The sequence below is a fragment of the Cervus elaphus genome, chromosome 2 (assembly GCF_910594005.1).
Source record: "Cervus elaphus chromosome 2, mCerEla1.1, whole genome shotgun sequence".
NCBI classification, from domain to species: Eukaryota; Metazoa; Chordata; class Mammalia; order Artiodactyla; family Cervidae; genus Cervus; species Cervus elaphus.
Window position 1 is genome coordinate 25803986 of NC_057816.1, and position 255932 is coordinate 26059917.

Consider the following 255932-nt stretch of genomic DNA (forward strand, 5'->3'; position numbering starts at 1 on the left):
TGCAGGATGGACAGTGATCCAAACCAATTACAAGGGAAACAACTAATGCGTGTGCACACACACACACACATGCATCGGCCTCTACACTGGCCTTAATAGTGCTTTTTTCTTTCTTGGCTGTGCTGGGTCCTTGTTGCAGCGCACAAGCTTTCTCTAGTTACAGCTAGCAGGGACTACTTTTTCATTGTGATGCAAAGGCTTCTCATTGTGATGGCTTCTCTTGTTGCGAAGCACAGGCTCTAGGCACACGGGCTTCAGTAATTGCAGTGCATGGCCTCAGTAGTTGTGGCACATAGGCTTAGTTGCTCTGAGGCACATGGGATCTTGCTAGACCAGGGATTGAACCTGTGTGCACTACATTGGCAGACAAATTCTTAACCACTGGACCACCAAGGAAGTCCCCTTAATAGTGCTTCTGTAACTATCTGTGTTGAAGAACCAGTTTTCCCTTTTCTTTATTCCTATTCAATAACAGACCCATTAATTAGCCAAATGCAATAAAAATGAATTACCAGACAAATGAAGAAAGCAAAGACATATAAAACACAAATTGCAATGTTTATTAGATTCAACAGATAAAAATTACATTTCCATTAATATAATAAAACAAACAACAAAGGTTTAAAAAAGTTATACAAAACTGTATACATAGTTCATTGAAAGTGTGCCTATAGGCAATCAAAATATAGAATCACTATCACACTCATAATTTTTGCCCCTTGTAAATTATAACAAAATTTAAAATTATGAGTGAAGTAGCAATTTCCCACATTTAATACATATATGCACACTTTAGGTGAACATTATATATATCAATGTTATTTGTATGTTGTCATTGTTGTTCAGTCACCCAATCATGTCTGACTCTTTGTGACCCCATGGAATATGCCAGGTGAAGTTTGCTCAAGTTCATGTCCATTGCATCAGTGATGCCATCCAGCCATCTCATCCTCTGACGCCCTCTTCTCCTTCTGTATAAGTATTTGTATACATATATATATATATATTTCTTATTTATCTAAGTCAGGTTAACTGAGATATAATTTACACACCACTTCCCAGGTGGCACAGTGGTAAAGAATCCACCTGCCAATGCAGGAGGTGTGAGTTCAGTCTCTGGGTTGGGAAGTTCCCCCAGAGGAGGAAATGGCAACCTGCTCCAGTGTTCTTGCCAGGATAATCCTATGGACAGAGGAGCCTGGTGGGCTACAGGGGTCACAAAGAGTCAGACTTGACTGAGTGACAGAGCGTGCATGCAGTAACTGATGATGTTAGCATGTTTGCCTGTGCTGATTAGCCATCCAGATTTCTTCTTTTGTGATGTGTGAGTTCAAATTTTTACAAATTAAAATTTTTCTTTCTTATCATGGAATTATAAAGAGTTCTTTAGACATTCTGTATACAAATCCTTTATCAAAAAATTTTTTTGAACTTAATAAATATTTATTTAGTTTTTATTTATTTTTAATTGAAGGATAATTGCTTTATAGTATTGTGTTGGTTTCTATAAAACATCAACATGAATCAGCCATAGGTTTACCCATGTGAAAAATTTTTTTGCAAATATTTTCTTTCTTACAGTCTGTGGTTTCAGTTTTCATTTTCTTAGTAACATCTTTTAAAGAACAGAAATTTTATATTAAGTCCATATTATCTATTTTTTCTTTTATGTTTCATGTTTTTTGTTAAATTTCTCTTACCAATGTTTTATAGTTTTTAGCATACAATTTTTGCACATATTTGGCTAAATTTATCAATAAATATTTCATGTTTTTCAATGCTATTGCAAGTGCATTTAAGAATTAATTTCTAATTGTTTATTGCCAATATCATAACTCAGTTGGTAAAGAATCCACCTGCAATGCAGTAGACCACTGTTCAATTCCTGGGTTGGGACAATCAGCTGAAGGGATAAGCTACCCACTCCAGTATTCTTGAGCTTCCATTGTGGCTCAAATGGTAAAGAATCCACCTGAAATGCGAGAGACCTGGGTTTGATCTCTGGGTTGGGAAGATCCCCTGGAGGAGGGAAAGGCTACCCACTCCAGTATTCTGGCCTGGAGAATTCCTTGGACTGTATAGTCCATGGGGTTGCAAAGAGTCAGACACAACTGAGCGACTTTCACTTCATGTCACTTCAGATGTATAAACAATTTTTGTATATTGACTTATATATTACAACCTTGCTAAACTCACTAATTACTTCTAGTAATACTTAAAAAAAAAGATTCCATGGGATTTTCTACTTAGATGATCATGATGTAGTAAAGACTGATTTCGTTCTTTACAGTTGTTTGCCTTTTATTTCTTTTCTTGCGTTGTTACATTGGCTACAGTCAGTGTTGAAGAAGAGGAGTGAGAACAAACTTCATTGCCTTCTACATGATTTTAGTGAGGTGAGTACTCAGTTTCTTACCAGTAAGTATAATTCAGTTCAGTTCAGTAAGTATAATATAGTTCAGTTCAGTTCAGTCACTCAGTCGTGTCCGACTCTTTGCAACCCCATGTACTGCAGCATGCCACGCTTCCCTGTCCATTCCCAGAGCTTACTCAAACTCATGTCCATCACGTTGGTGATGCCATTCAACCATCTCATTCTCTGTCATCCCCTTCTCTTCCTGCCTTCAATCTTTCCCAGCATCATGGTCTTTGCCAATGAGTCAGTTCTTTGCATCAGCTGGCCAAAGTATTGGAGTTTCACCTTCAGCATCAGTCCTCCAGTGAATATTGAGGACTGATCTCCTTTAGGATGAACTGGTTGGATCTCCTTGCAGTCCAAGGGACTCTCAAGAGTCTTCTCCAACACCACAGTTCAAAAGCATCAATTCTTCAGCACTCAGCCTTCTTTATAGTCCAACTCTCACATCCATACATGACTACTGGAAAAACCATAGTTTTGACTAGATGGACCTTTGTTGGCAAAGTAATATGCTGTCTAGGTTGGTCATAGCTTTTCTTCCAAGGAGCAAGCATCTTTTAATTTCATGGCTGCAATCACCATCTGCAGTGATTTTGGAGCCCAAGAAGATAAAGTCCCTCACTGTTTCCATTGTTTCCCCTTCTATTTGCCATGAAGTGATGGGACTGGATGCCATGATACTTGTTTTTTGAATGTTGAGTTTTAAGCCAGCTTTTTTACTCTCTTCTTTCACTTTCATCAACAGGCTCTTTAGTTCCTCTTCACTTTCTGCCATAAAGGTGGTATCATCTGTGTATCTGAGGTTATTGATATTTCTCCCAGCAATCTTAATTCCAGGTTGTGCTTCATCCAGCCCAGCATTTCACATGATATACTCTGCATAGAAGTTAAATAAGCAGGGTGATAATATATAGCCTTGATGTACTCCTTTCCCAGTCTGTTGTTCCCTGTCTGGTTCTAATAGTTGTTTCTTGACCTGCATACAGATTTCTCAGTAGGCAGGTAAGGTGGGCTGGTATTCCCATCTCTTGAAGAATTTTCCACAGTTTGTTGTGATCTACACAGCCAAAGGCTTTGGTGTAGTCAATAAAGCAGAAATAGATGCTTTTCTGGAATTCTCTTGCTTTTTCTATGATCCAACAGATGTTGGCCATTTGATCTCTGGTCCCTCTGTCTTTTATAAATCTACTTTGAACATCTGGAAGTTCATGGTTCACATACTGTTGAAGCCTGACTTGGAGAATTTTGAGCATTACTTTGCTAGCGTGTGAGATAAATATAATGTTAGCTGTATGTTTTTCATAGATGGCCTATATAAAGTTGACAAGGTTCTCTTCTAGTTACAATTTGCTGAAAATATTAGCAGGAATAGATGAGGATTATGACAAATGCTTTTGTTTTGCATCTTGATATGCCCATAGACCATTTTGTTTTTAGTCCATTGTCATGATTGATTAACTTTCAAATGTGGAATCAAATTTCCATTTTTGGAATAAACTCTATTTAATCATGATATATAGTATTTTATATATTAATGGATTCAATTTGATAAAATGTTGCTATGCATTTCTCTGTTAGGTTTCATGGGGGATATCTGTTTGTTTGTTTTTCCTGAAATGTCTTCTGGATTTGCTGTCAAGGTCATGCTGGCCTTGTAAAATGACTTCAGAAGTATCTTCTCCTCTTCTATGTTATGTGAAAGTGAAAGTTGCTCAGTCATGTTCGACTTTTTGCAACCCCATGGACTATACAGTCCAAGGAATTCTCCAGGCCAGAATACTGGAGTGGGTAGCCTTTCCCTTCTCCAGGGGATCTTCCTAACCCAGGGGTCGAACCCAGGTCTCCCACATTGCAGGTGGATTCTTTAGCAGCTGAGCCACAAGGGAAGCCCTCTAAGTTATGTAAGAATTTGTGTAAAATAGGCACATTTCTTCTTTAAATGTTTGGTAGAATTTATCAGTCAACCCATCTAGACTTGAAGTATGGCTTGTGGGAAAGTTTTTTATAGTAAATTCAGTTGCTTTAATAAATAAGGACAATTCCATTTCTTCTTAAGTAGTTTATGTCTTTAAAGGAAATGTTTCACCTAAGCTATCAAAATCTTTATTGGCATAAAGATGTTTATGATATTATCTTATTATTCTTTTAAATTCTGAACACTCTACACATTGATCTTCTCTTTCTTTGCTAATACTGGTAATTTATGTCTTCCTCCTTTTTTCCTGACCAGCATGGCTAGAGGTTTATCAATTTTACTGCTCTTTTCAAAGAATCACTTTTGACTTCATTGATTGTCTCTGTTATTTTACTTATTTCTGCTATTATCTTTTTATGTCCTTTTCTTTGATTTGGTTTTAACTTGATCTTGTTTTCTTAGTCTCATAAGATGGAATCTTAGATTATTAATGAAAGGACTTACTTGTTTTCCAATATAAACAAGTTTTTTTAATGTTTATGTTTAATGTTATATGTACATTTACCTCTTGGTTACATCAGTATTTAGTTTTTAATGTGAAAAGCGGGCTTGCTTCATGGATTGACAGGTTTCTAATGACAGTGTCTGCGTTACTTATCATGGGTCAGTCATAAATACACTGGTTAGCAGGTCACATTTGAGTATCGCTGCCTTAGAAGACAGGACCTGGGTTTTAACTCGTGTTTTCTCACCACCCGCCACCCCTGATAAAGACATGAAGGCTAGAAGGAGAATAGTGTACCTGTGAGCTTTTGGCCAGACAATAGAAAGAGAAAAAGACAGGTCTTCTGGAAACAGCAATCTTTAACACTGCACACCACCTAGGAAAGAAAAGTTGCTGTGTTGAATCAGACACTAGACATCTCCTACCTTAATTAGGGGTCAGTGAGAGGAAAGGCCACCAGGGCCTTTCTGATACCTAAAAAGAAAGTAGAAATTGCCATTCTGCAGACCTATATAAATGAGAAAGAGAGATCATAAACCTCACTCTTCTTTTACTGCCCCCATTACCATCCACTTCTCCAGTTCACATACAGATAAACTACTTTTAATATTAAGTTTCCCAACTCAGTTCACAGTGCTTAAGTGATATGCCTAAACTCATTCAGCTGCTTACAGCTGTTTAGTATTAATAAGAGAGAATGGAAGAATTTTTTACTCTAATATACCCTTTCACAATATTAAGTTTATCATCTTTTCCTTGCCTTGTCACTTCTAACTAAAATGCAGGTGTATATGTGTGTGTAGAGACAGGGAATGTGGATTTTAATTATTTAAAGGTTTTGCTTAATCAACTTCTAGTTAACAGATAAATGTCATATCAAAGATATCTATCTTAAAAAGAAAAAGATAGGTTTTCTGGAAACAGCAGTCTTTAACACTGCACACCACCCAGGAAAGAAAAGTTGCTGTGAGGAATCAGACAGAAGTAGATCAGAAATTGGAATTTTTATTGAAGAATAGTTGATTTACAATGTTGTGTTAGTTTCAGCTATACAGCAAAGTGATTCCATTATGGAAAATAATCTGAACATATATATTTATATAACATATATATTTATATGTTCAGATTATATATATATTTGTGTATAAATATATATGTTCAGATTATTTTCCATAATAGGTTATTACAATAGAATATGAAAAAAAAAAGATAAAGAATATGGTTCTCTGTGCTATACAGTGGGGCTTCCCAGGTGGCTCAGTAGTAAAGAATCTGCCTGCAATGCAGTAGACCCTTGTTCAATCTCTGGGTTGGGAAGATGCCCTGGGAGGCAACCCACTCCAGTATTCTTGCCTGGAGAATCCCATGGACAGAGAAGCCTGGTGGGCTACAGTCCACAGGGTTGCAGAGAGTTGGACACAACTTTAGTGACTTAGTATGCACACATGTGCTATACAGTAAATTCTCATTGCTTATCTGTTTTATATATAGCAGTGTGTATCTGTTAATTCCATACTCCTACTAATTTTTACCTCCCCCACCTCTCATTCCCTTTTATTAACTATAAGTTTATTTTCTATGTCTGTAAGGCTGTTTCTGTTTTGTAAATAAATTCATTTGTTATTTTTTAGATTCTGCATATAAGTTATATCATATGTCTTACTTCACTTTTTGTATTTGTCTTACTTCACTTATTATGATACTCTAGGATCATCCATGTTGCTGCAAATGGCATTATTTCATTAAGTAATATTCCATTGTGTGTGTGTGTGTGTCTGTGTGTGAGATTGGATAATGCATCTTACCCAATTATCCATCAATACAAACTTAGGTTGCTTCTATGTCTTGGCTGTTGTAAATAGTGCTTCAGTGAACATTAAAGTGCATGTATCTTTTTGAATTAGAGTTTGCACCTTTTCGTGATGTATGCCCAGGAGTGGGATTGCTGGATCTATAATATAGTAGCTCTATTTTTAGTTTTTTAAGTCAGCTCCATACTGTTCTCCATTTTATGATTACCAATTCATATTTCTACTAACAGTGTAGGAGGGTTCCCTTTACTGTACACCCTTTCTATCATTTATTACTTGTAGACTTTTTGATGATAACCATTTGACCAACGGGAGGTGAGACCTCATTATGGTTTTGATTTGCATTTCCCAAATAATTAGTGATATTGGGAATTGTTTGATGTGCTTGTCGGCCCTTTGTATGTCTTCTTTGAAGAAATGTTTATTTAGATCTTCTGCCTATTTTTTGATTGAGTGTTTTTTTTTATTACTATTGAGTTGTATACTCTTTTAGTATGGCAACTAATTTGGAAATTAACCCCTGATTGGCTGCAAAATGGAAATAAGAATTTTAATACACTATATTGTTACTAGAGAACTATGTCAAAAGTCACTTAACTTTAGAGTCTGGATCTGTCTGACTCAAAACTCTATGCTTTTTTTTCACTTTGTCTCATTTCTTATCACATGTGATTACAAGCCCTAAATCATAAAGACACTTGACTTTTATATCCCAAAGGCATAATTCTCTTGCTGTTTTCTCATTTGGGCAACACTTACCCCCAGGGTACTGACTCTTAGACATAAGGCTCTAAATAACTGCCCTTATTTTCACTTTAGAGGAAGAATGAAGACTTTCATGGAGTAGAGAGTCTGTTTGAAGTTGAAATTAGTGTTAAAACAACAGTTGCTCCTCTTACTAAATCGTCCCAAGAGCAAGGAGTCAGCTGGCCTCTCTCTTCCCAGCCAGCCTTCCACCGTCAACCCACACTAAAGCAAAGCAATATGCATCTATCTGCATAGTCATTAAAATGCACCGAGTCTCGGAACTGGCTCCCCACACCCCCTATTCTACTGCCTGACAAAGGATTTGCGACAAAAGACCTTCTTCCCGGTTTGTAGAACAGTTGTGTAAAACTCGGACTGTAAAGTCACAGTTGACTGCTTTAATGTGGAACAGCTGGGAGGGTGTAGACACCCTGGCAGGTTGAGACAGGGACTGGGAATGATCCTCCATTCTGCCAAGGGTCGACTTAGTCACACCACCTGCTGCCCCTATTATGTCAAGAGCAAACCAGTCATGACAGCCTCAACAGACGGACACACGGCACCAGACGGTGCAAGGGAAGTTAAGAAAAGATAAATTAAGTGATCAATAAAGATAAGGGACCTGCTTACCAGTAAATGCTGCTGACAGACCAGACAAAACATGAAGCAAACGGGCATTTGATAATGTGGGGTTGTGTGAGGCTTAGCGTCAACCTCAATAGTATTGACATTTTGGAGACCATTGGGACATTGGCAGTGGATTTTCCTGGCTGGACTGACTTGCGTTGAAGGTGGTTGCCTTTGTGTTTCCATTGTACACGTAGGAGGGTTCAGGATCCAGTTTAGGAGTGTCGTAAGCCACGTACATGGAAAAGGTCACTACTGGCCTTGACCCAGGCCAAACTGGACAGTGCATGGTGGGTGAAATCTGAGGTTAAGGTCCACAAAGTTGCCTCTATCCTTTGACTTATTTGTTGGGCATTTAGTTATTCTATCTGGTCTTTACCGAGCATCTCTTAGGGGCCAGTCACAGTGCTAGGCCCTGACGGGGATGGAGGTACAACGGTGGTAACAGTGATGGTGGCACAAGAGTGCAGTCATTTTCCTGGAGCATATTGTAGACTAATGAAGGAGTCAGCCCATTCACTTTAGACAGCCCGCTCCCAAAACAAGTTTAAGTATCATCTCTTAAGTGCTATAGTGGAGCAATGTACAGCTTGCTGGAAACTAAATCTGCTTAAAGGAATCAAGAATACTCTTACAGAGGAGGCTGGGAGGGCCAAGTTCAAGGAAAGGTGTTGCTGGCAGAAAAAAAATAGCCCCAGAAGCACAGAAATGTGACAGATTTGGGCTTCCTTCTTGGATCTGGATCTGGAGAATTCTCAAAGTCACAAACTACTCAAGGTTGAGTGATTTGAACAGTATAGTTTTACTAATGGAAATAGGAGGATATTGTGGAGGAGAATGTAAATTTAAAAAAAATTTTTTTAATAAAATCTAATACTTCCAAGAAATGTGGGGCTTTTCCATAAAGCTGTTTCAGGCTCTAGATGTACCTGGGGTCTGTGCTTATCCTTCTCTGTCACCAATTAAAAATTTTGAGACTAATGTAGGAGATGCTCAGTTTGGTGTAGCTGGAAAATGAGGTATGTGGAAGGAGGGGTTAGGATAGACAGGAGAAGAAAGCAAGAACAAGGCGGGTCAGAGAGGTGTGGCCATAGTGGGAAGAGTCTTGATGCCTCCCACTTAGGTATAATTTACATCATGCAAATTACTTTTACAGAACTATTTCATTTGATCTTCATCATAACCCAGTTAATGACTCTGCAACGGGGATAATTGAGTACACCTATGAAATTTGTTGCTTAATAATTTGAATTTTAAAAGGCTCTCTGACTGCAGTAACAAGAATTGACTTGATGGGGAAGATAAGAGAAATAAACTAAAATTGTTGAGTGCCTACAAAATGCTGAGTACTTTATCTTTCATTATCTTATATGGATTTGGCTACAGGTGACAGAAAACTCAGAATAAGATTAATTTAAACGAGGTTGGTTATTTTTGATTATTCTTAAGAGATGTTCAGAGGTAGTCACTACAGAGCTGGTACTGGAATCCCACTTTCTCAGGATTTAGACTCCTTCTGGTCTCTGTTCAATTCTCTCTAGGGGCCACAGAGTTTTTTGAGTTCCAGCTATTATGGCTTTGTTCTTAGAAAAAGGAAAGATTAATGAAATACCAGGCAATACTCCTGGCTATATCTTGTTTGTCAAAATCAAGTCATGTGACCATGACTAGCTGCAAAGGAAGTTGGGGGATGTAGTCTTTTAAGTAGGCAGCAGTATGTGCAGATAATAAGGAAGTGAATGTAGACTGGGGTCAACAGCTAGAAGTTTGGTCACAGAGTTATTATCTGGGCATGGAAGCAGTCCAGAGAAGTAAATTATTTGTCCCAAGTCACAACATTGTAAATTGACAGAGCCTAGATTCATCTCTGGTTCTCCCTGAATCTGAATCTGATGCCGCTTCTATTACAGTGCTCCCCCTGGACCTGGCCTGTGGGGGTGTGGAGCGGTGATGGAGGTGTGAGTGAGGCGTGATAAAATGAAAGCTGCAAACACAGGAGTACGTGGACTAACATAGTACAGGTCAGAAGTGATGAAAAAGTAGATTCTTATAGCCTATTTTCAGTAATAATGATCTACCATTTCTAGAACCTGACTACATATAAGGCTGTGTTTTATTTTTGATTGTTAAAACAATTTAAACATTTTTTTATACTGGTGTATAGTTGATTAACAATGTTGTGTTAGTTTCAATTGTACAGCAAAGTGATTCAGATACACATATACATGGATCTGTTCTTTTTCAAATTCTTTTTCTATTTAAGTTATTTCAGAATATTGAGTAGAATTCCCTGTGCTTTACAGTAGGTCCTTGTTGGTTATCTGTTTCAAATATAGCAGTGTGAACATGTCAATCCCAAACTCCCTAACTGTCCCTTCCCCCATCCTTTCCCCCTGCTGACCATAAGTTCCTCCTCTAAGTCTGTGAATCTGTTTCTGCTTTGTAAATAAGTTCATTTATATCAATTTTTTTAGATTCTGCAAATAAGCAATATCATAGGATATCTATCTCTGTCTGCTTTATTTCACATTAGCTCCTTAATTCTCCCAAATTTGGGAAATAGTTATCACTATTTACACATAAGGAATCTAAAACTCAGAGGGGTTAAATAATATGCCCACGTATGACTGTCTCTTCAGGCTCTATTTTTGTGGCACACTGTCTCCCAATGTGTCATTAGAAACCAATAAATTTGGATTGATAGGTTCTTATTTATCAATCTTTTTTTTTTGAAGTATTACTATTGTTAATTCAGAGCTGAAAGAAACCTTAACTCTCACTATTCAATTTCCTTTTCGCTAATAGTGAAAACACAAGCACAGAAATGTAATGACAGCAATGATGACAATGACAGTAATTATGATTAAGGTATGCTAGGCGCTACGAGGTAGCTTAGTCTTCAACCTTGTCTCCCAACGCTGCCCTTACCTCCACTCACCTTCTACTACCCATATCGCAGGAAGAGGAGTTGCTAATATGAATAATGAGAATCTAAAACATGGACTGGGTCATGGTCATCAGTAGACAGGGTCTCTGTGTTACAAAGCAGCTAGCATCTCCTCGTACCTGTGTGGTGAGCAGATCCACCCAGAGCTGTCACAGCAAGTATGCCTGCTCATCTCTCTCTCTCCCTCTCCCCACACCTCCTCATCCTGCTCCTGTTTCCTCTCTCTCTCTCTCCCATTTTCTCTCTCTCTTTCCAAATCTGGCCAACTTCTTCCTTCTTCCTTTCTTTGACCTCCCACCCCCATGAATCCGCCAGAGAGTAGACGGTGTTGAGAGTGGGAAGACTCTCCCTAGTCTTCAAGCTAAAACTGTGTGCTCCACCATCGCTTTGCCATAACTCAGGAGCAGGGTGTGCAAGCAGCCAATTCAAAAATGGAACTTGGGTTTCCATTCAGCCCTTATTCCTCATGTGTTTACCTTCCTTCAAAGTGGTGATTGCAGGGCCGGCTTTGAACATGCCTGGGTTCCTTCTCCAATACTATCAGTTCATCGGTCACCAGTTAAGAATTGACCATGTACCAAGCACTTTGCTCAGCACCTCACACAGCCACACAGCGACACAGTAATAAAGCCGTCCTTCTCACTGACAAGGCATTCAAGGCCCAGCAAGTGAAGGACTTGCTCAGGGCATGGCAGTGTCACCAGGATCAAAGTCCCGCAGAGCTGGACTCCAGCTCCTCTCTCTCTGAAGGCTTACGTCGGTCCCCTCCAATGTGCGAAGGGAGCCATGTGTGCCAGTCGAGTCTTGACCAGGATCTGTGGCAATCCTAAATGAAGTGGACGATCCCTAGTTTTCCAAAGTTGTTCAGATAATGACCATCCTAGTCTTTGATGAATGCTTTGTATCTGTGAGCTGATCACAAATCAAGCCGTCTGTGGAATGGTTTCCGTTCACGAACTGGGCTCCACAATCCTAGTCCTGAGAAGGCTGTGGAAGTTCAAGCTTCATGTTGCCACACTTGCTTCCTAGGCCCACCACATCCAAAATGATTCCAGCCAACAGCTGTTGGAGAAGGAAATGGCAACGCACTCTAGTATTGTTGCCTGGAGAATCCCCGTGGACAGAGGAGCCTGGTAGGCTACAGTCCACGGGGTCGCAGAGAGTCAGACACAACTGAGCGACTAAACACAAACACAACAGCTATAAGTGTTGTGATGGGGGTGGCATGTACCAGGCTGGCCATCTTGTGCCTCATTTGGCTGTTCTGCCTTCATCTAGTCAAGCTTTTCCTAGCAGTTTCTGGAGATCTTTTTCCTTCTCACATGACACATGCTGATTTAAATAAGTGAGACATCAGGGGGTATCATGGAGAAGCCTGCAGTGGAGTGGCCAAAGACCCCAACCCTGGTCCAGACTCTTCTCCATCCTGGCGGTGGCCTTTCTGATGCATACCTTCTCTGCACACCATTGTCTTCAGTGGCTTCACAGCGTTAACAAAAATGCTGTTGAGCTCCAGTGAGTTAATAACATGGTTAATGAGTGTTTTGTGAAATAACCAATTAAAAGTCACTTTTAGGTAATGTCTTGCACAGTAGAATGTGACCTTTTTGAGGAAAAGGGCCCATGTTTTATTCTCCTTAGTTACCTATGATGGTGATGGTGGTGATTTAGTCACTAAGTCATGTCCAACCCTTTGTGACCCCATGGACTCTAGCCCACCAGCCTCCTCTGTCCATGGGATTCTCCAGGCAAGAATACTGGAGTGGGTTGCGGTTTCCTTCTCCAGGGGATCTTCTTGACCCAGGGATTGAACTCGTGTCTTCTGCATTAGGTGGTCTCCTGCATTGCAGGCAGATTCTTTTACTGATTGAGCCACCAAGGAAGCCCCTGGTTACCTAACCATGGGGAATAATACCTACCTTACTGGATTCTTATAAGAATTAAATGAAAATGTAAAGTACCCAGCACAGAGCCTACATAAATGGGTGTTAAATAAATATTAAATCTTTCTTTCCCAATTTCTTGTTTTTAATGTTCCTAGGCCTTAGAACATAATAAACATAAGTAAATATTGAGACAGTATAACATATGGGTTAAAAATGATAACAATAATAATAACTGATATTTATATTGAGCAGAGTCTGTATCAGGCAGTATTCTAAGTGCTTTATATATATATATCCACTCAGTCTTCATAAATACCCTTCTAAAGGAGTCCTGTTATTATTTTCATTTTAAAGATGAGGAAATAGGCGGGGAGAGGTTAGTTAACTTTCCCAAGACATCACAGCTAACACCTGGCAGAACCAAGATTTGAACAGAGACTGTTGGGCTTCAGAGTAAACAGCAGAAACCTCAGACCATAAGTTCAATTGCAAATGGCCCCAGGTTCTTTACAACTCCTCTCATCAAGGGGCAGAATCTGTTTAAGCCACCTGGTAAGCCTGTCTGGCCTCGTGTCTTGCTTTGATCAGTGGAGTGCAGGGAAGTAACCATGAGTTCTGAGCCTCAACCTCATTAAGTCTTGCAGCCTCTGCTCTCTCTTGAAAAGCTGCTTCCATCTGAACAAGTCTCCATCAGCCTCCTGACGGCTGAGCAGAGGGAGGACCAGCTCTCCTAGCCATCCCAGCTGAGGCCCAGCCCTGTGAGGGAGACCATCCTAGACGACCCAGCCCAGCCATGCCAGCCCAGTTCAGCAGAACCTCCCAGCCAATCCACAGAACCATAAGAAATAAGAAAATGGCTATTGTTTTAACCACTAGGTTTGGAATAGTAATTAGGCTGATCTGCTTAAAGTCTGTATGTCCTTGGGACCATGGCTTAGCTTCCCTGAGCCTCTGTATGCTGGAATGGGTAGCCAGTCCCTTCTCCAGGGGATCTTCCCAACCCAGAGATCAAACTCCTGTCTCTTACATCTCCTGCACTGTCAGGCAGGTTCTTTACCATCTGAACCATCAGGGAAGCCTGCTGTGTAAGCAGGTGCTCAAAAAATGGTAAATTCCTTCCCCTTGAGGAATATGTTATGCAAAGATAAACTTGAGAGGAATGCAAAGTGGCTTCAGTCAGGTCAGTTCAGTCGCTCAGTCGTGTCTGACTCTGCGACCCCATGGACTGCAGCAAAGTGACTAGAAGATCAGAATTACAAAAACTATAATTTGTAATCAAGTTATAAATCAGAATTACAAAAACTGAAGATGATAGATCCCAAATGCTTGGAACAGATAAGGAGGTCTACTGAATCTTGGGTAGAAGGGATTTAGAGTACTGGTTGCGTGATTGGATTTGAGGATCTTTAAGGTTGACTTTTGATGAACCTGTCTTAATCATTGTAGGAGCCAGGATAAAACTTCTCCTCTTCTCTTTTCCTCACTACCTTTCTAAACAGATCTCCTTGATTGCCCACTTGGTAATGCTGGGTAGTGGTTGAAATTTTTCATGCTTTGTTGGGTGACCTTCTTTCTAACCCTGCGTTACATACAGCAGAGAGTAGGGACTCAAAAATGTTAACTGTGTTGAGTGTCAAGCACAGGGGATCCAATTGCTTTCACAGAAATGGAAAAAGTAATTAAAATCATAAAGACAAAGGGAGGTAGAAATGGCAAAATTTGTCTTTTACTGATTGGTCAAACACACATAAACATGCCCGCAGGATGGTTATTTACTTGTTGTCCTGACTTATTGACTTGGCATTTTGTTTGCTTTGTTTTTAAAGGTTGGATTTTACTAAGGGAAACCTTTGATAACAACGGGCACTGCAGTTTCTGTTTTGCCTATGGGGGTCTCACTTGAATGCCTTGATCTCACTAAAAATCCTGCAAATGACATAACTCAGACTTGCATTTGGTGGACTTTTTTTCCTTCATTAAATTCATTTATAAACGTAAACCCAATTGAAATGGAACATTTCAGCGAGTGATAAAGTTTTCACATCAGAGTATTTGGAGGGGGTCAAGGCTGTGGCTTTTAATAAAAAGAAAACTACAAGTATAACATAAACCTTCACAGGGTCTGAGTTGAAGCGTTCTCCTGTACCTCTCCAATATCTTTCAGGAAGCAAATTCCCCAGTCCACATTTCCCCCCGTCTTCTCTGGCTTCAAGCTCTGGCCTCGTGCTCATCCACATCTCCCTTCTTCACTCTTTGCCGGTGGGAGTCCTCGGCTCAGGGCTTTGCAAACCCCAGCCCTGCTGATGAATAAACATCATTCTATCTGTGGCGCCCAATACATTTCAGAAACAATGTTCAGCTTCAAAGTTTGCAGAATTGCCTGGTCGGGTTTGTGAACGACCCTAGTGGGACCGCATTGTCGGGGCGAGGGGCAAAACAATGGTGCCTCTCTGACATCACCGGGCACAAGGAGCTGTCTCCAGCTGTGCAAACAGCACAGGAAATGGATTTTTTTTTCCTTCATGTTATTTTTTGTCTATTAAAATTATGCAAACCCGGCAAATACAACAATTGCTTTTGTTAAGTCTCTGAAATGTCTAACCATTCATTTCCCAAATAAGGAGGCTGCGGTGCCTTTGATGCTGAGGATGGTTAATCCCAAATGTGGAGAACTAATAAAATAATCAAAAAAAGCCTCAGAAGTGTTGATAAATTTCAATTATCTCGCGCGCTCTCTCCCAAGATTGGGTGAGGCGGGATGGGGCTGCCTTCAAGTAGTACTTGAGTCCGGACTGCATTTTCTCTTCCTCAGGCCTCTAGGCACCGACGTCTCTCCTTTGTGGCTGAATCGCCTTAGCAGGGCTGGGGTTTGGGGGTGCTGGGGGCCAGAGGAGACAAAGCAGGCCTGCTTCACAAAGCCAAGGGAGCCAAAGAAAGCAAAATTGAATCTCCAGCACCCTGCTCCTGAGTAAACAGACAAAACTAATGGGTCTGCCGTTTCTCCTCCCATCCAATTACTGGGCTCTGGTACAGAGAATATGGCCACATCAGCTCACACACATTCTAATACTCTTAATCCCTTCCATACATATAAACCTCACATCCACTCACATGACTTCATTACCAAAACCACCCAGGCAGGCGGTGTGAAGGAATGGGCCCACCAGCTGCAGAAACCTGCCTTCTTCAAGTTTTCATCAGCTAATGAGGGGTATGCAAATGAAAAGCTTATGGGATTACAGCTTGTCGGACAGCGGTTCGCCCCGAGTGCTGGAGGACTAATACAGGTGTTAGTAAACGGGTTATTAGGCCCGGCCTAATTTAGGCCTATTCATGCTGGCTTGCACTCTTAGCCTCACCGTTTGTCCTCCTGCTGGGGGCCCAGCAGGAGCCATCTTTAGGCCTGCGGTAGGTCTGACGTGAAGGCCTACTGAAGATATGAAGTTAATAAATCCGGCCATTGGGTGTTTAGGCATACCCAGCAGCAGAAGAGTGGCCTCCAGGAGGGGCTTTTCTTCCTCCCCCACAGGCGGGAAGGGCTTGAGAGAGAGCCGTGAAGCAGTGAGAGGGGATTTTACCAACACGATTCACTACTTGTTCCTGGCTTTCCAGACTCTATGAGGCAGATGCTATCTGGGAGTTGTACCTAGCTCATCTTTTTTTTTTGGTGGCCTGACACAATGACTCAGTTTCCCATCTGCAGAGGGGTGTGCCCTGTAGTCCTGTACGGCCTGTCTGCAGAACGTACAGCTAAGGACAGCGATCCGAGGCCGACTGGCTTCAGCTGGGCGGTTTCCTTGGAGAGGTCACTACCAGACAGGGTTAGATGCCCAGCTCTGCCAACCCAAAGCCTAAAATGGTCCACACTCCTTCTCTGCAATTCTGAAATCCCCAAAGCTCAGGAAATCAAAGTTTTTTTTGGTTTTGTTTTAATAATTCATCTGGCAGTAAAGCCTGGCATGAACAGATGTGAGGCTTCTTATAATCTTTCTATCCCATTGAATGTCAGGGGACCCAGGTTCCATCCCTGGTTGAGGAACTGAGATCCTGTATGCCATGACCTACCAATGCAGGAGACACAAGAGATGTGGGTTTGATCCCTGGGTCAGGAAGATCCCCTGAAAGAGGTCATGACAACCCACTCCAGTATTCTTGCCTGGAGAATCCCATGGACAGAGGAGCCTGGCGGGCTACAGTTCACAGGGTCACAAAGAGCTGGACACGACTGAAGTAACTGAGCCCGCAGGTATACGCATGCATAACCAGTGTAAGGATAGAACACATGGAGAGATGGACTGCCTGGAGAATCTGGGAAAACCTCCTGGAGAAGGTAACATCAATAGATTAACTGATTTATTTAACAGGTTTTCATTGAATACCTATATTTGGCAAGAACAATGTAAGACATTGATTTACAAAGACCTAGGCGCACAGAGGGGCTTCCCTGGTGGCTCAGAGGTTAAAGCATCTGCCTGCAATGCGGGAGACCTGGGTTTGATCCCTGGGTTGGGAAGATCCCCTGGAGAAGGAAATGGCAACCCACTCCAGTATTCTTGCCTGGAGAATCCCAGAGACAGGGGAGCCTGGTGGGCTGCTGTCTATGGGGTCGCACAGAGTCGGACACGACTAAAGCGACTTGGCAGCAGCAGGCACACAGAGAATGGTGTGTGGTAGACGGTTAACAAGCAATTCTCCATAAGGACCCGGATTTGTCATGTCTGATGATTCCTGTGGATTAAACATTCCTACCCTGGCTGATAATCACACAGCCAATGTGATGTCAGTCTGCTTGCAAAAATTCCTGAAAAGAGCCATGAGCTTTTGCAAGCCAGTACCAGCTGGCTCCAGCATACCACTGGACATAGACCTTGCCCTCACGTTACTTTGAATGCTGTCCAGTAGCTCTCAGAGGGTGTCTGTGAGATCAAAACCACTTTCACTGTATTCTAAGATGTTCTTTCCCTTTTTCCCACTATGTCGGTTGACATTTGCACGGATGGTGCAGAAACAATGGTGATAAAACTGGAGGCTTAGTGTGAATGACGGCCTGGCTCTGCTAGTACAGGCTTTCTTCATGACTACACACTTGCAGGGAAAAAAACATTCCAGGTTCTTTTATGGATTTCCTTGAGGAAGGAGTTCAAATTATTAATATTGTCAAATTTTGGCCCTTGAGCACGTGTTTTTTTAACATTCAGTGTAGTGGCCTGGGAAGTAATATATAAAGCATTCTTCATACCAAAGCATGATGATGACCTCAAGGCAAAGCATTGTGTGATTGTTCAACCTGTGAGCTGAACTGACTGCTTTTCTGGTGAAACACAGTTTTTACTTGAAAGAGTATTTTCTTGCAAATGAATGAGGTGGGCCTGTCATTTCAAGGGAAACAATTGACAGTACTTCTTGCTAATGATAAAATTTGAGATTTCAAGCAAAAATTAAAATTTCAAAAACTATATCTCTCCTCCCCTCTACCTCCCACATCATGAACTTGACATATCCCAATAAAAAAGACTTTTTCAGTAAGGTTAGTGGTGAGATTAATGACAATGGTGTTTCAATATTGTGTAATGAAATGTGTCAATATTTGGAAAATCTGCTTAACTTAGTGAACTAATATTTTTCAAATGACCAATGCTGGTGTTACAAAATCAGACATGGGTAAAAGATCCATTCAGAGTGTCAGGTGGACTGAGATTTTAATTTTTTTAAATTTTTTTAAAATTAATTAATTTATTTATTTTACTTTACAACGTTGTATTGGTTTTGCCATACTTTGACTTGAATCTGCCATGGCTGTACATGTGTTCCCCATCCTGAACCCCCCTCCCACCTCCCTCCCCATCCCATCCCTCTGGGTCATCCCGGTGCACCAGCCCCGAGCACCCTGTATCATGCATCGAACCTGGACTGATGATTCATTTCACATATAATAATTTACACGTTTCAGTGCCATTCTCCCATATCATCCCGCCCTCGCCCTCTCCCACAGAGTCCAAAAGACTATTCAATACATCTGTGTCTCTCTTGCTGTCTCACATACAGGGTTATTGTTACCATCTTTCTAAATTCCATATATATGCGTTAGTATACTGTATCAGTGTTTTTCTTTCTGGCTTACTTCACTCTGTATAATAGGCTCCAGTTTCATCCACCTCCTTAGAACTGATTCAAATGTATCCTTTTTAATGGCTGAGTAATATTCCATTGTGTATATGTACCACAGCTTTCTTATCCATTCATCTGCTGATGGGCATCTAGGTTGCTTCCATCTCCTGGCTATTATAAAGAGTGCTGCAATGAACATTGGGGCGCATGTGTCTCTTTCAGATCTAGTTTCCTCGGTGTGTATGCCCAGGAGTGGGATTGCTGGGTATGCCCAGGAGTGGGATTGCTGGGTCATATGGCAGTTCTATTTCCCATTTTTTAAGGAATCTCCACACTGTTTTCCATAGCGGCTGTACTAGTTTGCATTCCCACCAACAGTGTAAGAGGGTTCCCTTTTCTCCACACCCTCTCCAGCATTTATTGCTTGTAGACTTTTGGATAGCAGCCATCCTGACTGGCGTGTAATGGTACCTCATTGTGGTTTTGATTTGCATTTCTCTGATAATGAGTGATGTTGAGCATCTTTTCATGTGTTTGTTAGCCATCTATATATTTTCTTTGGAGAAATGTCTGTTTAGTTCTTTGGCCCACTTTTTGATTGAGTCTTTTATTTTTCTGGAATTGAGCTGCAGGAGTTGCTTGTATATTTTTGAGATTAATTGTTTGTGCATTGCATCATTTGCTATTATCTTCTCCCATTCTGAAGGCTCTCTTTTCACCTTGCTTATAGTTTCCTTTGTTGTGCAAAAGCTTTTAAGTATAATTAGGTCCCATTTCTTTATTTTTGCTTTTATTTCCAGTATTCTGGGAGGTGGGTCATAGAGGATCCTGCTGTGGTTTATGTCAGAGACTGTTTTGCCTATGTTTTCCTCTAGGAGTTTTATAGTTTCTGGTCTTAAATTTAGATCTTTAATCCATTTTGAGTTTATTTTTGTGTATGGTGTTAGAAAGTGTTCTAGTTTCATTCTTTTACAAGTGGTTGACCAGTTTTCCCAGCACCACTTGTTAAAGAGATTGTCTTTTCTCCATTGTATATTCCTGCCTCCTTTGTTAAAGATAAGGTGTCCATAGGTGCGTGGATTTATCTCTGGGCTTTCTATTCTGTTCCATTGATCTATATTTCTGTCTTTGTGCCAGTACCACACTGTCTTGATGACTGTGGCTTTGTAGTAGAGACTGAAGCCAGGCAGGTTGAGACATTTTAATTTAAGACAGTGTGAAAATTCCTTTGACATGGTTTCAAATTCCATATGGCAACTACCCTTTCAGAAATCACTGTCTAGTTTGGGCATAATGTCAAGAATAAAATCCAGTTATCCGCAAAGTTTACTAAAATACTCATTTTTTTCCCAACTACATATCTGTGAACATTCACTTCAACCAAAAACAACATATTTATTTAAACAGATTCAATGCAGAGGCAGATATGGGAATTCAGCTGTCTTTTACTAACTTAGACACTAAAGGGATTTGCAAAAGCATACCAAATATGTTTTCTTCTGGAAAATGGTTATTTTTCATAAAACATATAATTTGTTTTTAATAAGCTAATAAATATCTTTAAAACTTTTTAGTTTTTTAATACTGTAAATATCAAGAAATAATAACCCTCATCAACAAAAATCTTTGGAGTTCCCAGTAATTTGTAAGAGTGTTCAGGAGTCCAGAGACCAAGAAGTTTGAGAACCACTGGTCTAATAGAATATTATCATTTGTCTTGGAGAATGGGCAAGTGTATTCCTAATGAAGATGATGGATAGGGAAGGCCAAACAGACTGTGTGAGGCTAAGAGAATATTTGCTTGGGTTTCTGCAAGAAGGTCAGAATGTCTGGATTTGAGATGTGTACACCAGAGGGCAGCGATGGGGGCGAGGGACAGATTGTGAAGCTGCAGAGGCAGGCAGGAGCCTTGTTTGCTCACCTAGGAGCTGAGTTTGATGTTCAGATTATTTCGGGCCCCACCATTCCCTTATGTCTTACACTCCCCCAGTCCCCATATTTATGTTCTCTTTCTAGTCCTCACGGCAGTGTGAACTTGAGAACACTGTCAGAGAAGGTTCACTCTTCTAAATGGGCAAAACTGGGGACTTCTCAGTGGTTTCTGAGAATCCTCTTTGGAAGAGGGTCTTTGAAATGCAAGTCATCTTTGGCACACACAGAAAGAATAGAAGGGCTTGTGTAATGAGCAAAATCAGGCTTAGAACATTTTACATCTGTAATTTTTAAATGTCTCTAATTTTCTTTTAGTTGGGGGGGAAAAAAAATCTATGTTATAGCTCCTGCCAGTAAGTTGGCCAGGGCTTTGAAAACACACAGCTTTATAACAAAAGCTATGTTATAACTTGATTTTCTACCAACTGTCTCTTCTCAGTTCAGTTCAGTCACTCAGTCATGTCTGACTCTTTGTGACCCCATGGACTGCAGCATGCCAGGCTTCCCAGCTCCTGGAGCTTGCTCAAACTCACATCCATCGATTCAGTGATGCCATGCAACCATCTCATCCTCTGTCATCCCCTTCTCCTCCTGCATTCAATCTTTCCCAGCATCAGAGTCTTTGCCAGTGACTCAGTTCTTTGCATCAGGTGGCCAAAGTATTGGAGTTTCAACATCAGCATCAGTCCTTCCAATGAATATTCAGGACTGATCTCCTTCTGGATGGACTGGTTGGATCTCCTTGCAGTTCAAGGGACTTTCAAGAGTCTTCTCCAATACCACAGTTCTTCGGTGCTCAGCTTTCTTCATAGTCCAACTCTCACATCCATACATGACCACTGGAAAAACCATAGCTTTGACTAAACGGACCTCTCTTGGCAAAGTAATGTCTCTGCCTTTTAATATGCTGTCTAGATTGGTTATAGCTTTTCTTCCAAGGAGCAAGCATCTTTTAATTTCATGGCTGCAGTCACCATCTGCAGTGATTTTGGAGCCCAAGAAAATAAAGTCTGTCACTGTTCCCATTGTTTCCCCAACTATTTGCCATGAAGTGATGGGACCAGATGCCATGATCTTAGTTTTTTGAATGTTGAGTTTTAAGCCAAGTTTTTCACTCTGCTTTTTCACTTTCATCAAGAGGCTCTTTAGTTCTTTTATGCTTTCTGCCATAAGGGTGGTGTCATCTGTGTATCTCTTCTGGAAAATAGCAAATGTATCTGCTCATTATGGAAAGAGGTATCTTTTATCCTCCTGGGGACAATCTTACAATAAGTTGGACTTGTCAATTTTTTTAACTGTTACTTATTTTCCAAGGAAAATTGTAACATATTAAAAAGCCAAGAGAGAGGGAGAGAGAAAGAGACGAAATGACCTCTAATCCCCGTTCCACACTGTTTTTATTAATTCTTCATGGTGTCTCTCAAAGTCGGCCCACAAGCATACACAATTATAACACACTTGTTATCATAGCATAAAAATAATTTTATATTCTACCCTTTCTTTTAATTAAGGCAAGGAGCAAAAGGGATATAACCAAGTTCTATTTGCAGTTCCTTCTATACATTGAATAATTGCCACTAAAGCTTCCAGCAACCCTCTCCCCACAAATGTACCTTTCTTCCAGATCCATACACTTAAATTTTGCTGTTTATAGGGTTTGGAATTAGTTTCATGTACAGTCACTTTGGGTTTATAAATTTTCTGGCCTATCATTGTAAAATCAAGCTGAACTCCTACCTGATTGTTGCCAGGTTCATATGAATTTGCTATGTGGTCCTTTGCATTCCATCACTGCTAACATCTTCATAATTCAGAAAGGTGATATGAACATTCTGGCTCTGGATAAATTTGACCAGAGGCCTTTTCAGAGTATGCTGTACAAACATCTAAAGAAATACTGTTTTCTCCCTTCAAAATGTCATTTTCCAGGTTCCTGATCTCATTCCTACAGAACTGCTTTTGAATAACAATGTGGCCAAAGCCAGTGCTTAAGGACTTCGACGCATGACCGAGGACAATTTTTCTGGCCTTGGAATGTGTAGGGTTAGAGGGTGGGGGGAGGGCAGGCGTCCAATGAGTTTCTTTCCTCGTACTCTGAAATTGTTCCCTTCTTACCTGCCCTTGCCTCAAACCTAGTTTTTACTGAAAAATTCATTGCTGTTAAAAGTAAAAGAGCTATTAAAAGTATTTAGATGTCAGGGTATCAGGCAACCACTTTATTCTTGGTGGTTCTGTTTGCTCTCAGGAAAAGTAATTCCAAATAAAAGTTATTGAACCGGGAGTCTTGCCAGCATGATGTTGGTTCTCAGAACACAAATGAGCTTCTCTGTGTGTGTGTTTATCTGTAATAGTGTCCTCAAAATACGGGGAAACTTTTTAATCTTTTTGGTTCCCTTGGAGAAGAGAGGACCTAACTAAATTTCCCGAATTCTTCCACACAAGAGTCTTTTTTTGTTCCCTAAATACTTTTGCTGTTGGATATAAAGAACTCGGCCGACTAAGTCCTTCAGCAAATGTTTCAAACACCTCGTTTGGGCCAACACCTTGTCCTGGGATTGGCCTGTTAACCTTTCACCCTTTACCCAGCCTGCCTTGGGGCAATGATCCTCTTAGAGTCCTCCCCAGGGAAGGCTGCAACGTGGGATGATGCTTAAGTCTATTTAACCTGGGGATTTGGGGAGGCAGCTTTTCCACAATGCATTGTTCATCATTTCCATTTGTTTTCTACAGTTCTTCCCAATTAATTGGCCAGGGCTTTGAAAACACATGTGATTTTTAAGGCCCTGTAGGCTGTTCCTCTATTTTGAGGGGGAGAAACCAGAGTAGGTTCATGATTTATAAATGTCATTATGCTTACATACTCAGAAATAGTCCATAAAGAAATAGGGGTCACACGTATTACAACATACGTGAACAACAATAACTGGCGTTTGTAGCATGCTTTAGAATTTACAAGCTGTTTTCTATGTCTGATTTATTTAGCTCCTTACAATGAACCTGTGGAGTAGGTGATAATTATAAATGTCCATTTTACAAATGAGCAAACTGAAGTTGAGGGAAGTAAAGGGCGTTTCTGAAGTTGCTTGGTTAGGTAAAACTGATTTTATTGCCTGTTTCCACTTGGTTTTTTCACCATATGAATATTAAGCTTTAAAATTTCAATAATTTGCTTTTTCACTTGATTAACTTATTTTTATTAATAAACAACACCTAACCAAGGAAAGCAAAATTTACCATAAGTCTCCTGTTCTAACAACAGAGAATTGGAAATAGCATAGAAAAAGAAAACTACAGTGTTGGAGCCAAATAAAAAAATCTAAAAAAAGATATAGTACACTTGAGAACTTATTATATGAGACATAGCATTCCATTTTAGTAAACATAGGTATTCCATTTTATAAATGGTATTTGCTCTCCTCTCAGAAGAAAAAGACCCCTTAACTTGTATCTTATGTAAGAATTACAGGTGGACTAAATATTTCAACATTTTAAAATAAAATGGAAAAATTTGAAAAATATTTGAAAGAAACCTGTTATATGGGAGACCATCATCATCACAGGAAACCAGGAGGCCATGAAGGAAAAGAAATGCTTTCTTAATATGGCAAAATACACCATGACAAAATCAAAAAGCAAGCAGTGGCTTAGAAAAAATATGAAATGTATGGCAAACAAAACCAATATTTCTACCACACTAAACATTCCTACAAATTGTAAAAGGAACCTTAAAATTTACCACATAATTTGAACAGGAAATTCACATAAGAAGAAATCCCAAAGTCTCAAAATACAAGGAAAAAAGGCTTAACCTTAATAGTCAGGAAGATGCCAAATATAGTAACAAGGATGTACCATTTTGACCCATAAAATTGGCAAAGAATAAAAAGAACAATACTGTTGTGAACTGGAGAAGATGCTAGAGAACTAGCATTCCCATAAATTTATGGGCTATTCAAAGTTGTCAATTACTGCAACCTTTTGGGAAAGCAGTCTGGCAATATCTATTAAAATATTCTTCATTTTCATATGTTAGACTTCCATTTGGCCTTACAATCCTACTTTAAAAAAAACACTCCACAGAAACAAAAACAAGAATAAGATTTGAAGTTCAAGTGTGTTTATTATAACAATGCTTATCATCCTAAAAACAAAAATGAAATAAAATTGGAAATATTCAGTAATAGTGGTATATGGAAAATGGTCAAATAAGTGAGTGTGTCTACTCTGTAGACTATTTTTCAGCCTCTAAAAAAAGTAGATTGTCTTTATCCTTTAACCCAGGTGAACCATTATGTATTTAGTAAAAAAACAGAGAAATGAAGATGGCATGCCATATTTTTACTTTTTAAAACTTTACACGTGTGTGTGTGAATGTGTGTATATCTATATGTATTTTGAACTTATCTAAGTCAACTTAGATATGCACTACTTAGGGTCTTATCGGTCTAAGAAGTCAATACTAACTTCTTAATGGTTCCAGGCAGGTAAAGGTAGCTAGTCTCCGATAATCTCACTACTAGGCTATAGTAAAAGCAAGTGTCTGACTCAGTTCTGCTGCATAAATAAACACTTTTAGCAAACAAGCATAAACAGGGCCTATCACTAGTTCTGGAAGCTTAGTTAAGCCCTCTAGTTGTTTTACTCACTGTCTTGCAAGCAGGTTCCCTTGAGCCAGATGTGACAGTACTGCAGGGCTGGGATTCTGTTCTCTTTATGGTCTTTCGGGCCATCAGAAATCCCCCAGAACACACTGGACGGTACCCTTTAGTATCAGGCCTCAGACACCATCCCTAAGGGAGCAGGCCACAGACCTAGCTGGAGTCTTAATCTCTGTCCATACAAGGAAATGGAGTGTCTCTAAAAGACTTTGGATAAGCCATATACAATTGAATACCACCGACTTCACCAATAAGAGGCTATTTTAACATCTATCATGCTAAAAAGCTACTCATTTTACCTGTGAAAAATCCATTCCTGACTTTCACTAAACCATCAATCAGGTGTCCTTGTGTCCATAAAAAAGATGAAAATCAGTGAAGCAGTTGTAACAGTCACATCTGGGTCATAGCAACTAGCTCTTCTTGGCTTGTGACTTCAACCAACCAACACACACATAATACCATCCTGTCTGGGTCCAAGCATTATGAAACAATTTAGCTATATATTAACTGTTTCATAGAGAGGAAGAGGAAGATTCCATATGAAAGTAATTCATATTGGCTGGGTAGAAATGGAAGGAGAGTGGAGATAAAGAGAATATGAACTTATTCATTTCTTAAAGGGTGTTCCATTATCTTTTTAAATTGAAGTATAGCTGATTTACAATGTTTAATTTCTGCTGTACATCAAGTGACTCAGTTATACATGTATGTACATTTTTTAAAATATTCTTTTCCATTATGGTTTATCCCTGGAGATTGGATATAGTTCCCTGTGCCATACAGTAGGACTTTGTTGTTTATCCATTCTGTTGTTTTTGGCTGAGCTGCATGGGATACAGAGCTTCCTCCATCAGGGATGGAACCTGTACCCCCTGCCCTGGGAGGGAGCAGTCTTAACCACTGGACCACCAGGGAAGTCTTTTAACTTTATCATTTATAGACATTTATGTTATTTCATGTGGCACAACATACTTATATTATTTTTGTACTTTTAAAATCTTAGAAACATGTTTTTAAAAGATGCAATAACTTTACAAAAATAAAAGCAAGATTGTCTTTGCGTGTATTCTTTCTTCCAGATGGAACTTCTCCGTCACCATTTATATCATCAGGAGTCTCTTCCTCCTCCAGTTCTCAGTTTTAAACCCTACATCCTTTGGGAAGTCTTTTCTAACTGTTCCAGATAGTCACAAGCTTGTTTTGTATGCTCCTAGAGCACCCTAACTGTTTCCTAGCCGAACACTCATGACAATGCTTATGTTTTTTCTGTTAAGTTATACATTTTATGAGACCAGGAGCTTGGCCTTATTAAATATGCCTAACACCATGTCTAGCAATCATAGACACTTGAAAAATATGTGCTGAATTTATGAAAGAAATAATGGATGAATGAATATCAAGATATAGTATTTAGTATTTTTGTATTTTACATTTACAGTGTTTATGAAATAGATCGAATAGGTTTTCAAACTTTCTGGCTCAACTAGTTTCTTACTATCATTTCATGAGAAAAGATATGAGTCACCAGCATAATTTTCAATACCAACATTTGCAATCGATAGGGAGGGAGTAAAATTCTCCTCCTATAATAAATAATCAAGCATCATAGAGTAGTAGAAATTATACTACTCCAGACCTATATGAATGGGCTCACCATTCATTAAATGTGGAATTTTGGAAGAGACACTGAACTACTCCCTCTGAGTTTCAATTCCATCATCATCTATAAAATTGAATAAAAATTGCTACTGCAAAGGCTTATGGCAGGGATTGAATGAAATAATATATGTGAAACACTGTTAACTACAAAGTGAGGGGCACAAAGTATTTTGATTAGAATGAAGGTGGAATAAGTCTCACTTTTCCTTCTGCAACATTAAGGTTTATCCATCGTTAGGTCCTAGGTGCACCACATTTACTCTTTTGGGTGCCTCAGAAGGGAAGAATCACAGAATCATAAAATAAGAGTTCGAACAGATCACAAAATCCTAGTTCACCCTCCCCATTTTGTTGTGAGGAAAACCAAGTTCCAGATAAATTGTATGACTTTACTCGGGCCACAGGGCAAGTTGGTTCAACTGAGGTCATCATATCCAAAGGATCATCTTAGCATCTTTTTCTGATTTACTTTTGTGTGTGTGTGCTGCAAAAAGAAACTCATTTCAGACAAAACTTGCCTTGCTTTGATAGAAAGAAATACTCTTAATCCCAAGCACAACACAAAGGCTTCTTTGAGGAATTTACTTGTGTGTTGAGCAGTGAATTCAATTATTGCAATGACAAATGCAAATTTCCCTGAAAAAAAAAAAAGTGTCATCTGTTGGGCCATTCATAAATGAATCTTACTGCACACTCTTCATGAGCTTGTGCAAGTCTTAAGCAATGCCAGTGAAACAAATATTAACAACTAAAGAACCACAAAAACTCTGAAGTCTGATACAATATAAAGAAAAAAACCGTGAACCACAGACCTGGCCTTCCCGTTGATTTTGTGATTGCGGGAATTATTTTGGGAAGAGAGCTTAGGGTTTTGGTTTTAGTATGGTGATAATAATGACTCCTTCCATTTCTGAAGGCCTTCAGAGTTTTCAAAGCGAGATCACACACATTCCCACTTTGATCCTCACAACAGCCCTGTGATGGAAGCATGCAATTTTCTAAGAAAGTCCACTCATGTTTTTCAACTGATCTCCTCTTTTGTTTCAGGCATATTGCTACTCAAGGAGCTACAAGTCTCAAGTGTGAAGGGTCAGAATAATTCAGAAAGACAAACAGAGTGGTCAGTTTTTCTGAAGGAGCTGTGTGTGTGTGTTTATCTGAATTGATAAAGAAATAATAAAACAAGAAAACGTGGGAGTGGAGTAGTAAATGAGAATCCTGGTAGCCTATGGGACTAGAAAACCTACAGCAACTGCATTTACTGTTTTAAATTTTCTATTTTTATGCTTCTCTTAAGATAAAGCTAAAGACTTTGTAGCTTCAGTTTTAGGGAATTTTTAAGTTGTTGTGGCTGGATCACTTCTTTAGTAACTGACATCACCAGGCATGTGATAGCACATGTTTGGGACAAAATACTATGGCCTCTGGAATCAGAGTATCTGAGTTCAAATCCCACATCCAAAACTTACTAGTTTTGTGAGATGTTGTGTGAGGCACTAAACCTTGCTGCCTAGTTTCCTTTTCTGAAAAATGGGCATCATAATAATACCTACCTAATAGGGTTATTGTGAAAATGGGATGAGTACATGGGCTGAGAACAGTCTGATACAAAGTAAGTACTGTATACTCTGCCCTCAGTATCTGCAGGTTCTGAGTCTGTAGATTTAACCAACCACAGATCAAAAATATTATAAAATATATTTTTTCATACAGTTCCAAAGAGCAAAACTTGAACTTGCCAACCAGTGGTAACTATTACATAGCATTTGCATTGTATTGAGAATTATAAGTAACCTAGAGATGATTTAAAGGAATCGGGTGGAGAGGGAGGTGGGAGGGGGGATCGGGATTGGGAATACATGTAAATCCATGGCTGATTCAAAAAAAATAAAAAAAAAAAATAAAAAAAAAAAAGTATCAGGAGGATATATGTAGGTTTTATGCAAATACTACGCCATTTATATGAGATACTTGAGCACCCGAGGGAGGACTGTATGTGTGTGCTCTCATCTTCATTGTTTGTGAATCTATGTCCCCAGCCTCTCTTTTCACTAGATATTAGAGTATTGTGTTATTATGTCTATAGAGTATGTGTGTTATGATGTACAAGGCTTCAAAGCTTGAGATCAATATTTTCTGAACCTTTTCACACAAAATTGGTGTGAAAGTATTTTGCAACGTGGTTTAGAATTTCTTACAATGGGATTAAGAGTCCTGGTTTGAGAGCCAGATGACATGCACAGAGTTTTTCCTCTATGATTTTCAAGCTGTGTGATCTTGAGCAAGTTATTTAATCTTCCTGGAGCTGAGTATAATAATGGTACCTATCCTAATGGGTTGTTTTCAGGTTAAATGAGATAATACAATCAAAACATTTTCCAAAATGGTTGCCAAGTAGTTATGGAACTTCTCTTAGTCATCATAGGAGGAGAAGGAGGAAGAGAAGTATACTCGTACTCAGAAACTAAACTTTCATTTTTTAAAAAAAAAATTCCCTTTTTTAAAAGGGAATCAAAAGAATAGCTAAAGTGTAACAGGTGCTTACTATTTGTGCTGAGTCTTATGCTAAACTCTGTATGTGCATTATCTCCCTTAATTATATTATTATAGTAGTGTTATATATTACATATACAATAACATATGTGATATTATTGATATATATATATTGCACATATACCTCCTTTTGGGGGCTTCCCCAGTGGCTCAGCGCTAAAGAATCCACCTGCAATGCAAAAGACGCAAGAGACCTGGGTTCTATGTCTGGATTCGGAAGATCCCCTGGAAGAGGGCATGGCGACCAATTCCAGTATTCTTGCCTGGAGAATCCCATGGATAGAATAGGCAGGTAGGCTACAGTCCCTAGAGTTGGACACGACTAAAGCTACTGAACACACAGACATATAGCTCTTTTATCTCTGACACAATTAGATGTCATTTTTCCCCTCTGTTTTTTCTCTGACCAATCATTGTCAGCAGGCCTAGACTTATGACACTTTAGTAAGAGTGCTAAAATAGTGAGAACTATGTTAGCTTCTTCAGCAGTTCTCATCAAGACAAAGTCCATCCTACAGTCCCCTGGTGAGGAGGAAGGGCATCATGCATCAAACTGCTGTTAATAGAATACATCTTCTGTAATCAACAGTGTGTTCACTTAGTATCCTTCCCTCCCTCGTTGGTTAAGTGGAAAAAGTACAGATGGAGAATGAAAATTAAAATTTCTCATTTTAGTTGGTAATACAGCTTGGACGGAATCCTTGACAAGTTTCTGTTAGAATCTCTGGGGTCCTTTGAAAGCTACAACTGACTTTAAGTAGATAAATTGCTAGCCTGGAAGGTGGCGTTGCTCATTCTTTTGCTCTAAAGTCCATCCTGGGTTGTTTGTATGCTTGTTACAGGTGGTGGTGTATGTTTAGTTTTTTAATTGAAGTATAGTTGATTTACAATATCATGTTAGTTTCAGGTGTACGGCAAAGTGATTGAGTTATATTTGTATATTTTTAAGATTATTTTCCATTATAGATTAAGATATTACAGTTCCCTGTGTTTTACAGTAAATCCTTGTGGCTTATCTATTTCATGTGCAATAGTTTGTATTGGTTAATCCCTCCCCTCTTTGCCTAACTTATCTCTCCCTTCTTTCCCCTTTGATAACTATAATTTTTTGTATATTTAATTTGTTGATGTTATGAAAAGTTTGACTTGAGTTTTATGCTTCATTTTCACAAGCAAACTGAAATAAATAATGCAGACAATTTGGGGCAGAAATTATCTAGATGGGGACTGCAATGACAAAAATGTTCCATATCTACAATGTCTTATGTTGTTGTCACCAGCCACATGTGACTGTTGAGCACTTGAAATATAGCTCATGCAACTGAGGTATCAAATTTTAAATTTTATTTATTTTAAACTTATATATAAATATCCAGGTAGCACTATTATCTGTGGTATCATGGCTGCTGCTTTTAAGGTCTGATCACTGAGAGGACCCAAGAGCCATGAAAGGGTCTGGAAGAAGCAAAACCCAAAAGAAGTAGCACCAGCAAGTAGCAATCTAGTGCCCAGATCTTGGCTCCTAAATGCCATTCTCTATAAAACAGAACCAGAACCTTTTTGAGAAATGACTGATTCAAGAGCTGGATGAGAAAAATATAAGATGACCCTGAAACATCTTATTGAATCCAAAAGCAAAGATGTGTTCAAAGACTAATGGTGACATGATGAAAAAACACAGATTTCTGGTTTTGGTCAGAATGGAATAAGCATAATGCACCCTATTGCTTTCTCTAACTGCAACTAAAAATTGTGGGTAGAATGTCTAAAGCAACTGTCAGAGGACTCTGGGAGGGGGGTCAGAGCAGGAGGACTGGGAAGGGAACCCAGTCCTTGAGGGACAGCCCAGCTGTGGATCTCCTATGTTGCTGCTCTTTGTCCCTCCTGGACAGTCTGTCTCAGACTCTAGGGCACCCTGAAACCTACAAGTGGATACAGACATAAAAGGTTTTGAGGAAAGCCCATGCTTTCAAGGACCTGTAGGAGAGAATCCTGTGGGACAGAAGTCTTTTAATGTTCCCTGGCTTACTCCAGGAGAGGGACCAAGGAAAGAGCAGACCTCTCTCCCAAGCTGTGTGCCAGCAGCAGCAATGAAAGTGGCCCCAGGTGGGTGAAGCTCTTGGGATTCTCCCCACCCCCTACTAGATGAGTTCCAGCAAAGAAGGGACATCCTTTTCCCCACATTTGTGTGGTGGAGGTGGCTGCTTCAGGATTGAGCCCTTGTGAGTTTCTGACAAACACCAAGTGCAACCCAGGGACATTATTGAGATACTCTTTTTGCTGTGGCCAGCCATTCAAGATGGTTGTATTTGCCTGAGTTGGAAAACATGAATCTTTTATCAATTCTTTAGGTCGTACAAACAAAGGAAGGGGACAGGACTTTCCTGGTGTTCCAGTGGTTAGGAATCCACCTGCCATGCGAAGGATATGGGTTTGATCTCTGGTTTGGGAGGAATCCACAACTACAAAACCCATGCACTTAGAGACTGCTCTGCAACAAGAGAAGCTACTGCAGTGAAAAGCCCGTGTACCGCAACCAGAGTAGACCCTGTTCTCTACAACTAGAGAAAGCCCACACTGAACAACGAAGACCCAGAGCAACCAAAAATAAAAGAGTAAAAATAAATTTAAAAAAAGGAAGGAGATGGAATACAGAATAGAAAATAATATTGGGATGTGGGTATAACCATAGAACAGGGAAGCCTGACCTGCTCTATTCTTTCTCCCTGCTGTGTACTCTCTATGTGGCTCTGTGGTAGACGGCCATTGACTGAGATTCAGCCTGGAGGTAAGAAAACATCAACTGTTTCCTACCTGAGGCTTTTATTTTGCTTAGAAGAGGCTGAAGTGTCACCTACTGATGAGAGTGGGAATTCGTTAAAGTGGAAAGACTGTTGCTAAGAGACAGAAACCACAATGGTGATGTCTACATTTAAGGATCACAGACAAGATCTCTGACTTTGGACCTGAGTTCATGGTCACAGAATACCAACGGGAGCAGCCAACTGCAATTTTAAGTGTTGTTATTGCCAGAGAGGTCAGAAGCTTGCAGAATAATGTCTTGAAATCAATCAGCTTTTTTTTTTTAGCTGGAGGAAAATTGCTTTACAGTGTTGTGTTGGTTTCTGCCGCACAACAATGCAAATCAGTCATAATTTTATATTTCATGTGTGTGTGTGTGTGTGTGTGTGCGTATTCCCTTGTCAATCAGCTTTTTTGGTCAATACCTAGATGTCAGAATTCAGACTTATAGGAGAGAATGGCTTAACAGTAGAGCCTTCAGAATAGGAATTCCACTAGAATATACCTCCCTGAAGTGGCCATGGAGGCAAAGGACAATCAGATTTCTGCCGCTTGCAACTTAAAAAGCCTTTACTAATAGAAACAGAACTTTGATTCTCTTTTTCCCTTGCAAGTTGTCTCAGCTTGTCTTGTTTTCTCTCATAGATTCCCAGTCCCAATATCCCTCCTTGGGTCATCCTTCCAGTTTCATCCCAGCCTTCAGAGTAGAAGGGGAAACGGTGTTCTCTTTGAACCCAGCTGACATCTTGATGTTCCAATCATGACCTGGCACCTTTTTCCCACTTCAAGAAATACCCTAACTTTGATGAACATCATCACTACTGACTGTAGTTTCCATCTTATGTGTAAAATGAGAGTTTGAACTAGATGAGTTTTCAAGTTTTTTCCAGATTCCTCTAGGGCATGGGACTCAGGCATCTCATTAACTAACTAAAGTGCACCTGATTTAAGGAGCCATGGCATATGAATGGGTCCCTCTAATTTCCTGGCACAAAGCCATGCTTGTAGTAGGTTTGTTAGGACTATTCCATTGATTATTAATCTGGGGCAAAGCCCACACAGCTAAAGCTTTCTCCATATAGGTTCATTTTGTCTTACTGTTCTTGCCTTGGGCTGTTGTAGTCTTCTGATAGAGGTCTTAAATTAACAAACTCATTTCACATCTAGAACTAAGACAACCCTTCCTGTTCTCCCCATTCCAAATGAGGACAATTTCATCCCAATCACTCCAAGATCCCTCGCCTCCAAAAGCTCAGATACCAATTAGCCTCCACTGGAGATTAATCAACAATACAATAATGACAGATAAAAAGACGAATTCTGTGGCCAAGAGAATCACTTTAATTAATTTAATCCCAGCTGAAAGATCAGCTGTATTCAGGCCTGCACACCAGCAGGGCCCATTTATCCCAGTCTGTCCCTTCCTTGAAAACCAGGGTGTGCTTGGGAGCCGGCACTTAAACAACAATGAGAAACAGATTGTACTGTCAGGCTTCATTAAAGGTCATCATTAGTATTCCAATTTGAAGACAGTCGCTCCAGCTCAACCTTTTACCAGTTCTTCCCCTGGTGCATTTGTGAAGTTTGGTTCAGCTGCGAAATGGAAAAATTCTCTCTGGGCTCCCACCGTCGGGATGGGTATCATTTGATGCCTGTCGGCTGTGCAGCTTAAAGGGCAAATCCTCTGGGGAAGGGATGGTCTGGGACTCAATTTGATAATGAGGTCATGTGCAGCGGCCTATAAGACAGACATTTCAAGGAATGGAACTTTCTAGGACTCAGCCATAGCAATCAAAAACAGAATAGCTTCATCTTCTTGAGGAGTCTATTTCCACTGTTCTCTTGCAAAAAAAAAAAAAATGATGAAAGAGGTTTTTGAATGGAACCAGAGAGAGTGACAAATAGGAATCACCACCAAAGTAGAAAATTGCTCTGGGTCTAAGGCTCCAGAGAAGGTCAGGAGATGTGCCTGGTAGACCTTTAACGGCGATGACCCTCAGAGCACAATCTCAGCTGGCTTAGGGGAGCCAGTTTTCAGACTGCTCACTTCACACAAAATGTGAAATTTTAATTTTCTTTCCCTACAAACTGCCAGTTGTTTTTTGTTTTTTGTTATGATTGGAGGATAATTGCTTTACAATGTTGTGTTGGTTTCTGCCATACAACAGCATGAATCAGCTCTAAGTGTACACTCTTCCTCTCCCTCTTAAACCTCCCTCCCACCTCCCACCCTATAAACTGCCAATTTTTAATTGCTTTCACTCTGCTGAAGCAGTTTTTATCTGTAGGTGACTGTGTGCACAGAGGTAACATTTTACTGTTTTTTTTTCTTCCTTTTTTAACCTTTTTTCCTAGTAAGTAGAGCAACAGCCTATCCTGCTGTTTGGGGAATGAGTTCATCTGTACCAGGTTCTGCTTGTCACCTTTCTTTGACGTACTCCTCTCAGAGCTTTTCAGTCCCTTACTTGATCGTTATTTTTTTCACCTTTTCCACATGCTTTTCTCACACCTCATTTGGTGCCAGTCCGTGCTGTTCCTTTCTAAAACTAGTGTCTCTTTCGCACTAGATTCTAATCTCCAAATGAATGAGTCCCCAGAATCAACCTCTATCCTTTACTCCCTCCCCTCCCTTCCCTCTCTCTCCTCCCTCCCTCTCTCTCTCTCCATCCTCTCTTTTTTCAAATTGGCAAACAACATCTAGGAGAGATAAAGTTTAAAGAAAAAAGTAGAAGAGTCAGTACATCAGTCCGTCTTGTCAGCATACACCCGATATCTGGACTGGGACTGGAGTGGTCTCACCGGGGACGTTTTAACAAAATCAGAGGGCAAGCTAATTTTTAAGTAACTGTGCTTGTAAATGAATCAAATGGAGCCTAAATCTGCTTTGCAGCAGTTCTTGCTGTTTCTCTTGGTGTGTTTTCAGAAGCGGTAACATTTTAAATGGCCCATTGTTAACCCTAAGGATGAAATCTTTTTTTTTTTTTCCTATTTTTTATTTATTTTTTTTTCCATTTATTTTTATTAGTTGGAGGCCAATTACTTTACATTATTGTAGTGGTTTTTGCCATACATTGACATGAATCAGCCATGGATTCATTTGAATCAGTTCTAAAGAGATGGATGAAACTGGAGCCCATTATACAGAGTGAAGTAAGCCAGAAAGATAAAGACCAATACAGTATACTAACGCATATATATGGAATTTAGAAAGATGGTAACGATAACCCTATATGCAAAACAGAAAAAGAGACACAGATGTACAGAACAGACTTTGGGACTCTGTGGGAGAAGGTGAGGGTGGGATGTTCTGAGAGAACAGCATTGAAACAAGTATACTATCAAGGGTGAAACAGACCACCAGCCCAGGTTGGATGCATGAGACAAGTGCTCGGGGCTGGTGCACTGGGAAGACCCAGAGGGATGGGATGGGGAGGGAGGCGGGAGGGGGGATCGGGATGGGGAACACATGTAAATCCATGGCTGATTCATGTCAATGTATGGCAAAAACCACTACAATATTGTAAAGTAATTAGCCTCCAACTAATAAAAATAAATGGAAAAAAAAAACATGCCAAGAGAAAAATAAATAAATAAATAAAATAATCAATTAAAAAACAAAAAAAGCAGATTGGAGTTTTTCAGGGTTCTCTGAAAACTCCCAAGTTCTTATTTTAGATCTCACTGAAGATAAGTATGAATCTCAGACATAAATAATATAAGGACGTTCACCCATCCCTACCTACTGGATCTTTCCTGAATTGTAGAGGTTTTGCTTGCTCAGTAGAGCCCCTGCATGTCATGTAAATGGGAAGAATATGAATTTGGAAGTTTTTTTGTCTCCTTCTTGGTATTCACTGGTGGTGCTGTCTGACCACCCATATCATCTACTTTTGACACCCAGGGAGGTGTTTTCCAGAAGCAGGCTCAATTTTCCTTGGAAAATGCTTTAGTGCAGAGATCTCTGCAATGGGCATTTATCATTATTTGGCTATCCAGCATCTAGTAGAACTCCTTTTTTTTAAAAAAAAATGACTTTATTGGGACTTCCTTGGAGGTCCTGTGATTAAGTCTTTGTGCTTCCACTGCAGGGGCCACAGGTTCAATTCCTGGTTGGGAAACTGATCCTAACACATGGCATGCAGCCAAAAAAAAAAAAAATTCCTGAACTGAATACAAATGAAAACACAACATATCAACTTTTAAAAATTATATGGGAAAAGTAACAAAACTTAAAAAAAAAAGACTATTTAGATATAATTGATATACAAAAAAGCACATGTTTAATGTATACAGTTTGATGGCTTTGGATATGAGCATATACCCATGATACTATCCCCATAATCAAGGTAATAAGCATATTCTTAACTTTCAAAAGTTCCCTTGTGTCCCCTCATCCTTTTCTGTGGTGAGAATGTTTAATGCGAGATGTGCCTTCTTAATATTGCTATGGGCTTCCCTGGTTGCTCATCCTACAATGTGGGAGACCCAGATCTGATACCTGGGTCGGGAAGATCCCTTGGAGAAGGGAATGGCAATATTCCAGTATTCTTGCCTGGAGAATTCCATGGACAGAGGAACCTGGCAGGATACCATCCTTGAGGTTGCAAATGTTGCCCAGACGTTCTCTAGAACTTATTCATCTTGTATAATTAAAACTTTAGAGCCATTGAACACCAACTCCCCATCTTAAGTTCCTGGCAACCACCTTTCCACTCTATGCTTTTAGAAGGTTGACTATAAGTTTGACTATATTAGTGGAATCCTACGGTATTTGTCTTTCTGGGATTGGCTTATTTAGCTTATCATTTCTCCCAATTTTATCCATGTTGCTGTAAATGGTAAGGTTTCTTTCTTTTATAAGCTGAATAATATTCTTTTGTGTGTATATGCCACCTTTTATTTATCATTTCATCTGTTTTTGGACAATTTGGGTTGTTTGCCTATCTTGGTTATTGTAAATAATGTTCCATCGAACATGAGAAATTAGATTCCTCTCCAAGATCCTGATTTCAATTTTTTTTAGTAAATATGGAGAAGTGAAATTGTTAAACATGGTAGTTGTATTTTTATTTTTTTGAGGAACTGCCATACTGTTTTCCATAGGAGCTATACTATTTTACATTCCCATCTACAGTGTACAAGTATTCTGATTTCTGTACATTCTTGCCAATATTTTATCTTTTTTTTAATAGCCATCCTAACTAGGGTGTAAGGTGATATCTCATTGTGGTTTTGATCTGCATCTTCCTGTTGATTCGTGACGCTGAGCACTTTTTTATGTACCTGGTGGCCATTCATATGTCTTATTTGGAGAAATATCTATTCCTTTGCCCATGTTTTAATCAGGTAATTTTTTTTTCCTTCTTACCTTCTTATAGGTAAGAAGGCCTTACTACTTATTTCCTCTCTGGATACTTCCTGTTTATATATAGTCTTCATAGAAGAGAGTAGCTTTTAATTCAGAATCCCCAAATGCCAGATTTCATTCTCTTATCTCATGTGCAAAAGAACAGGTATGTGATTTTCATTTGACCATTTGATCAAACACCTTCTCATCTTCTCTACCTATTAATAATATCTAGCTAAATAACCCCCCCCTTTTTTTTCTAATACAGCCAGAATCTGTTTTTATTGCTGCAATAAAAAAATCCCGGGGATATTCTCTGCAAATTCACTTTTCATCTGCTTCTCCCTCTGCAGATTCCTCTGTGAAGGCAGTGGTATATGTGTCAAATGTCTGAAGGGAGGGACATAGGCAAAAGAGACTTCAGTGAAACATCATGTTAGATAGTCTCAAACCTCACTTTCTCTCTGAGTGCCTTTGGAATGAGAGTGAATGGATTTGCGCTTTAGTAAGTAGTCAGCTGAAGCCCTATAATCGCTGTAGGCTGTGATTGGAAACCTGGAATAGGACTACGTGCTTTTTGCCTTCCTCTTTCAGGGCTCTCCATTGGTTTCTAAGCTTTAGCATGTCTGAGTTATCTGAAATATTGTTCAAACATAAGATTCCTGGACATCCGTTCCCCACCATATGCCCCAAGATTCTGGTTCAATAGGAGAGTCTGATGAGGATGGTCTCAGAACCATACTCTGAAAAAATCTGGAAGCCAGCCTGAGGATAAAGCCATTACACAAAGAAGGAAAAATTAGAGAAATTCAGAGAAAAACGAAGTTAAAGCCCCACTCAAGCTATGCCTGAAGCTTGCTTGATCCACTATAGTTTTAATGTATTTCTCTTTGGGAAAGAGAATACATTCCTTGTAGTATTTATGCCCAAATTAAAGTTGGTTTTCTGTTACTTGTAACTGAACACACCCCAAATGATATAAAAATATTTTCATTTCAGACATCATATGATTGGATAGTCATCACCACCGCATGAAGAAGGTTTTAGTTTTATTCCTATTTTATGGATGATGACATCCATGACATCCAGCTTAAAAAGCTGGAATCTTTGCTTAATTTAAAGCAGTTAGAGTCAGATGCATGGAGGTGGAACTTATCAAGGCAGAGGGACCCTCTGTTAAGGAAAATTAAAAATTTGCCCCTATTCTTACTGGATTCATGTTTTACCACCTTCTTTAAGTCTTTTCTGAATATTGGACCCACACTGATATTCATTAGGTAAACAGATTCAGTGCTACAGACATAAAATTTAATTATTTTTAAATAGTTTGTTCCAATATTTCCTTTATTTTCTCCAGCTCTACTGGAGAGGAGAGTTCTCCAGTACCACCCAAAACACTGGGTTGGTCAAATTCCCAGGTGGTGCTAGTGGTAAAGAAGCGACCTGCCAATGCAGGAGACGCAAGAGACGCTGGTTCGATCCCTGGGTTGGGAAGATACCTGGAAGAGAGCATGGCAACCCACTCCAGTAGTCTCATCTGGAGAATCCCATCGACAGAGGAGCTTAGTGGGCTATAGTCCATAGGGTTACAAGGAGCTGAACATGACCAAAACAACTTCACACACACACACACACAAACTTTGCAATATCTTAAGGAAAAACCCAAACAAACTTTTTGGATAACCCAATACGTAGATGCTGGACAATGAGTGATGTCTTCCCAAAGAAAAGTTAAGAATGGGGAAAAAGAAAGAAAATAAATGCTGAGTGGGCACAAATCCTTTGTATGAACGGCACAGATTTACATTCTGATGGATGGTAGTCCCACAGTTCAGTCTGGCATACATCTGTATATTTATTTTATAGTTTTAAGATATTTAAGTTTAATATGATCTAATTAATTCATGATCTTTCATTCTTTCCTTTTTGTTGCCACCTCTCCAATGCCTGAGATTACTGCCATGATGAAAGTCATATTATATTTTGGTTTGTAATATATAGAAGAGCTTAGAGAACTGTAAAGCAACAATGCAAATAGCAGATACTTTTCTTGCTACTTTGCTTGTCAGAATGGAGATACTAGCTAGTATGTTAGGATCGTGTGATTCTCTGAATAGTCGAGTTCCTTGGTAACTAGATTGATTCATAAAGGATAAACTTTATGGGCTTCCCTGGTGGCCTGGTGGTAAAGAATCTTCCTGCCAGTGCAGGAGACACAAGTTTGACCCATGATCTAGGAAGATCCCTTGGAGAAGGAAATGGCAAGCTATTCCAGTATTCTTGCCTGGAAAATCCCCATGGACAGAGAGCCTGGTGGGCTACAATCCATGAGGTTGCAAAGAGTCGGACGTGGCTTAGCAACTGAACAATACCTACCTTAAGGGTTCCAAGAAAAAACTCTTCAGCCCAGCTCTTATTAGACAATCTAGCCCCAGGCTTTGCTGAAACAGATGACTCACTGGCTTTTTTGTAACATCTTAATGTGTATGATGACTTACAGTTCGTAAACTGTTTGAGAAGAGTCTGAGAGCAATAGATGCTGAAATTTTGTAGATTTTGAGCCTGGGGTCAGACCCCTAAGACAGTGGTATATCTAGTGTAGCCTGAGAACTAACATAACCAAGATTCCTAATAGCATAGCTATTTAACATCTAAACTCTAAATCTTTATTTCTTTCTGAACTTCCTAAATATCATAAGGCATAAGATAAAATCTGCAGTTTTATAATTATTTCATGTTTTTATATGTCTTAGCTTATTTGATCCTTCTAACCTCCTTTGAGATAGGTAAGGATTATTAGCTTTACAGATGTGGAAAGTGAACCCCAGAAAGGATAAAGGACTTGCCGAAGATCAAATAGGGAGTGTCAGGTTCAGGTTTTTTTATTCCAAGTCCAATACTCTTTCTACAACAGCATGGCATATACATTTGGAAATTTATGGGGACCACAACAAAAATATCAGTTTCACTTTAGACTCTAGGAAAGGACGTAGACATCTGTCTTAGGAAGCACTTAGAATCAATTAGTAAGATTGGAATAGAATCTTCATCCTTGGAGAGTTTTACAAGTCAGAAGAATCTCCAGCCTAATCCAAACAGAGGCTACAGGAAAAGCTAAATGACTTAAAGGCTCCTTCAACTCTTAAATTCTAGAATCCATATTTCAAGGGCTGATCATCATTCCAAGAGTTTTGATTACACCGTTAAGAATAACTTACCCGTATTAAAGCATCTGTTTCTGACAACTGGCAGGTTTTACTAACAATCAAGTCCACTTTTGAACCATGACTACAGAAGGAACAAATGTTCTCAGGCAGTCCATCTTATCTTGGAAAAAGAGAGTAATACCAACCAAATGAATTCATGCTGGCTCTGTAGAAAGTGTGTGATCCCCTCCAAGCAATTTCAAGGGAAAAGGCCATCCAATTTTAAACTGAGGAATTTGGTTTGCAGATGAAGTCATTCATCTTGTGGCCACTAACCAGAGTTATCCAATTGATAACCGTGCCTCTCTTTGAATTCGAGTAGGTTTGATTTAAATCACTAGTTTTCCTACAAAGAGCACAGTTTTGTTTTTTGTTGTATAATCCTATGTAACAGTCCTTGCAAGTTAGATAGTTATAGCATGCATTTCATTGCAAAACACAATACATTTAAGACAGTAATTTTGATATCCCATTTTTGTAGCATATTAGAAAACAGAAGGATGATCTTTTAACAAGCAGAGCTAATTGTAGCAGATGGTTTTGAAGTTACTGGAGAAGATGGTGAATCATCTTCAAAGTGGCTATATAAGGGTTATTTTTTGTTGTGTTTGCAATAGTGAAACTATTACCAGAATACATTATCTTTGAATACATACTTGTATTTTGGATGTTTTTTCTTAATCAGCATATGTAATAATTTTAACACAGCAAGCACATGTTTATTTTAAAATGTAATTACTATGTTTCCATTTAATTTCACTTCTTTAAATATAGCTAGATTGGTACCAAAAAGAATATGAAGCAAAATGTTAACTGCTCAGTCATTCAGTGGTGTCCAACTCTCTGTGACCCCATGGACTATAGCCCGCCAGGCTCCTCCTCTGTCTATGGACTTTACCAGGCAAGAATACTAGAGTGGGTTGCCATTTCCTACGCCAGGGGAGTTCCTGACCCAGGGATTGAACCTGCATCTCTAGCATCTCCTGCACTGGCAGGCAGATTCTTTACTACTGAGCCACTTGGGAAACTCCATAAAACAGAATTCTGTCTTTTAATTTAGAAGATTTTTAAATACATATACATAGGTTATTTCAGATCAACAAAAGAAATTTAAAATATCAGCTAACTTCACTCTCTTTGTTTATATACAACTTGAAAGTAAACCTGAGTCTTTCCACTTTCCAATTCCCAAATGAATTCCTTTTTTTTTTTTTGAGTTCACTTTCATTTATAAAAATAACTTTTCTAGGAGCTATTCAGGCTAGTTCAGCCTCCATGTTCAAAAAGGTACACATATTTCACTGAGAAAGAAATAGTAACCAAATGTAAAAGTAACAATTTAAGGAAAATCCAGCTTGAATGGACATGAATAATTTCCAGCTAAGGTGTTTTCTGGGCTTCCTGGTGGCCTAGTGGTAAAGAATCTGCTTTCTAATGTAGGATACGTAAGTTCCATACCTGGGTCAGGAAGATCCCCTGGAGTAGGAAATGGCAACCCACTCCAGTATTCTTGCCTGGAAAGTTCCATGAACAGAGGAGCCTGGTGGGCTACAGTTCATGGGGTCGCAAAGAGTTGGACATGACTGAGCAACTGAATACACATATACAGGTGTTTTCTATATTCTGTATATACCACCTCACTGATTACTGTCTGGAGTATTTATTCAGTCTTGGGTCCAACTGTACTTTCTGAAATTTTTAAAAAATTTTTATTGCAGTAGAGTTGATTTACAATGTTGTGTTTAAGTGTACACAAAGTGAATCAGTTATACATATACTCTCTTTCTAAAGGTTCTTTTCCCATAATAGTCCATTACAGAGTATGGAGTATAGTTCCCTGTGCTATATAGCATGTTCTTACTAGTTATCTATTTTATATATAGTAGTGTGGGGGAGCCTGGTGGGCTGCCGTCTATGGGGTTGCACAGAGTCAGACACGACTGAAGTGACTTAGCAGCAGCAGCGGTGTGTATATATCAATCCCAATCTCCCGATTTATCCCTCCCCTGCATTATCCTTTGGTAACCAGGTTTGTTTTCTACATCTGTGACTCTACTTCTATTTGTAAATGAGTTCATCTGTACTCCTTTTTCAGATTCTATGTATAAGTGACAGTGTATGATATTTGTCTTTCTATTTCTGATTTACTTTGCTCAGTATCACAATCTCGAGGTTCATCCATGTTGCTGCAAATGACATTCTTTTGTTCTTTTTAATGGCAGAGTAATATTCCACATGAATTCTTGATTGAAACTGGATTCGTCCAGGTCAGCAGTGATGTAGAAACCTTTCTGAACTGCTATTAAATGTCAGATTCTCATGCGATAGTCTCTAGTGAACCAGGGACCTTCTATGACTCCTTCGCTTCCTTGGTGCTTTTTTCTCTATACTCTTACCAGTCAATATTTATTTGCTGAGTGATTTAACCATAGCCCAGTGATTTATCATGACTGACATTATGTGCAGAATAACCGCTGGATGCCCAGGTGAATTCTTCGCATCAATTAAGGCTTAATAGTCTTATTGACTGGACAAATAAGCACTGTTGTCATTATCATGACTATTGTTATCGAATCAGGTATTGGGACTTGACAAGAAAAACTGGATTATAGATTCTTGGTTTTGATGGGTTCTACTCAGAAACTTTTCCTTAACATCATCTTAACACACAGTAGGACATTTTTATCTGCTGTGGCTCTGTTAGAACTCTGGTTTCTATATTTGAATGAGTTATGCTGATCTCTATCATCACTAGATGGTTTTTTAGTGTGAGAATGAATGTGGAAGGGCTAAACTAATTACAATTTTCACCCGCGATGAGGACAAAAGTGAACTGTTGGCTGTTATAATCAGATTGTGTGCTACTTGACTTGTTCAGAAATAGTAGGTACTATGAAAATAATGTTTGGCAATAACAAGAGTTACCAGTTATGCAACAGCTTTTAGGTCCCAGGCGCTTCCCATACACTGTCTTAGATAATCTTCCCAAGACTACTGTGTTCCCAAGATATCCATTTTACAGAATGCTTGTACCATTCCCCGTTCCCCAAACTCCCAGCCCCTGATAAACACCTGTTTACTGTTTCTATGAGTGCGACTTTTTTCCTTTGCTTAATGCCATGTTTAGATGCAAGTCAGTGTACATTTCAAGCAGTCGATGCTGAGAAATTTAGCACTGCACTGCCCTCTTGTGCTTTTGACCACATTTACAGCATCAAGGCGATTAAAATCTCACTGCCTTCTTTGCACCCAATCTTCCCTCTTCCACTTCAACAGTTGAGTTTGCCCGCTTGTTTTAAATTTAAATGAAGGTTTATGAAGGCTCTTGGCAGAGAATGGTGTCTTTGTCCACACTGGAATCCTTCCTCCCCTGCACTCAAGATTTTCTCCTCTTCATTGCTCTCTCTTAATACTAAATTGTATAAAAGAGGTAAAAAGACCCCAAAGCGGCCAGTTTCCAAGAGCTCAAATGTTCAAAAGAGAAACTGCAATATCTATTGAGCCGCAAAGTTGTGTGTGTTCCAGTATTTCATTTTTATAATTAGTCAATTATGAATTCCCAGTTATAAATAATTAATCGATGTTCGATCTCCTGAGAGGAAACACATTTGACAAATGATCAAACCAATGCAAAACCTAATTCAGGGCATCCTTAAAAATGACTTTAAACAGAAAGAAAAAAACTCTGAGAAATTCTTTTTTTTTTTTTTATTTTAATTTTTTATTAGTTGGAGGCTAATTACTTCACAACATTTCAGTGGGTTTTGTCATACATTGAGAAATTCTTTAAACTGATAAAAATGCTGACATGTAAAAAGACTCCCAAAGTAAACCAAAATAACCATTAAAAATAAATAAATAACTGAGAAACTTGCTTTCTTCAAACTATTATTTTGACCTAATTGTCCTCTGAGCCAGTTTGATTTCAACCAAACTGCTTTCTTCCAAATCATGTTTTGAGAACTTGTTTCTAATTTGTCTTTGGCCAAATCCCATGCTACCCATACAAGCCAAGGAATTCAGTCATCAAAATGAGGTTTTTTTTTTTAACCTCTTTTACCTAGAAATGTATGAATTCAATTTGTCTTCCCTTATATATCCTGCTTGATTTTTTTAGTGTTTTCATAATCATGTAATTTAATCCTCACAAAAAGTTAGGAGATTATTTCTGTTTTACACTGGAGGAAATGAAGTTTCAGTGAGGCTAAAGGATTTGTCTGTCCAAGGCCACATGGTTCACTAGTGAAAAAGTTAGAGACCCCAGATCTTTTAGGTTCTATGTGTGCATGCTCAGTTGCATCCAACTCTTTGCAACCCCATGGACTGTAGCCCGCCAGGCTCCTCTGTCCATGGGATTCTCCAGGCAGAATACTGGAGTGAGCTATCATGCCCTTTCCAGGGGATCTTCCCAACCCAGTGATCAAACCTGAGTTTGAGCCTCTTAAATCTCCTGCATTGTCAGGTGGGTTCTTTACCACTGAGCCACCAGGGAAGCTCCTTCAGGCTGTATACTGGGGCCAATTCCATCACAATAGTGGCAAAAATGTAGAACCTGCCTTGCAGGATGGAGCCTAGAACAGAGTTTAGGAACTTTTACACTCAGTTTCAATGTACTAACCAGGTGTTCACAGAATTTTGCTGTGGAATCTGAGGGAACTGAGTTTGTTTTTAGGGTAGAGTTGATATATCTATCAGTCAGTTTCTGTGTGTGTTATGTGTGTTTAGCTCCTACGATATGACAATATAGAAAAATACACAAGGATTCTTGACCAGTGGGGTTGCAAAGAGTTGGACACCACTGAGCGACTGAACTGAACTGAACCAAATATGTAATGTTCTCAAGCATTCTGCTCTCCAAGTTGTTCAATATGATCAAGGAAAGCGAACCCACATTTGTTTGTTCATTCATTCAGGAAACATTTATTTAGTGTCTATACTATGTCAGGTACCATCCTAGGTGTTGGGGATACAACAGTGAGCAAAATAAAGTCCTACTTCATGGACTGTTCATTCTAGCAAGACAGTAAGTAGTATATAGCACAGTAGGTATTTGAGGGGTAAATTAGATGGCTTTTCCTAGTGACCATGGCCAATACTCAGGAAAAGGAGAAGTCAGAGAAGGTTCAAGGAAGTATGTCACTGTTACATGGAACCACAAATGATTGAGGTCATACTTTTTAAAGTGTGTTATACCAAAGGATATTTGTATCATTTGGGGGAATATCAGTTTTATATTGTAAGACTAGAGATGGATTCAGATCTTGATTCCTTTCTTTATTAGTTGTATGATCTGAGATGTGTTACTCTGATCTTTACTCTGTTTTCTCCTCTATAAAATGGAAATAATATTAGTACCTGTCATATCTCTACCTCATACAGCTACCATGAAAACTAAAAGGATAGATAATATATGGAAAATTTAGCACAGTAACTAACACAAATCAAGAAACTAAATATAACTGCTGTGTCAGGCAGGATACTTTCTGTTGCTGGTGATAGACTGGTCCACGTAGTTATATCAAACAATGCCTTTGGACCCATCATTCTGTCTATAATTTCATTTGTGTTCCCAAGAACAAGTAATATCTGAATAAGAATTCATAAATATTGAGCTCTTAAATATGACACGTTTCCAAGCACTTTGCATGGATTGTATCATTTAATCTTCACAAGACTCAATGAGGTAGATGATATAATCATCTCATTTTACAAGTGAGGAAACTGGGATACAGGGAGGTTAATAGCTGGAAAGAGGAAAAACTGTTTTACTCTAGAGCTTAACCATTACACAGAATCCTTTTGAAGAAATTAATGGGTGAAGAGGATAGAGTTTCAAATAAGAGAAAGTAAAGTATTATAGATAATTTTGAGTTCTCATGTGACTAATAAGTTCAATGAAAAATTGTGGGCTCATTTATCTTGGCACCCACAGCATCTAACCAGCATGCACACAAAAGCAACTAATAAATATTTCACAACTGAACTGATTCAGTATTAGCAATCTTTACTCTCTGCTTTCTCCAACAATGCTTAAGTATTTTAGCTTTGCATTTGCTAACTACCCACCTTGCTCAAAACTATTAGCTAATAAACTTATGCATATAGTTATTTCATTTTAAAAAACTCAAAAAGAACTAATAGTAAGCACCCCTATATTGAGATCAGAAAGGACTTTCTAACACTGAAATGGATCCCTGGAAAACAAAAATTTCCACCTTCTCTGGCGCCCTCTTGTGCTTTATGACAGAAACTAATCCAGAGTGCTGATGCTTCCAGGTGTTGAGAAGTGAAACTGAATCTGAAAAAATTCAACACACACGCTCTTAGAGATTAAACTGTTTTCCACTCATCTCTTCATGTTACACTAATCAGTGCTTGTGTCAGGAATTGTAAAATATTGTGTAACCTGGTTTCCCTCGTCCCAGTAGGCTGTAATTTACCTAATCAGTTTGAAAATTTCCTCCAGCTCTTATTCCTAGAGATTCATACAACCTGTAAAATGTGTGCTTTTTGGAAGCATGTGTGACTTGTGTTATCTGGCAGGACTGCCATCTCTCTCTCTCTCATCCTCGGGTCAAGGCTCTGATTTCCTTAAAAAAATGTAAAGCTGCAGGAAGAGGGCAGTACATCTACTTTTCCTTGACTTAAAGGGCGCCTTGAGGCAGTGCTGCTTGTTCATCAGTCTTGCTGAGTTTTCACTGGTTCCCTGGTACCACTTTTCAAGTCCCCCTGCATCATTGTACTGTGAGCACTGGAAAGGAATACAGGCTCAGCAGGTAACAATGCAAGTGATAGATTCTACATTGCCTTAAACCAGGTGTCCTGCCCCAGCAGCTGGCGAAACAGGCTCAGATGTTTCAGATTATTAAACTTGAGCTGGAACCTGCATTATATTTCCATGAATAATGATGATATTAAAATTATTAATAAAAATGACTGAATTTTATTTAGTGCTTAATAGTTAAGCAATAAACACTAAATACATTGCTGAGTGCTTTACAGGCAGCATCTTGCTTAATTTTCACAAGTCTCCTAGGGAGTAAGTAGTGTTATAATTGTCCTTCACAGATAAGAAAACTGAGCTGCAGAGAGGTTAGATACTTTGAGAGACACCATAGCTTTGAGAGAATCTGTCTGCTCTAATTGTCTGAGCCACAAGACTACAGTTCCAATGCTGGCTCTACCACTTTCTAACTGTGTGACTTTTGGTTATTTGCTTAACCTCTCTGTGCCTCAGTTTCCTTATCTATAATAACTCCTGCTTCAGAAGCATATTGCAGGTATTAAATGAGCTAATGGTCCATATTGTTAAGTGCTGTAAAAGTACTTTTACAAAAAGAAGTGAAGCCCAGGTTGGTTCAGACCACTATATAGTCTAAGATGAAGATTATGCTTTTTCTCCTAATGGATATTGTTATGAAATGGATCCTAGTAACATGTCTAACCAAGGTTAATTTCTTCTTTGTGCAGCACAATCATCTAAGAATCTTTAAAAACTACTGATCCTGATTCAATAGGTCTAGTGCAAAGCCCAAGCATCTTTATTTTTCTGAAGCTTTAAGAGATGTCCATCCATAGCCAGAACTACAAGTCACTGCCGTAGTACTTAGCTGTTGACAAAGATCTTTTCCATAATAAGATAATATTTATTCAGGGGTTACTATATGCTATATACTAAGTGCTTTATTTGGATCATCTCATTTTAATCCTCCAACAAAAGCTTCATGAGTTAGCTAACTAGTGTCATCCACACTTTACAGATGGGAAAACCAAGGAATAGAAGGTAAGGAACTTGCCCAAGGTCACTTGCATAGCTGGTGGCAGAGCGGGGATTTTAAACCAGTGGACCAATACCATGGCCTGTTCATTTAACTAGCAGCTTAGACTACCTTTCCACCTAGGGTCTAATTTGAACTTTGAATAAATCTTTCACATAAAAAAATAAAAACAAACTTGCACACAAGTCTGTGCAGTGAGCTGGTTTTGCCATTATTCACAGTTTATAACTGCAGAGACTAAAACTAAGGACTAAAACTATAACTGCAGGACTAAAACCAAATATACACAGCTAGTCAGTGTACAAGCTAAGGCTTACACCTGGGTCTTATAACTTGAAATCCTATTCACTTTCTCTATTGTCACAGAGAACTTCAAATAAACCAAAGTGTTAGTTGCTCAGTCATGTCCGACTCTTTGAACAGTAGCCTGCCAGGCACCTCTGTCCATGGAATTCTCCAGGCAAGAATACTGGAGTAGGTTGCCCTTTCCTTCTCCCAAATAAACCAAGGTGGATAGTTCTTTTATAAGATCTTTCATATGCTTTACCTTCTCTTTCCTACAATGACTGCTTTAATCCATGCCATCACCCCCTCTGGCAAGAGCTTCAACCAAAAGCCCTCTTCTATCTTTATCTCTTTTCTGCACACTACTTCCAGTTTCTTCATCTGCTAAATGCAGAACTCATCAATCAACTCTTTAGATTAAAATTTGGCTAACATCTGTTTTGTCTGCCATTTGCAGTAGGTTGAATGGTGGCTCCAAAAAAAATACACACACACACACACACACACACACACACACACCCCCTAGCCCCTGGGACCTGTGAGCGTGACCTTATTGGGGGGCGGGGGGAGTCTTTTGAAATGCAGCTAAGGAGTGGCGCGCGCATGCGCTCTCGCGCACCCTTGCTCCCACAGTCCTCTTTGCGCGGCCGGTTTTGCATCCACCTCGTGGCAGAGCGCACGAGTGCAGTGACGCGCAGGAGCCCCGCGCCACCCAGCAGGCCACAACCGTTTCAGAGCTCGCGACTCTTAAAATGGCAGAGCAGCTTTCCCCCGGAAAGACGACGGACCAGGTGTGCACCTTTCTTTTCAGAAAGCCTGGACGAAAGGGGGGTGCAGGCCGCAGAAAACGCCGGATTTGCAACCAGGAGCCCGGCGGAGGAGCCGGCGCCGCCGGCGGCAGCAGCAGCAGCAGCAGCAGTGGTGATGAAGGCATCAGGGTGGTTCGTCCAGAAAAGAAGCGAGCTATCCACACTCCGATGATCCAGAAGACCCAGGGCGGTGGTAAACAGAAGGGGGCTTCCGGGGACCGGAGTAGCGAGGAGGAAGTGGAGGAGCCCGAGAGTCTCGGCGTGGTCTATAAGTCCACTCGCTCGGCGAGACCCGTGGGGCCAGAGGACATGGGGGCGACCGCTGTGTACGAGCTAGACACGGAGAAGGAGCGTGACGCACAAGCCATCTTTGAGCGCAGCCGGAAGATCCGGGAGGAGCTGAGGGGCAAGGAAGATGATAAGATCTACCGGGGAATGAATAATTATCAGAAATACATGGGGCCCAAAGATACGTCTGCGGGCAGTGATTACTCCGGAATGGCGAGGAAGGGCCCCATCCGAGCTCCCGAGCATCTGCGTGCCACCGTGCGCTGGGATTACCAGCCCGACATTTGTAAGGACTACAAGGAGACCGGCTTTTGCGGCTTCGGAGACAGCTGCAAATTCCTCCATGACCGCTCAGATTACAAGCACGGGTGGCAGATCCAACGCGAGCTCGACGAGGGTCGCTATGGCGTCGACGAGGATGAAAACTATGAAGTGGCGAGCAATGAGGAGGAGCTACCATTCAAGTGTTTGATCTGTCGCCAGACCTTCCAAAACCCTGTGGTCACCAAGTGCAGGCATTATTTCTGCGAGGTATGTGCCCTTCAGCATTTCCGCACCACCCCGCGGTGCTACGTCTGTGACCAGCAGACCAGTGGCGTCTTCAATCCCGCGAAAGAATTGATCGCTAAACTGGAGAAGCGTCGAGCTGCAGAAGAGGGCGGTGCTTCCAATTTCCCAGAAGACCCCGATAAGGGTCCAATTCCCATTACTTAATTTTCCGACTGTTCTCAAATCTCGAAATGTTTTGTAGTTTGGGGGGCGGGGGGGAATACTGTAGCTAAGTTACAGATCTCTAGGTGAAATCATTTTTTATTTTTCTGGGTTGGCCCTAAATCCAGCCTTAACTATCCTTGTAAGGCAGAAGAGAAGGCCATGTGAAGACAGAGGCAAAGACTGGTGTCCCCAGCCATAAGCCAAGGGATCCCTGAAGCCACCAGAAGCTGGAAGAAGCAAAGAGCCTCTAGAAGGAAGATGACCCCACCAACACCTTGATTTCAGACTTCTAGCCTCCAGAACTGTGACTGGATACACTGCTGTTGTTATAAGCCACTCAGTGTTAATTTGTTGTGGCAGCTGTGGGGACCTAATACACCATTTCTTTACCTCTTTTTGACTTTGAGGGTTCATGACATCTCTGGCTTCCCTGCTCATCTGGCTCTGTACCTCAAATAAACCCTCAGCCCTTCTGGGACTCCTTCACTGTCTACTGCGTGGGACCCTTGGGTCCTTTATGTGCCATCCCTCATGTTGCTTCTTTGTTGGAAAGAAGACATGCCATGGCAACAGAAGTCCCCCCTCAGAAGGGAACTGGCTTTGGGGTAATATGGGGAAGGAAATGAGTTCTGTAAGGACAGATGGTGTGTAAGCAGAGCACCATTTGCCCATGAGTTCCTTGCTATGTTTTCCTCTTTCTTAAAAAAAAAAAAAGATTATTGTTTGTTTACGTTTGGCTGGATCTTCATTGCTGCAGGTGGGCTATTCTCTAGTTGTGGGGGCTACTCTTCTCATTGTGGTGGTGTCTCTTGTTGCAGAGCATGGGCTCTAGGCGTGCTGGCTCAGTAGCTGTGGCGCATGGACTTAGTTACTTGTAGCATGTGGGGTCTTCTCGGACCAGGGATCGAAACGGTGTCCCCTGCATTGGCAGGAGGATTCTTTACCACTAGACCATCAGGGAAACCTTCCCTCCCCCCACTTTTTAATCCCTGTATTGTTTCCATTAAAGAGCACATCTGAGGGTTACTACCTGTACAATTGATACCTCATTTTTGGGTACCATCTGCAAAGTAAGAATGTTTGACAAGTTGACTCCTTCCTCTCCTTCTGGGCCACGTAAAACATGAAATCTATCATACAGAAGTTTTTCGTGAGTACCAGCTAAGTGTCAATGACAAATTGGCACTTACCAAGAGCATTGCCAATGAGTGAACAACAAAGGCATTTGCCATCTGTCTCTAAGGAGAGTGCACCCCATGCTGCTATAGCTGTTGATCTTCAACAATCCCCGAGGAAGTTCAGGGTGGTGTGAGGCACTCTGCTCCAGGGAATCTGGTGGGACAGGTCTTTAGATAGTTGGATGTTTTTAGGAACAGATTTTATGATCTCAATCCTTGCATCTCCTCATATCTAGAGAAGCACTAAATCCCTTCATGGTGACCTCAGATCCTCATGACTAACAAAAAGCCTTTTGTAAAATCAGTTCTTCATGCTATTGAACTCCCCCTTCATCAAAACCTTATATATTGACTTCCCCCCCACTGCCGCTTTGGAGCAGTCCCTCAGAGCTATCTGAGATGTTGCCTCCCCGGCTGCAGTCCTCATTTTGCCCCAAATAAAACTTAAAACCCTCAAGTTGCACATCTTTTTTTAGTCAACCTAAGTATTAAACACTACTCCAAGAACCAGGACTTGTATCAGTGAGATAGATGTGGTGCCTGAACTCACAGGGTAGTCTTCCTGGGTTGATGAATACCATGCTTATCTACTTGGACTTGCCCAAGGTCACATAGCTACTAAATGGCCAAGATTCAAATCTACTTCTGTCTGATTTCAAAGTTCACGCTTTCCATCACATCCGGCCTATCTATCAGTGTTCTGGCAGGAAAACAGAGAGTTGTTCAAATGGGACAGTGGAATGAGAATTTAATAGAAGATTTATAAGAGGGTGGGGAGGATTAAGGAAAATCCAACAGGGAATGGTGCTGTGTCCCAGTGCTAACAATAGCTGGGTCTGAAGAGGTGTGGTGGGGAGGTGCTTACAGGAACTTGGAGAGGGTTGTCTGTAGCTGTGAGGGAGATCTGAATGATGGGAGTTATGCCTCTTGGTAGAGGACCAACCCCAGTGACCCTGTAGAGAAGGATATGAAGAAATAAACGCCCTTATCTCACTGTCTTCCCCCTTTCAGATAACCAGTGCCTTCCACTGGCCAAATCCAACTAGAAACTAGAGGACAAGCCAGAATGTTACAGGCTTTAGACGTCAGCTATGAGGTCACAGAGAAGGGTGTAAAGGGTAGAAAGTGGATATGAGGGGACAAATGAGAAATGCCCAATACACCAGTATTTTACAAACTTTTCCCATTCAGGTATTACCTTCATGAATTCATCATATCCCATGTATCCTGTACACTCACCTATTCTTAATATTTTTTAAATGTCACTTTTAAATACCTTATTAAATGTATTAATAGGTCACAAAGAGTCAGACATGACTCAGCAACTGAACAACAACAACTAATAAATGTATTACTAGTAATTCAGGTAATATGTGGCTACCTTAAACAGAAGAAAAGCCTTAAAAATATAATGAAAAATCATTGCCCCAAATTTAAAAAATAAAATTAATAACTATAAATGGTTGTTTATCTTTTGAGGTCAGGTACCATCTGGCCCTGCCTGCTTATCCAGTGTCCTGTCCCCAGCCCCGCTCCAGATGTTTACCCCTCCATTTCAGCCATGTTGATTTTTGGCCCTTCAAAACCAGCCATACTCTCACCCACCACAGTGCCATTACATAGGTTATTCTTTAGCATTGGTTAGTGACAGAACACTCTTGAAAATGCTAGGGAACTGAATAATACAACACATACGGGACAATCAGCTACAAACAAGAGGAACTATGCTTTTCTGAAGACTATTCTAGAATTGCACTGGTATCACTAAACATTGGTCATTGATCTGGGTGTCCAAGGTCTTGTCCTGACATCAAACTTTAATTCTATGGTCTTACATAAGATATTTAACAGAAACATGACTCAGTTTCTCCATCTATATAAAATGAAACAAAAATTAGCATCGAAGCAGGAAACATGTGGGTACATATGCCATCACCTCTTCACTCCTACAACTCCCAAAAGGGAAAAAAAAAATTACTGTCAAGAATGTGATAAATATACCAAATCAGCATCTAAATTGCTGAATGCAGTTCATGCCTATATTTGTTCTATGACAGGAATATAGCAAAATTTTCTTCTAAACACCTTCCTTTACCAAATCTAAATTCTTTATGCCCCACCAGATATCTTAATAGTGCTACATTTATTTATAGCTCTCCTTTGCAAAAAAAGTCATCCAGCATACATATTTATGAATAAATGGAATAATAAATGGGGAAGAAGTATGGCCACCTTGAATACGGTTTAAACCTATTCTTTCTTTTATAATAGTGAGCTCTACTTTCTAGCCACAGGAATCAGAGAAGAAACTAAAGGAATACAAAATTGCTGCTTTCCTTGAGGTGGTACTCTCAGACATGAGAAGTTGACCTCATCTAGGCTTCATTCCTCTGTCTACACTGATGGTCAGGATGGTCTCCTTAGTTCTTCTCAGTCAGAACTAAGGAGATGCAGCTGACTAAGAAGGGGCTTTTGCTTAGATTTGGCCTTTTCCACTGGACTTAAATCTCAAAGGATGCACTGGTATCTTGAATAATCCACTCTCTTCATCCCTGCCGCCCGCTCTGTGTCCTGAATAAAACTGATCTGCACAGTCTAAGTTCCTTCTGACCAATTAGTACCAGCAGGAGATCAAGGGAGGGAGAAGAGGATTCCCTGGCCAGCTAGTGATTAGGACTACATACTTCCACTTCAGGGGGCATGGGTTCAATCCCTGGTCAGGGATCTAAGGTCCCACAAGCTGCACCAAAAAGGTGGAAGAGAGTGAGGTTGGGCTATTATTCCCTTAACTCCTTCTCTGTGCAGTTGCTCCAAACTCACTGTGTCCTATAAGACAGCCCTCTCTGGCTCAGTTTTGATGAACTGATCCCCTCTTCTCTTTTGCTCTTTGAAACAACATCTGTTTAGTACCCTTGCCTTCAATTACCCATTTTGAGTGTCATGTCTTTCCTACCTTGAACCTTGAACCTAAAACAGGGAGTGGTAGGCTGGACCTACCCACAACCTTTGAGTTACCTTGTGAGGTCTGAGAGTCAGGCTGACATAAAGGAGAGAGGAGCCAAGGGAGGAAGAGGGATTGAGTCCTGGCCCCACTGGCTGACCGCCTGACTTCAGTGATGCCCAAGGCTTTCACACACAGAATTTTTTTTTTTAATTTAATTCAGTATATATCTTTTTCTTTGCCCAAAACATCTTGAGCTGATGTTTCAATAACTTGAAACAGAAGTCTTAATGAAGGTGTTACTAAAAATATAGCTCTAAAGTGAAGACATCTGGATCCTTGATGCTAAAGACTCTGCTGCTGCTAAGTCACGTCAGTCGTGTCCAACTCTGTGTGACCCCATAGATGGCAGCCCAACAGGCTCCTCTGTCCCTGGGAATCTCCAGGCAAGAATACTGGAGTGGGTTGCCATTTCCTTCTCCAGTGCATGAAAGTGAAAAGTGAAAGTGAAGTTGCTCAGTAATGTCCGATTCTCAGCGACCCCATGGACTATAGCCTACCAGGCTCCTCCATCCATGGGATTCTCCAGGCAAGAGTACTGGAGTGGGTTGACATTGCCTAAAGATCCGGCTAAAGATTCTAGATCTGGCTTAAATACAGAACTACCTTCTAGTTCCATTCTGCCTGAGGCCTGATCCTACAGCTGATTCTATTTTCAGACTTCTCTGAGATTCTGTCTCCCATACATACTATGTGGGTGTTACAATATTCATCGTCTTTACTCTAGTTAGCATGAGTGAGTCTCTGTTTCTTGGAGCAAGGTGAACATAATAAAACAGTTCCCATTTTACAGATAAGAATATGAAGGCCAAGATAAATGAAGAAACTTCATCTCAGTCAAAGATAAGGTCAAAAGTGGACTTGACAGGCAGGTCTTCTGGCCCAGGACCTTTTCATGCTACCCCAGCTTTCTTGTGTTTCCTTTGCCTCCCTCTTTTCCCTTCCTATTTGCTCTGAAATTTTGTGGCCCTGTTGCCTTAGTAGTCTAGGTTGTATCATTTTATCTAAGGGTATTGATGCTCGGCCAACTGTCAGAGAAGAAGAGCCATGGGCTTATCTTTTTCTGAGTTCCATCCCTTGTCAGTCCACTCATTTACATTTATCATGTGCTACCCTATGAAAGTTTGGGAGATGTTGGATAATGTTAACTTGTACTTTTATTTAGCTCCCCAAGTATTAATAACTTACCATCTCAGGTTAGAGTACATTTGTCTTGTATCTGATTCATCCTGGAAAAGTCTATAGTACCTAGCACAGTATTTAGCTCACATTAGAGAATCAGTATCCAGTATCCAGTGAGTATCCATGAACATGATTGACTCAAAGCATCTTATATTAGGCAAAATGTTGATGAAGCTGCTGTGACACATTATAGTGGCTCCAACATGACAGAAGTTGACCTATCCCACAGCCCGAAAGTGGGCAAACAGTCCAGGGTAGGAGGCAGATAGCTCTGTTCTATGAATTGATCCAGGGACTCAGGGTCCAGGTTCTTACTCTGCCATTCTGCTTATGGTTAGAACTGGCTCACTCATACCACATTCGCATCTTTGCATAAGGAAAGGAGAAAAGGGAAAGGGAAGGGAAAGCAGGTAGCTTTCTTATTAAAATGTGATTTGAGTATGCACATATCTCGGCTTGCAGCTAATTGGCTAAAACATTGTCACATGTTCAAACGGACTTGAAAGTGATGTTGGGAAATATAGAATATAAATGGTCAGCCACATGGCTTGATAAAACTCAGAGCTCTATTGTTAAAAGACAAGAAAGACCATGTAATATCCAGTGAAATGGCTAAAATTTTTAAAAAGTGGGTGGGAGAAATCCTTGGTCATTCCTACCCTAGGTATTTACCTAAGAGTAATGCAAACCTGTGTCTACAGAAAGACTAGTAGAAGAATGTTCATAGGAGTCTTAATCATAATAGCTAAAAACAGGAAACAGACCTAATGTTCATCAACAGAGTGTTTAAACATGTCATGGGCTAATCATCCAATGTACTGTTACTCAGCAACAAAGGAACAAAACTGCTGATACATGAAGCAACCAAGTTTGACTTACCCATTTAGCAGAGTAGGCACAGTGCCCAGGCCCATGGAAATGTTTCAATTTCTTTTAAAATCAGAAGGAAAAAATGAACTTTTAGGTTGATGAAAATGTTTTATTATATAATATGTATTTATCATTACAGTAACAGTTATAGGAGATAAATGTTATTTTTTATGAAGGAAAGGGCTCATTGAAGTCCGTAGGATCCATGAAAGTCATAACACAGGCCTACAAACAATAGAGATGAATCTTAAAAACATTATGCTGAGCAAAAGACTTGAGACACAAAAGAGTATGTGCTATATGATTTTATTTAATGAAGTTCTATAACAGACAAAACTAACCAACTGATAGATTAGAAAATGGTCACCTTTGGGATGGGAGGCATTGAAGGCACTTTCTTAGGTGACAGAAATGTTCCGTATCTTGTTTCTAGTGGCGGTTATGAAGATGAATACAAAGATGAATACGAAGATGAATTATCTTCATATGAATATGAAGATGAATTATCTAAAAGGATGGGACAGAACCTTTTCCATCCATGCATTTTATTGTATGTATCCATGCTGAAGAATTGATGCTTTTGAACTGTGGTGTTGGAGAAGACTCTTGAGAGTCCCTTGGACTGCAAGGAGATCAAACCAGTCCATCCTAAAGGAAATCAGTCCTGAATATTCATTGGAAGGACTGACGCTGAAGCTGAAACTCCAATACTTTGGCCACCTGATGCAAAGAACTGACTCATTGGAAAAGACTCTGAGGCTGGGAAAGATTAAGGCAGGAGGAGAAGGGGATGACAGAGGATGAGATGGTTAGATGGCATCACTGACTCAATGGACATAAATTTGAGCAAGCTTTGGGAGTTGGTGATGGACGGGGAAGCCTGGCTGCAATCTGTGGGTTGCAAAGAGTCGGACACAACTGAGCAACTGAACTGATTTTATTGTATATTAATTATGACAGGATTTTTTAAAAACGAGAATTAACACTACAAAGCTAATCATCTCTGCAATACGTTTGATTAATGAATTCTTGAGACAGTGTTAGCTGGCATGGTTTTAAGTTGCCTTTTAGCAGAAATGCTCTAGGAACTCTAATGGAAGAATCCAACACCGTGGCAGACTAGCAGGGAATGAAACACTCTGTTCTGTATCAGTTAAGGTTTTTGGTTGCAAGCAACAGAAAGTAGCTTTGGTTAGCTTAAGCAAAAATGAAACTATTGCCAAAAAAGAAAGGAAAGAAAGAAAAGGAACAAGAGGAAATATAATGAACAGCCTTTGAACACAGGGAGGAATTAAAGAAAGTGAAACAATCAATTAGGCCATCAGATCACTGGCAGATCCCAGGATGATATTATCCTATACGATTGCTCTGTCCAACCAAACTCTTTCTCAGCTTCCCACAGCATCATTTTATAACCTTCCAAAGTGAAAAACCTAGATGAGAAGTGTCTGTCTGTCTGAGCCTAGGTCTCACCTGCATGTAAAATAATTCCCTGGCAGTTGGAGAGGAAAGATGTTTTACTTGCCTTCTAGAGTAGGAGGTGGGGCCCTGTATCCCATTTATTTTGTAATTCTCTAAAATAAGACTTGGAGAAGGAAATGGCAAACCACACCAGTATTCTTGCCTGGAGAATCCCACGGACAGAGGAGCCTGACAGGCTACAATCTATGCGGTTGGAAAAGTCGACACAACTGAGCGACTAATAAAATAAGCACAAAATAAGACTAGTATTTGAATGCTGGGCAGCCAACAATGACCAATGTCCACAACACAATCAGTCTCTGTTGTTCAGGTTCTAGCTTATGATTCTAACTCCTGTCCAGGACTTCCAAAATCCAGGACAGGCCCAGTGTAGATAACTATGTTCTAATACATGGATATTGGCTCCAAAGAGTGAACAGGGGAACCGTGTGGAAGGTTGCTCTGGCTCAACCATCTAGAACCTAGGCAGGGAAACCAGTTGTACTGGTGAGATAAGATGAGAGCTGGAATTGCATAAGACAAATATTTGAAAGGCAGAGAGGATGGCAAGCGTTGGTGATTAATTTAGAATGTGGAAAGGCCGGCCAAAGGAGTCAGAGGGGGAAGAGTCCGAATTTCTGACTTGAGAGGGACAGGGTTAATGAAGATTGTGCAAATGAATAGACAGTCACACCCAAGAGAGGCCAGGAGGAGACTGATTTTACAGCTGTTTGGGGGCGGTTGGAAGGGAAGGGTTACGTTTCGATGTGAATTCAAGATGAGGATGTTCAACATGCAGTTGACATTATAGGTTTTGGAAAGGGTCAAACGCAGGTCAAGGCTACTGGCCGAGGCCTTGGATGCGGGCCAACGCAGCCTAGAGGGTGAGGAAAAACGCTGGAGAGAGGGGCCCAGAGATCCCCGACATTGAGGGAGAGGTCTCCGAGCTTTCTACCCAGCAGGGCGCAGCCACGTGCTCTGGGCGCGCCTAGGCCGCACCCTCCGGCCCCCACCGGGCCCCATCCCTCTGGGCGGGGCGAGCAGCGATACCCGGAAGTCACCCGGAAGGCGAAGTCCCGGTAGGCGTCGAGCTGGGAGGGGCCCCGCCGAGGCGTGCCAGGGGCCAGGGAACGCGGGCCTGGAGGGATGGCCGGATGTCCCGGCCCGCGGCTCTGAGCGCCGCGGCGGCGGCGGCGGGGGTGGCGGCGCTGGTAGCCGCCTTGCTCCTGCTGCAGCCCGAGGACGTGGGGCCCGGGGCCAGCCTCAGGTAACCCCTCCGCTTGGGGGACCGAGCTGGGCTCCGCGCCCCCTGTGGTTGGAGGAAGGAGGGGCCAGAGTCGGGGACACCGTGCGGGACACGGGGCGTCCTGGTACCGGCAGTTTGTGGCACCTGGGCGCAGCCCCTGTTCCAGCCCCTTCTGAGGTGTGGGTTGGCTCAGGTGCTGGGGAACGGCCAGGGCGCCCCGCCCTGCCGGTGACTCTGCACTTTCCCCTGGGCCCAGACTGCGGAGAAGAACCGTACCTTCCTCCAAAACACACAACCTACCCTTGTTCGGGGGGAGCACGGCCGCCCCTGAAACGTCCCCGAGACCAGCACCTGTTAATGTTATTTCTGCAGTATGGCCGAGACAGAAGCCCTGCCGAAGCTTCGGGAAGACTTCAGGATGCAGAATAAATCCGTCTTTATTCTGGGCGCCAGCGGGGAAACCGGCAGAGTGCTCTTGAAAGAAATTCTGGAACAGGGCCTGTTTTCCAAAGTCACGCTGATTGGCCGGAGGAAGCTCACGTTGGACGAGGAAGCTTATAAAAACGTGGTGGGTATTTGAGCTGGGACTCAAAAGTGTCCCCGCAGTGTTGCTTCAGGGTGAGGGTATTTTCTGCTGCAAGGCTTGCGGTGGTCCCAAGAGGCGTTCAAGTGTGACCATGGTTGGCCTGTGAGAGGCTTTACTGGAAGCTGGGTTGTATGTCCAGGTGGGCCTCTTCCTCACTTGAACAAAGTCCTTCTCTCAGTCCGGACCCCCATAAGGTGGAGCCGAGGTGAAAGGGAGGCCAGGGACGAAGAGAAGAACCATGTTGCGAGGGTTCTTCAATATGGCTTCTAGAAAAAACAGTCCTGCGACCTAGGGCAATTTTCTCAACCCCATTGCTTGTTTTCTTTACCTGTCCACTTGACACTAATGTCAGTGAATCAGAAGATGGTTTGTGGAGTGGGAAATGCTTTCTGGCATTGAGATGTGCTCTTATTCAGCTGCAAGAATTTGCCCTGCCTGACTTCTTAGGGCTGCAGGCTTGTGTCTATAAGTTGAATCATCCTTTTACTGTCACTTACACTTTCTTGGTTGACCCACTGATACAGCAGACTGCAGTCTGGTGCTCATCCTCTAAATATTTGAAGCTTGAGCTTGGTGGAGATTTGTAAAGGGAGTAATTTGTAAACTGCAGTAAATTAAACTGTAGTGTAATTCTGGTATCTCCAGCTGTTCCCACAGGTTTCACAGGTGGAACATTCCAGTTAACAACTGTCTCACAGATAAATGTCCTTGACTCCTGCGGGTCATTTTGCATATGTTTTTGGTCTCTCAGGATTTTTGTGTTCTAAGACTTAGGTAATATGTGATCTTCATAGTCTGACTTCATGGGGCATGAGGTCGGACACTTCTGGCCATTAGAAACTGAAATGGAGTTTTGTGCTTTGATGGCCGAGTTTTGGTGGCACTTCTTTTGGTCAGGCACTTTCTGTAAGCATTCTTTTCTTCAGCATTGGGTAGAGTGCCAGGAAAATGCTTTTGAAAGAGAGGGAAAAGCAACATTTTGTGTAAACTCCTGGATGATGGGAACTTCTGAAACTTTTCTTTTTTAAATTCACAGCAAACTTAAGAGGTTAGATGGAGTTTCTTGAATGTTCACGAGTGTGAGAATTAGCAAGGGTGCTTATCAAAAGTACGGTGTTGGCATGAGACCTAGGAGTGTGGCTTTTTGTCAAGAACCTGCTGCCTGATTCTAATGCTGCTTTAGACTGAAAGAAAGGTTATCTTTCACATTTTATTGATGAAGGAACTGAGACATATAAATAACTTGGCCAAAATGATTATCATGCCTAGTAAGCAGCAAACCCAAGACTCAAACCTAGGTTTTGAGATTCCAGACACCATTTCCTTCCTTGACATTATACCTCATTGGTATTTCTCCTGGTAATATATAGAGAGGTCTTTTATTTTTCCAGAGAGAAAAGTATATTTGAACCTGACTTAAGAGAGCTAGATCACCTGTAGTCCAGTTGTGTGTACTGTAGACATTTAAGTACATTGTTGATGTTTAAATTTAGATTTATTGCTTTTTCTGGAAGAAAATGAGCTTGCAAAATGTGATGTTAAGTGAATGGACTCTAGTAGTATTCTCTCATTTATTCTTTAAATCTAGAGGGAGTATTTTTTTTCCTGTTTGTTTTAATAACGTCAAGTAATATACAGCTATGTCTCTCTTGTCTAGAATCAAGAAGTGGTGGACTTTGAGAAACTGGATGACTATGCTTCTGCCTTTCAAGGTCATGATGTTGGATTCTGTTGCCTGGGTACCACGAGAAAAAAAGCTGGGGCGGTAAGGAAGAAATAACACCACCCTTTTCCCTTTTCTCTTGTCAGTCACGTCAGAGATTCCATTTTTGCTCCCCCTTTTGCTTTTGCTGTGCTTAAGTGTATATTAGCACTTAACATTTAAGATTCCATGTGCTGCCCTAGCATTTGCTATATTTTAAATAGTACTGATAAGTTCATCTTTCCTTCAACATAATCCTTGAGTTCAGATCCCGTCATAGATATTTCATGGTCTTGCCTTTTACAAATATTGTGGTCACTCCATCCTCTGACTAAGGTTTGAGTAAAAGTAACTGGCTCATACTCTTAGCAGTAGGTTTTTTTGTTTCTTTATAAATGCCTTAAATTGATCGCTCTCACTTGAGTGATTTGCTTCAACCTATTTTCATGCAGAGCCTTAAGCTTCCACGCTAGAACATCAGAGGCACGATTCAGCTAGCCTCCAGTGATGACTCAGCCTCCAGCGATGATTCAACCCCTGTGGTGATTCAGCCTTAACTGACTCAGAACTGTCTTCACACACATTTTATTTGCTTTTTAATGATAAATTGCATTCTAAATTGCATCAGCCTCTGTCTAGAAGTCAAACTTTACTATATAGTTAGAAATCAAAGCTTACTATGTGGATCCTGAGCAAGTAATGCGTACATCTTATTTAATTTATACCTTGACTATAGTTTATCTCCCTAACGAATTTACTTGCTGGAGTTAAACATGTCTGTTAACATGCAGGACCACGATGGTCCCATGGGGGCTTACCATAGGTTTATAAACAGGCCCAGGCATCAGAATCATTCAGAGAACGCACGGTTAAGAACTATTGATTTATACCAACCAAGAAGTTAGCCTCAGATGTATTTCTCTGGGCTCTTTGGGTGATCCAAAGAATAATTCCATTTATGCTTTCATTAGGGACAAATTTCCAGATTTTCTGTAGTTTTGCCATGTGCCCAGAGGAACAATTGATTTTTTAGTTCTTTGCTGGGAAATGAGGATTATCAAGTTTGACTCTCTCTGGAATTGGCACATCATCTCTCCTACGAAGGGTCATTTTCCTGCCGAGCAGCTCATGCTGTCTTTTCTGTCCCAGGGACAGTCACAAGCCTTGTGCCCTCTAAAAGCATGGAAAAATTTTTGTTCTAGTACCCTGCAGGTTCCACGGTCTCAACTGCCGACCTGACTTTGGTGGTGACTCAGCAAAATAAAAAACACTGCATTAGGCATAGAGCGATTGACTTTCATGACAGAAGGCAAATCTCATAGGGCTCTCCAGGGGAAAGTCTAAATTGTTTTATTGCATTCAAATTACGTAATGCAGTTTTAATCAGGATTTGGGTGTGTTCCCTGTCCGGAACATTTTTGTTTTGATGGGAGTTTTTTCCCCACCCCACAGGCTGCTCAATACCTTTTGTTCTCCAAACAGTTTGAAAAGATAAAAGTAACTAATGAGTAAGGAAAAGACTAGTAAACCAAATATATAATCTCAGAAATTAGTTAAGGCATAAATGGTTTAAGAAGATAGTGACAGGAAATAAGCTGACACTTCCTCCAGAAGTCTTTTTTGTTTTTAATTTGAAACTAATTTAGATTGGATGCAATATAAAGCTTGGAGGTTGTGATAACTTAAGGCAGTTTAAAAGAAGTGACAGTTCACAAGTGACTAGGTAGTTGTTTGATGGGGGCCTCACCCCACATGGTATTCTGGTCAGGAACCCTGTCTGTCTTTTTTTTTTTTTCATGGTATCTGGGCTTTATTTTTTATTTTTTTCATTTACTTTTATTAGTTGGAGGCTGATTACTTTACAATATTGTAGTGGTTTTTGTCATACATTGACATGAATCAGCCTGTCTGTTTTTTAAAAATAAGGTCATTGGATGGCTTTTGCAAGTTGGTGGCTAGCCAAGTGTCGTTCTGTAGCTGTTTTGTAACTGAAACAGCCCACATTTTCATCTAGTACCCTGAGTTTCCAGTAGAGGAACTTCAAGAAATTCAGGGTTTCTATCTCTAGTGTTGAAGCCTTCTGAGTAGCCCACTTATTTCCCTTTGACCTTCATTGTATTAGTTTGCTAGGGCTGTCATAACAAAAGATGATAACCCCTGTGGCTTAAACAACAGGAATTTCCTGTCTCCCAGTCCTGAAGTCTGGACATCTGAGATCGGGGTATTGACAGTGTTGGTCCTTTCTGAGGGCTGGGAGGGAAGGATGCTTTCCAGGCTTCTCTGTTTGACCTGCAGATGGCTGACTTCTCTCTGTGTCTATTCTCATGGCGTTTTTCCTACATACTTTCGTGTGCATGCTGTCACTTCAGTCTGTCTGACTCTGTGCGACCCTATGGACTATAGCCTGCCAGGCTCCTTGGTCCGTGGGATTCTCCAGGCAAGAATACTGGAGTGAGTTGCCAGGCCCCTCTCCAAGGGATCTTTCTGACCCAGGGGTCAAACCCTAGTCATTGTCGCCTGCATTGGCAGGTGGGTTCTTTACCACTAGCGCCACCTGCCAGTGGCCATGTCCAAATTTCTCCTTTTTATAACAATACTGGTCAAACTGAATTAAGAACCACCATACTCAGTATGGGGCTTCCCTTGTGGCTCAGACTATAAAGAATCTGCCTGCAATGTGGGAGACCTGGGTTCATTCCCTGGGTCAGAAGGGTATGGCTTCCGGGAGGGTATCCCCTGGAGAAGGGTACGGCTACCCACTCCAGTATTCTTGCCTGCAGAATTCCATGGATAGAGGAGCCTGGCTGGCTACAGTCCATGGGGTCGCAAGGAGTTGGACATGACTGAGCGACTACTCAGTATGATCTCATCTTAACTAATTACATCTGCAAACAAGGACACATTTACTGGAGTTTAGGCCTTCAACATATGAATTTTGAGGGGAGAAGGTTGCAACCATAAAATACAGTCTACCAAGATTTCTGTTGACGCTGGTGCAAGGGGTAGGTCTGTTAGCCGTCTTGAGCTGTTTGGAAAACCGTTTCCTTTAGCAGTAGCTGGTGAGATGCTGATCATCTTTTCACAGTCACAAGCCATAGTTGTCCAATCAATGCAGGGACTTTGTGACCTGGCCCTAATCCAGATGTGTTGCATCAGAATCTGAGGTTGAAAGCCTGTTTTTAATAGGCTTCTTGGGGGATTCTGATGCAGCCAACTTTCTTCTTCTTGTTGGGCCTGCTTTCAGGAGGCGTTGGGCAGTATTAGTCCTCCTTACCTGCTGGTTTTCCAGGTACTGTTGACCCAGATGGCCTTCACCTTGCTTTGCTATGTAACTTAGGTGCCAGTGAAGGTTGAAATATCCCTTGAAAAGCAGATCTACATTGGCTGTAAGTGAAGTGCAAAAAAAGAGGTGCCACTGAGAATGGTGCTTTCTCCTTATTAAGTGAAGGATTTGGTTAGTGAGTTTGAGGGGGGTGTTATTGTAGTTTCATCTTTTCATTTATGTCCTCACCAGCTCAGCACAGGATTCTGAAGTCCAGGCTCTTGGAGTCTATCAAATGAACGGTACCATTAATGTGATTAACACAGCTACTGTCACGTTTATTAGGCATCATTGAAGTCTCTGGGCTTCTGATTCTAATAATACACTCTTCTAAACCAGGCACTTGCACACTGCTGTGGGCCGAATACAGCCTGCCTGTTTTTGAATAGCCCTTGAACTATGTTCTATAAATGTTTTTATATTTTTAAGTGGTTAAAAATTTTCAAAGAGGAAAAATGTGTCATGACATATAAGGATATAAGAAATTCAAATTTCTGTATCCATAAATAAAATTCTATTGAAATATTTTCATTACTTTATGTATTATTAATGGCTACATTTGCACGATGATGGCAGAGGTGTGTAATGACAATTGTAAATCTGCACATATTTACTATCTCATCCTTCACAGGGAAAGTTTGCCAGCCCCTGTTGTCACCTCTACTGTTTTATTTGATGTCTAGGAGGGGACTTGTGAAGTAGTGAGGTCCCAGATGGTTCAAGGGACCCAGATTATAGGCTCTGTTTGGATACCGAGTGGCTATGGGGCCTTGGGTATGCCAATTAGCTCCCGAGGATCATGGCCTCCTTGTTTGTGCTGAGAGGGAGGTGACCACTGCAGCCCCTTTGGCCTGCAAAATTCTTTGACTTTTAAAACACAGAGAAAAGAGTGCCCCATATGGGAAAAAAAAAATGTGTGAGAACATGGAGATTGGCTCAGGAATCTCTGTAAGATTTTGTTTTCCTCTCCAGAGCTCTTTGGCTCACCAAGACCTTGCTTCCCACTCCGTACTTGAAGTATAGACGTGCTCTCCAGGACAGGAACACATGGGGGTCTCAGGTCATACCATTCATTGTTGGTCGGCATCTCTTTGTTTTCTAGTCTAATTTGTAGGGTTGGATTGAAAAGGGAGTGGAGGAGAAAGAATCTGAAGCAGCAATATGGCCAAGTGGGACCCTTTGCGGGATGATAGATCCTCCCTTCTTGGAAAAGATTCTTCTTGACCTTGCGTCATTCCCACTGCTTGCTTGTCGTATCAGTCGGTATTGAAATACTGTGTCGGGATGAGTTATTCCTAAGGCACAGTGTTCCCGGTGTGCAGGCATTGGCAAAGATTAGAAAGAATACTTAGTAGTTTTGGATTGTCATAAGACGTAAAGAGTAATTAGAGAATTTGTCTCCGTAGATGTTTGTGGAGCTCACAAAGCGCTCTCTGCTATGTCATAGGAGTATATTGTGTTTATTCTTTTGAGCAGGTACTGGAAAAGGAAATTTATAGTGGCAATTTATTTAATCAATTCCTTTTTCTAGACAGACTCTGATTCCTGTCTTAGGGTAAAACACACCAACTGTGGATCATAAAGACACAATAATATAATGGACTTAATGCTCTCAGAAGAGACGTCTGTTTTTTCCTGCTATATGGTTGGGGAAACTAAGTACAGTTTTTCCGAAAATTGTGTTTCTGGGATATGGAGTAGCTTGTTTTAGTTTGTTTTTCTATTGCTTTTTTATTTGAGCTGCTAGAGAACAAGAAAGGGTGTTAATAATAAGGTTTTAAAGATAGCTCCCTTCGGTCTGTAAACAGCATCTTCCTCATTCCAGAGAAAACCAGTTATGTGTCGGTGTCTCGGACTCAGTCGCTGGGATCGCATTTAGTTTGGTTTCCAAGTCCTTGAAAGCCGTTGACCCTTTGCTTTTGAGTTTCATTCACCAGCTGAAAGGCCACGCATCAGGGTGGGGGAAGTGAAATTCAAAGTTTGTGGGCTTGGAAAGATGCGTATTTATAATCAGCTTGAGGGCTCAGAGGATTTGTGAAATCGTTTTGGATTAACAGCCATTGATTGCTAATAAAACAGTATTTTGCTTTGTCCAGAGAACAGCGGTGGAGAAAGGTATGGGCACCTTGTCAACAGGGCCCCATTGAGCAGGACTGATGGGCCAAGTGTGGGGGTCGCAGCAGCAGCGTGGGTGCTCGTCCCGCAAGGAGCCGTTGTCAGCCCTTCGCCCGGCGGGTGACAGGAGGGACGCCAGAGGCTGATGGCTGGGGTGCTATTGATGTGCCTTAGCTGACTAATCAGATTGAAAAAAGTCCCATGGTATTTATGTCACTTTAATTTTCATCAAACAATCGGAGACGACAGGACTCTATTAAGGAGAGGTTGATCCAGAACTAAAGCCAAATAAATTGGGGTCTCAGTTTAATCAAATTATCCCTTTACTGGCCTTGGATTAAGTGAGAGCCACGGCGTCGGTCTAGAGCCTTGTGATTGGCTGATGCTTTCCCTTATTTTTAAAGACGCTGATGAAAGAAGAAACGTTTTTTGACAGAGGTAGTTCTAATAATCCTTCTAAGAAATAGTGCTAAACCAGCAGCGACAACAAAAAGGAATTTCACTCGTCAACACTGTAATTTTATTGGAAATAGTGGACCTGTTATGAAAATCAGAGTTCTGGTGAATTGGAGTGAGGGGAAGAAAATAGGTATGGAAGAGAAGTAGAGTGTTTTTGAATTTTTCGATGTCATTTTGGGTGGTTCTTGGCACATTTTTCAGCACATGTAAAATCTCAATTCAGAGAATGGCTCTGAGGAGGTCAGTCTCGTCCCACTCTCAGGATGTGCTGAGTATTAAAATCAGTTTGCTGCACACCCATTTAGAAAAGCAGCAAGAGAGAATTTCAATCAGTGTGTAGGATAGGTCTTCCAGTCCAGAATTAGGATTGAATGTCAAAGTCTACAACACGAAAGGAGATGGGGATGATACCTGGCTAATAGTTAAGGTTATATCATCTAAAAGAAGGAAAGGCAAAGGAACAACACTGTCCTGCAGGTCGTGGACATAGTCAAAAATTCTCTGTGGGGTGTGATGAAAAGAGAGGACAAAACAGGTTTTGGGGGTAACAGTGATGCTCTATTTCTGGGGGCTGGTTGCAGAAGATGTTTAGTTTATGAACACTTTATAGCCAGTCCTAAACTGAAAATCTGTTTTCTTTTATGATCCACTGCAAGACAAGGTTTGGAAAGTTTGCTCAGACCTCTTGTTTTAGGATTGAATTCTGTATTGGTTTCCTATTGCTGCTGTAACAAATTCCCTCAAAGTTAATGGCTTGAAACAACGTGAATTTATCATCTTATGGTTAGCAGGCAGATGTGGATTTTGCTGAGATAAAATCAAGGTGTTGACAGGGCTGCATTCTCTTCTGCCGGCTCTAGGGGAGAATCCATTTCTTTACAGTTTCTGGCTCTAGAGGCCACAGGGGTTCATGGTCCCTTCCTCCATCTTTAAGGCCAGCAATGGGGGATCCAGTGCCCCTCACACTGCCTGGCTCCAGCCTCCTTTTCTGCTACCCTTTTCCACTGTAAGGACTCTTGTGATTCCATTGGGCCCAGTTGGATATACAGAATAACCTTTTTCAGCGTCAAGGTGGTTGTCACTCATTGTCGTTGTTCATCGCTAAGTTGTGTCTGACTCTTTGTGACCCCATCAAACTGTGGAAAATTCTTAAAGAGATGGGAATACCAGGCCACCTTCCATATCTCCTGAGAATCCTGTATACAGGTCAACAGTTAGAACCGGACATGGAACAAAGGACTGTTTGAGAATTGGGAAAGGAGTACCTCAAGCCTGTGTATTGTCACCCCACTTATTTGATTTATATGCAGAGTAAATCATGCAAAATCCCACAGTGGGGTGAATAACAAGCTGGAATCAAGATTGCTGGGAGAAACATCAACAACGTCAGATACACTGATGATACCACTTTAGATCCAACCAGTCCATCCTAAAGGAGATCATTCCTGAGTGTTCATTGGAAGGACTGATGTTGAAGCTGAAATTCCAATACTTTGGCCACCTGATGCCAAGAGCTGACTCATTGGAAAAGACCCTGATGCTGGGAAAGATTGGGGGCAGGAGGAGAAGGGGATGACGGAGGATGAGATGGCTGGATGGCATCATCAACTCGATGGACATGGGTTTGGGTGGACTCCGGGAGTTGGTGATGGACAGGGAGGCCTGGCATGCTACGGTTCATGGGGTCACAAAGAGTCGGACACGACTGAGCGACTGAACTGAACTGAACTAATGGCAGAAAGTGAAGAGGAACTAAAGAACCTTTTGATGAGGGTGAAAGAGGAGAGTGAAAAAGCTGATTAGCAGCCATAATTCCACCCGCAACCTTCATTCACCTTGGCCATGCAGCCTGTAACACATTCACAGGTGTGGGGATTAGGATGTGGGCATCTTTGAGGGGCCATTATTCTGTCTACCACAACAATGAATTAGTCTTGCCATTAGCTGGAGACGGTGTGAAGTAAGAAGGAACATGGGTACAAGTGGGAAGCCCTGCTTAGAGAGTCAGGAATTTGCATGCTGTTCTCAGCTCTCTCACTTATTAGCCGGGAGTTCTTGGAATACTGGGCCTTGTGGTCACATCTCCACAGTGAGGGGGTTGGCTGTGATGTTTCTCAAAGTGCCTTCTATCTATCCTATGAAAGATATATACATTTAGGATCAATAACTACGAGAGGGCAGACTTTTAAAAATTTAATTATTCTTAATTGAAGGATAACTGCTTGACAGAATTTTGTTGTCAAGCAGCAACAAGAATCAACCTTAGGTACACCCATGTCCCCTCCCTCCCGAACCTCTCTCCCATATCTCTCCCCATCCCATCCCTCTAGATGGTTACAGAGTCTCTGTTTGAGCAGATTTTTAATTAAAAACAACAAAAAAATCACTGAGACAGTAATCTAGCCTTCAGATTTGGAATCCTCCTTATGTGAAACCTCATTATATAATTGTGGGTACTTGTGAAGTTCAACTTCACTGGACTTTAGACTTCTTTTCAGCTGTCCTGAGTTTGAGTATGCCCGGCCTTGTGGTGGTCCCAAGAAGCTATTACACGGAATTCCCTTTTCTGGATATAGGCATGTGTCCTTCAGTTAGACCCTAAAAATAAAAATGAGTCCATATTATCTTGTTTACACCATCCTCTCCCCTCCTCCTTTGATTGCCTCTTATTTTTTTCCTAGTTGGATTTGCCTTTTTTCTGCTTTCACTGGACTTTTATTCATTCCAATATTTTTGGAGTACCTACCAGGTACTGGGCATACAGATGCTGAGATGTGAACTAAGAAAGACCCAACAGCTACCATCACTGGGCTGAGTCTAGATCAGGGGTCTCCAGACATTCTTAATTATATGTTGTTGTTTATTCAACTCTTTTGCGACCCCCATGGACTGTAGGCTGCTAGGCTCCTCTGTCCATGGGATTCCCCAGGTAAGAATACTGGAGTGTGTTGTCATTGCCTTCTCCAGGGGATCTTCCCAACCCAGGGATCAAACCCATGTCTCCTGCCTGTCAGGTAGATTCTTTAACACTGAGCCACCTGGGAAACCCCCTTGATTATACACCTGTCAGTAAAAAGTTTGCAGATGCACTCCTTACTAACATGTAAAGTATGTTGTAAAACATACATAAGAGTTGGAAATTAAATAGACTTCATTCTCACAGTGCCTGGATAGTGTTTGCAGCCAGTCTTTTGAGACACTACCATGTTAAAGTTAACACTGAAAAAAAACAGAGAAAACACAAACAGGGTGGTAAGGTTGTAAAGTGATTAAAGATAAAGAAATGTGAGACTAAAAACAGTCTCTCAGCCTGATAATATCATCGTTTCTTTTGCTCATTGCAGAGTTGCTTGGTGTCTGGTTTCAATGTCACTGTCCTTGTTTTTTCATCACAGTCTGGCCTTGCTACTGAAGCTGGTACATCCGTCCTGAGCGTCACATCACAGCCATTCCCAGGGTCTGAGCCTGACGTTCATGTTTTACTAGGATTCATTTTACTTAGATCCTCTTCCTTCCCCACCGCAGGACTGCTTACCTGCCACCAAGCTGAGGAGTAATTTTTAAGACAAACTCACAGCTGTTTGGAAATAACTCATTCTTTTTGCCCTTAGGAGGGATTTGTCCGTGTTGATCGTGATTATGTCCTGAAGTCTGCAGAGCTCGCAAAGTCTGGAGGGTGCAAGCATTTCAACTTGCTCTCCTCTAAGGGAGCTGATAAGTCAAGCAATTTTTTATATCTGCAAGTCAAGGTTTGTGCATGTTTCTGTCTTTTATATACTTTGGGGAACCTTGGCTTTTTGGCAGTAATAATATAAAATGCTAGGTAATGCCAAAATGCACTAAATGCATTATGTTATGCATTTTTTATAGCTGCAGGGACTGCTCTTTTGCCGGGATATATTTAGTAATCAAGAGTGATTTGAAAGATAATTTCCAGTGTCTTCCCCTTTGTTAATTATCTGGTAAGCATGAAATGAAATGTTGCCATCTCTGGTATTGAAGATAAGCTCAGAACCCTAGCATTAGAAGAGACTTTGAGATAGTTCAGTGCATCTTTTTTAATTTTCTACTGCATGTCATCTCTTCCTTCACTTTCCAGACTCTAGAAGCTGAAAATCTGAAAGAGGATATTTACATATAACGAGACCTGCAGAAGCAGATTGTCTTCAAAACCCCAAGTTACTCTTGTTGTTAGCATTACAGCAAGTTGGTCTTGATTACATACTAAATGTCTTTTGCTAACAGGGGGAAGTGGAAGCTAGAGTTGAAGAGTTAAAATTTGATCGTTACTCCATATTTAGGCCTGGGTAAGTATTTCTACTGCCTAGGAGTACACCTTTAAGTTGGTTATTCTCTAGGAGCTGCTTTTTCATTTGAAGAGACTGACAAATAAGATATCTATGATGTGAATAGAAGTCGTATGGAGGGAGAGCACTTCCCCGAAGAACCCAGCTTTGGGCTTTCAAGAAAGGGGTAGATGGTTGTTGGTGCCGGGTTCAGAATAGTCTGGAATTTCATGGGTAGCTTTTGCTGCCTTCTTCTTCAGAATCCTCTTCATGTCCAAATAAGACTGTTTTCACACTGGACTGGTGTTTGGGCTGCCCTGACAGAGTAACATCACAGAAGGGGAGGTTACCAGTCCAAGGTCAAGGTGCCATCCGGGTTAGTGTTGGGTGACGTCACACTGGGGGTTAGGGCTTTAACATGAATTTGGGGAGACACAGTTCAGTTACCATCCTGTATGGTCTGAGATTCCGGGAGATAGGGGAGGACAGGGAAGCCTGGTGTGCTGCAGTCCATGGGGTCACAGAGAGCTGGACACGACTTAGTGACTGAGCAACAACAACAGTGATCTGAACGCAGTTTACCATCTGTTCCCCCGCTTTTCTTTTTCTCTCTAGAGTTCTCTTATGTGATAGGCAGGAGTCTCGCCCAGGTGAATGGCTGGTTAGGAAGTTCTTTGGCTCCTTACCGGAATCTTGGGCCAGTGGGCACTCTGTGCCGGTGATAACTGTGGTCAGAGCAATGCTGAACAACGCAGTGAGACCAAGTGACGCGAAGAAGGAGCTGCTGGATAACAAGGCCATCCATGACCTGGGGAAAGCCGATGACCCTCTCAAGCCATGACCACACTGAATAAATGTTTATTTTTTAATTGTCAGACTTAACACCTACTAGCTAATTGGTAATTTCAGAGTCTAAAAAAAATGTGCTTTAACTATGGTTTTCAGTTTTCGTCCAGTCAAAAAATGATTGTGCTCTGCATCAGTGTTTTAGAACCTGGGGCTTTCCTCGCGGCTCAGATGCTGAAGAACCTGCTTGCAGTGTGGGAGACCCAGGTTCAATCCCTGGGTGGGGAAGATCCCTGGAGAAAGGAATGGCTACCCACTCCAGTCTTCTTGCCTGGAGAATTCCATGGACAGAGGAACCTGGCGGGCTATAGTCCATGGGGTTGCAAAGGGTCAGACACGACTGAGCAACTAACATTTACTTGCTTGTACATAAGTAGACATCACCCGGGAAGCCTTTCAAAAATAGAGATCCACCAGCTCCTTGGTGGCCTAGTGTCTGGTATTCTGCACAGAAATAAAGAGGTTCATAGGAGGGCCTGAGTCAGACTTTTCTGACTCAGAATTTTTGCGTTATGGGCACACAAATCTGTTGTTGAAACTTACAGAAATCTGTTGTTGAAACGACTGTTCTGATGCCACTGGCACAGAGGCCAGCTTTGAAATGCTTTTCTGCAGAGTCACAGCAGCAGTGCACACTTTATGTATCATGCAGATGAGTTCTGAACTAAAATTGTTTACATTTGTGTCTCTGAGTTACCCTGTGGTGACTGCCTGTTAATTGTGTAAGTGAACATTATGCCTTACTACTTCTTTTGGATATATAATAAAAGTTATTATGTAACTGAGCTTATATAATTCATGGGAGAATTAAATAGAATAGTTAATATGAATGGACAAGTTGTGGGTGCCCTTAGATTGTTAGAAAATGCCCAGGTTTCAGTGGGAATATGCAGTGTATTGACCAGTGGGGTGATAGAATAGCAGCTAATATTTATCAGGTGATTGCTAAATGCCAACCTTTATACATGCTGTCTGTCCTTTAACCCTCCAAGCAATCCTTATAATTCACATCATCCCATATCTTAGATGGGGAAACTGAGGCTCACTGTGGCTAAGTGCCTTGCCCAAGGGCCCAAAGCTAAAGCCAGGAAGTAGCAGAACCAGGATTCTAACTCAAGTCAGCCTGAATCCATAGCTTCTGTTTTCAGCCACTTGGCAAGAGGATCCAGTATCCGTGTATTTCAAGGAAACTCCACCTAGTTGTTACTGGATCAGTACATGCCATGGATGCATAAGATTGAAATATTTGGGTTCTCTATTGGTCTAGGATCTCTCTAATGATTAACAAAACGTTCGCATAGTCAGTTAACATGTCTCAAAGTGCTTCACTTTAAAAACTATGGAAAAGGAAAGGAAGATGCAAAAGGAAAGGTCAAAGTCAAGAGGAGCACACATCAGGGAGCAAAGGACAGTAGCGAAATTCATCTTAACTTCTGTGCTGGGGGAAGCCAAGTAGTGAATTTCAAGCTTCGGTGGACACCAGAAGATACAGGCTATCCCCTTCAATGGGGTGTGTTTGCTGTGCTGAGTTGCTTAATCATGTCGGACTCTTTGCGACTCCACGGACTGTAGCCCGCCAGCCTCCTCTGTCCACGGGGATTCTCCAGGCCAGAATACTGTAGTGGGTTGCCGTGCCCCTCCTCCAGGGGATCTTTCCAACCCAGGGATGGAACCCAGGTCTCCCACAATGCAGGTGGCTTCTTTACCATCTGAGCTATAAGGGAAGTGTGCACACGTGTGTGTGTCTGTCTGTCCTGAGAAAGTATTGGGCATTCCCAATGTCAGTCATCTAGGAAAGAGGCATATCTTAGGATGGAATAAGCCCAATGTCAGTCATTTAGGAAAGAGGCATATTTTAGGATGAGATAAGATCTTGGAATATGGGCTTTAAGAATGAGATAGAACATCTTCCTTCTTCATGGAGGGTGGGGTTCCTCTGGGGCTGAACTCTTGAAGAGTCTGTGTGTTTGGGTGATAAACAACACCAAAGCATGGGCTGCAAGAAGTGTGGCATGAAGTGAGGGGACCCCATGAGGATATCTTGAGGCGGGTGGACTCTAAAAGCAGCTATACCCAGTGCCCAGTTTTAAATTATTCTGTTTGTTATTTCCTTACCCACAAACCTGTTGGGTCTTCAACATTCTATTCTGATCTCGGTAGTGAAGTGGGGTGATGGGAGAGGGTCTGTGTTTTATCTTTGGAGTAAAGAAAACTGCTCCCTGCTAAGCCCAGCATTGTGGTGACAGATAAACTCCTGACCCTGTCAGTCCTCCAGACTGGGTGTTACTTTGATTAATGTTAACATGGAGTTGTTCAGTCTGTTAGTCATGTCCGACTCTTATGCAGCCCTGTGGACTGTAGCCCGCCACGCTCCTCTGTTCATGGGCTTCTCCAGGCAAGAATACTGGAGTGGGTTGCCAATTCCTTCTCCAGGGGATCTTCCCAATCCAGGGATCAAACCTGTGGCTCCACTGATCTACCTGGGTTGTTAATGGGATTTAGCACGTCTTCCTCCAAATGTTATGCAGACAGGGAGAAGATAAGCCTTGCTGGAGAGTGTGTTGGAAGGATGAAGGAAAAACTGGATGAGCCCAGGTAACAAATGCGTTTGAATTCATTAGTTCATTCAATGCTATGTGCTACTCCTATGTGCCACTGGACATGTAGGCAGTGGGTTTACATCAGTAAACAGTGAACAGTACGTCTAACCTAGCGAAGCCAGCAGATAGTCTGGCAATATCCTACACTATGGGCTTCCCTGGTAGCTCAGCTGGTAAAGAATCCACCTGCAATGCAGGAGACCCTGGTTTGATTTGTGGGTCGGGAAGATCCCCTGGAGAAGGGACAGGCTACCCACTCCAGTTTTCTTGGGTTTACCTGCTCCTCAGACAGTAAAGAATCTGCCTGCAATGCCAGAGACCTGGGTTCAATCCCTGGGTTTGGAAGATCTGGAGAAGGGCACGGCAACCCACTCCAGTATTGCTGCCTGGATAATTCCATGGACAGAGGAGCCTGGTGGGCTATAGTCCATGGGGTTCGCAAAGAGTTGGACACAACTGAGTGACTAAGCATGGCAGAGTGGGACATCCTGATATAAGGGGACCTCAAAACTGGTATTTGATGGATTCTGACCCCTAGGCGTGACAATAAAAGAAAAGGAGTAAACTTCAGAAGAGTTTAGCAGTAATACAAGGAATTCTCATTAAGGAATTTTTTTATTCACTCAGCAAATTTATTGAGTACCTACTATAAGTTAGGCCACATGTTATGTGCCAGAGAAATGAAAGCAGAGACATGGCCCTTCCCTCATGCTCAAACAGTATTGTGGCTGAAGACTGAAAGAAGAAAGGAAAAAGGACTTCCCAGGTGGTGCTAGTGGTAAAGAACCCACCTGCAATGTAGGAGACAAGGGTTCGATCCCTGGGTCTAGAATATCCCCCAGAGAAAAAAATGGCAACCCACTCCAGTATTCTTGCCTGAAGAATCCCATGGACAGAGGAACCTGGTGGGCTACAGTCCATGGGGTCGCAAAGAATTGGAGGCATGCTGCGATTCATGGGGTCGCAAAGAGTCAGACCTGACTGAGCGACTGAACTGAATGAACTGAGGAGACTTAGCGCACATGCAGGTGCTAAGAAACTAACTGGAGGCTGCCTGGGTGACGGTGGAAGCTACTCTAGAAACAACGGTCTGAGGTGGAGACAAAAGCACCTCCCCTTCAGTAGGACTTCGTTATCAAAGACAGTTCAGTTCAGTCGCTCAGTCGTGTCCGATCTTTGCGACCCCATGAATCGCAGCACGCCAGGCCTCCCTGTCTGTCAGCAACTCCCAGAGTTTACCCAAACCCACGTCCATCGAGTTGGTGATGCCATCCAGCCATCTCATCCTCTGTCATCCCCTTCTCCTCCTGCCCCCAGTCCCTCCCAGCATCGGGGTCTTTTCCAGTGAGTCAGCTCTTCGCATGAGGTGGCCAAATTACTGGGGCTTCAGCTTCAGCATCAGTCCTTCCAATGAACACCCAGGACTGATCTCCTTTAGGACGGACTGATTGGATCTCCCTGCAGTCCAAGGGACTCTCAAGAGTCTTCTCCAACACCACACTTCAAAAGCATCAATTTTTCGGTGCCCAGCTTTCTTCACAGTCCATCTCACATCCATACATGACCACTGGAAAAATCATAGCCTTGACTAGATGGACCTTTGTTGGCAAAATAATGTCTCTGTTTTTTTAATATGTTATCTAGGTTGGTCATAACTTTCCTTCCAAGGAGTAAGTGTCTTTTAATTTCATGGCTGCAATCACCATCTGCAGTGATTTTGGAGCCCCAAAAAATAAAGTCTGACACTGTTTCCACTGTTTCCCCATCTATTTGCCATGAAGTGATGGGACCAGATGCCATGATCAAAGACAATAGAGGCGGGGAAATGAGTAGCACCAAATGAAAGGCTGGAGTGGAAGTTTAGTCGCTCAGTCGTGTCTGACTCTTTGTGACCCCATGGATTGTAGACTACCAGGCTCCTCCATCCACAGGATTTTCCAGGCAAGAGTACTAGATGGAGTAGGTTGCCATTTCCTTCTCCAGAGGATCTTCCCGACCTAGGGATCAAACCCGGGTCTCCCACATTGTAGGCAGACACTTTATCATCTGAGCCACAAGGGAAGCCCCTGGAGAGTGGGGTCCAAGGAAGAGGCATGAGTTGAGATGTCAGACAAAATTAGAGCCTGGCACGCCATAGCAGTCAGTTTAACTGGATAAATTTGTGCCAAACCCAGTGCCAACATCTGGTACTAGAACTTGGGACATATACTTCAAAGACAAAACTGCTTAAAACGGCCCTTCAGGCTTTGGCCCCTGGTACATTCACTGGTCTCTGCAGTTCCCTTTCCCCAGCCGCACCCCAGAGGCGCCTCGGGGCCCCGAACCAGGGTGGAGTCCCAGGCTCTCGCCTGCGTTTGACATTTTCCGCCACCAGAGGGCGCTGCAAGCAGCTCTCCCTCCACTAGCCGCACTTCCCTAGAATAACGGATGGACTAGGGGCGCGATGCGGACTGCGGAGCCGCTGTTGGCTCTGGGCTGTGGGCCACGGTGTCAACGCTAATGCCTGCCGCAGCCCAAAGAGAATACCAAAGCTACGTACAAGCTGCAAGGGCCAGCCCAGGCTTCCGCGCACATTCAGCGCGCGCTGCGTCCGTCCTGCGTTGGGGGGGCGGAGCCCTGCCCTCACCCCGCCCACCCTAGTCACGCGAACGACCCTGCGCTCCTGAGGCCGGAAGCGCTCGCGAGCCGGCGCGCGCGCTCTCGCGTTTCCCGGCGTCCCCGAGGTTTCCCCGAGCAACGGCCCCGCTGCGCGCTCACGCTGCTTCCGGGGTTCCCGGGCCGGCGTTGCTCTGAGGCGGCTGCGCGCTCTGCGCCGGCTGTTCCCCGCCCAGCGGCGTGCTGGTCTCCCAGGGCCGCCTCAGCCATGTGCTCGTTAGCGTCAGGCGCTACCGGTGGGTACCCCGGGCCCTCGGCGCGCAGGCCGCGCCGCGGTGGGGCCAGTGAGAGCCCTCTTCCCCTGCGCCCCGGTCGGGGCGGAGGGGCCCAGCGGAGAGGAACGGGGAGGTGCGGGGTTGGGGGGGAGGGCCGGGCCCAAAGCCATCACCCCTCCCTGCCCCTCGTGCGCCCGGTTAGCACTGGTGTCCGAGGCCGTCTGACCGTTTGCGTGTGCTAGGCGCCGCGGAGGAGGAGGACCCGCCAGGCCTGTCCGACAGCGGCGACGAGGCCAGCTGGGAGGATGAGGACGACGCGGATCTCCCCTGCGCCGAGCAGCGGACCCCCTGCCTGTTCTGCCACAGGTTCGTCCGTCTCAGCGCCAGGTTCCAGCCCAGGGTGGCCGAGCCACGTGGGTTTTCGTGGTCGGTTCTGCTGGAGTCTATAACCCGAGTGGCTGCCCTGGAAATCTGGAACCCATGGTTGGGAGTGAGGGTTTGTCCAGAGGGAGGAGCCATGAGCTGGAAGCCAGGTTACAATATTGGTCTTTGACGGGCCTTAGTTTCTCCTTGTGTAAAAATAAAAGTCTTCTGGACTGGATCTGTGGTTCCCTAGTCTGGTTGTCACCTAAAACACTTAAGAAAAAAAAAATTACAGATGCTAAATTCTGCGCCTCCGCCCTTCTAGATCAGGGTTAGTGTCTAGGAATCTGCTTTTTTACAAAGACACTATCGGAAGTGATTCTAAAGAGTAACAAGTTTGGGAGTCACTAAACTAGATTAATCCCTCAGAATCCTTCCGGCTCTCCCTTTCTATATTTGTTTGACAAGTAGAAAGCTTTTCAGGTGTAAAATAGTTCCATTTGAACCATTTAAAGAACCTCGTTTGTTAGAGGACCCCCACCTGTTGAAGGTGAAGGAAATTGATGCCTTTTTGAGAGAAAGTAACTTGTTCAGAGTTGCAGAGCTGTGGTTTGTCTTATAGCCAAAACAGTGTTCTTTCAATTTAAAATTCTGCTTCTTCATCTCAACAAGCTTTGACTTTGACTGCTTCTCTGGGCAAGTGGGGATGAAAGAGGACTGAGTGGCATTGACTAGTCTTTAATAAACATTTTTATTAGTTCCTCCTGAGTTTGGGCATGGTACTGATTGATGGTATATTAGCATCTCTTGATTTCCTCAGTTTCCTCGTGTAGCCTCATTTGCGTAAATAAGGGATGTGTGCATATACTCTAGTCACAAAATAATATTTACTGAGTATCAGGCAGGTACTTCTTTGTGATAGGTTGGGTAAATACTACAAAAATAACCTATCATGGTAAATGTTTATTTAAAACTGCTGCCTATGTGCTAAGCATAAAGGTGTGTCTCTGCTGTAAATTCCTGACTTACTGTGCATCTTTCAGTTTTGCAGATAACATAATAAAGCAGCTTGGGCCTCCCAGTGTCTGTAATGCAAATCCTTGGGGAGCACGATAAGACTATTTTTTGAAATACGGCACTTTGGAAATGTGCCAGTTATAAAATTACATTTTATACTTTATTTCTAAAAGACGTTTGATCCTATGCTAGTTCAGAGCCTCTGAAAACAAGAGTTGACACTTAGAGGAAAAAAGAGTCTTACATGGGGAATGTTCATGTCTTGAGAGACACAGATTATCAAAGGGATTTCTCTCTCCCAAAAGCTTTGTGATAAATTCACTGCTATTGTTTGGCATATTAATCTTGACCTTTAAAGGATAGTTTGTTTTAGGTGTAAAATGGGACTCAGAAGTACTAATTCCCTTTAGAAGTGCTGGGATCCTCTCTACAGGTGGTTTTTATTATTATTAATTGGAAGTAAAACTGGAAACTTGTAGAGTGAGGGGAAAAGTTTATATTTGATTAAGTATGAAATCAATAGAGTTGTTAGGTGACTATTCCATGAAGCTATTGCTTGATTTTTCAGGTTATTTACATCTGCTGAAGAAACATTTTCACACTGTAAGTCGGAGCATCAATTTAGTATTGATAACATGGTTCATAAACATGGTAAGTATTTTTTAGAATAAAGAAAATTTTAGTAATGAAATTCAAACTTTATATTTTACCACATCTCTTCATTTTCTATACAAGTCTAATATAGTGAAACATATAGTAACAGTTTATGAAAATGAGGTGTTTTTGGCAAGTGGCTTTTGAGGAAAGATTAATGAGTCATTCTTCTAGATAAGTTTCACTGTATTTAAGCTTAAATTCGCTTCACAGCTAAAAAGGAAAAAAAAACACCCTTGACATGTGATTGCATTTTAATCATTTTAAGAGAAGGGGGGGATATTAGAATTAGGGAAAATAAGGGTAAAGGTGGACTTTGGAAAAGGAGGCAGATCATTATGAAAAAAGACAGCTTACAGCTCAGCATAACATAGACTTAAGGGCATACAAGATTGAGTTTTATAAGGAGTTCGATAAGAGTATGGAAGTAGGGAGTGATACAGTTAAAGTGGTAGCCAGAGGTTCAGATGATGATTCTGTTGTAACTTGGATCTAGACATACTTAAAGCCTTTTACTCTAAATAAATATTGAAGAGCTACAGTATGGTTCTAAAATTAATTCAGTAGAGAATTGACTTTTTGGTCCCTGTATTTACTAATAACTAGGAAGGACATTACTGAAGAATAGCAAATAGGCAGATTTTAGGTCTTAGATACACATATGATGCAGTATGTTTTTGAACCATAAGTTCAACCGCAACTCTTTTTGTAAGACATAAACTACTGTTTCATTGTTTGTTTTTTTTCATATTTCTAATGTGCCTTTTTAAATTGGAATCATGCTTAATATAATGTTACGTTTTCACTTACCAAATAGGGGTTTTGTTTGTTATTATGCACATGAAGCACTTTCATATACCAGTGTGTTCTCATAAGTCTTCCTCCAGGGCTTTCCTGGTGGCTCAGGGGTAAAGAATCCGCCTGCAGTGCAGGAGGCACAGGAGCTGCATGTTCGATTCCTGGGTCGGGAAGATCCCCTGGGGGAGGGCATGGCAACCCACTCCAGTATTCTTGACTGGAGAATCCCACGGACAGAGGAACCTGGAAGGCTGCAGTTCATAGGGTTGTAGAGAGTCGGACATGAGAAGTAACTTAGCACATGTTCTCGTAACAGTCTTTCTCATGACAAATAATAATTGGTTGGACATGCTATTTTCTCTCCCTTATTTTAAATGCTGCTTCATTTCTGAAAAGGTGAGAACCAGATACAAGCCTTATTGTTTTTTCATTTGTATCATTTAACTTAATGTAAAAGCTAGTATACTTTGTATATTCTGTGACTTGGCAAAATGATAGTTTGATAGATACTGTAAAAATTGGGGAATTAGAAAATTTGGCTCTAGTGTCAACTGCCAAATACTTGGTAAAATCTAAGGCCTAATTTTCCTTATTTGTATTTTTCTGAGAAGAGTTGAATTCTAAAAATTAATTTCCCATTTTCTAGAAATGCAGGGAAGGCATTTAAAAATTTGTCATCTATGGCTGTTGTCTCACCAGAGAAGCATCTCTGGAGCAGGTCAATGAAACAAAACTCATGTTGAAATAAGTGAATTTTTTTTTCCCCTTTTAGGACTTGAATTTTATGGATACATTAAACTGATAAATTTTATTAGACTTAAGGTAAGATGGTAGCTTAATTTACAATTTTGTTTAAAACCTAAAGAAATGCTGCAGTGATTATCAGTGCACTCATTTTTAAGAGAATATGAAGAACTGCTCTATAAGGAAATGTTTTAAATTTTACACTCATCATGTTGGAATTCTGGACATTAGGAACTAGCACAACATATAGCACCAGGTAAATACATGGTACTTACATGCATACATAAGTACCATATAATACATACCATACTTAAGTATGGTTTTAATTGTATGTGAGAGATGAATCAATATTATGTGTCAAAGTAATTCAGTGTCAGATAAAGAATACAGTCTTCCTATAAAATCAGAAATTTCTGATTTCTAGTGTGATTTTTAAGTGCTTTAGTTGCTCTTTTTTTAAACACTTAGTTCTGGTCAGTTGATATTTATATTGCCATTTCCCCCAAATCCAAACAGTATAAAACTGCACTGAAACAATTAAGCAATCATTCAGTCAAGTTAATGAAATGGCAGGTTAACACAGATTCATTTTAAACAGCAATTGTGTGTTAATGTAGACATGCTTTCCTTTTTTGTTTAATTTTCTTTTGGTAAGGGGATTGTGTGATTATGTGCAGTGAAAAAATAATGCAATTGATTTTATTTCCAGAATCCTACAGTTGAATATATGAACTCCATATATAACCCAGTGCCTTGGGAGAAAGAAGAGTATTTAAAGCCTGTACTAGAAGATGACCTTTTACTTCAATTTGGTAAGCTGAACATATGGTATCTACTTTAAAGTAGGGTCATTTGTTATGGCAGAATAGTGGTTAGGTTTTATAGGAGATATGTTATCTCCTTGATTCTCAAAAGATATGGGTAGTTGGTTTCAGTAGGTAAGTTAAGTCACTTGAAAAGTGAGTCACGCCAGCAGTTACCAGGGAGGGCTATGAGCTTGGGATAAACATTGTGTACAAGATGTTTGGAAACATAGGAACATTTAAGAGAGTAGTTTTTCGTTGGCAGACTAATTTTTAATGTAACTCAAATTGATAACTTTTAAATCTAAAAAAATTTAAATCAGATGAAATATTTAATAGATTTAAGTAAATTGAGCAGTATTTGCTGCTTTTACCTCATCATCAGATAATTGACTTTTCTTAAGATACCTAATTTACAGAGTAGTTGTTTTGGTGCAGAGCAGACCATGCAGATTCTCATGGGCTTACCCATGTACACTAACTAAATCAGCCTGCCTTGTGGCGGGTTCACTCATTTATTGACCGTAGCTTTCTTTCTGAGTTATTTGCTCTGTGCTTTGGTTCATTCCTTATTGAACTGGAATCCTGTGAAAATTCACTTTGCTTCTTACTCATCCTTTATAGATCTAATTTATTGGAGTTCGTGATTTATTATTATTATTTTTAAGTTTATACTTTCTTTCATGTTCTGTGCCAGCTGGGTGACATAGAGGGCTTGCTGTCTTTAGATCAGCAAGACTGGTCTAAATAGACACACACCATCACAGATAGTAGTTTGACAGTGTATATTTGAGCAGTTCTCTGAAAAGTGAGAACTGTGGGAAACCACTCATTTCCCTAAGAAGTACCATTAACGGGAGTTGTATGGCAGTGTGATGCTATGGAAAGAACCTTAAGGTATGATTCAGGGACTGTGTGACCCTGGACAAAGCACTTACGCTTTCTGTGTTTAAGTCTTCATCTGCAAAATGAGAACTGGGGCCAGATTTCCAACTTTATTTCTAATTCTAAAATTTGGTGAGGCCTAGGTTGATTCTTTCTTGTTTTTATAACCTCTCTCAAATTTTATTTTCTCCTCAGAAGTGACCAAAGTGATCTCTCTGATACATGACGAAATGCCCACTAGGTGGTCTTCATGACACCCTAAACTCAAATTGAACACTCACAGGTTAACCAGTAGTATGTTAAATTCTGTGGAAACCTAACCAATGAGTCCTTCTTGTAGAGAGCCCATAATCTAATAGTAGGTGTGTTTTGTTTTTGAGTGAGTTACCTGTATTGTATTAATAATGTATGGTGGAATCTAGTAAGTTCCCTGAGAAGTAGGAAATACAGGGCAGCTCAGAAGAGAAAGCAGTTACTCAGATCAGCAGATGCTGAGTGCTGTGTGCTGAGTACTGAGTACTGTGGACGCAGACCAGTATTGAACTCTTTACTTTCCAAAGGTGTGTACACTTAGTACCTGTCAGGGTAAGTGCCTAATGACCGAGAATTTGTTATTACTAGTAAATAGATTCTAAGGAGTTAGATGAAGAAGTCATGACTGAGGTTTGGAACAGTTAAAAGGCCTAGGGAAGGAAGTGGACCTTGAACTGGGTATGCTCATTAGTGTACTGTTTGCATCTCTCAAAGGATCTGTGGGCTTCCCTGGTGGGCCCTCGTTAGGACTCCATGCTTCCCCTGCAAGGGGCACAGGTTCAGTCCCTGGTTGGGAAACTAAGATCCTGCAGCCAAAACAAAAAAGCCTCACAAAGGATCTGTGCTCCTGGCTGTTGGTGGAGAGAGATGGAAGAGAAGGTCTTCATTCCCCTGCCTCTTGGCTTGGTGACCGACCTTTTCACCTCCACTGCCCTTCAGTAAATATTTATTGAGCGTCTGCTTTGTATTTTGGCTTTTGAGGATATAAAGATGACTAAATTTAAAAAGATGACTAAGAAAATAAGTGATGAATGTATAGTGTAAGAGGGGAGAAGTAACTATACGATGGAGAAACCTGGCAAACACTACCATAGCCAGGTAATCAAGGTTAGCATCATCAATAATAAGTCATGTTGATAGTATGAGCCCTTTGTATGATGTGATGAAAATAACACTTTACTTCAGTGGTCTTCCCTCGAGACCAGTAACCTCAGTATAACCATGAAAAGCCATCGGACAGACACAAAGTGAGGGACATTGTACAGAGTGTCTGGCCAATACTCCTGAAAACTGTCCATGTTGTTAAAAACAAGGAAAGCCTGAAAAACTGTCATAGCCAAGAAGGGTTTAAGCTAAACACATGTAGTATTCTGGGTGAAATTTTGTAACAGAAAGGGGACATTAGGGAAAAACTAATGAAATCTGAGTGAATAAAATGGAGTTTAGTCAATTTTTTTTTTAAGTATGGTATAGAATTTGAAACATATTCCACAAGGGGTTAATATCCATTTCGTATAAAAGACTTCTTAAAAATTAAGGGACAGAGGATCAAACAATTGATGGAACAATGGAGAAAGATACGTGGTTGGACTGTAGAACAAAAAAAGGTATAAAAATAACCCAACAGCAAGTTACCATTTCTCACTTCCTAGACTGGTAAAGATTTTTATAGCGCCGTCTGTTGACCAGGCCATGGAGAGATAGGCACTGTCATACACTGCTAGTAGAATCAGATTTGACAGTACCTCACAAACCTGGACGTGAACTTTTAAACTGAGCAGTTTCTCTCGTAAGAATTGGTCTTGAAAATGGCCAGTCCTGGTGTCTGAGTGATTCCCTGGGCCCAGCAAAGGGACCAAGTTTCCAGAGCCTTGAAGACAAGGGGTAACACCCCAAAATATGGACTCATTTTCCACTCTACCTTCATTGGCCGAGCAGCTGCCAAGAACAAAGGTCGCATCTCCCGATACCTGGCAAACAAATGCAGTATTGCCTCACGAATCGATTGCTTCTCTGAGGTGCCCACCAGTGTTTTTGGGGAGAAGCTTCGAGAACAAGTTGAGGAGTGGTTGTCCTTCTATGAGACTGGAGAGATTCCCCGAAAGAAGCTGGATGCCATGAAGGAGGCAGTGGTTCAGGCAGAGGAAGCGGCTGCTGAGATTACTAGGAAGCTCCAGAAACAGGAGAAGAAACGCTTGAAGAAGGAAAAGAAAAGGCTGGCTGCAATTGCCCTGGCTTCTTCAGAAAATAGCAGTGCCCTGGAGGAGTGTGAGGAGACAAGTGAAAGACCCAAAAAGAAGAAAAAGCAAAAGCCCCAGGAGGGTCTTCAGGAGAATGGAATGGAAGACCCATCTGTCTCTTTTTCCAAACCCAAAAAAAAGAAATCTTTTTCCAAGGAAGAGCTAGTTAGTAGTGATCTTGAAGAGACAGCCGGTACTGGAAGTCTTCCCAAGAGGAAGAAATTTTTTCCCAAAGAGGTAACAGTTACTGACCCTGATGAATCAGAAAACAAGACGGTCCCCAAGAAAATGCGTAAATTGTCCAAGGAGGAGCCACTCAGCAGTGGACCTGAAGAGGCTGCTGCCAGCAAGAGCAGTGGCTCCAAGAAAAAGAAAAAACTCCGAAAGCTATCCCAGGAAAGTTAGAATGGACATCTTCCTAGTGGGACATAACTTACAGAGGTATTCCCCATCCCATCCCCTAGAGCCCAATAAAAATAAAAACAAAAAAAAAAGAAAAGAATTGGTCTTGAAGATACACCTCCAACGCTCTGAAAATACATAGAAAACATGGTTCTTCATTGCAGCATTGTAATTCCACGATGTTGAGAACAGCCTAACTGTCCACAAATGGGAGAGTGGTTGAACAAACTGGCACGTCCATACCACGCAGTAGTAATCCTGTCTTAGCGTGAGCGGAGCTGGTGCAGAATGCTGTCCAGGACAGCTGTCTTTTTTGTTGTTTTCATTTCTGTTTTGTAATTTTTTGGTTGCTCTCTGTGTCATGTGGGATCCTAGTTCCCTGAACAGGGATCAAACCTGCACCCCCTGCATTGGAAGCACAGAGTCTTAATCATTGGACTGCTAGGGGAGTCCCAAGATGTAGTGTCAAATGAGAAAGGCAAAGCTCAGGAGCATCTAGTATGATGCTCTTCTTGTAGGAGAGATTTGAGAAAATGCTTATGTGTCTGGTCACTTTTGCGAATGAAGTGCAGGAAGGATAAACTGGAAACTGAGATTGGCTGCTTGGATTTGTGGGACAGACATGGAAGCAGAGAGCAGAGGCTGCGGTGACAGGTGAGGGGTGACGCCGTCACTGGGTGGGTCTTTGTGCAGCTCTGACCTCAGGATCGTAGTCAGGTTTTATAGCCTTCACATCATTAAAGAAACCAGCAGTGATGAGGCTGAATGGGTATGAGGGTGGTGTTGGTGTGAGGTGGAATGCAAGCACTAACAGATGGACTAAACCGTGATACAAAGGAATAATGTAACCCTACTGCAGCGGGGGTGGGGGGGGAAGAACTCCATGAGACCTTGACTGGATGTTGTGCTGAGGCTACAGAGAAAAAGAACTACATCAGTGCTATAATCCAGTAAGAAAAGAAATTTCTTGTGTGGGGGTGCTCTGTGTGTGTGTGAATGTGTGTGTACTCAGTTGCTCTGTCATGTCCAACTCTTCGTGACCCCATGATCTGTAGTCTGTCAGGCTCCTCTCTCCATGGGATTTTCCAGGAAAGAATACTGGAGTGGGTTGCAATTTCCTTCTCCAGGGGATCTTCCCAACCTCGGGATTGAACCCGTGTCTCCTGCATTGGTAGGCAGATTCATTACCACTGGCAACATGGGATGCGCTTCTTGGAGGGTATGGATTAACAATTCTGACACTTCTCACATATGCCAGAATGGAAGAAGTAAGTTAATATGAATAAGAGCCAGGTTTTTCATTGTTGGAGAAGGAAGTTGAATTGAAGGATGAAATGAATCTTGTGATGACAGATTAGAATCAGAAGTCCAAATTCACAGTATTTCTTATATAGGCAGACAGATACAGAAATACAGATGTGTGTGCATATAGACAGAGAAGTATAGATGTGAGTGGATTAGTATAATACATATTTATATATTGTCTAGCTCTGCTGAAGGGCCTAGAAAAATGTCAGTATGAGCATCCCTCATGTCCAAACCTTGATTTACAATCCTTTATTAATATAAGGTGCCAGGGGTCCTGAGAGAGGTGATTGATTCCATGATAAGGCAGGGAAAAAGGGAAAATACAAGATAAACCTGGGACATCTTGTTCCAGAAAGTAAGGAAGTACTTAAGAAAAGGTGAAAAGAGGAGACTTACCTAAAGAACACAGGAAGCCAACCTGAAGGAGCTCCTAATGGACAAAACTGGAAGAATTTGATTGACACAGAAAATGACAGTGTTGAGTTTTAACCCTTAGGATAATATAAATGTCCATGAATTCATACTGACATGAATAATCAAATAAATGGGGAAGAATTAGCTCCACTTTAGCATAGAATTTCTATTAATAAATGTTGGAGAAGAGAGAAAAAATCAGCATTAGGCAATGACTGCAGTAGTAACTTGCCGAGAAGAGCCACCCATGGATGCTAAGATTAGTAGTGAAAACTTAGGTGGGTGCGATAGGATTTGCATAGTTCAAAGTATCTCCCCCAAGAAATCTGTTAAAAGGAGACGTTAACTTTTGTGGAAAAACCAAGCAGACCCCACCACAACTGAGTGATCAAGGTTAACATCACCAGTAATAAGCATATTGACATCATGAGCCCCGTTGTGTAATACTTTGAGGAGACAGCATTGTTTCTCTGTTGTCTTTGCCAAAAGTGTATAACCTCATTCCAATAATGAAAAAATCATCAGACAACCCCAGGTTGAGGGACATTGTACAGAATTACTGATGAGTATTCTTCACAAGTGTCAAGATACAGTTATTGGGCACATTTTTGTATAAATGGGTCACAGTGCTAGTATTTTTCTTCAGATCTTTTATGTCTTTGTGGAGTTTTAAAAATCTGCCGCTATCAATTGTTGATTGAGGTGTATTTGAATCCCTGACTGTGATTGGAGGATTTTCTGCTTTTACCATTAATTCTGTCAGCTTTTGCTTCATGTATTTTGAAACTCTCTTGTGAGATTTATTCTCATTTATAATTGTTAGGTCTTCCTGATAAACTGACTATCTTTTGTGGTAGTTTCCAGCTGCCAAGATGGAGTGTCCAGGTGATTTGCACTTCCTAAGACAGAATGTAGATGTGGCACTTCTTCCTGAGTGTGGTTAGGACTTTGAATTAGACTGTTTTGATATACTGTAGATATGAGTGTTAATGTTTACTGAATCCTTTCTCATTTTCAAAGCTATACACTTAACCTTTAATTTGTAATTATCTGTGTACAACAGGCCTACTGTATCCAGGAGTTCTGCCTCTTTGGATTCAACCAACTTTGGATCAAAAATATTCAGGAAAAAAAATTCCAGAAAAAAAAAATTTTGAGTTTGCTGCCCAGTGGCAACTACTTACATTGTATTTACAACTATTTGTATAGCATGTATATTGTGCTAGTTACTGTAAGGAATCTAGAGATGATTTAAAATGCTGAGTGTAAATTGCCATTTTATACAGGGACTTGAGCATCTGTGGGTTTTGGTATCTGAGGGAGATCCTGAAACAGAGCCCCTGCAGATACCAAGGGACAACTGTATTATTAATAAAGTTTTTATTCTGACTAACTTAGTGCAGCAGAAAGCAAAATAGAGAAACTAGCTGAAACAAGCCAATTTCTTTGTTCAGTGCTTTAACAAGGTGGTTTGCAAACAGTTCAAAGAATTTTGAAGACAAGATACACAATGCGAGTTGTAGTGGGAAGTAGAGAAATGGTACCACCATCCTTTAACAGTTTGGCAGTATTTTGTTGCTGTTGTTAATTTTGGGTGAATTAAATAGTAGATGAATCTATAGTTTTTTAAAGCAAAGAGTCAGTGTTCTGCTAGACTGATTATCCTGCACTGCTTTTATAACAAGTTCAATTTAGGCGTTAGTCTTTATATAATATTATTGTGAAAAACTTAGTATTTTGTCCCAATTCTAAAGAATTGTTGCGAGTAAAGACTGAGTGGGGGGATAAAGTCCTGCTTCCCTCAGTGCTGCTCTGAGGAGACGGTATAATACCTGCATTGTTTTTATTGCTTTAGGTTGATGTGAAAGTTAATTAGACTGGTCAATGGACATTGCAGTTTTGTACAACTCACTAGCTCCGCATATTAATTTCTGTTTGCAGAATTAATGATTTACATATATTAACTTCTGTAGCAGAAGTTACTAATTTACATACAGTGAAATTAAATTTAAATCAATTTTTAATAATATTAGGATATTTAACAATATCAGCACTGAGACAGTGTATAGATTGCATACCCCCTTACCCAAGATGAAAAACTCAGTGAGTGTACAGAATTCCTCACCTCCATGTTGTCCTTAAGGAATATCCAGATGTAATACTTGTTTTTCTACAGGTAAAGACCCAGAGACTAGAGGTGGCCCTCTAGTGATGGCAGGAACATGGGCTAGAAAGGCAGGCAAGAGTTTGGATCAACGTTCCCTCATTAAACAACTATGTGACTTTGGGCCAGTCAATTTCTCTGAAATTTATTTTTCCCATGTTTTAAAACAGGGATAAATGTTTATATTTTAGGTTTGTTTTGAAGATGAAATGAGATGTAATACATGAATTTGAAAGATACCCGATCAATAAATACTAGCATTTTTTTCCCTTCTACTTTTTTTGCTTTGTCCTGGGTTTGATTCAGTGCAGTTACTATTTGTGTGTTCAGTTTAGCCAACTAGACTAACAGCATGTTCTTTATAAACCCAAAACAATTTGGATATTAAATAGTTAAACGTACTTGTACTAATTATTCTCAGTTGGCTGCGTAATAGGCACTTAGTATATGTTTACTTGTAACACATGTGTACCTGCTTTGTTGTTATAAGACGGCCTGAAAATGATGTCCGTTTACTTTTTAGACGTAGAAGATCTTTATGAGCCGGTGTCAGCCCCGTTCTCCTATCCCAATGGGCTCAGTGAAAATGCATCTCTGGTTGAGAAATTGAAGCACATGGAAGCCAGGGCACTATCTGCTGAAGCTGCATTGGCTGGAGCACGTGAGGACCTGCAAAAAATGAAGTAATTTATCAATCTTACAGAAAATTAATGGTTTAGATCCCTCAAATAATACAGTTCAAGGTGAAATACAGTAAAATATTTCATGCACTAGAAAGCACAGTGTAGATATTTAATTTTAGTAATATTGAGGATATGCAATATTTTTGTATATTGTGGCTACAACTGATTAACATAAAATTCTATTTTCATATACTTCTATATAATTACTTTTATATTAATGGTAATTGTTCTCAGGAGTGTTTTCCTCTTGAGTGCGTTTGTTACTTAATACTACCTTCTTTTAAATTACCTTCTTTCTAATAGCTTTCTCCACTTGCCTTTTCTTCTCCTAGGCTTTTTAAAGTATAGGGATTAATACATTTTACATTTTGGGAAATACACAGGTGAAATGTTTGTTTTTAAAGAATCAAATGATAATTATGGTGAAGTATGTAATCAGAAAACTAGCTCCATAAAATGGTTTTCTACAGTGCGTAAATTAGCATTCTGCTGGCTTAGTACTTGTCAGAATTTTACATGTATACAGATCACCTGGGTAACGCAATAGACTACAGATTCTGATTTAGGAGGCCTTGAATAGATAAGAGTCTGAGATTCTGGAGGTATATATACCTCCAGCTTAACCTGTTAGATTTGTAAGTTGATTGCTACTGCCTGAGTACCCATTTAATGGTTTGCCAGAATGTCCAGCAGGAAAAATAGTCAAGCGGATTGTAGTTTCCCTTCCCTTTTTCTGATATTTTATGTTGAATAACCTAGTAACCAAGAACTCTCTTATCTGCCTCTTTACACTTCTTTCCCATGTATACCTTATAGGTTCCTGATGTGTTGTGATCAGAGGGGAAACTGAGTTTTAGAGCCTGAGTGGATGGTGTTGGTGTGTGTAAATAATTTCCAGTTTGTATCTGCTTTCTGCCCGTATAACCTTTCCATGATATAATAAGATTTTGGAATAGTAGAAATAATAAAGTGAACAGAGTCATAGTATGCTTATTTTGTTCGGTCGGAAGGTATCAACAGCCATAATTTGCAGTTGGCTATGCTTTTGTGCTTTGCAGAAGGAATGCTTCCAACTGGGTTTGAATATGCCTGTTGCTTAAAATCCAGCAGGGGGAGCTTTTCGTTGCTTAAGATAGAGCGTGATTTAGAGGCTCATCACACTCCACACTCCCTTTCTACCTCTCCCTCAGCCTCTAGCCTTTCCTTTTTTCATGGTCCAATAAACTTGTCTCAAGGGTGTATTTCAAATTGATTACAGACAATTTGCTCAGGATTTTGTGATGAACGCAGATGTCAGAGCCTGCCCGTCATCTACCACTGCCAATGCAGACCTCCCGGAGGATGAGGACGGTGTTTATTTCAGCTCCTACGGGCATTATGGGATACACGAAGAAATGCTCAAGGTTAGAAAAGAGCACAGATGTGCCAACTCCATCCTGAAGGAAAGATAGAGTGAAACTGGTTCTTAACACACATGCTGTGGTAGAATTGCCTTTTTTTTTGAGAACTGCTTTTTAGATCTTTTTGGTACTTGATAGCTCATCTTACGTTGAAAAGATTATAGAAGCATCAGAATTACTATAAATTCTACTTAAGATCATTGTTAATCTTTATGAGATTACTTTTGCTTAAAACAGAAAAATGGGAAAAATTCCTAATGATTTTAGGCTTCTCAAGAGCAACTTTTAAATAGGAAGAAATAAATTATATGTTTGCCTTTTAATGTGTGAAGGAGAAATTAGTGTTTTAATTAGCAGTACTGTCATTAGTTTGGGCAAAGAATAATTCTTTGGTACAAAGTTGTAGGTAATTCTCACAGTTATAGCATGACTTTTTTACATTTGAAATCAATGATAGAATTTCCTAAATCAGATCAGATACTTGAATTTGGTTGGTTTTAATTTTTATAATGGTAATATTTATATAAACTATAAGTAGATTTCTAGCTGTACCTGGTATAATAGATACATTTTATCATCTATTATAGATTATGAAATAGCAAAGTGTAATTTTTTAATTTAGTAAAAGTGAAAATATCTAACAAATGTTGGAGTTTAAAAATTATTGAAAAATTTAGATGTTTATCTCTGTGAATTTTAGTTGTCACTACCTTTTTTTTTCTTTCTTAAAACCAACAAAAGAAAAATCCCCTTTGAATCCTTCCTCAGAAGATTGATTTATTTTACGGAAGCCTAAAGACTGTGTTCCTTGAAACATACCTATTTAAAATAACCAGGGATATTTAATAACACGTATATATTTTGTTGAGTCAGTTTTGCAGGATCGCAGAGTTGGAGGTTTGCTGATTAATAGTAACTAATTATTTGGAGTCTTTTAAAGCAATGTCATGTCATTTCTTTACTACTGACTTGTCAGGGTTGGTTGTGCTTTTTGTTGTTACTTGGGTAGTTGCATAGGATTGCAAATAACAGTTATAAGTAAGAAATTATTTTAAGTCCAGGATGAATTTATTTAAAAGAAATGGATATACACCGTTTTCCTCGTTAAAATTAATTTTACTGTGTCTAGAATATTTTCTTTAAAGGAGTTTTTCTTAGCCCATGTTTGTCATTTTAAATCACCCCATCGGTTTCAATGCCATGAACCTTTAATGTTTTTGATAGGGAAATTGTATTGGGTTTTTTAGACTGGTAAGTTACCGAGACGCCTAGAAGATAGTACATCTGAGTGCTCTCGGTTCAGTCGTCTGGGAATCCAGTTTGGATTTATTTCCAAATCTCTCTCCTGGACCCTTGTAGCTATATTTCAGTAACTAGAGGATCTTCATACCTGATGGAGTATCTTTAAGTCCTTTTGATGTACCTTAAGAAGTTCCAGCTGAAAGTTACCAGTGCCATCTTTTCTCTTTTAGATCTGGAATCACTTAAGAAATCTTATTAATATAATTTGCCATGCCTTAATTCCCCTTAGCTGATATACAGTGTAACTACCTCTCCTTGGATCATAGGAAATATGGATATAGTTTATTCAGAAAGACTATTTGTCCATTTTATATTTTGCTAAGTTACATACTGTGGACAGATATGAAATGTGCCTTATGTCACGCAATATTTCTTCTGTTTCCTATCAAAACAATTTTTAGCACATATAATTTGTTCAGGGTTGTGCTACTACCAGAGTCTCACATGATCTTTACAAATCATTTAAAATTGAGAAGCCATACATACAGGACACTTATTTTTATGCTTAGAATTGCCTTGCTTTTATAAAAATATTATTTGGATTTTTTGTTGCTTAGTCTCAGATACAGTATTTTAATGACACTATTTTGGATATGCCTTATTTAATGATTATAAGTAAGGATAGTTTGTAATCTTATTTTCCAGAATCAAGATGAAGGTAACTTGGAATTCCAGAGATATAATTGATAGCAGAATAGATGACATGAACTTTCAAAATCCTTCACCACTTTATCTTTCTGAAAGGAGTTGTTGCTGATGTTTTAAATCTGACATGTATCACACTGTTCCCCCCCCCCAAAGAAAAACATTGTTTATCCCGGTGAACATTTATCCAGATTATTAGTACCATTAAATAATTTTTCTTCATTTTCCTCATTGTATTTGTAGCTGACTCAGTCATTCTGTCCACCTTCATGAGCCTGTGTTTTAAAACATGCTGTTACTTATATCAGTAAAATTTATAGCATATAATTTTTCTGTTGTCTTTAGTCTCATACTTAAATTTTTAAAATATTTGTAGGAATAATTCCATGACACCATGTACTAGTCTTAAAAGATTATTTTGCTGCTTAATATTGAGAAGCAAAAGAACCCCTTATTCTTTTGTGTTTCTTAGTTTTAATAGGTGAGTGCAAAAGATTATTTTATTTTTGTTTATTACCTTATTTTATATTGAACAGTTTTAGTTTTTTGTTAGAATAAATTTTTAGAAATGGTTCGAGGGCTTGTCTTTAATTTGTTGGATTTTCACATTTAGTGGATTTTCCTCTCAAAAATTCATTTATTAAATCAAACCTCTGCTATGTCCAAAGCACTGTGTTTAGTATACTTTGAATTTCATTGCACCAGGGTGAGCATATGAGTGGAAGCAGATGGATGTGTAGGAAGAGCCGGATGAAGGTTTATAGTTGAGCTGAGCAGCAGTGCATGGACTTAGGACGGGAGTTGGGGTGCTAGTGGTTAAGTTAGAGCCATGTGCTTGGTGAGAGCTTTCTGAGTGACTGCCTTCTTGACTGATGTTCACCCGTTGTGGGTTTTGTTATGTCAGCAAAAATCACTGGTAATAGTGTAAGAAGAGTATAAAAATAGTAAGAATGTATGAAGTGGTATTTTATTTATAGATTTTTACTTATTGTTTAAATTCACTTGACTATTAGATTCTCCTAATAATTCTTAAAATACATAAATTTAATAAACCTGATTTAAAATTTTGTTTGTAAAGCAGTTAGAACTAATTCCATCAGAAAACATGGAATTAATTATGGAATCCCCCCTTTTTAGATCCACTAATTAAGTAAAACAACTTTTAATTTACGACTTCCTTTATATATATGTATCTTTTTTTTTTTTTAATTCAAATATTGGCATAAACATGGTTTTGTCAGGGATGTGAATGGTATAAATGTTGTAGTGTTTGGTGTTAACTACTTTTTACCAAGTGTGAAGTTTAAAATTCCTGGTTTGAGATATTTTTATCAGACTTGTTTTATTCCCTTAGCAATTGTGCCCTTACTGCTTAATTTGCTGTCAGTACATGTCTCAGCTGAGGTGATTTAAAAGGGAACCGGCACTGTTCAGGAACCAGCATAAATGTTAACGTTCATTGCCTGCCTGGGGCATGGGTCATGTGAGATTCTGGAGTGGAGAAGTCTCATAATGTGGGCTGTGTGGCTCAAATGATTTACTTTTAGGCTTATAGGCTTTTAAGCATCATTTCCTGCTACAGACAGTTCTAGAAACAAAACAGGATTATAAATCATGTAGATGCTGATCAATGACTTTCTTAGAAAACTGTACTCAGTTTAGCTTCATTTTTCCTTATGTAACTAATTTTCACATCTGTCTGTTTTGTCTTTTTCCTCTCATTTTAACCTAGTTCTACTACAGGGAATCTGGCCCATTAGTATTAATTATCACTTGAAGTCTTATAGTGATGGTGCATGTCAAGACAAAAATATGTACATTTTTAAGAACTTAGGTCTTATTTTACTTTCAGTGATGTTATTAAATGTTTTCTTTGTGTGTTGTTGCTCTTACTATTCTTATTTTCTTTTTGAAAAAATATTTATTTGGCTATGCTGGGTGTTAGTTTCAGCTCACGGGATCTTTAGTTGTGGCCTATGGGATCTAGTTCCCCCACCAGGGATCAAACCTGAGCCGCCTGCATTGAGAGCTTGGAGTCTTAGACACTGGACCAGCAGGGAAGTCGCTATTATTTTCTTCTAGCAAAAAAAGATTAAACGTGGGTTTCCAGGCAAAAAGTAGCTATAGAAACGTATGTGATAATTAGCAGATATCTTCTTAAAAATTTTATTTGTAAGTCTAACGTAATGTTTTCCTTTCTTTGCCCTAGGACAAAGTACGAACCGAAAGTTACCGAGATTTTATATACCAAAACCCACATATCTTCAAAGACAAGGTGGGTAGCATAGGCTACAGAATGACGTGTCTCACGTGGATCTTGGGTAGCAGAAATCCTCTTCGGTCGTTGTGACAGCAGTTGATTTCGTGTGTGTGCTGTGCTTAGTCGCGCCGTGCCCCACTCTTTGCGACCCCGTGGACTGTAGCCCGCCAGGCTGCTCTGTCCACAGGGATTCTCCAGGCAAGAATACTGGAGTGATTTGCCATGCCCTCCTCCAGGGGGGTCTTCCCAACCCTGGGATCAAACCCTGATCTCACGCATTGCAGGCGGATTCTTTACCTTCTGAGCCACCAGGAAAGCCCAAGAAAACTGGAGTAGGTAGCCTATCCTGTCTCAAGGAGATCTTCCTGTCCCAGGAATCGAACCGGGGTCTCCTGCCTTGCAGGTGTATTCTTTACCAGCTGAGCTACCAGGGAAGCCCGATTTCATGTATACTGGCTTTATTTGATGGAAGACTTTTATGATACTGATCTGTGGTGCAGAATACTGATAAACAGAAATGCTGATTGGTGTCATTCAGTACACTTTTTTTTAATTGAAATTCATTAATTATAGTGATTTAACTTAAACTTTGCTCAGTCATGTAAGTTTTGCTTAAACCATGTTTTTGATTTACTGTGATTCTTATAAATTTCAAATGTACAAGATAAACCCCATATCAAAGCATTTAATTATTTTAGTTCACATTAATTAGTTAAAACTTAATTTAAAAACTCATTTGGTAAGTAGGGTCAAATATTTTAAGGTAGACTTTATCTTAGGTGCTTTTTTTTGAGACCATTTTATGAGATACTTTATATTTTACAATTAGTGTTTATGCTGCCTCTGGTTATTTCAAAGATGCTCTTTCATGGTGTGTATGAGTATGTGTGTGAAATTTGTGTCAAATATTTTTTCCTCCCTTGTGAATTTTTCCATTTTTTCTTCACTTTCTCTTTCCCTCCTTCTCTACATTGGCATGTTACCTAAGAGTTCAGGTTTTCTATTTGTTCCACCTTACTGGAAGTTAGTCCAGAATTCAGTCAAGTATATGATTCTCTCTGCCACTCACATACCTTTGCTTGGAAATTTTCCCCCTCTCTTTCTACTTCAGGGGCTTCCTGATGGTAAAGTATCTGCCTGCAGTGAGGGAGACCTGGGTTCAATCCCTGGGTCTGGAAGATCCCCTGAAGAAGGGCATGGCCACCCACTCCAGCATTCTTGCCTGGAGAACCCCATGGACAGAGGAGCCTGGTGGGCTATAGTCCATGGGATTGCAAACAGTCAGACACAACTGAGTGACTAACATACACACACACTTTCTACTTCATGAATATGTATATTGGTAACATCAGGTTTTCACAGTTCCCCTTAATTTTAAAAGATACTTTTCTAAGGTTATTTCATGGACCTTACATGATATTGCGGTAGTGACCCACAACCTTAAGATATTGAAAAGACTGTTTTCCTGCGTTTTTGCTGCTTGGAATAACATAAAGAGAGAGAGACTGGCTTTTCGTTTTCCATACCTGTTTCCTAAGAGCTGTGTTTAACTTGTGACTTAGCTGAGTTGGAGATGTGAAATTTATATGGTTCTGATATCTTGTGGCCAACACATTACCTATAAGGTAATGGTGGCGTCTGTTTCTTTGTTTTGCTAATTCCCCAACAGGCAGATTATTTCATTTTTAAAAATATTAGTTCTTATCAGTTCTTTGTTGGCCTTTTTATTTGCTTTTTATTTATTATTATAGCGAAGACTTATCATTTTTTTAGTAGTTTTTATATTTGCACCTATAATGCTAGAACAGTTTATTTAATATCTAAAAAAACACTTTCCAGTGAAGCAAATAATGTTACTATTAAAATTTTGCTTTATACTTACGTTAGATTGTGCCTAGGTTTTTATTTTATTTTTTCCTTAATATGTTGTATACAATTTAAACATGTACTAGTCTGGGAATCACTAGTTCTGCCTGGCTACTCAGGATCCAGCCACATAATAATTTTAGACAGTGGTGAGTCTCTGTGCCTCATCTATAGAATGATTTTTAAAAAATTTTTCTGGTTCTAAAATTTTAGAACTTCTGTTTTTATAAAAACAGTATCTTTGAGCTATCTTGTAAAATATTTTAATACTTTTTGATACGAATGCTGTAAATACTTTTTGATACCAATGCAGTAAGAATTTTTTTAAGTAAACATAGTTTCTTTTTCAATATGCTCTGAGTAGACTTTTGTCTTATATTACATAAGAAAATAGTGAAAAGACACAAGTATTAGTAATCATAAGATTGATCAGGAAATTAAGTAATTATGAATATTTCTATGTATATGAAACAAATCGATGACCTGTACACAGTCATTATCTGCTTTTAATTTTTTATTTGTAACTGTTATAGAAATACCGTATACACTTTTGGACAAAATACATGACCATAGAAAATGTGTAAAGTTTGTTTTGTCTTATACTTACTGCTCTTGCTGAAGCGATTAAATCTGCCACAGTTAGGAGAGGGATTAATAATAAATTGGAAGTGTTTTCCTTGGTATTTTGCCTGACATGTTTTCTTTTATCAATGTGTGGCTAGGTTTGCTCGGCATTTATGGTTTCTCAAGAGTATAATGTAAAATATGTATCAATTTCTAACTCTTTAAAGCATATACAGGATATAATTCTCTGTAATTAACAATTGTAATCTAGAGATTTTATGTGATTTGGGATACTCTTCTTTGTATTATACTATGGCTGCAGATGTAGAAAATATACTACCATACATTTAAGTAGTGTTCGATTATTTATAAAATATTTTCAAACATGTTGTCTCTTTGCTGTATAATATATCTGTAACTAGGGATGGTAGGTATTTATCTCCATTTAATCCATGAGGAATTTGAAACCAATAGGTTAAAGGCCTGTCCTAAAATAGGCAACTAAAAAGATAGAACTTGAAGGTTTTAGTCCTAGTTAGTGCCCTTAACCCTGTGCCACTACACTTTAAGGAGAAAATAATTAGGGTGGGATTCGTTAATGACATTTTAATTCTCATTATTTTTCATGTATAGGTCCTGTGTGGCATGACAGAACGTGTTCATGAAGTTATTTAAATACAGTTCTTTTAAAAAATGTATGGAATAACATGTCTTCCTAAGTTTTACACCATTGTTTTTGTTTTCATTTTTCTTCATTAGGTAGACAAATTTCATATCACAGCTCTAGCTTCTGTATCATATATTGTTTAGGGCATGGTAGAGATTTATTTTTCACAAAAGGGATTAAAATTAAAATTTCTTTTCCTCTCCCTCCATCCTTCCTGCTTCTTTTCCTTCATTCCTTTCTTAATATTGTTTTAATTCACAAAGCTCCTGTGGAGGCCATATGGTTTCTCAGATTTAATTTAACTTTGGGTGCCATAATCTTGTTATCACTCACTCATAATTAATTTCTGTTTGTAGTTCATTGAAGAAATTCACAGTTTGGTGCCTTTTTTATGCTTTTGATTATTATCTACAGTTAAAATGTTTTATATACATTGCTTCATCGTTTTATAAAATAACATTAGTGTATTCTGTTATCATTCTCCCTCTTTCTTGGTTCTATCAAGTTTTAGTTTATTTGCCCAAATACCTAAATCTGAGCTAGATGTAATAAATAATTAGTATGCAACTAAAAATATAATTTAAGTATGCACTTTTAAAAAAGCAGTTTGACCTGTGTTTGAGTTCCAGCTTTACAAATTACCCACTGTATGATCCTGAATCTGTTACTTTCTTTCTCTAAAGCTCTTTTTCCTTCAGAAAAATTTAAGTAAGATTTTATATATATATGCCTATGTATATAAATTATGTGTGTGTGTAGTTTTACAAGAGAATACATACTCTAGCTGGAGTACGTTATGTGTATCCTGCTGTACTTAGTTGTCACTTAGCAGGTTCTCTAAGATAATCCCTTATTAATGTTATTTTAATGGCTCAAAAATTCAGTGTAAATTGTCCATAAGTTCTAACTTTTTGTATTAGAAATAATGCATGTAAAATATAAAATATTAAAAATCTCTTTATAAATGTAGGAATAGAATAATAAGATAAATTCTAGCAGAGGACTCTCTGGGTCAGAAAGGTTCTACCCTGGATGGAGTTAGTCCTGCCAGCTTGTCTTTCCAGAAACAGTGCATGAGTGTTGATATACAATATTTCCAAAAACCATTGACAAAGCACTGTGCTGTCAAACTTGGTAAATTCTACACTGATCTTTTATTTTTAATTTTGAAAATATTTCAATGAAAGTTTCTGGGAAGTCATCATTTACTGTTGTGTTGTATATATTTTTACATTTTATTATCATTTTATGCCAAGTAATATTTCAAGTTGATATATTATAACCATACTATAAATATATATGCTCTGTGTTATAGTATTTACTTGATGATGTGGTTAGTATATTTTATTTGTAACTTTACAAAATGGTCTTGCAGTGGTATTTTATAGATTTCATCTTACAGTTTTGAACTTTCTTAATGTGTGAAGTGGTTATGTTAAAATGTGCTGACTCACCCAAACAGGGAACATTACGGTCAGGGACACTCGCATTCTCCCTTAGCGGCCTCAGCCTTCTGAGATGGGCAGAGAGGATAGGGGACAGAGTAACAGCCTTTTGACAACCTTATATCTTCAATAGAAATTAAGACTTTATAGATTCTCTCCTCTGGAGTCAGTTCTGTTATATTTTAAAAGTGTAATGGAACAGACTTCCCTTATACTAGTAAACAGTGCAGAAGATAAAATGCATAGGAACAGACTTTAACTAGTATGCAGGACTTACATGAAAAAGATTTTTAAAAAATCCCAAACTCCTGAAGAACATAAAAGATGATTAAAACAAATTGAAATTCTTAACATGTTCCTGAATAGAAAACACAAAATGAAATTGTCTGTGTTCTGTAAATTTATATTTTAGTTCAGTCCCCATAAAAATACTAAGACTTAAAAAAAAATAGACAAACTGATTCTCTTATGCTTGTGGAAAAATGAATATATTACCTAGTGAAAAAGTAGTTGTTGAACAATGTACTAGATTCTTTTTTAAAAAAACTTTATTTTATATTGGAGTATAGCCAGTTATCCACTGGATCATCAAAAAAGCAAGAGAGTTCCAGAAAAACATCTATTTCTGCTTTATTGACTATGCCAAAGCCTTTGACTGTGTGGATCACAATAAACTGTGGAAAATTCTGAAAGAGATGGGAATACCAGACCTCCTGACCTGCCTCTTGAGAAACCTATATGCAGGTCAGGAAGCAACAGTTAGAACTGGACATGGAACAACAGACTGGTTCCAAATAGGAAAGGGGGTACGTCAAGGCTGTATATTGTCACTCTGCTTATTTAGCTTATATGCAGAGTACATCATGAGAAACGCTGGGTTGGAAGAAGCACAAGCTGGAATCAAGATTGCCGGGAGAAATATCAATAACCTCAGATATGCAGGTGACACCACCCTTATGGCAGAAAGTGAAGAGGAACTAAAAAGCCTCTTGATGAAAGAGGAGAGTGAAAAAGTTGGCTTAAAGCTCAACATTCAGAAAACTAAGATCATGGCGTCTGGTCCCATCTCTTCATGGGAAATAGATGGGGAAACAGTGTCAGACTTTATTTTTGGGGCTCCAAAATCGCTGCGGATGGTGACTGCAGCCATGAAATTAAAAGACGGTTACTCCTTGGAAGGAAAGTTACGACCTACCTAGATAACATATTAAAAAGTAGAGATATTACTTTGCCAACAAAGGTCCGTTTAGTGAAGGCTATAGTTTTTCCAGTGGTCATGTATGGATGTGAGAGTTGGACTGTGAAGCAAGCTGAGTGCCGAAAAATTGATGCTTTTGAACTGTGGTGTTGCAGAAGACTCTTGAGAGCCCCTTGGACTGCTAGGAGATCCAACCAGTCCATCCTAAAGGAGATCAGTCCTGGATGTTCATTGGAAGGACTGATGCTGAAGCTGAAACTCCAGTACTTTGGTTACCTCATGCGAAGAGTTGACTCATTGGAAAAGACCCTGATGCTGGGAGGGATTGGGGGCATGAGGAGAAGGGGTTGACAGAGGATGAGATGGCTGGATGGCATCACCGACTTGATGGACAGGAGTTTGAGTAAACTCCAGGAGTTGGTGATGGCCAGGGAGGCCTGGTGTGCTGCGACTCATGGGGTTGCAAAGATTGGGACACGACTGAGCAACTGAATTAACAGCCAATTAACAATGTTATGATAGTTTCAGGTAGACAGCAAAGGGACTCAGCCATACATATACATATACCCATTCTCCCCCAAACTCCTCTCCCGTCCAGGCTGTCTCACTGAGCAGAGTTCCCTGTGCTATACAGTCGTTGTTGGTTTCCATTTTATTTATTTATTTATTCTTTTTTTTCATTTATTTTTTAGTTGGAGGCTAATTACTATACAATATTGTAGTGGTTTTTGTCATACATTGACATGAATCAGCCATGGATTTACACGTATTCCCCATCCCGATCCCCCCTCCCACCTCCCTCTCCACCCGATTCCTCTGGGTCTTCCCAGTGCACCAGGCCGGAGCATTTGTCTCATGCATCCAGCCTGAGCTGGTGATCTGTTTCATCCTAGATAATATACATGTTTCGATGCTGTTCTCCCGAAACATCCCACCCTCGCCTTCTCCCACAGAGTCCAAAATTCTGTTCTGTACATCTGTGTCTCTTTTTCTGTTTTGCATATAGGGTTATCGTTACCATCTTTCTAAATTCAATATATATGTGTTAGTATACTGTATTAAAATGGCTATACTACCCAAAGCAATCTATAAATTCAGTGCAATCCCTATTAAGCTATCAACAGTATTTTTCACAGAACTAGAACAAATAATTTCACAATGTGTATGGAAATACGAAAAACCTCGAATAGCCAAAGTAACCTTGAGAAAGAAGAATGGAACTGGAGGAATCAACCTGCCTGACTTCAGACTATACTACAAAGCCACAGTCATCAAGACAGTATGGTACTGGCACAAAGACAGAAATATAGATCAATGGAACAGAATAGAAAGCCCAGAGATAAATCCACGAACCTATGGACACCTTCTCTTTGACAAAGGGGGCAAGAATATACAATGGAAAAAAGACAACCTCTTTAACAAGTGGTGCTGGGAAAACTGGTCAACCATTTGTAAAAGAATGAAACTAGAACACTTTCTAACACCATACACAAAAATAAGATGGTTTCCATTTTAAATAAAGCAGTGTGTACATGTCCATCCCAAACTTCCTAACTATCTCTTCCCCCCAGTTTGCCCCGCTCTGGCAGCCATAAGTTTATTCTTTAAGCATGTGAATCTGTTTCTGTTTTGTAAATAAGTTCATTTGCAAAGATTCACTTACATAGATTGAACAATGCTCAGTTGCTCAGTCGTGTCTGACTCTTTGCAGTCCCATGTACTACAGCCCACCAGGCTCCTCTGTGTGGGATTTCCCAGGCAAGAATACTGGAGTGGGTTGCCAGTTCCTCCTCCAGGAGATCTTCCCAACCCAGGGATAGAACCTGCATCCCCTGCATTGCTGGCAAATTGTTTACTGTTGAGCCACTAGCGAAGCCCCATAGATTGAACAATACAATAGATAAATTCTAGTTTTGTTTTTCTTAGAGTGGCTTCCTAGGTGGTACAGTGGTAAAGAATCTGCCTGCCAAGCAGGAGACGTTTCACAGGTTTGATCCCTGGGTCGGAAAGATCCCCTGGAGGAGGAAATGGCAACCCATTCCAATAGTCTTGCTAGAAAAAGTGCTTCATGGACCTGTTTAAAATTCTAAAAGAGTGTGTGTGTCCTCTCTCCTTGCCCTAAGCTCTGCTCTGTGCTTGAGTTTTCTTTATTGCACTACTATTCTCTGTTACGCTCTATTCTTTATTCTTAGTTGTTGCTGAGTATTTTGCTTAATGTGTTTCCCTGGTAAATTTTTTTTTTTTTTTTTTTTTTTTTTACTGTGAACCATGCAGATTTCATTATTACTATTCTGGGAAGAACCATATGAAATTCTTGATTAGAAATAATTGTTACACTCCAATCCCCAATAACATAAATTTCATTCTTCTTACTGTTTCTACCATTGATAATGAATATCTTTTTGAAAACTTAAAATTCTCAAGTTACTGAATTCTAAAAGCCTGTTTTTTATTGTACCTCTATAATTAAAATGAGTTGAATATTAAACTTTGGAAGTGGAGTGGGTATGACAATATTCTGTATCCATGATTCGTTTATAACCTTTTCTAAATTGTATTGGATCAGACTATCCTGCTTAGGTTAATTTCTGGTACTCAAACTTGTTAAAATTTAGAATTACTGAACCTAAATTAGAGCATACATACAATAAGGAAATAAAAGGCAGACTACTTCCCTAGTAAGTTTGTGGGAATTGCTCATTTCATATAAAACATTTCTTAAATTTACATTGTTGCCTATGATTGCAATAAACTGTGGCCAAAAACAGTTATGAATTTAAAATAACGTAATTATATGTTCAATTTACCCAAATAGAAATTATTACCATGTTTGACTGGTAAAGTTTAAATTTTGTTATCTATTCCTAGCCAGAAACATCATCATATATGAATAGGATTTAAAGTATTAGACCTTCTCAATAACATTTATTCTTTTTCTTTTATTATTATTCCAGGTAGTTTTGGATGTTGGTTGTGGAACTGGAATTCTCTCTATGTTTGCTGCTAAAGCAGGGGCAAAGAAGGTTCTTGGAGTTGATCAGTCTGAAATACTTTACCAGGCAATGGATATCATAAGGTAGATGCATTTTAAGGCTTGAGTTAAGATTATTTTTAAATTTGATGATCAGTAGATTTTCTTGTCTTTAATAGCTGTCTGGTGCAGACCTAAGGCCCTTATCTTTCAGTAAAATTTCATTCCAGCAAAATAATATTTTAAGTTGAATTGACCTAAACATGTTTGAAGTATGAACAATCTTTTCACTCCTCTTATTAGAATTATTTTTATATAGTTTTATGTCTTTTCAATTATGACTATGAATATGCTAATTATAATAAATTAGAAATCGTGGACGTATAGGGTAATGTTAGAAGATGTACTACAAAAGTCAATATATTGGTAGTAGTTTGTTTACCAGATAACAATTCAGCTAAAAGAAAACTAAAGGTTATTGTTTTCCTTTTGACAGTACTGGTAGCCCTGTGCCTCCTCAAATTAAAATGTGAAGTCCAAAATGGCTACACACAGAGTGGATTTAGTTTATCCCCTAAAACTTAATTTTGTTCTCTAAAAATACGTCCTCTCCTTGAGGAATTGTTAGGCTAATTGAACAGTGGTTGATTTTACAGTTGGCTTATATTCTAGTAAGAAGACCTTTATTTGAACTACAGCTTAGAGATTTTGTTAGTTGTGTACTTAACCAACATATGTTACATGTTGCATTTTGTGTGTTGCATGTTACATGTTACATTTGAAATTTAGGAATAATTTCCAAAATAATTTTAATAGCAGGCTTCTCAGCAATTCTTCCCCCCGCCCCAGGGTTATTGAGATATAATTGACACATAACATTGTGTGAGTTTAATGAAAATATATTATAAATGTATTTCTTTGATACATCAATGTATTAACGTAATAGCTACCACCATAGTGTTAGTTAACACCTCCACTGTGTCACATGAAATATTGGGTTGGCCAAAAAGTTTCTTCCAGTTTTCCCTCACATCTTACAGAAAACCCCAAATGAACTTCTTGGCTAACCCAGTAATTACCATTTCTTTTTTGGAGGGAAACATTAAAGCTCTACTCTCTAAACAACTTTTACCATGCTTACATTAGATTCTTGGTAATGATCCTTCAATGGTCCTCTCACTGATGCATATATTTTATTCTTAAAATCGATTAATGTTGATCTTTTCTGATTTGTATAACATTTAAATAAACACAATTGTGTAAAATGTTTAAGGTTTTATTGCATAGTGTAGAGTGTAGTGTTGTGGTTAAGCATGCAAAGTTTCAGGCTTTCCTCGTGGCTCAGAGGTTAAGAAACTGCCTGCAGTACAGAGACCTGGGTGCGATCCCTGGGTTGGGAAGATCCCCTGGAGGAGGGCATGGCACCCCACTCCAGTAGTCTTGCCTGGAGAATCCCATGGACAGAGGAGCCTGTCGGGCTACAGTCCATGGGGTCGCAAAGAGTCAGACATGACTGAGCAACTAAGCACATACATGAAAAGTTTCAGTTGGACAGTGTTGAGTCCTTGCTCTGCCCCTTCCCCATTGTTTGAACTTCGATTAGATATCTAACCTCTTTGAAACCTCAGCTGTTTCATTGTAAAAATGAAAGTAATGATGACAAGGAGTCATTAATGGTTATGAGCAAGGTAAATAAGTTGTAAGTAAAATACACACCTCAATCTCTTTGGTGTATTGCCTGACCTGACATGTAGTAGGTATTCAGATGTTAGCAACTGTTACTATTAACAAGCACCAAATGAATGTTAATGAAAAAATGACATTGCTCTTCCTTAGATTTTTTCATAGATGCTGGTGGTTATTATTTTCATAATCCAGAATATGCATATGTGTTGCATATGTGTATACAATTCCATAATCTGGTAAAATTTTTTTAGTTCTTTTGTTACCATTAACTATAACATCATCATTTTGCGGGTTCCTTAAATAGCACCCTCTCTTGCTTGTACCTTGCTTTCCAAATAGGTGTGAGAACTGCTATCCCAAAGAAGAGATTGTTTTACGTAAATTAACAAAATTTATTGTTGATAGGTTATGGTAAGATATTTCTATTAGAAATATGGAAGACCCATGTTCATTTATATATTTGTCATTTTTGATTTCTATGAGACTAGATGTGCTCTTATTTTTTTTAAACAATAATTTTAAAAAATTGTTTATTTTTGGCTGCTCGGAATATTTGTTGCTGTATGCCGACTTTAGTTGTATTGAGTGGGGTCTGCCCTTTGTTGTGGTGTGGCGGCTTCTCTTGTGGAGCATGGCCTCTAGGTTTTGGGATCTGTAGTTGGTGCTCGTAGGCTCTAGAGCTCGGGCTCAGTAGTTGAGGTGCATGGGATTAGCTGCCCCATGGCATGTGGGATCTACCCTGTCCAGGGATTGAACCCATGTTCCCTGCATTGGCAGGCGGATTCTTAACCACTGCACCACCAGGACGGTCCAGTGTATTCTCATTTTATCTTCTGTGAAAGAAAAGGATGGTGATACTACTCATTTGATTTTCATTTTATTTCACAGAAGCCCTAATTCCTAGTGACGTTTTAGAAATACATTTTTACAATGATTATATTCAGATTCTTTGTGTATAAAATTTAGTGTTGGAATATACAGAAATTTTACATGAGAGCATTTATTGAAAATGACTTAGCATTCATTTTTAGGTACTTTAACTTAATAATAAAAGTTGCTAACATTAACTTAGTACTTCCTATTGAATTTTTTTTTGAGGTAGGTACAAAAACAGTATAATATTATTTTTTTAGTAGAGATTAAGAAATTGAGACATGGAGAACACATCAGTTTATTTGTAGTACTGCCAGGATTGGATCCCATAGTTGATCCTGACAGCCAGTTTACTATGCTGTGTCTCCATTGCACTGCTCAGAGGGCACATATTTTATTGTGGCCAGTAGTTTGCTTTACTTAGAACCTATAGCATTTGAATATTAGACCTTTTTGTTTTGGATGAGCCGACATTATACTTTTCTTCAAAGATGTTCTACTTTGCCTTTTTTATATCGTGAAAAGATAAGATTGTTATTTCCGTAGTGTTCATAGCATCTCTTCGTCGTTTTCCATTCAGAAACTTGAAATTTACACTGTGGATGAAATAACCTCTGTTATTCTGTTTGTGGATGTATCTATAGAAGAATTTTCATGAAACAGTTTATTGTTAATGTCTGCAGCATTTTCTGGCCCATTTTTCTACCAGATGAGAAAGCAGAATAGCATACTTATCTCAGCATCTAGAACCATGTGACTTGATTTCTAACTTCGGCTTTTTGACTAGCTTTATGATAATGGGCAAATTGCTTAACTTCTTTAACCCTGGTTTCTTCATTTATAAAGTGAGGTTGATGGTAGTATCTGTCTCACAAGATTGTTATAAAGATTGAATTCACTTATAGTGCTTCGCAAAGTGGCTGACATGTAGTGAAGTGAAAGTTGCTCAGTTGTGTCCGACTCTTTGCGACGCCATGGACTCAAATCTGACCCCTTGGACCCCAGGCTCCTCTGTCCGTGGAATTCTTCAGGCCAGAATACTGGCAGAGGGTAGCCGTTCCGTTCTCCAGGGGATCTTACCAACCCAGGAATTGAACCCAGGTCTCCTGCATTGCTGGCGGATTCTTTACGATCTGAGCCACCAGAGAAGCCCGGTTGACATGTAACTGCTTACTAAATGTTAGTAGTAATTATGATAATATTAATAGATAATTATAGTGATATGTTTGATTTGGCACCAGGGCCTCCAATAATACTTTACATTTGATTGGTTATGTTTCTGAAATGATCATTTCTTGCCACTATCCCACCAACATATGCTGACTCTCTTTTCTTTATTCTATTTCATGATCTCTATTCTTTTATACCATAGAGTTTCAAGCTTTAGTCAGCTTTATTATGTATTCACTCTCCTCCCTTGAAATCTACTCTCAGCTTCTCTTATACTTGTCTATTATTGCACTGGAGCTTTCTAGAACCATTATCAATCAATGAAAGCAGCTCTTCTGATTAGCAGGCTGTGAATTGTCATTAGCAATTCTGAGGCTTCTTTTGCTGCCAGAAATTTGTACACAGCAGGATTTCTGTAAAACTCCCTAAGCTTACATCTATAACAAAATACTTTAAATTCTAAAAGATGGATAGTGTCCCCCCGCCCCCCAGCTCTGGGTAGGAAAAAATTTTTATTGTACCAGTCATGGAACTAGATTTCAACCAACAAAATCTACCACTGGCTATTTTAAGTCAAACTGATTGAAAGGGGATTTGTTTTGTTTTTAAATGTATTTATTTTTAATTGGAGGATAATTGTTTTGTAGAATTGGGTTGGTTTCTGCCATACATAAAATATGAATAATTACATGTTTCATATTCTTTTAAACAAATTCAACAATCCTTGAATTGTGCTCAAAAAGATGATAAAATAATTTTATCTCTTTTATTTAAAAAGGAGATATAGCATTTCTAAAGAAATGAAAGATGTTTTGTTAGCAGGGGCAAATAGAACTCAAAGTAATACATGGGAGGAATGAGAAACTGTTTTTTCTTGCTCTCACTTTACGGTGAGTGATCATTCCAGAAGCATAAACATCCTAAGGATAGCAAAGCTATTCAGTTGTCAGGTGATCATATCCAGTGTTCACCCTGAGGAAGCAGAGGTAGCTTCTGGTAATATTTACCTTTACTTCTGACTGCCTTTGGTTTCTCATTGACTCTGCCGTGGAAAGCTCATTATTCAGATTTTTGGATGTTTTTGCAAAGTTTTCATAAGAAGGTTGATCTGTCATATGACTATAATGCAGTACTTTCAATCTCAGTATGACTTTAAAAATGCAAACTTTTATTACCTGTGCCTATTTATGCCTAGATCTGTTGTCATATTCATGTAAGTGTTCTTCTCTAGATTCTAGGACAAGAGCTTTATCTTCTTAATGTTTTTAGGCACTTAGTAACTTAACACAATGAATTTAAAGATAGTGGTGGTATATGTAAGATTTGGACCAAGATCACAAAATATACCAGGATATATTCTTGAAGTAAGAGATACCTGTCATATCTTGTCTCATTATTCATTATTTTTGTTCATTTATTTATGTATTTGTAGCTGTGCTGGGTCTTTGTTGCTGTGTGCAGGCGTCCTCTAGTTGCAGCGAGTGGGGGCTACTCTTTGTTGAGGTGGCAGCTTCTGTTGTAGAGCGCTCTAGCTTCAGTAGTTGCTTGCGGGCTCTAGAGTGTAAGCTTAGTTATTGTGGTGCACAGGCTTAGGTGCTTCATGGCATGCGGAATCTTCCCAGACTGGGGATCGAACCCATGTTAACAGAGTTGGCAGGTGGATTCTTTTTTTTTTTTTTTTTAATTAGAGGTTAACTCTGCTTTACAGTGTGGTGTTGGTTCCTCCCTGCATCAGCCACAGGTGGACACATGTCGCCTCCCTCTTGAACCTCCCTCGCACCTCCTACCCCGTCCCAGCCCTCTAGGCTGTCACAGAGCACCAGGTGGACCCCTTGCGCAGTACAGCAGCTTCCCATGAGTTACCCGTTTTACACATGGTAATGTGTATATTTCAGTGCTACTCTCTCAATTCGTCCCTCCCTCTCCTTCCCCCACTGTGTCCATAAGTCTGTTCTGTCTGAATCTCTATTCCTGCCCTGGCAGACGTATTCTTAACCGCTGAACAACCAGGGAAGTCCTCTAAATTTAATAGAAATAATAAAAGAGTAAGTGAAAGCTGAAGGAAACTTTGAACCAGTGATGAGGATAAAAATGGTTAAAAACAATTCGCTGCTCAGAAGTCTTCTAATGAAGGTGATTAAGATGGTTTACATGGAAACTAAATTCTGTTTTTCTCACATCCTGCCACCTCCTTAATTTCCTGTCTACTCAATGGTCCTGTCTTGGGGATCCCATAACTACCTACTAGTTCAGTGATTGACTGGAAGAACTCACATGATTCAGTATGAAGTTGTATTCACAGCTTCACTGCTAAGATTTATTATAGCAAAGAATACAGTCCAGGGACAGCAAAGAAAAGATAACAGTAAAGAGGTCACATACAGGCTCCCACAAAATCCTTTCTTCTCTGCAAGGGTCACGCAAGATGTGCTTTTCCCTCTAGCTGTGAACCTCAGAGACTCTCAAGAGATGCCTCAACCCAAGGAAGTTTGAGTCTTAAGAGTTTATGGTTCTCAAAGAGAACTGAGGGCATAGGCACATGACCGCTGTGTGATTAGCCATTGTGCAGTGGTGTCAGATGCCAGGTGCATACCAGGAATCTTCCTGTTAACTTTACACATGCTGTTCTCCTGATTTGTCTTGGTTCACATCTTCAGGTGGAGAAGGCAATGGCATCCCCATTCCAGTACTCTTGCGTGGAAAATCCCATGGATGGAGAAGCCTGGTAGACTGCAGTCCATGGGATCGCAAAGAGTCGGACACAACAGCAACTTCACTTTCAATTTTCACTTTCATGTATTGGAGAAGGAAATGGCAACCCACTCCAGTGTTCTTGCCTGGAGAATCCCAGGGACAGCGGAGCCTGGTGGGCTGCTGTCTATGGGGTCGCACAGAGTCAGACACGACATCTTCAGGTGTATCGAATAGCATCATTAACCGGTAAATATAAGAATGTTCAGGAGTTTTGTTTCTAGGGTTTGATCAAGAATTGCCATGGTTACAGAGATAAGAACCAAGGGAACAGACCTGCATTAATTCTTCTCACAGATTAAAATTGAAAACCTGGGGTTGATACTTGACCTTTCCTTCTCTTTTACCAGCAGACTTACTGGAGATAGAGTCCTGATGAGAATCCTTGCTGTTTCTCAAATCCATCCCTTTTCTACTTGTTGATGTAACTTAAATCTATGCCTTCATTCACATTCTTGTATTTTTTTATATACTTACCTGAATTAATGCATTTGCACATAAGTAGCTCAGTTATTCGGAGAAGGCATCCCACTCCAGTACTCTTGCCTGGAAAATCCCATGGACGGAGGAGCCTGGTAGGCTGCGGTCCACGGGGTCTCGAAGAGTCGGACATGACTGAGGGACTTCACTTTCACTTTTCACTTTCATGCATTGGAGAAGGAAATGGCAACCCACTCCAGTGTCCTTGCCTGGAGAATCCCAGGGATGGGGTCCCACAGAGTCGGACATGACTGAAGTGACTTAGCAGTAGCAGCTCAGTTATTTGGCTCTCTGTCATCTCTCTCTTAGTGTGTCCAGGTTGATTTCCCTACCAGCTCTCTTCTCTTTTAAATAAATAAAGGAGGGAAGGGAGTAAAAAGATGTTTTTGTGTTGGGAGGATATGAGAGTAAAATGGAGAAACTAAAAGTTACCTCTGATCCTGGTATGAGATCTCACTATCAGCACTTTGGTAAGGCTTTTTAAAGACTTATCACATGAAAATGTAAGCTTTACTAGAATATCAGCTCCCCAGGGTTAGACAGTGATTTTTCTCTTATTCATGGACATACCCCAACCATCTGGAAGGGTACCAGGCATGCAGGTATTCAGTGTAAATACTTGTTGAATCAGTGAATGGATTTTCAAGACCCAGGATGTGAAATAGTCAAAGCTTGCTGGAAACCCATTATCTTTCTTCTTGAATTCGCATTATTCTCTAACCTTTTTTTTTTTTTCCATTTTATCAGAAGCTAAGCTATTGCTAACTTTAAACAGTAAATGTCCTCAGTGTTAGCTACATGCCTATAAACAGAAATTATACATTTGGGAGGGAGACAGCTCATGAAATACACTTGATAAAGGTAATTGGCATATGTTTTCTGTTATCTGCCTCAGAAGAAAAGAGAGGGATCTGTTCTGGGCAGCACTTTAGTCTTCTCTGATGTGTGCACTGAGCACTGGGTCCTTCCTCACAAGTTTACCAAAATGATTTGATTGCTCTTTTTGCCTCCGCTGAATTGTATCTTTGGTTCTTTGATATTACCATCTAAAATCTCTATGCATTTATCAATTTACTACATTTTGTATCACTTTATTGTCATTTCGGCATGCTTGGGGAATAGGAGAAACATGTATGTTTGGGTGCCATAGTGAACTGAAAACAAAATAATATTATGCCTTGTATATTTTTGTATCATGGTATTTCCCCCACCCCACCCCCATATGCATTTTGAAAAAATAATTATCACCTAGGTATTCTTCTAGCTGAATTTTATAGTCATTTTGTCACCAACTTTAAATGCCATTTAATTGATAAGATGTTCATTGTATGAACACTTGGTGGTACTTTATGCTGTTTACACGTCTGTTTCCCTGCTAGACCATGTTCTTCCTTAGAACCTAGACTGTGTCTTTTTTTAAATCAAAATTGCATTGGGCAGAAGTACATTACAAATTTGATCCTGTTTTCTGATTCTAAAAATCCTGAAATGGCTCCTCATTGCCTCTAAAAACTAGACTCCTTAGCATTACCTCTTACTGCCTCGCAGCTTTGTCACTACATGCTGCCTCTTGTTGCTCTGATCATACTAAACTATAGCTCTTCAGATTTGCGATTTGTCTTCCATACACACACATATACACACAGGCAGTTTGTGCATACAGAGATGAGGCACCCTCCTTTACCCCCATATTCATATATATCTTTATGGATACTCTGTCTTTTTCTGGTTAAACTCGAATGTCACTCAGTTAAGGTCTTATTATATTAGCTTCTATGAAGCCTGTGTTCTTTACCTTTCTGAATGCCTTAGACCATGTTCTTAAGTGCACGGACTCTCTCTTATCTCTGTAAGCCCAGTATCAGATAATTACTCGTGATGATGCCTCTGTATCATGAAATAAAAGTTAAATTGCTGCTTTTGAGATAGGAAATAATATAGGATAGTGATTATTGCTCTAACAAAATATTCACTCAGAAAAATAATTTCAATGTTTATTGGATTAGTTAAGAGACTTACTTAACATACCCTTTATATTATGGTGTTGTATTTCTGAGAATTAAAGCTATGCTAGTTTTTGAGCAGGTGTTTTCAGAGATAGAATTCATTTGGAATGCTTTTATGCTAACGTAATGTTCAGTGATTGGCCTCTTGAGAGAAGAAAAGTAAGTAAAAATCTATAGTTTTTTTTTTTTTCCATGAATGGTAAAATCAGGTGGTGATTAAGATGAGCAGGCTCATAAAAGGGGTTATCTCTGTGAATCATGTCTGTGTTGCAATGTTTTAATACAGAATCACTGGGAATTATGGCCTTTTGTCTTTTTTCTATGTATTCCCTGAAATCTTAATCTTTCCAGTTGTATTTATATTCCAACAAGTAATTACTGAGGTAGATAGGATTATGACTTGTAGCAGACAGTAAACAGCCTGAGCAGATGGGCTTTTACAGGACATGTCTTGTTTCAGCATGAGCATCCTGAAAATATTTCTAAGGCACTAGGAACATTTTGATCTTCTAAGAAGATTGCTCTTTGTTTCTTTTGATGTGTTTGTAATTGTTAAACCTTAATAGAATATTTCAGTAAATGTAATCAACTACAGCAATTCCATTATAGAGAATTTTATTAAATACCTCTTTTAAAAAGCTCGGATATGATATATAAGCATCCTTTTTAACCTTTGTGTGAAATATACATATTAAAAAGTACATAGCACATAAATTATGTGGTAACATAGGTACAAATAAGTAATAGGAAAGAGAATATTTCCAGCACTTTAGATTTCCTCCCATCTCCATCTGTCCTTTCTCAGTAAGATGCTCTCCCTGCTTGATTGAGGTAGTGACCATCCTGGCTTTTGTAGTAATCACTTCCTTAATATTGCTTTATATTTCACTTTAATCATTTATTGCATTATTTTGGTCTAGCTTGTTTTGTTCAACATTATTTTTAGTGTTCATTCATGTTTATTGTTACATAGAATGGCATTGATTAGTATATCCCAATTTATCTTTTCTATTCTTGACGGGAATTTTTGTGTTTTCCAGTTTAGGCCTATTTAGAATGATTTTGTTATGAACCTTTTTGTCCATGTGCCTGGTACACATCTGTGGGGTATATATTTACAAAATACTTCAGACTTTAGGGAATATATATCTTCAGATTTTCTCGGTGTTGCCAGACTGCTTTCCAAAGTGGTAATGCCAGTTTATACTTCTACAATAGTATATAACTATTCGGGTTGGCATTGCATACCATTAAGAATTTTTTCCAGTTGGTTGTGTAGCAGTGTCTCATTGAAATTTAAATTTGCATTTTTGTGATTGTCAATGTGACTGAGCACTTTTTCCTGTGATTATTGGCATTTGGATTTCCTATTCTGTGAAATATGTGTTTATGTCTTTTGTTCAGGTTTCCATTGACTTGGGCCTTTTTCTTATTTATTTGTAGACAGTCCTTATTCTGTGTGTGTGTTCGAAATGTTTGTAAGGTTAATGTAATGAAAAAATTCTTCTATCTTGCTTTTTTACTCTCTTCAAGTATCTTTTGATGTACTGAAATTCTCAGTTTTCATGTATCATCATCATTGTTTATGGTTACCACTATATGTGAATTGGGTAAAAATCCTTATGGAGGTGTTTTCCTATATTCTTGTGTAAAATTTTATAGTTTTTTTTTTAATATTTAGATTTGTAATCTACTTGGCATTGTTTTTGTATATGGTATGAGGTAGTAGTCCAGCTTTTTAAAACTTAGTAGTAGTAGTATTAATTTGTTTAAAAATGACCTAGTTGTTCCAAAGACCATTTTTCCCCCTCTACTTTGTACTGTCATCTTTGTCAGGAATCAAGCATCCATATGGGGCCAGTATAACCTTTATACCAGAACTCTACTAAGGCAGAACAGAAACTTCTAGGTCAATCGTTTATGAACATATATGCGGAACATCCTATTCAAACTATCCGAAAACTTAAGTGAGCAGTGTGTGCTGAGTTGCTCAGCTGTGTCTGACTCTTGCAACCCCCTTGGACTGTAGCCCACCAGGCTCCTCTGTCCATGGACTTCTCCGGGCAAGGATACTGGAGTGGGTTGCCTTGCCCTTCTCCAGGGGATCTTTCCTGCCCGGGTCTCCTATATTGCAAGCAGATTCTTTACCTTCTGAGCTATCGGGAAGGCCTATTGAGCAATATATTGGAAGGTAAAGTTTATCCCAGGAATACAAGTTTGGTTAAATTTGAGAAAATTAACCAGAAAAATTCATTAATGTATCTCAGGAAAGAAAGTTTGATAAAATTCCATATCCTTTCGGTCTATATATTAAACTCTTAGCAAACTAGAATTAGAATGTGTTATATGATAACATGATACAGTGTATCTCCAGAAACAAAAACTACAGCCCACAACTTGATGAAGTTTTGAAAGTTTTAAGTTCAGGAACAGGACAGGGACACTTGCCGTCATCTTTTCTATTCAACACTGTAAAGGAGATCCTGGACAATGGAACAAGGCAATGAAAGATACAAGAATTGGAAATGAAGGATCAAGACTTTCCATGTTCCCTAGTAATATGTTTATGAATATAGATATCAGAAATAAACTATCAGTAAGTTATTACAGCAGTAAAAGTATTAAGGTGCTTAATATTTTATTATGTATTTTTAATTTTTAAATTTGACATAATTTTTAAATTTGACATGATTTACAGTGCTGTATTAGTTCCTGGTGTACAGCAAAGTGAATCAGTTATACATATATATATATATTCTTTTCCATTATGGTTTATTATAAGATATTGAATATAGTTCTCTGTGCTATTCAGTAGGACCTTGTTTGTATCTATTTTATATGTAGCAGTTTGTATCTGCTAATCCCAAACTCCTGCCCTTTCTTATGCTAATCTTATGACCAAACATATAAAACTATCTAATGAATGTTCTTGGACAAAGTTAAATAATTTATGATTGGAGGAAAGTTTCAAGTTTATGTAACATGTTATTCATGTAACATTGTTATTCATGATAATACCTTGCTGTTATATAGTGCTTGAGGATGTGCACATAGCTTTCACAAATATCTCATCCTCATAACAGACTGTTAATAGAAGTGTTAATAGTTTGGGAAGGTATCTATTTCTGTTTTACACACGATTTCAGGCTCAGTGAGATGTTACATAATTTGTTGACAGTCACTTAGCTGACAAGTGCTAGAGGACCTGGAATTCAGCATAAAGCTTCTGGCCCTAACTCTCTCTGCTATGGCAAACTACTTCCCTTTAAAATATACTTTCGTTGTCTGGTCTGTTTCCACCTCTCCCTTTAAAAAAAAATTTTTTTTTTTTTTTTAACTTTATTGACATGCATTCTTAATAGCATTTGAGTTTCTTTCATGCTGTACTTTTAAACACTGGTTCAGCTGTATTGTATTAACCACAAACATTCTTGGGGGTTCATGAAGTGACCAAAGAGTGATTATAATGCCGGGAAATAAAACTTTGAAAAAACATACTTTGAGTTCTATAAAGTAATAAGAACAGTAGCCAAGAATTTTTGTAGTTTGACTAGTTTTCAGAATTTAATTTATCCATTATGGCATTTTTCAGATTAAATAAACTTGAAGATACTATTACACTAATAAAAGGAAAAATTGAAGAAGTTCGTCTTCCTGTAGAAAAAGTGGATGTTATTATATCTGAGTGGATGGTAAGTGTTTGCACACAAAACTACTATTAATTTTTTTTAAAGGCAATGAATAAAGTAGCAAGTGTTCTGCATTTTATTATATTTGATAAATGGCAGAATGGTGGCATTATTTTAAAAATAGCTACAGTCTTTTTATGGTGGTGTATTCTGCAGTGGCACTTATTTACTGGTAATATGTAATCTTTAAGAAGAGAATAAATTATCTTTTTAAATTTTAAAGTCATAATACTACTTTCTAGATTTGTTGAGACCTAACTATGTTTGCCTAAAAGCCTCCAAGGATTCTTCAAGGATTTATTAAGACTGTTCATGTCAAAATAATGTGGTGTTGCTACTGTTGTTGTCATACTGAATAGCCTATCTTTCTGATTTCTTTGGTCATGTGTCCTATACCACGTAAAGTGAAGGTGAAGTCACTCAGTCGTGTCTGACTCCTAGTGACCCCATGGACTGCAGCCTACCAGGCTCCTCTGTCCATGGGATTTTCCAGGCAAGAGTACTGGAGTGGGTTGCCATTGCCTTCTCCGTGAGTTATTGAAGTGAAGTCGCTCAGTTGTGTCTGACCCTTTGCGACCCCTTGTACTGTAGCCCACCAGGCTCCTCCGTCCATGGGATTCTTCAGGCAAGAATACTAGAGTGGGTGGCCATTTCCTTTTCCACCTATACCACATAAAATAGTATTTATTGGCATCATTAAAATAATGAAATAAATGTATATTATTATATAACTTTATAATTTGCTTTTAAAACCATAAATCAAGGCCAAAGTATTTATAAAGTGTCTGTAAAGTAAAATTAATGGTATTTGTCAACTGATTTGACTTGTTGGTATGCCACTTCTATTAAGACAAGTATATAGTAGTTCTGCATAACCATTTGGAAAGTGTTAAGGTTTTTTTTTTTAAAGAAACTATATTTGATACCTGTATTTTAATTAAGTGAATTTATCAAAGCTTCTTGAAAAGAATGAATTTTGCTTTATAATTATCTATAAATTTCGAATAACAATTCTAGCAAAATAGCTAGAATTAGGGCACTTTTGAAATGTTCAGATTTAATGTCGTGATTTCAGTTCAGAGCCTGTGACAGTCACTGTTGTTAACAGTTACTCTTTTGCATCTGAAACAGTATGTTGAGTTTTTTCATGCTAAGGTTGGCCTCTAACAATTCTTGATCACAATACCCTTGTTCTTCTTTAACCAAGTAATGTGTGTCCGTACTCTGATTTCCCTTAAAAATTGAGTGAGGAGGAATGAATTTAGTTATACATAACTGAAAATCTAACATCTCTTTAAAGACTACAAAAAGGTGCTTTGGAGAAAGTGCATTTGAGGCATCTGCTTGACAGCAACTTTAAGTAGTTTGTACTAAGTGTTGCCTAATGTAGTGCTTATTTCTCTAAGGATCATTTATTTTTTGGGGGAAATGCATCTTTTAAATTACCCCAAATTACACTGTAAGCAAAATAAAAGATAGACCTTACTAAAACTTCCTGTCACCTCAGTTAACCTGGTGATAGTTCTTGACCAGGCTAGCAGAATTATCCTTCTGGATATTGATGTTTCAGGAACTTTCATTTTGAAACTTGAATCACTGTCTAGAAGTATTAATTGTCATTCAGTCTCTCAGTAATGTCTGACTCTTTGCAACCCCGTGGGCTGCAACACACCAAACTTCCCTGTCCTTCACTGTCTGCAGGAGTTTACTCAAACTCATGCGCATTGAGTTGGTGATACCATCCAACCATCTTGTCCTCTGTTATCCCCTTTTCCACCTGCCCTCAGTCTTTCTCAGCGTCAGAGCCTTTCCCAATGAGTCTGCTCTTCGCATCAGGTGACCAAAGTATATGAGTTTCAGCTTCATCATCAGTCCTTCCAATGAATATTCAGGACTGATTTCCTTTAGGTTGGACTGGTTTGATCTCCTTGCAGTCCAAGGGACTCTCAAGAGAAACATTAATATGAAATTGAAATCTTAGAGCCAGTTAGTATAATAACAAAAACCTAGCTAGTTTGAGTGAATTTATGAGATTGTCACAATTATGATGTAAACTTTATTGAAAGGTGTGCTGATCTTGGGCTTGTTTTCCCTAAGATTCATTTTACACCCTTCTTCTGTTTTCTGCTGTCTGATAGAGAAGGGCTAACACTGCAGGTGGCTTTTTCTCAGCTCCTGTGACAGCCAACTTCAGTTGGGCTTGGGGAATCTAATAGGAAACACTAATGGGAGATTTACGAAAGGAGAAGTCAGGGCATTTTCTTTTTTTTTTTTTGCCTCTGGTGGTGTTGCTGGCAGAAATTGTTTCTTTTGTGGCTCCAATTCCTACCTGACAAACCTCTCATAATTCCAGCATCCACTGTGTGACCCTGACCCTGGGCTCTTGTTGCAGTACTTTTTTATTTTGGGGGTTTGGTCAGGAATGATCTCTGCCTCTATCAGGAAGTCAGTGTCATGCAAGCAATACTGAGTCACTGGAACCTGAGATGAAAAGGGTACGTTCTTTGCAACTGAGATGCTTTCAGAAACCCTTCAGAAAGGGGAAAAAACACATGTGTCCAGCATGTGATGGCTAAGAAATTTCTTTTTCTCTGCACAAAGGTGTAATTTGAGAGTTTGCATTATCTTGCTGTCAGCCTTTCCTTGTATACATCAGTGAGGTTGGTGTCTAGTAGATCTGTTACACGTTGGAGCATTAGACGCTGTAACTTACAGGTGATAGAGTCATCTTTGTGGCTTGGCAATATCGTTTATAATATATTCTAGATCCTCTCCCAACTTTGGTACATATACTAGAATTTGTGAGCCTCGATGCTGGAAAATTCTAATTACGTAATTAAACAAGAAGCAAGTATGCTTCCTAAAATACATCCAACATTTCTTCAGATATTCCTACTTAAACCCAAGTTGTTTAAACAATGATTTTTAAAGCCACATTTTCTTGAACCAGCATTTTAGAATTAAAATATCTTGCATAGAATCCTGACTTTGGAAGTTTCTTTTCTTTTTTTTTTCTTTTTTACATATAGCAGTAGAGATGCAAAAATTAGAATAATTAAAATTTAAACGATGGCATAGTGTTTTTTTTTCTTTTTAAAAGTATTTTGAACAAGAAAGAACCAAAAAAAAAAAAATAATGTACCTTGAAGAATTGGACACAGATGTTTAATGAACTTGTAATCCAATATAGCAATGTAGGCATCATATATTGTAGAGATGTACATCTGTTTTCTTCAGCTGTGGTCCACTAACTCTTTCATGGCTTAATTTAGATATGTTTTTTGTCTGCAGCTGTTCATGAGCTTTGCTTTTATTTTTCAAGATGTTCTCAGATAAGAATGTGTTTTTAAAACCCAAATCATTGTTGTTAGCATGTCATTTAATAAACTTGCCCCTTAGATTTACAAATTTCCGTATTTAGGCCTCTCTTTAATTTTACATTTTCATTTTTATTGAATGAAATTTCTATTTGATAAAATTGTTATCAGTTGAATAGAAAGTTTAATTTCTACAGTATGTTACTATGTATGCCTATGAATATCTGTTCTCATATTTTACATTTTACTGTACCAAGAGAGCCCTTCTTTATGACCTCTCATTTCTGACGGCCTAATAGTACTGTTCAAAGTAAGCATCCCTGATTCTTGTCCTATGAGCCAGTAAGCCCAGATAGACTGATTTGATGTTGCTGTTTGCCATCTAAGTTTTCAGCATGATCTTCTTACAAATATTTACATAGATAAGATCCCGGCACTGCATAATACAATTGCCAGGGATGAATCTTGTTTGGACATGTTATTTTCTGTCATCAGGACCATCAGCAAAATTATACATTAGGTGAACTTTAAGTTACGTTGTCATGATCACGTACTATATGCATTCAAATTGTCCTTTGTAATTTTTCTGTCTAGGCTTGCTTTTCACAGAGTGACCTAAAATTTTCTCAACTTTCCCATCCCATTTCACCAGCACAGGTGTCTGTGTAATGTGCATGCATGTACCGCCCACACCCACAATGATGGGGTATATTTCGTTTACATTTAATACTCTTTGTTGTTGGTAAATAGCTTTTCAGGATTTTATCACTTTAGACTTTATCACTTAGAAACATGACTTGTCATTTAGTTTATCAACACTATAGAATCTGGGCTGTGAAGCATATCACAGGTTACAATTTCAACTGTTGAAATGTTTTTGTTGTTTTTAGTTTGGTCTGGCAGCGAAGCCATGCTGTGTCAGCCAACTGCCATGAAGATTAGGTGGCCTTTCCTGATTTCTCTTCTTACCTTAAATGATGTAATAATAATTATGTAAGTAGTTTAGTAAGTTAGATAAGCTAAATTAATCTTAGTGTTAAGGAAAGTATAAGAGATTGATTCGCAACACAAATTTTTAATCGTACAGGTACATTTTTGCCTTTCTAGTCCTTGATAAGAAATATGCTTATGACCTGAATTTAAGGATTTTTTTAGTCTTTTTTTTCTCTTTTGTGTATATTACTCTGAAAATTTTAAGCAAAATAAAATTGTCTATGTCTAGTATGTATTTTGTTTACTTAAAAGTAGACATAATCTAATGTCCAGTGGTTCAAGATAAGGAAATGTAAGATGTAACTTTCAACTCTATATTCTCTGGTCAGTCTTTTCCCTTATTTTTCTTATTTTTTGTTGTTCCATCAGAGAAAAAGTCATCGTTTTATTGCCCAACTTCTGGTATTTTTAAAAACCAATCAATATGATAATAATTAAAAAAGCAAATGCTTGCTTAATCACCTCAGTCGTGTCTGACTCTGTGCAACCCTATGGACTGTAACCTGCCAGGCTCCTCTGTCAGGCTTCTCTTTCTAAAATCATGTTATTATTTATATTTTTGATAAAAAATTTGTCTTTTAATGAAATATACTGATGATGAGAGAAATATGTGTTAGCAGACTGACTGACTTCATGTCATGTACTCTACCTTCCCTGTCTGGCAGACTGCCACAGTTTCTGCACGCCTCACCTGTGCAGCTGCCCCTTGATCACATATAAAATCTTTTCCCCTTTCTTTGCAATTTAGTTTAAGCTTCTGTTACATACTTTTACAGTGTATTAGAATTAATTGTTCATAAACCTTTCTCCATTCTCTGAGATTGGGAACCAGGGTTTACTTGATATGGTCAGAATTTGTCAAAGGGATCAGTATGAGTAAATGATGAAATATGTAAGAGAGCTTTTCCAAATAGAAATTCACTGGCCACAGACACAGTCTTATTTATAATTTTCTATACATCAGAGGAAGGCAAAGATGAGACAGAGTTAAGTATATTTATTGCTCTAGAGTCAGACCACCTGAATTCTTGGTGCTCTTTTGCTGTATCTTGGTTTGTTACCTTGGGTGTATTACTGAACCTGTCTGTGCCTCACTTTCCTTCTCTCTAAAATGAACACAGCAATAGTACCTACTTTATAGGGATTTTTTGAGGATTAAATGAATTAATACATGGAAATTTCATAAAACATTCTGGCACTAATAAGATCTCAGTAATTAGCCACTCATTTTGAAAGTTGTACAAACTTTTAAGGACTCTATAGTGAATGAGCTGCTTGAGTAGATTATGCAGTTAATAAAAGCTGGAAATGATAATATATGTGAAATCAGTATTATTAAAACTTGAGGGAAGAATATACTTGGTGCTTCTCTCTTGGCTTTTGAGCCCTTTGTAAAAGCAGAAGACCCTCTGTTTCCATGGCTAATATTTACTAATTGACTCTGCCTATAATGAATGCAAAGAAATACAAACAGCTGATGAATGTGGATTATTGGGGTTGGGATTTTTTATATTTTTCTTCATATTAAAATGTATTATATGTATATTTCAAGAATAATTCTCAGTTTGCTGCTCTGTAAATAAATTATAGGCAGTACTAATATTACATAATTATTTCAGGTAAAGTATAAAATACACATTCAATAGGCTTTTTTGTTTTTAGTATTTTAAATATTAACAGAGAAGTAGTTACAGTACTTGAATGCTGAATTTGAAAATTGTGGTTTGTAAGTATTTTTTTTCTTAAATTTTTCCTTTATTCTGAATTAAGAATAAAATGAAAACAGTAAAAATAAGATTAAGAATAAGCCTCTTATGTTCAATTATTTCAGTTTTATAATCTTTACATATGTTCTTACTTGTATTCTTAATCACTCCCCAGCTTCTGCTTTATTTAATCTTAATATTTGTTTAGATTAAAATTTAGATCACACTCTGCAGCTATTTTATTTCTTACTCTAGAGAGGAGGCTGTTTTGTAATCTTGAAAGCTATAGGAGAAATTTAACCCTCAGGGGCTTGAGACCAAATGTAAGTGAAAATAGTCCTTTAAGCATCGTGTTTATATTGAAACACTTATGTATGTGGATAAAGTTTTTGCTTTTGAAATATATTTTAGATGTTTTATATCTCGTTCATCAAAGTTCTGAAAGTTGCATTTACCAAGAGATTCTGTGCTCATATATGATTGATTTGATTGGATTTATTTGTTTTTGGCTCTCCATAATTCCCAGTGCATTCTAGTGCTTAAGTCCTGTATGCATTACTTTTTTAAAAAAAGAAACATTTTGCTCAATAAGTTGTAAGTTATTCTAATTATGAAGGTAAAGGGCGTAAGTTACTCAGGAGTATGAATCAACTGTCCTTACAAAAATTTTTCAATATATTAGCCAGAGAACATGAAGTTTTTGTTAATTTTGATTTCAAACTCTAAAATTGTATAGCAATTAAAAAAAATTTTTTTTAGATAATACTGTTTAGCTCTGCCAGGGAGTGAAAGTAAGCTCCTAAAATTTAACAGTTTGCGTTTGCAAAAGTAGATGGGTGTTCATTACAAGCTCTGTTTCATGTAACTGAATTGGCTCAGTCATGATTATTATAATAATTAGTATGAAGTGGTTCTACTTAAGGATTATCCTGGGACAGATATTTGATTCACATGCCATGAGTAATAATATAAATTCTACCAGTTTATAATAATCTTGCTCCAGTGCTTCACAACGTGGATTTAGAAAACCTCTAATCATGTGCTTGAGAAATGACAAATTATGTCTGTATGAAGCTTCAAGGGGGGCATCATTATTATTTTTATGGAATGAAATACAAAATTCTCACAGACTCTTAAGATAAAACACCTGCCTTTAATATTTTTTTGAGCCCTTGCAGCACTGATTTTAGTTAACTATTCCCTAATTACTTGGAATTTCAATTCATTCTCTTGAGCTAGTCTTAGTACTTCAAGGGACAAGTTAAAGAAGCCATGATTTTCATTGCCTTAGGCAGTGGGTCATAGAGGATCTTGCTGTGACTTATGTCCAGGAGTATTCTGCTTATGTTTCTCTCTAATAGTTTTATAGTTTCTGGTCTTACATTTAGGTCTTTAATCCATTTTGAGTTTATCTTTGTGTACGGTGTTAGGAAATGTTCTAATTTCATTCTTTTACATGTAGTTGTCCAGTTTTCCCAGCAGTACTTATTGAAAAGACTATGTTTTCTCCATTGTCTTAATATATTCTTACCTCCTTTGTCAAAGACAGGGTGCCCCCAGGTATGTGAATTTATCTTTGGGCTTTCTGTCTTGTTGCATTGGTCTGTATTTCTGCTTTGTGCCAGTACCATACTCTCCTGATGACTGTAGCTTTGTAGTATAGTCTGAAGTCATGAAAACCAACTCAATTCTTCTTTCTTAAGATTGTTCTGGATATTTGGGGTCTTTTTCATTTTCATACGAATAGTGAAATTTTTTGTTCTAGTTCTGTGAAAAAATGCCATTGTAATTTGATAGGGATTGCACTGAATCTGTAGATTGGTTTGGGTAGTATAGTCATTTTCACAGTATTGATTCTTCCAGTCCAAGAACATCGTATGTCTCTCCACCTGTTCATTCACGTCTTATAGTTTTCTGTATACAGCTCTTTTGTCTCCATGCTGCTGCTGCCGCCACGTCGCTTCAGTCGTGTCCGACTCTGTGCGACCCCATAGGTGGCAGCCCACCAGGCTCTGCCATCCCTGGGATTCTGCAGGCAAGAATACTGGAGTGTGTTGCCATCCTTCTCCATTTGTCTCCATAGATAGGTTTATTCCTCAGTTCAGTTCAGTCACTCAGTCGTGTCCTACTCTCTGTGACACTATGGACTGCAGTACGCCAGGCTTCCCTGTCCATCACCACTTCCTGGAGCTTACTCAAACTCATGTCCATCGAGTTGGTGATGCCATCCAACCATCTCATTCTCTGTCGTCCCCTTCTTCTGCCTTCAATCTTTCCCAGCATCAGGGTCTTTTCCAAGGAGTCAGTTCTTTGCATCAGGTGGCCAGAGTATTGGAGTTTCAGCTTCCGCATCAGTGTTTCCAGTGAATATTCAGGACTGATTTCCTTTAGGATTGACTGGTTGGATCTCCTTGCTGTCCAAGGGACTTTCAAGAGTCTTCAACACCACAGTTCAAGAGCATCAATTCTTCAGTGCTCAGCTTTCTTTATAGTCCAGCTCTTCGCCTAGGTATCTTTTTTTGGTTGTTGCAGTGATGAGTGGGTTGATTTCCTTAACTTCTCTTTCTGATTTTTCATTGTTACTGTCTAGGAATGCAAAGGATTTTTATGTACTGATTTTGTATCCTGGGACTTTACTATATTCACTGATTAGCTCTAGTAATTTTCTGATAGTATATTTAGGGTTTTCTCTGTATAGTATCATGTCATCTGCAAACAGAGTTTTACTTCTTAAAAAAATTTGCAGCAAAGGAAGGCAAAAAACAAGATAAAAAGGCAGCCCTCAGAATAGGAGGATATAATTGCAAATGAAGCAGTTGACAAAGGATTAATCTCCAAAATATATAAGCAGCTCATGTAGCTCAGTATCAGAAAAACAAACAACCCAATAAAAAAATGGACAGAAGACCTCAACAGACATTTCTCTGAAGAAGACATTCAGATGGCTAATAAACACATGAAATGATGCTCAAGATTGCTCATTATTAGATAAATGGAAATCAAAACTACAACAGTTTTAAATGAGCTTGTAGCTCATTTCAGCATTGTCTTCTATAAAATTTCTGTTCATTTCTTTTGCTTATCATTCTGTTTGTGACTTTTGTCTTTTTATTTTCTGAGTTTCTTATCTATTACAATTATCAATCTGTTACTCGGCCTACTGTCATATCTTTTGCTTCTCTTTGTTTTGAGGCACATAATAGAATGTTTCTTTCTGTCTCCTTTGAAGTTAGATGTGGCCCTGTGACTTCCCTGTAACCTAGCCTGTCTTGACAGGTACGTTATTCTCTCTCAGTTATATTTGTTGGCAGTGTCTGGTTTGTCATTTCTCTCTTTTTTTGGTGTAATTTGGTGAATAGACATTCTTAACTTTGTGTATCAGATTTATCAAACTTCTTTATGGTTTGAGTTTTTTGTATCTTGTTTTAATAAACCTTTCTAAAATTACCATTGTATATTTATTAGACTTCTCCATTTTCCATGCCTCTTCACCTCTTTCATATTTTCTAATGTTTTGGCTTTCTGAACTGCACTCTGGATAATTTTTCAGTCCACCTGTTTTTTTTCTGAAGTTATTTTTCACAATCTGTTAAACTCATCTGTTGTTTTTTTATATCCTCTTCTCTAGATTTTTTTTAACTGAAGGATAGTTTGATTTACAGTATCATGCTATTTACAATATGTGTGTTATTTGCAATATTGTGTTACTTTCAGCATGGTGATTCATGATTTTTGCAGATTATATTCCATTACAGGTTATTATAAGGTAATGGGTATAATTCATCTGTTATGTAGTATTTCCTTATTGTTTATGTATCTGGTGGCTCATACAGTAGAGAATTTGCCTGCCAGTGCAGGAGACCTGAGTTCGATCCCTGGTTCAGGAAGATCCCCTGGAGAAGGAAATGGCTACCCACTCCAATATTCTTGCCTGGAGAACCCACGGACAGAGGAGCCTGGCGGGCTACAGTTCATGGGGTCACAAAGAGTCAGACTTGACTGAGTGACTAACACGTCACAATTTGTATCTGTTAGTCTATTCCTCTAATTTGTCCCTTCTTTTTCTCTCCCCTTTGGTGATCACAAGTTTGTGAGTCTATTTCTGTTGTGCATATACATTCATTTGTGCGATTTTTTAGGTTCCACTGATAGGTGATATTGTATAGTATTTGTCTTTCTCTGACATTTCGCTAAGCATAAAGTTCTCTAGGTTTGTTCACATTGCTGCAAATGGCAGTGTTTCATTATTTTTTATGGCTGAGTATTACTTTGCTAACAAAGGTCCGTCTGGTCAAGGCTATGGTTTTTCCAGTGGTCATGTATGGATGTGAGAGTTGGACTGTGAAGCAAGCTGAGTGCCGAAAAATTGATGCTTTTGAAGTGTGGTGTTGGAGAAGACTCTTGAGAGTCTCTTGGACTGCAAGGAGATCCAACCAGTCCATCCTAAAGGAGATCAGTCCTGGGTGTTCATTGGAGGGACTGATGCTGAAGCTGAAACTCCAATACTTTGGCCACCTGATGTGAAGAACTGACTCATTGGAAAAGACCCTGATGCTGGGAGGGATTGGGGGCAGGAGGAGAAGGGGATGAGATATGCTGGATGGCATCATCGACTCGGTGAGCATGAGTTTGTATAACTCTGGGAGTTGGTGATGGACAGGGAGGCCTGGCATGCTGCGATTCATGGGGTCACAAAGAGTTGGACACAACTGAGCGACTGAACTGAACTGAATTGAATATTCATGTGTGTGTGTTTGACATCTTCCTAGGCCAATCATCTAGTGCTGGGCACTTGAGTTGCTTCTTTGTCTTGTTGTTCAGTCTCTAAGTCATGTCTGATTTTTGCAACCCCATGAACTGCAACACTCCAGGCTTCCCTGTCCTTCACTGTCTATGTCTGAAGTATTACAAATAGTGCTGCTGTGAACATTGGGGTACATGTATCCTGTTCAATTACTGTGTCTGTTTTTTCCGGATATACACCCAGGAGTGGAATTGCTGGATCTTATGGTAGTTCTGTTTTTAATTTTTTAAGGAACCTCTAGTCTGTTTTGTATAATGGCTGCACCAGTGTACATTCCCAACAACAGTGTGGAAGGGTTCCCTTTTCTTCACATCCTCTTCAGCATTTGTTATTTGTATACTTTTTGATGATAGCCATTGTAACAGATGTGAGTTACATTTATTTCATTGTGGTTTTGATTTGCATTTCTCTTAATAATTAGCATTATTTAACATCTTTTCATGTGCTTGTTAGCCATCTGTATGTCTTATTTGGAAAAATATCTATTCAGGTCTTCTGCCCATTTTTTAATTGGATTTGTTTTAATTCTTCAGTTTTTATAAAACTGGATCATACAAACTAGTCACGGATTTAGTACTCAGAAGTAACCACTTTCCCCATCACAACGTTTTTCTCTACTCCATGTGGGGTTGTCATGGTGGAACACTCGCCCCTTCCTTTCCTCCCTTTTTCTGTTCTCAGGATCTTAGTTGGAATTCAAAACAGGAAAAAAGTTCCCTATCAGTGTTTGACTTAAAGATTTTAGTATTCGTTGAAAATGATTTCTTAGATTCATTATTTAATTAGAAGTTACAAATTTGTGGTATTCTATCATTTATTCTTTATTTGTTACTAAGTACTTTCTCTCATCAAATACTTGGTTATGAAGTATAGTTTATAGTTGAAAGGGCGATAAATGCTGGATATTTTCTATGTAACATTTTTAGAATAATGAATTGTTCTGCAGCATTTTCTAAAGGGATTTTTGGAGTTTTTTTTTTGTAGTGTCATTATGAACTCATATTTGATGTGTTTTGAACCATTGTAATTATTATTTTGATTTTTGAATTGGCCCATGTTTAGCTAATGATAAGCATTTGAATTAACCTCTTAGATGCCTTTAACAATTTCTAGTTATCCTCGGTATAATGATGAAAAGAAAAAAATGTATGTTTATAATCCAGATTATACTTTCTGATAGTATAAACCTCTTTACAGTCACTTTATACTGCCTAAACTTGGAAGGAGCCAAGGAATCCTGATTCTTTCACTGGAAAACAGTATCTAGAGATCACAGTCTCAGTTCTAGGAATGCTCGTTACTACTGGACTGTCACTGGTTGTATGTTATTCTTAGTAGACAGATATAGCTATTTTTTTAGTATTAAAAAGCCATGAGTTTACACTGATATTTCCAATTTAAGATTATGGAATTTTTAATTCTTTAACTTTACACTGTATCTCTTTGTAGAAAAATCTTGATTCTTAAAATAAAAATTGCTTATTTGTTCTAATATGTATCTATATAATAGTTTCAAAATTTTTACATGAATTTTACTAGTAACAAAATTTGTAAATGAAGTTTTATAACTTCATTTATGATTTCCTTATATATATTTTTTTGTCCTAGAATATATATCTCATGAGAAATGTATAGTCTAAATACTGTGTTTTAAAGTTAACCTGAGGGGGACTTTCCAGGTGATGCAGTGGTAGAGAATCTGCCTGCCAGTGCAGGAGATGCAAGCGGTATGGGTTCAGTCCCTGGAGTAGAAAATGGCAGCCTGCTGCAGTATTCTTGCCTGGAACATTTCAGGTACAGAGGAGACTGGCGAGTACAGTCTGTGGAGTCCAAAGAGTCAGACACAACTGAGCATTTCCTTTGGTTATGTAACCAACTTGACATACCTTCAGATGTATTTGTTTTCTTTCTCTTCAGTTTGGAAGAATTGCTTCTTTTTTCTCTTTTTAGTTTAAATTTATGTTTTAATTACAAAAAAGTTCAGTGATTCCATTCTTCTGTCCATTAGTTAATAGATAAATTTTTGTTTCATTTTTAGCTTTTGGCTTATTATTAAAATATTAGATATGTATATGTTTACATTTTTACCCTTGTGTTATGCAGAGTTAATATACTCTATGTATTGTTCTATGCTTTGTGTTTTTTAATTTAAAATTATATCTTGACCATCATTCTATATCATTATAGAGAAATACTCGTTCTTTTCTATGGCTGGTTAATATTCCATTGTCTAGATAAATGTAATGTAAATAACTAATATTCATGAAAATGTCTATCATTCTTTTGCTGTTACAAATAATAATGTATTGTGTATTCTTATACATTATTCATTTTATTTCATGTTCCTGGAGGTGGGATTGATGGGTCAAAGACTTAATGCATATGCAGTATTAACAATTTTTACCAAATTCTTCTTAGCACTTACCTTACCATTCTGCCTTCTTGCCAGTAGTATGAGAGTTCCTGTTTTTTCAGTTTTACCAACAAAGTATGTTGCAGAATTACTTTTAAATGATTGAAGTTTTTCCTGCCACCTGGACATTGTAAATTAGCATGGTGAATTCACAAGAGGACTAGCTTACGTTAAGAATTATTGGAAACAGTGTTGGGGTGGGGAGGAGATATGTGTTTGACCATGGTTCTAAACTGGGTTGGCAGGGAGGGGGCAAGGTGGCAGCAGATGAGATTTTAAGTTTATATTTACTCTGCAGATACATTTGGTTGTCTCTGTTTTGTTATTTAGGATCATTTCCTCTTCTGTTCCTCACTTTGGCTGGACGATAGGTTTTATCTCCTGTTTCCCAATGTTTATTCACTTTATAATAGCTTTAGCAAATGACTCTCAAGGTGATGACCAGCTTACTGATGCATCTAACTAGATGGTCTGTTTTTTCTTCTTCTGGTATATATGTTGTACTCAGAGGATCAGTAGCTCCTAAAAATGCATTTTTGCAGGAAACAGAATGTGATCTTGTTCAAGCCTTGAATCATACTATTAATAGAGTTCATCTTTCCTGTAGTCTGAAATATCTATAACTTAAGAATATTGTATGACTGTGCTGTTATAGAAATGTAACTTAATATATCAATAATTCTCTTTTTAAAAGTGCTAGCAAGTGATTGTTTTGTAAGTAGAATATCCAGTTTAAATTATTTTTTTCAATCACTGTGGGGAATTGGGAATATTGTTTCAGAAATACACATACATCTTTCTCCAAAGAAGACATACAAGTGGCCAGCAGGCACATGAAAAAATGCTCAGTATCACTAATTATTAGAGAAATGAAAATCATAACTACAGTGAAGTACACCTCACACCGATCAGAATGGCCATTATTAAAAAGCCTATAAATAATAAATACTGGAGAGGATATGGAGAAAAAGGAACCCTCCTACACTGTTGGTCGGAATGAAATTGGTGCAGCCCTAGAGAAGAGTATGAAAATTCCTTAGGAATAAAAATAGGGTTACCATACGATCTAGCCATTCTACTCTCGGGCTTATAAATCTGGAGAAAATTTTAATTTGAAAAGATACGTGTACCCCAGTGTTTATAGCAGCACTATTTGTAATAGCCACGTCATGGAAGCAACCTAAGTGTCCATTGACAGATAAATGGAAAAAGCAGAAACTGTGTGTGTGTGTGTGTGTGTGTACACACAGTGGGATATTAGCCATAAAAATGAATGAAATAATACTATTTGCAGCAGCATGAATGAACCTAGAGATTATCATAGTAACTGAAGTAAGTCAGATAAAGACAGCTAATCATGATATTTATATGTGCAGTCTAAAAGAAATAGGGCAAGTGAACTTATTTACAAAACAGAAATGACTCATAGATATAGAAAACAAACTTACGGTTACCAGAGGGGAAAGGGGGAATGTGATAAATAGGGAGTTTTGGATTGACATACACACACTGCTGTATATAAAATAGATACACCACAAGGACCTCCTGTATAACACACGGTGTGTCCATGCACATGCCCAGGCGTGTCAGACTCCTTGCAGCCCTATAGACTGTAGTCCTCCAGGCTCCTCTGCCATGGGATTTTGCAGGCAAGAGTACTGGAATGCATTCATTTTCTCCTCCAGGGGTCTTTCTGACCCAGAGATTGAACCTGCATCTCCAGTATTGACAGGAGTATTCTTTACCACTGAGCTACCTCAGAAGCCCATAACACAAGGGACTATATTCAGTATCTTGTAATAATCTGTAATGGAAAAGAATATGAAAAAGAATTTGGAATTAGATTTTATAGGCAGCTTGTTTAATATTTAGAATAATCTTTTTATCTTTAAATAAATCCATATTATTGCCTATTTGTTACTAGACTTTCTACAGATTAGCTCTTTGTTTTATTTTTGCTTTCCCATGGCCCCACTTTTTAAACTGGTTAATTCTGCCTAAGAGTGTATCAGTAATTCAGTTATTTGAACTGAAGAAAAAAAAAATGAGTCAGCAGAAGCACCTTATTCTGAAGGTATCACAACTTTCTTTTTATCATTAATTTGTCTATTCCAAGAATAGATATCATGGACAGGCACTTTAAAATAAGGTTCCTATTTCAATGAATAATGTTAATGACTCTTTTAGTTCCAGATTTGACCCAGTGTGTTCCTTTTGTAGTAATTAATTTTTGAAGTGTAAATGCAAATTTTAATTTTAACAAATGAATGTCAATTTGGGAAGAAGAGTGCTCCATGAGCATCATGGGAGAAAGTGCGGAGTATAATTCTCTTCCAGATGGCACCCCTACAGGTGAGGCAGCAGCCTGTGAAATTACAGTCTGAATCACACTGCAGACAAGCAGGGCATTTGGAGCAAAGCCTTCTGATATCAGTAATAAATGACTTGGTTCAGAACCAAAGACAATTCCCAGGAAATTAAAGCCCATTCTGTCACATAGGGAGCCTATAGTAAAATGAAGTTTAGCAAAGTGGAAAGTTGAGAGAAAGGACAATAACTGCGAGCAGTCCATATATGAATCTTTTCATCTGCTAATATACTTAACTAGACATTTTAATTTATCTCACAAATACTAAGTTTTGTTTCTACATATAGTATATTCATGGATTTTCTAAAGTAGTATTTTTCACAGTGAATGCTGGCTAACAGCCAGTTGCCAACTAAGCTTTCACTCTGAAATATTATCAATCAGGTACCTGTTGTAAACCTAATCCTGTTTAATATGTGCTGGGTATTTTTTATTTCAGAACACTTGAGTCCTTAATTACAAACGTGGTATAATATAATACAAATGTGTGTAATAAGTCATGTCTGACTCTTTGCAACCCCATGGACTGTAGCCCACTGAGCTTCTATGTCCATGGGATTTTCCAGGCAAGAATACTGGACAGTGTTGCCATTTCCTACTCCAGGGGATCTTCCTGACCCAGGGATCAAACCTGCATCTCCTATATTGGCAGGGGGATTCTTTACCACTGAGCCATCGGGGAAGCCCCATAATATAATATGAATACCAAGTCTTATTTTTACTGAGGTAAATCAATAAGAAGCAACATAGAATAGTTACTTAGAACTTGGCCTCTATAGACAGATAGACCAGGGTTCAAATTCTGACTCATTCAACTGTTTCTTTAACTGTGAGCTGTTTTTTTTAAGTCTTATGATTTTAGATTATGTAACATTTCTAAGGCTTAGTTTCCTTGTCAGCTGAATGAAAATAATATGTGCTTTAGGGACGAATTAAATAAGATATTCCATAAAGGACACTTAATATTACTGTGATGATATTTACCACTATTAATATTTGAAAATTAATTTTAGAAAGCAGAACAGCACTTTAAAATAACCAGTTTTCATTAAAGTGCCATGTTAGAGTATAAAGCAGAATAAAGAGATGGAGTTTGGTGGGGAAAGAAGATATTTAATATGGAGAATCCAGAAAATCCTTTTTGAGGAGGTAGTAGGTGAACAGATATCCAGATACTAAGTGAAAGAAATGACTAGTGAAATTGTCAGTCTTCATCAAGTATTAAATAATGTGGCTTGAGTTTTCCCTGGTGGTCCAGTGGTTAGAGGGGCTTCCCAGGTGGCTCAGTGGTAAAGAATCCGCCTGCCAGTGCAGGAGACACAGGTTAATCTCTGGGTCAGGCAGATTACCCTGGAGGGGGAAGTGGCAGCCCAGTCCAGTATTCCTGCCAGGAGAATCCCATGTCCTGAGGAGCCTTGTGGACTACACAGTCCATGGGTTTGCAGAGTCAGACCCGACTGAACATGCACGTACGCCAGTGGTTAGGACTCAGCGTTTTCACTGCCAGGGCCCAAGTTTGATCCCTGATAGGGGAGCTAAGAGCCCTCTAGCTGCACAATTAGACCATAATAATAATAATGTGGCATATTTAGTAGACAGGCTCAATATGAACATGGGTAATCCATGGTTGTTTTGAAGAAATGCTATTCTACTGATTTGCTAGTTTAGTTGATCTTTACCGTAAAGTTTAGAAAAGTACTTTGACAGAATAGAGCCCTTGTCGTATACTTATACTAGAAATATCTTACTTGTTGTTCAGTTGCCAATTCCTGTCCAATTCTTTGTGACCCCATGGACTGCAGCAAGCCAGGCTTCCCTGTCCCTCACTATCTCCTGGAGTTTGCCCAAGTTCATGTCCATTCAAATATCTTGCTACAGAAAGGAAAAAAGGTATTATCAGAAATAGATATATGGTTTTCCCTGGTGGCTCAGTGGTGAGGAGTTCGCCTGCCAGCGCTGGAGAGACAAGTTTGATCCCTGTTTTGGGAAGATCCCACATGCCACAGAGCAATTAGGCCCGTTTGCCACAACTGTTGAGCCTGTGCTCTAGAGCCCGGGACCCGAAAGTACTGAAGCCCACTCCCCACCACAGCCCACGCTCTGTAACAGAAGCCGCCTCAGTGAGACTGTGCAGCACAGCTAGAGAGTGGACCCTGCTTGCTGTAACTAGCGAAAAGGGCAGCAGTGAACATCTAGCACAACCAAAATAAACAAAGTTATTTTTAAAAACCAAAGTTAAAGAAATAGCTTTAAAGTATTGTTTTTAATTGTACACCAATGAAGAGTGAAAAAGGAGGGGGAGAAAGGAATGTGGAAAGAAAAAAACCTTCTGCTTCTACCATTTTAGCCCAGTTCCATCCCATAGTAGCAGACCCCATATGACTTCTGCCAATACTCTTTAATAGGTTTTATGTGTTAACTCTGTGCCAGGCACTGTGCTAAATGTATCAACAAAAGCGTTTGATTATTTGCTTTCAGAAATTTTCCTACCTAATAATGTTGGCTCACTCTGAAATTTGTGACATAATGCATGGCATCTAGGAAGGGATGTTTGTGCATCCAGGGATGATGATCCTCCTTTTGTTTGCCTGCCCCTCTATCTCAGGTTGAGTTTGGTTAGCAGCATTTGGAATTGAATCTTAAAGCCAGTGTTTATGATGGGATCTGAAGATTGTCCAGAGTTATTTTTCCAGCTACATATCCTAAAATAAGTCACTTAACCTTGCTAGTACTGATTTCTCTGATATGAAAATCACATTGTTTAAATAGTTAGAACCTCAGAAGTGCTCTCTAATATTGTTCGATCATGGTTCTGGGTAATCATTATGGGGTATGTGGAAAAGGGCTTATTGGTATTTTTTATTTTGAATGGAAGTAGACATATAGGAAATTCTTTAGTATAAATACCAAACTTCAGAGGATTAAGAAAAATTGACATTTTTAACCCAGAGGGAAAAAATCTCTCTGAGAACCTTGAAGTTGGAATTGGCACTAATTTGGCCAGTCTGATCAGATTATTTTGATTGGGTTTAAAATTGTGTTTATGAATTTTAAAGAAATTTCAAACATTTTAAAGAAGGGTCTTTTTATTTTTTGTATGCACACACATATACATAGTCTTGGATAATCTGGAAAAAAGTGACTCCTGGGGAAAAAAGAAAAGGAATTTTAATTCTGACTCAAGGATTTTTAATAAAGGACCATTCACTAAATAAATACTATATGATTCTGAAGAATCTGGTAAACCTTCCTTCTCTAATGTATTAAACATAATTTTAAAAATCTCAGTAGCCTTTACAAATATATTTTTAAGTACTTATTTTTTTTAGTTAAACTGATAAGATTTACTGCTGTAAACCCTTTTGCATTTATTAACATATTTAGGTCTTGCAACAGCACTGTGATATAGAATACCATTGTTATTGTCACTTTTGTTATCATGCATGTATGCATGCATACTCGGTTGTGTACAACTCCTTGAGACCCCATGGGCTGTAGCCCGCCAGGCTCCTCTGTCCATGGGATTTCCCAGGCAAGAATACTGCAGTGGGTTGCCATTTCCTTCTCCAGGGGATCTTCTGGACCCAGGAATTGAACCTGGGTCTCCTGCATTGCAGGCAGATCTTTACTGTCTGAGCCACTAGGGAAGTCCAAATCCTTAATTTTCCTAAGTAAATACATTAATACAAGATTTGTTGCTAAGTCTGTGTTTTGTAAGCAGTTATTTTCTTATCAATAAATTAGTGAGTTGGAGGGAAAAGATAAATGCCAGTGTAGAGTTGCTAGCAGCAATTTAATTAGGTTCTGTTATAAGTGATTCAGAATGAGAGCTGTATTTTCTGTAAATTTAAATTTGCTGTTAATCTCTTGGGAAAATGACCCATCTCTAGTTTTGCAGGTTTTTCTGTTAGAGAAACCTTTGAAACGTTCATTGTGTTGTATATTGATCTTGTTAGAACCTTAATTTGTGCACAGAACAAATGAATGAAAACAGTTTTGTTTCACAATGCTGACATGAGGGTAACACTCTTATCCATTCACCTTTAGCAATAATAGGGTTTACTGTATGCTAATAAGTACTGTACTGAAGACTTAACTTTCCCTACTTTTCAGGGCTATTGGGAGATGGGCCCCAGAAGAAGACTAATAGAAACTGGCTTTGATCTCTCACTTATAATTACTTTATCATTTCTATAATAAACTGTGTAGCATACTACTAGAATGTGCTGTGTATGTGACACCGATACAGTAAGTCCCCTACATACGAACCTTCAAGTAGCGAACTCTGAAAGATTCAAATGTGCCCAGCTATCACACTGTACTACTGTACTTTTCAGGTTGCTTTACCGTAAGAGTAGAAATGTTTTCTTAATTTTTTGTTTTTTATGTTTTATTTGTATGAAATGTACTATAAACCTGTTATAGTACTATATAGCCAGTTGTGTTAGCTTGTTACTTAGGCTAACTCTGGTGGATTTACAAACTGGACTTACAGCCGTGCTCTCAGAATGCAACTGGTTCGTATGTAGGGGACTTACTGTGGTGGTGAGTTATCTTTTCATTTGTGCTGTGATTATCCTTTCTTGGTGAAGGAGTCAGTGGTGTTCTCCAGAATCTGGAGTGCACTGGGGCCAAGTTTCACACAGTGTGTTTCAGACTGCTGAACAACAACTCTGCTGAGTCGTGTGAGATGTTGATACATGTTACATAGGAAAAGAAAGGTCTCTAGTCAAAAAGTGGGCAATACTTATTTAAAATATATTCAGCCGTACTCTTCACTGTAACACTTTTCAGAACTTGTTAATGTGCTGTTGTGCATTATGAATCTCTCCGAGGAGGATAGAGAATCTGATCTTCCTCACCTCTTTAATTAAAAGTCCCCCCCCCTCTTTTTTTTTTTTTTTAAAAAAAAACTCTTCAAAGAGAATGTCTTTGGGCAGAAAATAACTTTGGGAAAAGATATTCTAAACCAGTTTCTCAGTCTTAGCCTTATAGACGTTTGAGATCAGACATACGTTTGTTTGGGGGGCCATCTTATGCCAGTAGAAGATGTTTACCAGTAAAGGACATTTACCTCCCAAATAGTTGTGACAATCAAAAATGTCCTCTGGGGGCAAATAGAACAACTGGTTGCAGATTCATACTGCAGTATTCCAGGAAGTTATACAATACATTAGCAATTTCTGTGTGAAACTTTCCTTTTAATGGGGAAGAAACAATAGTCTAGGAAGTGGAAGCACAGGTGGAGAAGGTTCATTACGTTCTACTGTAATAAACATTCTGGATCCACTTTGTACCCTGGCTTGATTTAATTATTACATGGAGAATTTCCTGCGAAAAGTAATTTCAAACTTTGAAGACTATTACATGGTAGAGACAAAAAAAAAATATTTTTTGCTAAAATAGTAGCCTAGATATTTAAAGTTATCTGCTTATGATGATATTGCACATTTCTGAAAACCACTTTTTCCTTTTTATTTATATAGGGCTATTTTCTTCTCTTTGAGTCTATGTTAGATTCTGTCCTTTATGCAAAGAACAAATACTTGGCAAAAGGAGGATCGGGTGAGTATAAAATTCAAAGTAGTCTAATTTTAGTCTGGCAGAACCAAATGAACCTTTGGATTTCAAATAAACTATGCATGACTGAGAAAGTTCCCAATAGAGATGAAAGATATTTCCATTAGAGGAAGCTTTAAGACATTTGTTTAGTGTACTGTTGATAGTAGAACATTATATTGATATAAGATATGCAGGACTCCCAAGTTAATGGTATTCTCGTGAACACGTGAGTGTTTTGATTTGTTTGTTTGTTTTTATGACATTTAGTTGTTGTTTTTCCCCAAAACAATGTTTCATACTAGGTTGGAAATCATTCACTTTGGTAGCAAATTTTCCATGACTTCAGTAAATGTATAAACCTGTCTTCTCTGTGATTTAACAAAAACATTTAAATATTGGTTTCTGTTAAATTTATAAAGTACCGCATACCAGTCAGTATTTTTAAATAGATCCCAATAAATGTGGAAGGCTTCCTTTTCATATCCATGGTGAACTTTTACTCATATTGTCTGCATACTCAGTGAGATTGTGTTTCATAGACTTTCTGCTGTAAACAGTTGTATACACATAGAGTGTCCTCAGGATTATGTTTTGCTCATCTTTGGCTCTTTACTGAGCTCTACAGCTCCTGGAATATAGATAGAACATAATACATGTTTGTTGCATTGAATCATTAAAACTGAGTTGAATAGCATCTGTTGATAGCATAGTTGAAGGTCCCTGGACCTTCCGTTTCTCAAAGCTTTAGAATTAGTAAGTCATTTCTGTGGTCCAAGTATAGTTGATAAAACTGCTATATAAAAGTAGATGAAAAGGAGGATACATTTTGAACTGATATCATAAAGCACTTGAGCATACATATGCTTTCTGCCCATTCATGTTCTGTGAAATTACTTGGCAGTAAAAATCAGTAAGACCAAAACAGAAAGCACACAGAAAATTCTCCAGTACAATTGAGTTCTTTTTATAATAGCATTTAAGTGGATTGCCTTTCTTTTGCAAAATGCTCTCAATTTATCACTGTATTTTCTGCGACCATTTCAAGATATGTTTCTGATCTGTGACATGAATGTGGCTAGAATGTTTTAGATATATTTTACACTGTAATAATTGGCTTTCAATAATTGGAGTGGGTTTTTTTTTAATGACAACTATACTTAATGACTAAAAACTAATATTATCTACTATTTGTCTACTAGTTGCCAAATAATACAGTCTACCTTTATTTATTGTATTACATGTAGTTGTCACAACAGCCCGTTGAGATTTTAGAAACATAGATGTCCTGGATGGTACATTTAAATATCCAAGCCTTGAACTTGTTTTTCTAAACACAGATCTGCCAGGCTCTAGTATTCATGTTCTATTCACTGTCCCTTGTTGTTTCTTTACTAAAGTGCATTTTATTGAATCTCATTCTTGCCTTGAAGTTGTTTCAGGGAGGATTCAGAAAACTGTTTCCATACCTCCCTGAGTGGTGTTCATTGATCTTACTGAGGGACTGACAGCAGCTTAATACATTTAAATTGAATTCTCGATGAAATTCGTTAAGAACTTACAGCCTTGTGAATAAAGAGGTTATAGCTGAAACAGTGGCAGAGCTATTTTCCATCATCGGAGGGATAAAGTAGAGACACATAAGTTTATCTCTTTCCATATTTTTATATAGCTGCTTTTAGCACTCAGATTTTCTAGGGGTGTATTAAAGAGAGGTCAGCATTCAGCTGCATCAGTGGTGCTATTGAATGTTACTTATCAACAGAATCAAAAAGGTAGGAAAAGACAGAAATAAGTAACATGAAGTGATCTAACCTATTTTGTATATTTGAGCATGCTTTGATGAATATCATCAGTCATCTAGATGCTCATTCTTTTATTGCAAACAAAAGTTTTATGTTTTTCTTAATGAAAGATTTACTAAGCAATTAGTAGTGTAAAGATTTAAGAAAGAATAACTGAATTATGAGAAACAGACTATTGAAGACTATATAAGCATGAAGGGACCACACTTTATTTTTACAGGAATCTTGGTTCAGTTTATGTTTTACTTTATATATACTGGCATGGCCTTTATAAAACATAGTCAGCCAATAACTTAAGTATTCACTCTCCTAACCACCAAGTAATTCCACAGTACTTTAGAGGTGCTCATTTTCTGCTGTTATCACTAATAAAAGTAAAGTTTTGTGGGGATTCCCTGGCAGTCCAGTGGTTAGAACGCGGTGCATTCACTGCCATGTGCCCGTGTTCAGTCCTCTGTTGGGGAACTAAGATTCCACATGCCATGTGGTGAGGCCAAATAAAAAAATAAAAAATAAAATAAATTTTTAAGTTTTGTAGAGTTACTGAAAGTGGGTTTACTACTTTCTGCTTATTATTAGTTTACCAATTGTATATCAGAAAAGTAGTGTTTTTACATTAAACCGACTTGCTTGGTGGCTCAGATGGTAAAGCGTCTGCCTACAATGTGGGAGACCTGGGTTCGATCCCTGGGTCGGGAAGATCCTCTGGAGAAGGAAATGGCAACCCAGTCCAGTACTCTTGCCTGGAAAATCCCATGGATAGAAGAGCCCAGTAAGCTACAGTCCGGGGGGTTGCAAAGAGTCGGACACAGCTGAGTGACTTCACTTACATCAACCCAACCAAAAAATCAGGAGGAAAACCAGGAAAATGTTAGATCATGACCAGTGCATATTTTTACAAGGAATTGAGTTGAAAACCAATGTATATTTTAGGATTGAAGCATAGATATAAATGTTTTATACACTAAAAGTGTCAAAATTCCTACACGGATTTATCTTTAATAGGAATTTATGGAATTCATTATTTCATAATTTGAGGGTTGGCTGTTTATGTCGCTTAAAACTGACAACTCAAATTAATAGCATTATAAGTACGTTTAGCACTACAAAGGTAATATTAAAATGATACTGTTGATTAAAATTGAATGGTGAGGCTTGTGGTCATCAATCCTGTCTGTGTCTTGATTGTGGTGGTGATTGTATATAACTGGTGTATTTATCAAATCACATAGGATTACACACCAAAAAGGGCAAAGAGAGTGAGTTTTACTGCATGTAAACTTTATCTCAGTAGAATTGACTTTAAAAAAAAAAAGCAGTATTACCTCCGTCAGGTCAAATAATCATGATATAATATGATTTCTAGCTATTTTGAAAAATAAAGCTGTGTACTAACTTTATGCCCACTTCTATGATTTTTGTTAGTATTATCAATATATCTCTCTATAACAAAAAAATAATTGGGTGATTACAAAGAGGAAAGGGGAAGAACAAGTAAATACACTAACTTTATCATTACTCGTGATAGGAGATTAGTAAATACTATTAAAAAGAGACAAACAGAAGATATTCTGTAAGGTTGTAATTATAAAGTTAGCTATTAGAACAAAAAAGGCAGACTTAGTAAAAAAAAAAAAAAAGAATACTTAAGAAAAAAGGAAAACGATTGTGCAGTTGAACTACTTAAAAAACAAAATAAAACAAAAACTACAGATACAGAGTAACAAAATGATAGGAACAAGAAAAATTTTCATATCAATAATGTAAATGGACTAATTTATAAATGAGAAAGAATTAGGTTGTAACACAAGAGAGAACCTGATTCTATGGTACACCTAAGACAAAATTACATAGAAAAGTCAGGACAAAAAAAAGACACTCAAGCAAATAAAAAACAGTTATGATATTGATACCTAACAAAAGGGAATTTGGGCAAAATACATAATTAATCATAAAAACAGGGCTTAGCACTAAGGAGCAAAATCATGCCCATCTTCATAGCTACTGAAAATGTTGATGTATATAAAATACATGAACAATCTGAAAGTTTGGTTAAAAATGGCATACTTAAGTTGTTTGTTTCTGAGAATCTCCCCACGAAATATCTTCTCACTATAAAAGGGAAAAGAGTAAATTTCTCTGTAGAAGCCTGGCAGACTCCACTTCTAGTCATAATCAGAGTTGGCATCCTCCAGAATTGGACTAATTGATACTGTTGGAGCACGAAGAAATGATTTGTTGCTTTGAAACTTCCTCAGAACTGATAACATAGTCCTGTTTTTAGAATTTATTTAAGGTGTACACAGTAGTGGTGGTTCAGTGGTAAAGAATCCACCTGCCCAGCATGAGACTCAGATTGGATCCCAGGGTCGGAAAGATCGCCTGGAGAAGGAAGTGTCAGCCCACTCCAGTATTCTTGCCTGGGTAATCCCATGGACAGAGGAGCCTGGAGGGCTACTATGCATGGGATGACAGGGTCTGACATGACTTAGCTAGTAAACAGCAACAGTACACAGTAGTAGGTATTGCTGCCTCTGAAAAGTAGACAGAAATTTAGGTGTGTATCATTAGTAGAGCCTCAGTCATGGACTCATGCCTAACTTGCAAGGGAGGGAAAGAAACATTTTCTCGTTTTCAGCTTCTGTAGAAGAAAGCAGATCTGCCTCATAACAGGAAATCTCACAAACAGTTCAGAAGAGGGCAGCAAAACAGAGTGGCAGATACATGGCATTGGAATCCTGGTCTTTGCTGATAAGAAACTGCCTCTGTTATGAAGTCCAGGCTTACAGATGCCTTTCCCTTGCTATTTCCTCATGTGTGGAAAGCTGAACTCTAGAGTGTACTGACTTCTCCCTCATTTCTGCTTGGTTGCTCTCCTTTTTAGTGTGTCTCTCTGCTTTATCGCCTCATTCCTTTACTCAGGTGGAATGGGTAAGGCAGGACGTTCCCATTTTCCTCACTTAGCCCTGAAGTTTTATTAATCTCTAATCTTTCTCAACGCTTTTCTCTTTCCTCATTCTTTTCCAACAGGTGCTCATTAGGGCAGTTGAGTTCCTCTTTCCTTTTTCTCTGTTTGAAAAGCACAAAACATGGCATCATGAATAATGGAAAGCACAAAATTTTGCAGTCAGACCTCGAATTAAATCCCTGCTTCATCAGATGACTAGTTACCTAGTTAGCTGATTAAGAACAGTAATTTGGGCAAGTTACTTTATTCCTCTGAACTTCAGTTTCCTTATCTGAAAAATGAGGCTTATTATCTAGCTTTTTAGAATCAGTCAAAAGTCTAAATGAGGTGCTTGACATAAAGTAGTTGCTCAATAAACGTCGATTCCACTCCTTAGTTTTAGCTAAACATGAGATTCATGTTGTTTATACATTATAAAAGTTTGCAATCAATTTAGGCATTTTCACCTGCCTTTTGTATAGTACTTGACTTTTACATAACTTACTCAGTATAATCAGTCACTGACTGTGTCATAGTGCTTAGAGGTCTCCTTCAGTATTTCCACAATTCACTGTGTACTTCGTCATCTTCAGATTTGTTTCTCCCACATTTATTATTTTGGTTTTGTTCAGTGATATTGCAGTACTATCATTTTCTACCTTTTTTTAGTATAATTTTTCAGTGTATATTACAGCAACAATTTAGCCTAGCTAAGCTTTAGTGTGGGCCCAGAGGAAATGTTCCAATTTCCAAATAAACAGTTGGTTTTTAAGATAACCTTATTATATAAATTGAAATTAATTTTTTAAAACTGTGATTATTTGATGACGTAGTTACCTGGTAGTACATTTTCCTTTATTCATGACAGTCATTTTATCATTGACTATTGTTTCACCAAAGCTTTCCTCTGTGGTTCATATACTGTGAAAAGAACAGTCTGTTTTAACTTATTTATTGTCTCCTTTTTGTTATAAACCTTTTCCTTCTCTGGTTATTTATATACAAACAATGATGCTAGTGTTTAGTAGGAGTTGTTTCTTCATGCATCTCAGTCTTATCCTTTAGTGTCCAAAAGTTTGTGAGGCATTTCTAAGGGATAAAGGATTTCCCATCTTTATCTGTTCACCATGTGAGCTGTTCTAGTGACAAATGAATTCTGGGCAGTGAATCGAGAAGGACACAGATGTCAAAGCCATGAATTTATAAATGGTCTGCTAAGAAAAGGCTTTTGTCCAATCAGCGCTTTGTTAATTTCACCTACAAGAAGGAATAATTATTCAATTATGCTTCTATCTGACAAAAATCAGGTGACAAATGTGTCAGAATGCGAAGGTAAAGGGTTAGTCAGGATTCTGGCAGCTGGCCCAAAATGTTAGCCAGCTGTGAGGAGGTGGATAAAGAATCAAATTGACCTATAGCATTGATAGCAAGTCTTTCATGGATATTCATAGATCTTACTAACTGAAAGATAAAAACTTACTTCTAAATTCTAACAAATACAGAGGCCATGATTTTTTATATCTTTGTGAAATATAATTAGATTGAAAAATAAACTGCAAAAAATTAAATCATATTCCTCTTTAGTCTGTTTCTTATTACCAACATATTTTTAAAATTGTTTTTTAACAGTTAAAATATGTTATTTTTACTTCCTATAATCTGCTAATTGTGTTAACAATTTTTTTTTAATTGGAGGATAATTACTTTACAGTATTGTGTTGGTTTTTGCCATACATCAACATGAATGGGCCACGGATATACATCTGTCCCCTCCCTCCTCAGCTCCCCTTCCGTCTCCCTCTCCATCCCACCCCTCAAGGCTGTCCCAGAGCACGGAGTCGAGCTCCCTGTGTCACACAGCACGTTCCTACTTGCTGTCTGTTTTACATATGGTAATATATATGTTTCCATGCTTTTCTCTCAATTTGTCCACCCTCTCCTTCCCCAACTGTGTCCACAAGTCTGTTCTCTCTGCCTGTGTCTCCACTGCTGCCCTGCAGATAGGTTCATCAGTACCATCTTTCTAGATTCCGTACGCACATGTTAATATACAATGTCTTTCTGACCTATTTTACTCTGTGTAATAGGCTCTAGGTTCAACCACCTCATTAGGACTGACTCTAATGTGTTCTTTTTTTTAGTTGAGTAATATTCCATTATACACACACACACCATGATTTCTGTAAGATTCATCTGTCGATGGACTCTAGATTGCTTCCACGTACTGGCTATTGTAAAAAGTGCTGCCACAAGCATTTGGGTACATGCATCTCTTTCAGTTATGGTTTTCTCAGGGTATGTGCCCAGTAGTGGGATTTTTGTGTTGTATGGTAGTTCTGCTCCTCGTTGTCTAAGGAATTGCCATACTGTTCTCCATAGTGACTATATCAATTTATATTCCCACCAGTAGCAAGAGGGTTCCCTTCTCTCCACACCCTCTCCAGGTATTGTTTGTAGAATTTTTAATGATTATCATTCTGACTGGTGTGAGGTGATACCTCATTGTAGTTTTGATTTGCATTTCTCTAATATCAGAATTGCTTTTTAATTAGTTTTAGTAACTGAGTTTTTCCTTATAAAAACAGTGGAAAAGTTATCCTTACTTCTTAACGCTATTACTAACGAGTACATCATATTACTTGATTCAGTGCCTGAGTTCAGACATTTCTACAAAAGGCTAGATAGTATTTTAAGTCCACTAAGATTTTTAATAATATTCTAAAATAGAACTCTGTGAACCATGTTAAGTGGCTTGAATGTACACTGCCTCATCTGTGTTAGGAATATCCGTCAGATGCCTGCTCCTTGGAAGAAAAGTTGTGACCAACCTAGACAGCATATTAAAAAGCAGAGACATTACTTTGCCAACAAAGGTCCATCTAGTCAAAGCTGTGGTTTTTCCAGTAGTCATGTGTGGATGTGACAGTTGGACTATGAAGAAAGCTGAGTGCCAAAGAATTGATGCTTTTGAACTGTGGTGTTGGAGAAGACTCTTGAGAGTCCCTTGGACTGCAGGGAGATCCAACTAGTCAATCCTAAAGGAAATCGGTCCTGAGTATTCATTGGAAGGACTGATGCTGAAGCTGAAACTCCAACACTTAGGCCACTTGATGTGAAGAACTGACTCGTTTGAAAAAAACCCAGCTGCTGGGAAGGATTGAAGGCAGGAGGAGAAGAGGACGACAGAGGATAAGATGGTTGCATGGCATCACCAACTCGATAGACATGAGTTTGAGCAAGCTCCAGGAGTTGGTGATGATGGACAGGGAAGCCTGGCATGCATGACTGCAGTTCATGGGGTCTCAAAGAGTTGGACACGACTGAGGGACTGAACTGATACCTAGTGTCCTGCTTATTTTTCTAGATAAAGTTTTATTAGAAAATAGCCATGCTCATGTACTTATAATTATCTGTGGGACGTTTACATCATAGCCCCAGAGATGAATAGTTTCAGTAAAGACCATATAGCCTGCAAAACGTAATACAGTCACTTTATGTAAGATGTTTGCTGACCCCTGACCTATTATGTTCCTCTTTAAGGGTGAAATTACAGGACATAATGTTGGAAAGCTTCTATGATGGTCATATTAAGTCTGAAGTGTACATAAAAAACTTGGTGGTGGTTTGGTTGCTAAGTCTTGTTCAGCTCTTGCAACGCCATGGACTGTAGCCTACCAGTCCTCAGTCCATGTGATTCTCCAGGCAAGAATATTGGAGTGGGATGCCATTTCCTTCTCCAGGGGATCTTCCTGACCTAGATATCTAAAGTTGCTTCTATTTCTTCTTCATTGTTCCTCATCGTAAGAACCTCGTTAGGAAACTAAACATGCATACCTTTCCTATAGCAGATAACTTGTGAATCACCATTTGCAGTAGCATATCTTTACTTTGAAGTATTTATATCAATCAGAAATTTAAACACAGTCAAGAGGCTTACCACATTTGTGGAGGAAGAGGAAAGTAGAAGTAATTCAGGTTACCCAGCAGTCGACTCCAGCCCAGTGCAGTTGTCACACCTGACTCACTTGCTGCTTTAGACAAGACTTGGGAAACTTCTTATCAGTATCACAGCACCAGGTTTTTTTTCTGGGTATCTCAGATGTCAGGTTTGGAAGAAGCAGTTGCTTTGTTGTCAACAGATCTTATCGTGGGCTTTATTTAGAAGATAATTTAGTACTGCTGTCATTGAATAATAAAATTCCTACAGCTGTGGAGAGAAACAAAGTTCGGAGGAAGGAGGGTTATTTCTCTGATGTTTATGTCTGAAGGCTAAATTAATAATTGTGAAATTATTTCTTTTTCTTTGGCACACATCTAGTTTCTTTCAGTGTGTTGATACACTAATGTGTATTTTATATTTTAATTTACAAATTCCCTAAATTTTGACATTTGAAGGACAAAGTTAATTTGATTATTAGTCCAAAAAACGAGCATCAATATTGTTTTAAAAATTTTGTGTTATAAAGACTTTTACTTGTTACTAGAAGAGGGTTTCTCTCAGCTTCCCTGGTGGCTCAGTGGTAAAGAATCCACCTGGCAATGCAAAGGACACAGGTTCATTCCCTTATCCGAGAAGATCGCACATGCTGTGGAGCTACTAAGTCCATGCTCCACAACAAAAGAGGCCCCCGCAGTGAGAAGCCCATGCACCACAACTAGAGAGTAGCCCCCGTTCTCCGAAACTACAGAAAAGCACACATAGCCAAAACTAAATAAAAAAGAGTCTCTCTCTGAACACACTATTCCCTTACCTGTCTTAACACTTATTCTCTTGGTATTGAATCCAGATCACCTCTATTGAATTCCAAGCCTATGTATCAGCTGATAATTAATTGGATATTTTTACCTGTTTGTCTAAGCATTAAACTCTCATATTCCTCTTGAATCTGCCCTTATGTTATTCCGTTGCCCGGGTTAGTACCATAATTTGCCCAGTCACTAAGTATAAAGCCTGTCATCCTTGACTCTTCCTGTTTCTCGCTTTCATAGCCAGCCTGTCTTACCATGTGTTAGTTCTGTCTCCTAAATTTACCTTGACTGTATCTCCTCCTTTCCATTCCCACAGCCATCACTTTACTTCAGATCAGCTGAATTATTACAAGTGCCTCTTTCTTAAGTCTTGCTTCCCACCATTTATTCTCCACATTGTACTCCATGTGGCTTTTCTGAAACCAAAATTTGACCAGGTGCTCCCTCATATGAAATTTTTCACTGGCTTATCCTTATTCTCAGAATAAAGTCCAGTTTATTATTGTGGTTTACTCAGCACTGGCTTTATTTTATTTTATTTTATTTTGGTTTCTACTTAACCTTTGTAGCTTAGTATTCCTTACTTATTCCTCTCAAGTTGGAATGTACTATGTCCCTAGATGCCCAATGCCCATTCTACCTAGAACATATCCACTCCCCCCCGCCATTCCAGACTTACTTCTTTTTCAGCTCTCATCGTGATAATATCCTTGTTTCCCTGCCATAAACAAAGCTGAGTTAGCTGGGTTTTTGTTTGTTTTTTTTTTTCTGTAGGTCTCTTAGTACCTTATGCTTCCCCTTTCTTAGTATTTATTACATCACAAATAATTTTCAGTTTATTTGTCAGAATTGTATAAATGTAAGTTTGAGTAGGGACATGTATCCACAGTCTGTAAATTAGAGTAACTTACTGGCATATATTTAGTGCTCATAAATATTTACCTTTTATAATAAATAAGAGAGGATAATATGAACTGGTCTCCTGCACAACTATCTGTCCCATAATTTTCTTTACATGTCACATAACATCTTTAGAAAGGGCTTGTCTTTACACGTTTCAGAGGAACATAGAAGGTAAAAATCTCGTACCTCTTCACAGTCAGCATGTTTAATATTAATAAATTCAAGATTGTGTCATCCTTTTAAAATAATTTGAATAGGAGCTCATCACTGAAATCCTTACTTTAATCTTACTACCCTCCACTGCTAGTAATCAATTGCTAGTAATGTCTACTTGGGATTTGGTATTTCTGTTTAGCCTTAATGATTGTATTTTGTTATAAAGGGAGATAATGCTAAATTGTTGGGTGTTTTATTTGTTACAGTCTACCCTGATAGTTGCACTATCAGCCTTGTGGCGGTAAGTGATATGAATAAGCATGCTGATAGAATTGCTTTTTGGGATGACGTTTATGGCTTCAACATGTCCTGCATGAAGAAAGCAGTCATTCCGGAGGCTGTGGTGGATGTTTTAGATCCAAAGACACTTATTTCAGACGCCTGTAGTGTTAAGGTGGGTACTTTACTAATTTTCTTTAACGGTGTGGCTGTATTTCTTATTTTTCATTTATGAGGTTAGTATTTCAAATTGATGAATTGATTTTATGTATGGGTCTTCAAAACTAATCATTCTTCATTTTAATTAAAGCAACTTGATGTCATAATATTTACCAGTTGACTGTGCCATCCGTTTGGAATCACTTCTCTTTATGTAGTGAAGTTTCTTACACTGAAGGCTTGAATCATTGACTTAGTGAAGGCAGAAAGTCCTGTTGTATTGTCATTTCTGCTTCACCACCACCTCCTGCCCTTAATTCTAAGCTTCTAAGCTTCTTATTTATAGCCAGTTTATTCATTCATGTATGTTTCACACAGTTTAACTTCTCATTTGGATTTCTTCCAGCCTTTTCAGATTAAGTAATTACAGTGACTATGTCCATGAGACTAAAACCCTGCTATTTTAATTTTATATTCTTCACCATGTTAATCTCTCATTTTATTGACAGTTTTGCTATGTCAAATTTGCATGGGTTGAGTAATTTTGCAGTTAGTGATAGTACTGTTGGTTTTTGTGAAAGACTCCTTAATTTATCTATTTCGATTGTATAATGAAATAAATATAGCTTGTTTAGTGTTAAATTCAGAACACTGTCTCTCTTTAGTCACACTGTTACTTTCATAGTATCAATAATTATTCTTGGCACAAAGTATTCAATAGATAATCAGTAAAAGTTCATTAATTTTCTTAAGTGGATAAAGTCTTAAATTAATATGTAAAGTTTCTCAATAAGAACAAGCTGATTAAAATTGCATTCACCTTTTAAGAAAAAAAAATATAGCATGGTTAATGACTATAGGACTGTTCAGTGCCCTGGTACATTGAGTGTAAAGGATTTATTTGGATTCTTCCACTCAGGGAAGGGTGAATGGTTATAGCCAACTCAACCTTAAGATGGAACAGAAAGAGAAGGATCATGTCGTGGTGCTAATTTCTCTCTCTAGTTATTTCTTGGCTTAATTCCCAAAAATGCTATGGGTAAATAAAATAGTTGAAATAGAAGATTTAGGACTGATAAACAAAGGTGTTTAAAAAGTATACATATCCTTTCTCTTCATTTGTTTAGGTAAATGTAGCCTGTTCTGTATTCCCCAGTCCTTTTATAAATAAAAGGCAACCACAATGTAGCTTCCTTAAAATTTTCTCACTGTTTAAAATAGAGTAATGCCTCAAGTAGTCATGTGAATTGTGTTCACTGTGTTATAACCTATTCATGGTCAGCCAAATGCCGATGACAGCCTTCACAGCACAGCATCCTTTGGTCACACTGCTGTATCCGAGTCCGTCTACTCTCCATAGTGAAATGGAGAAGCCTTTGAACTAGGATGGAACAGGAAAATAAGGATATTTGGCCATTTTTTCCCCTGAAGTGAATCTTCTTAGTTGATTTTGTTCATTGGTTGGAATTTGTATGGTTGTTCCTAATATCTAACAAACTTCAAATGCACTTAGAAAAATGAATTCTAAAACACCTTGTTCTTTTAAATAGCATATGTTTTCAAGTTGGCATTTCCTACAAAAAAGATTGACTTACCACACATAATTTATTGCAAATGTATACCACTGGTGGTTTACAAAATGATTTTAGTTGGAACACAGGAAAACACTTTTTATTTGAGAGTATTTTAATCTATCTTAGAAAAAACTTGAGCACAACAGAGCCATGATTTGATATGTATTATTCATATAACAAGTCTAAGTAAAAAATACTAATTTGATTTAAAGAAGATGTAATTAAATATTAGTGCTAATAGCCTTTAAGTTTAGAAATAATCCCCAAAGTGGGGTGTGGGTGATTAAAGTTCGCAAAGCATTGGTTTACAGTAATTTTTTTGCATAGAAAAGAAATATTTATGTGTTTCTGATTTTATTTTTACTAAATCCTTCCCTCTGCTCTTTTTTTAATGGATAGCATATAGATTGTCATACGACGTCTGTCTCAGATTTGGAATTTTCTTCAGATTTTACTCTAAAAATCACAGAGACATCATTGTGCACGGTAAGCTGTTTCATTCTACTTTCACAAATCTCTCTAATAGTGTGGTTGATTGGCAGGCTAATGAATTAATTACCAGGCTTGTGATAAATGAAAAAGACTATTGCTTTTGACAGTCTATCGAATCTGTCTGTTGAATAGATCTGTTTTAATAAGTCAGTAGATGTCAGAAAGTTGAGAAGAGAAAGTATTAGGAAACCATGTTTACATAGTGATATTTCTTTATAAGCTCTTCACTGTTACTTATCATATAATTAATGGAGAGCACTCAACTTTATCTTCATAGACAGAAGTGAAATGTCCTGCTCCTCTCACTGTCTTAACACTCAATTCAGATGGAAATAAAGTGATTATTTTGTATAATGTTTTATATTCCTGGGAGAAAAATAATGAAGAAACTGATGGTTTACCTGTCTTGAAAGATTCAGCCTGCTCTAATAGAAATAAGTAGGTGTTTTAGAAAAGTTAGACAAATCTAGATTCACATTTGGTTCTGCCACTCCATAGTTTGTTACTTTGTTCAGCTTACCTAGGTAATAAGTACTGCAGATTAATTAACTGCTTTAAGAAAAATGGTTGTTCTTTCTGTGTTGAAGACTAGTTATATAGATGAGTGAGATATAATATGTGAAAACACCTACAATGTAGCCAGAAATGTTATTACTAAAATATATTAATTTTTCTTAAATAATTACTAAATGTGTATTAACGCTACAGTATGTAGCGTTTACAGTATACAAATTACAGTATATATTATACCTTGACCAGGAGACTTAGAATGTTAACAAAATGTGGACCTTTCCTTACCAATGTATAAATTTACACAGGTATTATAGGTATATTTTTATCATTTTAAAATTTAATTTTATGGTTTAAAAATACTAATTATATCTTCAAAATGAAAATTTTTATTGAAAACTGTATCATCAGAAACTGTGAAACAGTTTATGGTCATGTAAACTTTGACTCTTCAACCTGATTCTTTTAAATACTTTGCTCAGATCAACATATAAAAGATTATGATTTCTTTAAGAGTTTTTCAGTTCATTTTGAGCCAATAATTATTCTATAACCAAAAATGTTTTAGCTATTCTTTGATGTTATGAGAACATCTTTTTTTAATCAAAGTTGGTTTTATAGTTTAAAAAGTTAAATATCTAAATCCCAGACTTAGGATTGTTAAGCACCCATTATATTCATGTATTTAATTGGTGAAAAGCAAAATTTCATTTTTCCCGTTTGTCTATCCCAGACTTTCTAATTCTGCTTTTTATTAATAGTAACTGAAGTTATTTGGTCAGTTGAAATTATAGACCACAGCCTTTAACTCCTAGACTTACTCTGTGTTTTTATATTCATAATCCTTGAGTGTTAAAAATGACCTCGTTTTTGAAAAAATTATTGAAGTGTAGTTGATCTACAAATGTGTTAATTTCTGCTGTACAGCGGGGTGATTCAGTTATACATATACATACATTCTTTTTCATTATGGTTTATTATACGATGTTGAATATGGTTCCCTGTGGTATATGGTAGGACCTTGTTGTTTACCCATTCTGTTTATAATACTTCACATCTGCTAATCCCAACCACCCACTCAATCCCTCCCCACTGCACCAAACCACAGGTCTGTTCTCTGTATCCACGGGTCTGTTTCTGTTTTGTAGTAATTTCATTTGTGTCATATTTTAGATTCCACATATAATTGATGTCATATGATATTTGTCCTCTGACTTCTTTCAGTTAGTATGATAATCCCTAGGTCCATCCTTGTTGCTGCAAATGGCATTGTCTCATTCTTTTTTTATGGCCAAGGAGTATTCCTTTGTGTACATCTGTACCTCATCTTTTTTATCAACTCATCTGTTGACATTTAGGTTGCTTTCATGTTTTGGTTATCATGAATAGTGCTATTATGAACATAGGGGTATGTGTATCTTTTTGAGTTATAATTTTTTCTAGATATGTGCCTAGGAGTGGGATTGCTGAATCATATGGTAGCTCTGTTTTTAATTTTTTTAGCAACCTCCATACGGATTTCCATAGTAGCTATACCAATGTACATTCCCACCAACAATGTAGGAGGATTCCCTTTTCTCCACACCCTCTCCAGCGTTTGTTATTTGTAGATTTTTAATGGTGACCATTCTGACTGGTGTGAGGTGGTACCTTGTTGGAGTTTTGATTTGAAAAGTGAAAGTTAGTCATTCAGTCATGTCCAACTCCTTGTGACCCCATGGACTGTAGCCCTCCAGGCTCCTCTGTCCATGGAATTCTCCAGGGAAGAATTCTGGAGTTCGGTTGCCATTTCCTTCTCCAGGGGATCTTCCCAACCCAGGGATCAAACCCAGGGCACCCGCATTGCAGGCAGACTCTTCACCGACTGAGTTTTGATTTACATTCCTCTAATAATTAGTGATATTGAGCATCTTTTCATGTGCCTGTTGGCCATCTGTATGTCTTATTTGGAGAAATTTAGGTCTTCTGCCCATTTTTTGATTGAGTTGGGTTTTTTGTTACTGAGTTGCATGAGCTGTTTGTATAGTTTGGATATTAGTCCCTTGGTGGTGGTAGTGGTGGTGGTGGTCATCTTTGCAAATATTTTCTCCCAGTCTGTAGGTTGCTTTTTCTTTTGCTTATGGTTTCCTTTGCTGTGCAAAAGCTTATGTTTGATTAGGTCCCATTTGTTTATTTTTGCTTTTACTTCTGTTGCCTTGGGAGACTGCCCTCAGAAAACAGTGGTACAATTTATGTGAGAGAATATTTTGCTTATGTTTCCTTCTCGTTTTATGGGGTCGTGTCTTAATGTTTAAATCTTTAAGCCACTTTGAGTTTATTTTTGAGTATGGTGTGAGGATATGTTCTAATTTCATTGATTTACATGTGACTGTCCAACTTTGCCTACACTGCTTGCTGAAGAGACTGTCTAAAAGAGACCTCTTGATTAACAGCCATTGATCTATAAAGTAATTCTTAGAAGTTACTTGTTGTATTACCACTACTATTAAATAATATTATTTCAAATCTACTTGCAGTGACCTCTGCACAAATCCAAGTAGAGCAAATATGAAACTGGTGAAGGCCTCAAAACTGTGTTTGTTTTTAGTTGTGCATATTTTTGAACTTTATATAAATGAGTTTATTGAGTTTCATTGAAATGTTTTTTATTTTCTGGGTATTGGTCGAGGTTCTTAGTTTCAGACAACAGAATCCAGGTAAGCTGGTTTAAGCAGAAAGAATTTACTAAAGAAAATAAGAGGATTTCCAGACACAATGGCAGAGCTAAAGGACAGGCTACATTTTGAACTTCCAGAAACAATTTATAGAACCACGTCACCTTAGAACTGGCCTGCTACAAAAGCTGTCTTCCCCACTGCAGACCCTATAAGCCCCAATAACCCTGGCCCACTCAGGTAGCCACCACTGACAGCCCCAGATGAATGACTACCTCACTACCATTCTGTTCCTGTCCTCCACCCCCCACCCAACTCATGCTGACCAGTTCCTCCTTACAATTCTTCATTCAACACCTCTGCATAGCTGAATGCAGATTATGTCGTACCCTAGTTACAGGAAGTCTTGGAAAATAGTTTTAGCCACAAAAGTGTTAGGCTGGAGAAAGTATCATAACACAGAAGCTGGGTTCCCTTGCTATCTGAAAGTAGAGTGTTCCTGTGAAACTTTTTGTAAGCGGAAATGGTGTAAAGCGACGAAAGTTACCTTAGAACACATCTTGCTAAAAATGCATAATCTAAATTGAGATAAAGTGTAGATGCAGTTCAAAGCTCTGGTGGCTTGATGCTGAGATACCTAGTGTGAATCCTGGGGAAGGAGTGTGGCACTCTCTCCAATACAAACACTGAATGCTACTTTTGCTTTTCACCTTTTTTTGTAAAAGCAAAAATCCTCTTCAAATTTATTTCTGTTAGGGAAAACATAATAATGTAGGTCTTTTGTAAAAGGGACATGGTGTAAAGTAAACTTTTGAAAAGCAGGAGATACCTATATAGAATTATTTCTATTGTTATTTGGGATAGAGTACAAGAAAGAAGCTTTATGTTAAAAGAAATTGTATTTATCCTTTGATCTTAGTTTTATTTTGTATATTTAAAAGAGTAAAATAGAATGAAAAAAGGGAAAAAACTGGTAAAGTCTGTTTAATCCAAAGATTGTAATCAAACTGTTTTTGTTGAAAAATAATGTATCAAATAGGTGCTGCTGCATTTGTCCTTGTACATTTGGAGTTCCATATCTGTGAAGAACCATTTAGAATTACATTTTTATTCCCAGCTTGCCTGAATGATTTTAATGTAAAAGTCTGGATTGAGACTGGCCCGGAATTTGAGAGAAAGGTGGCAGGAGATTGGAAGGGACGTGTATGTGTGTGATCACACTGCTAAATAACATAGTTCTGTAACTCACCTTGAGAGGATTTATTGGCTGCGTGCCAGGTATTGAAGATAAAAATTTTAGTACTCAACATTTATGGTAACTCTTCTGTTATTGTGTGGTCAAATAGTCAATATAAATTATCTTTGATGGTGATAGTATCTAGCAGGCATTGAACATTTGTATATCAGGCAATGTGCTAATCACTTTAAAAGCATTATTTCATTTAATTTGCATAATGACTAGTTGACATGGATACTAATATTCCCATGTTATGGGTGAAGAAAGGGTAAATCACTGTAATATTTTGAGAAATACTCTTTCCTAACCCAAAGAAACTTTCATAGTGGGGTCATACAAACTATTAAAGGAACATTGAGAAACATTATGAATGAGTTCTTCAGGAGTGAAAGACAGGAGGTTGCATGTTCTCTATTTGAAACAGGTTTGAAAAATCTTATTCCCAGCCAGTAGTCTAGCAGTTGTTGAGAGGGAGAGGGAAAAAGAATGTATGATCACAGCGTGCCCTTCCTCAGGGATAGGACTGACAGACTCATAGGATACAATAAGCCGCATAGCCCATCCTCTTTGCAGCAAAGGAAAAGTATATCTTAGAAAAATCTTCTCTTTACCCTTTCAGAGTAAGCTTATAGTTGTTTGATGAGTCATGTACATTTCTTAAAACCTTCCTTTCCTTCCAAGTATGTTACTCTAACATGAACCTGACTTGAGTGAGATTTTGTGGCCTAATGCTTGTATTGCATTTTCATTGTGAATCTCAACCATCCACCCATATCTACTCCAGGTGTCTTTTGCTCTTTTATTGTTGTCGTTGTTCAGTCATTCAGTCGTATCTGACTTTTGCCATTGCATGGACTGCAGCACACCAGGCTTCCCTGTCCTTCACCTTCTCCCAGAGCTTGTTCAAACTCATGTCCATTGCATCAGTGATGCCATCCAGCCCTCTCATCCTCTGTCATCCCCTTCTCCTCCTGCCTTCAATCTTTCCCAGCATCAGGGTCTTTTCCAGTGAGTCAGCTCTTCACATCAGGTGGCCAGAGTATTGGGGCTTCAGCTTCAGCATCAGTCCTTCCAATGAATATTCAGGACTGATTTCCGTTAGGATGGGCTGGTTGGATCTCCTTGCAGTCCAAGGGACTCAAGAGTCTTCTCCAACAGCACACCTCGAAAGCATCAATTCTTTGGTGCTTAGCCTCCTTTATGGTCCAACTCTCATATCCGTATGAGACTAGTGCATAAACCATAACTTTGACTATATGGACCCTTGTCATCAAAGTGATGTCTCTACTTTTTAATACACTGTCTAGGTTTGTCATAGCTTTTCTTCCAGGGAGTAAGTGTCTTTTAATTTCATGGCTGCAGTTACAGTCTGCAGTAATTTTAGAGCCCAAGAAAATAAAGTCTGTCACTGTTTCCATTGTTTCCCCATCTACTTGCCATGAGCAGATGGGACCAGATGCCATTATCTTAGTTTTTTGAATGTTGTTTTAAGCCAGCTTTTTCACTCTCCTTTTCACCTTCATCAAGAGGCTCTGTTGTTCCTCTTTGCTTTCTGCCGTAAGGGTGGTATCATCTGCATATCTGAGGTTATTGATATTTCTCTGGCAATCTTGATTCCAGCTTGTGCTTCATCCAGCCTGGCATTTAGCATTTGCTCTTTGACAGAGTGCTAACTCCTGACCCTCTTCGCTTAACAACTGTCTGGAGCTACTATGCAAGCCTAGTCTCCAAGGCTACTTTTTAGCTTATTTGCCTGGTTACTTGGGAATGATCCATTAACAAAGCTATTAAGAGGATGAGAGCCTAATTGGAATTGAGTTATTCTGTTACATAATCAGAAGAATTAATGAAAATATGGGAAATAAAAAGCAATGCCTGGTAAAGAGATGGAGAAAGTTACTCTGGCGGGGGAAAAGTGTGGCTTTCTTAGAGTGAAAAAAAAGGTACCCAGTTTTGTATTGCTGAGTACAAGCCTTCACATAAATTAAATTCTTTCTTTCTTGTGCTTGAAACCTGAATGCATAGGTAAAAAATGAGAGAATTTCTCTGAATAGTTAAGCCCATTTTAAATATATGCATAACCATTTATTTATTAATGAGATTCTCAATTTGTGGCCTAATTAATATATTGGAGGAAATTGCATTTTTCAAACTAGCAAGATGCTTAGAACACCCTCTTTGCGTTTAATTTCGATTGTGTGTGTGCTGTAAACCGATAGTGCTTTTAATGGCTTTCTCAAGTTTGTTAGAGCCTTGAATGGAAAAATATCTTTTCTTTGCAGTCTCCTCCACCAACATACACACAGAACACGTATCCACACCACAGAATAAATTTGGTAGCATTTCTGATTTAACATTTTGCATTACCAAACTTTATGTTTTGGGGAATATAGCATAGTGCAGTACTTGTATGTATATGTTTTGAGTCTTCAGTTCAGTCGCTCAGTCTTGTCCGACTCTTTGCGACCCCATGGACTGCAGCACGCCAGGCCTCACTGTCCATCTCCATCTCCCGAAGTTTACTCAGTCTCAGGTCCATTGAGTCAGTGACGTCATCCAACCATCTCATCCTCTGTCGTCCCCGTCTCCTCCTGCCTTCAGTCTTTCCCAGCATCAGGGTCTTTTCCAAGGAGTCCGTTCTTTGCATCAGGTGGCCAAAGTATTGGAGTTTTAGCTTCAGCATCAGTCATTCCAATGAATATTCAGGACTGGTTTCCTTTAGGATGGACTGGTTGGATCTTCTTGCAGTCCAAGGGACTCTCAAGAGTCTTCTCCAACACCACAGTTCAGAAGCATCAATTCTTCAGTGCTCAGCTTTCTTTATAGTCCAACTCTCACATCCATACATGACTACTGGAAACACCATAGCTCTGACTAGACAGAACTCTGTTGGCAAAGTAATGTCTTTGCTTTTTAATGTGCTGTCTAGGTTGGTCATAACTTTCCTTCTAAGGAGCAAGCGTCTTTTAATTTCATGGCTGCAGTCACTATCTGCAGTGCTTTTGCAGCCCCCAAATAAAAAGTCTGTCACTCTTTCCCCATCTATTTGCCATGAAGTGACGGGACTAGATGCCATGATCTTAGTTTTCTGAATGTTGAGTTTTAAGCCAACATTTTCACTCTCGTCTTTAACTTTCATCAAGAGGCTTTTTAGTTCTTCTTTGCTTTCTGCCATAAGGGTGGTGTCATCTGCATATCTGAGGTTATTGATATTTCTCCCAGCAATCTTGATTCCAGCCCGTGCTTCCTCCAGCCAAGCGTTTCTCAAGAGGTACTCTGCATATAAGTTAAATAAGCAAGGTGACAATAGACAGCCTTGACATACTCCTTTCCCTATTTGGAACCAGTCTGTTGTTCTATGTCCAGTTCTAACTGTTGCTTCTTGACCTGCATACAGATTTCACAGGAGGCAGGTCAGGTGGTCTGGTATTCCCATCTCTTCAAGAATTTTCCAGTTTGTTGTGGTCCACTCAGTCAAAGGCTTTGGCATAGTCAATAAAGCAGAAGTAGATGTTTTTCTGGAACTCTCTTGCTTTTTTGATGATCCAGTGGATGCTGGCAATTTGATCTCTGGTTCCTCTAACTTTTCTAAAACCAGCTTGAATGTCTGGAAGTTCACGGTTCAAGTACTGTTGAAGCCTTGCTTGGAGGACTTTGAGCATAACTATGCTAGTGTGGTGGAGAAGGCAATGGCAACCCACTCCAGTACTCTTGCCTGGAAAATCCCATGGACGGAGGAGCCTGGTAGGCTGCGGTCCATGGGGTTGCAAAAGAGTCAGACAGGACTGAGCGACTTCCCTTTCACTTTTCACTTTCACGCATTGGAGAAGGAAATGGCAACCCACTCCAGTGTTCTTGCCTGGAGAATCCCAGGGACGGCAGAGCCTGGTGGACTGCTGTCTATGGGGTCGCACAGAGTCGGACACGCCTGAAGCGACTTAGCAGCAACAGCAGCAGCAGCATGCTAGTGTGGGGGTGAGTGCAATTGTGTGGTAGTTGGAACATTCTTTGGCATTGCCTTTCTTTCCAACTGCACTGAAAACTGACCTTTTCCAGTCCTGTGGCCACCACTGACTTTTCCAAATTTGCTGGCATATTGAGTGCAGCACTTTCACAGCATCATCTTTTAGGATTTGAAATAGCTGAACTGGAATTCCATCACCTCCACTAGCTTTGTTTGTAGTGATGCTTCCGAAGGCCACTTGACTTCACATTCCAGGATGTCTGCCTCTATGTTGGTGATTACACCATCATGATTATCTGGGTCGTGAAGATCTTTTTTGTATAGTTCTGTATATTCTTGCCACCTCTTCTTAACATCTTCTGCTTCTGTTAGGTCCCTACCATTTCTGTCCTTTATCTTGCCCTCTCTGCATGAAATGTTCCCTTGGAATCTCTGATTTTCTTCATCTCTAGACTTTCCCATTCTATTGTTTTCTTCTATTTCTTTGCATTGATTGCTGAGGGAGGCTTTCTCATCTCTCATTGCTATTCTTTGGAACTCTGCATTCAGATGGATATATCTTTCCTTTTCTCCTTTGACTTTCACTTCTCTTCTTTTCTCAGCTATTTGTAAGGCCTCCTCAGACAACTATTTTGCCTTTTTGCATTGTTTCCTTGGGGATGGTCTTGATCCCTGCCTCCTGTACAACGTCAGGAACCTCTGTCAGTAGTTCTTCAGGCACTCTATCAGAACTAATCCCTTGAATATATTTGTCACTTCCACTGTATAATCGTGAAGGATTTGATTTAGGTCTTGGTTGTCTGTAATGATTGAAGGATGATTTTCCAGTGAGTCCTGGTGATACATACACAGCAGTTTTCTGAGCATTTTTTACTGTATCATAAGGTATTATCCACAGTTAAGGTCAAATCACTTTTGTTTTTATGATGAGGTATGCAGCTTTAGTTAGCAACTGACTTCCTAGCTATCATATCAGCCTGTCTAACCTTGCAGTAAGTGAACAATAAAGTCCATTATTTTCATAGAACGTTCATAGGGGTTCAGAAGCAAATGATTTAAGGCTGTATAATTTAGAACCAGTGTGTTTTATCTTGTGAGTTAAGGTTTATTTTTTAATGCCATTTATATAATTGTGTAATGTTCTCTTACTCTGTATCCTAGCAGCATTTATATTGATATCTGTCTGAATAAGCTCCATAAAGATACAGACAAGCATCCTTTTTCATAATCCTGGGTGTACATTAAATGACTTCTCATAGTTCCTTTCATATAAAAATGAGTTGTTTATACCTTAAAAATGAAAATATTTAAGCTGGTTTTATCAGATTGTGTGCTCACATACATACTGTCTTTGTCATGTAAAGATTTTTTATTTAATATATCATCTCTTAAAGCAATCATTTTTATATCTTAATTTTAGCATTATGTTTTCTTTTATTCTACTTCTATATTAGCATGCACTAGAATAATGTTCAGTTTGTATAAACTTTCCTTAATATGATTTTAAAGCTCATTTAAAGAAGAATATTTTTCCAGCCATTTTTTTTACTGCAGTTGTTAAATATAAAACAGTGGATTAAATTTAAAAAATCAGGCTTTTTAAATATTTGGATTTAATAACCTTTATTTTGGATTTAATGATCTCTTACAATAAAGTCTTTATTTTGGATTTTATTTGAGAGCTATTTGGTTTTTAATATAACTTTTAAAATCTTTATAACAATGTAAAATTTTGTGTCAACAGATATTTCAGTTTCTTAAATATTAAATGCTGACCGTGTGCCAAATACTTGTTTGAAATGTTTTGTCACAGATAACCACAACAAAAAACCTCTCCTGTATCCTGAAAAGGCACTTACGTGAGAGGAGGCAGGTACTGACTGCATTTTAGTATGAATAATGAAGATAGGAATATAGAGGTATGAATAGGGTGGTCTGAATTCGGGAGCACAGAAGTGAGGTATTTTTCTGATGGAAAAATTATAGTTGGTAATCAGATTTTATAGCCAAGATTTCATGACAAAGAGAGATAAAAATCATTGCCCCCTCAAAAAAAAAAAAAAAAGATTTGTATTTTAAACAAGGAAATCTATTCTGTTTCCAAGGATGAAAAGACTGACAGAAAAGCTGAGGTATGGTAGCCATGTAATAACTTGATTTTGGGATAATTTTTGTTCACCTAGTTTTTAATTCACTAGTCTTTTCTTAATCTGTATTGTTTCTGTTGCTAAGGTCACCAATAAATATTTTCATTTTAAATACCATGTATTTTAGTTCTAGCATTCTTATCTTGATTTTTTGAGTTATATTTCATCTTTCTAACCACTTTGGTTACTCTTTTTTATCTTAATTGCTTAACATATATATAATAATTCTTATAAGATCTATTTACTGATTCTATGAGGTGCCTGTGATTCTACTATTGCTTTTTTCTTTTGATTGTGGGTCAGATTTTCCTATTCTCATTTTTCATAACTTTGTATTTTATGCTAGTCATTGGGTTAGGTTGGCCCAAATGTTTGTTGGGTATTTTTCATACGATCACATAGAAAAATCTCAACTAACTATTTGACCAACCCAAGTTAAAAGATAGTACAGACTTACCTAATATTTTCACCTAGAAGGACCTCCACTTACTCTGTCTGGTAGCTACTCTGAGGACCTGATCCCTTTTATCTACTCTGAAGTTGAGCTTGATTGGGTCTAGATTCCACTGCAGTTAATTTACTTGGTCTTGAGCATAAAATTAGACGTTTCCCTCTTTCCAACTTCATGGAAAGACCATCAAAACAAAGCTGACTTTAGGGAGGAAAACAAAATCAGGATATTTGTAAGGTTTAGGAGATCTGATTTTTGAAGGGTCTGTCATTTCAGAGCAAGGGATTAGAGGGGAGAGGAAAGGTTCTGATCTGGGTTTGGCATGGTTCCTGACCTCAGTGAGAGCTGATAATGCCAGTCAAAAATTGTCAGCTGCCTTCTGCCTCTGCGAGGTCACTAGCCACTGCAGTCGCTGACCTTCCACACTCTTTTTATAAAAGAGTTCAGAGTGGAATGACGCCCTCCGTGCTCTGGCCTACAGATAGATATTTTGGTAAGATTTTATGAGACCAGTTTCTTGTATCGCTCTTGTCTAGAAAAGCAGTAAAATCATTGAAGGAGACATCTGTTCCTCATGGCTAGCAACAACTTTCTCATGAGTAGCAGCAACCCTCTGTCCAGATGTGTCCTTGACTGCACTTATCCCCCTTCACCAAAGTGACATGTGTACTAACCTCCCGCCATCTCCTCAAAGCAGTTCCTCAGACCTGTCTTAAGATGCTGTCTCCTGGGCTTTAGTCCTCATTTTGCCCCAAATAAGATAGCTCACAACTCTCACATTGTGCTTTTTTTTTTTTTTGGTTGACCATAGACATAGTAATGGTTGGGTTTCAGCTTGAGTTTTGAAGAGTTAACAGTGTAATTGAGCCTTCTGTTTGAGAAGAGGGTATTTTACTCTCAGGGTTAGTTGGAAACAGGGTTATTGTTCATATACATGGATTTTTCTTGAGGGATCTGAAACAAACTGCCTCATCTTCCTGGACAAGAGTTCGTGGAATAATAAAGAGAGCTGAATAGCAAGACCATGCTAATGGTGCCGGTGAGTGGTTGCAGATGATTTTGGCTTTGAACACCACATCACATCTAAACACCACAAGAAAACCTCTCTCCCTACTTTCTAGTATAAGCATCAGCTTCATCAGCTTTCTTAGCTTGCAGAGAGGACTAGCCAGGCCTTTGAGAATTTTCCAGAAACCAATGCACCATACTACCCCAGACTTGGCCATTAAAAATTGCTTGGTTTTTCCTTGCCCCAGCAAGGTTCCTGTGCCATGACATTTTTGCTGCTTTGCCCCTGCATTGGGTAGATGCCCTCAGGCGAAAGCAGCTATTGGGTAGATGCCCTCAGGCGAAAGCAGCTATTGGGTAGATGCCCTCAGGCGAAAGCAGCTATTGGCTCCACTAGGAAGTGCTAATCCCTCTTACTTGTATCCAAAGCTCTTTGAAGGTTGAGAAATGCAGTTGTTTCATTTACCCAGTGTTTTGTTGTAGTAGCTATATCAGAATGAGAAGAGGGTCTTTTGCACACTGGAGAGAGAAGTCCCTGAAAGCTTTGTTTTAAGTTAGGAAGAGTAAATGAAATTTTTTCTTTAAGTTAGGGTATTTAGGATTTTAAGTTAGGAAAGTAGAATTTTATGAAAATAAAAGTTAACTGAAACTGAATTATGTGTTACCTCTCAATTCTTTTTTTTTTTTCTATTTTAAAAAAGTATGATATATTTGATAAACAGTAGAAACATATTTAAGAGGCACTGATACTTAGAACAGGTCTTGAGTTACAGTTTTTTAGGGCTAATACAGATGTTTTTAAAAGAAACTTTAAAATGTTTGCCATTCAAACTTCCATGGTTCTTAAGGAGTACTCATGGTACTCCTTGTTTTCATTTTATTTTTTAATTAAGCTTTAAATTTTTCTAACGGCTTAAGAAGAAACATCAAAATGAGCCCATTTCTTTGCAGTTGTATTCTTTAAGTCTTCTTTTAAAGCTTTTGAAAAATCCCTGACAGTTGAAGCCTACTAATTTTAAACTCATTCCTTGGTATTGAATCAGTTCTTAGTACTTTTGGGTGTAAATTGACCTAATTTTGACCCAGCAGAGCTAATCAGTTAAAGAATCTAATTATTAAAACACATCTGCACTGCTTCAAAATAGTAAGGTTTGTCTTGAACTTGCATCATAGATTTTAATGGGACATCTGCTCTATGTTTTAACAGGCTTCATTAAATAAGTTTTATGTCTTAGAGGGAGAGCATTTCTAATTGTGAGGTTCCACCTCTACAGTCACTTTTAGGTTTCTACTTTAATGAATGACCGTACAATCTAGAGCCTGGTCCTGAACTTCCTGCTCTCTCTGTGAACCTTTGGAGTTAGGCTAAGATGTTGTTTAGAATACTTAAATCTCTTTATTTCCATGAACTGGTTTTTGAATAGTAGGATGTGTTAAGAGCTACAAGGCATTGGGAATATAGTAATAAGCCAGAACAAGCAGCTCTTCTCTTCATAAGGCATTATTGGAGGAGATAGATATTAAAGTTCACTTTGTGGATATTAGATAATACCAAGTAATATTGAGAGTTATGTGTGATAAAGGTATTGTAGTTATATAAGGAAATGTTCATATTTTTTAGAGATGTACACAAGTAGGTAGGGGAGAAATGACGTGTCAAGCATTTGCTTCAATACAGTTGAGCAAAAAAGGGAGAAGCAGTGGGAGAATATATGAAGCAAATGTGCCAAATATTGGTCACTGTTGTATATAGGTGATAGGTGCTCAGGTTCTATAATTGTGTATATGTTTGAAGTTTTTTCATAGTCCGACCTTCTTAAAGAATCATACCACCAACAGTATTCTAAGAAACACATAAGAGTGATGAGGCCAAGGTGCTGTCCTCTGTTGTTTCTGTACGACTCATCTATCTGCTATAGTTACCAAGGCTAAACACATGCTTACACTGTGCTTCACATTTTCACACGTAGACATGTGTTCCTATGTTCACCAAAAAGACCTGTACAAGAATGTCTATTGCAGCATTGTTTCTGGATACCTAGACTAGGAGTAAGCCAGACATTCATCAGTCGTAGAATGGATAAATGGTGCACTATATTTATGAAGTAATATACATCAGTGGGGAGAAAAATGTGATCTTGACTGTGCACTAAGACGTGGATGAATTTCATGAATATTGATGAAAAAGTGGGGGAGAAAGCCAAATACAGAAAAGCTTTTGTCTTTAAATTTTCATAAAAAACTAAATTAGTATAGTGGCAAATATCAGAATAACAGTTACATTTTGTGGGAAGACTTAATGATTCAGTTCAGTTCAATCCTCAGTCGTGTCCGACTCTTTGTGACCCCATGGACTGCAGCACACCAGGCTTCCCGGTCCATCACCAACTCCTGTAGCTTGCTCAAACTCATGTCTGTCGAGTCGGTGATGCCATGTAACCATCTCATCCTCTGTCGTCCCTTTTTCCTCCTGCTGTCAATCTTTCCCAGCAGCAGGGTCTTTTCCAATGAGTCCGTTCTTTGCATCAGGTGGCCAAAGTGTTGGAGCTTCAGCTTCAGCATCAGTCCTTCCAGTGAATATTCACGATTGATTTCCTGTAGGATTGACTCGTTTGACCTCCTTGCAGTCCAAGGGACTCCCAAGAGTTTTCTGCAATGCCACAATTCAAAAGCATCAATTCTTCAGCGCTCAGCTTTCTTTATGGTCCAACTCTCACATCCATACATGACTACTGGAAAAACCATAGCTTTGACTAGACAGACCTTTGTTGGCAAAGTAATATCTCTGCTTTTAATAGGCTTTATGTGTTTGTCATAGCTTTTCTTCCAAGGAATGAGTGTCTTTTAATTTCATGGCTGCAGTCACTGTCTGCAGTGATTTTGGAGTCCAAGAAAGTAAAGTCTGTCACTGTTTCCATTCCTTCCCCATCTATTTGCCATGAAGTGATGGGACTGGATGCCATGATACTTGTTTTTTGAATGTTGAGTTTTAAGGCAGCTTTTTCACTCTCTTCTCTCACCTTCATCAAAAGACTGTTTAGTTCCTCTTCACTTCCTGCCGTAAGGGTGATGTCATCTGCATATCTGAGGTTGTTGATATGTTTCCCAGCAATCTTGATTCCAGCTTGTGCTTTATCTAGCCTGGCATTTTGCATGATGTACTCTGCATATAAGTTAAATAAGCAGGGTGACAGTATACAGCCTTGACGTACTCCTTTCCCAATTTGGAACCAGTCCGTTGTTCCATGTCCAGTTCTAACTGTTGCTTCTTGACTTGCATACAGATTTCTCAAGAGGCAGGTCAGGTGGTCTGGTATTCCCATCTCTTCAAGAATTTTCCAGTTTGTTGTGGTCCACTCAGTCAAAGGCTTTGGCATAGTCAATAAAGCAGAAGTAGATGTTTTTCTGGAATTCTCTTATTTTTTTCTATGATCCAGATGTTTGCAATTTGATCTTTAGCTCCTCTGCCTTTTCTAAATCCAGCTTGAACATCTGGAAGTTTTTGGTTCATGTACTGTTGAAGCCTGGCTTGGAGGATTTTGAGCATTACTTTGCTAGCGTTTGAGATGAGTGCAATTGTGTGGTAGTTTGAACATTCTTTGGCATTGCCTTTCTTTGGGCTTGGACTGAAAACTGACCTTTTCTAGTCCTGTGGCCAGTTCTGAGTTTTCCAGATTTGCTGGCATATTGAGTATAGCACTTTAACAGCAGCATCTTTTAGGATTTGAAATAGCTTAATCATTGGAAGGGGAATAATAGAGGCCCTGCATCTTGATCTAGGTAACGGTTGAGTGTCTTTACTTTGTAAAGACTCTATCAATGATTTCCTCACTTTTAGATGTGTGTTGTGTATTTTATTCTTGTATTCTTCAGTAAAATATTTTTTAAATAAATGATTCTCACATTTGGCTGAAAGAAACATCTCTAGTTTTGCATGTATATAATATTTCGGTTAAAAAGTTTATAAAGAACAAACCACAAAAGGGCCCCCTTTGGTCAAAAACTTGGTGAGTGAAAGGAGCTCATCAGAGAAGCCCAGTGTGGCTGGAACACGTAGACTACTGTTGAAGAAAAGTGGTAAGCTGAGGTCATTTAGCACCTGTGCTGTTTACGCTTTTCCTTAAATCAGTGGGAAATAATGGAGGTTTTTGTTAAAGAGAATGATGTGACCTGAAGGGCACATTGAAAAGATCATGGATGGAATATAAAGAACAATAAGGAGACTAGAGCATATATATGGATGTGAGAGTTGGACTGTAAAGAAAGCTGAGCACCAGAGAGTTGATGCTTTTGAACTGTGGTGGTGGAGAAGACTCTTGAGAGTCCCTTGTACTGCAAGGAGTTCAAACCAGTCCATCCTAAAGGAAATCAGTCCTGAATATTCATTGGAAGGACTGATGCTGAAACTGAAGCTCCAACACTTTGGCCACCTGATGCCAAGAACTGACTCATTTGAATAGACCCTGATGCTGGGAAAGATTGACGGCAGGAGGATGAGATGGTTGCATGGCATAACTGACGCGATGGACATGAGTTTGAGTAAGCTCTGGGAGTTGGTGATGGACAGGGAAGCCTGGCATGCTGCAGTCCCTGGGGCTCCAAAGAGTCGGACACAACTGAGTAACTGAACTGAACTGAACTGAACTGGTGGGTCCGCTGTCACAGTACTTCAGGCAAGAAACGGCGGTGACTTACATAAAGATCGCTGTAGTGGATGTGGAGAAAAGTGGATGTGTTTGAGACCTACCCAGAATGTAAAATGTCCAGACTTAAGGATGGATTAGATAGGGAGGGATGAAGGAAGGAAGTCACAATGGTGACTCTTTGGTTTCTTTCTTTTACTGTTTGAAGAATGATGATACTATTTTGTAAGACAAAGAAACCTGGAAGAACAGGTTTAGAGGTAAGGATAAGAAGCTCATTTATTGGTGTGTTGAATTTGAAATGCCTTTGAGATATCCAAGTGGTGATTTTCAGTTGAAAATTAGAATACTCTTCCATGGTTGGTTCTATCAAGTCAGACTTGTGACATATTCCATCCAGATATGATATATGATAGTGGAAGCAAAAGCAATCATAAAATTGTACAAATTGCTCTTTAACTAGGATGCATTTTCTAACCTATGGTACTTCTCAAGGTTAATAGGCTCTAGAAGGTTTTTTTTTTTCTTTTTTCTTTTTAATAATCAAATCCAATGGAGTAGCATCATGTGCAAATAGAACTTAATCCAAATTAACGATTCAAGTAGAAGAAAAAGAGTCCATGAGAGAAATAATGGTCTAATTAGTGCAGATGATACTACCCTCCATTTTACTTAATGAATATATGCCCTAGAATGAGCCTGAAGCGGGAAACACATATGTTCTTTCTTCAGTTATGTTCAGCTTGCAAGTATATCAGTAGTATGAATATCTTGCTGGATTGCATGTGATTCTTTTCTCTCAAAGTATTGGCAGTAGTCACCCTAATGCTCAGAGCACACATTCTAAGACATGCCTAAAATCAAGGATCGTACCATACTTTTTATATACACTGTTTTTTCTTATATATGCATACCTGTGATAAACTTTCATTTATAACTAGACATAATAAAGGAATGTTCAAACTGTCTGCATCATACTCTTGCACTTAGGGGCCATTACTAAGTACAGTAAGGTTTACTCAGCAATCTGATAACTGAGTTGTCTGTTAAAGTGATTAATGAGTAGGTAGGGTAAACAGCAGTGATACTGTGGACAAAGGGATGATTGTCAGCCTGAGCGAGATGGAGCAGGAAAACGTGAGGTTTTGTCACACTACTCAGAAGGTCTTGAAATTTAAAACTTACTGCTGCTTTCTGGAAATTTTCATTCAGTACTTTCCTGGGTAACAGATAACCAAAGAAAGAAAAATGTGCAGCGAAGTGGGGAGTACTGTATTTTTAATACAGCATGACACCCTGAAAGCCATCTACTTCATCTGGATTCCAACCAAAGAAATGGTGATTTTTGCCATTGCCCGGAGAACTGGTTGTCTTGAATGTATTGAAGAATGGTTTATATTTCACTCTCCAGTGGAAAACCTTCAGGGATTTTCCTGAGTGACTTTGATAATCTTAAGATGTTTCCATTACGTGACTTACCCACTATGTAATACGTGACTCTGCTGTAAGAGGATGCTTTGTCTCTGGTTTGAAGGGATCCTCGTTAGTTCCCATTGTTTTATATTTGGTTAAAATCCAGGTGTACCCTGTGCATTGCCAACAAAATTTTGGACATTTCCACTTAATCCTCTCTTAGTTTTCAATCTTCCCAGCCACAGAGGGAAACTGGACCCCTGGGGGTTTTAACCTTTAAAATCTAGATTTCTTAAACCCATTCTCTATGTTTAGTTGCCTTCTTACCTACTTTCATTCTCTGTCCTTGGAAACATATCATTAATAAAAACTTAATTTTAAAACGATATCTTTCACACTTCATATTAACTTTGAATCCCTTCAAATAAGAGACACAGCATTCTATTAAAGTCTTTTCATGTTCATTGAGTAGAATAGTGGGAGGGATCATCTGCAGTATTAAACCATTATTTAACCTACGCAGACAAGAGTGCAGAAGTCCACAAAATGAGGAACCCTGAAGTTGAGTTAAGGATTCTAACATCAGTTCTGAAATACAGTTAGAGTGGAACATTAAAAGCTTAAGCTACATTAAAATCTCAGTTTAATTCTAGATAGGTATAGGGTCATGCTTGAAGTCAGCAGTGCCCAGGGTCAGAATAAATTTATGAGAGAAATAATCACACTCAAGCAGGACTAAAATATTGTCTTCACAGCAATAACCATAAAAATGAAATAATCAGTATTAGTGAACTCTTGATTAGAGATGTCAGGGGAGTTCTCCCCAGAGTTATCTCAGAGGTTGCCAATTAGCATTGTTATGTTGTGATAATAAATGAGTTTGACCAGATATTTTCCTCAATGATTCAGGCAGTTATCCCTGGAGTAATGACCTCTAAGTAATTTTCTCAGTTCAGATTCCCTTTGACTTATGTTCTGGCAGAAACCATTATTAATATTGGCATCCAGGTCTTCAAAAAATCCTAAAACATCCAATGTTTCCAGACATATATATATATATATATATGTATATGTATATGTATGTATATGTATATATATATATACACACACGTGTGTGTATGTATGTCTTCATAGGAAAGATCAGTCCTTGTAGAAAAATGAGTCAAGAATTGGAAAAATAAATTTTTGTTCTATATACCAGATGGCTTAGAACTTAATATTTACCTAAATCAGTCTTTCTCTTTTCTAGAAGACTAGATGAGAAAAGGACCAGTCTTAAAATAGAGTTTTCTAAAAAATAATTTAAATTAAAGAGGAAAGTTTAGACGATGGTGACACAGTGTCACAGTTGGAAACTTCAAGCTTTAAACCCAGTGGGCCACGTTTACCAATATGATTCCCGTGCCCCCCCCCCCCCCCGTATGACTTTAGAAGAGGCATTTAACTTAACCTGACCTTGAAATTTTTCATGTGAAAAGTGGAGATTATAACACCAATAATTACCTCCTGGGTGTTATTTTGAGAACAAAATGAGGCAGTGCATAAAAGCATTTACCACTACGTCTGGCACATAGAAAATGCTCATAAAATGGTCTGATTAATCTTTCCATTCACTTCCCTATCTTTGTAAAGAAGGGATTGTTTATTTTATTTTTAACTTACTCATTTGTTTATGGGGAGTGTGATTTCATAGGTTGAATTTTCTTACTCCATCAGCATTAAATAAGTGTCACTGGTTTGTCTATCGTGCGTGCTAAGTAGCTCCAGTTATGTCCAAATTTTTGCAACGCGTCGGACTGTAGCCCACCAGGCTCCTCTGTCTTTGGAATTCTCCAGGCAAGAATACTGGAGTGGGTAGCCATTCCTTTCTCCAGGTATCTTCCCCACCCAGGGATCAAATCCACATCTCATTATGTCTTCTGCATTGCAGGTGGGTTCTTTACCACTAGTGCCACCTGGCGAGCGCTGATCTGTCTGTCAGTACCAATTTCTTTACAGCCAAAGATATGCAGTAAACTTTGTAAGCTGTTCATATCCCTGAATACCTAATGTATTAGGAAAATGAGACTCTTTCAAAATGCCACATTTATGCAAACCAGGTGCTTCTCAAAGCAAAATCACTGTTTAATGCCTACAGTTTTTCAGAGTCAAATTTTTCCCCTCTAGGTCACTAAGACAGTGACATAACTATTACAGCAGGCCCCTTTCTTTAACAGGTGATATGTCCTGGCTGTCCCTGAAGACTGTACCATAGCCTTAAATCTGATTTCTTTTTTCTCTTCTTCTCATCCTTTTATTCAGCATCCAACCCCATGAATATGGGATGGGCTAGTCTCAGTATTCAGAGATCACAGGTAAAAAAAAATCTGAACATCTTCTAACTAGATTTTTAGTTCTCACCTCAGATGTTGGATACTTCTTAGAAGGGCTCAAGTGGAAAGGTAACAGCCATCTTTTTAGTTCACATATCAAGAGAGAAAAAACAGCCATATTCATTCCTGGAAATTAAAGTATATCACATCATCTACCTACCCCCCCTTTTTCTTTCCTGTCTGTCAGGATTTCTTTCAGTATTCCATCTCTTAGTTTATACTTCTGAAGGTTTATAAAGACAAGAAGTATCTTGTAGAGCTTGATCTCCTAGCCACAAAAATGAGTTTTAATAGTTTTCAATTTTAAACCTCTGTAGCAGTCAGAAATCTAATTTTTTTGTTCTGCATTGATTTGTTAAATTCAGTTTATCTACTGTTTTGTTTTTAAACTTTATTTTTTTTTTTTTTTCACAGAATAAGCAGTTTTATTTAGGAGAAAGGTATAATCAAATTTGTGTTTCAAAAAAGCACTCATTCTCAGATGGATCATGGATAGACCAAAAACAGGAAGAACTGTAGGGAAATGAATGCTGAGAAAGCAGAAAAGAGACATTAGATAGCAGTCTGCAGAGCACTGGGGAACCAAGGTTGAACAAAATCAAAAACAAAATTTAGTCCTAAATTTTTACTTCAATGTGTATCTCATGGCTTTCCAGTTAGTACTCCATGTTATTTTAACCATTTGGCCTTTCCTATTTGTTTTTAAACTTTTAAATGTAATGTTTTCTTACCATTGATAGTATTTTCTGGCATTTGAAGAATGAGGAGTGGGCCATGTCATTCTTACAGCTTTTATGGAATATTGGAAAGCAGCGTGAACGTGGAATATAAAGCAGCAGTAGCCATTGACGTTGAGCTGTGAGAAACTGATGGCGTGAGGAAGCAGGAGATAGAAAGCTCGAGAACCAGTGGCTGCAAGAGTTCTTAAATGGAAAAGAAGCGCAGACATGCACACCTTTTCACAATGACTTTTTATTCAGATATGTATTGGATCTTAGTACTGTATTAGGCATTGTGAGGACAACAGAAAATATAGTCTCTGACGCCAAAGACCTTCACTTAGTAGGAGAGGCCAGCATATAAACATAATTGTACTGAGGTGCTCTGTAATAGAATTTTACTGATACAGGCATATGTAAAAGGTACTCTTGACCTGGCAGACTCTTACTCACTCATATTTAAGGTTTTACCTTAGGCATGAGTTTCTTCCAAAAAGCCTTCATCATACAGTTTGCACTAAATTAATAGGGAGTGATTAATTGTTGGTAGAGACATCAAGGAATATTCCTCTAGAGCAGTTGACATCAAATTCCAGTTTTGAATAAAAAGTAGGAAATGATAAGAGAAGTAAAGCATCATAGTTTTTTCCTGAAGGTTGGTAGGAGTTGAGCGTATTATATCATTTCATTCTTTAATTGTTCTCTCAATTAACAAATCTTTATTAATTTCCTGTGGTGCCTGAACATCCCAGGCTATTTCATGCCCTTGTAACTGCATGGCTGTTTTCACTAAATGTTTAGATTGAACACCCGCTCATTGTGCTTAGGCAGTGAATATAGGGAGGTAAGCACAGATGCAGAGAGATTGCCCTAAAGGGCCTATTGGGATTTTCAGTCGAACAGAAAGCATTATGAATATGATGAATATTATTACAGGAAATACAGGAACATTTAATGAGTGTATTATAATCTCTGCAGAATTAGGGAAGGCTGCACAGGGAAAGTAACATTTAAACTGAGACATAACAAGTGAAAAGGAGCTAGTTTAGAGGATGAAGGACCTTAGATAGGAAAAAAAACAAAAACAGTCCAGTGATGAACCTGCCTCCTGTAACAGCAGACTGTGTAAAATGGAATAACCCTTTTACTGAGACCAACTTCAAAAGTTGAAAAAAAAAAAAAAAAAAAAAACAACTAAATACTATCTGTTTGAAAGTACCAGAGAGATAAATCAGTGAAGCATTACCAAGCCAAGACTCAGAAGGAAATCCAAAGAAACAAGACTGGCATTTGGGACTGCTTTTGCCCTGTAGGCATTTACCACTTCAGAGGTAGCAGCTAATGGACTTGTGTAACCCTTTTGATAGCCTCACATGGGCAGAAATACAAAAGTGGAGCCATTTAAAAGTTCCCCAGTGCTTTGCCTTGGAATCCAGAAAGACTTCACCCAAGAATAGAGAATAACAGAAGTAAATGAGCCCTTGTAGGGGCTTCAGGCCTGCTTCAAATCATCTGGGTAGCCCAGAAAATTCTCAAACCCCATTATTAGATTAAGATGACCTTGGTTTTTGCCAGCACCCTCATGTTTCTTGCAGGAAAAAAAGATTCTTTCTGGAAGGGCATTTTTATAGATCTGGAATGATTTCTCTAGTTTTTCATATGTGATGGTCAGAACATAATCAAAGGTAATCAGTTGCACAAGAACACAACGACAACATAATCAGGAAGCAGGTAAACCAGGCAATAAAAATAGAGCTCCAGGGACTTCCCTGGTGGTCCAGTGGCTGAGAGTCTGTACTCCCAATGAGGGGTCCCAGGTTCGATCCCTGGTCGGGGTGCTAGGATTCCACATGTTGCAACTAGCAATCACACCACAACAAAGAACCTACAGACCACAACTGAGACCCTGTGCAGCCAAATCAAGAAACATTTTTTAAAAAAATACAGCTCCAGGAGTTAAAGATGGCAGATAGATCAGATATGGACTTTAAAATAACTATGCTTAGTAAGTTTAAGAACAAAAATTGAAAATTTCAAACAGAGTTGGGAATATTTAAGGCATAATAGAACAGATTTGAAAAAAAACTGAACAGATATTCTAAATCTTAACTAAAGATGAGTTTAGTGGTAAATATTAAATCACTACCGTAGAGAGGATTGTTGAACTAGATTTTATGTCAGAAGGAAATATCCAGAACAACAGAACACAGCGTTGGGAAGGGTGAGAGAGAGAGAAGAAACAAAAAGCAGGCTCCTGTGTGTTTACATGGGGTCTCAAAGGGGAAAGAGGCAAGAATTCTCAAACTGTCTGAAGAGCCAATGGCTGAGGGCTTCCCAAACAGATGAAAGACAATGAACTACAATTTAAGAAATATAGCATAACTTGAATAGGGATGATTTTTAAAATCCTTCCATTTTTAGATATATACCCAGGAGAAATGAAAACATGCATCCATACAAACACTTGTTCATATATGTACATAGCATATATGTACAAAACGTGGTACAGCCATACAATGAAATATTATCTGGTTATAGAAAACAGTGAAATCCTGATACATGCTGCAGAATGTATGAACCCTGAAATAATGAGTGAAAATGCTAAGTGAAAAAGGCCTGCTGTGAGAGGATTCCATTTATATGATGTTCCAGTTCTGTGATTCCACTTATCTGAAATGTTCATAATAGGCAAATCTGAGAACTGAGGATAAAAGGAGCAGTATGGATACAAGGTTTCTTTGGGGTTGATAAAAATCTTCTAAAATTAGATTGTGGTGATAGTTGTACAACTCAATATACTTTTTAAAAACTGAATCATACAGTTTACTTAAATGGGGACATTTTTATGGTATGTGAATTGTATTTCAACTTAAAAAGGGAGAATTTCTTTAGATACATTCTACAAAAACCAAAGAGAACATCTTAGAAGCCTCAATGGGGCTGTAAGAAAAACATTATCTTCAAAAGAACCGTAAATAGATGATTTCTCAGCAAGAACAGTAGAATTGGAAAGACAGAAGGTAATTCACTGATGACATCCTCACTGTGCTGAAAGAAAATAACTGCCGACACTGAATTTTACCCAATTAGAATAACTTTGCCAACAAAGGTCTGTCTAGTCAAAGCTGTGGTGTTTCCAGTAGTCATGTATGGATGTGAGAGTTGGACTGTAAAGAAAGTTGAGGGCCAAGAGTTGATACTTTTGAACTGTGGTGTTGAAGTTGAGTCCCTTGGACTGCAAGGAGATCCAACTAATCAATCCTAAAGGAAATCAGTCCTGAAGATTCTTTGGAAGGACTGATGCTGAAGTTGAAGCTCCAATACTTTGGCCACCTGATGCAAAGAATGGACTCATTGGAAAAGACCCTGCTGCTGGGAAAGATTGAAGGCAGGAGGAGAAGGGGACTACAGAGGATGAGATGGTTGGATGGCATCACCGACTCGATGGACATGAGTTTGAGTAAACTTCGGGAGTTGGTGATGGACAGGGAGGCCTGGCATGCTGCAGTCCATGGGGTCACAAAGAGTTGGACACGACTGAGTGACTGAACTGAACTAAAAATGACTTTTAAGAATGAAGCTGAGAGCTTCCCTGGTGGAACAGTGGATTGGAATCCACCTGCCAGTGCAGGAGACATGGGTTCTCTCCCTGGTCTGGGAAGATTCCACATGCCGCAGAGCAGCTGATCCCAGGTGCCACAACTACTGAAGCCTGTGCGCCTAGAGCCCGTGCTTCGCAACAAGGGAAGCCACCTCAGTGAGAAGCCTGTGCACTGCAACTAGAGAAAGCTCACATGCAGCAGTGAGACCCAGCACAACCAAAAATAAATAAACTTTTAAAAAATGAAGATTGAAGCTGAAATAGATTCTATTTCAGGTAAACAAAAAAAAAGAATTTGCCCCAGCAAACTGATTACTGAAGCGGATATAAGCAAACAAAAAGTGATCCTAGATGGAAGTCCAGAAAAACAGGAAGCAATGAAGTGAACAAAAGTGGTATATGGGCATAGAGCAATAGTTTCACTCCTAGGTATATACCCGACAGCTTCGAGTACTTAAGTTCACCAAAATACATTCATAGGAGAATGTTCATAAAAAATGACACTTAATACTTGTCAACAGTAGACTGGATAAATAAATTGTATAGTCACATATGTCTTAGAGCCATATAGCTATTTAGGTAATATGCAATCATATAAGTGAATGTCAAAAACAATAATAAAATTAGCTAGGCACAAAAGACTATATGATATTGGTGAAGCATATAATAGGGAAAATGAATCTGCTCTCAGAAATTGGAGAGAGAAGTGTTGGCAAGGATGTCGAGAAAAGGGAACTCTACACTTTTAGTGGAAATGTAAATTGGTACAACCATTACAGGAAACAATACAGAGGTTCCTCAGAAAATTAAAAATAGAACCACCATACGACCCAGCAATCCTGCTTCTGGGTATATATCTAGAGGAAATGAAAACAGGGTCTTGATTATTCACAATAGTCAAGATAACAGAAACATCCAAAGTGTATACGGTGAACTAGATGAAGGTATGAGATTATAGGTACACACAGGTCCATACTATTTTGTGTGTGTAAATTTTATATATGCAGTGGAGTATTATTCCACTGTAAAGAGAAGGAAATCTTGCCATTTACCACAGCATGGATGGATCTTGAGGGTATTAGGCTAAGTGAAAGAAGTCAGAAGGAAACAAACAACTGTCTGATGTCTCTTATACATGGAACCTAAATAAAAAGGCCAGACTCAGAGAACAGAATGGTGGTTACCAGTGGGTGGGGGACTGGGAAAAATGGGGAAATGTTGGTCAAGAGTACAGACTTCTAGTTAGAAGTTGAGTAAGTTCTGAGGATCCATTGTACATCAAGATGATTATACCGTAGTTAATGATGCTATATTATATAGTTAAAGATTACTAGAAGTAGATTTTAAATGTTCTCACTGCAAAAAAAAAAAAAAGTGATACTCATGGCATGATGGAGGTTTAGTGTATGGTCTGGTGGTAGTCCTTTTGCAGTGTGTAAGTGTATCAAATCAACACATGGCACACCTTACATTATACATTGTTAGATCAGTTACATCTCAGTAAAGCTGGGGGAGAAATCAGGATAGCAGTTACCCTGTAGCCGCGCCTAGGAAGGGCCAGGTGCGTAGGAGGATTACTAGGCTGCTGAGATGTTCTGTTTCTTGATCTGAGCGTGGGTTCACAGCTGTACTCTGTTTGAAAATTTACTGTGATGTACACTTTTGTGCACCTTTCTGCATGTTCATTATAGTTTAAAAGGTTCTTTAAGTGAAAATATTGGTGAATCTCAATAAACATTGAATGTATAAATTAATAGTATCTTGTGTTTCTAGCTAGGAAGAAGTGTTGAGGAGAAAGGTCATATAAGCTTTTGATCTATGAAATGTCAGAATTCGAGTACTTATGTTTTTTAGTCTCTGAAGCAGTGATCACTTCTGCTCTCTTAACACTGCTTTTGTAGGTAATTTTGTAGGTAAACTACAAGGGAGCAATCAGTAAATTTTAAAGGAATTTCAGTTGTACTTGGGGAATATTTTAGTAGATCAGAAATGATTTATGTTGAAATTTTTTTTTTTTAAAGTACCTTTTAAAAATATTCTTAGACCTATTGTCTGTTTTGATGCTTTCCATATTGGTTGATCTATTTTCTAAACGATACTCAGTTTGGTGATACCCCTTGAGAAGTATATGGCACTTAATGTGTATTGTTCCCTAGAGGAATCATGAAAGAAAGAAAAGATGCAAATTTCCTCTTGGGATAAAATAGGAAATTAATTGAAGAGGGAAGAGTCTATAATTTAGGCTATAGTTAATATTGGTGGAATAATATAATATGTAATTTTCATTTCCTTGGTTATGTCTTCTTAAATACCAGTTATCACCAGCAGAGTTCATGCTTTTTATGCAGCAGCTTTTTATGGCCTATATTTGTATTTTCATCTGATTGGTTTATAGACAATGATGTAAGTTTAAAATGTATAATCTTTTTTATGCATTATCTTCTTAATCTTGCTTTATGTGCTTCAGACTCATCATCAGTTAGCTTTTGAATTCCATGTTAAGATTTTGAAAGAAATACTCCAACAAAAAATGAATTGTATTTTTGTTAGAGTGATTCTGCTGCATGGCTTACAAGCACTCTATCTCCATGCTTGGATAAACTCCATCAAAAGCACATTATCCTCCTATTTCTGTGGCCAGCTGCCTAATTGTATCTGCTGTAACCACATGCTGCTGGAACATGATACCAATGAAGAACAGAAATGATAAATTACTCCCTGCAGGTGATAGTGATAATGATAATTTTTAATTTCCTTCTTCCTCATAAGGTCTAGTCTGATCTCATTTCATTGGCTGCCATCCTGTTGTATACACACATGATATGTCCTCTTTAAAGAAATGCTCATCCCACTAAAATGCATGAGAAAGCAATTCATTTTTATTCCATGTCATCGTTCTTCAAATGAGCATGAATCATACTACTTTGTATGTATGGAATGAAAAAACAAAATGTAGCTTAAAACAGATTTTTCAAATGGTTCAATGTACACATGAAATGATTGTGAAATCCACAAAGCAGAAACAAATAGCTCATTCTAAAACTCTTCTAATACTTTGGAATATTTAAGATGCACAATAAAGCTACATGTCTGTATTATTTTCCTATGTACTTCAAAGTAATAATGGAAGGGTCTCACCAAATTAAAAGCATGCTCAAACTATCCCAGAAATTTACTGTATGCATATATTTTCCTTTCATTCTGTTTATTTCTGTCATCACTGTTGTTCTTAATTACCATTAACTCTTTCTCTCAGTCTTAGTGACTTTATACCTGTATTTTTCTGCCTGTGGTATAAAGCAGTGAATTTTCTTTATTTCATTGTGCCTTTGCACAGTGTGCCTTTGCACATTGTGTTTGCCTTTGCAAACTAACCTAGCTCCTGTAGATACTTAATTTCAATGCTTATTTCTGTCCTTAGCATTCCCCTTGCCCCTAATTAGAGATATATATGGAACAAAGGAGAAATTCATTCTGTGGCCAGGTCTTCCAATCTATCTGATCTTTTTTAAGCACATGTCAAGTTGTGCTCCAGTTATTTATTGCCATTGCCTGTTTGGCATCATTTTCCATTTCCTGTGCTGGTTGTTTATTGTTGTGTTTGAATGACTTCCACAGAGAGAGTGAGCTCATTGAAATTAATATTTAAAACACCTAGAGATAGCGTGTCAAAGTGGTGGTAACAAGGAGGTTAAACTGTAATTGAAAAACAGTTGCATGTTTATATTCTGCAGCAAAATGAATAGTTTTCTCCCCAAATCATCTGACATATTTGATTATTTATAACATCCTTGCAGAAATAAAAACAGTGATCATAGTTCAACTAGTTTATATGATGTTTCAAGTTTAAGGTTTTTTTCCCTCTTTTTTTCTAATCCCTATTTTAATTATCCAGGATTACTTATATATTTAAAAAGAAAAAAATGCTCTTTCCCTAAAGTGGCATTCTAGGCCTTGCTTGTATTCGAGAGTAAATAACCATTTAGTTCTCTGATGAGTACATTATGTGCATGTGATTTTAAATCCCAGGTGAATTTTTTTCTGACTTCTCATGCTTCTGCTTAATGTTTGCCATGAGACTGATCTTAGCACTACCTTTAAATAAACATCGTTAGGAAGGTAGATCTGCATGAAGAGTTGGAGATCCTATAATGTCCTTCACAGGGAACTATGATATAGATATGTCTTCTATTTTTCTTTTCTTATTTTATTTGTCTTTGGGTTTATAAACTATTTGTTTTTTGGTTATGCTAAACTCTCCATTATTTCTTTCACTGTATTTTTGGGTATCTGCGGGAGGGTTAGTTTCTTTTTTGAGAACTAAATTTCATAGATAATTATATTTAGGGACTGAAAGACAATTCTAAAATGGCTTTATATTCTCAAATCTTTTTTATTTTTTAACTTTGCTGTAAACTTATGTATCAGCCTCTTGTCTTCATTAAGACCTATACTCTATGATTATAGTTCTGTAATGTTCTATTAACGTTACCAGCCTGGTTTTTCTTTTTTTTTTTTTTTTTACCAGAGTTAAATAGGCCATTTCACTTAATATATTTTATATATTTCAAACTCTGGTTGCATTTTCTGATAACATTGTAAGAGCTGCTTTCCAGCCCAAATTTGTTGTTTCCACTAAAGGTTTTATTAGGTCACTGAAGTTTTTCTTTCCTCACTTCCATTTTTGGTAACATAGAGTATACAACACATGTATGACTTAGTAATTTTAAAGTAACCATCTCCCTCTAGAACCCACTTATAAAATCTTTAGAAGTCTTCTTAATGTTTTCATATATGCACTGCGTGCGTGTTCAGTTGTTCACTCGTGTCCGACTCTTTGCAGCCCGACAGACTCCTCTGTCCATGGAATTATCTAGACAAGAACAGTGGCGTGAATTGCCATTTCCTACTCCAGGGTACTCTTCCCAACCCAGGGATTGAACCTGCATCTCTTGCACTGGCAGGCAGATTCTTTACCACTAAGCCACTTGGAAAGTCCATCCCCATATGTACACTACTATGTATAAAATAGGTAACTAATGAGGACCTACCATACAGCACAGGGAGCTCTCCTCACTGCTCTGTGGGGACCTAAAGGAGGTGGGAATCCAGAAAGAGGGGATACATGTATGCATATAACTGTTTCAGTTTGCTGTGTAGCAGAAACAAATATAACATTGTAAAGCAACTCTTCTTCAATAAAAACTAATACAAACCAATACAAATAAAATTTTTCAAAGATTTTATAATAAAATAAAATATATATACATATAGAGAGGGCTTCAATAATTTCTATTACTGTTACTTTTCCATTTGCATCTTTTCTTCTCTACTGCTACTTTAGGGACGTCCCTGGTGGCTCAGACGGTAAAGTGTCTGCCTACAATGTGGGAGACTCGGGTTCGATCCCTGGGTCAGGAAGATCCTCTGGAGAAGGAAATGACAACCCACTCCAATACTCTTGCCTGGAAAATGCCGTGGACGGAGGAGTCTGGTAGTCTACAATTGATGGGGTCACAAAGAGTCGGACACGACAGAGCGACTAAACGTTCACTTTCACTTCTATTGGAAAATGTGTGTGTGTGTTAGTCGTGCAGTCATATCCCACTCTCTGCGACCTGTGGACTGTAACCCACCAGGCTCCTCTATCCATGGTATTTTCCAGGCAAGAATACTGGAGTGGGTGGCCATTCCCTTCTCCAGGGGATCTTCCCGACCCAGGGATCAGACCCAGGGATCAAACCCCGGTCTCCACCATTGCAAGCAGATTCTTTATCATCTCAGTCACCAGGGAAGCCCTGGAAAATGTTATTTTTCTAGAATTACTAGCTGGGGAAAACTTGTCATTTTTTTCCTTTAAATTAGTTTAGTTCCTTTAACATGTTAGACACTGCCCTCGCCTTTGGGGTACAGAGAGGACTGATTTTTTTGAGAGTCACTAAGGGAAGTAATGCGGAGAAGGCAATGGCACCCCACTCCAGTACTCTTGCCTGGAAAATCCCATGGACGGAGGAGCCTGGTGGGCTGATGTCTGTGGGGTTGCACAGAGTAGGACACAACTGAAGTGACTGAGCAGCAGCAGCAAGGGAAATAATCAGAGGTAACAGCTGAATTGAATGCCTCTCCATTCAATAGTAAGGATTATTTAGCTCAGGTCCTATTAAAAATAACATAGTATCACAGTTCTTCATATTTGTGAGAAATGGATAGATAAACATGAAGAATATCCATATCCCAAATCTGTCCAAATCTATCTATTACTTTCAGTAGCTTGGTCAGATCTTTCCAGATAGTTATATATTCACATTTGTGTAACACAGAATATGTGCCCCAAATAAATACATATTATTCTTTTCACTTAATAGTATACCAAAACTCTTTTTCCAAATCAGTAAATATTTATCTGTAGGTTTACTTTTGATGGCCAAACAGTATTCTGTTATTTGTAGATTTTATGATTTATTAACTGATTACCTGTTGTTGAAAATTTGGGCTAAAATTGACATAGTTAAATCATGGCAAGCATACTTAATAATTTCCTTAGAACAATTTTTGGAAGTTTTGAATTACTAGATCAACCAGTATTACATTGTAAAAAATCTTAATTGAGTGTATGAAAACAGAAAAGTACATAAGTCATAAGTAAAGTTTAATAAAATTACACAAAGTGATTTTTCCCTCATGTATATATAGCTAGCATTCAACTTAAGAAACAGAATATTACCAGAAACCCAGGAGCCCACCATGTAACCCCTTCCAGTTTCTATCCTTGTTGCAAGGATAACTCCTCTTCTGACTTGTAACACTATGAATTAGGTTTGCTATTTTAGAATTTCTGTATATAAATTGAGTCATATCATGTGTGCTATTTTGCATCTGATTTCTTTTTAATATGTATTAGTTATTTTCCCTAGAAAAGTTATTTCATTTTACTTTCCCAGCATGAATGCTTCTTTCTTCGCTAACTGTGAATACTGTCATTCAAAAACACAGTCAAAGAAAATTGTATCCAGCTGTCTTAATTTACTTATTTTTTTCTAAGTAGGTGAAACAGTTTTTTTTAATATGTCTATTAATCATTTGCTTTTCTTTTGTAAATCTCTTGCTTTGTGTTTTGTTAGCTTCTTTTGATGCATTGCTGTCTTACTAATTTGTAGTAGCTTAATGTACAAAGAACAGTGACCCTTTGTTATATGTATGGCAAATATTCTCTGATCTTTTATTTATCTTTTAGTTTTGATACTAAAATTTAAATTCTTCTTATATTAAGTTTCTGCCTAGTGTATGATACTTGAAGAGCACTCTATTTGCAGACTTTTAGACGTTGTTTATTGTTTATATTTCATTCTTCCTCCTACCCTCCAGCCCCTGCACTGATCTTTGTGCCTGTGTATACTTACATTGAAAACCCCACCAGATGATTTTATAATTTTTGCATTAAATAATCATAGGTATCGAAGAAATTCAGAGGGGGAGCGTAGTGTTTTATAGTTACCCAACTATTTATCATTTCTGTTGTTTTCTTATTTTTGGTATTTCAGGTTTCCTGCCAGTATTATTGCCTGTCAGCCTGAAGAACTTTCTTTAAAATGTCTTCTAAAAATCCTGTTGGCAATGGATTCTTTAATTTTCCTTCACTTGGAAATATTTTTATCCTTCATTCTCTAAAGGATATTTTTCCTGGATATAGAACTTTTAAAGTGTTTTGCTTTTTTTTTTCCTGTTTCATCATGTTTTTCTTTTCAGTCTGGACCTCCAGTCAGAGGTCTGTTTAGCTCCATAGGTCCCCAAGTCTCTGGGCATTTTATTTCAGTCTTTTCCCCTTGTTTTTTAAAATTGGTTTGTTTCTATTGGTCTCACTTCAAATTCACTGACTTTTTTCCCTGTATCTTCTCCATTCTACAATTCAGCCTAGGAAGTTTTTTGTTTCGGTTAATTGTGTTTTTCAGTTTAGGTTCTCTTCTTGTCATTTCTATTTCTCCACTGAGAATTTCTCTTTTGATTTATTTCAGTGTGTTTCTATTACGGCATTGCTATTAACTCATACCAACATAGTTATAGTTTCTGCTTTAAGTCTTTGTCTGATAGTCCAGCATCTGGGTCATCTCAGCACTGACATCTATTGACTGTCTTTCCTCTTGACAGTTGGTTCCATTTTCCTGGACTTTGTATGTTGAGTAGTATTGGATTGTTTCCTGGATATTGTGGACTCTTTGCTGACTTATCATCATCTGGACTGTATTGATGTTTGGTGTTAACAGGCAGTCAGTCCAGTTAAAGTCAAAACATAAGTTCTGTCAGTAGTGTCTCAGCAGACAGTGATTCACACCTCATTTCTGTTCTCTAAGAGTTTGCTGTTCTGTTTTGGGTTCTCTCCTGCAGGAACACAGTTTAGGAATTGGTCTGAGACTTACATCGTTTTTTCTGTTTGACCGAATTATAAATAGTATTTTGATTCTTTCTTGGTATCTGAAGCGTAATGAACCTCAAGGTTAAATATTGAATTTGATTTGGGCCCAATCTGCATTAACCCTGTGGAATCAATAAAACTCCACAGTCTTAACAAAAGCAGGAAACTATACAAATTAGCTTTATATGACTTTTTAAAATCAGTTTCTAATTTTTACCACTTTATAAGCTTTATTTAATGCCAATTTTAAAATAGGTTGAGTTGAGCCTGTCCCACTAGTGAAAGAAAAAGGAATGGTATCATTTAAATTTTAAACAAAAAGAAATTAAAATCTATATTTGATTGAACATATTAATTTCTTCTAGAAGCCTTTTATACAGTTACAGTGAACCTTAGAGTTACATCAGATTTCTTCTTCGAGTATATACCTAAAACAAGCTTTATTTGAATGGTGTAATTTTTATTTTCAGAAACAAAATATGTAATATTTTAAAATTTCATTTATCTCATCACAAAAATAATCATAGTACTTTGCTTTGAAATTGGATGAGTTAAATCAGAAGAAATGAAATGAACTGGGTTTGTACAAAAGAGTATGTGTCAGTTATTTATTTCTGTGTAACAAACCACTCCAAAACCTAGTGCCATGACGTCAAATCATGTAGATTTCTTTGTCTCTGTTTCTGTAGTCTGGATTGTTCTGTTGGTCTAGTTCAGTACTAGTTCTGCTGGTCTCTCCTGGGCTATCTCACACTGCTGCGGCTGTATGGAGACTTGACTCACATGGCAGCATCTCGGTGGGAGAGTCTGGATGGGTAAGGGGCCGGATGAGCCTCGCTCCATGTAGATTCTCACTTTTCAGTGGTCCAACACTGTCATTTCTCTAATTGAACACATGTTCAGTATCTGATTAGCCTTGTTACCCTTATTATCTTGTTTATATGGGGAAAAACCAAGTTACATTACTTTATTTTTATTTATAACATCTTTTCTAGAGAAAATAGTGACCTGCCATTTGTTTAAGAGTGTCTGATCTTTGAAATGGTTTTTTTGCTGTGACTTAAAAAACCATGGAATCAATTGTTACATGATTAGTTTAATAATTGTTTATATTACTTCTTTTAAAAAACAGGCAATTGCTGGCTACTTTGATATATATTTTGAGAAGAATTGCCACAACAAGGTAAGTATCTCATAACTAGGCAAGTATTTTCTTTTTGTGCCCCAAGGTATTTGATCATAAGCATTTTGCTTTTGTAAGTAGTTGGAGCTTGTATTTGATGTAGTAAATTAATGTACCATGATATTAAAAATCTTGTACTTCATAAGACATTTTTGAACTCTACCAATGCAGGTTGTGTTTTCTACGGGCCCACTGAGCACCAAAACACACTGGAGACAAACAATATTTCTACTGGAAAAGCCATTTTCAGTTAAAGCAGGTAAGAAAGAAAGGGGGCGAGTATCTTACTCATTCTGAAACCAACAGTATTCATCCATTCTGCAACCACTTTTTCTGTGCCCACTGTATCTGAAGCAATGTAGCATACTAAGGTTAGTAGTTCTTAGAGTTTACCATGTACCTAAAGTTAGGTGGCATATCATTTCATTAAAGAAGTAAGTTAAAACTTTTATTTGAATCTAATGTCTGCCAGTTACAATGTATGTGCCATTATGTAGCTCTTATGTTGAGTACTACACAGTAATTCAGAAAATTTTTCGTTAAGCATTAACTAGTATGTACTTAGTTGAAACTATAAATAAAAGAAAATATTTTAATTTCCCAAGTGACTAAACAAATATCACCAATAGAAGTAAAGTGTAAATTAAAAGAGAATGTTATTCAGTAGTTACTATATTCAAAATATATTTGCTTAGAATTCTCTCCACCGTGTCCACCTCCTCAGATCTTACATAGTAACTGATCCGATGCTGCATTCCTTTGTTTTGCATCTTGTTGATTGTTCACTTAATGAGCACCGATAGTTCTTGTGTATCTACACATTTAACACCAAAAGTTAGAATTTGATTATGGAATCTTTTTTTTTTTTTTTTTTTAACTGCTTGTTACATGGATGTCTTGTCCCATCTTCACTTGAAAGCCTCTTGACTATGGGAAAACTGAAGGTACACCAAACCTCAGTGCAGAGATACTCAACATCAGATTATTTGTGTGTCTCTCAAAAGCAACATTGAGCAAAGATTTGCAGAAGGATCCCTAAAATATATGATTTTGATTTATATGAAGTTTTAAAAATATGTAAAACAACGGTATATACGCACACATAGTAAATTAAGAAACAACACCTAAGAATGATAACCACTGAATGCATCAAAGTGGTCACCTCTAGAGAAGGATAGAAATAAGATTGCAGGAAGGGGCTTTAGTGCCATATATCAACTATTTCTCTGAAAAACTGAAGGAACTGTGCCAGATGTCAAGATTTGACAGAACTGAGCAAGTGGTCATTATATCCTTCTTGTTTAAAATATCTCATAAAATTCTAATACAGTTTTGATTTCACTGTTGAAGCGTGAAGGAACTTAGCAGATGCAGACAAACGCCATTAGAGTAGAGCGGCACCGTGCTATTGCCCTTTCACTCTGAGGCTGTGATGCTCTGGAAGTGAAACCTGATGGCGTCGCTTTCTCTTTCTCTGGAAAGTTATAGCACAGCAAAACTGAAATGAAGCGAAGACATCTTCATTTATGTTTCGTTGCTTTTTTTTAGCTCTGATATTTGGATTAACTTTGGGGAAGTTGAAAATACTGCTTTTTTCCTCACTGTAACCATTTGTGTCTTACTACTAGAATTCTAAAGACAGTACTAATTCTTTCATGTTTTAATCTTGAAAGAGATTTAAGACAGCCTTTGAATTTTCTCCTACCTAATTGCAACACAATATTATTTATTCATTTATTTATTATTTATTTAATTTATTTATTATTTATTCATACTAGTGAAATTTTGAAATCCTAACTATTCTTTATACAGTAATCCTTTGAGTAATTGATTCGCTTTCTCAGAATACTGTGAAGAAGGTATATGATTCTCATGTTGCCCTGTGGCACCATCTACATTCTGTATTTCTTTCATTGCCATTGTGTGTACTTACATTTAAATAGTAAGTCCAGTAGGCTCCCCTGAAAGAATATAACCTGAGGAAAGTTTATGAAAGCAACAGTTCAAAGAAAAAGTAGTCATTCTCAGTTACAAGAATTTTTTTTTTTAAACTCTACTAATCATTAGCCTCTGGTTGTATTACTAATGAATAGAAGCCAGAAGCTGTGGGGCAGAGTATTGGGATAGAAGCTAGTCAGAAAAAAAGATCTCTAGGGACCTCTGTATCAATATAGAACATGTTGATAATTGTATTAAATATAAATGGGCTGTACATCTCGAAGATAAAATTTCATTCAGTGCTAAAAAGAAATGAGCTATCAACCTGTAAAAAAGCATGGAGGAATCTTAAACACATATTACTGAGTGAAAGAAGCCAGCCATTTAAAGAAATAATACCAACTCTACACAGTCTCTTCCAGAAAATAGAAAAGAACTGATTTTATGAGGACAATATTTCTTTGATATCAAAAATTAGACAAAGATAGTACAAGAACATTAAACTATAGACCAGTGTCCCTCACGAATAAATCCTCAACAAAATAGTAGCAAATTGAATCCAGTGATGTATAAAAAGAAAATACACTGTGACCAAATGGGTTTTATTCCAAGAATGCAAGGCTGATTCAGTATTTTAAAATCATGTAATGTAGTCCACCATGCCACAATCTAAAGAAGAAAAACTACATGATTGTATCAATGGATGCAGAAAAAAAAGTTGGACAAAATGTAATATCAATTCATGACAAATACAGCAAACTAGAAATAAAAGAGGGCTTCATCATCCTGACAAAAGGCATCCATACAGTCTATAGCTAGCATCATGCTGAATAAAGAAAGACTAAATTTGAGATAAGGAAATGGTGTCTACCTGCACCACTCCTACACTGTTGGTTTGTTTTTTTTTTTTTTATTTTAATTGGAGGATAATTACTATACAATATTGTGATGGTTTTTTCCATTTATCAGTATGAATTGGCCATAGATAGACATGTGTTCCCTCCATCGTGAGACCCCCCCGCCCCGCATCTACCTCCCTACCCTATCCCCCTCTAGGTTGTCACAGAGCACCAGTTTTGGGTGCCCTGCTTCATGCATCAAACTCGCCCTGGTTATCTATTTTACATATAACAATGTATATGTTTGAATGCTATTCTCTCAAATCATCCCCCCTTCTCCTTTTCCCACTGAGTCCAAAAGTGTTCTTTACATCTGGGTCTCTTTTGCTACCCTTTATGTAGGATCGTTGGTACCATCTTTCTAGATTCCATATATATGCATTAATACGTGGTATTTGTCTTTCTCTTTCTGACTGACTTCACTCTGTATAATAGGCTCTAGGTTCATCCACCTCATTAGAACCGACTCAAATGTGTTCCTTTTTATAGCTGAGTAATATTCCATTGTGTATATGTACCACGACTTCGTTCTCCATTCATCTGCCGATGGACATCTAGGTTGCTTCCACATCCTAGCTGTTGTAAATAGTGCTGCATTGAACATTCAGGTACACGTGTCTTTTTCAGTTCTGGTTTTCTCAGAGTGTATGCCCAGCAATGGGATTGCTGGGTCATACAGTGATTTTATTCCCAGTTTCTTAAGGGATCTCTGTATTGTTCTCCACAGTGGTTGTATCAGTTTGCTTTCCCACCAACAGTGTAACAAGGTTCCCTTTTCTCCACACCCTCTCCAACATTTGTTATTTGTAGACTTTTTGATGATGGCCTTTCTGACTGGTGTGAGATGATACCTCATTGTGGTTTTTGATTTGCGTTTCTCTAATAATCGGTGATGTTGAGCATCTTTTCATTTGTTTATTAGCCTAAACAAAAATTAGACAAAGATGGTACAAGAAAATTAAACTACAGACCAATGTCCCTCGCAAATAAATCCTCAACAAAATAGTAGCAAATTGAATTCAGTGATGTGTAAAAAGAAAATACACTGTGACCACAGTGTATGTCTTCTTTGCACTCCTGCGATCTCATACTAGAAGTCTTAGTACAGTAAAAAGCGAAAAAGAATTAAAAACCATTGGGAAGGAAGGAATAAATCTGTTATTATTTATATACATAGAAAACTCTAGAAACCTACAAAAAAAAAAAAAAAATACAGAGCTAGTAAGTGAATTTAGCAAGGAAGAAATTAACATGCTGATTCTAAAATTTACATACAAATGACCTAGACTATTGTAGCCAAACAATTTTAAGAACCATATTGTACTTCTTACACTATGTAAATTCTAAACTTAAAAATTATATTAACACAAGCAGTATAGTATTGACAAATAAAAGATGGATATATTAAAAAAAAAAAGATGGATATATAGATTAATATACCAATAGAAAATCCAGAAATAGCCTCATTTTTATATAGTCAATTAAGTTTTTTCAAAGGGCCAGTATAAATTTAATTGGAAAAGGATAATCTTCTCAGAAAATTGTGTTAAAACAACTGAATATTCATAAAGGAAAATAATGACTCTTCTTATCTGACACCAAATATACACTGACTTTAAATGGATAGTAGACCTAAATATAAAAGCTTAAAACTGTGAAATTTCTAGATGATAACATAAGAGAGCATCTTGATACTTGAGGTAGGTAAAAGTTTACAAAAGTGAAATATTAAGTAAAACTCATTGAACTGCAATTTTACATGTTATTGTTTTATTATATATAAACTACACCTTAATAAAGTTAAGGCAAGGGTGGGATGATTTGAGAGAATAGGATTGAAACATGTTTATTATCATATGTGAAATAGATCCCCAGTCCAGGTTGGATGCATGAGACAAGGTGCTCGGGGCTGGTGCACTGGGATGACCCTGAGGGATGAGATGGGGAGGGAGGTGGGAGGGGGGTTCAGGATGGGGACACATGTACACCCATGGCTGATTCATGTCAATGTATGGCAAAAACCACTACAATATTGTAAAGTAATTAGCCTCCAATTAAAATAAATTAATTAACTTAAAATTTAAAAAAACAATAACCCTTACTGGACCATAAGTATATCCAGGATAAAATCCAGATTCTTTACCATGACCCTTTACAGTCTGACCATTTTTCATCATTTCCAGCCCTGACCTGTCAGAACCCCACAGAAGCCCATCATATGCTCCAGCTGTACTGCTCATTTTTTAGCTAACTTTCCTATCGTTTTTTCCTCCTTGCCTTTATCTGAGATACTCTTCTACCTAGGAAACTCTTTCACTTGATGAATTACACTTTTCCGTTTATAACCCAGCTTATTTCTGTACATCTTTCCTCATTGTCCATAGAAAGTTAACTGTTCTGTTCTTTTTTTCCCAAATCAATTCACACGTATATACCAGTGTGCTCTGATAAGGGGTTCTCATAGAAGATGAGTTATTTGCCTCTCCCTTCTTTTTATCTGGTGCAGTGTTTGGCATGTCATAAATACCCTCCTGAACGAATGAATAAGTACAGTAATATGCACTGTCATTGAAATATAACTTCCTTTCCTTACCGTGGGTGACACATGCCAAGGGCGTTTATCTAGTTGCTGTATTTGGTTGCCCCATTTTGTCAACTCTGATATTCTCTGAAATTTTGGCATGGCTGAGGGGAGTGCTCTATTGTTGAGTGAAAAAATAGCTTGAGTCAAAAACTACTTTTTGACTCAATATGGTGTACAATTTTTAGATAAAATTAAATAAAGCCAAGCATCTAATCATGACAGTTTGATGTGTGCGTAAAGTTTATTTTATTGTCCAGATAGTAATGTGACAAGATTTTTTTTTAAACAAATAAAACATTGTGAACATACCTATATAGTTATTCCACCCAGCTTGTGTGTGTGTGTGTGTGTATGTGTACATGTTAATATTGTGAATGATGAGAAGTCTTTTTTTGGTAATAGTAAATCTACCATTGGACTTCCCTGGCAGCTCAGTGGTAAAGAATCTACCTGAAAATGCAGAAGACATGGGTTTGATCCCTGTGTTGGGAAGATCCCCTGGAAAAGGAAATGGCAACCCACTCCAGTACTCTTGCCTGGGAAATCCCCTGCACAGTGGCGCCTGGCAGGCTGTAGTTTGTGGGGTCACAAAAGAGTTGAACACGACTTATCTACTAAACAGCAACAAAATCTACCATTGGGGGCAGACAGGATATTTGGAAAGCAAAAAAAAGACAGTGTGAATAGGAAATTTCTCAGACTAGGAATTTTACATTTGACCGAAAGCACAAGGTAACTAACTATAAGATAATGAACCTAATGCGTTTTTGCTTTGGTTTGGGGTTTTGTTCGTTGTTGTTGTTGTTATTTTCACAACATAGTTCTAACAGTAGTTTCCAAAGAAATACTCTAAAATGTTTGATCACTTCCAGCATTGTGGGAATTAGAGACCAGCCTCCCAGAATGAATACTTTTAAGTATTTAAAGGTCACTTTTAAAGTTTAAATTCAGGGTGGTTCCCCCCCCTCTTTTTCTTTTAAAAATAATGTGCAATTTTATTGTACAAACTTATGTGACAGTATTTATTTTAAAGATCCAGATTTTTTCTTGTGGTTTGGTTTTGAAAAATATTATTGAAATCATATTATTAGTAAGCTTTTATGTGATGGAGAATCCTTTTCTTTTTTTTTCCCATTTTTTTTTTTAAACTCTAAGCTTTGATAGTGATAATACTGAATTTTATTTATCCCCCCTTGTAAGGAATGAAATTTTATTGCTCTGGAAGAAACTAATTTGAAAAAACAGAATTGAAATGAAATCAATTTTGTTCTTGATTGAACTGCAGTGCTGCTTTGTGGTGTACTAATCGCCGTCTGCTGATGATAAAAACAAGGTGTACAGCTTGGCTGCATAGGGACTGTCCTTTGCAACTCTCACCAGTTTACACACTTAACTACATCAGTCATTTTATATCTATTTGACACTGATTAATTACTCCTATCTCTACTGGCATTATAGCCGTTTCCTTTGGCACTTTAGCCAGGCTTGAACAATTGAAGTGGGTGCAGCAGTGTGAACTGTGTATTTATTACTGTGACCCTTCATGCTGTATAATTAACTTAAATAAGTACTGTTTTGCATTTCCATTTTGAAATTAAGGTTACGAAATAACTATTAGAGAAATAGTTATTTTGCTTGTATTTTGTTTTAAAACATGAAAATTACAAATCAGCTTATAAGACAGTGTTAAGACTTTTTAATTACTCAAACATTTTATTTCATATTGATGCTGAAAATTTTTCTTCTGTGAAAATTTTAACAAAATTATCTGCTACTCGTGCATCTTGAGCTGTATTTTAAGTTAAGGAATACATAAACCTCTTAAATACTTTCTTCTTTTTTAATGTATTTTTTAACTTGAAATGCAGTATTTGATAACCTGCTTTATAGGCACCAGGGAACATTTCCATTTTGACCCTACACTAAGGATCAAATAGGACATTTATAAACAAGCCAACTTAACATTTTTAACATGTCTAAAGCCACAAGGAGATCCAACCAGTCCATCCTAAAGGAGCTAAGTCCTGGGTGTTCATTGGAAGGACTGATGCTGAAGCTGAAACTCCAGTACTTAGGCCACCTCATGCGAAGAGTTGACTCATTGGAAAAGACCCTGATGCTGGGAGGGATTGGGGGCAGGAGGAGAAGGGGACGACAGAGGATGAGATGGCTGGATGGCATCACCAACTCGATGGGCATGAGTTTGAGTAAACTCTGGGAGTTGGTGATGGCTAGGGAGGCCTGGTGTGCTGCGATTCATGGGGTCGCAAAGAGTTGGACATGACTGAGTGACTGAACTGAACTGAAAGCCGCTTAAAGAGCAACTGCCGTTGGGGCACATCAACAAGAAAACCACTGAGTTAAATAAAATGCTCAAATAATTTTTTTAGATGGTGGTTAAACATTTGAAATAATAGCATCACTACTGATAATCACCAAAGTGCAAATCAGAGCATTCAGATACTGGTGGGTGGTGGTTACCATTTTCTTTCATTCTTTTTCTGTTGTTGCTTGGATTCTAATACCATCCAAATTTTGGTGAAGATGGCTGGAGTGTAAAATGGAACACATTTTATGCCTTTTTAAAGTATCTTGCTTTATAGAATTTGTTTCATTTTTTTGTTTCATTTTTGTATAAACAAATCATCAACCTTTTCCTTCTGGTTTCTCTTTTTTTCATAATAAGAAATATTGTGTTACTATATTTATACATTTCTGTTGACTGCTTTCTTTCCTCAGTGATGTAAAATGCCCCAATTACAATGTACTGAATCTCTATAATGAATCTTTATTCCATTTATCTATGAACTTATTCCTAAGCCATCACATTTTAAAAAACACTTTATTCTATATTTACATACAGTAAAAATTTACACATTTTATTTATGCAGTTTAATAAATTTTGGCAAATGTATGTTCCACCTTAGTCAAGATATAGAATATTTACATCACCCTAATAAGTTTCCTTGTTGATCCCTTGTGCAGTTTGTCATCCCCATCTTCAGTTTTCAGACTGGACAACCATTGATCTGCTTTCTGTCATTATGTATTGTATTACTATTAATAATATTAAGGCATTAGTATTCTTTTAGAATTTTATATCACAGTTGTTATACAGAACATACTCCAGCTTCTTTGCTTTTAGCATATTTTAAAGTGCATCTGTGGGGACTTCCCTGATGGTCCAATGGCTAGAACTCCGGGCTCCCAATGCAGGGGACCCAGGTTCGACCCCTGACCAGAGAACTAGATCCCGCTTGCTGCAAGTGAAAGTTCACATGCTATAACTAAAAAAGCCCACATGCTGCAACTAAAGACCCTGCACCATCAAATAAATAAATATTAAAAAAAAATAAAGTGCATCTGTGAATCAGTAATTTGCTCCTTTTTATTGCCAAATAATGTTTCTTTGTATGGACTTACTGTAATGTACATATGCTTTCACTTGCTGATAGACTTGGATTGTTTCCAGTTAGGGGCCATTATGGATTAAATTAATATGAACATCCTTGTAAAAGTTTTTGTGTGAGCATATGTTTTCATTTCTCCTAGGCAGATACCTAGGAGTGGAATTATTGGGTCTTATGATAAATAAATACTTAACTTTGTAAGATGCTGGCAAACTTTTTCACGGTGACTGTACTATTCAAGGTTCCTACATTGTTGTGGGTTTGTTTGCTCCACATCTTTGTCGACACTTATATAAAAGGGGAATCATTTTAATATGTTTTAATATGTCATTCTAAGTGTATGTAGTGACAGCTGTGTTTTTAATTTGCATTTACCTCATGACTAATGATGTTGAGCATCTTTTCATATGTTTATTGGTCATTTGTATGTCGTCTTTGGTGAGGTTTCTTTTAAGATATTTTGCTCAATTTTTGGTTGGGTTGTCATCTTACTGGGTTATAAGAATCTTTATAAGGTACAAGTCAGATATATGCATTGCTGATATTTTTATCTCAATCCTAGTTTGCCCTTTCATTTTCTTAAGGTCTTTTGAACTTTGTGCTATAGTGGCCTAAGTAAAGAAATCTTTGCTACTCTAACGTCACAGCTTTTCCTATACAGTTGTTCTAAAAGCTTTATATTTTTGCCTGTACATTTAGGATTATAAACTATTCCATGTTGATTTTAAAAGTAATATTCATCTTTCTCCAAATTTATATTAGGTTGTTTCACCATCATTTCTTAAAAAGACTTTTCTTTTCCCATTTAATTACCTTGGCTCTTCTGTCAGAAATTAATTAACCATGTATGTATGTCTGTTTCTGAACTTTGTTTCCTTGATCTGTGTGTCTTTTCTTACGCCAGTAAGACACTGTAAGATGATATAAATCCTCCTGCTTTATTCTTTTCTCTCACTATTCTGGACTCTTTAAATTTGCATATGCATTTTAAAGTCAATTCTGCCCAAATAACAGTCCTGCTGGGATTTTGATTGAGACTGTGTTGAATCTATAGATTACTTTGGGGAGAATTAACATCTTAAAACAGTATTGAGTGTCATCCACAAACAAAATGTCTCATTTACTTAGATCATCTTTAGCAGTGTTTTATAATTTGATATAACTAAATGATGCATATATGTTGTTACATTTATCTCAAGAATTGTATGCTTTTTCAATGCTGTTATAAATGCTACTGTTTTATATTTCAGTTCTAATTCTTCATTACTCATGTGTAGCAATGGGGAATTAATTTTTTATATTGATCTTATGTCCTGAGATTGCTAAACCTTTTTAGAGTTTTAGTATCTGTTTTCCGTTTTTGTTTTTGTTTTTTTGCATAGTGCTTAAGAATTTTCTATGTGTAAGACCATATGGTCTGCAAATAAAGATATTTTACCGTTTTTTTCCCCAATCTGTATTTTTTTTCTTCCTCTGCATCTTAATGCCCTGACTAGGACATCCGATAGAATACTAATTAGAGGCAGTCAGAATTAGATCTTTACTTCAGTCCCAGTCTTAGGAAGAAACCATTCAGTTTTTCACAGTTAATAATGATGTTATCTATAGTTTCTCATCGATTTTCTCTATCAGGTTAAAGAAGTTTCCTTCTATTCCTAGCTTGCTGAAAGTTGTTAGAAATTAACTTTGTTAGAGGCTTTTTCTATATTTGTGTGTATTTTTTTCATATTGTATTTCATATTTCTACATATTGTGTGTATTTTTTTCAATTGTATCATATTTTTTCTCTTGTTCAAAGAATTTTTGAATCTTTGTTCATGAGGGATATATATCTCTGTCGTTTTCTTCAAATAACTTTATCTAATTTTGGCATAAGGGTAATGCTGCCCTCAAAAGATGAATTGGGGAGTATTCCTTCCTCTGTTTTTTATACATTTGTTATTATTTTTCCTTAAATGTTGGATACAGTTTTCCCAGTGAAGACCTTTGTGTCTGTCTTCTTTGCTTTCTAATATAAGCATTTAAAGTTAACAATTTTTCATCTAAGCAGTGTTGTAGTTATAGGCCACCTATTTTTATATGTTGGTTTCATAATCATTCAAATCAAAATGTCATCTAACTTTGTTCTTGATTTTTATTTTGATTTATGAAATTTTTTTTCTCACCACATGGCATGTGGTATCTTAGTTCCCTGACTAGAGATTGAATCCTCATCCCATGTAGTAGAAGCACGGAGTCTTACCCACTGGAACACCAGGGAAGTCCCTGATTTGTGGAATATTTAGAAATCTGTTGTTTAATTTCTAAATATTTTGGGATTTACTGATTTTCAGTATCATTCTGTTTTGGTCAGAGAACATATTCTGTATGATGTCTATATGTTTAAATGTATTAAGATTTGTATCTATTAAATAAGTTTTCAAAAGGAAAAAACATCTTTTATTTACCAAATACTTACTATAGTCTAGCACTATTTATTCCTTTGTGTAGATTCAGGTGTCTTTTTGGTGTCGTTTCCCTCCTGTTTAAAGAACTTCCTTTAACATTTCTTACAGTGCAGGCCTCCTGGAAAAGAATGCTTTTGTTTCTTTGAAAAAAAAAAACTTGTTCTAATTTTTCATTTTCTTAAGGATTTTTGCTGGATATCAAATTCTTAATAGGTTTTCTTTCATCACTGCAAAAATGTGTCTAGCTGATGAAAATTTTGAGGTTGCTCTTTTCTCTCTTCTTTTGTATGTAATAAGTCTTCTTTTTCCCCCTCTGAAAGTTTTAAAGATTATTGTTTTTATCACTGGTTTTCAGGAAGTTAATTAAGATATGCCTAAATGTGTTTTTGTTATTGCTGTAACTTTTTTTCCCCCTGCTTATAAGCCTCAATTTGCAGCTATTTAAAAATCTAGACATTTTAAATGAATGTCAGACACTAGAAATTTTGTTTTGCTGAATGTTTGGATTTTGGTTAGTTTCTTTTAAAAGCATTGACGTATGCTTAGGCAGACAGTTAAGTTATTTAAAGATTACCTTGATCTTTACAGAAAATGTTTTAAAGCTTTGTTAGGGAGGACTGGTGTTGACTTTACTCTTAGGGTAGTTTAATGCTAAAATGTAACCTGGAGTCTCTAGTGAATCATCCTGAGTGTTCAGCAGTCTTCTTCTGTCCTGGCTGCTGTAGTCCTCTGATAGTTTATCCCTTTGTTGTTCATTCACTCAGTCATGTCCGACTCTTTGCGACTCCATGGACGGCAGCTCACCATGCTTCCCTAACCTTTGTTGTCTCCTGAAGTTTGCTCAAACTCATAGCCATTGAGTCGGTGATGCCATCCAACCATCTCATCCTCCATCGTCCCCTGCTCTTGCCATCAATCTTTCCCAGCATCAGGGTCTTTTCTAGTGAGTCAACTCTTCATATCAAGTGGCCAAAGTGTTGGAGCTTCAGCATCAGTCCTTCCAATCAGTATTCAGAATTAATTTCCTTTAGGATTGACTGGTTTGTTCTCCTTGCAGTCCCAGAGACTCTCAAGAGTTCTCCAGCACCACAATTCGAAAGCATCAATTCTTCAACACTCAGCCTTTATGATCCAACTCTCATATCTGTACATGACTACTGGAAAAACCATAGCTTTGACTATAGGAACTTTTGTCTGCAAAGTAATATCTATGCTTTTTAATATGCTGTCTAAGTTTGTTATAGCTTTTCTTCCAAGGAGCAAGCATCTTTTAATTTCATGGCTGTAGTCACCATCCACAGTGAGTTTGGAGCCCAAAAAAAAATCTGACACTGCTTCCATTCTTTCCCCATCTATTTGACGTGAAGTGATGGGACCAGATGCCGTGATCTTCATTTTTTGAAAGTTGAGTTTTAAGGCAGCTTTTTCTCTCTCTTCTTTCACTTTCATCAAGAGGCTCTTTAGTTCCTCTTTGCTTTCTGCCATAAGGGTGGTGTCATCTGCATATCTAAGATTGTTGATATTTCTCCTGGCAATCTTTGCCAACTTGTGCTTCATCATCCAGTCCTGCATTTCGCATGATGTACTCTGCAAGTAAGTGAAATAAGTGACAATATATAACCTTGACGTACTCCTTTCCCAATTTTGAACCCCATTGTTCCATATCTGATTCTAACTGTTGCTTCTTGACCTACATACAGGTTTCTCAGGAGGCAGTTAAGGTGGTGTGGTATTCCTGTCTCTTTAAGAATTTCCAGTTTATGACTATGATCCACACAGTCAAAGGCTTTATAGCATAGTCAATAAGGCAGAAGTAGATACTTTTCTGGAATTCTCTTGGTTTTTCTGTGACCCAGTGGATGTTGGCAATTTGATCTGTGGTTCCTCTGCCTTTTCCAAATCCAGCTTGTACATCTGGATAGTACTCAGTTCACGTACTGTTGAAGCTTGGCTTGAAGGATTTTGTGCATTACCTTGCTAGCATGTGAATTAATTCTTGTGAAACCTTGCCTTGTACTGCCTTCCAGCCATCCCCAGTCCTCTGTGTCAGCATACCCTAGTAGACCTGTGCATAATTGTCAGTGCTGCTGTTTTCTTTGCCCTGAACTGTGAACGCTTTGAGTTCAGGGACCATGTCTTTTTTATATATGCCCAGGATGTACCACAATGCCTCATATTGAGGATTCCAATAAACAGCCCCCAACCCTGCAGTAACCAATGTAGTTGTGCTTTTTCACAAGCGTTTGACACCCATGCTAGCTAAGTTACATCTGCTTTCTTCAAAAATTAAACATAAAATTGTCCTGAAAATTTTTAAGTTAAAAAAAAAGTGAAACATCTCACAACAAAAAATGAGAAGTATCAATACTAAGTGTACCATGTTGCGTTTCTGCTACACTGTATTCCTTGAATTCTGAAACACAATTTTTTGCCTTTCTTCTATAGGTGAAGCCTTGAAGGGAAAGATCACAGTGCACAAGAATAAGAAAGATCCACGTTCTCTCATTGTGACCCTCACATTGAACAATACAACTCAAACTTACGGTCTCCAGTAAAAAGGCTGCAAAAGTGCCAACTAATTTGCAGCTTTTATGGTTGGGGAGGGGTGGGCAGTGGTGGAGGAAGCTTATGTGAACACATGGATGTTGAATCTTTGAATCTGATAATTCAGCTACGGAGGGAATGATCCTCGTGATCCACCTCTGTAATCACACTTTTGAAAGTCTGGTCAATGAGATTTAACAAAATGTAATCCCTGTGTTGGGTTCAGCTGTACTGAAAGTCGTTCAAATTGGCCTAAATTTGGAACAGAGTATAATGTTTTGTTGTTTTTAATAATTTCTTACTATAAATTTTAACCACTAGTAATTGATTGTTACTTGGATAATGTTTTATGAAGCTAGTAACTGTGCACAAGGTATTATGCATTTTGTTGAAAATTTCCTTTCTGAGAAATAGTTTTAATTGTATCTGCTAGAATATCAGGGTATTATAGAGCAAGTGCAAGGGGCTAAATGTGGAAGAGACCATATAAACTATATTTGAAGACAGCTTAGTTGATTATTGTATAATTCTGTTGTCATTTTTTAGCTTCTTCTCTCTTTGCAAATATTCTTCAGTCATATAGTTTTCTACTACTGCCCAGGACATCTAGTTTCAATACATTTGCCCTAGATTTCAAAAAAATTTTTAAAGATTGGGATAAATATGTATTTATTTACTAATACTTTTTTCAAACAATTTATGTACAAAGTTAAACATGTAACTGTTAATATACTTTTATCATTCTATGCAGTTGTGTCATTTACAATTATTGACCCAGTGTGAAATGCAGAAAACATTCAAATAAACGTATACAACAACCATTAGTATTATAAAGTGACATTTCCACATACCAAAGCCTTGTACAAAATCAGAAGCATTTAAAACAAGTCTTAGCAAAGCAATCATTTTTAAGAAAATAGGAATGTTAAGGAGAGGTGGATCACATGGTTCATTTCCATTCATCAGCTGGTTCATGTTCACAAGACACACACAAAGCAGCATAGCATTGTGTTGGGAGGCATGAATTCCAGAGCCAGTTCAAGCCTTGGCTGCAGCTCTTCCTTGCTGTGTGATCATAGGTTCCTTAACCTCTCTCTTCCTCCATAAATGTGCCAGTTCATCAGCTGATACATTTCAGCTACTGAAATGTAACTGATACAGTTCAACAACTTCTATGTGCCTGGCACATAGAAAACACTTAGTCCATGCTCAGTGATATCATCATCATACAGTCAAGGACCCCTTCCAAAGACTGTAGTGGCATCTACATTAGATCAGTTTGAGAATTGTCAGCCTTATGAGATACTACCATAGCTTGTGAGTGAGTGGGAAGATTACAAGAGAATTTAATATTTATTTAGCAAAAAAAATGCATCAGGAAGAAACTGCCTTTTGGTCTTCAGTAGAAAACTGGACTTCCAGCAATAGGAAAAATAGCCCCTTCAAGTGATGGTATTTCAAACCTTAATGTAAGTCTTCCTTCCTCGTAAGCATGGTTTCTTTTTTCACTGAGCCAAACTAGTCAGCTTGTTTTCACCATGGATTTTGGATTCTGGCCACTACTGGAAATGTATACTGCTGCTAATACAGCTCAAAATACTTTAAATTTCTGTCTAGGGTGTTTCATGTAGCAATTTGAGTAATGGGATGATGGATCAAAAGTAAGATTTACCATTTTTAAAATTTTTAATTGCATATAATTGCTTTACAATGTTGTGTTAGTTTCTGCTGTACAAGAATGTGAATCAGCTCTCTATATGTCTTCTCCCTCCTCAACCTCCTTTCCACCCCCCGTGCCCCTCCACTGGGTCTTCACAGAGCACCGAGCTGAGCTCCTGGTACTTACACAGGAGCTTCCCACTAGCTGTCTAGTGGTCATATATATATGTCAGATTTACCATATATGAAAATTTACCATTAAATTTTTAAAGTAACCAAAAAACATGTAATTTTTTTATTTGTTTTTCTTTTTTACAAGTGTAAAACAAGTATTTTTTGCTATTTAAAAAAGTACTTCTCAAAAATGATTTCTCATTAAAAGTCTTGTTTGACTTTCAGGGGATTTTCAGCCTGTGTCTCTTTTGATATTCTCCTCCTGGTTAGCCTCCCCAGGCTGGAACATCCTACTTTGTGTACCTGAACATTTTCTGAGATGTGAGAGTCTGAATATTAGCTCTTTGGTTAGAATTTCAGCCATTAAACTGCTATAGAAAATATACTTCATAGCTCTTTATAGTGATAAATACAGCATTCTCTCCTGCTGTGGCAGATGGGCACTTAGGGATAGCAGTGTGTTCTGTCCCAAGAATCTTATTCCCATTAAGAAAATACATTTTCCTCCTATTTTCCTTTGTGAAAACTAATGTTATATATAATGTGTGGGGTTCGTCCAAGGTTAATAGTCATCTCTTGTTTGGTAGAGCAGTATTTTCTAAACAGAGCACTTTGGAAGAAGTGTTCCAAGAAAATTACTGCAGGTGTACGGCATTGCATAGACAAGGTGGTCCAGTGAGACCTAAATGCTGGGAACACACTTCAGCGTGAATCAGGGAGCTGTCAGATAACTTGGCAATAATTCCTTTTTGTGGAGGAATACTGGCTCCGTCAAGTTTTTTTCTTTCTTATCACTTAATCTAGATTATAGTCTGGTTCACCTGTGTCTTTCAGCTTTCTACCCCTATCACTTCTTAGAATGGAATATTTAGAATGTATTGTGTGACCTTATGGATTTGAGATCACACATACTAATCTCACTGATCATGCTATCAAGCAGAGGAAGTACGGTGACAGTGCTGCCAAGGGCATTCAGCAGGAAAAACTAAAGCGGGATGGGGCACTGCTTAGCTTCTGCTGGCCATATTAAGCTGCTGAACCCTAGCAAATCTAAACGTCCAGGTATTCAGACTTTCTCTGTGTAGTGACATATCTCAAAATGCATGTCTCTTATGCAGTTACTATCACGGAGTTTCAGCCTGTTACGAAAGGCTAGGTAAGTAAGATAGAGCTGAAGTCAAGTGTTGTCTACGATTAGATTGGGGAACTACAGGCCAGAGCCAGCTCCACCACGGTGCTCATTTCGGTAAATAAAATTTTACTGAACCTGAGATGGGCAATATTTTAGAAATCATATTTCTTCATATGACTCACTAACAGCTATGACAGAGAAGATACAATAAGTTATAGCTTATAAGGACTATTTCTTAAAATACGGAGACCTTCCATTTATGAAGACATCAAGGATTGACCAAGACGTACCTAAAATTACAGTATTAATATTTATGAGACTGATGTCTTAAAAGACTAGAGAAATGGGCAAATTTTCACAAAGATGGTTGAATCTTACCCACAAGCTGCAAGCAGAGGCAGCTAATGAATGACTTTTGAGCCTAAAAGAAAGAATTTGCATGCAGCTCATTAACCTCTGGGTTTTTAAGAGACTTAGGGCCCAAAACTGTCAACCTTAGGAAAGACAGTTGGGGGAATAGCCTTATATCAGTGCTTTTCAACATGCCCTCAGGGCTCCTCGATGCCTTCCTTGCTTGCTTTTAGCCTAAAATGTGGTGTTGCTTTTGTACTAAGGTACTGGGCATCCTGGGAAGGTATGTGAAGTCCCTTCCCAGCTATCAGATAAGGCCATGTTGCATTTTTTTATTAAGATGTGTTCATTTATATATATGTTTTTGGTTGCACTGGGTCTTCGTTGCTGTTCGTGGGCCTTCTCTAGTTTCAGCGCACGGGGGCTGCTCTTTGTTGTGGCGTGCAGGCTTCTCTTGTGGACCGCAGGCTGTAGGTGTGCCGGCTTCAGTACTTGCAGTGTGCGTGCTCAGTAGTTGGGGCACACGGACTTAGTTGCTCCTCAGCATGTGAAATATCGGACCAGGGACTGAGCCCACGTCCCTGTGTTGGAAGGTGGATTCTTAATCACTGGGCCAACCAGGGAAACCCAAAGCCATGTTGCTTTTTGAGTATATGTGTTTTTAATGATCTTGTGTCTGTTTCCTTGCCGAAAGGGTAAACTTTTCCATGCAGAGTGATGAAATATGGTTAAGATTCATTTACATCTAGAGTATAGTTAAATACATACATAAAGCTTGTCTATAACTGAGTTACTTAAAAGTTATTAAGGTAATCAGCAGTAGTCTAAACCTCATTCTTCCAGCTCAAGTCCTTGTTTCCTATTTTACCAAGAAAATAAAGCCAGTCTGAGGAGAACTTAACAGGTTTCCGTACCATACTCCCCAACCAACCTTGATGCGCATGTACGGGTTTCCCACTGAATGAACTCTGACCACTTCTGGCCAAGCCAGCTGCTCGCCCTGTGCCTCACAGCCCGCTCCCTCAGTCACTCAGATCCTCCTTCAACATGTCTCCTGTGTCACCAGGTTTTCCCTCTGCTGCTCCATGATCAGCATGAAACTGAAAAGTGTTACTCAGTCTTGTCCAGTCCTTTGCAACCCCATGGATTGCAGCCCACCAGTATCCTCTGTCCGTGGGACTTCCCAAGCAAGGATACCAGAGTGGATTGCCATTCTCTTCTCCAAGGGGATCTTCCTGACCCAGAGATCGAACCCGGGTGTCCTGCCTTGCAGGCAGATTCTTTACTGTCCGAGCCATTGTCCAGATATGACCAGTATTTAGAAAGGATATTGTTTCTCCTACAGTAAAAAAAAAAAATTCAACTCCCACTCTACCTCCCATTGTTGTCACAGTTCTACCTTCCCTTTACCTTGAGACTACACAGAAAGGATTCAGTGTTCACTGTTTTCTGTCCTCCCGTTATTTTAAACAACTATAAAGAGTTGGACCATATAGAAGTCTGAGCACTGAGGAATGGATGCTTTGGACTGTTGTGCTGGAGAAGACTCTTGAGAATCTCTTGGACAGCAAGGAGATCAAACCAGCCAATCCTAAAGGAAACCGACCCTGAATACTCATTGGAAGGTTTGATGTGGAAGCTTCAACTCTTTGGCCACCTGATGCAAAGAGCCAACTCACTGGAAAAGACCCTGATGCTGGGAACGATTGAGGGCAGGAAGAGAAGGGGGCAACAGAGGATGAGATGGTGGAATGGCATCACCGACTCAATAGACTTGAGTCTGAGCAAGCTCCAGTAGATAGTGAAGGACAGGGAAGCCTGGCATGCTGCAGTTCATGGAGTTGCAAAGAGTCGAACATGCCCTAGCAACTGAACAACAAATTGAGGTATATGTATGATAAAATGTACAAGCTCCAAGTGTATGGGAAATGAGTTTTAATAAATGTCTGCCTATAATAAGCACCCCTATTAATAGTTTAAAAGTTTCCTAAGTACCGAAAAGTTGTGCCACTTTGCAGTCAACACTTAGCCTCACTCCCCTCCCTAGGCAAACACTAATCTGATTTCTATCAATATAAATTTGTTTTGCCTGGTTTAGTACTTCCTATAAATAGAATCATGTAGTATGTACTTTAATTTCCAGCATAGTCTTTTTTGTTTCATCTACGTTGATGTGTGTCCATAGTATGTTTTTTTAGTACTGGATATTCCACCTTGTAAATGGAATTCTGCTCTCTTGCTTATCCATTCATCTGTTGGCGAACACTTGGATTGTTTCCAGGTTGTAGGTGTTGTGAATAAAGCTGCTGTGAACATTTGTGTGCAACTCTTTGCTTGAGCCCACCTTCACCAGGACTTTTGCCTCCACAACTCCCTTGAAACTACTCTTATCGAAGTCACCAGTGAACTGCATGTTGCCAATTTCATCCAGTTAGCTTGTGACCAGTTTTCAGCCCTGGTTTTACTTGCCCCAGCAGTAGTACTCAATGCAGATGGTCACCCTTCAGGAAACATTTGGCTTGGCTTCCCCACGCTCCTCCTTCCTTCTTGGCCACTCTTCAGTTTCCTTCGTTGGCTTTTTCTCTCCCTTTCACCTTTTACATTGGCACCTTAGTCTTGGAATTGTTTTTTTTTTCCATCTTCCCTCCCTCGGTGATTTCATCCAGACTTATGGTTGTAAATACCAAGACACTGATGATTCCTAAAACTATCACCATGGCAGTCTATATCCAACTTCTCACATAACATGTCTATATAGATGCCTCCTGGGCATCTCCAAATTAACATTCAAAACTGAATTTCTGATCTTCTCCAAACCCTGGTATTTTCCTCCATCTCACTAGGACAGAAAACAGACACATCCTTGACCCCTTTCACTCCGCATCCAATTTAGGCAGCAAGTCTTTTTTTTTTTTTTTTTCAATTACTTTTATTAGTTGGAGACTAATTACTTCACAACATTGCAGTGGGTTTTGTCATACACTGACATGAATCAGCCATGGAGTTACATGTATTCCCCATCCCGATCCCCCCTCCCACCTCCCTCTCCACCCGATTCCTCTGGGTCTTCCCGGTGCATCAGGCCCGAGCACTTGTCTCATGCATCCCACCTGGGCTGGTGATCTGTTTCACTACAGATAATATACATGCTGTTCTCTCGAAACATCCCACCCTCGCCTTCTCCCACAGAGTCCAAAAGTCTGTTCTGTATTTCTGTGTCTCTTTTTCTGTTTTGCATATAGGGTTATCATTACCATCTTTCTAAATTCCATATATATGTGTTAGTATGCTGTAATGATCTTTATCTTTCTGGCTTACTTCACTCTGTATAATGGGCTCCAGTTTCATCCATCTCATTAGAACTGATTCAAATGAATTCTTTTTAATGGCTGAGTAATATTCCATGGTGTATATGTACCACAGCTTCCTTATCCATTCGTCTGCTGATGGGCATCTAGGTTGCTTCCATGTCCTGGCTATTATAAACAGTTAGGCAGCAAGTCTTACAGAACCTGCCTTCAAAATATGTCCAGAACCAAAATAGGCCTCACTACACCACGCTGGTCCAAGCTGCCATCATGTTTCACCTCGATCACTTGTTCTCAAACTTTGCAGTAGTACTAAGGTATTGTTTGCCTTTTTCAATGTATTCATATTTACACCAATGGTACAAAAGCAACCAGGGATAAAATCGCTGGCTGTCTAGCACAGATCAAGGCACCAAACTATATGAATAATCATTGTATTCTTCACTGCCATATACTCTATTTAAAATGTCCTCGATGAAAAAAAAACAAATTATATTAAATCTTGCCCCTTGAGTACTCATCTTGTTAATATTCTGTATGATATGCTAATAAAGCACTTTTATTGCATATGACAATAACAGTATCTGTCTCCGGGAAAGCATTTGTGTGACTGAGTTGGGAGCTGATCTGGCCACTTTTTTAATGAAACATTTTTACTTGGAAAGAAAATTATGACAGACATTGTCCTGGAAAGAAAAAAAATGACATCACTTCAAGTGAAGACAACTGATAGAATTTGTTTCTAGTTTCCAGTTTTTAAGCTAAAGTTAGAATTTTGGAAAGTATGTATCCATCACCAAGGGCCTGACAGCTTCCCAGTTCTTTCAGTCTGAGAAAAATGAGAGAAGGGAGGTCAACCTTCCTCTACCACTTGAAGTTCTCACCTGAGACCTCTGTAACAAAAGACAGATTAACAAGAGAAAAGCACACGGATGTATTTAATAGAAGTTTTTATGTGACACACAGCCTTCACAAGGAAGTGAATGAAGACCTGAAGAAAAAAATCCAAGTGGTTTTATGTTAGGCTGAATGAAGAGTGGAAGGTCTTGAGAAGACGTCACAGGACAAAGATGAGCTGAGCTTAGGAGACGGGGACACTTCACAAGGCCTGACTGATCGGGTTCCTCCTGGTATCCCAGTGTCTTTGGAGATAAGGATGTGCGTTTCCTCTGGGCACTGGGAGCGCACCTCTCACATGAGGGTGTTATGACCTGCTTCAGGAGAAGCCTAGGAAGTCCTTCCTGAAGATGGAAGAAATCACCAGAACAAATCTACGTTTATTCTAACAGCCTTTGTTGGACACTGTGGGTTTCAGTTCACCTGTTAACTGAGAAGCAACAAGTCAAGCACACAAGCAAATAGAAAAAAAGACTCTTTCCCTCACGTGCCATCTCTCAGATTTCTTCAGCTTGAAATACTCATTATGCCAAGGTGTCATATTTGGAGGTCACATAGGGTGAACCAGTAACTGGTGTAATAACTGATTTTTGATGCTGTATAATAAAACATGTCAATCTTGGAAGATCTGCATGATTCAATGAGCTAAAAGTATACCCTCCACCAGCACCATATTGCCTAATATTAACAAATATTCTTTCAAAGGATAAACTATTGGTCCTGTTTGGCTTTAGTATTGAAGATTATATGAGGCTATAGGGAAGATCCCCTGGAGGAGGAAATGACACTCCACTCCAGTATCCTTGCCTGGAGAATCCCATTGGACAGAGGAGCCTTGTGGGCTACAGTCCATGGGGTCACAAAAAGTTGGACACAACTGAGTGTCTAGGCACATAGCACATATTTTCTTCATGTACTTCAACCAAAACAGTGTATCATAGCAGACTGAATGCAGAAGCCACGACGATAATCCAGCTGTGTGCTATTCTAAACCTGATAATGGAGATTTGTAAACATGTTATATAATACCACTCTTGTCATTACTATTTTGAAAAAGTTATTTTCATTAAAAAATGTTATTCCTGTCAATGTGTGAGTTCGTTATTCAATATAATTAACCCAGAAATATAAATTCCAGAAGAAAAAGGATTTTTGTGTATTTTATTAACTGCTGTATATGCCCTGGCATATAGTAGGAGCTCGATGAGTATCTGTTGAATTAAAAAATGAATGCAGGTGATTCCCTTGTGGTCCAGTGGTTAGGACTTGGTCCTTTCACTGCTGTGACCCGGGTTCAGTCCCTGATTGGAGAACTAAGATCAACAAGCAAAAAAAGGAATGCATCACCTAACTGGCCGATCATCTAGACGAGTGGTTTACTATACTTAACCAATGATACTGTGCCAGTTTCTTCTACTTAATTATTTTATTATCTATGAATTTATTTTTGCTTTTCTGAATTAGGAAACCTCTTGCATATCATTTTTACATATTTAAATGTTTATTTTTCTCAACCACTTGGATGTTCTAAAATGTCAGACCCTGTGACCATCACATGGGTTTGAGCCCACAGAACCCTGGGTTTGCAAGTGGATAAGTCTTTTAGTCGACATACTCACATTCACATAGTTGGTAATTGATTTGTATGTTGATCCTTTTCAAAAAGTAGATAATTTTGTATAATTTAGATTTGGCAAAGGCTAATTCTGGTGTTTCAGTAAGTGTGTGGAAACAACACACAGATGTAATTTAAACTTCTTTAAAAAACTTTCAAAAAGATCCAATAAATTATTTCTAAAACAACTTAATACAGTTTTTCTTCATTAGGAATTCATAGCTAGGAAAATAAGGACACAATTATGAGTGACTCTCAAAATCTCTTCAGCACACAGCTACATAAACTAATGACATTAATAATTAGGAATATTTTAGCTAATGAGAAATCTTGACCAGGTAATGCTTCCAAACCTTATAGAGTTTTATAACAGTAGTGACAGCAAGGATTTTTTTAAGTCAAATTTTTGTCCCCATCTCTACCCTAGAGGATGTTTACCCCTAGAAAGAACAAAAGGTCTTGTGTGGTTTAAGCAGTGCCTTCGGAATGCTTTTTGGAAGCAGACAGCACGTTTTTTTCCTCCTCAGTGACTGGAGCTGAGTCCGCATGAATGTGAATGCAGCCCCAGGTCTTTACTTCATTAGTGTGCTTGTGTCTCCAAGGACCCTCCTGCTGGGAACCCTAATAGGATTTCTTCCTCTTACACCTTCATCTGCCCTGGCTTCTCATGCTGTGCTATGATGTTTGGTTTAATGAGTCAACTCCTGTGATCCAGGAAAAAAAAGCCTTTTTCCTTAAATAGATAGCTGAAGAAATTCAAAATTATGTTCCATGTTTTCTGCCATTATATGTGGCCAATATTTGATGACAGGCCTGAATATGTTGAGCCCAGAAGATCACCATGGTTACTTAGGCTCAAATCTCAGCCATGGCTGGGCAGGTTATATCTCGCAAAAGCCCACCTAGCTGTCATGATGTGGAAAGACAAGCCACAAGCTGGGAGCAGAAAGGAGTGTGTGCAGGAAAGCAGAGGAGAAAGCAGGGACACTAAAAATTTTCCTGCTGAAGTAACTCAAAACACAATCTAGTGTCAGTGGGATAAGCCAAAATAAGTTCATGTGTAAAGTGTTTGAAGTAACCAGTTATGGACATAGGAAGAATATTAGATGGCTATTGAAGGTTAAAGCCCTCTGCTACTGTAGAGAAAGACAATGACAGATATTGCCTAAAATGGATGTGTCAAAAAACAGTTAAATTATTTAAGGATTTAAAGGTGATGGCAAGAAAAATTTTAATTGTTTAAGAAGTTAAAATAGGTTGGTTCTGGGAAGGAGGGGTAGAGTTGAAGAGGAATGGGAAAATGGAGTCTTATGATCTCTTATAGTTTTCTATTTTATAACCAATGTGTATATAGCTATATCTTCTAGGCAATAAAACATTTAAAATGGAGCCAAAACTAGTGACCCCTCTGAAAGTGAGGCTGGGACGGGCTGGAGAGGCAGGATGGTTTCTGGGATGTCTGGGTCAGGGGTCTGGTTCGGTACATCAGCTTTGATTGGCTTTTGGCCTTGTTCAGGGGCTTCCCTGATGACTCAGTTGGTAAAGAATCCACCGGTGATGCAGGAGACCCTGGTTCGATTCCTGGGTTGGGAAGATCCCCTGGAGAAGGGATAGGCTACCCACTCCAGTATTCTGGCCTGGAGAATTCCGTGGACTGTGTAGTCCATGGGGTCGCAAAGAGTCAGACACAACTGAGCAACTTTCACTTTCCGGTGTGAATGATGCATGGAGAGTTAGAGTGGCCTGTACTTAAATCCTGGTGACTCCACCTTGCTGTTGAGATTTGCTTGCAAGACAAGTTAAAAAGCTCCTGACAGCAAAAAAACGCTACTAAATACAATTTCAAAACTGTATTTGCACATCCTTTGGATGGCCAAGAGAAATAGCCCTGGCCTAGTTTGGTTACTACAGAGAGTAATAGACCCAAAGTAGCTGTGGGGAGCAGGGGGACCCCGTCTCTGCCTCAGCTCTGTTGTTATTCAGTGGCCAAGTCATGTCCAATTCTCTGAGACCCCATGGACTGCAGCACGCCAGGCCTCCCTGTCCCTCGACATCTCTTGAAGTTTGCCCAAGTTCATGTCCATTGAATCGGTGATGCCATCCAATCATCTCATCCTCTGTTGCCCTTTTCTCCTTCTACCTTCAATCTTTCCCAGCATTAGCGTCTTTTCCAGTGAGTTGGCTCTTGGCAGCAGGTGGCTTCAGCATCAGTCCTTCCAGTGAACATTCAGGGTTGATTTCTTTTAGGATGGACTGGTTTGACCTCTCTGCTGTCCATGGGACTCTCAAGAGTCTCCTCCAACACCACAATTCGAAAGCATCAATCCTTTGGCACTCAGCCTTCTTTATGGTCCAACTCTCACATCCATACATGACCACTGAAAAAACCATAACTTTGACTATATGGACCTTTGTTGGCTAAGTGATGTCTGCTTTTTAATACACTGTCTAGATTTGTTTTAGCCTCTTTTCAAGAGTCAATCATCTAATTTCACAGCTGCAGTCACCATCTGCAGTGATTTTAGAGCCCAAGAAGAGGAAATCTGTCACTGCTTCCACCTTTTCCTCTTTGATTTGCCATGAAGTGATGGGACTGGATGCCATGATCTGTTTTTTAATACTGAATTTTAAGCCAGCTTTTTCACTCTCCTCTTTCACCCTCATCAAGAGGGTCTTTAGTTCCTCTTTGCTTTCTGCCATTTAAGTGGTATTATCTGCATACCTGAGGTTATTGATACTTCTCTTGGCAATCTTAATTCCAGCTTATAACTCATCCAGCCTGACATTTTGCGTGATGCGCTCTACATATAAGTTAAATGAACAGGGTGACAACATATAGAATTGTATACTCCTTTCTCAATATTAAACCAGTCAGTTGTTCCATATAAGGTTCTAACTATTGCTTCTTGACCCACATATAGGTTTCTCAGGAGACAGGTAAGATGGGTCTGATATTCCTATCTCTTTAAGAATTTTCCACAATTTGTTATGGTCCACACAGTCAAAGGCTTTAGCATAGTCAATGAAACCAAAGTAGACGTTTTTCTGGAATTCTCTTTGTTTTTAGTGATACTTTTCCATGGTGTGATACTCTTCCATGGCTTACTGCAAGCTATCAGCATGACATCACTGAACTTGGAGGTGGGAAGAGATGCCTAAGAGATCACAGATATTTCTATCCTGTAGATATGACAACATAAATAGACATATAGACAGAAATAACCTGAGCACAGATTAAGGTATAATAAAATAATTAGGAAGTGGTAAATTTTGAGTATCCATTACCTGTGTTATATAATCTGATTGTAAAAAGTAAAGTGAAAGTCGCTCAGTCATTCCAACTCTTTGTAACCCCGTGGACTATACAGTCCAGTCTCTAGGCCAGAATACTGGAGTGCATAGCTTTTCCCTTCTCCAGGGGATTTTCCCAACGCAGGGATTGAACCCAGGTCTCCTGCATTGCAGGCAGATTCTTTACCAGCTGAGCCACAAGGGAAGCCCTTTATCAAATTTAATTTTTAATAATGATTGAGTTTAACAACTGGCTTTCACAGTTCCTGAAAATTTAACGGTTGGCTCTCATGAGCTGATGCCAACCAGCTCCAGTGGCCTCATGTGTCTGACCCCAAAACCCTCTATCCTAGTGTTTAACACCATGTGGTCTATGGAATATGAGTTCTTGAGAGTGTCCTGAAACAAGATCTTAAAGGATCAAATGTGTTAGGGAAATGCTGCAAGGTTAATTTGCTTCTTTAAAATCTACCACTGAGTCCTAAGAAGTGCCAAGGGAAAGAGGCCTGATCACCCCAACCCGAAGATTCCTTTCTGTTCCTTAGAACCCCGTTGGAGACAGGCTTTGCATTTGGGCAAAATCTAGCAGGTCGATTAAAGCATAGACTCTGGAGCCAGCCAGACAATTTGAGTTTGAATCTTGGCTCCACCATTTACTAGTTGTGGGCCTTTGGGCAAATATAATCTTCTTGTCTTGGTTCCTCATCCATACAATAGGTATAGTAATTATAAGCTTATCACAGATATGCTGCAGGTATGGTTCCACACCACTGCAATAAAAGCATGTTGCATGAATATTTTGGTTTCCCAGTGCATAAAAGTTATGTTTATGCCATACTGTAGTCTATTAAGAGTACAATAGTATAATGTCTAAAAAAATGTATATGCTTTAAAAATACTTTATTGCTAAAAAAGCTAATTATCATCTGAGGCTTCAGCAAGTTGAAGGAGTAATGTCAAAGATCTCTGATCACAGGCCACTATAACAAATATAATAACAATGAAGTTTGAAATATTGTGAGAATTACCCAAAACGTGACACAGAGACATGAAGGGAGCAAATGCTGTTGGAAAAATGGCGCCCATTGATTTACTCAGCACAGGGCTGCTCAGACCTTCAGTTTGAAAAAAAAAATGCACTATATGCGAAGCACAATAAAGTGAAGTACAACAAAATGAGGTCTGCAACCAAAAGACAGACTGGCTGAGCAGATGAAAACATGTGCATGTATGCACTTCCACTTACCACATCACTCTGCTTGACCGCCCCCCCCAACAAATTATATATAATTATTTTATACTGGTAGGTTAATCATGTTCCCATTATGGCTTGCAACTGTAATTATCTTTTTTTTTTTTCCTGGCTATTGACTATATGAAAACTAATAGTAATAAATAGTAAATAGTAAAATACTATTACTAAATAGTAAAAAATTTTACTATTGTGATTATGTAACTATTACTCAGTGCCATTGTATCATGAATGGTCAATGGAAAAATAATAGAATTCTATATCACCAAAACTATCATTCAATAGAAAAACCTGTAATCACTTTCTAAAATCCAGATGCATAGCAGAAATATCTTGAAATTCTTTGCAAAGTAAAAATGCCCCAGGTATTGCTTTTTTTCCTCCAGAGCTCAAGATATGTTTCTAATGAGCAGCCATGTTTATTTATTTATTTATTTTATTTAAGGAAAGGGTTATTTTTTTTTCATTTATTTTTATTAGTTGGAGGCTAATTACTTTACAGTATTGTAGTGGTTTTTGCCATACATTGACATGAATCAGTCATGGATTTACATGTGTTCCCCATCCCGATCTCCCCTCCCGCCTCCCTCCCCATCCCATCCCTCTGGGTCTTCCCAGTGCACCAGCCCTGAGCACTTGTCTCATGCATCCAACCTGGGCTGGTGATCTGTTTCACCCTTGATAGTATACTTGTTTCAATGCTGTTCTCTCAACATCCCACCCTCGCCTTCTCCCACGGAGTCCAAAAGTCTGTCCTATACATCTGTGTCTCTTTTTCTGTTTTGCATATAGGGTTATCATTACCATCTTTTTAAATTCCATATATATGCGTTAGTATACTGCATTGGTCTTTATCTTTCTGGCTTACTTCACTCTGTATAATGGGCTCCAGTTTCAGCAGCCATGTTTAAAAACAACTGGACTATATGAGAATCTTTTACTTTTATCTAGTTTGTTTCACTTTTTCTACTTGACATTCAGTGCTCCCATTTCATTTAGTTTATGTTTTCCAATTTCTTCATCTCTTTTATTAGATGTTCTTTCTCAAGCCTTTATCAAGCATAATGGAAAAACGTTTGTATACATATATATAAATAATATGTATGATAATATATTTTAGAAAACATAAATTTTTGCCTAACTAAAAATTTTTGACATTTTGATGCCACTTGTTTGACTTAGTATGAATAGAATGCTAGATTTCTAATTTAGAAAAATAGATATGCAACAAGCAACAAAGGTCTACTATATAGCACAATATCTTGTAATAGCCTATAATGGAAAATAATTTCAAAAATAATATATGTGTATATGTATAACTGAATCACACACAAAAAAGAATTCTACTTCTTGGAGGAATAAAAAATGAGGTCTGCCTGTAGTACCTATTTCATATGGTTGTTAAGATTAAGTGAGTTAACATACAGGTGAAGTTCTTAGAGCAGTGCCAGGCATCTAAAAGTGCCGTGTGGTATAATCTTGTGTTGTCGTTGTTATCCTCATGCCGCTCGGCTTCCAGCCCAATCACTCCAGTCTCCCAGCTCTCAGATCTCCTGTCAAGCAACGTGGAAGAAGGCAGAGGGATGGGAAGGAAGCATTTCTTGACATTCTTTTCTGAGTTCAAAGCATTTCTAACCACACTAGAAGGATATAGGATTTACCAGTTTCTTTCTAGAACCTGCCAACTGGGACTGTGCTTTTAGATGTGCATATATTTAAATAAAAATGCCCTTAACTGGAAACCATTTAGATATCCCATGACACTGGTTATAGAGGAATTTTCCCTTCCTTTGAAAAAAAATTAAATAGTGATTTTTAGTAGGCTTCTTCCTTCTGAGTCAGCATCATCAGGGGCAAGAATTGTTACCCTTCATAGAGGATTGCTTCCAGGTTCAGACCCAAAGCTATCTCATATCCCTGACTTTTTCCCAGTCAAACGAAGGGCATGAACCCTCCATTGCTTTGTCTTCTTGCCAACTTGGCTGACTTCATTCTTCTCAGTAAAGGAGATGGTGGTGAGGTGACAGTATACAGAATTCCATAAGAGCTGGGTTAAGAGAAGCTAGTGGTGACTTCATCCTAGTTTTGTGAAAATGATTTTATTCAAAAGAGAGTGAGTTGAAGTAAAGAGCATGAAGAAGTCATTCAAAAAATATATATCTAAAAGTCCAACAAACATAAAAGTATTTCTAACCTCACTAGTCATCAAAGAAATGTAATAAAATTAAGATGTCATATTTCCTCGATCAGAGCAAAGTTGTTGTTTTTTTTTTTAAGATCACAAAAGCTAGTAGTGGCAAAAGTGAGAAAATTAGCACCTTATACAGTGTTATTTGGAGCATAGAATCTTTTGGGAATAATATTAGGTAATATGTCTCAGTATTGAAAATGCATATGCACTTTGACATAACAATTTGTCTTTAGAAATTTACCACAAGAAGAAATTGAACACGTATACAAAAATATACATTCAAAGAGGTTTCTAGTGGCTTATAATAAAAAAAAATTGGTAACTATGAGTCCCTTGGACTGCAAGGAGATCAAACCAATCGATCCTAAAGGAAATCAACCCTGAATAGTCATTGGAAGAGCTGATACTGAAGCCGAAGCTCCAATACTTTGGTCACCTGATGTGAAGATCTGACTCATTGGAAAAAGCCCTGATGTTGGGAAAGGTTGAGGGCAACAGGAGAAGGGGGCAGCAGAGGGTGAAATGGTTAGACAGCATCACCGACTCAGTGGACATGAGTTTGAACAAACTCTGAGAGAGAGTGAAGGACAGAGGAACCTGGCGTGGTGTAGTCCATGGGGTCACAAAGAGTCGGACACAACTTAGCAACTGAACAACTGTACTAGTTATCTATATAATAGATTGAATGGTTGGTCCTCTTCACCCCCGTCTGTATATGTCTTCATTGTAAGCAATGTCTGTTTCCCCACCCCGTGACTTTGGACTTGGCCATGTGTATGCTTTGATCAATGATATGTGGGCAGAAGTGACATTAAGCCTAAACTTTAAGAGGCTTCAAGTGTTTCTGCTTTCCCTCCTGTGTTTTTGTATTTTCTCTAGCATTCCTCAGTTAGGTCTTTGGCCCCAGAAAGAGGATAAGAGACACATGGAGATGAGCCATCCTTGCTAATCTATAAATAGAGCAACTATAGATGGAAGCAGAGTTGCCCAGCTGAGGCCAGGCTAGGTCAGCCAAACTCTAGCCAACCTGCAGACATGTGATATATAAGTGAAATTAACATAGAATATGTATAATTCATACAGAATATGTATATTGCTTGTAATTGTTTTAAGTCACTGAGTTTGAGGATGATTTGTTATTTAGCACTAGTTATCCAATACAATCTATCAGAACATATTATAGTAAACTATACTATGCAACTGTTATAAACAGTGATATGATCAACATTCACTGACATGAAAAGATGTCTGTTCAATAGTATTAAGTGAAAGAAATCAGATTTCAGAACACTGCTGCTGCTAAGTCGCTTCAGTCGTGTCCGACTCTGTGCGACCCCATAGACGGCAGCCCACCAGGCTCCCCTGTCCCTGGGATTCTCCAGGCGAGAACACTGGAGTGGGTTGCCATTGTCTTCTCCATTCAGAACACTATCTAGGCACAATTACACAAACATACACACACAGATGTAAGAAAGGATGTGTTATAGTGGTTATTTCTTGGGTGGGTGGGGGTCTGGAATCTGGAAATATTTTTTTCTTTTCTCTGTAGTTTTGTGTATTGTTTGATTTTATTTCCCACAGCACATCCACCTGTTTTATAATCGGAAATAGGGCAATGGCAATGATTATCATATGTCCTGTCCTGGGAGAACAAAAAGATGAACCTTTGTAAAATAAAGAGAAACATTAGAGAGGAAAAGAGGAGCCCAGATTACATGCAGCCTTGAAAGGTGGCTAGAGATCAGAGTTGATGTATAAAGAACTTGAAGTAGATACAGTAGTATAGTTAGCATTGATTATTGCTTATGCTGAGTATGCCAGTACATACAGTCTCATTTGGTTCTCATAGCAACCATTTGAGGGGGCTTCCCTGGTGACCCAGTGGTAAAAAATCTGCCTGCAATGCAGGAGACCCGGGTTTGATACCTGGGTTGGGAAGATCCCTTGGAGGAGGGCATGGCAACCCACTCCAGAACTCTTGCCTAGAAAATCCCATGGACAGAGGAGCCTGGCAGGCTGCAGTCCACAGGGTTGAACAAAGTTGGACATAACTGAAGTGACTAAGCAGCAGAAACAGCAGCAACCACTTGAGTTCAGAGTTTTAATCTTCCTTACTTTACAGAAAAAGAGGATAAATAATTTGCTGTGGGTCACACAGCTTGGGGGCTTCCCTCGTAGCTCAGTTGGTAAAGAATCCACCTGCAATGCAGGAGACCCTGGTTCAATTCCTGAGTCAGGAAGATCTGCTGGAGAAGGGATAGTTAACCCACTTCTGTATTATTGGGCTTCCCTTGTGGCTCAGCTGGTAAAGAATCTGCCTGCAATGTGGGAGACCCTGGTTCAATCCCTGGGTTGGGAAGATTCCCTGGAGAAGGGAAAGGCTACCCACTCCAGTATTCTGGCCTGGAGAATTCCATGGACTACTGTCCATGAGGTCGCAAAGAGTGTGACACGACTGAGCAACTTGCAGTTTCACACAGCTTGGATTTAAACCCAATCTGTGTCCAGAGCTCATCTTCTCTCTAGGATGCATGCTTTTTCTCATTGCATGCTGTGAGCAGGAGTGACATGGAGAAGTGACCTGGACGCAGCAGTTATGGAATCAAAATACCTGAAGGTCTGTGAATAAGAGATAAGTAGAGAGCATTAGAGCACAGGGCATAGGTCACAGAATCTGCCAGAATCAGAGGTCAAATCCCACCACTGCACTTAGGAGCTGAGAAATCGTGCACCAGTTACTTCGGTTCCTCCACCTCTGGCTTTCTCCTTCCATGAAGACATAGAGTAAATAATCAATATCTCTGTCATACTCGTAGGAATCACCTCAGGGCCTGGCACCAGACACCAATAAATGATTGCTAATATTTTAACTTAAGTAGAGGCACTCTGGAAACTGTGAAATGTTAATCAGATACTAATCATTGTGAACTGTAATTTGAGGGAATACAGAAGTTAAAGGAAATTGACCAAGTAGGCTGACGTGAGATGGGAGCCGACTGAGAGCCGGCTCGCCTGACCTGTGAGTGTCCTGATGAGCTTGGCTAGCGGCTGGCAGTGGGAGTGCTGGTCAGGCAAAATAGTGATGATCTTGACAAAGAAATCTTCACTATCTGTTTGTTGAAGTGTATTGAAAAGTCAGGAGAAAACTCTCTATGAAGCATTTGTTCATTCATTCATTTATTCACAAATGTGTGAAGTGCTCGCCTTGTGCTTGGCATGCTAGTCTCCTCAAGTAGATTATGGTGTGTGGGGGGGAGGTAGTGAGGAACAAATATTAATCTAATGTGCATACAAATAAATGTAACATAAGCCTGTGATACAGGAGGTGATGGAAGCATAGAACTGGAAAATGTTTCCTGGGAAAGTGATGATTCAGCTGAGATCTGAAGGAGAGTAGAAATGTGACCAGAGTTTAGCTCAGGCTACTACTCCATAGATGCACAGATCAGCTGTCCCAGAGGCCGTTTATATCTCACTGTATAAATCAGAGGTTCTCAAACTTGGTGTGCCCTTGAAGCATCCAGGAGGGCGTGTTAATACACAACTTCGAGTTTCTGATTCCATATGTCTGGGTGGGGCCTGACGATGTGCACATCTAACAAATTCCCAGATGCTGCTGATCTGGGGGCCACCCTTTGAGAACCACTGCTCTCAATGAACACCCACACCACCTCTTACCAGTTCATAGTTCAAAACACGAGCAACTTTTAACAAATGTTTCTCAGGTTGCTCACCACAAAAATCAATTTCCAAAGTCTTAGGGTTGAAATGTTTTTACACCAGGTTGAATGTTAACATTACAAGTTCAACCTTTCTCTTGATTGGAAAAATAAAATAAAAAACTCCGCTGTAATTGTAGAATTGCCCTGCAGTTAGCTCTGGGTGAACAAATGTCAAGGCGCTGCCAACAACTATAATGGGATCTTTGAAAAGGGACGATGAGGGCCTGGCCTCTGGGATGGGCATGGGAGGCAGAAGAGTGCAGAGCCAGGCGAGGCACTTGCTGTGGGGAAGAGTGGTTTGGGGTGATCCTGTAATTTATGGAGTAGGAATTCTATTCCTTGGAGCCTAGGAAAAGGGGAGACTGCCAGCCATCAACTGCTAATTTTTTAAAAATATTTGAAAAAAAATCTTTAAGGTTACACAAGTCATGCACAAATACGTTGCCTTTCTAAACAAGCCAGAGCAGTAAAGACAAGGCTTCCCCAGCACTGATTCTTTCCCCAGCACGAATTTATGCTGTCCATTTGGCATTTATGTTTCCAGGCCGTCTTCTATACAGTTTCTATGGAAACAATTGACTACTGTTTCCTGTGACTGTATCATACTCTTTTCTTCCATAACTTACCCTTTTTTCACCCATGGGTGTGTGTTATGGATTTTTCCATGTCAGCACATATCACCACCACACTTTTTATTTTTTTTGAAATGTAGTAACATATGCAACTTATTTTTTTTTTCCATTTATTTTTATTAGTTGGAGGCTAATTACTTTACAATATTGTAGTGGTTTTTGCCATACATTGACATGAATCAGCCATGGATTTACATGTATTTCCCATCCTGATCCCCCCTCCCGTATATTGTCAAGGGTGAAACAGATCACCAGCCCAGATTGGATGCATGAGACAAGTGCTCGGGGCTGGTGCACTGGGAACTTATTTTATTTTTATGTTTCATGAGGGTTTTTAATTTTTTTTTTCCACTGGAGTATAGTTACTTTACAATGTTAGTTTCACACTCTTCTTGTTTTGCATACTATTGCATAACATCAAACACAGGCTTATTTATAGACCAGCATCGAAGCGGCTTCCTCTCCTCCTATATTTGTTGCTGTTTTATCTTGTTTGTGTGGAAATGACAAATAGTGCTGGAGTCGCCGTGCATTATGGGCATCCCCATAGGCCGGTGTGGGTGCTGCTCTAAGGGACATATTGAGAAACAGAACCACTGAGTCCCAATATTTGAAGGTTTTACATTTTAACAGCTACTGCCAAACTGTCCCCCGCCCCTTCCACCAGCGGGGTCACTGCTTGTCCATTCAGCAGGCTCCTCTTGTCCCCAGGTTTCACACAGCCCCAGGAGAACCACTCCTCCAGCCTCTGCCTGTCCTTTAAGGCTCACACGTGAGTCGCGGGACCAGGCGGGCACGGGCAGCTGAGCAACCCTGTTTTTCCCCCTTAACTCCAGCCACGTTTCAGGGTGAGGAAGCCCAGCTCATCTGTTCATCTCATGGATGACGGAATCCTATTTTTAGACTTTAGCTGAGTCTTCTGGTATACCTGACCGATAAAGGGTCCCCAGGAATTTTACTACTGCTGATGCCTGTGCTTCAGGTAGAATCATTTGCCCTGAGATATAGCCCAGTGGTTTTCATTCACTTTCAGGACTTAGCTCCGCCCCTGTGGCCCCAAAGACTTCTTGGTGCCCCTTCTCCAGACAAGTGGAGGGCTCCTTTTGATCTTCAGACAGAGGCCTGTGGAGGATCTGACTCCTGTCTGACTTGGTGGCAGCCGTTTATTTTTTAATTTTTAAATTAGTTTTCTTCACTGCATAATGTGCGCTCTTACGTTACAGCGTGCAGACTCTAGTTGTGACTCGGGGGCTCAGTAGTTGTGTTGCTCAGGCTTAGTTGCTCCACAGCATGTGGGATCTTAGTTCCCCGATCAGGTGTCAAACCCTTGTCCCCCCATTGCAAGGTGGATTCTTAACCACCGGACCACCAGGAAAGCCCCAGCTGCTGCCACTCCCGTCAGACTGGCTGGATCTTGAGAACAGATTACCCTGCTTGCCTTTTAAATTCCCAGTTTACAACCTGGAGCTTCTAGGCACACAGAAAAGGTTTTTCCAGTGATTGAAGGAGGCAATGAGACATTGAGACCTTCTGGAAAGCAGAACTATCACTAACACATAGGTTCAAACACAGACCAGCTCAACATGGCAGGGTAACACGGAGGCATCTAAGTGTGCACCGGGTGATACTTGTCCCTTTCTCTGGGCTGTGCACTCATGACAACAAAGACTCCTTACTGCTTACTGCTGTATCCCTACACCTAGAGCAGAGCTTGGGACAGATAGGCCCTCCTTCAGTATTTATTGAATAAATGAAGAATTCCAGGCGTATTTCCATCTGTCTTCTCTTTGGAGACACTAGCTTGATTTTCTGGTTTTCTTCCCCTCCTTGAGGAGGAGGGCATGGAGCTAATATTTCTTCCCCCTCCTAAAATGACGGTGTACCACAAATGCATTTTTGCAGATGTAAGCTTGAACCTCAAAATAGGCAAGACAGAAGTGTGCCCCAGAGAGCCGTCACCCAGACTGACAGTGAGCTGTCACTGAGAGTCACAGTGAGCTGTCAGCCAGAGTCATGGTGAGCTGTCACCCATAGTGACTGGGAGCTGTCACCGAGAGTCACAGTGAGCTGTCAGCCAGAGTCATGGTGAGCTGTGACCCAGAGTCACAATGCTACAGATGGGCTGAGGGGCAGGTGAGAATTTGGCCACTGAACCAAAACTGTAGGGCAGAAGGTCGAGGTTATTATGCTATATTTTTCTTTGATGCAGTGCTTTTGTAAGAAGGGGCCCATGTACCCAGAGAATAATAAAGATAATGTAAAAATCACTACAAACCCTGCACTCCTCAGGCAGTGACTGTCAAGATGATTGATGGACATCCTTGCAGGAATGTTTTTAGGCGTGTACACACCCATGTGTGTGCACACGTTAGGTTATGCTTAGCTACAAATGATGGACCACCAAAATATCGATGATGGAAATGGGATAGCAGCTCACTCCTCTCACACGCAGCTCTGGGTGGGTGGTTCGGGACGGGCAACGTTCTCCCTGGTGTCAGTCGTACGGGCTTGTGCCATCTTCTCACTGTACTGTTTATGGCCTCCACCTCAGGCCCAAAGGACAGCATCTGCATTCTAGAAAGCAGGAAGAGGAAGAAACGAGAGAGAGAGAGAGAGAGAGAGAGAGAAATGCCAAAGGAATACATAATATTTCTGTTTATATCCCATTGGCCAGAACTAAGTTACATGGCTATACCCAGCTGCAAGGGACTTTGGGAAATGTAGTCCTTATCCTGACAGCCATGTACCCAGCTAGAAATCCCCTTACTAAGAGGTGGAGAAGTGGGATATGAAGGGGTATCTGGCAGTCTTTGTCATACTCTTTATGCAGCATTCCTTAACAGGATCACAGTGACAGTAGATACAGATTACAGGCTCTGAAGATGACTGTGGACTGAAATCTGGCTTCATCAGTTACTTTTCAGTTCGATGGTTTACCAATTAGGGATCATAATAGAACAAACCTACTTCACAGGACCAATGTGAGGATTGAATGAGCTAATGTATATAAAAGGGCTTGGCATGGTACCTGGCAGTAAGCTTTCAGCACGAGTTATTAGTCTGCTTTTTTTTAAACACCAGTATAACAAGGGTAAAGTTCTATGTCATCACCTGTATTATATTATCCTTTTCAATAGCTGCGTAGGATTTCATTATATGGTGAGAACATAATTTATTTAACTAGTCCCCCATTGATCACCATCTTAGATCGTTCTTAATTTTTTTCCAGTGTTAACAATTCCTGCATCCACATCATTTTGAACTTGCTTGATTAATCTCCTTAGGATAAATTCCTAGATGTGGGCTCACTGGGTCAAACCTACACATATTTAACATGTATTGACATATCACCAAAAGTGGGTACAGTGTTATTAACAGCTGGTTTCTGAGAACACTGGAGCATTGCAGATTGACAACAAGTTTTTAAGCACCTACTGTGTCCTGAGTCTTGTTCTAGGTGCTACAGAGAGTCCAGAGATAAACAAGACTTGCCCTGACATTGGCAAGGAAATAACCAATCAGGATTTGTGGATAGGAAATCCAGGAGGTGAGAAAGTCTCCCTGAGGAAAGGCTATTTCACCTCAAACCTGAGGCCTAAAATGTGTGGGTGTGGTGGGAAGGGGAGAATTGGAGAAGGAGAACATATTCTAGGGGAGAAGGAATGTCTGTTGAACAGTAGAATGTAGGGGTGAAGCGCATGCATTGGGCAGCCAGAGTGTCTAGGTCTGAGTCATCAGTCAGCCACTTATGACCTGAGAAAGACCTCTATGCCTCAGTTTCCTCATCTTTACAATGGGGGCAATAGTAACAATAGGATGGTTATGAAGATTGACAAAGGTGATGCACAGAAGTACTTAGAAGAGTCCTGGCTGGATAGAAAGTGCACGGTGTCCGTTAATATCAATAATTTCATTCTGCCTTTTCTTAAAGTCTTAGCCCAAGACTGTGAGAGTTCAACAGCATCAAAGGCCCCTTTTCATTTTCCCCAATGTTGAACTCATCCATTCAAGGAATATGACTGAACACCTCTAAGGGAGATGTTGTAAGGAAAATCCTCCCAGACCCAAGCTTCAAGGAACTAACTGGCTAGTGGTGAAGGTATATTTTTTTTTACTTTAAATTTGTCTATTTTTAATTGGAGAATAACTGCTTTACAGTATTGTGTTGGTTTCTGCCATACAGTAACATGGATCAACCATAGGTACACATATGTTCTGTCCCTCTGGAACCTCCCTCCCACCTCCCACCCCCCACCCCATCCCACTCCTTTAGGTTGTCACGGAGCGCCAGGTAGAGCTCTCTGTGTCATAGAGCTGTATGTGCTATGTGTGCTATTTGTGCTATATAGCCAGTAGCTATCTGTTTTACATATGGTAGTGTATATGTTTCAATGCTCCTCTCTCAATTCACCCCACCTTCTCCTGCTGTATCCGTAAGTCTGTTCTCTATGTCTGAGTTTCTATTCCTGCCCTGCAAATAGGTTCATCAGTACCATTTTTCTAAACTCCATATATATGTGTTAATATACGATATTGGTTTTTCTCTTTCTGACTTGCTTCACTCTGTATAATAGGCTCTAGGTCCATCTACCTTCTTAGAACTGACTCAGATTTGTTCCCTTTATGGCTGAGTAATATTCCATTGTGTCTATGTACCATAACTTTACCCATTCATCTGTCGATGGAAATCTGAGTTACTTCCGTGTCCTGGATATTGTAAATATTGCTTCAGCGAACGTTGGGGTATATTTGTCTTTTTCTGTTATGATTTTCTCAGGGTATATGCCTAGTAATGGAGTGCTAGGTGGTGGTGAAGGTGTTTCAAATGAAAAATCTCAGACAAACAGAAACCCATTGAGCTACAAACCCAGTCTGTGCCATGTTGAGAAGCACAGGGTGATCTCTGAGAGCCCATGTCCACAGAGGACATGACAAAGAAAATGACAAAGAAGACAAGACCAAGGGGATGAGGAGGCTCCAGCCAAGTGGAGGGAGTGAAGGAAGAGAGTAGGCCAGGCTGAGGGAGAGCCTGTGTGAAGACCCTGAAGAGGGATGTCTAGCACATCAGAGGAAATGGGGGGGGGGAGGGCCAGTGGGGGGGGGGGGTGGAACAAGTCGGGGAGAGGACAAGGGTGCAGAGGTGGGCAGGGCTGGGACCCATGGGGTTTCCAGCTCCCCAGCCCTGGAGTCTAATGGTGAGTATGGAGACCAAGTCCCCTCACCAACACATCTGTCGCCCCTCCAAGGTCTTCATTCTTGCCAGCCAAAAGGTACCTCCTATCTAGTCATTCCTCAAAACTTTTCTTGCCTTTGGCTCTCAAAGAATCCTAAGACTCAGCAGAAAAGTCCTCCACACCAGCAATTTTTCAGGAAAGAAAGAGCATTTAATGAACACCTGTTAGGGGCCAAGGAATGCTCTGAGCCTTTACCCACCTTACTTCATTTACTGCCCAACAATCTGTGAGATAAGTAGCAGTACCAAGAAAATAGAGACTCAGAGAGCCTAAGTCACTTGCCCAAAGTCACACAGCTATCCAATAGTAGAGTCAGGTCACTGAGGGCAAAGTTATGGTCATTGACTCCACGTTGCTCTGACCATGGGGCAGGCCTGGCCTGTTTCACACAGGCTTCTTGGAGTCTCAGGAAGCCACTTCCTGTGTCGTGTGATACATTTTCAGGCAGCAGTGAGCTAAAAATTACAGAAACCTCTCTTCTACCAAATGTAGAATTCATTAAGCTGCAGGGAGCTCTTAATATCTTCAGCATTTCCAGGCAGCTCTATGCTCCATGGATAAAGGAAAGAACTAATACCCATCCCTAAAAAGGTGAATGAAAGCCTTTGCTCACTAAATACTGCAGATAAGCATCTTCCCATTTGACTGCAATTACCTCGGTCCCAAGTTACAGCATTGCTAGCGAAATGATTAAGAAAATAATGGTAATGATACCGATGGTAAATTAAATGGAAATTAAAGGAGCTCAGTGTACTGTTCAATTTCCCACTTGGGGACCACTCCTAAGTTGTGTTCTTCAGCTTCCCACCGGGAATTTCCACATGTAAATAATATGCCTGATTGAAACTGCAAACATCGACCTCTGTGCATGGCTAAGCCTAGGATTGCTTCTCTCCATCCTAAGACTCATGTCAGTGAAGATGGATTTTCTCCTCATGAAATGTTCTAATGAATTATGTAAATAGAGACAAACACCTTATAGGACTGACCTCTGCCACAGAGTTTGACATCCTCCTGCCCTGGCCAAACCAAGTGGAAAATTGGATTTATAGGAAAAGGATCAAGACTTCATGGCAACCCACATGCTTGTTGTGTCTGGGTTCTCGCCTCCACAAATCAACACAACCCCACCAAGAGAAATTACCACAGACGTGACAAAGAATGGGCATGACAGTTGGGGTCCAGTTCAAGTCTTCAAGAGATTCGTTTCTTGTTAGAAGCCACTTATTAGGGTTTCGGCAACAATCGTTAGTTTTTCTAATAGGACACCCTACAAGAAGATCAGGAGCCATGAGTTTAAAACCCAGCTCTGCCTCTTATTAACTGTGGGATTTTTAAGGAAGCTTACTTAAAAAGCTTTCTGAGCATGCATTTCCTCATCTTTAAAATAAGGATAATAATAGCCCTTACTTACTATGTGGCTTTGAGAATTAGAAAGAGAATACGTGTTGCACAGTGCCTGACCCAGACTGATTGCTCAAGAAATGGGTTCTGTTCTTATCATTATTGGCCTCAAATAAAAGGTTGATTCTATTTAAGGGTAAATATAAATTGGGTTTTAGACTCTCTTTTTTTTTTTTTTCACATGACTTGAGAGCCTGTTTGGTCTTAAAGTTATATTGATTTCAGATTGTACAAAATTAAACTATTTTTTTAAATTACTTATCTCACACTTATTAGCAATGTAATTTGGAGCAAATCATACCTTCACTGGGTCTTAGTTTCCCTGTTGGTTTAAATGAAATAGTTGAAGCTGAAACTATAAAATTCCTAGAAGAAAACAATGGAGTAAATTTTCATGATCTTGAATTAGGCAATGATTTCTTAGGTGTGACAAAAAGTGTCCAAGAGATAAAAGAGAAGTTGGGACTATATCAGAACTGAAATTTTTGTGCTTCAAAGGACACCATCAAGAAAATGAAAAGAGTAATTGTCAGTCAACAGAAATTTGGTTGTTTCTACTTTTTGGCTATTATGAATATTGCTGCTGTGAATATTCATGTACAAGATTCTGTGTAGACATATATCTTTATTTGTCTTAGGTACCAGGATTGGAACTGCCAGGGCTTATAGTAACTCTACGTTCATCCTTTGAGGAACTTCCAAACTTTTCCAGAAGTGGCTGAGACATTTTACTTAATACTGGCAATGTATGAATGTCCCAATTTCTCCACATCATCACCAACACTTGTTATTGTCTTTTTTATCATAGTCATTCTGATGGATATAAAGTGACAATGACTCTTGAAAGCATTAGGCTAAGTGAAAGAAGTCAGTAACAAAAGACTACATATTATATGATTCTATTTTTATCAGGTGTTCAGAATAGGCAAATCCATAGGGACAGAGGTAGATGAGTAGTTGCCCAAGGCTGGGGGGTGGTGGGGAGAGGAACTAGGAAATGACTGCTCCCAGGTACCATTTCTGTGGGTTGGTGTGATGAAAATGTTTCAAAATTAGATTATGGTAATAGTTGATCAACTCTGAAAATATACTAAAAATCACTGAATTGTACCCTTAAAAAACTACATGGTCTGGACATGCTGATTTGTTTGGATCTTGCCCAATTTAACATTTTCTGGATGAGAAGCATGTCTTAGAATGGAGCCAGGCTCTACTGGAAAAGAATGACCCTGGCCATGTGAGTGCATCAAGAAGGGAGAAGGGGTGGGTAACTTCACTTGTGTACATGACAGGATCCCACCTCTGTAAGCATTAAATAACTCACAAGCTAGCTGCCAAGTATGCAAATTAGTGGTCACATGATTGACAGTCACCAATGCTTGATGGGCTACTTGCCATTTGCCTGGGTCTAAACATTTTCTGGTGGCTCAGATGGTAAAGAATCTGCCTTCAATGCTGGAGACCCGGGTTCAATCCCTGGGTTGGTAAGATCCCCTGGAGGAGGGCATGGCAACCCACTCCAGTATTCTTGCCTGGAGAATCTCATGAACAGAGGAGACTGGCGGGCTACAATCTGCAGGGCTGCAAAGAGTCAGACATGACTGAGCACCTAACACACACACAAGCATTTTCTATGGATCTCATTTAATCCTCATGAAAGCCCTTTGAGGTTTCAGATGAGAAACAATATCAGAGGATTACAAAGATAGAAAGTTGAGGGGTCACATGCAAGTGCAGACAGCTTGACCAGTGGTCCAAGTCCTGTGGTCCTAATCTCCCTCCATCCTGCCCAGCTTTCTCTCTACTGCTTTCTGTCTACATCCACCTGGGTGCAAGGAAGCGTGTGCTTCATCAGCAGTGAGCAAATAACTGAGTTAAAAATAACCTTACCGTTTCTTGCTCTAGTTCTTGAAAGCAATGGGTATGATCATTTCATTTTTAAAAGCCCTGCATTCAGCTTTCTCGGTGCTCAGACAGGCACTGATTGCCTTGCTTGCAAGGCACACGCTCCAGGCTTCCCAGAGCTAGATGCGCACCGCTCATCTAAACCAGGCTGACTGTTCTCTTTCTTGTGCAAATGTCTTTAATCCGGCAGCTTCCTGCTGGGCTCCAGGAGCTCCAATCGCCCCACACCTGGGAAGTTTGCTACAGACACCTTAAAAGAGCCAGATTTTAAAGTGCCTGCTATTGGTTTTGCCTCTCATCTCCAACCATAATGCTTTGTTTGCAACACAGTGACTGTTCCACAGCCAGTGATTCCTCCATCATAAACACATGGAAAATGACTCTGGGAATGTGGTGAGCAGCAGGAGACAGGAATTGTGCTGCCAGCCTTTGCCGTGGGCTGTCCTGGCATCAGAGCCCAGGCTGCAGGGCACTTGCCTCTCTACCCGCCTCTCGCTGCTCACCCAGCAGGCCCAGGCCAAAGCTTAAACCCAACAAAGGCTTCACAAAAGGACTTGCATTTTTAACTCCAGTCCAGCTTTGGAGCTTGCTGTGGCTATATGCAAGGTTGGTGCCCAAGCCTGGGCAGAAACTGCCAGCTCCATACAGGTATCTGGGTCTCCACCCCATGGGTGGTCTGTCAGGTGAGATGAGCCTGCCATCCTGCCCCATCCTCGCTTGCATCTCTGCGCAGCTGCAGTCGCAGGCTCTGCCTGGACCGCCCTGGGTACCAGAGGCCTCTTTGGAGTGATGCCTCCTTTGAAGAGAACTATCGCTTGTGTGAACAAATTGCCAAGGTCTGTGTTTTCTAAAAATTCCAAAACCCCACAATTGAAGTTACATGATGACATCACCTGGGATGTCAAAACAGCCTGGAATGCTGGATTCCAGCCCCTCCACGCACCCCACTTCCAGTGAGGGCCCCCCTGGAAGGGCTGAGCCAACCCTGGGATTCCTTGTCTACCACAGATTAAGGGGTGGTCGAGAGAGGGTCCCAGGGCCACCCTTGAGCTACCTTGTTGCATGGCCTGATCTCCCTGGGGTCAGATTTATTGTTCTAATGAATGCTCCTCTCTGCTTTAACTATCGAGGCTGCCGGGAGAGAGAGAGGAGCCTGACTGGGCACAGAGCCAGGTCAGAGGGCAAATCTACTGTCTCCAGTCCCTGCAACAAGGAGCACCCAGAAAGCAGCAGTAAACCTAAGGGAATGGAGAACATTCTGTGTATTCTTCCAGGACTCCATGGAGATAAAGGAACACAGGCATACTCTAATAAATCACCAAGAGTGGGTGCAGGTGGGGAGACCTTAACACCATTGCCAGAGTAACAGCAGGTAAGTGTTGCCTCCTGGGTTGGAAACGTGGGTCAGGTTAACGGAGGAGACACAAGCCTGAGCTGGGGCTGCTTGAGGAAGGAAAGAGGCACAGCTCTGCCCGCCGTGTGCTCCGTCTCAGCCATCCCCCACACGGCTCAGTGTGGGTGGTTTAGTTGCTAAGTCATGTCCGACTCTTTGCGACCTCATGGACTGTAGCCCACCAGGCTTCTTTTTCAGCCAAGAATACTGGAGTGGATGACCATTTCCTTCTCCAGGAGATTGTCCTCACCCAGGGATCAAACCTGGATCTCCTGCTTCAGACTCTTCTCTAAATGACTGCAGAATGTCTGATGAAGAGGCATCTAATTACCACTCCCCGCTGGAGCCCCCAGGCCTGGTCTGGCTGTGGGGCTGACCTATCCTCCCACCCCTCCTCCTTTTCCAGCCCTCCCTTTCTGCATGTGTGGAATATAGACCCCCCACAGGGATCTCTCAGGGTTGGACCTTTTGCACCCAGCCTGTCTGAGCTGTTATTCCTGCTGAAACCCAGGTTGAGTTATTGAATCTGAAACTGTTCTTGTTAGTTTCATGATGGTTCTCGTGGGTTTGCTTATCCCTCGCAGTCTCTCTGACTCTGGCCTGAATCTGAATCTAGGCCACAGTTTGATGATCAAAGCAACTGGTGCAAGACAATTGCTTAGATTTGCTGTTTGCGTCAAATCTGGATTACCAGTTACCCTTCTAATTAAGCCTTTCTGAGGACAGGATTTAAAAATTCACGGGTATCAAAGTCCTTAAAATCACCAGTCCTGAAACTTTCTTTATAATACCCTCCTTACAATCCTGAAGTGAAACTCATATAAGCCACCTGTGTACATAATTTTTTTTTAATTTTTAAAAAATCACTATTATATCCTTATTATATATAATAATTCATGGCACAGTATGGATAAACCTCAAAAAAAATATGCTCAGTGAAAGAAGAGAAACACAAAGACTATATATACTCTATGATTCTATTTATGTGAAATTTTAGAAAAGATGACTTGGGGGGGAAAAAAGGAGGAGACAACTCTATAGAGACAGCAATCAGTGATTTCCTGGGGCTTAGGGTGGGCATGAGAATTGACTGCAAAGAGACCTAAGGGAACATTTTAGGAGGATGGAAATGTTCTGAAATTGCCTTTTGGTGATGGTAGTCCAACTTATCAATTTTACTGAATCACTGAATTGACTAAAAACTTGCCTGAATTGTTAACCCTTTAAAAATGAGTGGATTTTATAGTATGTAAAATAAGTGAATTTAGTTGTCTTCTCTTTTTTTAGTTTCACATAAATAGAATCATACAGTATATAGTCTTTTGTGTTTCTCTATTTTTTCTTTTTAATTGAAACTATATTTCAATTTCAATTAGAAAGAAAAATAGTTATGATTTACATACTATAAGTGTACTTTACCCTTGATTTACATGGTAATTCCATTTTTTAAAAATTCAGTGTTGTGAAATACTGGTTGTGAAAAAATGAATTGTGTTCCTAATTTTTCAAAGATGGATTCATTTTTAAAATCCCAGCAGTTATTTATTTGTTGTTTTTCTGCTGCGCTGGGTCTTTGTTGATGTGCTTGAGATTTTCTCTAGTTGTGGCAAGCCGGGGCTCCTCCCTAGTTGTGGGGCACAGGCGTCTCACTGCGGGGGCTCCTTGCAGTGCATAGGCTCTGGGGTGCTTGGGCTTCGGTAGTTGGTGAGCTTTAGAGCTTGGGCTCAGTAGTTGTGGCACATGGGCTTAGTTGCCCGGCAGTGTGTGGAAACTTCCCAGACCAGGGATCAAACCCGTGTCCCCTGCATTGGCACATGGAAGTCCTGTGTTCATAAGTTAAAGCAGAGCTACATTCCGGAGTCAGATAACTATGAACAAGTTCTTCAGCTGCCTGTGTCCAGTGGCACATATTATAGCAGTGTTGGGTATGGGATAATTCTTCACTGGGAGGGACTTTCCTGGACACTGGAGGATATCTCACATTGTTATGCTCTGCCCACTAAATTCCAGAAGCAGCCTCTAATCACTGTGACACTGAAAAATGACCTTATAGAAGTTCACATCAACCCCTAGGAGTTCCTATTATGTGACCAGACTAGTGCTAGCTACTAGGGTAGAGTGGTGAGCAAGACAGGCTTGATACTGCCCACTGCTCAAACCCCATCCCTAGGCCTCAGAGAGGTCTCCTTGCTAGTCTGGAATCAGAGCAGTTTCTCTCTCTGCTCTTCATTGTGCTGGGCTGGCAATACCCTAGCTTCCTAGCAGATTAGAGTGATCACAAGTATCTTTGAATAGGTCTCTTTCCTGGAGAAAAAAGAAGGAAAAGAAACAACACAAACCAGATGGATCTAAATTGAACACGCTTTTCTCGGCACTTAATTTCCCTTACATGGAGCACTGAAGGCATTTTGGTGGCCTTCTGGGAACACTTCCCAGGCAATGCCTGGGGTTTTAACCATTCGACAGCCATTAACCATATTGAGCCTCACAGGGCTTAGCTCCCCACCCACCACTGAGGAACTCGATCAGAAACTACCATTTACCCTGGGAAAACGTCCTGTAAGTATCACCAACCAATCTTCCCCCAATAAGGGCAGACCGCAAGCAATGCTGACAATGGTGCTCAGAGGGGCCTTCATCTGAATATGCCAAGGAGAACAGAGAGAAAGACCCAAGAAAGCCCCTTAGAAGCAAATTTCCCCTTCTTCCCCAATTAAGATGTCCATGCCTCTGTTGTTGCATTTTGTTGGTGGTACTGTCCTTAGCAGTCATGGGGTTAAAGGCAGATCTGTAGGAGATAGAATCACAGACATTGTTACTATCATCTCTCCTATGATCTGTAGGAGATAGAATCACAGACATTGTTACTATCATCTCTCGTATCTAGTCGGCTATGGGTCAGGTCTACTCAGTGATGGGTCTTGCATGTCCATGGGATTCTCCAGGTAAGAATACTGGAGTAGGTGGCCCTTTCCTTCTCCAGGGGATCTTCCCTACCCAGGAACTGAATCCAGGTCTGCTGCATTGCAGGCAGATTCTTTACCAACTGAGCTACAAGGGAAGCCAGTATATCTAAGTCGGTTGTGGGTCAGGTCTACTCAGTGATGGGTCTTTTATTCATCCCACTTTGTGCATTGCTAATGTGTATTTCCTAGTTCAACAGTTTCCTGGAACTATTGGAGTTTTGTCAACACTCAGCTGAGGGCACAAATCTTAACAATGCTCCTTCCTAATTGTTGACTTCCAGCAAGTCACTTAACTTTGAGACGTGGTCATAACAGTTAAAGGAAGAAACCAGTGCCGAATGAATGTTATTGTAAAGATTAAGTGAGAGTCACATTACAAGTGCCCATTGCTGCTGGTACCTACTAGATGCTCAATAAATAACCTGTTGGGCTGATGAAGTAGGAGTGGAAACTTCCAATTAAATGTGGTGTAACTTACATATATGAGTCATCCCTTCTCCAGCAGATCTTCCCAACCCAGGAAACCAGCCGGGGTCTCCTGCATTGCAGGCGGATTCTTTACTAACTGAGCTATAAGGGAAGCCCACTTTTTTTGCAAACCACACTAAAATGGTATTACAGAGCTAAAAACAAGTCTAAACTTGCAAGGACACATAGAACAAAAATGGCATAGCCTTGATATGTGAAATCTACAAATGCAAAGGGAACAAAAGAGAAAGCCTCAGTGTAACACTTCTGTTTCAGTATCACTTCTGTAACAAACTACCCCAAAACTTAATAGCTTGAAATAACATTTTATTTGCTCACAAGTGTGTGAGTCAGTGATTTGGGCTAGGCTCAGGTAAGTGAATCTTCTGCTGGAATTAACTAGCTCCCTCATTTGCAGTCAGCTGGGAGCAGGTATGACTGAGTGCTGGGCTCTGCTGGGATGATTTGACTTCTCCCTGAATGTGGTCTCACCATCCAGGATGCTGGCTTTTGCTTCTCCACCCAGTTCCCAGCCACCAGAGGATAAAAATCAGTGTACTAGCCTCTGCATGCCTTACATTTTCTAATATCCCATTAGCAAGTCACAGATTCAGGGAATAAGCCCAGACTCAGTATGGGAGGGATCTACACAAGGTCACAGATACTCTGGTTCATTACTGCAACAGTCCACCACAACCTATGAAACGCATATACCATCTTCCCCAATTAAGATGATCATGTCTCTTGTCTCTTTTTAATGGCGATGCTACCCAGTGTTTCTGACAGTCAAAGCTAGATTAAAAGAGATAAAAAGCAGGTGGGCAAGAAAGACCAATTTAGCAGATCAGAGAAAATGGAAACTGAAGCCTGACTGGTTCATTCTATAGAATCCTAAAGACTCAGAAATTGAAGGCACCAAATGCATCTGAAATTCAGAGTGCAGGTGTGGCTTAAATCAGAAGAATAAGCTGAAAGTCTGTATAAGAGGTAGTGTCTTGACCTTTATTGCTGCCCCCACACAAGCAACTAAATACCCTTCCATATCCCAGGATTGAGGGATACTCTGGAGAGGTGAAAATGGAAAGATTCTTATCTTGGGATATCAGGCATTGCTAAAGGTGGGGGCACCATACTGAAAACAGAGAGATAAGCCAGATGACACTGAGAAAATTAGATGATTCCACAACTGATTAATAGTAATTCCAAAGAACAAGAAGACAGAGAAAAAAGGAGGTGAAGAGGTTATCAAAGACTTCAATACATTTCAGTAACATTTTCTAGAACTTAAGGAAATGAGTTGGAAAAAACCTACTGCACTTTGCAGATGAATTAAAAAAGAAAAAAAGCAGAACTAAGGCAAATCATTGTGAAATGGATACCAGGATATTAGGATACCAGGGATAGGATAAAGAGAAAATCCTAAAAACTTTCACAGAGAAAAAATCCAAGAGAAAACAAGGAAAACAGGTGACATACAAAAATTCAGAAATCCACATGGCATCAGACTTAGTGGCCACAGGAGATGCTAAATGATAATGGAGCAATGCCTTCAAAATAAGGAGTGGAAATAATTTGCACACCAGAGTGCCATACTCAGCCAAACCAGAATTGTGATGGTAGACTAAGCATATTTTAGACATTAAAAATGTGAGGAAATATACCTTACATGCATTCTTCCTTACAGAGTTACAGAAATGAGGAAGACCTAGGCATCTGAGAACAGGTGTGACAGTTATTAGCTTATTGACCCTTAACTTCAAACCCACACAGCTGTGTGATGCTGAGGCCAAGACTCTAAAAATCTCTTTGCCTTGGCCAGCTAGCCCCCTGTTAAACTCGCTAGTGGGGAAGGGTTACTAGGGATACTGGAGGGCTGGAGAAGGAAGAAGGGACTTGCTTCTTCCTATTTGCTTCCTGTGTGCTTGTAGTTCCTGAGAGAATCACACTGGCCTCACCCCGGCAAAAACTGTTCTTTCCTGTAGTGACCGTTGAATCCAGTTTGCAGCTTTCCCGACACTTGCAGAAGCAACTTTACTATGGCCCTTTAGAGATACCCTAGAGAGAACTTCCCTGGTGGCTCAGACGGTAAAGCATCTGCCCACAATGTGGGAGACCTGGGTTCGATCCCTGGGTCGGGAAGGTTACCTGGAGAAGGAAACGGCAACCCACTCCAGTATTCTTGCCTAGAAAATCCCATGGACGGAGGAGACTGGTGCAGGCTACTGTCCATGGGGTCACAAAGAGCCGGACACGACTGAGCGACTTCACCTCACTTAGAGATACCAGCACCGGCTAAGCCTCCTCCTTCACGTCCCCCACACACAGATAAAATAACTGGCATGGTTTCTGAAGCCTGACTGATATATGGGGATCCAACAATAAAAAATAAGAACTCCAAGGATAATAGTGACAGGAGATTCCAGGGCAATAGCTATGCATCAGACTGGTGGGTTGCTTGAGTTGAGAGCCCCAGTTCTTGACCTTCCTGTATCCGTGTTCTTTGCAGAGTGGCTTTTCAGATTCTTCCATCAGGATGGAGCATCTATTTCTGTTCTTGATTCTGATTTTGTGACTTGTCTGGCCAATGAAATGTGATGGGAGTTGTGGTGAGTCAGTACCAATCCTACGCTAGAGAATGCGTGCATATTTCCTTTCTCTCTCTTGGATCTTTATTTCCTCCATGAAGTCTTGCCTAACCTGCTGGAGGAGAAGAGACCATGAGTCATGCTGTCCAATAGCCAGCTACCCAGCCTTTCCCCGGGCAGAGCTGCAGTTAACTACGGATGCCTGAAGGAGCCCAGCTGAGATCAGGAGGACCATGCAGCTGAATTCAGGCCTAAATCCAACCTGCAGAATTGTGAGCTAAACAAATGATTATTGTTTTTAACCACTAAATGTCAGATGATTCAGTATGTAGAAACAGCGAACTGATCCACAGGCTGAGAGAGTAAACACTCCACACTGGACCAGAAGGACCAGATGTATTCAAGAATCAAAAGTGATGTCATTCATTAGAGAAGCCAATGTGTTCCTTTGAAGGCAGTGGAGTGAGTTGGGACAAAGGCTTGAGGCTTCTTATTGTAAGCCTGGTGAAAATACTCTATGTGAGCTGTGTATATGGGTAACAGAAATAAAATTCAAATTTACAAAAATGAATGGACTTTTTGGATTTCCTTCTGTAGTGATTGCCAACTCACAATCCTGGACTTGAATCCTTGAATCCTGGACTTGGTTTCAGCAATCTTGTCTTTTCATGACTGCTTTTTTCACTGGTGGAAATGGAGGCAGTATTCATCAGTAGTTCTCATCATGCTGCTTGAGCCCTCATTCCCAAATCCAATCATCATCTTTGATTCTACTTCCTAAATATGGCAGTCCACCTCTCTCCACCACCATGCCTCTACAAGAGCGCAGGACGCCGTTGCTCATCTGCACCACCGCAGCATCTTCTGAACTAGGTTCCCTGCCTCTCATCTTCCTTCTTCCCCTCCAGTAATCTTCACGGAGATGCCAGAATGATCTTTCTGAACAAGTCATCTGGGGTCGTGGCACTGTCTAAAATCGGTTACTGATTCTCCTTTGCCTACAGGACGAAGGGTAAGCTCCATCGGATGGCATACGTGGCCCCTCATGCCGAGACTCTCACCTTTCCAGACTCACCTTTTGCCCACTGTCAAGCTTTCCTCCAGGTACTGAGCCTCTTCCCGCCCCTCATTTTTGCCATGTTCTGCTTTTCTGTCAAGTTTTTGCACGTTGGATTCCCTCTGGCAGACTTTGTTGGTTGCCTATGCAAAACTCTGATTTTTGCCTACAGAATCCTGGAGACCCCTTGAAGGTGAGGCTTAGCCCTGGTCTAGAGGTGGGCATGTAACCTAGTTCTGGCTCATTCTCAATGTTTGTTAGAGGAAGTCACTATGGAACATATGGAAAGATTTTCCCTTCCTGCTAAGAGGAAGGTATGTCAGTCAAAACTCTCAACCCCGTGCTCCCCTAGCTTTCTTCCCTGGAAACTGGACCTGCTGTTGACCAGTAGGAGAAAGGAAAGGGGAGGTGACTGGAGCCCAGACTTCATAGAGCTTCCGCATCAATGTCAGAAACCACTTACCGCCAGACATTTTGTTATGTTGAAAAATAACCTCCTCTTTGTTTATGCCACTGTTCACTGGGCATTTCTTAAAGCCTAAAGCATTTATTCTGGATATACCTACCTCCCCAAACCAAATCTTGCTCATCCTACCATACTCAGCAAAGTTACCACCTGAACCAGATCGAAACACTCTATCCCCTGACCCTGTGCGCCTAGAGCTTCTTTATGTACTAACATAATGGCAGAAAGCACCAGCTCTGAAGCCATGCTGTCTAGGTTCAGAGCCCAGCTCTCCTACCTACTAGTTGGTCACCTTGGACAAGTTATTTACTCTCTCTGTGCCTCAGTTTCCTTATCTATTTAATAGGGGTAAGCATATTATTAACTTCATCTAATTGTCATAGGGGTTAAATGAGTTAATGTATATAATACACTTTGTATCTACTCCTGATAATCATTCAATTCATGTTTGTTGTTATTAATAGAAGCTTCATCATACTGTATTACAATAGCCTAATAGTCATCTTCCCTGAGATTAATGAATGAATTTCATTCAGTGTATGAATAAGGTTAATGAATGAAGAAAAGCATCTGGCAGGTTTATTGCATTCCCAGGGATACTTTGCCTAGAGATACTGCCCAGTAATATTTTCTTGTTCAGTTGCTAAGTTGTGTCTGACTCTTCAAGATGCTATGGACTGCAGCATAGTAGGTGCTTAATTAATGATAATATGTTGATGTGATCCCTTGATCTTACTTTAAGGCAGACTTTCCTGCCAGGAAAAGATTTTGGGCACCACAGCAACCAAAGGAGTTGTTGTTCAGTTGCTAAGTCGTGTCCAGCGCTTTGCCACCCCGTGGACTGCAGCACACCAGGCTTTCCTGTCCTTCACCATCTCCTGGAGTTTGCTCCAACTCTTGTCCATTGAGTCAATGATGCCATCCATCCAACCATCTCATCTTCTGTCACCCCCTGCTTTTCCTCCTGCCCTTAGTCTTTCTCAGCATCAGGGTCTTTTCCAATGAGTTGGCTCTCCTTATCAGATGGCCAAAGTATTGGAGTTTCAGCTTCAGCATCAGTCCTTCCAATGACTGTTCAGTACTGATTTCCTTTAGGATTGACTGGTTTCAATCAAAAGAGTTGGACACAACTTAGCAACTGAACAACAACTCCTTTGGTTGGTGTGGTGCCCAAAATCTTTAGGATTGACTGGTTTCCTTTAGGATTGAGTCCAAGGGACTCGCAAGAGTCTTCTCCAGCACCACAGTTCGAAGGCATCCATTCTTTGGCACTCAGCCTTTTTTATTGTCCAGCTCTCACATCTGTACATGACTACTGGAAAAATCATAGCTTTGACTATACGGACCTTTGCTGGCAAAGTAATGTCTCTGCTTTTTAATATGCTGTCTAGGTTGGTCACAACTTTCCTTACAAGGAGCAAGCATCTTTTAATTTCATAGCTGCAGTCACTGTTTGCAGTGATTTTGGAGCCAAAGAAAATAAAATCTGTCACTGTCTCCTCTTTCCCCCCTTATATTTGCCATGAAGTGATGAAACTGGATGCCATGATCTTGGTTTTTTGAATGTTGAGTTTTAAGCTATATTTTTCACTTTCCTCTTTCACCCTTATCAAGAGGTTCTTTAGTTCCTCTTCCCTTTTTGTCATTAGAGTGGGTTATCATCTGTATATCTGAGGTTGTTGATATTTCTCCTGGCAATCTTGATTCTAGCTTGTGATTCGTTGAGCCCAGCATTTCACATGATGTACTATGCATGTTAGTTAAATTAGCAGGGTGACAATATACAGCCTTGACGTATTCCTTTCCCAATTTTGAACCAGTCCATTGTTCCATGTCCAGTTCTAACTACTGCTTCTTGAACCGCATACACATTTCTCAGGAGGCAAGTAAGGTTTCTGGTATTCCCATCTCCTTAAGAATTTTCCACAGTCTGTTGTGATCCAAACAGCCAAAGTAGTCAATGAAGCAGAAGTAGATGTTTTTCTGGAATTCTCTTGGTTTCTCTATGATCCAGTGAATGTTGGAAATTTGAGCTCTGATTCCTCTGCCTTTTCTAAATCCAGCTTGTACATCTGGAAGTTCTTGGTTCATGTACTGTTGAAGCCTGGCTTGAAGGGTTTTGAGCATTACCTTGCTAGCATGTGAAATGAGCACAATTGTTCAGTAGTTTGAATATCCTTTGGCACTGGCCTCCTTTGGGATTGGATATAAAACTGACTTTCTTCAATCCTGTGGCCACTGCTGAGTTTTCTGAATTTGCTGACATGTGAAGGCAGCACTTTAACAGCATCATCGTGTAGGATTTGAAATAGCTCAGCTGGAATTCCATCACCTCCACTAGCTTTATTCATAGTAATACTTTCTAAAGCCCACTTGACTTCACACTCCAGGATGTCTGGGTCTAGATGCATGACAGCACCATCATGGTTATCTGGGTCATAAAGACCTTTTTTGTATAGCTCTGTGTATTCTTGCCACCTCTTCCTAATCTCCTCTGTTTATGTTAGGTCCTTGCCATTTCTGTCCTTTATTGTGCCCCTCTTGGCATGAAATATTCCCTTGGTATCTCCAATTTTCTTGAAGAGATCTCTAGTCTTTCCCATTCTATTGTTTTCTTTCTTTCTTTCTTTTTTTGCATTGGTCACTTAAGAAGTCTTTCTTATCTCTCCTTGCTATTCTCTGGAACTCTGCATTCAGTAATATTTACTGAATAAACATATATCACACAATGTGAACTGTGTATGTGTATGAAGGGTAAACCAAGTCAAAGAGGGGTAAGATGAGGCAGGATGGTGATAGCTTACAGTGAATGGTGTCGGATTTGTGATCTCCAAAGAAGATTTAACTTCAGGACCAGCGACCAGGCTTGATCACTCAAGAGCTTTTGTGTAGCAGAGTATTATTAAGGTGAAAGGGACTGAGAAAGCTTCTGACATAGACATCAGAGGGGGATGGAGAGTGCCCCCCTCGTGTTAGCAAGGGAGTTATATACTTTTTAAATTAGTTATTACAATAAATCAGAAGACTGTCTCAAGGTTGTAAAGATCTTACTAGACCCACTCCCATAATTTACATTTTAAGATAACAGGATTGGCCAGAAGGTTTTCAGGAAGGAGAAACTGTCCTTAAGCAGGATACATTGTTGTTATATAATCCCTAGTACAGAGTCTAAACTGAGCTGTTGTGTAATCATTAGTTCTGGGCTTAAAGAAAAAAAAATGTTTTATGTGACTAAGACTAAGGAATGTAGAAGAAAAAAAAAAAACATTTGTCCTTTCCTCCTCCTTGAGAACCTCAGATCGCTATCTCTACTTCCAGAGCCCCAGACCCCTTTCTCCTCCTCAGCGACCCGGACTTCTTATCAACCTGCCTAGGAAGTGACTCTGTCAATGGGAGGGAGGCTCCACACGGAGGGAATGTATATATTCTTATGGCTGATTCACCTCGTTGTGCAGCAGAAACCAGCACAACACAACATTGTAAAACAATTATCTTCTATTTTAAAAAGGAGAGCAGCATCAATCCAGTTGGGATGGCTCTTTTTTACATGAGGTTAGGAGAGGAGTTACATATTAGCAACTTTTTTTGAGTTCTAGAGGGCTACTGCAGGAAAATTCCCATAGTTGGCTCAAAGGACAAATACCCGTGTGCTCATAAAGCCCCTGGCTATCCAACTTCACTCAGTAAAGAAGAAAATCAGTACAGCCGCCAAGAGCTATTCAGCAGTCTGTGCTCGGCCTTAGCGATTTGCCTTGTCCTTGTCCAAATCTGGCCTTCTAAAGATGGAGTCTGTAATCAAAGACGGAACGTGCAAAATCCAAGGAATCAAAGCACGCTGATTCTAGATTATCACTCCCCCAGGATATTTCTTCTTTCATTTTGACTCAGGATGCTTTCTCTTGCCACTCACACTGTTAGCAGGGCCATTTCCACTCTCGGGACTTTCAGTTCATCCTTAACCTTCACTTGGGCTGGAACCACATGACCAAGCTATTCTTTGTAGTGTGTGTTTGCATGTATGTGTGTTTGTGTAAAAGTAATGAAGGAAGATCTAGCGCAAGAATGGCTGCATGTGTGTATTTTGTGGTGAGTGTGCAGTTTTATTCCCCCATGTCTGCTGACAAGTAAGATGGGAAAAGTACTTGCTGGGTCTTCAGAAAGCTGCTATCATCGATCTTCATGATAATTTACTTTCTTATCTCTTTCTTTTCCATTCACCTTGAGCTATTATGGCTTCTTTTTTTGTTGTTGTTATAGAAGCTCAGTAATTGGAAAACCGGTTTACAAGTCTGCTAACTTTTTATTCACTAAAAGTGTTTTTCCTTATCACACATAAAACCAAGGGAAAGAGAAGAGGAAGCGGGGAAAGTACACATTTCTGTGAAATCTAAAAGGATGAAAATTTAATTTATTTAATATTCCCAGTTACCGTTTTTCAGGAAGACTGTGAAAAGGGCACAGGCATTTGATATTTTGAATAATACAATGCTAAAGCCACATGAGGGATTTTTTTTCAAAAATCTGTTTCAGAGACTTCCCTCAAGGTCCATGTCAATTAAAACGCCACTCTTCCACTGCAGGGGACTTGGGTTCATCCCCGGTCAGGGAACTAAGATCTTCCATGCCATGTGTGCAACATGGTCAGAAAAAGAAAAAAAAAAAAAAAAAGTTTAAAAAAGATTTTTAGTCTCTGGACCAGAGACTTTGAAGTATCCTTGTGGAAGGATGTCAGCTCCAGAGATCATTCCATAACAGAGAAATAACAACAGCAGCCATAATAATATTAGCAGTTGATCATGTTTATTAAGGATCGTGCTAAGTAATCCACATGTCATCACAGTATTCATTCAGCAAACCCAGAAGTAGGTTCCATTATTACCTCACTTTCAAAAAGTGAAACTAAAGCTGAGAGAGGTTAAAAATAACTTACCTATGGTCATGGAACTAAAAAGTAGACAAGCTAAGACCCCAAATTAGGTCTGACTTGAAAGCCTACAGTATCAACCAGCCTGAAAACTCCCAACACGCATGACCAGTATGGGAAGGTTTTCTGGACGATTGCAAAACTGCCTCCATTTTGTCAGGGGTCTCCCATTCAAGTTCTCGTGGTTTGAGAAGCCTGGTTTTGGCCAAAATGATGCCGCAAAAAAAGTGTTTAGGCAGAGAGGGCAAAGTACAGCTCCACATATGCTTTGCTTAGTTCAAAAACATTTTTAAAGACTGTAATTAGGCAGGGTTTGTTTTTTTTTTTTAAGTTTAAAAAAATATTTTTAATTGAAGGATAATTGCTTCACAATATTGTGTTGATTTCTGCCACACATCAGCATGAGTCAGCCATAGGTCTGACTAGTCCCCTCCCTCTTGAACCTCCTTCCACTTCCCACCCCACCCCACCCCTGAGTCATATAGCAAATTCCCACTGGCTAGCTCTTTTACATACATATGATAGTGTATATGTTTCCACGCTACTCTCTTAATTCATCCCACCCTCTCCTTCCCCCACTGCATCCACAAGTCTGTTTTCTATGTCTAAGCAAGTGTTTCTAAGTTGCAACAGCCAACCCCCTCATGCCTTTCTGGGGCCCTCTGTGGGCCCACAGAGAACCTCTGTGGATGGAGGGAGGCCCTGTCGTCAGACTGCTGGTAGCATCACCCTTGTCCGCTGTCCCTACCTGTATGATCTTCTCCAGATTCCTCACCTCCTTTCTCTTATCTGTAAAGTGAACATAATAATAGCACCTGCCTCAAGTACGGGCCCCAAGAACAGAGCTTCCAACCCGGAGGATCATCCCCAAGCCTTGAAACCTAATGGAATTTGCCCTGCTGGGTTTTGACTCTTTCTTCTTCGCCTTTTCTCCCTTTGGAATGGGAATGTCTGTCACTGCCCACCCCACCATTTTGGGAGCAGATGACTGGCTTTCTAATTTCATTGGTTCACAGATTGAGGGCAATTCTGGCCTAGGATGTTATCATACAGAGTCTCATGCTTGATTTAGGTGATTTAAATGATGAGATTTGGGGCTTTTGAGCTGATGATATTTATTTTTTTAATTAATTGACTTATTTCTGTGTTTAGTTTTGGCTGCACTGGGTCTTTGTTGCTGCCGCACGTGGACTTTTTCTGGTTGTAGTGAGCAGGGGCTGCTCTAGCTGCAGTGTGAGGGCCTCTCATCGTGGTGGCCTCTCTTGGTGTCTCTTGTTGCAGAGTACAGGCTCAGTAGTTATGTATGGTGCAGGGGCTCACTTGCCCCACGGCATGTGGGATCCCCCTGAACCAGGGACCAAATCCATGTTACCTGCATAGGCAGGCAGATTCTTAATCACTGCCCCCCGCCCCACCCCCAGGGAAGTCTGAGTTGATGATATTTAGATGGGAGTTTCAGATGCACTGATACCTTCATAGGTTGAAATTTTGGGGAATGTAGGGATGGGGTGGATGCATTTTGCCTGTGTGGGCCAGGCATGCATCTTTGGAGCCCAGAAGACAGATCACAGTAGGCTGAATGATGTTCCCCTAAAAGATGCCCCTGTCTAATTCCTGGAACCTGTGAATGTTATCATATGATGAGAGAGAAAGAGAGAACTTTGCAGATGTGATTGAGAGTCTTGAGATGGTACGATTATCCTGGTTTATCAAGGTAGGCCTAAATGCTTTTTGTTTTTGATAATATTATAATTGTAGGCATTGGAAGGCTTTCAGGAAATAGAACTTTGCTAGGGTCCTTCAATAAGGGTCTGTGGATATTCTGGGTGAATTATGAATTCCCAGAATTTGTGTGTGATATTTGGTGAGTATGTACATAAAGTGAGTGATATATTTATTTTCCAGGACAGCAGTAGCACAGTACGGCGTAATGGGTAACTACTGCCGGCAGGGTAAGAAGAATCTGTCCTAGGCCTCCCTCTTTGACTTGTAGATGGCTGTCTTTGCTGTGTCTCTGACAGCACCATCCCTCTATGTGTGTCTATCTCTGTGTCCAAATGTCCCTATTTTACAAGGACACAGATCGTTTTAACTTGATCACCTCTGTTCAAGACCCAGTAAGACCACATTCTGTGGTACTGAGGCTTAGGACTCCAACATATTTGGGGGATGGGGGACACAATTCAATCCATAACGCTGTGGATATTTCCAGAGCTTTCATCAGATCTCAGAAGTAGCCAACATACGCATTCATGTATGCCCAGGCACACATGCTCACAAAGATTAAAACCCTATGGAAGGGTGAAAGCCCAAACTGTGGGCAGCGGGTAGTGAATGGTTGTGAGAAAAGGCGTCCAGACCCTTGAATAGGAAGAGGCCAGCTTTGCTCCGCAACCTTAAACCATGTTTTGAAGTAGACAGCTTGTCTGAAGGCAGTCCATGGAGTGGAAGAAGCAGAGGCTATAGAATGAGTCCAGTCTGCCTTGACATCATCTAGGCTCTGTGTTGCCTCAGGGAACTCACTCAACCTCTCTGAGACTGTTTCTTGGTCCAAAAAATACCACTTATCCTAAGGCTATGGGTGAAAGTGAAAGTGTTAGTCACTCAGTCGTGTCCGACTCTTTGTGACCCCATGGACTGCAGCCCACCAGGTTTCTCTGTCCAAGGAATTCTCCAGGCAACAATACTGGAGTGAGTTGCCATTTCCTTCTCTGGGGATCTTCCCCACCCAGGGATAGAATTTGAGTCTCCTGCATTGCAGGCAGACTCTTTACCATCTGAGCCACCAGGGAAGCTTAAATGATGATGAATTACAGTCCATGGAATTCTCCAGGCCAGAATAAAACTGGAGTGGGTAGGTGTTCCATTCTCCAGGGGATCTTCCCAACCCAGAGATCAAACCCAGGTCTCCCACATCATTGCGGATTCTTTATGGTCTAAGCCACCAGGGAAGCCCAAAAATTCTGGAGTGGGTAGCCTATCCCTTCTCCAGGGGATCATCCCAACCCAGGAATCAAACCAGGGTCTCCTGCATTGCAGGTGGATTCTTTACCAGCTGAGCTACCAGGGAATGATATGGGTATAGAGTACCACACTCTGTCTGGATCCTGGCAGGCATGCAGAGACCCATTATCATTATGGGTGGATACAATGAATGAACACTTATTCCACTCTGCCCCTGGGAGTCTAGCTCAACAGCAGCACAGAATAAAGGAGCAGAGGTGGGACTCGGGTCTGCTTTCAATCTGAGACAGACACTGCTTGCCTCGGGGATGTGACCTTGGCAGGCCGTGCTGACAGATATGGCTTTCAAGAAAAATGTCTCATTGGTCTTCCAGCAAATCAAGGAGGCAAGGAATCCTTCAGTCAGTTGCATGGACACTGCCTCAATTTGACAAAAGACTTTTGCTCCCACTGGGGGCAGGGACCTGTTGACGTTGTATGGAATGTCCAGTGTGTTAGGGTAAAGTCTGAGCTGCTGTAACTAACAGACCCCAAATATCAGTACCTTAAACTAGGTAAGAATTTGTCTTTATGTCATAGTAGAGACATGAGGGAAGGGGTGCCGTTGTTAACACGTGGCTTTCTTCCTTGTAGGCACAAAGTGGTGGCCATCGTCTCTCACCTAGCAGGGACGGACAGCGTATGCGCAAGGTTGTAAGTTAAGACCTGGAGTTCACCCATCATTAGCTTATTTCTCATTTGGCCAGAAGTTAGTGACAAGGGCTCACCGAGCTATAAGGAAGGCTTAGATACATCCTTTTTTGCTGTTGTTGCCGTTGTGTTTGATGGGTGTGGGTGGGCAGATTTCTTTTATTTTTACCTTTTTGTTTTTTATTGGAGTATAGCCAATTAACAATGTTCTGACAGTTTCAGGTGGCAGCAAATGCATGATACCGTTTGCTTTCTGTTGTCGTTTTCCTTCTGGCTGTACTGCGTGGTATGTGGGATCTTCCTTCCCTGTGCTGTCTGCATTGGAAGTGCAAGCTCTTAACCACTGGAGCACCAGGGAAGTCCCTTAGATATGTCATCTTTAACTGGGTTGCCATGTGCCCAGCTAAACCTAATTATTATGGGAAAAGAAGATTATTATGGGAAAGGGTGTATTATGGGAAAACACCTACCAGACTGCCTCATGCAGCTCATGGCATCTTTTTCTCGTTCTGGGCCTGACAACGGTCCATTCCTTAGTTAAGTGACCTTGATTATGTTCCTCTTTAAGAAACACCCTTCTCCTGCTTCCCTCATAGCTCAGTTGGTAAAGAATCTACCTGCAGTGCAGGAGACCCTAGTTCAGTTCCTGGGTTGGGAAGATCCACAGAAGAAGGGATAGGCTACCCACTTCAGTATTCTTGGGCTTCCCTTGTGGCTCAGCTGGTAAAGAATGCACCTGCAATGTGGGTGACCTGGGTTCGATCCCTGGGTTGGGAAGACCCCCTGGAGAAGGGAAAGGCTTCCCACTCCAGTATTCTGGCCTGGAGAATTCTACAGCTTATACAGTCTATGGGGTTGCAAACAATCAGACATGACTGAGCAACTTTCACTTTCACTTTCTTCTCCTGCAAAACACACACACACACACACACCCCTGTGATTCAGCCCAGATGTGTGGGCATCAGGCCCATGAATATTGGAATATAAAGCTTCAGGTTCCCATGATCGCACGGTATTTTATAATCACCTAGCTCTCTCCATTCCATTATCTTATTTGATCTTTGCCTCAGCTTTGAGAGTTGTTAGGCATAACAAGATTTATTATCTCCTTCCAACTGCAGAAAGTGAGTCTCAGAGAAATGTGTAATTTATCCAAGGCAGCACAATTCATTGGTGCTAGACTCAGAGCATCTGATACCTAATTTAGAGCATTTCCATCTAAAGCCATGGGAAAAGATGGAAAATTGGAACTTAATTCGTTCATTCTTATTAGTAATTTTAGGGGGTTGACAATAGTTGAAAAACAAGACAGAAAGTTTACTTTTCTCAGATTGAAAATAGTTGAAAAACCGGAGAGAAAGTTTACCTTTCTAAGGCATCGTTGCACCTCCTGATACCTCTCTTCCAAAAGCTACAAGGATCAGAAACATCATGTTCCCTTCTGACAGCACAAACATGTCTAATGTTTGGGACCTCCACTACGATAGCTTATGGTACAATACTGTCTGCCCACTCCTATCTTTCTTAACTAGAGTTTTTGTTTACGGATATTGCAGGTGTCAATTAGGTGTAAGGAAGAAAGCCATATAATAAAGTTTACACCAGGATGTAAATGTGTAATTAGTTGTTCTTGGAGTATGTTAAAGTTTAAAAAAAGAAAACTTGGTTATGTTCCTAAATGAACTTTGAATTGGTAGAATTTCAGGGGAGTCGGTAGCCAAGTAAAAAATCATTGAGTTTGGGAGGTTCTATAGGCATAACACACTCTTTTTACCGATGAAGGTCCATCTAGTCAAAGCTATGGTTTTTCCAGTAGTCATGTACAGATGTGAGAGTTGGACCATAAAGAAAGCTGAGCACCAAAGAATGATGTTTTCAAACTATGGTGCTGAAGAAGACTCTTGAGAATCTCTTGGACTGCAAGGAGGTCAAACCAGTCTATCCTAAAGGAAATCAACCCGTATATTCATTGGAAAGACTGATGCTGAAGCTGAAGCTCTAATACTTTGGCCACCTGATGCGAAGAGTTGATTCATTGGAAAAGATACTGATGGTGAGAAAGATTGAGGGCATGAGGAGAAGAGGGTGACAGTGGATGAGATGGTTGGATGGCATTATCAACTCAATGGACATGAGTCTGAACAAATGCCAGGAGATAGGGAAGGACAGGGAACCCTGGTGTGCTGCAGTCCATGGGGTCGCAAAGAGTCGGACACAACCTAGCAACTGAACAACAACTCCTTTGATTGTTATGGTGCCCAAAATCTTTTCCTGGCAGGAAAGTCTGCCTTAAAGTAAGATCAAGGGATCGTAGCAACACATTATCATTAATTAAGACCCACTATGTCTCTAGCTCTCTCCTGGGCATATTATTTGAATGACTTCATTCAAGCCTTAGAACAATGCTATCAGTAAGGAGTGATGGTCCTTATATTACAGATGATAATAGAGCTGCCATTTTGTTTAGCCTTTGAGAAGTTAAGTTGCTCAGTCATATGTGACTCTTTGAGATTCAATGTACTATAGCATACCAGGCTCCTCCGTCCATGGAATTTTCCAGGCAAGAATACTGGAATGAGTTGCCATTTCCTTTTCCAGGGGATCTTCCTGACCTGGGATCAAACCCAGGTCTCCCGCACTGCAGGCAGATGCTTTACCCTCTAAACCACCAGGGACGCCCCAAGTTAGTAAAGTTAGGGAAGTTAGTAAAGGCTAAATACTTAGCCTTTACTATGTGTAAATTAAGATATGCGGTTTTGTAAGATTAAATACATTGACGAAGGCCATATTAAGAATTAGACTTCAAACCCCAAGCCCTATAATTCCAAAATTGGTGCTTTTTTAGCATTGCTTCCTCTGATATCCTCATTTCTACCACTGACACTTCTTCATCTGGACAGAAAGATTACTGGGGATGGGATTTCATATATTCATCCTCCAAGTCCACTTTTAATCAAATAATTTAGTACAAAAAATTTTAATATATTGACTGATATGTTTTATATATTTCTACAATATCTTAATATAGAGAAAAGTGTTCACTATATATTGAATTATATCCTATTAAGAAAAAGTGAAAGTATACATAGAGGACATGTTTCCAGTTTAGAAAGAAAAAGGCATAAATAGATACAATCTGGAAGGATATTTACTAAAACATTCAATGGCTATAATCCTGTAATAGAATTAAAATTTGGAAGTGAATATCTTTTATAATTGTAGTGATGTCCATCATCTCTCCTGCACTTATATTGATAACTATAATTTACTATCCTCCTTTTTGGGGGGGAACATTTCTTCCCCCTCCATGTGGTCAGGATGGAGCTTCCATTCGCAGCATGCTGCCTCACTGGACCCAAGAAATGGACATGTGACCAAGCCTGGACCAGTCAGTGTCTGGTGCGACCGGTCTCAATGGGCAGCAAATCAAGTGCTGTTGATATCCCACCCACACTGCTCAGTCCTTCTCTGAGTTCACCTGCAGCAGTGCTGGGCAGTTCCCGGGATACTGACGGCTCCCCACCTCCGACACCCATGTCTCTCTTGTTTCTATCTGAGACTCTTCTCCCGTCTGGTGAAATTTCCTTGCTCCCTCATCTGTGTTCCCTTGTACCCTTTCCCAAATACTCTACTTGCATCAAAAGCCTTGTCTCAGGGTCTAACCTATTAGGGTCTTTTCCCAAAACTTCCCAAACTGAGGTACAGATGTAGCTATCTCTTTCCCCTTGGATGATAATCCATGAGCACGAAATCTAGAATTCTGGTGGCATGACTTCTGCGATGTGAGAGTCTGAAAACATGTGACAGATGGACCCACAGAGCCCAGGACTCAGAGAGAGAACCCTCACGCTGTGAGCATCCTGGGATTCAGCCCACCTTGAGGTCAACTCCACTCTGACCTTGACCTAGACATTACTTTATTACCTTGAGTTTCAACTAGTTTTGAATTGAATTTCTGTCTCTTGCAAGCAAAAGAGTCCTGGTGGGGTGATGTTTATTCTTTTCTTTTTGCTTGTATTTTTCTCTAATGCAATACACAAAAGCTTTTTAATGCAAAAAAAAAAAAAAAAGTGGGCAGAATCGCGGAGCTCCTTGGTGGTCTAGTGGTTAGGATTTGGCACTTTCACTGCCATGGTTCGGGTTCAGTCTCTGGTTGGGGAACTGATATCCCGCAAGCTGTGTTGTATGCCAAAAAAAAAAGGCAGAATAAAGTTCTAAGGAAAAAAAAAAAAAACCTTGGAAATGTCTTTGACAGTGTCACCTAAATAGCCCATGTGGGGGCAGAGTTCACCCTCTTCTCTTAGTATCAGTGAAACCAGGCCTTTGTGAAACAATGGACTCATTGAACCATGAGTCTTCACAGGCAATCACACTCCCCAAATGCTCCCACAGTGCTGAATTACAGAGGGTGTTTCCTTTGTCAGCTTGACCAGTCACCCCGACTCTTAGACTGATTTGGATGTTGCTTCTCATTTGGCCCCAAAGCTGTGCCCTAGTTAATGACTTGGAAAACCATGTCATCATCCATGTAATCTGCAGAATCCAGGGAGAGCTCTGAACCAGGCATTTCGGCTGCAGAGCAAGCATTCACAGGTCCTGCAGGTTTTAATAATGTTTGTGTTATTTCTCACAACTATTTAGTCATTACAAATCCTGTGTAAACAGATGGGCTTATTTGTTTGGTCCTAATAGTTATATTAATAAAATTTGGATATTGTGCATACTGATAATTACAAATATTTGTATTTACCAAGTAATATTCTCGCCATTTAAAAATTCCTTTATGCTAAAGAGAAAGCTGGTTTAGCCTTTACAGAAACATACTAAGGCTTTATGTTCCCATGGCTTTTTTATAGCCAGAAGTGTTCACAGATTGCTGGGTATTGTTGGGAAGAGGAATGGAGAAAAACGCATTGTCACCCTCTGCTCATAGCACAGTTACATTTTCATACACAGCTCCATGTCTGTATCTTGAGGCAAACATCAATGAAACAAAACTGGTCCAAATAAGATGGTTCCAGTTCTCAAAAATGTGTAATTCCTTTAAACTGTAATTCCATATTTAGAAATCTGCATTATGAATCCAGATTAGAGCTGTGAGCAAAGATATATCGATAGATATGTGATGCAGTAGTATTTATAATAAATATTGGAAAAAATTCAAATGTACAATAATTACTTCTTAGTTAAATTGTAGTGTATTCATATCATGAAAATCTGTGCAGCAATTAAAAATAATATATATCTCATGGCAATGGCGCAGAGCTAAATCTACAATATAAGTGAAAGAAAAGGCAGATGGTTGTTCAGTTGCTAAGTTGTGTCCAACTCTTTGCGACCCCATGGACTGCAGCATGCCAGGCTTCCCTGACCTTCACCATCTGCCAGAGTTTGTGCAAACTCATGTCTGTTGACTCAGTGATGCCATCCAACCATCTCATCCTCTGTCTCCCCCTTCTCCTCCTGCCCTCAATCTTTCCCAGCCTCTGGGTCTTTTCCAGTGAGTCAGTTCTTTGAATCAGGTGGCCGAAGTATTGGAGTCTCAGCATCTGTCCTTCCACGTAGAAGTATAGAGGCTTTGAAAAAATCAAACTCTTCTGCCTTGGAAGGCTTTACAATTTGGAACAGCACTGTCCAATAGAACGTTCTGAAATGATGTAAATGTCCAAAGCAAAACAGAAAAGGACACCAGAAAAAGCTCATGTCCCCTTAAGAAGGATGGGGAGAATACAATTTGGCCAAAAAAAACCCAGTAACATTAAGGTCTAGAGGAAGGAGTCTTTTTGTTACATCTCTTGGGGAATAGTGTCAATCAAAACCCACAATCTCAAGGTAGGAAGAGCTCTTACTCTGTGCCAAGCACTGTACTAGAAGCTTTCATGTGCTTAATCTCATTTAATTACTGCATTTTACTAAAAAGGAAAGCAAGGCTTGAAGGATAAGTAACTGCCCAAGAACACACGGCTAGTGGCTTAACTTGGATTCAAACTCCTGACTCATCTAATTCTAAAGCCCTATTTTCACTATTGGGGAAGAAAATGGCAACCCACTCCAGTACCCTTGCCTGGAAAATCCCATGGGTGGGCGGAGGAACTATCTAGGCTACAGTCCATGGGTTTGCAAAGAGTCGGACACGACTGAGCATATCATGTTAACTCCACCCAGAAATAGGCTTAAATAGAACATAGAAACATTCTTTAGTGGAATGCAGACTCCACGAGTTTATTTTTAAACATATCATGGATCATTTCCAAGCCCTAATGGTGACATCCCAGGGGACAACTACCATCATGATTAATGAACTCTGAGTTGTCTATCAAAGATAGAGAAAGACTGAGCTGAACTCGTTCAGGCCATTGTTCGATATGATCTCATACCGTATCAAATGCTGTAGATTACTAGAACCAATAGAACCAAATTTAGGGCCAATGTCCATGTCCCCTAGGCCCAATTTACAAGGGCACTACCAAATGGCAAAATCTAAGGTTCAGAAATGTATCTATGCTGCCTGGCAGCTCCCACTGGTGTGAAAGATCTTGAATTTTCAACGTCCCACTTTCTGGGCCACCGTCTTCACCATTGTGTCTTTCTGAACCTTGCTCAGATTTGACTCAATAGCCTTGAGTTAACTCTATCAACTGCCCATACAGTAAAGCTTCCCAACATCTGTTCTGCTCTACTTGTGGGAATTCCTGCTAGGTTTGCCTGACATTGAATTCAAATCTCCAGCCCCCACCCCCCACCACCATCCCCACTAATTAGGACAGCAACGAAAGTCCAGGGGAAATAGGGACATTCAAGAAAGGGAAGAAAAAAAAGACTCACCTCTACTAGCATTTAATAAAACGTCCGTTCTCTTGTACCCCATGCATTGTATTAGTCACTCAGTCGTGTCTGACTCTTTGCGACCCATGGACTGTAGCCCACCAGGCTCCTCTGGCCATGGAATTCTCCAGGCAAGAATACTAGAGTGGGTTTCCATTTCCTTCTGTAGGAGATCTTCCTGACCAGGGATTGAACCTGTCTCCCACATTGCAGGCAGATTCTTTACTGTCTGAGCCACCAGAGAAGCCGTGTATTAGAAAATTTCTTTTTCTAATAGTGAATATATTGGAGACCTGATCTCTCTTTCAAAGCTGGTTTCCCCAACTTTGGTTTTGGGAACTTAAAGCAGAATAAACACAGAAGACTTAAACTTGGAAATTGATTACTAAGTAGTTATTCCAAACATATACAACCATTAAAGCAGGTCTTGGGGCTTCCCTGATGGCTCAGAAGGTAATGTGTCTGCCTGCAATGTGGGAGACCCAGGTTCGATCCCTGGGTCTGGAAGATCCCCTGGAGAAGGGAATGGCTACCCACTCCAGTATTCTTTCCTGGGAAATCCAGTGGACAGTGGAGCCTGGTGGGCTACAGTCCATGGGATTGCATAGAGTTGGACATGACTGAGTGACTAAAAAGCAGGTCTACCAAAAGAATGATTTTAAAAAGGGGAGGAGGGAGGCAGTGGAAAGAAGTGAGTATGTTGTTGTTCAGAAAAATATCAATGTCATTATGGAATAAGAAATCAGAAATTTTCAGTTTAGCGTTGTTTTAGTTTAAATTATCTTATAGCTTAGTGGACATTGCAAGAATGGGGGTAGGGGGCAGAAAATCATCATCTTTTCTAAAACTATGTCCCCAAAAGATTTTGATTAGACCCTGGTTCCAGCTCAGCAGAGCTAGGAGACAATCAGCAGGACTTTAGGAAGGAGGATTAGCCAAATATCAGTAGCTGAGATCCTTAATTAACTGAATTCATTTTTCTGAGTTCTACTCCTCAGAGAAAGATAGTCAAACAGATGTAGGCTTAATACTTCCTAATGAAAGTAGCCTGGTGAATATGCTCATTAATTAAAGCAGTAGGTTTTAGTACTGAATTTTTTGCTTTTAAAAATTGTTTATATACATTTTTACATAAATTTATGCATATGATCATTACAACCATTTTTTTTTCAAAGTATAGTCTTTTCCTTTTCTTCCTTTTTTTTTTTTTTTAACCTCTTGCCCCTCCCCTCTGTTCATGTCAATGCCCACACTGCCCACCAGTAATCCTAGGTACTTCCTAGAGTGTGTGCTTCCACATTTTACTGGAAGACAGACAGACAGACAGACAAACACACACACACACTGGAATGATATACACACTTTAGTGTATCTGCCATTCTTATGTAAAACCTCATGAGAATCTGTTCAAACCAACTGTATGGCTCTAAACCATTCTTTTCAAGGCTACAAAATCATTTCATGCTTTAGACATACTATTGATCTAATGTGGATTTTTTTTTTTAATCCTTTGAAAAAAAGAGATGATGCTAGACTTTGTTTCTTAATTTGCAAGTGACCTTGAACACTCACTTCTCCTCCCGGGACCTCTGTTTCCTCACTGTAAAGCAGACATATGGGACGATAGACGACCTTGAACATCCTCTGCATCTTGTTTTAAACTTCTCTGCTTCTGCGCCTGCACCCCCTGCCCTGTGTTTTGCTGCAGTGAACTGAGAAGGACCACTAGTGCTGAGTCAGGAACAAGTGTCCTGCCTGTCTGAGTCTCGTTACGTTGGACCTACCTTTTACCCACAGACTAGTTACTTACAGACTCCTCTGAAATGCTGTGGTGAGGGAGGCATGCGCTGAATAGTTGGTGTCCCCCTGACACCCAAGGTTCAAAGCAGAACTGGGCAGTGAAGCTGATTACAGAGATCTAAGGTTCTGCGGAATACATTGAGATGGACCTTCACCTAAACAGCACACACTCCGCCCAGGCTCTCAGGATGCTCTCAATTGTCTTTTAATGAGGTAAATACTTGATTATCACATGACCACACCACTGACTGAGGAGGCAAAGTGTTGCACAGTGATTATCTACTTTGTTAGGCTTTCTGTTCTGTGCACGTCTACCAACAGTGAATCTTCTGGACCAGGGAGAAAGAACTGGATTTATTTGCTAAATCTAAAGGGGCTTCAAAGAATGAAAGATCTATTTGTTAAATCCAAGGGGCTTCACAGATAATTCTTGCAGTCTGGAAAATAACCATTGCTTACTGAAAG

At 39.2% G+C, this 255932-nt stretch overlaps 3 protein-coding genes across 3 annotated transcripts; all 3 read left to right on the top strand.

The window, feature by feature from the left end:
* Positions 1–49840: 49840 nt before the first annotated feature.
* Positions 49841–51731, top strand: LOC122705568 (E3 ubiquitin-protein ligase RNF113A-like). Its single transcript, XM_043921007.1, has one exon. The coding sequence runs from the start codon at positions 49941–49943 to the stop codon at positions 50997–50999; it is 1059 nt and encodes a 352-aa protein (XP_043776942.1). The 5' UTR covers positions 49841–49940; the 3' UTR covers positions 51000–51731.
* An 8026-nt stretch (positions 51732–59757) lies between these two features.
* Positions 59758–73938, top strand: HTATIP2 (HIV-1 Tat interactive protein 2). Its single transcript, XM_043875080.1, has 6 exons — positions 59758–59958; positions 60310–60505; positions 62181–62288; positions 71733–71870; positions 72367–72428; positions 73023–73938. Exons 1-6 carry the CDS (start codon positions 59846–59848, stop codon positions 73246–73248), a joined length of 843 nt encoding a protein of 280 aa, XP_043731015.1. The 5' UTR covers positions 59758–59845; the 3' UTR covers positions 73249–73938.
* Positions 73939–78554: 4616 nt separating this feature from the next.
* PRMT3 (protein arginine methyltransferase 3) lies at positions 78555–201386 on the top strand. Its single transcript, XM_043875092.1, has 16 exons — positions 78555–78744; positions 78966–79089; positions 80672–80754; positions 82328–82377; positions 83009–83111; positions 91072–91231; positions 92490–92634; positions 96788–96853; positions 105533–105654; positions 118108–118207; positions 139292–139370; positions 150191–150378; positions 152336–152422; positions 186690–186740; positions 186912–186999; positions 200464–201386. Exons 1-16 carry the CDS (start codon positions 78717–78719, stop codon positions 200571–200573), a joined length of 1584 nt encoding a protein of 527 aa, XP_043731027.1. The 5' UTR covers positions 78555–78716; the 3' UTR covers positions 200574–201386.
* Positions 201387–255932: the final 54546 nt, after the last annotated feature.

Bases quoted from the DNA above. Each gene is read 5' to 3' on its own strand.
- LOC122705568 (XM_043921007.1), top strand. From the start codon at position 49,941: ATGGCAGAGCAGCTTTCCCCCGGAAAGACGACGGACCAGGTGTGCACC.
- HTATIP2 (XM_043875080.1), top strand. From the start codon at position 59,846: ATGTCCCGGCCCGCGGCTCTGAGCGCCGCGGCGGCGGCGGCGGGGGTG. The intron at 59,959-60,309 runs GTAACCCCTCCG...TTATTTCTGCAG, and splicing joins GGGCCCGGGGCCAGCCTCAG to TATGGCCGAGACAGAAGCCC. The intron at 60,506-62,180 runs GTGGGTATTTGA...TCTCTTGTCTAG, and splicing joins AGGAAGCTTATAAAAACGTG to AATCAAGAAGTGGTGGACTT.
- PRMT3 (XM_043875092.1), top strand. From the start codon at position 78,717: ATGTGCTCGTTAGCGTCAGGCGCTACCG. The intron at 79,090-80,671 runs GTTCGTCCGTCT...TTGATTTTTCAG, and splicing joins CCCTGCCTGTTCTGCCACAG to GTTATTTACATCTGCTGAAG. The intron at 91,232-92,489 runs GTAATTTATCAA...AATTGATTACAG, and splicing joins GAGGACCTGCAAAAAATGAA to ACAATTTGCTCAGGATTTTG.